The sequence below is a fragment of the Hakea prostrata genome, chromosome 5, assembly GCF_041222555.1.
Source record: "Hakea prostrata isolate BN-2017 chromosome 5, UWA_Hpros_2, whole genome shotgun sequence".
In the NCBI taxonomy this organism is placed as follows: domain Eukaryota; kingdom Viridiplantae; phylum Streptophyta; class Magnoliopsida; order Proteales; family Proteaceae; genus Hakea; species Hakea prostrata.
Window position 1 is genome coordinate 3244432 of NC_142604.1, and position 255387 is coordinate 3499818.

Here is a 255387-nt window from a genome sequence, read left to right on the forward strand (position 1 = left end):
ATTCAATTAATTGATGGGGAAAAGATTCCACACCCGGATTCGCTGGCCCTTACTGAAGTATGCGCGAGAAGCAGTCTACACCTCACGTTCTCGTTCCACCACCAAAACGATTTCCGGCGATAGATTCCAACAATCACTGCAGGAGACTAATATCCACAGGTCGTGACCCAAATGGCCGTTTATTAATGGAATGAAGATCAAATACTAGGACAGACCCAGAATTTCTAAGCTTCCGATTCTATGGAGAGTGGAGGAGAGTTGGAGCTGCCGTTTCTGGTGTATTGGATTTTAACATTATGCCAATGAATCACTGTTAGGGCCTCTCTGGTAAGGTCCGGTGGTTTCCAAAATATATAGACCCTATTTCGTAACCTATAGCCTTCATAGTGAGTTTCCAATAATTTCCCTTGGGCATTTAATTTATTAATCAAATTAATAAATTCCAACAAATTTTAATGACAATTTGAGCTCTTCTGCCTTGGTTATTCAATATGGATCAGAGGCAGAAGGTGAAGAAGATGGCGAGAAGCAGTAAGACCTTCAGTTTTCGTGTGACGAACCAAAACGATATCGATAATAGCAACAACTATTCTTCAGAGACTAAACAGGTCGTGACCTGGCAGTTTTTTCTGATGGAGGAACCGGAAATAGGGACAACCCAGAGTTCTGCTTCCATTGATGCAGATTTGAACTTTATCTGGTTTTGGTGTATTGGATTTTAACATTATGCCAAAATTGCTTTAGTGAATTCTTATGAATGTTTTGAATGCAAATTATAGGGTTTTTTTTTCTAGAATCCAACAAAACATTGATGAATTTTAGCATCGCTGCAAAATGATTAAGAGTGGTTTTCAGACCAAACATGCTGTCACAACCCCAATTCTTAAGACTTGGTGGGACTCACATTACGAACACCCAATCGGAGCACGTGACAATTCCTCTCAGTACCAACTTGTTAAAGAGCCACTAAAAAAAATAATGTTAAACTAAACATATCCAACAACAAAGACTGATAACCTATTTCACAGTTTCACTCATATGCATATGGATATGGTCCAAACCCTGTTTTATTTACAGTTGAGTTTTCCCTAGTACCGTCCATTTCCACGGGGAACCCCGGCTCGTACAATCCTGAAGTCAACCAGAGATCAGCACCCAACAGATCCGAAACAGGCGATGGTAAACAAACATCATGCCCCCACTTACGCTCAAAGTACTTTTCTTGCCAGAAAATGGTCTTGTTATCAGAATAAATGGAAAAAAAAAATAGACAATCAAGGATTTTACCCACGCATCCATATCAAAATTGACTCCTTAAAATTGAGAAACAGAAATAGGGCCAGAGCTTCCAAGAAAAAATCCACAGCAGAAACCACAGGAAAAAGAAAAAAAGAATATATATTTGGAATTTATTCCCCTTCCCATTCCAAACATCAGTGAAACACTAACAAAATCAAAGGCACTGACAATACCATCCAAACAAATCAACAGACCGCTCAAGGCTTTAAGGCAAGGGACAACCCGAATCTAGGATTCTTTTCCAAAGTCTTGGTATCAAACTCACCAGAGACTGTGAGGACTGATTTGGGTTTGAGCTCATGCTGAAGGAGAGCCCCAAGTTTCCCATGGTTATTGAGCCTTGCCTTTATAACTGTCTGGGGATCAACAGCATATGATCCTCCGACAGTGAATGTGTTCTCGTTCAGGGAAAACCTTCGAGTGATGTCTGCGACCCCAGCACTCCTCTTCATTTGATCCAGATGGTGCACATATGATGCCTTCAGTGTGTCTCCCTTGTCAGCCCTGGCAAAACAAAAAAAGTGGATTGAAATATGTTTTAGAATTCAGTGCTGTCCTCCCCAGTCAATTTTGTCTGATGACCTACAGGTTGGACGACTTACAAAATCATTGAAAAACTGGAGTCGGGCTGTGTCACGCTAAAGCCTGCATTATACTTGGTAAAACTACCCGACTTAGCCTCATAACCTGTCTCTGCACCAAAAGCAAAGGAAGGAGTGCCAATAGTGGCTGAAAGATCAACTACTGGAGACTGGTTCGGGGCAACAGCTGTGGCAAAGGTTGCATGCTCATGGAAATACTGCACCTCAAGCTGCATTGAGAATCAACAGAATATAGCTATTGTTGAGAGTTCTGTCACAAAGTTGTGGACAATTATTAAACACAAAAACCTCATTACCTTTCCCGAGTTGTAATCAGGCAGTTTGAATGAAGCAATGGCCTTTGTGGAAGGCAGAATCTCTGCGAAAGTAATGGTTGTTGAAACCTGTCAATATGAGAGACATATGCATGAGCCGCATAGTAGAAACAAGAAGCTATTTTTCCTTATTGTTAATAAAAAGATAAGGAATAAAGCAAACACACATTTGATTCTGTGTCGACTTTTATATTAACAAGAGCATTCTTGTATTTGAATTGTGTGGACACATCCCCTGTAGACAGTCCACCCTTTTTCACTGCAGTTGAAGTAAGGGCCTGAAAACAAAACAAGGTTCAGTTCCCCCTCAGTTAATATAGAAAGAAACATATGAGACAAGAAACTGACCATTGGAAGAATGAAGATGGTTCAATTACCAAACGTTTTGAAAGGAAGAATAAAAAGACAAGCTAAGCGTCACAAACAAAAATAACTTAGCCTTTTCCTGAATAACTGTGATTGGTTACATGGATCCTTGCTCTCCAATCAGGAATCAGCTATATTCAAGGTCATATTTGAAAGAAGGCCTAAGCAAGCGTGTCTTTCTTCACCACTTCTCCTAATGTCATTTCGAGTCTAGCCCTGGCTCTTTTAGTTCCTCAACCTGAATCAAATCACAATTCACAACTCCATGCTGGAGCAGCCAAAGGCCTCCATCAATGCGAACAAATGCCTTTCTCATACACTACATATATTGCAGCCACTCTTAGATCAGCTAATATGATTATTCTTTACTTTATCAATCCTAGTTTTGTTACTCATCAATCTCAACATCCTCATCTCTACTACAATGAATTTGAGATGTGCTTCCAAATTACTCTGTGATTGGCGTACTCTTTTAATTTTAAATGAAAATTTTGTATTAGACTGACTATAATGTGAAACAACATCGTCTAAATTATCATCTTTATTTATGATTAAGCCCAATTCCTAAACCATTGCTCTGTGAAATCTCCCTCCAATCAATTTTTAACACATCACTAATTTTTATAATCTCATTATTTAACCTAGTTTAACCAAATTTTCAGATCATGTACTCCATCCCCATTCTACATATCTTAAAATATTTTTATTCCAAGGTTAATCTCCATAACTCCAAATTGGCATTAATTGTCTCAATCACCAAAACAATGTCACAGATAGAGAGCATACTCTTTGAGAATCCTTTAGTGTAACTAAATGGAAATAGGAACTTCATCATAAACCTCTCCTAGACCACAAAAAACCATATAGAGCTTGAAATCTCAAAACCTTTGAAGCAAATTATGGTCTTGATTACAATTTCTTAGAGGGGGGGGGGGGGGAATAAGAGCTCTAGGATTAAAGTGTGAATTTTGGGATGGATTTGAATCAAGTTCGGGATCGGTAGGAAGTGTTTTTTGATTCAAATACTGAATATAACTGATGGTTGGATTGTGAGATCTTAAAATAGTGCCTTCCCATAAAAAAATTACTTGTAAGATAAAAATTCTAGGGTTTAAATGTTGGACAGGGATGAAGCTTGGATTAAGTGGGAAGGTTTATGTAGTGATGTCGCAGTTCAAATATGGAATGGTTTTGATGGCTAAATGTGAAGAAATTTAAAATTTACTGAATTGAAAACTTAAATTCAAATTGGAAAAATTAGGGTTCACAACGGTTGGCACAGCAAGGAGGATCAAGTGCATGCTGTAATGTGGGGGGTGCTGCAGGTTGAGTTTGAACGAGTTCTGCTGGTGAATTGAACATGTGGAGTTTAGGTGAAATATGATCATCAAAACGAAAATAACAAATGGGGATGATAGGAGGCCAGATGGGAGAAAGGAAAATTGCATGGGAATGGGAAAGAGATCGCACAATCACACTCAAAGGAGAAACTCAAACTTTCATTCAATTCAAGCTACCTATTGTTTGGTTACAAGCATTTATTAGAGAAGAAAATAACAAAAGATACAGTATCAATAGACTGGTTCAATTGGCTCCGTCCAATCTTTAAAAAAAGGTCCAATGGGGTTTGGTCCAACAAGAGTTGGACTTAAATTAAATAAAATAGTTCAGTTTTAAATTTTTGTACTGGAAATGGATGAATTAACCAAAAACATTCAAGATGAGGTCCCCTGGTGTATGCTTTTTGCGGATGATATTGTGTTAATTGATGAGACCCAAGTAGGGATTAATACCAAATTAGAATCATGGAGAGTAGCTTTGGAATCAAAAGGCTTTAAACTTAGTAGATCGAAGACAGAATATCTAGTTTGTAACTTTAATCATGATCGGGCAGATGATGAGGTGGTGATACTTGACGATAAAGAGATTCCTCAGAGTGATTGTTTTAGGTACCTAGGTTCAATCATAAGTAAAAGAGGTGATTTAGAGAATGAGGTTTCCCAAAGAGTTAAAATAGGGTGGATGAAGTGGAGAGGTGCGTCCGGGGTCTTATGTGATCGGCGTATTCCATTAAAGCTTAAAGGAAAATTTTATAGGACCGTTGTTCGACCAGCTATGATGTACGGTGCAGAATGTTGGGCTGTTAAAAAGAATCATATAGATAAAGTGTGTAGCAGAATGAGGATGCTAAGATGGATGAGTGGCAAAATTATGATGGATAAGATAAGAAATGATCATATTAGAGTTGGTCTGGGAGTTGCTCGCATAAGTGATAAGCTTCGAGAAAGTCGTTTGAGGTGGCATGGCCACGTTCAACGGAGACCTATAAATGCCCTGTATGAAGTGATATAATCCATATTGAAGGAACTAGAAGAACTAGGGGTAGACCTAAGATAACCTTAAGAGAAGTGGTGAGAAAGGATATGTATAGCTTAGGCCTTGTATCTAGCATGACCTCAAACAGAACTGATTGGAGGGCAAGAATCCATGTAGCTGACCCCATTTAGTTGGGACAAGGCTTATTGTTGTAGTTCAGTTTTAAAATTTTGTCTTTTAACTGATATGGTATTCCTATGTAAGAGTGTGTTAGGCATAGTTTTGAATTTTGATTTGAGTTTCATATTTCACCTAGAACTTTTGTTTCTTCTTTTATTAAATAATAAATAACATGTATCAGGATGCAATTTCAGATTGAATAAAATGAATAGAGATAAGCTCTGGAGTGTGATGAGAGTTATTTGATTGTGTGACTTCCTTCCCCTACCAATACTTCCGACTTTTTCCCCTTCCTTTTTCCTGTAAATGCCCTTCCTTGAAAGTCCACCATCACAGGCCAATTCCAAGTGTGCATCATCGAGTCTCTTACTTAGGCAACGAAACTCAAAATAACAACTAGCAATTTAACTTCTATTCTAACTTCTAAGTCCTACACTCGTAACCCAAAACAAATAAAAGAACAAAATAATAGCTACTAATTCCCCCAAAAACAATTGGACCGATTCTAATGAAATTACGACGATGACAACAAGAAGCAGCCTTGTCCTAACTAAATGGGGTTGGCTACATGGATCCTTGCCTGCCAATCAGCTCAATTTGAGGCCATACTAGATGCAAGGCTTAAGCTATACATATCCTTTCTCACCACTTCTCTCAAGATTATCTTATATTTGCCATTAATTCTTCTAATTCCTTAATCTGGGTAAGATCATTTCTCCATGCAGGGGCATTTAAGGGTTATGCCACCTCAACTGACTTTCTTGTAGCTTATCATTTATTGGAGTTGCTCCCAAACCAGCTCTAATATGACCATTCCTTACTTTATCCTTCCTTAGTTTTGCCACCCCTATATCTTAGCATCCTCATTCTGCTACGCTAAGTTTATCTATATGATGTTTCTCAACATCCCAACACTTTGCACCATAGATCATAGCTAATAGTAAGACAGTCCTATAGAAATTTCATTTGAGCTTCAAAGGAACACGTCATCATGCCTCTCAACTTATTTTAATTCTTTAGGAAACGTCATCCTCTATATCACTGATGTAAATCATCACTAGGGCAGCATAGGGCCTAGGGTTGCTCCCCCGAACCCTACGACCCCTAATCCCACCAGGGTTATTTTGGTCATTTTGGTAAGTGATGTAACCTGGCCCGTGACGGCAGAATTACAAGAACCTTATAAACCTATTCTAACAACTAAGAGGCATTCACAGAACTGCACTTTCGGTTGCCACTAACTTCAATACAGTCCTATTCATATCAGTCCTAACCCTAAAACCGCATCCCAAAAGGGACCCCCCCCCCAAAAAAAAAAAAAAAAAAAAAACCACTCCAAATAAGGCCTACTGTGTTGTTTGAAATAATCAGATCTGGAAACTCTATGTGTACTGTGTAGAAGATTGTGGTATATAGCTACCCTAGTTAGTCAACAATCAAAGCTACATCATGCAGCTAACTTCAACACAGTCCTCCTCCCTATTCATATCAGTCTTAAAGCTAAAACTGCATCCCAAAAGGACCCACTTCCCAAACCACTCCAAATAAGGCTTACAGTGTTGTTCAAAATAATCACATCTGGAACCTCTATCTGTCGAAGATCGTGGTGTATAGCTACCCTGCTTAGTCACCAATCAAAGCTACATCAGGTTTTTTTTCTTGGCTTTAGGTATTATGCAAGACCAGCATCAAATTAGACTATTTTCCATTGAAATCAACCTAGGATTGGCAGATAGATATAGGCATTGGGTTTCTTAGGTATATGTAGTAATTGGTTATTGGCCCATTCTTAGACCTTATACATGAATTAAACCTGAGCAGAAATAGCTTAGACTGCTTAGTGCTTAGTTTAATTTTTATTCAGTGATTCTTTCATGCAATCTAACCCTAGAGTAAGACAATATATGTTAAACTTGAAATCTAACAAATAAGACGCATTTCTAAAACTGCCCTTGCAGTTGCCACTAGGGCTTGCTACTAGCAATCACAAACTTCAACAGTCATCCTATTCTTATCAGTCCTAAACGTAGAACCACATCTCCAAAAGATCCCCCCCCCCCCAACCCTCCAAATAAGGCTTACAGTGTTGATCGAAATAACCAGATCTGGTTCTTTCTCATTTGTAGAAGATCATGGTGTATCCATGCCCTGCTTGTTCACCAATCAAAGCTACATCAGGTTTTCTTGGCTTTACGTATGATGCAAGACCAGCACCAAATTAGTGTATTTTCCTTTGAAATCAGCCTAGGATTGATAGATAAAAAGCATTGGCCTTTGTTTCATGGGTGTATGTAGTCATTGGCCCACTCTATAGGCCTTAAACATGAACTAAACATGAGAAAGAAAATAGCTTAGACTGCTTAGTAATTAGTTTATTTTTTTTCAGCGGTTCTTTAATGCAATTCAGCCTAACTTGAGTTATAAGGGCCTGATAGATTCTTTTTTAATAAACTATCAGTTTATGGGGTCAGTCCTAAGTCTAATAGGGTTTTCAAGTTCTCTTTACTTTAGGAATTCCTTTCCTATTTCTATAATGAGGTGTAAGCCTGCTTAGCCTATTTATATTACCCCCCTTCCAGGAGGGAAAAAAAAAAAAAAATTTTTGTGTTTTTTTTTTTTTTCTTTTTTTGGGTTTTTTTTTTTTTTTTTTTTTTTTGTTTTTTTTTTTTTTTTTTTTTTTTTTTGTTTTGTTTTTTTTTTTTTTTTTTTTTTCTCCCGCCGGCGGGGTCCTTTTTTTTTTTTTTTTTTTTTTTTTGGGGGGTGGGGGGTTTACATCTTTTTTTTTTTTTTGGGGGGGGGGGCCCCCCCCCTCCTCCCCCCCCCCCACCTCCTATAGAAAAACCAGCCCCGCCGCGTTTTTTTTTTTTGGATGAATAATTAATCAATTAAAGACAAGACAAATACAAAGAAAGATCCACAGGAAAAGGATCAAGGGGAAGGATGGATTTGGGAGTTGAGGCCCCAGGCAACAACAATGAGTCTGTTCCTTGGGGAGTCAACAACCGGGGGGGAGGGAAAAGCAGAAATTTTAGAGGATACATCAAAATAAATAGCATTCCAAATAGCATCAATGGATCGGGATTTAGAAGTCCAGCGCCGAAGGTTTCGCTCCCACCACAGATGGTGGACTGAGGCCCCAAAAACAAGCCTGCCTATTCGGTCACAAATAGAGGTACCTGAGAAGTTACTCAAAACCCAAGACCAGTCCCTAATGAACCCAAATGATCGACGACAGCGGGGCCAAATGAAGTTAAGGGCTTTTCTCCAAAGAGCACTGGAGAAAGGGCAAGAGAAAAACAAGTGTTCGATGTCCTCAGGGCTATTCCAGCAAAGAATGCAATTTAGGTTCACAGGGATGTGGCGGGTAGCAAGGAATGACTGGGTTGGTAAGGCAGTGTTTAGGGCTCTCCAAAGGGTAAGAGAGTGGCGAGGGATATGACCTTTGAACCAAACCAATGGGGGCCAAAGAGGGGGAGGGGAGGGAGAACAAAACAAATTCCAAGCGGACTGAGTGGTGAATATTTTGGAAGAAGAGGGGATCCAAATAACTCTATCATGGGGAAAGGAAAGGATAGGGGGGAGAGAGTTCCAAACTTGCGTGAGACAATGGTGAGGGGGAAGGACCCAGGAACCACTAGAGATAAAATGTGAGAGGCGGGTATTTTTGGGAATGCGAGTCTCATATACCGTACGGGGAGAAAAGAGATTGAGAAGGATACCCATCGGATGCCAAGGATCAAGCCAGAAAGAAGTAGAGGAACCAGAGGAGATTTGGATGGTGATGGCAGGGAGAGCATGAGGTCTGAGGAGAAGCAATTTCCTCCATGACCAGGAAGGATTTGGAGGAATAGGGACAGTCCAGAAAGAGTCAGATTTGAGAAGATAAGATTGAACCCATTTAACCCAGATAGAGTCATGGTTTGTGACAATTTTCCAAATGAGTTTGAGCATCGCAGCAGAATTGACATCTTGGATTCTACGGATTCCAAGACCCCCTTCAGATTTGGGTCTACAAATGTTGGCCCAGCTGATGGGGCGAAGGAAACGCACAGATTCCTGGCCTTTCCATAGGAAAGCACAGAAGAGAGATTCCATTGCAGACGAGATGGCTTTGGGGATCGGGAAAATGCCACACCAATAAAGGTAGGAAGATTGGAGCACAGATCGAATGAGTTCAACCCTGCCGGCAAACGAGAGTAGTCGGCTTTTCCAGAGTTGGAGGCATTTACGGATATGATCCAACATGGGCAAGCAATGATGGCGGGAGAGCCTACCCGGGATAAGAGGGAGACCAAGGTAAGTCACAGGGAAGGAGCCAGCCTTAAACCCCGAAAGATTAAGGAGATTTGACCGCAGAGGCTCAGTCACACCTGAAAGGAAGAGGGAAGATTTATTGAGGTTGACCTTGAGGCCGGAGATCGATTCAAAGAAGGAGAGAGCGGAGATGATGGAAGATATGGAAGAGTGGTCAGCTTTAGCGAAGATCATGAGATCATCAGCAAAAGCAAGATGGGTGAGATTGATAGCTTTACACTTTGGGATGGGAGAAATTAGAAGTTGATCGGTCTTGGCTTGGAGAATACGGGAAAGCACCTCTAGAGCCAAAGAGAAAAGGAAAGGAGAAAGGGGGCAACCTTGCCGAATTCCAACCCGAGAGGGAAAGAATCCTGCCGGCGAGCCATTGGTTAAAACAGAGAATCTTGGAGTAGAGATACAGACCTCAATCCAATGGATGAAGGAAGGAGGGAATCCCATAGTGGAGAGAACATCACTGATAAAGTCCCAGCGGATCGAATCAAACGCTTTGTGGAGGTCAACTTTGAGGAGGGCCGCAGGGGAATGAGAGGATCTTTCGAAACCCCTAACAACCTCGGCACAAAGGAGAATATTATCCGCGATACTTCGACCAGAGATAAAAGCTGATTGGTTGGGACTAACCAGGGTTGGCATGATCTTCTTGAGCCTATTCACTAGGATTTTGGCTATGAATTTGTAGAGAAGATTGCAAAGGGAGATGGGGCGAAAATCAGAAACAGAAGAGGCTCCAACTTTTTTGGGGATAAGACAGAGGAAAGTTTGGTTGATGGAAGAGAGCTGAGAGGGATTGAGAAAGAAACTGCGAACAACTCGAATAAGGTCGGCCTCAATGAGGTCCCAGGCACAAGAGAAGAATCCCATACTAAATCCATCAGGGCCTGGGGCACGATTTGATTTGTGGGAACGGATGGCCAGAGAAATCTCATCATGGGAAGGAATTGAGAAAAGAGAGGGAAGAGAGAGGGGATCAACAAATTTATTGATAAGACCAGGGGGGAGAGGAGGGTGGAGCGGGAGAGAAGAAGGAGCGAGAAGATTAGAGAAATAAGACACTACCTCGGCTTTGATTCCCGAGGGGTCAAAGATCCAAGAACCATTACTAGAAAGAAGGGCAGGAATGGAGTTGTAATTATTTCGGGCTTTAAGAGAGCGATGGAAGAAAGCAGAATTAGAGTCTCCAAGTTGGAGCCAATTAATTCTAGCCTTTTGCCGGAGGAAACTTTCTTCAAGGGAAGCAAGAGACGATAATTCAGAGGAGAGAGCCCTCTCATTCTCCGCTAGCAGAGGATTGAGAGGGTCCAACTGGAGAAGGGATTGAGTACTAAGGAGATTTGAACGGCAAGTAGAAACCCTAGAGGAGATATCTCCGAAAGTAGAGGAGTTCCATCTACGGAGCGCCTCCTTAGTGTTCCTCAGGCGACGGGCAAAAGCTATTAGGGGGAGAGAGTGACAGTGGACAGGCTTCTCCCAGGCTTCCTTTACAGTGGGGAGAAAGGACTGGTTAGAGGTCCACATATCAAAGAATTTGAAAGGTTTAGGACCAAAAGAGGAGAAGGGGAGAAGGCGGACAAGGCATGGAGAGTGATCAGAAAGGCAAGCTGGAGGGAAAGAGGCATGGGAGTCCGGGAATGATGAGAGCCAGTGATGGTTAACAAGAAAGCGATCAAGTTTAGATGCAATTCTATGTTCACCAATACGCCGATTGTGCCAAGAGAGAGAATGGCCCGACCAACGAAGATCAGTGAGACTAGAGTCATCGATACAAGAATTGAAATCATCTATCGCAACCGGATTAGGGGGGCGGCCACCCACCCTCTCATGGGAAAATCGAACAATATTAAAATCACCTCCAATACCCCAAGGAAGGTTCCCATAGGAGGAGGACAAGGAACGAATAGAGTCCCACAGAGGAGCACGGTCATCCGCCCGGTTAAACCCATAGACAATGGTGAGGAAGAAGGAAGAGATAACATTAGAAGGAGAGATGGAGAGATGCATGAATTGGGGGGAGGAATCGATGAGGGAAATCGAAAAGGAAGAAGGATCCCAGAGAATCCAAATCCTCCCATTAGAGCAATGAGAGTAATTAGAGAGGAAAGACCAAGACGGGGCCAAGAATTGGGCAATCCGATGGGCATTTTCAGCTTGGACATGAGTCTCAAGGATGGCACAAAAAGCAGCTTTGGATTCCAAAATGAATTTTTTGATTTCACTCTGCTTAGCAACAGCATTAAGACCACGAACATTCCACACAATAAACTCTGACATAATAATAAACAGGGGGGGAGCTATCAACTAAAATTGGGGTCAATGGAATCTAAAAAGTGGGGCGAGCAAGGAGAAATAGTCTCACGCAAGGTGGAATCCCAAGGGGAAGGGGTTTCGAAAATATTTGGGTCAATGGAGGATGTCGAATTTGGAGTAGAGGGCTCGGTTGAAGGGGAGAGGTTCTGAGAAGAGGGAGGTGAGTTTTGAAGGTGAGAGGCTGCAAGAGAGGGTTTCGGTTGGGCCATACTGCATAAAGAACCAAATGGGTTTGCATCTTTATAATTAGAAAGCACTGAGGACATCGTGGGCTTAATGATATGTAGGGAAGTGGGTAAGTTATTAGCTATTAGAGAACAGATGGGCCGAGGCCCACTAGATTTAATAGGCCCAAGAGAGGAAGAAAAAGATTTCACAAAGGGTCTTGGCCCAAGAGAGGGAGGCGGAAGACTAAGGGATAAGGATCGGTGGCGATGGGAGTGGCTAAGCATGGTGGGTCCCAGCTGAAGGTGTGAGGGAGTCGGTAAAAGGGGAATGGAGGTAGCGTAATGAGGAAGGTTTGGAGAAACTAAAGGGTCTGCAACAGTCGACCTAACATCATTCGGGAAAGGGAAGGGCAAAGCGGCTACTGGGAGAGATTCAAATACCTCTACTGACCTTATAGGGGCTCTGGCAGCATCAGCGGCATCGACGGCAGGAGCAGGAAACCCAGGAACGAAAGCTTCTTCATCCGCAGAGTTATTGGCAGAAGTTGCAGGCTTTCTTGAGAGGTCGACATCAGAGGGGTTGACTGAATCAGAGTCAGGATCCAGAAAATCTGGAGCAGCAGCAGCAGCTTTATTCTTTCTTCTTCTTCTTCTACGGTACGATTTGGTTACCGGAGGAGAAATTCCGGCAGCACGCAGCGGGCAATCAGCGGCAACAGCGGCAACAGAAGTGGTCGAAATATTTTCAGCAGTTGTAAAAGGAGTTGTATTTGCAGCGGACGATGGAACCGAGATTATTTCTAGAGCATCGATTGTCTTCATCTTTAGGAGAGCTTCAACAGAAAATCTTGGGTCATCCGAGGGCAAAGAGCTTGGAGGATCACTTGAACCAGCAGCAGCAGAGGCAGGGGCTATTTGCTTTGCATGATGGAGAGCAGCGAATGAGCAACCTGATGATTCATGACCAAACGACGAGCAAAGATCACAACGAAAGGGTATCCAGTCGTAAGCAATTATCTGATTGTACTTAAGACCAAGATCATCAGCAATAGTTACACTAGAAGGCAAATCTTTTGAGGCAGAGAATTCAACACATAGTCTCGCATAGGACAGGCGATTCATATTCAACGTTTTTGCATCAGTACGAAGGGGCTTTCCAAGGGCAGACCCGATTCTACTAAGGCAATCAGAGTTCCAAAATTCAAGCGGGAGACCAGGTAAGTTGATCCAAAGAGGAAGGGAGCCAAAATCAACCCTGCTGAGGGGAAGAGAAGGGGTCCAGGGTTTTAGGAGAATAGGGGATTTTCCCACAAACCAAGGAGACCCTTCAAGGGCACGAGAACGGCAGTCAGGAGAGGCAAATTTGAACAGGAAAACACCAGAATCAATAAGATGGATATCCAAAAGACCATGAGCTTTCCATTGTTTGGTAAGGGAAGTTTTAAGTATACCAAAGGAGGGAGGGGGACCAAGGAATTGACCAAGGACTGCTGAGGTCCATCGCTGGATACCAACAGCAGTAGAGGCAGAAGGGCAGTGAGCTAAAGGGATGGGATCGCTGGAGTTGGAAGGAATGTAGGTGAGGTCAAGGTCAGAATTGGTAGGGTGATGATGGTGGAGAGAAAAAAGGGAGCTCCAGGGTTTAACGGAGGAAGAGTCAGCGGGAGGGTTAGGGGGAGAGGGAGGGCGAGAGAGATTATCAGCAGGAGGGTCATTGGGAAAAACAGGGGAAGCCATGGAAGATATCCAAGGACGGAGAGGTAACAAGGTGGTCAGGTCATCGGAAACAGCAGGTCATCGGAAAAAACAGGTCATCGGAGGTAGAGCTCCATGCATGCAGCAGCGAAGTTAGTTGGAGATAAAGACCTTCCTCACCCCATTCTTCCCTCTTCTCTTCATTTTCTTGAATTTTTAGATTGGGAGACCCATTATTTCAAGGTCAGATCTACACCAAACTCACCATCAGATCTGCCCCAAACTTCAAGCATATCATGCCCTCAACCCTAGTGACCTTTGATCTTAATTTGACTACACTCTAACTAGCCAATTTCAAGATATAACTATCTTCTTAAACTTTCATACCCCCTAAAGCCTTAAGATGAACTAGTTAGAAACTAATCTACCTATTAGACACCATCGAACTCTGGGGAACATTCCTCCACATCACTAGCTACATACCCTCTGAGTTTCATCCCATCCAATAGTAGAAACAAGGGGTGCAAGTTTGGCCCTAATGGCCCTGACCCGTCTCATTCCTCCCTGAGCCCGAACAGAGCATCAAGATTTTAGCCCTAGGGGCGGGTCAAGGCCAAAATATTCTGGCCCTGAGTTACAGCCAAGGGCAGGCCTAAGATTAGTGTTTGTCCCACCTAACATGTCCCTACCTGCCCTTGATTTTTTGGCCCTGATCCTGACCCTAGTTTTGTCCCTAATCTTGATGTAAATTCAATTCTAGGGTTAGGGTTTCTTAAGAAATATTCCCAAAAATTTAGGATTTGCCCAGAATCTTCCAGCAAATAATCTAATAATTTTGCAAAAACCTATGGATAGATGGGAATTGGAAGGAAGATAAAGAAACACAATTGAGATCCTAAGGTTGGACAAGAGTTTAATAAAAACCTCTATGGGATGGAAGGGGATAGTTTGAGGCTTATCAAAAGGGTATAGGTTGACTTTTAGGAAAAGGGAAATTTTAAGGATTTATCAATATATAGGTAGGTAGGGTTTTGGGTAAGATTTGATTTAACAAAACCAACAGGGATGCAATAAAAATAATGGGGAAGGATAATAAAGATGAGGATCTAAATATGGGATAGATCTTTGAAAACCTTTCTTGAATCTTTCCTTCTCTACACTTTTCTTTCTTTTTTCTCTTTTGCTTTCTTTTCTTTTCTTTCTTCTTTCTTTCTTTCTTTCTTTCTTTCTTTCTTTCTTTCTTTCTTTTTTTCTTTTTTTTCTGCCTTTTTCTTTCTGTTTGAGGTCTGCTGCAAGGCACAGAGGGGAGGGAAAAGAGGTCCGAAAGAAAGAGGAGCCGGTAGGGGCTATCGTAGGGGCAGGGGAGGATGAGGAATGGCTGGGAGGGATCACAGGGGGTAAGGGCAAGGGTTAGGGTGTCACAGGGGATGGGGGAAGCTGCTGTTGGGTTGTGGCAGCAAGGGGGAGGGGACTGTATTGGTGTGCAGAACAGGGGAGAGCAGAGGCTAAGTGCAATGGGCTGTGGGGGCTCTTCTTGGGCAGCGCAAGGCGGGCCGGGGGGGGGGTGTTAGGGCTTGCGTGACAGGGAGAAGACAAGGGATGGGGTGTGAAACTCCTGTACTTGTCACTTGCTGTAGCATGAAGAAGAAGAGCTTGAATACTTGTAGATGCTGGAAATACTTAGTTGATCCTTGAACAAATTTTTACTCAACCATGGCCCTCTCAACTAGGAAACCATGATCCTCAAACTAAATCAATTTTATTCAATAATCAGACTTAAAACTTACAAAGAACTAATAGGCTTATTTATAGCCTACTAAGAGACTCTAGACTAGGTGGGATTCGCGTCCAGTCTATTCCAAAGGTGCAAGATAGGGCGACGCCTTCTTTTCTATGAACACCCCACCACTCTTTAACAGACAAGGATCCCAACAAATAATCTGGACTCTTGATTTGGAATTTAAACAACTAAAGACGTGCTGAAAACAAAAAAACCAAATAACTCAAGACTCTATCTAAGGAATTCCACTTGGAAAAGAATTCCCTAGGACACTCAACCACCAACTACTAAAAGACAACTTCTACTTAAGAGTAAACTGTTAAAGATAAGAACCTCCTAAAAGATAGGAACCTTTCTTTGTGCAAGAGTCTAATCTTATCCACAACCTAACCAATTCAAGCAAAACTCAAATTAAGAAATAAAAACCAATTCAAACTCTAAAAATAAATCTGGAAATAATTCCAGTACTGAAAAAAGGGGAAAAAATGCCCTAAATATGCCTACTAGGGGGTTTGGCCAGCTCAAGGGGAGCTCTTGGGGCCATCTAGTGGACCCCACTTAGAGTTTGGCAGGGGTCTTTGCGTTCACATCAAATGTTGGCCCTGATTTTTTGTGGTCAAGCCAACAATATGGATTCATAGACTGTTTTCTTGTTTTATGGACATGGAAACAATATGGAGTTTGAATCATTTTATATTTTTGTGCATTTTGTTTTCAGCCTGAAATTTTTTTATTTTTTCCTTTTTTGATATCAGATTTGATAGCAGCTTGAAAGTTTTATTGTTTATTTATTTCTATAAATCAGATGATTCAAATTCACGAACAGGATAAATTATAAGAATTTTTTTTTTCTTATTGTGCATCTAGTTAAGATATCAATCATATCATCAATATCAGATTTAACAAGGACATAGATAGTAATAGCAGCTTGAAAGCTATTTTGTTTTTTATTTCTTATATCAAAAAATTTAGTGTTAACAACAGCTCAGATTATGGAAGTTCTATTTTTCTGTTTTACATCTTGTTAAGATATTATCATGTCAGATTTAATAATAACTTGGAAGTTCATTTTTTTTTCTTTGATTTTTATTTTAAAATTTTATAAGAGTTTGTATTTTGAGAAGTTCCATGGTTCGATTGGGCATCTCAATCTCAATTTATTTATGATACTTTTTATATTAGATTTACTAGGCTAAGGCCAAGGACAAGGCCAATCAAGGATGGGGACAGGGCCAATCAAGGCAGGGATATGCCAATTAGGGGCAATCAATGACAGGGATAAGGCCAATCAGGGTCATACACAAGGCCAATCCAAGATATGAACAAGGACAGGGCCAACCCTTCGGCCATCCCGCCCCTGCCTGATTAGGGACAATCAGGGCAGGATTAGGCTTACCTTGGCTCATCAAGATTTAGGGTCAAGAACAAGAAGCAAAGGCCTTGAATTAGGGTTAGGTCAGGAATAGGCTTAGCTAAGAGCATTCAAGATTGGGTTTGGGTTTGGAAAAGCCCAGCCCGGCCCAATCCTTGTTGCAGCCCTAGTAGAAAACCTCCTGCTATGTCTCAACAAAGTTACCCTATTGCCCCATCTCAAAACCCTAATTAAGAAAACCTTTTGTATTTCATATTTGGTTACCTATTCCATTAGGGACGAGAGAGAAAAACTCCTCAACCTTTTAATCCTGGTCCATCCCAACCCTTATAGTTTCAATCAATTCCATCGGGGACCGCAAGACCCATAGGCCTACCAAGCCACTCTAACTAGGATTTCGAGAAAACTTTCGGATGCAGCCCCAATATAATGAGGGCCACCTTTGACGTAAACTGAAATTCTAGGGTTTAGCTTGTAGGGAGCTTCCCTTAGATGTAGGTTTACTCCAAAATCCTCTTTATTAGAATCAGCATTCAATTAGGGTTTCAGAGTACCCTACAGTTGATAGGAACAGGTTGGAAAGGGTGAGGAAAAGTCTAGGGTTAGGTTCAGTTGGGATTTTGGGTTCCTTTATGATGAGGGTTGTAAAGAAAATATATCCTAAGGGAAAGGTTAGATTAATGTTTTATGGTCAAAAAGATATGAAAACCTAACCCATGAGAGATATGGGATAAATTACTTGAGATGGAACCTTTGGTTTATAGATGTCATAGTGGGTTGAAACTTGGAGGGAAAGTAGGTAATAATATAGGAAGATGATTCCCCAAGTTTTGTGGGGTTTGGATGGCAAAATTGAAAGATATTATATGGTTCTTCTTTAAGGGTCTTGGGAAGTACCAGAATTCAAGAAATTAATTACATTTTGAAATCGGACAGTTAGAATGGGGGCAAATTGGGATCTAAGGTCACTAGGGTTGGGGGATGAGGTTCCTAAAGTTTGGGACAGATCTAACGGTAGATTGGTGTAGAACTGACCTGAAATTTGGCTCAAGAAAAGTTCGAAAATTCAGGAGAACTCAAGAAAATAAAAAGAAGGGTCCGATGGATGAGAGAAGAAGAGAGAGGCGCTGGGGAGGGGAGGAGCTGTACTTAAATTAGAGAATGGTAGGAAGCTGCTGTAGTTGTTCAACTACTGTTGGAACTTGAAGAATAATGCTAGAAATTGAATAAGTTGATATAATAATTCTGCCATGTCCCTCCCAAGAAGACCATGAGTTGGATTTCCTCCAAACTCAGATTTGTGTCCAATTCAACTTAATGGTTACATGGTTTCAAGGCTCCATTTTATAAACTCAAATAAAGAAATCAAAAAGGACTCTAAGTTGGAAAACCAATTAGAACTCCAACTAGCTAACCAATTTCTAACCAACTACTAAGTACTAACTAAGACTTTTGACTCAAACAAGAAAACTCCACAACTAACTCTAGATCTAAGAGTAAATATGAACTCCAAAAATAAGGAAAATTAAAATGGACACAAATTAGGGAATCCCAACTAGACAAGGACTCTAAAACTTACAAAATTCTATTCAGTCTTATCTCTCCCCTTTGAGTGGAGGGGTCTATTTATAAATAATATACTAAAGCCTTAACTCTGATTCAGACTCCAAGTTGACCACTAACTTGAATTAGAAACTAACTCAAAACAAAAACTATCTATCCTAATCTGATATTGACTCTTAAAACTGAAATTAGATATAAGAAAAGACTATTGTGCCCTTAACTTGGGCAGAATTTTACATAAATCAAAGCAGTTACATAAAATATTTTTGTACTTAGCCTAGGGAATAGATTTTTGGGCCAACAGAAAAGGCCCATGACCGCACAAACATATCATATCATACTATTGTATAAAAGTATGTACTTTCGTTCGTAGCAAACCTTTTATTAGACAAAATTATCCTATTTTTCTACAAAAAGACTTCTCATAAAGTTATTTAACATTTGGTGTTCCAATTGTTATTTAGTGAAAATTCTCCATTTTGTCTTTTATTAGTTTTCCACATATGTCCTATTTCTTTGCGATAAAGTCTTATCATATAACTATTAGAAAGTATGTAATCTAATTTTCTAACAGCAATAATGTCAATCAACTCCTCTTTTCCCACACGATCATCTCTACTCTCCCTAGAATCTCACAACTACCACATTCTCCTCTCTTCTGTTCCAGTGTTCCACGATTTTGAGCGAATTTGCCAAAACGGTTACGCACATCTTTCTTCTGCCTTGTGTGTCGTCTCGCACGAGTCTCTGCTAGAACGGCGATTGGGGTTGTTGCTTACGCTGGTCATTAAGTATGTTTCTCTGATCTCTGTTTCTTCTCTCCCTCTCTTCCCCCCCCCCCTTTGTTTTGACATATCGCATTCTGCCAGTTGCAATTACTTCTCAGATGCAAATATTCAAATTGAATCCGAATTCAATCCAAACAGAACAGGGTGGGAAAAAGAATGTGACAAAAATGTAATTTTTATGTGTTCAATGCAGAAATTCAAATCCAGCATAGCTTTAAGCATAATCAAAGGTTACTGCATCTCAAAATTCTCTTTCTTCCTCACTCTTCCTGTGCTTGCTACAAACTGTGGCAATTGGGTTTGAGGTTTCAAGATTTTGCCATTGCTGCTTCCATTAGAAGTACAGTTTCATAAATTCTCACAGACATCAATTTATCTTGCTCCGGAGATCTCTGACAAGGGGGAGGCAAGGAAGTAGAAAGCATGTTGAAGAGGATTATCCGCATTGTAAGTGATTTTCCTCTTTTTTATAAACCCCTCTTTGGTTTTCATTCCATTTCAATATCTGAAGCCCTCAGAGGTCATCAGCTTCCCTCTATGTCATCCCAAGAAACAGACGCAGAATGCTTAGAAGGAATTTCGCCTTAAAGGAAATCGTTGTTGCAGGTGTCTCAGTTGTGGTACCAATCCAATCAAAGGTGTCACTCTTCATGGGAAATTCCAAAATGCAAGTTGATGAACTCAATACTAATGATCAGGAGCTGCAGAGAATACAAGACCCTGTTTCAGTTCTTTGTACCCATCTTCAGAAAGTCATAGAGACATTGCATTCTCAAGTTAATCCAACAGAGGCTACTTCTGTCCTTCGGACTCTGTTAAAGATCATCAAGTGAGTTTATCTAAATTTCACACGATCTTGTCCGTGTAGCTATTCTTTTATGTTTGGGTATACTTTGCGAGAGAGCTGACATTCTATCTGGCAAGAATGTGATTGAATACCAGATAAGATGAAAGTTAGGAGGCTATGGAAGGTAGTAGTACATCTTTATGATGGATTTCATTTAACTGTGTATTTTCTTTTCCGTCTGAAGATTTGAATTTTCAGATACCAGGCTTCTGTCCTAATTCTGATCTCATCTTATCTTGCAGGCTAATCCCCTATTTCAACGAAATGTAGCAAATTATAGAGGTTGGTTTCACTGTCGATTTTTTTGTTTCAATGTGATATTTGTGATGGATCACAACCATCAATATATGGAATTCAACTGCTTAAGAGAATGTCCAGTTTAGACGGATCTTAATATTTGAATTGTATGACGTTCCATATGACACTATGACCTGTCCGAAGGTTATCTGAATTAGTGAATGTCTACCATGGCTGCTAATTCTATTTGACCAGATAAGGCCAAGACACTCCACCAGACTACAGTAAAATATGTATTTACATTGGGAAATTGGGAAGGAATTGTCCGTCTATTATTACGCCACCTCAATTTCATTGATTTATCACTTCCAATCCAAATTGTATTGAGTTTGAATTGTGCACCTCAGCTCATGTTAGACACCAAATCAAAATCATGAATTAGTATTCCTTGAATACTGCTGGGGTTTTAGTTTCTTATCAAAATGGACACCAATGGTAGTTTGCTTCTTATGATTACAGCTTCTATGGAGGTTCTTTACCTGGTGGGTTTCATCGAGGATGTCGTAATGATGTTGGGAGAGCTGAAACTTTTATAATGTCAAAGAGGAATGATCCTGGCCTATTGTGGCTAGTCAAGTCATCTTTGGAGATGTGCTTTGCTTGCTGGGGAGAGCTATTTCGATTTCATTAATAAAAGGGAGAGATAAGGTGTATTATCGTAATTGTTGTTGTTGTTGTTTGAGCTTGTTTTCATTGGTTTTGTGAAACCTGGAAGTGTCATGCCTTATTTTTATGCTGGTGAAAGTAACCGCTTGCTTCTTGTTGTTGTTATTACTCTCAAATTCCCTAAATTCTGTTGTTCTTCTAAATAGTAATTGTCTTATTGTTTTGAGGCGTGTTTGAAATATGAATGGTGTTTGGCATTTTCAGGATCGGTGAACTTAAAAGGTTTGCATAAAGGGCTTTTTCATGGTTTATATACATCTTTTTTCTTTAGTTTCTCGTTGAGTGTTATCTGAAGATAGGGGATCACTTTGTAGCACTGGTTGTCTGGTTGATCGATTACTAAGTCAACTCGTCAACCCTGGAAGCTGCAATCGAAAAAGCTTTTGTCCCGTGCATTTAATGTGTAGGACGATCCAGCAAGGCCATCTCGACCGTTGGATGGCAAAATTTCGGTTTCAACGGATCTCGACCGTTCGTTTCTTTCAAATGGTTTCTTTCAAAGGTCCAGCTGCAATTGGGAGCAGAAACAGGTCTTTGCAAGCCAGCCCTCCGGTAGTTGAAGCCACAATCAAGGAATTTTCTTCCCATCCTACGGACTTCAATTATGGGTCATGTCCAGGGAAACTCACGAAGAGCATAATTTTCTACGATGAGGACCAAGAATCAAACATGGAGACACCTTGCTGTTGCAGTGGCAGCTTAAAGATTTTTTATTTTATTTATTTGCTCATTTATTATTTATTTCCACATTTGTTCACTAATTGAATTATTTGTTATTTTTTGGGTTAAAGATTGAATTATTTGTTCATGTTTTAAAAGCTTAATTTGTTACTTTCTCTTTATGTTATACTTCTATTCGCAACTTCTAATATGCTTATTTCTTTTTATATCGATGCATTTTACATTTGGAAACTTTCATATGCTTCAACTATTTACGTTATCCATCTAGGGAATCTTTTGTTTATCAGATGGTCCTGAATCTGCTTATGTTCACCTCTTCAAAGTACTATTTAGAACTTCTTTTCATAATATTGTGTTTTGGGCCTGAGAATTTTCCTATTAGAAAATTTATCGGTCATTGGAGAATGCAGGAGTTGTTTGGGGACGTTTAGGTAGTGTTTGATACACATTTATGGATGACAAACATAGTTTTTCTATTGCCCAAGAACAAGAACTTAACCTAGAATTCATACCATGCATAGCTTTAACCCTCCATTTTAATCTCGATTAGAATACTTATTCATGCTTTAGCTTTTATTCAATGATCATGTTGGAAGTAGCGAAGAGTATCACTAATTTTATTAGTACTCACATCGATATGTTGTCACTATGCTTCTTGGTAAGTCATCTCTCCAATTCCCTCTTCTTCTTCTTTTCCCCTGTTTGGTTGTTATGAAGAAAAAAAAATGTTGTCATTGTACTTCCTGGTAAGTGGTTTCTACAATTCTCTCTCTCTCTCACATCGATATGTTGTCACTATGCTTCTTGGTAAGTCATCTCTCCAATTCCCTCTTCTTCTTTTTTCCCCCTGTTCGGTTGTTGTGAAGAAGAAAAAAATGTTGTCATTGTACTTCCTGGTAAGTGGTTTCTACAATTCTCTCTCTCTCTCTCTCTCACATCGATATGTTGTCATTATGCTTCTTAGTAAGTCATCTCTCCAATTCCCTCTTCTTCTTTTTTCCCCCTATTCGGTTGTTGTGAAGAAGGAAAAAATGTTGTCATTGTACTTCCTGGTAAGTGGTTTCTACAATTCTCTCTCTCTCTCTCTTCTGTTTGATTGTTGTTGGGAGAAGAAAGAAGGGGGGGAAAAAGAGGAGTCAACACATTTCCCTTCAATTCTTCTAATTGGATTTGGTCAAGTTATGTGACTGTTGTTTGATTCAGCAATGCTTATAAAAAAGAGTCTTCTTTTTCTTTTTCTTTTCTTTTTTTTCTTCCTGTTTTTATCTTTAGTTTTTGTTGTCAGCATTATATTATATGAGAGAGTGATGTGATCTCTTATATTGAAACTAATTACATTCGTTAATGAAATTGTTGTTGCCTACCTAATCTTCTTCTTTCTTCTCTTTCATCCAGTTCCAGCATACATACACTTCTTAGAATCGTATAATCTTTCTGGGTAGGCAACCGACATACGATGGAACAATGTGACGCGGCTAAGACGAACAAGTTTCCCAACAAAGAAAAATTACAAAGAGGTAATCTTCCACTTTAATAGAAAAAGGATTCGTTTAGTATTATTAATAATCTTCGAAGATTTCAAAACAAAGTACAGAGACATTTCAGCTCAAAATGCATATCTTAACTTCTAAAACTTTCTACATTCACTCTATAAGCTCTCTTATATCTTTATGTTGTTTTCTCTGACTTTGATGTTTGTGTTGAATAAGATGTAAAGGAGATAAAAGTGGGAACTAAATAAACAAATTATATATTAGTTATCCCCTAACAAATCTCAAATCCTCTCCGAGATCAACTCTAACCAACTCATTTGGCAAGGAATTGTCTGCTTGATGCACCAAATGGAACATGGTGTTAAAGAAGATTCAAGATCTCTAACCTAAAACGGAAGGATGGTTTTCTCGGTAGGTTTCTAGGTTGCAGTATTTACCTATCCCTTTGAACTATTTGGGTCTTAACATTTCTAATGAAATTAGTATTATGTTTCTAGCTCTTCCATGTCTTGCTGAATATATTTGAAGTAAATTCTATTTTTGTTGCTATTTTCATAATTGATTCCATCCTCTTTTTGGCTTTCTAGGATCTTTTTGTATCATTGCTTCAGAAAGTCTTGAGAAATTCGAAACCAACAAAAGTTCAAGATCAGAGGCTCACCGTTGATTTACATGAAATTGAAGTAATTTAAGAAAAAACCCTAAGCAAATTGGGGATTGTACTCAGTTTCATATTTACGTCCTACAATATAAATAAGAATAATAAATGTTGAATATCAACAACATTAAATAAGTTTTGGTAAATTACTGCTTTTTTTCATTCCATTCGCATTGATTGTAAAATACCTTATGATCATAGGTTATAATTTCAAATTTATCAGTGACAGATTTCTCACAAGAGGAAATAGTGTTGGGTACAAGTATATTATTTCTTCTCCAAGTTCATGGTTTAAGGAAGCACATTTCATCTTATTTTGAGAATTTTATAATATTGTACTAATAATTATCTTATTAATTATTGTATAATTGAAAAGAAGCTAGCATCAAAGAACTTCTTGAAGTAGAGAAAAACACTAGGAATTTATAAGTATAAGAGACTATTTTTGAATTTTGTTCTCACATCTTATCTCTCCTCTCATAGTCACACGTGCATTTGCACATGTTAACGTTTACTAGTATTAAATAAATGCCCAATACCCATATTATCAACCCTAGGCTGATTTCAAAGGAAACTAGCTTAATATGGGGTTAAGGACTTGGACCTACATCACCTTCTCTTTCCTTCCGAATTTGAGCTAACCCTTTTTAGATCTTGGCTACTGGCCCTCATGCAGTTGAGGTTACCCTAGTTCTCCATCTCAAGAATATATCATCCATATCTCTAAGATCCACCTCATTGGCAAGTTTTCCCAAACTATTTGGATTGACCATAAGCCTTAACAATCTTGAAGTTGCAACAGGGTATTCTAACAAATGTATCATGATTGACATCTCATTATAGGAGCAGTTATTACTATTAGCAGATTCTCGAAAGATGTATCGTCGGTTTAGAAAGTTCAGTCTGAAATTTATGAAACCCCTCACTAATTGAATGGAGTAAATCATGTCGACCAATCTTCATATGTAAAGGAACAAAATTGTAATCTAAGATAAATGGTTACCATAGAAAGGGCATGTTAAGTAGGATTTACAAGAAGGAACTTATCTCGTCAACAAAAACTAGGTTGTATTCTCCTCTAAAGGTGAGAATGACGCTAGAAGAGTTTGACTAGGACTTGAAGACAGAGGAGGAGCTACAAAGCAAGGATGGACCAAGTACATCTGACTCTTCTTCATTTTTTCACATTTTTTGGGGTTTTTTTTTTTTTTTTGGGGGGGGGGTGGGGAGGGGGAAAGAAATTCTCTCTCTTTCTCTCTTTTGTTCTCACTCTTTCTCTTTTTTTTTTTTTGGTTACAGGCTCTTTCTCAATCGATAATATACCAAGTACATCTGATTGGCTCTTCTTCATTTTCACTTCTTACTCTTTTAGAGGGAGGGGAGGAGGAACAAATTCTATCCCACTCTCTTTTGTTCTCACCCTTTCTTATTTTGGGTTATCTAGAACCTCTGGCTCTACTAGAACCAAAAAAGTGTAGTTATCTAGGGGTTTTGCCAAGGAATTGAAAGAGATGGTGACGTAACAAGAATTGGCAACCATAGGTCACCTCAGGTTTTGAACCCCCAAAAGGTGAACCTATAGGCTGTGCGAACCCTATGAGGGGCAACAGTGGTATTTTACCACCCCCTTTAGAGTCCAAAAGGGTCCAGTTGAGTCCTAAAGAATTTTAGGAACCAACTCTACTTTTTGTTATTCAATGGACAAGTGGCTAAAGTCCCAGTCTGATTAGGAGTCACACTAAGAGAGATCTCCCTAGTTGTACTCCCCTTTCTACATGGAGTCTAGATCTACTTTTTGTTTTAGGTTTTGAGTCATTGATTACAAGTTTTGGAAGAGTCCTTGTCTGAGTAGGAGTCCCAGTTCAACTCCAATTTTGAAGTAAGATTACTTTTGGAAGTTTAGGACCTCTTACTTAAGAGTTGTTTTCCAATTTAGAAAGTTAAGTCTAGGGAATTCTAAACCAAATTGGATTCCCTAAGTTGAGTCCAAGATGGTTTTCTTTATTGATTCCTAGTTATTTTCCTTCACTGTAATATGGTAATAAATAGAGCCACTAGCCAATGTAACAAATCAGATCTGAATGAATAAATAATTGAGTTGAATGCAAACTTGAGTGGAGTTGGAGGTTCCCAAGGAGGAAGGAGCACAGCTGTTATTGTTTCTAGTTTTCTGTGATTTCTCTTCTTCTACCAGCTGGCGGCAGCCATTAAAGATCTTCTAATTCTGCAGATTTTTCACAACCAGCCCCTACAATCACCAAGTAAGTACATCCAGCCTCATACCCTAGCCTTCCCTTTTCTTGCCCCATCAATCTCCGTCTTTTTTATTTTCCTGAATTTTATTTAATTTTCGGACTTTTCTGGACAACCCAAATTTCACGGTCAGATCTACACCAATCTAACCGTTATATTTGTCTCAAACTTTAGGAACCTCATCCCCCCAACCTACTGACCTTAGAACCCAATTTGACCCCATTCTGACCGTCCAATTTCAAGATATGATTATTTTCTTGAATTTTAATACTTCCCAAGACCCTAAAAAGAAGAACCTTAAAGCTACGCAGAATTACTAAACTGCTTCTGAGATTTCCTTGCCAGCCATGACCTAAATCCAGGTAGAATTACTAAACTGCCACTGAAATTACTAACTCTGGAGGAATAGGGGAAAAAAAACTATGCAAAAACAATAATGACTTGAAGTGCCAGTGGGCAGCTAGTGTAGGGGCTTCACTTGGGCTTTCAAGGGCAAGGCAGCAAGTCTAGGTCTCTAGGGGCTCTGATTAGGGTTGGACCTGCATCAAGGACCCAGCCAATGAAGATTCAGTTGATACGCCTATCAAACCTAGGTCGTTTACTAAGAAAAAAGGTCATGTTGAGAGAAAAGTGCACAAGCACGCAGAGCCACCCAGGCACTCAAACCATAACTCAATTATTATCTGCAATAAGTCCTAATCTTTCGCATATAATGGCTGACCTCACAACTTGAACCCATAAATTTGCCGTCACAGCCCAAATCTTTTACCATTGCTCTCAGCAATGGCCACTCATTTGCTAATAGAAAACAAACATAATATATTAATTCTTTTTGTTTCCATTTAAAAACAAAATTAATCACATTTTGATTTCAGGGGCTGAGTGTAGTTGTAGGCTGTATTAATCTGTTTTCACTTTTCAGAAATGAAACCTCATCCAGATGCAGTTCATACCATGCTAGTTAAATTAAGTGATTTGCCTAAACGTGACTTTTTATGAGATACAAATTAAAGTGTATAACTCCATGACCCAACCGAATATGAATTACCAACATAGGGCACTAATAATTAACCAAAGAAACAGAACAAATTTGAGTGGGTTTTGTTTTTCGGGTGGGGGCGTTTTGGGAGAACAAGATATCACACCATCCTTAATAATTTCAGAGTATTAAGATTAAAAATAAGAAAATATAGTACAGTTCAGAGCAAGCAATCCTGTCTCTTCTTATGGATCGAAATTTATTTTTTTTTTAATATCAATCTTGATTCTTGTGAATGAAGAAAATGAAGATTAATTTTTTTTTTTTTGGGAGGGGATGTAAAAGAATGAAGATTCAGTGCGGAGCAATTTAAACAACAAAAATGCGTGTGTACGGGAAAGAAGATTCCGACGGCCCCAAGTGGACGGCGTAAAGGCGATTGCAAATGATACAAAAATAAATCGGCGATTGCAAATGATACAAAAATAAATCGTAACTAACGCAGACAAGAAGATGTTTCTATATCATACCAATCCGTTTTCAGAGTAGGTCGCGACGGTAAATTTCTGATCGCAGCTGTAGTCCTTGGTGAGCAGATCTGCAAATAAAATAAGCGAATGGACCTCTCAAATTTAAAAACAACAAGAGGAAAAAGAAGAAAAAGATCGAATTCAATATAAATTGCAAGTCACAGCTACCTTTAGCTTTCTTGCCGATTTCGGAAAAGAGTCCGGGACCTTTACTCATGTTTCGAGTGAGAGGGATGCAGAGTGTTTTGTTGGATCAAAATGAATTCGAACGGAGTATTGGAAGTCCAAACCTCCCACTCCTCGGGCTACAGATAATAGATCCGACTGCGATCAAACGAAGGATTCCGTCCGACTTTCTCTTGCAGCCACGAAAATGATCAATGACATTCCTCCATTTTTACTTTATTATTTGGGAAAATTTCAATAGCACCCCCAAAAAATAAACAGTGAAAATCACAGACAATTCAAAAATAATATTCAATTGACAGAAACACCCAAAATATCTCTCTTAAACTATAACCGCTTCTTTTTTTTCTTTTTTTTTTTTTTTTTTTTCTTCTTTTATAATGATAAATTGAACTAGAAAAAAGACAAATATATTTTCAGTAATATTTTTACAAAATTATAATTTGTCTTATTCTGTACATTATAATGTAAACAAATATACCCTTTCTTTCTTCTTCCCCATCAGTACAAATGAGAAAATAATCTCCTTTAAGCACAATTAGATCACTCTAAATTGCAATAACAATACGAAAGAAGATGAAAGATTACTAAATTTTGCTTCAACCGTTTTGTACGGATGAAGCCTCTAAATCTTTATGGCTCTGTAGGGTCGTATTTTCACATAATCTTCTCCTATTAACCTTGATTCTTTTTCTTCTTCTTCTTCTTCTTTAGTGCTTTAGGGTATATATCAACATAGTGTTAAAGACATATTGTTATATCAAACCATTTTTTAGACTTTCGAAACAGTGCAAGTTGTGTGAACTAGGGTCAACCGGGTTCGGCTCAGTCTTCTGTCCAGCTATATGACTCTTTTCGGACATTAATCTTCGGACTAGCCCCTTAGGTCTCCTTGGAATTTAGATTTCGAACTAGCCTCTTGGCTCCAAACTAATCCCTTGGCACTCCTAGAAAAAACAATTTATGGTCCAGCCATTTGGTGGCTATTATTCACCGAACACATCACTCGATACGTCTCCAGGCCACAACTCATTGATAAGAGTTTATTCGGATAAGAAGATATCCTTATACAACTATACGCATGCTAATGCATTAAATTTAGCACTTAATGCGCCGTAACTATGCATTTAATGATCTGCTTATCAAGGGATAAGCCAGCATGCCAAAATTCTTCTGAGAATTGCTACCAGCCATTTTATCGAGGGATCAAAGCAAAACGTGTCACATCTAAAATCAATCTCTAATAGAGATATTTTCAAGATCCTTAAGGAATGCCTAAATACAGTTGCTGCAAACCCAAGCAAGCCGAACTATTGGCTTGGTTTTCCCCTTGGGAATCTGGTCAAGCCATCCAACACCTGTCATCCATCTTTTCCATGGAATCTTCTTATGGCATAAGAACGGTCACATATACCTTCTTCTGGAAAGCGAAGCTAAGCAAATGAGCTACACTAAGACAAGAAAAATAAAGTTAATCCAGCATTAATGCTGGCACCTACTCGAGAGTACTTGACCTCGGCATTTACTCCTCTCTATGAAGAATTATATTATCCATAATCTAATTTTATCATCAAAGGCGGCTTCCCGTCCACAGAGGCTATCCGCTTTCTCGAGTTTCTTTAATCTACATGTCTTCAGTTCAAAATGCTTCACAGTTGAACCATAGGTTACAGGTTTTGGAGCAACATTTGGCATTGTCTATGATAAAGAAGCGTCTTTTGATTCTTTCATGTGTTTTTATCCCTTAGTAACGATGGTAGGGAAAAAGTCAGACAATGGTTCTAAGTCTCAAGGACGTGGACAAGCTAGAGGAAGAAAAAAAACAACATATTCAAAAAGAGGAAAATTCTAAGGAAGCTCATCCCTTGTCGCCACCATGCGAAGTCCAAGTCCCATAAAAAGCAACTGTTTTGATTGGAGAACTTCCCTTGCAGGGAACAACCTCAACCCCCACTTATGACTTTGTTTAGGCCCAAGCCCTGGAAAATAAAATGATGGAGATGATGACCACCTTCCAAACGACGGTGATCTAGTGGACTCAACTCATGGCTCCAAGAGGCCCTGCTGCAGCTTTTCTAGAGACAGTGGCCCCCCTCCCCCATTGATCAGCAAGGCCTAGGGAGTTGAAGTAACTTTCCTCTCCACTGACTCTGCGAAGAGCAGAAAATAACAAAGGAGAGTCCAACAAATAGGGAACCGCCATTCAATCTTTAATAGGTTGGGGACACAATAGGTCAAGCATTCTTCACCACGTGCCTTAGCTTGAAGGCTACAATTTCCAAAAGGCAAGAAGGTTCATAAAGAGCAAAGTGCAGTGTCGTCTACATCTGTGAGGGACAAAAATCTCCACTAGCAAATCAAAGTCTTGAACGAACATTTGAGTTGGCTGGATCAAAAGATCCACACAATATGCACCAGGTACTCTCATAGGATCCTTTCATCCCATAAATTATGGCAACTCCTTTGCCTTTGGGTTTCCGTACCCCTTCCTTTACTATATACAATGGGACGGCATACTCATTGGCGCACATCAGTCATTTTAACTTAATTATGATTATGTGTGGTGGGGGTGATGCCATCAAGTATAGATGTTTTCTGACCTCCTTAATCGGCCCAGCAACCACTTAGTTCTCTTGTTTGCCTAAGCATTCCATCCACAATTTCAACGAACTGGGGTACGCCTTTACTACTCGGTTCAAGAGTGGAATCAAGAAAGAAAAAAATCGAAGACAACCTCATGGCATTGAGACAAGGCCGCTCTGAGTCTATTTGAGACTTCATATCGCGTTTTAATGATATATCTATCCTGATAAAGGATCTTGATGACAAACTGGCCTTTACTGCCTTCAAAAGAGCGGTGACCAACGAATGTCTAATTCTATCTATTGTGCAAAGAAAGCCCAAAACTCTAGCAGGGTTGTTAGATTTGAGCTATGAGTTGCTTCCGCGGTTGTAATGAGGAAAATGAGAATGTTGCAGCTACGAAACAAACACATTAATTCCACCAGCATGTCTTATTGCTTGCATTAGATCATGGATGCTTAGATTTATGGACATTTTTACCCTTTTAGAAAATTAGAATACCTATTTTTTTATATTTGTATCATAAGTCTTTGGAGTTATTAAATAAGACAATATTGAGTGAAGAAAAATTTATCAAAAAATGAATGGACAATTTTATGTTGTAAATATTTTTAAACCTTAATATTGTTTTATATAAATACATGTTTTAATCGTGTCTTTTATCCTATGATTTTGTTTAATCCCACATCGGGTTGAGAGGAGTTGATTATATCGTTTATATATAGTAAGGACCCATGTAATATTAATTTGTACGACACGAACCTAGCCTGAACCCTATTGTGACCCTGCCATGATTATATAGATATATATTAATATTAATAAATTATATGACTTGGGACTTGGATCTTGGATCGTGGGTCATAGGCCTTGATCCGGAATGCCCATTTTTGTCATGGGACCTATTTTGGAAAGTCCACTGCTAGGTGAAAACGTGGAGATGCTATTAGAGAGGCACTTTTCTATAGGGAGGTCAGCTGGATAGGTACCTTCCTAAAGGGAGTTAAGTTGAAATGTACCCTCACAATGAGAGGTGACCTTACCCTTTCACCCACAGTTTTTGGGGTTCTATATAAACCCATTTTCGAGTTCATTCTAAGTACGGATTTACTCTTCCCTCTCTCTCTCTCTCTCTCTCTCTCTCTCTCTCTCTCTCTCTCTCTCTCTCTCTCTCTCTCTCTCTCTCTCTCTCCTTGTTGTTATTTTGTTAAGCAGTGAACATAACCTGATTACACATTAAGTAACATTTTTGGGGTGCAACCTTAAAGGTTTGGGCTGCCTGATACTGGGGTGAAGATACTATAAAACCTGTATTACACAAATCGGGGTGTCTAAATACCTTAAGAAAGTACATTTGATACGTTTCAACTCTAAATAAGTATTGTGAGAACAAATGTTATAGTGTTTGTGCAGATTCCTCAACCGGTTTCAACACTTTATCCTAAAGTACAACTAAAATAGCTCAATATGTGATTTCAAATAATTGTATAAGAAGTTTTTTATGAGATAAATAAAACAGTTTTGTCCAATGAAATATTTGCCACACACCAAAATATATACTTATATATATGAATTACAATAATAACAAATAATTTACAAATGATAATCTACTAATGCATGCAATGCAAAAAATATAGAGGGGCCTAAGAGAGAGTAGATGAACGAGTATAGGCATGCCATCTCAAATCCTTCATCTATAAAATCAAAGGTAAAAATTGTAAAACCAAACAATTAGATCTACATCTTTACCTTACTTAGGTTCCTTTCCAATTCCCAAGAGATTAAAATAAATTTAAAGGAATTATGAGAAAACAATTACTATAATATAGAGCTTTATGTTTACCAAACCAAAAAAATAAAATATAGAGCTTTATTGATCACACACTTGTCACCATAAAATATATGAATAGTAAAATAGGGAGGAGAAAAGGCAATACACCAAATATCTATATGAAAAGCTGACTATTGGTCAATCATATTGGGCCTTAACTAACCTAATAATTTCATATTGCATAGATATGGATACTATGTTGCAACAAGAGATTCTTATATATAATTTAATATTTTGGGTCAAGTTGGTACTTATGATGACACGTCCCTCATACTTGCTAGAAATGTAACATTCACATGCATTGCGTTCAAATGATCTTATTGATTTTGTTGTTCCATAGTCTTTAATTTAAATTAGATCTAGATATTTATTTTCCCAAGTTTAAGTTGGAATATATGTGCATTGTTTTGGCTAACTGTTGTTATTATATATGCTCAATGAATAGATTGCCTTGAAATATCTGGATCTTTAATATGCAAATGAGAAGCCATGCATGTTATGCAAAACCAAGAGAAAGGTCACATCTTTAACGTGGATGATGCAGGGGTGTTTAGCACCCCTTTTGATAGTTGTGTAAGTACTTGATAAGAAGAGAAATAAATTTCTTACAATATTATATTCCCTTCTATGACTTATTTTGGTAAAATGATTTTCGTATAATGTCATCAGGGCTCTTTCTTATTTCAGAACAAAAAATTAGGGGATCAATTTGTTATCCATATTCACATAATTGTTTGTGGCGCTAACACCATCATATGTATTATAAATCATAGCCATGGTTCAACAAAGTGTGGCCTATGGGAGCTTCAATCATCTACTTTTGCAAGAGTGCAGATGCTCTAAGATTGGATTATACGCTCTAAGGTTGGATTATACACACCATCTCAAGGCATGGTTCTTATGAATTTACTACTGAGGTACCATAGATATATTATAGGTGTTGCTATGAATGTACACTTCCTTGCTTTCCTTAGATTGTTAAAGCATGTAACTACATTTCAACCTATATATATTTGAAATCCGAACTTCATGTCCTACTTTTTACCTAACATATAGGTGCTTATGCTTTTACATATGGTGCATGTATTATATTTTCCCTTGACATTAGCATCTCATGGTATTCTATGCGAGTAACTCGGATTGCATCAAATATTTTAACAACAATCTAAATGCACTAACAATGTAAATGCCCCTTGGATATTTTATTTTCACATTTGGGTCCTAACAATTTAATCCATTGGTGGTATATTTCCAACGGTTCAACTCTTAAAAGTAAACAAATTTTTAATATCATCAGTTAGCTTCCAAAAGTAAGTGGCAAGAACTTTAGATCCTCAGACAAGAGTAGTAGAGCGAATTGGAAAAGCTATTAATTATTTGACACCACCAAGAATCTTGCTTGCATTTCTTTTTGAATATTTTATTCGTTGACTGTTTCCTTCTAAAAATAGATACAAAAAGATGGATTAGATCAGATAAGTGCTACTCTTTTGCATTTGGATCAATCTATGCTTCAAATAACTTGGTTGGCTAAATTGAGACAACAGGCTTTAAAAGTTAAATATTCATTATATTGATTAAATATGTATAGGATAAGAACATTATTAAAGCAATTTGAGTTCCATGGAAATCATATAATTCTACAAACAAGCAACCTTTTGGTTATGAGGATTCCGTTGCTTGGCTGCTAATACTCAACTGTTTTAGATTTTGAGTATTCCATGGGCCTGATACATTTTGTTCATAATCTTGTGCTTAGTATTGCATAAATTTAGCAAGTAGCTAAGGTTCTTTGTTGAGTTGATATGAAAATTTGATGAGTTGATATGGAACTTTGATGTATGAGAAAGTTTCCAATCGACAATCGTGATTGTCAATTTTGATTGTCATCTTTTACGATAAAACCTATTGGACTGTTTAAATTATGAATTTTTTGAGTAAGCAATTCAATTTTGGAAGCTTTCACACTTAAAGAAGCAATGATTGGTTTTGTTTGGATGTATAGGGAATAACATTATATGTAGTAGAGGTACATCAAGTTCATAATTGGCCAGAGATAAACGTATTTGTTTTTATTTCAAAGATGCAATGGAAATGTATATGGATAAAACTTGGTTTTAGTGTTTTCACTTTCTGTTGTTTGTGCCTTCATCATTCCAATTGAACAAAACTCCCACTCAAAGGTCAAATATTTTGTTTCTTTTAACCCACCAATCAGAGAACATCTTTTATATTTTTTGAACTTTTTGCCAAATTTGAAGAAGAGTATAGCATGATATTTGTCAAAAATTATCACTTAAACTAATAATTTAAATCTTATGAAGAATCAATTAAAATTTTAAAATAACTATACTAATAAACCACTGAAATGAAGGAAATTTCTACAAGTATGTGACTTGACAAGGAATTGAAAACTATAAGAGATGGATATCTAGACACAAAATCATGATGTTAAGATACCCAATATCAAAAGAAATTGGCATTGACTGCCTACCATTGAGAAAGGAAAACATAGATTTTGTGTGTGTCTGTGTGTGTGGGTTCAAAGAAAACATAAAACTAAGATAAATATATTTGACTTGAATCATGCAAGAGTGGTTACAAGGGTTGTTTCGCAAGAGTGGTTACAAGGGTTGTTTCGAGGCCAATGTATCCCATCTTGCGTTGTCCACCCTCATCTGATGTTTTTGAGGCATTTACAACCAGAACATTGACTCGCACTTGTACTCTTCATGATATATTTTTAGTTAAATGGAAATCTAAAATCATGATTTTTTGTCCACAATAATAATGATATGGCAGAAGTAATTTTTGACACTGTATTAAATTTAAAAATTGAACATATTTCCTCATCACCCCAAAAGTTGATTTTTTTAATTATTTTTTATTTTTTCGGTAAAAATTTATAGTTTTAGATTTGCTTTCTCTCTCTTGTATGGTCACGGACATTTGCATGTGTCAGTATATATATATATATATATATATATATATATATATATATATAATATATATATATATGTTTATGAGTAATTTGGATAATTCATAAGAAAAAATTAGTTGAGAAAAAAAAGCACAAAATTTAGAAATTGACAATTATTTTTAAGAATAGAAACTATTTGAGTAAATATATTTTAAACAGAATTTCCCTTTATTGTAATAGTTGGATAAAACTGTGTCTCAGGAGCGGACAAAATCAACTCTCTGCGTGCCATGGTACCCATGCCACCATGATCTATACGGCGGTTGCGGGTCGTGTCATACGGCAGAGCGCCCTTACATGTTTTAGTGCTTCTTTACTATCTGGGGAACCGTAGGAGGAAGAACCCTAGTCGCTGCCGTCTATCAAAAGGAAGAAAAGAAAGCCGAAGGCGTAAACAGATGTCTCGACGGGAGGCTCGGGAATACGATGCCAAACGTCTACCTTCCAAGCTTGAAAGAGAATTCAGGTAATTTATCCCTATTTCTCACGTTGCTACATGAATCTGATATTAGAGCTCGAATGAATCCGATTGGAAAACCAGACGAGTTGAGCATCAAGCAGATCACCCCTCATTTTCTGCTAATTGGTTTATTTATATCTCCGCCGCTTCGTTTTCATGCTCATCTGTTTATTACACGTTAGGCCATTTTTTTTGTAGTTAGCACTATTTAGTTTTATAGTTACTACCCTAGAAAATGTTCACAATGTAAAAACACCTGTAATTTTAAGATTCAGATTCGATCTTCGAGGCAATTCTCCGATCGTTGCTCCATCTTTCTCTATCACTGGACTGTGAATTTTGAAAAACTAGAGAGAACAACGATGGGAGAGAGCAATGAAGGCCTCTCTCCATTGTGGATTTGATATGATCAATGGCGGAACTACCCCAGACCAGCATGGTACACCAGAGATCATGGCCGACACCCCTGGCTTTAATGAACCCACGAGGAGATCAAGCCGACCAATGAAGATCCCGTCTGCCCTAAAGGACTATGTTCCTAATCCCAAGCACGATCCCCTGCAAAAAAAAAGGAAGCTGTTAGGATTTATGCTAATTCTCTCCTCTTGTCTCTTCTTAGGAGGTGCTACCCTTGAAATAGTGAAGTATTCTTCTCCTTATCTCCGTTCTTAACAATTTTTGGTGCTTTCCTTGAGAGCATTTGAACTTAACGGGGAAAGATGTCCAAATGAACTTCCCTCTGCCACGTCGATAAATCAATCCGACAGTTGGGAGAGACTGCCGCCGCACAAGGTGCACATATTGACTCGATGTGAGCATGGAGGAGCAATATCAATCTATCTCCGAGCTAGTCCTTTGCCTCACAGCTATTGATGGCCAATCGGAACAGACCTTATACCTCTAACAACCTTCAGATATGCACACTCTAGGAAGTGGGAACCCCTTTGACGAGATGGCATTACAATGGTTCCAATTGATGTTTAGAGTTGCATAGTGCACCTCTTAGGCCTCATTTACATGGTCACTAGAAGTTCATTTTGGGCCATTGGAATATGATAGCATCCCTTGCTAAACTTTAACAAATGACAACCGTAGCAATTACCGAGCACGTTTTGAGATATTGGTGAGCCAGAGAAATGTTGTGCTTCCTTAGTTCATGCTGAGCTTCTTCATTTCAAGACTATGGACTGTCATCATAAGGAGGCTATGGCGTTCAAGCCACTGACCAAGTCCCATGCTATTGGGCTTGCACGGTTACAAGAGGCATAAATTACGGAGAACCGCTGACTGTCCTTTTGTCCTCCGACAATGTGTGGATTAGTTCCCACACTTGCAATGCCTTCGTGGCATTTTCCACGCCATCCTCATGAATCCTTATGACGTAAACCAAGTCTAGGGCAAAGGGTTTGGTAATTCCCTAGACTTAGGGTTTAGCCTAGGAAGTTCTAGCGAAAGAGAGAAGGGTTTTAGGGTTTCTAATGGGGTTTAGAGCCTTCTGAAGCTTAATTTCAGATCTGAATCCTTTTATAAACTGAATTTCAGATTCAAGAAAAAAAAAATTCTCCAACTCTAAATTTTCTACAATTCTCAAGGTTGAAAATGAAGTGCAGGCCCAACTGGTCCATAATATCCCTATAAATCTTTTTTCTAATGGGGTTTAGAGCCTTCTGAAACTTAATTTCAGATATGAATCCTTTTATAAATTGAATTTCAGATTCAAGAAAAAAAAATTCTCCAACTCTAAATTTTCTGCAATTCTCAAGGTTGAAAATGAAGTGCAGAATTTTTGAAGTCATTTAACTAGGACAGAACTGCAGAAAAAGGGTAGGACTCAAGTCCATGGCTTCTTGCAATTTTGAGGGATGTGAAAGGAGCTGGAGGGGGGCTGGGAATGGGGTTTTCTTAGATGGAGTAGGATGCTGTATTGCAGGGAAGAAGGTGGGAATAGGGGAGGCTGCGGCTACTAGGGAAGGGGCTACGGTTTGACTGAAACTATGGAGGAAAGAGTAGAAGGTGTATGCGACAGGGTGGGGAGGGTTTACTGGGCCTAAACAAGAGGGGCAGGGGGCAGGGATGCTACAGTAGTGAGGGGAGGGTTTTTTAGGGTTGCATGGGTAACTGGGGAGGGGCTGCGGACAAGGGGGAAGGTAGGGGGTTTTCTCTTACTTGGAACCAGTGAGATGCTTGATTGAAGGTTGAAGAAGCTGCTGGAGTTGCTGAACGTGAATGCTAGAGCTTGAAGAATGCAGTAATAGACAATCGGAGGGTCCCCCTCAAAGGAATTCTTGGCAATAACACTCAAATTTTATTCAATCGAGATTGAAGATTACAATGCAAGAAGAGACTATTTATAACCTAAAATATAAGACTCTGATTGGGGTCGGAAATCCCTAAGAGATAAGGATCCCACCACTAGACTAAAACATTTTAAAGAGGAATCAACTTACTATGAGATTACAACCCTTAGATTGAAATCTTTTGAAGACACTTAAATTGGGACTTAACTACGCTTCAAAATAATAAAGATAAACTCTAAAGATAAGGACCCCTTTGGATAAGGAATTTTATCTTGTCCACAACTAGCTCAACACAGCTTAAATTCTCAAATAACTTTCAAACTACTGACTCAAATAAGAAACTGGATCCATATTGAGCCCTAAAAAGGGTCTGGAAAATGACTAAAATGCTGTTGGGGCATTTGGCCAGCTTGAATTGGCTATTTGGACCTTGATTTTGAAATCCTTTTTTTTTTGTTTGTGTGTGTGTGTGTGGGGGGGGGGTTATTGTGTTCACATCACCTTATTAGGCAATTATCCCAAGTGGAGATGTAGCAATATTGTTACAAAGGATGGTGTTGTAATTACGACAAGAAATTCTCCCCAGGGCATCATTGCTATGCATGCTAGTTCTCCCATCTGGAATCTGGCTAGGATAATCTGCTGGGCAAACCGCATGATGCTGGTATTTCCCTGGACTTGGATATGGTGTTCATCCTACATAGATGCTCCAACAGAGCTTTACTATTATTTGTTGGTGGGTGAACCATAGTCCTTAACCTTGTGATTTGCCAGAACCGTAACTGGGTTGCCACTACAAATGTTGGTTGAGGGGTAGTACCCACAACTTCATCTAGGGACGTATGGCACTGCATTTTGGCATGGAAATTGAAGCATCTTCTAAGCTTGAAGTTCTCATCATCAGTGGTCGCAACCTAAGTGACGCAGGGCTTAATCATAAATGTCTTCCCTTTGTTTGGTGCAAATTTGGTTCTTGAAGTGCAATTGTTGGATAGTTTGGGCCTAGTTCCTTGTGACTTTCAGCCTTTAGCATTTGATAATGAAAATCAATCTGTCGTATTGCAAGGTGAGACATTAGGGGCGAGAGCGTAGTTATAGTTCCATGAAGTGAGAAGGCTAGTTCATACAAAGGCCAATGCAATGTTCTTTTGAATTGAGATCCAACAGCCCATTGAGGCCCAACTTATTGATAACTCCCACTCACATGAGACCCAAGGGTTGCACCAGTCCTTAAGGCATATGGTTCGGTTTTCTGCACCCTCACTGGGAATTCTCCACCTCGAGCCCAAGATCATTCCATCCATTTGCTACCCAATACTTAGCCCGTCAATATTAAACCTTACTGCTACCCACACTACCAAAAAACTAAGATTGAGCATTTAATCTCTGAGATGCTCACGGTTGGGATAATTAGACCCAGCATAAGTGCCTTCTCCTCTTCAGTAATTTTGGTCGAGAAGAAAGATGGCACTTGGCACTTTTGTGTCGACTATCTTGCCTTGAATGCAGTGACTGTAAGGGATAGGTTCCTTATGCCCACCGTAGATGAGCTATTAGATGAGCTTCATTGAGCCTAATACTTCTCCAAGCTTGACCTACGGTCAGGTTATCACCAATTTGGTATACGCTCCGATTATATTCTTAAAACCCTAAGTGGCCATTTGAATTCCTAGTCATGCCCTTTGGCCTAACCAATGCCCCCTTCACCTTTCAAGCCACCATGCACTCTATATTCAATCCCATCTTGTGCTGAATTCCCATGTTTTTTCGACAACTTACTGGTCTATAGCCCTAATTGGCTGGCCCTCTTAAATTACCTGGAAAATGTCTAAAAAATCTTTCAGGCCCATGTATTATATGCCAAGGAGTCCAAGCGTAAGTTTGGGAAAAGGCCTATTGATTTTTTGGGACATATTGTATCGACCCAAGGAGTTGCTATGGATCCCCACAAAATTTCTGCAATGTTGGCCTGGCCCATTCCACAATATCTAAGGATGTTTAGAGGATTTCTTGGGTTGATTGGGAACTGTCGCTGACTTATCAAAGGTTATGTGCAAATTGCAGCCCCTTGACTGATCTTCTAAAATGGTGCATTCCAGTGGTTGGCAATGGCATAAGAAGCCTTTGAGCAGTTGTGCTGTGCCATGACAACTGCCCTAGTTTTGCGCTTGCCAGATTTTTGTTGCTGTTTGTGGTGGAGACTGACGCCTCATGACATGGGATCGATGCCCATCGTGTCCCAAGAGAGACAACCTAGTGCCTTCTTCAGCCAAAAATTATCCCCGCCAGTGTAAGCAGCATCTACTTATGTCAGGGAGATGTATGCAGTCACTCGAACAATTATGCATTGGAAGCAATATCTTTGATGTGAACCAAATTCTAGAGTTTAGTTGTTGGAATATTGCCCTAAAATCAAGCTCACTCCAGGATCCTCGTCCCTTAGAATCAGCAGTCTTTTAGGATTGAAATTGCCTTCAATGGAGGGGTTTTGGATAGATTTAGGGTTTACAAGTGTTCAGCTAGGGTTAGGGTAGATTCGGCAATGCTTAGGGGTCAAGGGTTTTATGTTTTAGGGTTTGAAACCTTGCTGCAATTGTAGTTTTAGAATTGAAATTTGTAACTTATGCAGTTTTGAAATTTAGGGTTTGATAGGAATTAGGGTTTTGGGAATTTAGGGGATATGGGGTTCCTTTGTGATACGGGTTCTGAAGGGATGATTTCCTTAGGGGAAAGGTTAGGTTAACGTTTTGGGGTGAAATATAATATGCTCTAAAATGATAATTAGGATCCTATGGATACAAAATCCTTATAGATCCATGGGGGATCTAGGATAAATTCTTTGAGATGGAAGCTTGTGTCTATAGGTATCAGAATGGGCTAAAACTTGGAGGGATTGGAGGTAAAAATATAGGGGATATTATCTCCCAAGTTTTTTTTTTTTTTGGGGGGGGGGTTGTGGATCGCTAAATTAAAAGATATTAAGGTTCTTGTTTTAGGGTATTGGGAAGTATGAAAATTCAAGAAAATAATTATTTCTTGAAATTGGACGGTCAGAATGGGGTTAAATTGGGATCTAAGATCACTAGGGTTGGGGGATGATGTTCTTAAAGTTTGGGACAGATCTAACTTTTAGATTGGTGTAGATTTGACTTTGAAATTTGGGTCTTAAGAAAAGTCCAAAAATTCAAGAAAAAAAAAAAAAAAAAAAAAAAAAAAAAGAGAAAAAAGAGAGGGTGTGATGGATGGGGGAAGAAGATTGAAGGCTAGGGTCTGAGATAAGGGTTTTGAAGTAAATATTTCCTTTGGGAAAGGTTAGGTTAATAATTTTTTGAAAACCCAACCAATGGGAGATATGGGATAAATTCCTTGAGATGAGAAATTGGGGTCTAAAGGTGTTGGAATGGGTTGAAACTTGGAGAGAATACATGTATTGATATGGGAATATGATTTGATTAACCGAGTTTGGTGGGGTTTGGATGGCTAAATTAAAAGATATGAAGGTTCTTGTTTTTAGGGTGTTGGGAAGTATGAAAATTCAAGAAAATAATTATATCTTGAAATCGGATGATCATACAACAACAACAACAACAACAACAATAAGCCTTGTCCCAACTAAATGGGGTCGACTACATGGATTCTTGCCCTCCAATCAGTTCTGTTCAAGGCCATGCTAGATACAAGGCCTAAGCTATACATATCCTTTCTCACCACTTCTCCTAAGGTTATCTTAGGTCTACCCCTAGCTCTTCTAGTTCCTTCAATATGGATTATATCACTTCTCCGTACAGGAGCATTTATAGGTCTTCGTTGAACGTGGCCGTGCCACCTCAAATGACTTTCTCTAAGCTTATCACTTATGGGAGCAACTCCCAGACCAACTCTAATATGATCGTTTCTTATCTTATCCATCCTAGTTTTGCCACTCATCCATCTTAGCATCCTCATTTCTGCTACACTGAGTTTATCTATATGATTCTTTCTAACAGCCCAACACTCTGCACCGTACATCATAGCTGGTCGAACAACGGTCCTATAAAATTTTCCTTTAAGCTTTAATGGAATACGCCGATCACATAAGACCCCGGACGGACCTCTCCACTTCATCCACCCTATTTTAATTCTTTGGGAAACCTCATCTTCTAAATCACCTCTTTTACTTATGATTGAACCTAGGTACCTAAAACAATCACTCTGAGAAATCTCTTTATTGTTAAGTATAACCACCTCATCATCTGCCCGATCATGACTAAAGTTTTTTTTTGATCAAAGAAAAGGAAAAGATATTACTGATTTAAAAGCAAATAACATAGTTTGTCGGCCTGATTTGGCCTTGAGTTACAACTAGAATTTGAAAGGTTGGTAGTAATACTGCTATTCGCCAGCCTGTTTAGATAGTTTAGGAGTCCTGGGGATTTAAAGTTACAGAACCTTGTATTGCCTAATTTCGATTTGATTTCTACCAGATCAGGTATGAGGTGGATGGGGCAATTTTGTTCCGGATGATTCTGGAAGAGATTGGGTGATTTCTCTTCATTAACCCAAACTTCATGAAACCGATCAGCGTAGTGCATGCCTTCCTTTGTTGCCTTTACTAGAGCTTCCAGCTGGTTAGCTTTTTCGAGCAAACCCTTCTTTGTCCATTGAATTGTCCCATGTTTCAAGATCTCCGCGCTCCATCCCGCTTGGTCTAGTGATGCGTTATGTACCCCTGCACAGAGTAAAATAGTATTATCAGAATTTATTCCCTCAAAGGAGTTGGTCTGGGTTTTATTGTTTATGAGTTCCTCCTTAAATGGTGAGGCTTTCATATCAGTTAGCCATTTGTTTATATTTTGCAGTACTTTGTAGGGGTTAGGCATAATCCCTTCATTTATTGCCTTATTCCTTTCTGCCCATAAGAAGTAACATGTGGTAACAAAAACCGAAAAGAACCAGTCAGTTGTTTGCTTATTGCGATGAAATCCAACAAGGAAATCGTTGCAGAGGTGCAGAATGGAGATTTGCTGAAGACGTTCCGTCCGTAGTCCAAATTGTCCTGCAGCCCAGACTCTTTTTGTCCATTCGCAAGAGAGGAAAACATGCCAGCTGGTTTCTGCCTTTTCACCGCACAATTGGCAATGGTCGTCCATCTCCGTCCATTGAGAGAGAGTAGCTCTTACCGGTAGCCCTGCGTTTAGTAAACGCCAGAAGAAAATTTTGAGTTTTGGGTGTAATGGCAATTATGGCATCTTCCAGAACGTTTTCCACCAATTGGTGAACTCATGGGGCATTGCTTCATATTTTTGTTTAGTCAACGCTTTTCCAGCTAATTTAGCCAAGAACTCACCAGTAGTGGAGCGAGAGGTCCAAGTATCCCGTGACAAATTAAGGTTAAAAAGTGAAAGTGGAAAGGATGGAAGATTAAAGTTTGTGAGGTATTCCCTGTTAATTGAAGTGTATCGCGACATCTGGGCAACTGTAGTGTTATGCGACCAGATGTTGGATAGAGGGTATAGCTCATTTATACATTTTGCCTGTGGGAGCCAAGGGTCATACCAGAAAGAAGTGTTGGACCCGTTACCTACTTTTCTGGTAATCATTTTTTTGAGATCAGGTAAGATGCTAAAGAGGCTCTGCCAAGGCCAAGAGCCACTCTTGAGTTTGAGGTTAGGATTGAATAAGCTGGATTTGGGAAAATATTTGGCTTTCAAGGTGGTAGCCCATAGTGATGATGGTTCATGTAGAAGTTTCCAGCCTTGCTTAAGGAGAAGGGCTCGGTTGATGATCATGACTAAAGTTACAAACTAAATATTTTGTCTTTGATCTACTAAGTTTAAAGCCTTTTGATTCCAAAGCTAATCTCCATGATTCTAATTTGGTATTAATCCCCACTTGGGTCTCATCAATCAACACAATATCATCCGCAAAAAGCATACACCAGGGGACCTCATCTTGAATGTCTTTGGTTAATTCATCCATTACCAGTGCAAATAGATATGGGCTTAAAGTTGACCCTTGATGTAGCCCAATTGTTATCGGGAATTCATTACTTTGTCCCCCCACTGTTCTAACACTAGTCACCGAACCATCATACATATCTTTAACTATATCTATATATTTACTTGCAACACTTCTTTTCTCTAGTACTTGCCAAATTAATGCTCTAGAGACTCTATCATAAGCTTTTTCTAGGTCAATAAATACCATATGAAGATCTTTCCTACATTCTCTATACCTTTCCATAAGTCTCCTAATTAAGTAAATAGCCTCCGTTGTAGATCTTCCTGGCATAAACCCAAATTGGTTCTCCGTAACTGTAGTTAAGTGTCTCAAACGGGTTTCAATTATTCTCTCCCATAATTTCATCGTATGGCTCATCAATTTAATGCCCCTATAGTTATTACAACTTTGAATATCTCCTTTATTTTTGTAAATTGGAACCACAACACTTCTCCTCCAATCATCTGGCATTTTCCCTGTGCTCATAATCTTATTAAACAACTTAGTCAACCAAACTAGTCCATGGGTTCCTAAGCTCTTCCATACTTCAATTGGGATTTCATCAGGACCTTGTGTCTTGCCGAGTTTCATCCTCCTTAAAGCTTCTTTTACTTCGGACATCGAAATTCTACGTATGTAAGTCCGGACATTGGTGCCTTGGTGAAAATTGTAATAGTCCAAAACATAAGTGCTTGAAGAATGCTCATTTAGTAAACTAGAGAAATAGGTTTCCCATCTTTTCTTAATATCCTCCTCACAAACTAATACTTGACCATCTCCATTTTTAATACATCTAACATGGTCAAGATCTCTACTCTTCCTATCCCTCATCTTAGCTATCTTATAAATATATTTTTCCCCTTCCTTTGTGCCCTACTTATTGTATAACTCTTCATACTTCCTTTCCCTTGCTTTTCCCGCAATTTTCTTAACTTCATTTCTATCCAACCTATACCTTTGAAGATCCTTAACATCCTTAGTTCTTTGCCATGTCTTAAAACTAGCTTTTTTATTCCTAATGGCAGCTTGAACCTCACTATCCCACCACCACGTCTCTCTATAAGAATGGATCTTTCCTTTTGATTCACCTAGAACATCTTTAGCCACCTTCTTAATAAAATTGGATGATCATAATGGGATCAAATTGGATCTAAGGTCACTAGGGTTGGGAGGATGAGGCTCCTAAAGATTACAGATCTAATGGTTAGATTGCTGTAGAGCTGACCTTGAAATTTGGGTTTCCGTAACTGTCTGAAATTCAACAAATAAAAAAGAAAGGTTCGATGGATGAGGGAAGAAGAAGGCTAGGGATGGGATCGGGGATGATGTTCACTTACTTGGAGAAGGGTATGCGGCTGCTGTTGTGTTGACTGTTGAGACACTGCTGGAGCTTAAAGAAGACTTGCTTGAATTGAAGAAGATAGCACACTAATTCTGGACCATGACCTGGATTTCCTTCAAACTTAGATTTGTATTCAATTCAACTTTAATGGTTACATGGGTTGAAGGCTTTATTTATAGCCTCAATCTGTCAAAAGACTCATGGAATGCTGATTGATCCGAACACCCATGAGCTTTCAAGCAATATTGAAATACCGTAGTGAGAAGATATGCAAACAAAAAACAGGATAGCCTACCTTTAGTTGTGAGCTTCATTTGATTCTGTGTATGGAATTCTTCTCAAAGCACAGTGCCCAGTAAGATTTTTGTGATGTCATCTTTCGTTGGTTGACCAATGCAGTTTTGAGATACATATCTGTATGGGTATGATTGGCCAGAATTTGAATGACCCGCCTTCACTGCCCCAACCAATCCCTCAACCAAATGTACAAAAAGGAGGGAAAAAAATAGAGGAATATGTATTTATATATTTTGTCAATCAAACAATTGCACTCACGTGTGATCTTTCATGGCTGAATCACTTTGCTTAATTGAGCATGCCGTAAAGTCCTACCTCATTATATACCAGTGAAATAAAAAAAGGACATATGGCAAAGATACGCAAAATTGGTTCCTTATCTAAGAGTTGATTTTCCAGTTGAAACAGATATAAGCCAAAGTGACACATAATATTGTTCTTTAACTTCCTCTCTATACTTGGCTATCTAAACTCCAAGGCACTGGGTCTTGTGAGTCTCTATATGTTTCTGGGACTTATAATTCCTTACTATATAATTTTTTTTTGTTTTGCTTTCAGTCCTAAGAGAACACGAAGAGATGGAAAACCTGTGCCTGAGAGAACATCCAACAACCATAATTTGGATCTTGTAGATCATTCAAGTGGGGATCAAAAGCACAGGCGGTTGAAGGATACCTTACCCCTTGAAGCCCCACCCACTAAGATTGCGACTGAAATAGCAGATAAAGAGATGGGCCTGAAGACCAATGGACTGGAGGATGGTGCCAAACATATCTCTGACCCAACTGATGTGCCCCGGTCTCAGTCCTTTTTTCAGGTTTTGTTTCAAATCATGGAAGTACTGTTGATTAATTTTATACTTGTCTTTTCTGCAGTCAAATGCTCTGCCTGCCTCCATCCTTTTTGAAGCTCTCTGACTCCTACATCTTCTTTATGTTTCTGAGTTCAAATGTGGTAGTTTCTATGATCACATGAAGACTTGCATTTGACATGGTTGTTACAATTGGGAAAACTAGATATTTAAACATTTAATGAATCTTGGTGGAAGATCAATATGAAATAATTTGCAGCATAGTTGTCAAAGCGATCGGTGCTCCGCCTAGGCAATTAGGCGACAAAGCAGCGCCTAGGCGGCAATAAGGCGACCAAAGCGGTTGGGTCATTTTTTTTCAATATAACTATTTTTAAACTACTTTTCAATACAACTACTTTCTATAATAAGCTAAACAAATATTCAATTGTCACATTCAAAAAAAAAAAAAAAAAAAAAGCATTCAAGAATCATAATTATGAAAAATTATTCAAAAAAAGAACACAAACATAAGTTCATCTCATCAAACCATGGTTGTCAAAGTGTTCGCCTAGGCATTTACTGATTCATTGATTCTTGATGTTTAGTATGGCTTATGCTTCACATTCTATTGCCGACGGGCACAGGGGTCCCGCTCCCCGGTGAGCGGGCGGGGGTCCGGGGAGGCCGGCCTAGAGCAAAAAATAGGTTCTATGTCACTCTGGGCCTTGGAGTTCCTTTGCAGATTGGGCATCAATTAAGCGGTTCAAGACAAAGCGGTTGAAAAACCCTTTTGCCGCCTAAGTGGACGGTTTGACAACTATGATTTGCAGTGATCTTGTCTAGTGATTGTTCAGACCAAAGCTTCCTACTTGAGAGAAACCACTCTTTCAATACTGGGTTAACCACTCTCCACCTGATTGCCGGGCAGGTTTAACTTTAAAAGTTTCTCGCTTTAGAACTTCTGAGTGTCAGGTTGTAGGTGTCAAGCATTTTAAGAAAACTTAAAGGCTGACAGTAAGTTGTTCCCTCTAGTTTGGACTTCTACAATTAATGCAGCGGGCACAATCTTGGTCGTATTTTAAGTTAATGTACCTTATTTGTTATTTGAGGTAAAAATGCACATTGGTTTATCGCCCTAGGCAACACGAAAATGAAATAGACAGGACCTTTATGTTAGAGATGGGAAACTTATAGAAATGTTTTTCTGTTTTCCAATATAAGGTGTTAAAGATAAGAGTTTAAAGGAATATGTCATGGTTAGATATTGCTGAGTTTGGGTCTACCAAATTAGCCACCTGGACTTTAATTGAAGAAAAGTCAAGATACTGGGTTTGAGTTTATAAAATCAACAGTGTTCTTGATAATTTTATCCGTTTAAGTCCTCTATTTCCCTCTATGTTCATTCTTGCAGCCGTAGCTTTCCACCCTCATTGCAAAAACTAGCATCGCACAAAAATAGAAGGACATGCAAAATAGCGAGCAATGGGGGAGGGGGAAAATCTCAACTATTGTAGACACAGAAGAAGGAAGTACAAACTGAAGCAACCTTGGAAGGAAGAGGACTACTGTTACTCTCACTCGGTGGTCTTGGAGGGCTCAGGGCCAAGAAATTTATTGGGAGGAAGCTGATCTTAGGGTTGTGGCTTGACTTTATTAGTTGATCTGAAGGTTAGCTTTCGACTCTGGACTCTGGAGGCTGAATCTGTAAATTGCTGACCATTTAGAATTGAAGGCATCATCCACATTCCACGGATTCCCTGGTTGGTTGGGTTGGAGGCGATGCCTTCATGATAAAAGGGCTTTGCTGATATTGGTACTGATGACAATGATGATTCCATTTACCATTGTGAAACTGGAAGCAACCGGGCTTAGAAGCCGATGAAAGTGAGGTCTCCTTCAGTTTCTTCTTTGAATGCTTTATGGTGAAACAGGAGGGATGAAACTTATAAAATGTGGAAAAAAAAAAGAAGAAAAAAAGAAGAAGGAAAGAAAGAAAGTAATTTGATTATGTGATGTCAAAGTATTGCATGGGGTAGAGGGATTTGGCAAGACAGAGAGTGATTGGAAGGCTTGTGACGAACACAAGGGTTTGGGAGACAGTGATCAGGACAGGGATTGGTTAGTTTTGTAAACCCTAACTCAATGTTGTCTAGTTTTTGTTCAACCAAACCAAAGAGTAGGTTGCTGACTTGGTAGACCAAAGCTCAATAGTGTCTGATCATGTAATTTTCCCAAACTCTAATCCCCCAGCCTTCCCAAAAGTTGGCAAGAGTTTTTTTTTTTTTTTTGGGTGGGGGGGGGGGGGGGGGTGGGGGTGAGATTGGATAATTTTCCCTTGAAATCAACCTAGGGTTAGGTTGGTAGGTATGGGGTTGGGCTTTTGTCCCATAGGTTTAAGTCGTCGTTGGCCTATTTGATGGGACGAGAAGTTCAGTTTCTAGGCTTAGTACAAAAATTAGTGGTAAGGAGGAAGAAAATGTACAAAATAAGCAACTTCAGAGGATCCTATCTAGATTTTATGGGAAGGAGGTGAATTCCCTGAGCCAAGCAGGACAGGCCTGCAATCAACAGCGAACCTAGAACCCTATTACAAAAGATAGTTTCAATAATGCACCTTCTTATTCATATCTGCCTCCATCAAGGCCTGAAGGTCTGCATCAAATTCATTTGGGAGCAGGATAATTTCTGGGGCACTAGAAGTGAGACCAGCCACACTCTGCTGGTTGGTTTTTTCCCTCCTGACCTGAAGAAGCTCTTTTCATTGCAGTTCTTACACAGGTAAACTCCTATAAGTTTGGGCATTCCAGGTCCAACCATTTTTCCATTGAGCATATCTACCACAAGTTTTGAGTCAGTTCTGATGGATATTTCAGGGAGCCCTTTTGCTATGCATAAGCTGATACCCCCTTCGGATTGCCAGCAGCTCCATATTTAGTACCGAGAAATCATCACTTATGCATTTGCCATAATTGGTACACCTCTTCCATTTGTGATCAATCCTCCGAAGGCAGCTCTCTCATCTGTTAGGGATCTATCAAAATGCAAGGCCATAGAATTACGACTTGTTGGATCCCAAGAATATCCCTTATGAGTTAGTTGCTTGGTTTACTATTAGTTTTTGTCATTTAATTGAATTGAACCATGGTTCAGTAGGTTGATTAGGATGTATGTTGGGTCAATTTAAGTTGGGACATATGTGTTCGTTTAATGTCTTTTAGGTTGTAAGTAGGGTTCCCACTTCCTCCACGCAAATAGTAAAGAGGCTGTGTTATGTTTCCTATTGTAATTAGAGTATGGTTTTAAGACTATTAAGCCTCTATACAGAATCAGATGCCTCTATGCAGAATCAGATTTGAAATATTTGTTAACTAAATTGCTGTTTGCAAAGAGTTTGCTGCTTTTGTGATCTTTTCCACTGTTGGAACCTTGGCTGGTGAGTTACATGAAGTTGTCTTGGTGGTTAATGTTCAAGATTATTGTTGAGCCATATCCTAGCGCTAAACCACAAAATATCTGGATTAGCCATCCTCTTCCATCTTCTTTTCTTTGCCTTTTTGATGTAAACTCAAGGAAGCGAGAGTCAATTTTCAAGGATCCTTGATGAATAGCTGAATTGGTTAGGCCTTTTAGACCCTGCAGCTAGGGGATGTAGGCTTCTAAACCCTGTGGCTAGGGTTTCTAGGGGAAATTTGGGGTTGTGAGAGGTGCTTTATAGGTTCATCTTTGGGTATGAGATGGTGGCTGCAAGAGAATAGGATCTGAAATAGGTTTTTTTTTTCAGTTTAGGCTTGTTCCCGATTTTATTTTATATTTTGGATCTTTTAAATGGTCAAAGTTTATTCCATAACGTCACATAATATTGGGATCATTTTATGGCTAAAGGGTAACAAAAAAATAAAAAAAATAAAAACCTAATTGTAAAAGAGACCAAATCGACTGGGACTTACTAGAAATCAGATTAGAAGAAACAAAAGGGACTCCATTCCGTACATACCATCAACATCATTACTAGTTTAACATTACAGAAGTAAGTATAATTAGTACTTCCGGTTTCGTATTTATATAAATCATATGTTATTATGCTATTTTGCTGTTTTATTACAATGAGATGAACTTATGTTTATTTTTTATAACAATGTTTCATTATTGTAACTCTATATTTGTACGACATAAAACGTTTGTGTTAAAAAATGTATACTAAAATGCTTTGTTCACCAAGGCATTGCGGCCACCTAGCCGCCATGGCGCTTAGGGAAGCCCCCACATGCTTTGGTTGCCATGCTGCCTTAATAACTATGCAGGGTGAATGCTTTAGTTTTACCTAGGTGGTGTTATTCAGTGTGTACAAACTCTCTTTTTTCTGACTGGCTCAGGTAGCAGGATCCTTGTTGCCACCCTTTTGCTTTAGTGGAACTGATAATTCGTGATTTCTATTGGACTAGGAATCATAATAGATGGCCTTTATGTGCAGAAGGTTGACTCTGGCAGTTAAAACTCCCCCTGTTTTAGTCTCTTTAACAACTAAGTCCTCTTGTTCATTCTGACTTGAATAACTTGTGAATGCTTTAGTTTGATTGAGTTGGTGTTATTCAGTGTGCACAAACTCTTTTTTGTCTGGCCTGATGTAGCGGGATTTTTGTTCGGACCCCGTGCCCTCGAGTGCCTCCTCTTTGTGTATAACAAACTTAGGCCTGCCTATGCATGTATGTACAGCACGATGAACGTGGTAGTGCTGGGCAAAGTGGTCGAAAACTTGTCCGTGGAGCTGCTACTGGTAAGCTTCTTGTTTAACACATCTCTGAACTCTTTTTTCAGAATAGTGATTTTAAACTTGAATATACTAAGATAGGCACTCATGCTCATAACTGGACTGTTTGATTGATGGATGAAAGCTTTAGTTGTAATCTGGCGACCATTCCAGTTCTGTACACCAAGCATTGATGAAAGTTTTTACTTTCCAGTTTTATGCCCCTTTCTCTCTTTGAAATAGAAAAAAGGGGAGAGCGGGTGCAGGGAGGAAAAAGAAGAACTACTCTGGATGATTGGGATCATTCTAGTGTAGAGGCCTTTGTGCATGTAAAATGCTTTTCTTGGGGGCATGTCAATCAGATCATCCTGCTTAATGGGCATGTGTACTACATAGAATTATAAATATCATGAAATTTTGGACCCTTAAACAATTGAGTTTCTTGTTCCTCACATATCCTCTCATTATTCCTTAATTACAGACCGCGGATGGTGGACTGATTCAAAGGATCAGTCTGATGGCAGGATGAGTGACAATCTGGAGCAAAGACATGGGAGGACCCAGGCTCATGTAGACAGGAGCACCGTTTGGCGTCACGACGGATTCTTTGAGTTAGAGGCAGAGCCACAAGCCCTTTCAAAGAAAAGGCCTGCATTTAGGGAGAAAAAGATGCCACTGGACTCTGACATGGCAACTAGTGTAAAACAAACAGAATCTGTTAAACAGGACCACCTTGATTATGCGGTGTCCACAGGTGAACGAGAAAAGGAAAGAGGAGGGCTCTCTCGTCGTCGTCATATGGAAAGGGCTGAGAGATTACGGCTAGGAAATCCAGAACAAATCCGCAGGGGTGAAAGGGTTGACCCTCCCTCAAGGGGGAGGTTCAGAGGCAGTGGTAGCTTCAGGGGAAGAGACAATTTAAGTGGATGGAATGGGGAAAAAAACCAGTACCATTCCAGTAGTTTCGGTGCTGACAAGTGGAAGCATGATCTGTTTGATGAAGCCAATAGGAGCCCGACCCCAAAGAATGAAGAGGAAGAGATTTCGAAGGTTGAAGCACTCTTGGCCCTGTAGAAAATTAGTTGGCGCTAGGTTATTAATTCGGATCTGTCATTTGTTATTGCTCAATTTGTTGTTAGCGCTGACATTGTTGAGATCTCCCTCTTAGTTTTGGAGCTGAAGTGTTGACTTTGTCTGCCTCTTTTCTTCTTTTTTTCTTTCTTTTTTTCTTTTTTTTCCTTTCTTTTAAAATGCTGCTCAGTGAAAGCTCTGAGTGGTGCTCCCGCAGAAACCCATCCAACTGACGTGAGGATAATGTAATCAAAGACATCTAATCTTGGGGTTAAGTTCCCCACGACGCGCCTCACTTCAATAAAAAACTGCACGCTTCACGAAGAGATGGTACAGCACCTCGAAGAAAATGTTCAAAAGAAAGAATCAAAAACCAGCCGACGACTGGTATTCTCGTTATACCCTGACAACCGCCCAATGTTCGAGGGATCCAAGCCTAGTTTTGATGAATATTCGCCATTAATTTAAAATCTGTTTGGGTTGGAATGGAAATGTATGTTTCTACCCTCTTCTGGTCGGTTGCAACGAGCAAGGCTGCTGCCGGGGTTCCTTGGTCATAATCTGCTCTTCCGTTTTTCTACTAACTCCTCCTTCCTTCCAATGGCGCTACAAAAGTCTTCTACAAATAACAACAAATATGGTGCAAGTTGCGCGGGCCGGTCAACAATCTAAGTTGTATTGGGTCACATTTTAATTCTGGCTAGGAATAAAATACGGAACTACAGTTATCGTTTATAATTGTATACGATATGGTAATCATTATCGGTCAAACTTGAGCTTTTTATATATAGGGATAGGATATTACATTATTGTTCAAACTTAAAGAGTCGATACCGCAAATAATATCGCAAGCTTCTTTTTCTTTCCGATCTAATTTTGCTCTTTGACCAAACTGTACAATCAACAAGAATACGATACGGTTCCGATTTTTTATATCAATAGTACGATACCGATTATGTATATACGATCATCACGCACTCTTTTCCTTCACGACTCACTAGTCCTAGTACCAGTGTACCACACGCAAACCACACGATGCAAGAGACTAAAAGAGGCTGTATGTATGTATGTACAAACTCCCTACCCTGACCCGGCCACCCGAGTGAGTTGTGATGATCGATCCTCTATCTTGCGCACAGAAGCGACAGATTGACCCAAACGCACCCCCAATTTCTGTTCGTCTTCCGCTCCTTCCCTGATATCAAATGGAAGCTCACAGGCACAGGCACAGGCACAGGCACAGGCCCATGCTAACATACACTAGCCCATCGAGAATATCTTGTTTACAGGCTTTGTTCAAAATTTCAATGCCCTCTAGTATTGGGTTTGATCTTTAATTAGATAATCTGTTAAAACCTCCTCGATTGTAACAGAGGAGAGGTTGCTTTTATCTACTGATGAAATAGCTGAACAACTTCGTTCCTATGGAGGCAGAGAATTACACCTACATGGGACGGAGCCTGGATGATCTGAGCAGCGTTGATACTTCTTCGGCAGCTTTCAGCGATTGCAACAGCGACAGATCGGGTGAATTTTCCACCGCTCCTTCACAGAGCCGAGGTCTCTTGGTGGTTCGCGCCTCTGAGAATTCCGACCACCTGATCCGCCAACTCGTCTCCGACCTCCAGTCGTGTTCCGTTGACGTGCAGAGGCAAGCCGCTATGGAGATCAGACTTCTCGCCAAGAACAAACAGGAAAATCGTCTCAAGATCGCCCAAGCCGGCGCCATCAGACCGCTCATCTCTCTCATTTCCTCTCAAGACTCTCAGCTTCAAGAATACGGAGTAACCGCAATTCTTAACCTCTCCTTGTGTGATGAGAACAAGAGCCTTATCACGAGCTCGGGAGCGATAAAACCACTCGTAAGAGCACTCAAGACCGGAACGGCCACTGCGAAGGAGAACGCGGCTTGTGCTTTGCTCCGTCTCTCTCAGGTGGAGGAGAACAAGGCCGCAATCGGACGGTCGGGTGCCGTACCTCTGCTGGTTTCCTTGCTGGAGAAGGGCAGTATCCGAGGGAAGAAAGACGCAATGACAGCCCTGTATTCACTCTGTTCTGGTTCTGCCAAGGAGAACAAGATCAGAGCCGTCCAGGCAGGGATCATGAAGACGCTGGTGGAATTAATGGCGGATTTGGGGTCCGGTATGGTGGATAAAGCGGCTTTCGTGTCGTCCACACTGGCGTCAATATCGGAGGGCAAAAGCGCTTTGGTAGAGGAAGGCGGTATCCCTGTACTGGTGGAGATCGTGGAGGTGGGATCCCAGAGACAGAAGGAGATTGCGGCAGCCATTCTGTTGCAGATCTGTGAGGATAGCTTCACTTATCGTACAATGGTAGCTCGTGAAGGTGCAATTCCGCCGTTGGTCGCTCTGTCACAGGCCGGCACGACTAGGGCTCAACAGAAGGTCGGTGGTTCTCTACTTGTCTTCTTACTTTTGGGATCAAAATGTTCCTCCTCTTTTTTTTCTTTTTCTTTTCTTTTCTCCTTCTTCTTTTTCAACAGAGGAGAGGAGGAGGGGAGGGAGGGATAAATTTTCGTTTGTGTTATCTTCTTAGGATTGGATAAATCCTGGAAAGAAATTCTTCCTCCCTCCGAATATTCACCGAAATCTGTTTTGTGTGTTGCGCTTCGCTTTTCGTCGTCATCCGCAGGCTGGAGCACTCATTGAACTTCTGCGGCAGCCGAATCCCGGGTACAATGCGGCTAGGCCATCAAGTACGGCAACTTAGGTCTACTTACTAGGTTGTAAATCTTCTTTCTCCCCCACCGGGACCGGGACCGGGACCGGGACCCGGTAACGATGAGGAATCGGCAGTAAGCAAGTGCTGAAAAGAAGGGAGAAGAGGTCTCTTCTTCGAGATCATATAGTATATGGTTGATTCATTATGGAAAGTATAAGAGAGACAAAAAAAAAAAAAAAAAACCTCGTCGTCCGGTAAGCCTGTAAGGGGTGGAGAAATGTGCAGCTTTTTATGACACTTATTAACTTCATGTTTGTGTGATGACTCCTTGTTCATGAAACATTATTACGAGAAGAAAAGAAGGAAAAAGACTCTGTTGTTGATGAAATGTAAGTATCTTTTCCTTTCTTTCTGAATCGATTGAATTGAATGTATATGGGTGAAAAAGTTTAGATCTTCATATATTTTTATTCTCAAGGATAGAAATGTTTGTCAACTTCGAAGCATTTCTTGAACTTCAACAGCACCAGCAGCCGAGCCAAGAGCACACCCAACACACGAGGAGTTGAGTTTAGCTATTTGGAGGGAGAAGTTACAGTATCCCCAAGTTTCTCCAAATCTAAGTTCCAGCCTGTCTGCATCACCTTCCTGGGTCGAAAAATCGGCGCAAATCTGGTGAGACGTGCCACAGTAAAAACACTCATTCTGATCTGATCCATAATTAGGTAGGTATCCGTATCAGTAACTCAGTAAGCACCAATCCCCACTGGGAACACATTCAGTGGAAGATGCTGACCCGAGTGCAATCGAGACATATTCCGTTTGTTAATCACCCATTATAAGTTATAACACTCAGGGTCTATCATTATCATATATATTAAATTAAAAAAAATAAAAATAAAAGGAGAGTTGTAAAAGAGACGATTGCAATATTGTCAGGCCTCCACTGCCAATGCCGGAGTTCCATCATACTTCACTGAAAGAAAGGACCTTGAAAATCAGAAGAAACTAATAACTACTTTTGGTGCGCATATCACTACTGTGCCACTGCTTTCATTTTATTCTTTTTAACCCAAATAGATCAGAAGGCTGTGTAGCAAGTGGCATTCTCCCGTGGGAATAATGGAGCTTCTCAGTGATCAAAACAAAGAATCCAAGACACACGCAGACTACACATCCTTGGTCTGCACCCAAGCAACCAAACCAACGACTTCCAGGTCAGGAATGAGGAAATGCACTTTCAAATCGACGGATTCACAAAAGCAACCAAAAAGAACCACAGAAGGGCCAATGCTCAATACGAACACGAAGTTAGTTTTGTTCGGTTCAGTTGAAACTTGAATTAATTTCTACCATTAAGTTTTGTTAATAGAGTAACCGACTGAACAATTAAGAGGGGATGAGTTCTTCACTTATCATCGACCGACTTGCGCAAAATAGGGAGTCTATTTTAAGATTTAATGGAACAGTTTCCATAAAGCTTACACGTGTTTCTAAGCGCAATTCGAATCATAAAATTTAACCACGGGGATTAAAACCAAGCAAAGCACAAGCACAACCTTTCTTTCTCCCTTGATAACTCAACATGAGAGCATTCCAGTTCAAAGTAACACACTTCCAATTGGCTATTCCATCCATAATGCTTCAATTTCAGGTGATCACAAAGGATGATGTCAAGGCTCCATGTTTTTTACCAAGGCATGGTGCAAAACTGCAAATCATCCCCACAACTCGAGTTAATGGGGTCAAAAAACGAGTCTCATTCCAGCTGGAGACAGCAGCCCTGTGGTTAAGCTGCATTCACTAGATTTACTTCTCTAAACATCATGAAGTATATAATTCCTTTTAGGCATAACAACTATTGGGGAATCACAAACTATAATCCGAGATACCACAACAAACTTGCATCCCATCATATGACACATGGTTCAATAACACGCAAGTCAAATTAATAGCAAATGTTCCTGCTTAAGCATAAAGATGCACTTGCTAAAGGACTACTTTTTATATACAGATTGTTAAAGCCTAGTCAATGAAGGATTTGGGAAGATATGGAGGCAAAACCTGGGGTTCACATAATTGCCAGTAAGTAGTAATAAAGATTAGAAAAATTCTTACATGAATTTTCTTTGTCAGATAAAGACTTTACAATGAACTTCAAACCCTTGAACCCTAACTGGTGGTTAGGTAAAAAAAAAAAAACTGCCCAATGTTTCCCACTATATTCATCAATCAAACTTGCGCTTGCGAAGGAACCGTCTCCCAATTGATGCGGCATAATAAATGAGAAAAACTAGGGCAAGAAGCAAAACTGCAGGTGAAAAAGACACCAGACAGTAAATTATCATAAACACAGGAAATAAAAACCTTGCAAGTCACCTTCTGAATACAAATACAAAGACAATAAGAGCATAATGTGAAAAAATATGACATATCTTATCAGGTGATTGCATCAAGTAAATAGTCCACTTGTGTGTGTGCAAGTTTCTTTGTTTTTTTTGGTTTCGGGGGGGGGGGGGGGGGGGGAGATTAGCTTATAATCCAACAATGATTCTCATCAACGGACAAAACCAATAACCATTTGGTTTACCTTCACTTCTTTGAGTTTTATTGTCAATACTAAAAATAATATTTTTTTTTTCTCATACTAACAAAAAGAACCAAGTAGAAACCAATTTAGGTAACTTGTATTTTTATTATTAAATTGTTCTTCAAGCAAAATTCTAAAAGACGTGCAAACATAGCATTACAGTTGCCTCTCATCAAGGTGGCATGCATTGGCAAACAAAAATTCAGTAGTGGGATCAAACTTTTGAAAAAAAGAAAACTATCTAGAAGTCAACCCTATTGTGTGTACAGACCCCAGAAAATCACAAATTACTTGCACCCCTTGAAAAAGGGTCTTAATTAAACGAAAAACCACAGTTAAAATGTGATCATTAATTTTTCAATAAAAGAAAAAAAATCAAAATGTCCATATTACCATTTAAAAGGGTATTATGACCGGTTTTTCTTTGATTGTCAGAAGTTCAGTTGAGGTCAAAAGACGTATTTATTCTTTATATGTGGGATTAATTAAAATAGTGTACAAGTCAAATGCCACCTATACCCTTCTTCCTCTCTTCCAGAAGCCTCTTCTATTAATGTGAATGAAAAATGTCACAGCAACAGAAAACTCTGCAACTGGAAAGCTCCAATGGGAAACTTTGCAACAGGAAAAGACTACCATTAAAGCTCCAGTATACTTCATAGTAACAGGAATTGGAACAGGTTTGGTGAGATAACTGTTGGGTTGAGCACATGAAGCTGAAGAAAGATAGATTGATAAAATCATCAAGTTCTAAGAGAGTAAGGTTCTTATAAGGGTTCTCTTCAAGGTTTTTTGAGGCTTCTCGTCTTCGGCTCTTTGGTTTCTTGTATTCAGCTCAGTAGTCTCTCTCTTATGTTCATTGAGAGTTTCAAGGTAGTGAGCCCTAGTGTCAAATACACAATGATATTTAATCTGTGTACAGCACTGAGACCACTGAGCTTGTTCACGAGAACAGGACTCGTACCTACTGATGAATCAAACCTGGAAGCAAATGCATTGGATCACCCTAGCTATCCATACCTTGACCAAAATCAACCTGTTGGTTATGCCATGTGGAGCAATGCTTTTGGTCATAGTTGTCAAGGCAGTTGCCTAGGCTATGCTTAGCATCCATGCGTGTTCATGGTGCCTGAGCTTCCAGGCTGATAGAACTTAGGATTGTGTAACCAGCTTAAGGTCTGAGAGAAGCAATGGATCTGAGAGAAGCAATGGAAAAAATTGAGGAGAACAGTGTACCATATGCCAAGAAGAGGGCCAGACTTCAACATAAAGGAAAGGTCTTTCCTGCTCCTGATTCATGACAGCAGAGTTGCATGAAATAAAATAAAAGAACAGTTACCAAAAAAAGAAAAAAAAAGAAAGAAAAAGGAACAGCCCTAAACTACTAAAAAGAAATGAAGGACCAAAAGTTCCTGCTATTACAGGACTTCAAAACTCCCCCTCAAGTTGTAGCACACAAGTCACTCATGCTTAGCTTGGTACAGTTAGTACAAAAACTAGGAACAAACAACCTCTTGGGGTAAGCATGTCTGCCAACTAATCAAAGGAGGACATAGAGCGAGTGAAAATCAGCTTCATCACAACATCTTTGACAAAAGCTGTGTTTGTTTGCTGGAACAAAGGTGGGGTGGGAAAATTCTTGAAAAAAACAAACTTTTTCTACTTTTCCTAAAGTGTATATTGTTTGGTTGCTAGTGGGAAAGTGAGAGACAAGCTTCCTTGAATCAAGGAAACTAGTCTGGTGAGGAAGCAGCTCAACTTTCCTACCCCAAGGCTTTTTAAAACCCCACAAATTTGGTGGGATTTTTTGGTAAAGTTTGGAAAAGTAAAAAGTGGGACCCACCACTACCACTTTTCCACAAAACCCTTTCCTTTCCTTTCCTTTCCTTCTCCCTCACCCCACTACACATGGGGCCGACATGTTTTTTTTTTTCCCACCCCTTTTTTCCTGCCCCACCTTTGCAAACAAACGCAGCCAAAGTGATAATCCACCTCTACATGTTTGGTGCACTCATGGAACACAGGATTACTAGCAATGCAAGTAGCAGCTTAGTTGTCATAGTACATTTCCATCGAAGAATTTACGAGAAATCCCTGTTCAAGGAGTAATGACCTAATCCTAATCCTAATCCATATCAGTTCAGCGGCAATATGGGACATGGCTCTATATTTCGCTTCACCAGTAGACTTTGCAATAGTAGTCTGTTTTTTACCTTGCCATGTGACTAAGTTCACTCCAACAAAGGTGCAATATCCTGTAGTAGATCATTGATGCTGGCAAAACCTGCCCAATGAGTATTAGAAGGCCAGTAGGTCCATATGGTTGGGGCAATAAACTAACCCTTTTCCTGGAGCATCCTTGAGATATCTTAGTATACAAACAACAGTGTCCCAAGAAGCTTTTCTAGGAGATCGCATGAACTTAGAACCCCAACGGCAAAGGTGATGTCAGGTGTCGTAACAGTAAGGTAGAATAGCTTCTCAATCAAGCTCCTTTAGTGATGAGCATCATCCAATAGTTCCCTATCATCAACACCAAATTTTGATGAGGATTTAATGGAATACCCACGGGCTTTGAACCAAGCATTCCTATTTTGGTTAGAAGATCCAGGATATATTTTCATTGAGTTAGGCTAATTCCTTTCTTATTGCAAATTACCTCTATCCTGATAAAATAGTGAAGGTCCCTAGGTCCTTGGTCTGAAAATGTGACTATAGTTTGGTCTTCACCTCTTCAAATGCTAGCCCTGCCGTTTCCAAAAATGACTTATGTCACCCACATACACAACCATGATGAACCATGTTCTTGTGATGATGGACAAATATTGAGTGGTTACAGTAACATTGGTTAAACTCGCAAGTAGTAACAGTAATATTGAAGTTCTCAAACTAGGTTTTAGGAGATTGTTTGAGACCATAGATGGCTTTATGCAGCGCACACCAATTTTTTATTCTCCCTCCGAGCAGTTTACCCTAGAAGTTGCTCCATGTAAACCTCCTCCTAAAGATCTCCATATAAAAAAATGCATTCTTGATGTCAAGCTGTAGTATTGGCCAATCAAAATAACTACAAGAGAAATGGTTAGATGAACCGAGTTCAATCTGGCTACATTAGAGGTGGACACATAGTAATCAACACCATAAATTTGAGTGTATCCTTTGGCAACCAAACAGGCTTTGAGACTTACAATAGAGCTGTTAGAGTAATATTTTAATAGTAAACACCTAGTGACACTCAACCACATCCCTACCATGAGGTAAATAAACTAAATTCCACATGTTTCGAGAGGTTAAAGCATCCATTTGCACATCCATGGCAGCCTTCCATTCAGGGTTTTAGAAAGCCACACAGTGATGAGACAGGATATCAAAATTGGAAAGTGACATAACAAGATAGTGCACGTGCAGTGGAATGTTAGTGATGTAACCCCGGAATTTAGGGTTAGATTTTTAGGATCTTTTAATTAAGGAACCAGCACTACATTAGGGTTTTAGGGTAAACTAGGGTATCTTGAGGTTTCAGCTAGGGTTTCAAAGGGGAATAGGCAGCTGGTTCTGTAGGTTTTGGGTGCTGTTAATGATAATCTGTAAGTTAGGACAGAATTGGAAAGGTGGGGAGAGAGTTTGGTAGGTTTTAGAAAATTCTGGAAAATTCAAAATTCTGCAACTTCTCTGTGAGGAAGATGAAGTGAAGAAAAATTTTCAACTCCAAAACTAGGGCTGAGATTAGATCTTTGCTCAGCAGGCTTGGGCAACCCTACAGAAGGTATAATGGTGTGTTTTAGGGCTGGAATGAGGGAGTCCTAGTTGGGCTAGGATCTGAAAACGTGGGAAGAAGACGACAGGTAATGGCTTTTAGGGTTTGGGATAGGGGTTGTAATTTGTATGTTGAGAAAGGAAGGCTGTGAATATTACTTGATTGTTGGAAGTAGAAAGAACTTGAAAATTGCAAAAACAAAGCTCAAAGCCAGCCGTAGGTCACCCTCCCACGGATCCCACGACTATACCAAGTCTTTCTTCAAACTCGATCAATTCATTAATCATCAAATCTGAAAAATTACAGAAGACTCAGACTATATATAGCCAGTAAACTCTAAGTAGACTCAAACTCAAAATAAGACTCCTAAAAAGGAAATAACTCTTTCCTAACTTAAACAACTCAAAATTATAAATCTTTTAGAGGAAATAACTTGACTCTCAAGCAAATTGACACACACCATATTTAGACTCTACTTTAAGACAAAGTTTCCTTGAAATTAGGAATCTTATCCCAATTGACCAAAACTCTTAAGTAATGACCACAATAACTCAACATCTAAGACTCCAATTTAGAAAATAAAACCAGAATTAAAAACCAGAAATTATTCTGAACTTAACCCTACTAAATAGACTCGATCCAAGGGTTGAAAATGACCATTCTGCCCCTTTGGTCAGATTCGGCCTCTCTTTGTTAGGGCCCTATTCCAGATGGGCTCAAGCCTCTTCTAGGCACTTTTTGGACTGCCTGGGGCTGTTTACATCAGTTAGATAGACAAATAAATGGTTAAAGGGGTAAAACATATTAGAGTGGATTGTGCAAGAACATTTACCTTTACGAAGAGCCACAATTAAGTCATCTGAAGGCAAGGAGGTAGGAGCTTCATCTGAGGAAGACAGTGGTGCAGGGAGTGGTGGAGGTACTATAGTTGGTGTAGAGCAAAGGAAGTAGGGTGTGTTCAAAGAAAGTCGCGTAAGTACTGACAAAGTGTTTATGGGTGATAGGATCATAGCATTTGTATCCTTTTTGTGAGCGGAAGGAACCTAAGAAAACACACTTGGTAGAGAGCATGATAGAAGGCATTCTGTTAATAAGATAACGAGCAGTCAAAACACCATCACACTAGTACTGTTAGGGAACATGCACTTGGAACATTAGAGCTTGGGTTACCTCAAGGTGTTAGCTTTTCCATTCAGCAACACCATTTTTTTAAGGGGTATAGGTACAACTGGTTGATGAATTATCCCATGCTTATCTTAAAAGCAAAGATACCACATTGAACATATTCCAAGGCATTGTTACAATGGAAAACTTTGATAGGCACATGAGTTTTTATCTCACTAACAAAGGTATTAAAAAGTGTGAGACAACAATGATCATCAACAGAAGTGGCAAAATATTGAAAACCATGTCTATTGGGAACCTGAGAGGGACCCCAAATATCTGAAAGAACTAAATCGATAAAAATGGATTACGAAGAACAGCACGAGTGGGGGTAGAAAACAGGATGGTGTTTTCCTAAGTCATATGCTTCACAATAGAGTTTAGACAAAGATTTAAATGAAGGAAATCACAACTATAAACGAACGAGAGATAAATGTCCTAGCCTAAAATGCCATTGAAGAGGTAAACAGCTCCAGCAGAAATAACAACGGTGAAACACGTGGGGGCAGCATAAGGTGGTACATTCCATCCTTATACCCTCTACCACTCATTATCTTTGTTTGAGAGTCTTGAAAAGTACAAGATGTAGAGTGAAAATTATAGAGTAGTTTAGCGTTTTAGTTAGTTGGCTAACATATAATAAATTAAAAGAATATTAATTAACAAGTAAAACTAATGACAGAATAAGTGAAGGTGTAGGAAATATTTTACCAATCCTGAAATAGGAGGGGAAGTACCATTGACGATAACAACAGAGAAAGGGTGGTTCGATGCAAAAAATGAAGTAAACAATGATGACAAACTTGTTATATAAGCAGAGCCCCAGAACCATTGATCCAAGGGGAGGATGTAGAAGGACGACATGGGTACCTACGTAGGATAGTGTTTTATTATACGTGGAAAGTCTACGCCTAGTGGAAATGGATGCTTAAGTGCATGAGTTGGCTTACATCATCACAGACTGTTGGCAGAGTCTCTTGAAGCAGAAGTAGGTGTATCACCAGTAGGTTGGTGATGTAACCAAGGAGGACCTTGCCAATTTTCTCTGTAGCCCTATAGGAAGACCAAATCTGACCAGGGGTATTTTGGTCATTATATACCCTCTTTTGGAGCCCTAGTAGGGCTAGGTAGATGTAGTTGTTAGGAGTCTATATCTACTTTTACTTTAGAGTTTGGTTATGTTTTGTCAAGTTATTGAAGAGTCTCAATCTGGTTAGGATTCCCTTAGTTAGAGTCCACTCATTACAAGGATTCTAAATCTACTCAAATTTTATAATTTCGATGATTCTACGATGAGTTATGATTGAGTCTTTGTTGGAATAATAAGAGTCCTTACTTCAGTAGAAGTCCTTTATTTTCATCAGTAATAGGCAAAGAAGAAAACAAATATTCTTGATGTGGGACTATTATAATAAAATGTCCTAACCGACAATTCTACCCTTACGAATAATACTACTGCATTGCAACACTTCCCCTCAAGTTGGTGCATAGATATTTATGATGCTCGACTTGCCAACGATATTATTGAAGACTTTGGTACTCAAAATTTTTTGAGAACATTAGCTCTTTGATTGTCAAAGGTAACAAAGGAGATACGGATCAGTCTAGATTCGATCTTCTCCTTGATGAAGAACCTGTCGATCTGCACATGCTTGGTCCTGTCACGTTGTACTGGATTATGAGCTATGCTAATGTTGACTTACTATTTGGATACAATTGTATGGTTGTCTCAGAATCTGGTCCAAGCTCTTGAAGCAGTTCCTTCACCCATAACACTTCGCAAATACCTTGCGCCATCGCTCTAAATTCAGCTTCAACATTGCACCTTGCAACCATTGTTTGCCTTTTGCTCCTCCAAGCTACCAAGTTGCCTCCCACATAAGTATAGTAACTAGAGGTAGACCTTTCTATCATTAGGACACCCTGCATAATCCGCATCTATGTTTGCTTAAAGTGCCCATGAGCACAAATTAGAATCCCTTCCTTGGAGTAGCCTTTAAGTACCTTAAGATTTGGTAGACTGCATCAAGGTGTGAGGAGTATGCATCATGCATATATTCGCTGACAAGATCGACAACAACTATGATGTCTCATCTGGTATGAGAAAAGCAGATTGACGAATCATAGGCAAGCTAAACAAGCAAATGTCGGTGTCAAAGTGGTGGTTTGATTCTTTTTGACTGTGAATCACACAATCAGATATACATTGAATACTACCATCGATGACCAATATTTAAATTATGTAATTTGATCATGAATAGCCCCTTTGGTGGAGAAGCCATTGGCCCTACCCCAACCCTACCAACTTTTGATAGCTAGTCTAATCAGCCGGTTCTTCTTCCTTTGCTTTCAAGTGTAGATTGGGCTTGATATGAGTCTCAGTTAACTTGCACCTGAACATTCCAGTTTCAGTCAGCAAATCAACAGTATATTTTCTTTGAGAGAGAGAGAAATACCATTGGCATAATATGCTAATTCTAGACCTAGAAAGGATTTGAGTTTCCCCATGTCCTTAATCTCAAATTCAGTTCCCAAAAGAGTCTTCAAGTCTGAAATCTCCTCATCAGTGCTTCTTATGATAACAATGGCATCCACATATTTCAGCTCAATTGGACCATCCCAAACCCTAGTCTAACCCTAATTCCTTTGCTGCCCTAGATTTCCAAAACCCTAAAAACTTGCAACTCCTTAATCCCCCCCCCCGCCTCCAATCCTCTTCTCTTCTAGAATTGACATCACCCCACCAGCCACAAACTTCGATGAAAGCTAACACTAGCTCCTAAACCCCAGAATTTCATCCCCCTTCCCCCATCAAAACCCTAAACCCTAGGATTGAATCTGAACTTATAAAACAGCAATTATGATTCAGTTTCCGGTCCTATCTTTCATCCTGAACCTTGCTGAAACCTATCCTCAATTCCCCTCCACCATAGAATAACCCTCAACAATATAAAACCATCTTTATGAATTAAATCTGAAATTTGAAATTCTTTAAAACCAAATTTAAGTCCCAACCATAGAACAAAATTCGGTCGAAACGAAAAACCAAAGGACCGAAAAAAAGTCACAAGTTTCGATCGAAACCACCGATATTTCAACACTGGGTCAAAAATAGAATCAAACTAGTTGGACCATGGGTCGAAACTGAACCAAACTGGCTGAACCAGCCGGTTCACTTTTATAAAAAGTCATCTTCTTCGATTGAAGTTTCGTGCACGAAACCAAGGTGGAACCAGGAGGTTTTGACCTCTTTTTTCCCACTGATTTCGACCTTTTTTCATGGTTTAGGATCATTTTGAGCACTCCTTTGTTGACTTCGGCCCTTCGTGGTGGATTATTTCACTATTTTCAAGCTTTGTTGCAAGGTAACTTAAGTTTCCCCTACTTTTTGATTTTTTTCTTCTTTCTTTCATGGTTAAATGGCGTTGGAATGTTTTGAAACTTTTTTCCATGGTTTCTAGTAGGTAGATTTACAAGTAGTTGTTGCTGGATTGATCTTTGTAGTGTTCTACTACTTTTTTATTTTTCTGATTTAAAAAAATACCTAAAAATTTATATATTTTTATTTGCTTCATTCTCAAAGCATACTGGATTGAGTTGAAATTATTATGTGTTGTCACTAATAGGTAGATTTACATATGTAATTGATTGAATCTGATTTTTGAAGTGTTTTACCAAGTCTTATGATTTTTCTTGTATTTAATAATCATAGTTGTCAAGGCGTCGCTTAATCGTCGCCTCGGCGTCTGGGCTCCTTTGGAGCCCCTCAAATTGGCGTCGCCTTATTTTTAGGCAATAAGGCGTCCGCTTTTTTTTTTTCTTCTTTTTTAAATCACGAGAAAGATGCCTAATCAAAGGCATATATTGAAATACTTATTAGATTCCGATTGTAAAGTATCTATTGTTTGAACCTATATGCATATGTATAATGACGCTACATGTGATTAAATGTTAAAATAAAAATAAAAACAAACAAAATTGAAAGAGAATAAGTTCTTGACTCAAGTCTCACACTCTCACTCTCACTCTAATCCCTAATCTCTTTCTCTCTTCCTCTCTTCTTCTCTTCCATTCCTGCAGCGACACTCCGGCAAGCAGTGGCCAGTGACAAGCAACTTCTTCTCTTCCTTTCTTCTTGCGACTTTTTATTTAGGACCTATTATGTGTGGTTTGTAGTATGTTGGATGACTTGAGGTAGTCTGATATTAGTTTTTTTATTATATAAGATATGATAGATTTAGAGTGAATAAGATGTACACTAAAAATTTCACTTAAAACGCCTCAACCGCCTCAAAAGCGCCTCGGAGGGCGCCTCGTCGACTCATCACCTCAATTAGCCTAAACCGCCTTGCATCGCCTCGTCGCCGTGACAACTATGTTAATAATTATTATAAAAAGTATTTTAATTATAAAAGATTATTTTTAATTAGGAAAAAAATTTCAAATGTTAATGAATACCTTAGTTAACAAGTAATGTGTGTTAGTGTCTTTAGGCTAAAACTAAAGTGTTGGGTTTGTATTTTAACGATGATTATTAAATATGTTTGTATCAAGTACAAACTTTTGATTTAGAGACTCAGAAACACGATGTCAAACATAGCTTGGCATCATGGTAGGCCTCTGACGGATGATTGGAATAAGTCAAGGATTTACCTGGGCAAATACATGATTTCCTTTTAGTTTTCAGAGTGTAAATATTATTTCAAAAAGATTGGATAAGGTGGAGTCACTCAGTCTAATCCATCTAGCGGGAGGGGACTGGAATGTGGTTGGATGCCCCAATGTCCCTTATGAAGTTAAAGTGGCAATGGCAAAATATGTGACAGGAGGGCAAGAGAAGAGGGCATGGAAGAAGGCAAAAAGGGATGAGTTATGACAAATAATGGATCAAACTACAAGAAATCTAGGATGAAGATCATGGAGAACCCCAAGTATCAAAACATGCTTCTATTACTAATTTTAAGTACATAAATACTTGATGATTTATTTGTTTTTGCTTCTAGCCTTCTACTAAAAACCTCTTTTGGACATGCTTTTCTGGACAGATATAAGCTCTTTTAGACTCCATGAGCTACTCATTGCATGATCTCATGCTGAAGGACATGGATCAATGCGATATTGTGAAGAAAGTGGTGGACCAAGCCCGACATGTGTCACATGTCAACTCCTTCATTTATAACCATATCTATGGACTATGGATGATAAGGGACTAGTGTAATGGTGATTTGGTGAGGTCAGGCATAACTAGATTTACAACCAATTGGATTGCACTGCAGAGCTTTGAGAGCAAGAAGGTTGGCCTTAGGTCCATCTTTGCATCGGAAGAGTGGTTTAATTGGGAAGGTTCTTCAACCATAGGAGGGAGGAGAGCACATATTACCATACTGAGTGACTCTTGGAATAATGTGAGGATTATTGTGAAGATGCTTGAGCTTGTGGTGCATGTTTTGGGGATGGTAGATCAACAAAGAAGCCAAACTCTACCACACATATGGGCTACAATAGATAAGATGAAGAAGCAGGATGCAGATCTACCCACAGGCCAACAACAAAATTCTCAACATCATCCAAAACATATGGGATGACTAACTACAACATCCATTATATAAGGCTGGTGAGTTATTAAGTCTAGTGGTGGATTTAATTTTCATTTTATTCTCACACTATGCCCTCATATTCTTGTCACTTATTACTTAAGGGCCTGTTTGGTTACATGAGTCTGGAGATTTCAAATATCTAGAGATTTTAAATCTATAGATTTCAAATCTATGGAGTTATAATTTATAAAATTAGATGTTTGGCTGTGGAATGAAATCTATGGATTCATCCTAAAAAACTATTTGATTGACGTGATTTTTGTGAATGTGCAAATGTATAGCTTTTTTGAAATCTCTGGATTTCACCCCTTACTCATAAATCTACAGATTCATGTTTTTAGTGTAAAAAGGTGAATCTCTAGATTTCATGAATCTATAGATTTTTACAACCAAACGGGTATAATTCTCAGATTCATGAATCCAGAGATTTGAAATCTTTGGATTCATGTAACCAAACAGGCCCTAACATATTATCTATATCCAAAGTACCACTACAAAGATATACCTGGGATGAGGCAAGACTTGACAGATGCCATCCATACTATAGTGGAGAGAATGGAACTGGATCCATCTAGACAGGAAATCATCAATATGGAGGTGAGATTGTGATTTCATATTTCATAATCCACAGTTTCATACTAAGTTATTAACTTGATATTAGATTATGGCATTTAGGATGCCACTAGGAGTTTTGGTCGCTCCATGGCCATAGTGGGACAGGAATCCACCCCTAGGAGTAGTTATTTCAATATATATTTGTATTCTATCTTTCAGTTAGTTACTTAAATGTTGTCATTGAGTTTATGACCTTACTAATTGACTTCCATATGTTTGTTGCAGTTGAATGGTGGTTGTAGATAGCCGTGACTCACCTCACTTGTCTATGATTACACGTTAAGTGCTCTCACAGACATGTTCTGTCATTGGGTGTGAGCGGAACTAGAGCACGTTCAAGCCCATCCACTCAAAGAGGCACAACCGATTGGGTGTGAAGCATTTAAAGGACTTTGTCTATGTCAAATACAATATGAGGCTGAGAGAGGATCATATAAGACAAGGGATGGGCAGAGAGAATAACATGATTGAGTTGGCTGACATCTTTGAGGCGGAGGATGATGATGAGAACCCATTGCATAAGTGGGTAAGGTATAAAAGAGAGTCGTTGTTGGATGAGAAGGGAGGTTATCCTAGTGGACATATTACAGAGCAGGTGGGGGCTGATGTGGATGACTTTTTGGCCCATGAGGGGAGTGCACATGCAGCACCCACCCATCCCTTCGTGCCACACCCCCGTGCATCCACTCAGAGCAAGGATTTAATTGTGTGATCGGACACCGAGGATGATGCGACTCAAGCATCTACCCATGACGATGATGATAATGATGATGATGGAGGGGATGATGATGATGATTGACTTGGTGATCAGGATTCGACCGATCCTAGGGAGATAGCACCACTAGCACAACCACCATCACCACCAGTTGAGAGTCAAGGATGGGGAGGAGCAACGATATTCATGGGTGATAATCAATTCACCCATGCAACACAGGATTCAGATCATGGTGGTTGAGGTCGTACTTTGACATATAGCCGGAAGGGGAAGGGGAAACAACACAGATATGGATATTATGTGGATGACGATGACACGGAGATGGAGTCACGAAGGACACCTCATAATATGGGTCTTACCATCCGATGGATGTGGGGAGCTTGGTGGGCTCTATGGGATCCATTAGCATATATGACTCTAGAGGCTCCATTGCTAGAGGATTAGATTGGCCCATAGATTCCCAGTCATATGATAGTGCTATAAAGAGTGTTGCTTCTACTTCTAGTTATCAACCTTATGATTATGGTGTCTATCTTGGCTATCAGACACTAGTGGGACACACTAGGATGTGTTAGCTAGGGTTTGATGGGATCGTATATGGGTGCTAGGGTGTCGCTAATGCCGATCCTAACTCAGGGGCACGTATGTTTGTGCAACAAATCTTCGGCATTTAACCACGACCACCAGTCCCTCTATCAGGATTTCTTTGTCTAACTTGTGTATTCCCACCATTAGGATATCTTAGCACTATTGATGATGCAGCATATATGGCCACTGTGACATCCAGCCCAAACCTAGCCCAGACACCCTATTTGTTTTGGGATGAAGAAGACTCATTTGATTTTAGACCTTAAATTTGGACCTTGATTTCAGTGTTATTATCTTTGAAAGCCTTAGGAAGTCATGCCAGACCTTTCCTTAGGGTAGACCTGTAATATCTGGCCTTATCCTAACCTTGACCCGGCCCGGAATCTGTTATGTTTGTAGGTTCGAAGACCCAAAGTGGGGGAAAAGATACTTGTGGATCCTTTTGGTTGTTGATTTGGTGTCGGAGCCCAAGCCCTTGGACATTGACGATGATGCCCCTCACTTGAGAGCATTGTCAGTGTTAGTTTTAAATCTGCGCACCGAAGAGGGGTGAATTAATTGAAATACCTAATGAACTCCTGTGCTCAATCCGAATATATTTCCCGAAACTAGACTTCTTGATGGACTTATAGGAGAAAACCCCACTCAATTTGACCCCATATAGCCCCCCAAATCCCTGTCCGAAGTTGCTGAACTATGTCTGGCAAATCCTGCTTGCGCATCGAAGAAGGTGAGCTTATTTGGTGGACCTAATGATCTCCCATGCTTGATCCAAAGGTATTTCTGGAAACTAGACTTCTTGATTGACTTGTAGGAGAAAACCTCACTCAATTTGACCCCGTATAGCCCTCCGAATCCCTGTTCGAAGTTGCTGAACTATTTCTGGATTTTCTGCTGAAACCTTGTTACTGTTTTGGTCGATGCCATCAACCAAGGACCATCGACCAAAGTTACCCAGATTCGAGAAAAAGATGCTTTTTGGATATTCCTTCAGCTATTTAAGTGAAACCTCGAACCTAGAACCATATTTCACTCATTTCAACACCTGAGAACGTGGGAAGGCTCCTCTTAGGGTCCTCCTTGGCTTGGGTGATGATTTTCTACAAGAACCATTGTCTCTCTTCTCCAAGGTATGTAATCTCTCACTCTCTCTCTAATCTACTTCTACCTCATCTTGTTCTTGCTACTGAGTTCGTGAAGAAGGTGCTGCAACCTTGCAACCACCTCTTCTATAAGCTCTTTTGCTTTGATTAAACCTCTCTTCACCCTTTCCATGCTATGATTCTCATACATGATGTTCTTGCTTTCTTATTTTGATTTTTCTCTTCTTTACAACATGAATTCATCTCTTAATCTGATTTTCTCTTTCAATTAGGTCTGATTATATGTTAGTATGTATCTCTAATCTACTGTCCATCATTCCCTTAATTGAATTCTAAGTTCTCTTGCAATTGCAATTGATTCCATTGAAGAACATGATTCTTGCAAGTTTGAACCCAGGACCTCAATTTGGGGGTTTTCAATTTGACTATTGGATCATGTTAATTCTTGCTACATAGTCTCTTGCTACTGTTCCTAACCTATTCCCCAACTAATTCTCTAGCTTCCCTTTCAATTACATCAATTTCTCATGAATGCTAGGATTCTTGTCTTTAGAACATAGGACCTCAATTTGGGGGTTTTCATTTGGACCATTGGATTGTGATAATACTTGCTAGGTAGTGTTCTTACATTGTTATGAATCATCTCTCCAAGTTTCAGATCGATCCGAACCTCGGAAGACCCATTTCGGACCAAAATCCCCAAAACCCATTATGCAGCCCCGAAGACAATTTTGGTCGATCCTCTTTGGTCGATGCCATCGACCAAACTTGTTGCTGACAGCAACCTTGCTCCGTTTTGACCCGTTCGACCTCCGATTTTCCCGATCTCTTTTCTAACCTTTCATTTATGTTTGTCTAGGGTCTTATTACCATTTTTGGATCATTCTTTTGAGATTATTTGATTATCATCATCGCGACATAAGGTAAGGATGGTTGTTACCATAACTACATAGATTATGTGATTCTTGCTTCTATGTTAGAGACTTTATAGATTTACCTTCTTTATCGTCTTTCCTACAGTATATGATTGTTATAAGTACTTCAAGTATAGTAGTGCCATGTTTACATATTCTTTTGTTATCATGATTATGTATTCTTAATAAATTCATATGTAATTGATCATGTTATGGTATGTATCTTTCTATATGATGAAATGTCATTTATGTATGATATGATGGAATTGAGAATGTGATTGAATAGGTATGATTTGGGATTGGGGAATGTCCTATTGACATTTCTGTCCTTGGACATCGGAGGGAATAGTATGGGATGTTCTCCGAAGATGCCCATCGACGCTTTTTCAAATTATTGGATGACATATATAGGACTTGTCTAGATGTATGGCTAGGATGTCCCTGTCGTATCAGACCCGAATCGGAAGGACATTGAGACCGAACGACCCGTGGTAGTGTATGGTTTGATGGGCGCTCTAGGCCGGTAACCAATCCGATAGGGGACATAAACCATGCTACGGATACCCGAAAGGGGCCATTTATTGGTAGGGTTGCAAATAGCTAGACTTGGGCTCACGGGCGCTCAAGACCGGTAACCAATCTGTGAGAGGACGTGAGAGCTTCCCGTTTACTATTTGTGGATGACCAATAGGGTTGATGAGTCCGTAATCTGGGATTACACTGACTCTAGTGTGAAGGATACCGGAAAGGATCGCCCGGGGCGAGGAATGGACGTATCTGGATCTGAGTTGATATGACTGAGTAGATGACTTGCATTGGGCTAGGCTTTTCTCGTGACATGCGCCGTGCACTTATACCAAACGGTGATGTGAGAGAGCGGTGACCGATTCCCTTACCAAGGTTTTGAGATGACTTTACCTAATTTCCCTGGCAGACCCAAGATATCTTGTATGATTGAGGGGGAGTGACTGACGACCCAAAGAAGTATGGTGCTATGACTTAAAGCATGTCTACCATAGAGACTAGCATGCATAGAGTTAGAATCATAATTTCATCATGTGTTTCATATCATATTGCATCATGCTATGTTTTGTATCATGTATCTATGTTATTGTGGAATAACCTGCCTTGCTGAGTTCTTTTGAACTCACTCCTTTTTGCAATATTTTTGTTAGACTCTACTGCAGGTACCACCACTGTTGATTATGATGATCAACACTCTGAAGATCAAGTTGATGACCCGTACCCCACTGGTCACGGTGTACAAGTTGATAAAGACTAGTAGTCCGAGATTGGGACTTATCTGGAGCAGTTCGGCCTTTGCACTTGTGTGCTAGCGTTGGGATATCGTCCCATTTTCTTTTTAATCTTTTAGTTAATTTGTTGAGACCGTAGTTTAGTTTGTTCCCTTGTCATGTTGGGAACCGGTTGTAACCCTTAATTTTAGTCAATCTACCTTCCGCTATTATTATAGGATGGGTTTCCTCCCTCCTTTTCACACTTTGACTATTTGTCCTATTTGTATCATTTCCGCACTCTGATATTATTTGTGAAACCTTTTGAGATCTTTTATAGACTTTTATTATTAAATTATTTGAATACAAGGAATCGCTCTTGCTTTTGATTATATTATTGTCCTAAGTGGCTATGATCGTTCCTAAACTTGATCGGCGGGACCGTGATTCACTCCTCGAGTAATCCAGATAGGGTACCCCCTTGGTGGATTTAGGGCGGGATGTGACAGCTACAGCCGTCGACTACCTCAACAACCATTGGCTAAATATGCCCATCATATGTATTGTGTCTGGTATGAGGAGCAACGGATACAGGGACACTTGTATTACTCATGTCACTCATCAATTCTGTTGATTTGTTGTCTACTTGTCTTAGTTATCTTAGTATGTGACTTTAGGTAATCGAGACATCGGAAGTTGTAACTTGTAACCTTGCAATGCATATGCAATACAATTGGTACTTCTCGATTCTTATCATTTGTTAGTATACTTGAATGTTGACTTTTCAGTGGTTCTTTTTGTTCCTTTTTTTTTTTTTTTTTTTTTTTTTTTGGGGTGGTGTGAGTTCCATGGTGTTTATCATGCTCTAAATAGGTAGAAGGCAAGAAATCAGATCATCCAGAGGTCATATAAAGCCCGAAACCAAGAGTCGGAATTTCTTAAAAATAGTATAGTTTCCATCAAAACCTAGAGATTTCAGTTTTTGGCCAGGTCGAAGCCGACCTTGAAACCGAAGCCTCAGTCCTTGCTTGAACCAGCCTAAGGTCTGAGAGAAGCAATGGAAGGATTGAGAGGAAGAAGAATAGGGTACTGTAGGCCTAGAAGAGGGCCTGCGATTAGATTGGTATTCCTCTAATTGAAGGGCCTGACTGCATAATAATTTTAACATTAATCCTTTCTGCCCCGATTAGTGATGGCTGGGTTACACGACATAAAGAAAGGAAACAGCCCTAAACTACTAAAAAGAAACAAGGACCAAAAGACCCTTTGCAGCCGCTAGGATAGGAAGTTGCTGCTATAGCAGAACTTGAACACAGGCATTGCCTTGATATTTTTTTTTTTCACCCACACTCGATGTCTTGCTTGTCTAGATGCCGTGTGATGACTTTCCTTTTGGTGTTAAACTAACCATGCAAGTAATAATGGCATGGGCATTATATGTCCATAGTATCGAGGATCTGTCTAATAAGCTGCCATGTGCAGATTATTGGTCTTATCATATACTTCTGACTGTACACATCCAGAGTTCCAGACAGACACAAAGTGATGCAGAATTGGCAGCAGATACAAAAGAGAGAAAAGCCCAAAGCTCAAGCCCATTAAAGCCTAAGGACATGACCCAAAACAGCTCATGGCTTGCATGGGCTAGGACTATTGGAGTGGGTTAAAATGAGCCCATGGTTTCATGGGCTTGGATCACTTTAGTGGAAGAAGAATACCAGCCCACTATTTTGAACTAAGCCCAAGTCTAGCTTTGAAAAGTCAACAAAAGGAGCTAGTAGGTGGTGTTGGTTAGTAGTGGGGTATAGTTGGTGGATATTTCCATTATTGTTTTGACTAGTGGTGTTGGGTAGTAGTTGGATATTTCCAATGTTGTTTTGACTAGTGGTGTTGGGTAGTAGTTGGATGTTTCCATTAATGTTTGTAGTAGGTTGTGTTAGCTAGTGGTTGGATGTTACCATTAATGTTTTTGTCTCTTTAGAATGCTATATAAAGAGACTTATGTAAATGGTGAAAAAACAACTTATGAAATGAAATCAAATTGCTTGCTACCATTCCTCCTCTTGGAGAATCCTTGTGTTTGATCAAGGTAGATTGGTGTTCGATCCAATCGATCCACCTTGCGGTGAGAAGCCCGGGTGTTAAAACTCCTTGTGTTTGATCAAGGTAGGTTGGTGTTTGATCCAATCGATCCACCTTGCGGTGAGAAGCCCGGGTGTTACATGTTATTTTGTTGTCCTTATTGTTCTCTTAATTCTCTTATATTGTTCCATTCATTCTTCTTTATAGCATATTGCTGTTTTGAAGACCTAGTTAGTCCTTGTTCTTAAACCAATATCCTTGTTCTACCACTTCGGTTTTCAGCCTTCCATTATATCTGAATTTTATCTATCTTAAGTCTATCAAATCTGAAATTGATTCCCTGAGAAAGGTCCTATTTGGCTACTGTTTTGATCATTCAAATACAGTACTACATTACAAAGACACTATTAAAAAGAGAAATTCAGTATCAGCAAATAAGAAACATTCACTAGGAAGAAAAGGAAACATTTCGGTTTGCTGTGTGTGATGTGAGCAACCCATCAGGTGTTCATGTACACCAACGCAGAAAGTTCATTGCTTCTAGACTATATAAAAGACAAACGATAAGCCAAAAATGAGCAAGATAGTGTCTCATGCAAATAGATTAATAGCAGAAGGCAAATAATAATAAGAAATAAGATAATGTGTGAGATTTCTCACAAGCTAAAGCACCAAAGAAGAGAATAACTAGACGGTATCGGATGAGCCATGGTAGGCTGACTTCAAGAGAACAATGCCGCTGAATCTCTCCTGTTGTCGTGGCAGTGACTTGATTTGTATTCAAGGGATGCAGCTCTGACAATGATATATTAACACCTATAACAGGGTCCCCATTCATATCCCTCACTTCAACCTTTAAAGTTACTGGATCAGCAACCCAATCTATCTCAATAGTGCCCAAAATTCGGCTGACCTGAAGAAGATGTAACCATGATCATTAATTGTCTTAGAACTCCTTCAAACCTCCTCTTCAGATAGAAAACCAAAAGCAATAACAATATGAGACCATTAAAAGCAAGTAAATGGGTTCTAAATTTTGTTTTCGACAGCCAGTTTAAAAATTAAGCCTCAGAGCTTGGTTATACGTTATATATATTCACCCCGAATTATGTTCAAGCTAATGTTGGGACCATTATCTGTTTGCAAAGCATGCACATGTTTGTTTAAGGAAAATGAATGAAAACAATCAGGATTTAAACCAAGTATTGATATCAGGTAACATATTAAAAGGCTGACTTTACGAGATGTATCATACTGGAAGGACACAAGATACATATGGAACTGGTCAAGAAACATATGGCAATACTTGGAATATATGCAAACTACAGATTTGATGCATAAAACATAAAAACACTATAAATAAATAATATGTAAAATATATAGTCTAAAGGTAAAAGAATAAAGTACGACACTAATGTACTATAAGCATAGTTGTTAAGGCGTTGGCTAGGCGTCTGGGTGCCTTTGGAGCGCCTCAAATTGGCGTCGCCTTATTTTAAGGCAATAAGGTGACTGCCTTGGGGTATGAGGCGTCGCCTATGCAATGCCTCAGGCGCCTCGAATGCCTTATACCCCAAGGTGTCCGCTTTCTTTCTTCTTTTTTAAATCACATGAAAGATGCCAAATCAAAGGCATATATTGAATTACTTATTAGATTCCGATTGTAAAGTATCCATTGTTTGGACCTATATGAATAAATTTATAATGACACTACATGTGATCAAATGTTAAAATATTATTAAAAAAAAAAAAAAAAAATCGAAAGAGAATAAGTTCTTGACTTGAGTCTCACACTCTCACTCTAATCCCGAATCCCTTTCTATCTTCCTCTCTTCTTTTCTTCCATTCCCGCGACGACACTCCGGCAAGCAGCGGCCATCTACAGGTGACTTCTTCTCTTCCTTCTTCCTGCGACTTTTTATTTAGGACCTACTATGTGTGGTTTGTAATATGTTGCATGACTTGAGGTTTAATATTAGTTTTTTTTTTTTAATTTTTTATTATATAAGATATGATAGATTTATAATGAATTAGAGTGTATGAGATGTACATTCAAAATTTCACTTAAAACGCCTCAACCGCCTCAAAAGCGCCTCGTTGCCTCGCATCGCCTCATCACCGTGACAACTATGACCATAAGGGGTAGGAGAATTGTAGGGAATCAAATCCATCCAAACATGGGGGACAGGATCAACCAAACATGTTGCTGGATCCTATTTGGGAGCAGCCACTCTCATGCTGGCCTACATGGAAAGGTGTCTTTTTTTTCTTCCTTTTTTTTTTTTTTTGGGGGGGGGGTGGTCAGGATTTGTGGGAGGTAAGAGGAAAAGGAGGGTAGAGAGAGAATTTTGTGAGGGAGCACGCTATCGCAGCTCATAGGTGAGGGAAGACCCTTGGATTGGGGAATTCTTTGTAATGGCAGCAGCCATGGTGAGAGAGAGTTCTGATGTAGTTCGTATTAGGCCCTTTTCTGTTAATGCAAGTGAGAGTTCATTTTCCATTACTGCTAGCTACTGTAACCTTTACCTTTTAATTGCTTCATTTGGATTGAAAGGTTGAGTGAACCATTACCGGAATTGCACAGGGGTGGTTCATTGAGTCATCGCTGGATTCTGCAGGGTCTTACCATGGATTGATAAAGTTCTTATTGCCGGATTGTGCAGGATCTTAAAAACGTGATTTTAGAGCACATAGGTCCACGGGGATGGCCAGAAATAGGATTGAGGGGAGAGTGGATGATCTAGAAGCAATTATGAAGGATCTTCAAGGGCAGATGTCCACCCTCAATGCTAAGCTTGGGTCCCTAGCCCAGCACATGAGGAGGAGAAATGCAACAGGGAAGAGATCTGAGCATATTTATTGTGTGGGAAAGGAATCGAAATCAACTCACCAACGCCAGGTGTAGAAGGAGCAAATAACAGGGACCCCAACACCTTTATAAGGAGATAATTTGCAAAGAGATTCTGGGGGAGCCCTATCGAGTTGCAAATGTCAGAGGCCACCAGGATTACCTTCCCAGGCATCCAAAATGCCTATATTCATAGGCAATGGATCGAATGGGTGGATTGCTAGGGCTGAGATGTACTTCAGCCAATACGGTCTCGACAGCAACAAGATATTCAAGGCTGCAAGTATCTGCGCCGAACCAGCATTGGCATGGCTTCGTTTCCGTGACTTACAGGAATCTCTCCTCTCTTGGAACAGCTTGAAGTCCTAGTCTGCCTGAAATAGGGAGGTACCATCACCGAGTCTTGCTGCCGCTGCTGAGTGGATGTGTAGGGTTTTTATGGCCAATCAAGTGACACAGTGCAAGCCGAGGTCAGGCTCTTCTCACGAGTTTGGCCAGGGTAATGGAATTGGCCCAATCCATTGAAGCCAAGAACTGTGCCACAAAAGGGCTTAAGAAGCCCATGGAGTTACAGACCAATTTAATGAACTACTGATGAGGATATCAATGAGCAGTTCCGAGTTTACCGCCGACGCCGACGTAGAGATCATTCCAAGACAGCATCTATGTGGATGGATGATGAGTTCGGAGGTTATTGGATTGCTAGGATCCTATGGTTCGATGAGAAACACTGCTCATAGGCAGTTTGTCATGTTGTTTTCCTTAGTCTTAGTGAGTTGGGTAGTAGTTTACTATTGAAACATTTAATTTCATGTTTGAGTCTTTATGGGCTGGGCCTAGAGTCTATTTTGGCCCAATTTTAAATTATTTTGAGTTTGGGTTACATATACAACTTAAGTTGGGGTTATTTTGGGAATTAAATATGTAGGGTTGTGAGGGATCAATTTTTTTATTTAAACCTTGTATGGAATTCGTTTTTGGTAATCAATGAATGAAAAAAAGAATTAGAAAAGAAGCTAACGCTACTCTCTCTCTCTCTCTCTCTCTCCTGGTGGTACTAGTTCTTCCACCTCTCTCTAGGTAAGCTCTCTTTCCTCCTTTCACCCTTGTTTCCCACTAAAAAATTTCCCCTTGCTCTCTTCGACAAAGATCTACTCTTTTTTTTGCAAAAAAAGACCTAGTTTCTTTTCTGGAAATCTTCTTCTTCTTCCCCAAACCCCACGGTTATAATTATCTTGCAGAAAAAAACCTTTGTTTTTTTTCTTCCCTCTTTCCCTTATACGGCAGTCTAATTTTCTTTTGTTAGTCTCCCTTCCCTTTTCTTTGTTTCTTTTCTTTCCCTCTCTCTATCTTATCACCTACTCTCTTTCCTCAGATACACCATTACTTCAAAATATTTTTTTCTCCTTTCCTAGGATTCACCACTACTTCAAAATATTTTTTCTTTCTCTTATTTATGTTCCTAGATGCTTTCTAACCCCTGTTTTGCAGCCAGGATCAGCAGGTAACATTATCTCTCCCAAAATATTTCTCATTTATTCTTTGGCAGTAGTTTTGTTTAAAACAAAAACTTCCCAAGACTCCCTTTGCATTGTTAATTGTTGAATTCCTTGTTAGAAATTTAATATTGATTAGGACAACTCGATTTTTCTTTAAGTTTCTTAATACCCTTGCATTCAATTTAGTGTTATGGTGCCAAAATCCCCATCCCCTTATTTCCCTATTGATTCTTGTTTAGTTGTGCTTACCAGTAAGATTTATTGTGTTTATTTCTCTACTTTAGCTGTCTTACATGCATGATTAATCAGATTTCAAGTGCTGCAAATTCCTTTCTTTACTATCTGTCAAGAATAGGTGTTTAATTCTATGAGTCTAGTAGCCCACTTTGTAGGTCCCTAAGTTTCTAGGGTTTCTCCTTCATCAAACTACGGCAGGGCCCAACTGACTTTTAGATCTGGGGCAAACCAGCACTAATGGGCTGTCCAGCCAGGCAGCGAGGAACATTAATGGGATTGGGACCAACCCGGCTGGCTTGACTGGACCGAGTTAGAACCAACCAAACTCGGCACCAATTGGTCTCTCCTTCATTTCCTTAGGCGACAACAACTACCTTTGGAAGGAATCATCACTCTACTTGGTTGATTCTAGAGGAAATAAAGACGAAAATGGATAAGGGGTTGTGTTTTGTTGTGACGCACCCTATTCCAAGACCCACCTAGTGCCCCAATAAACAAGTTAAAGTCCTGCTACACGACAAGGATGAGGACCTGACAGCAGAGATGGGGACTGACAAGAGAATGGAGGTGACCACACTAGGCGAAAGTTCAAGTTCACATTTAGGGCAAGTATTGATACGACTTCCCTCGGTTGGGGAAATCTTTGTAATGGTAGGAGCCATGGTGGGGGGAGAGTTTTGATGTAGTTTGTGTCAGCTCTTTTCTATTAATGCAAGTGAGAGTTCATTTCCCATTATTGCTCACTATTGTAACCTTCACCTTCTAATTGCTTCATTTGGATTGAGAGGTTAAGTGAACCATTACCGGAAGTGCACAAGAGTTGATTGAGTCATCGCCGGATTTTGAAGGGTCTTACCACATATTTATTGTGCTGATCCATTGACTGAGATTACATGTGTTGTCATTGTTGGCAACCAAAAATGCAGTGTGCACTAAGAGTGTGGGGCTTGTACTGAAGTGAAGGTTCAATAGAATATTTTGGATGTTCACTATGTTTTTTTAAAGGTGATTCGCACTACTATAATGGTTTTGAGTGCGTATGAGAATATTGAGAGTTTTGGGTGAAGCAAAGGTTCCTTAGTATGGCGGACTTCACTTTTCACTGCGCAAGGATCATCTTGAACGAATTTTTGAACAGTTATGCAGTCGTTTACTAGGTTCAATTTCAATTGGAAAATTGTAGTTCATAAAGTCTTCTTTCCGACGCACGTTTGCTATAGTGATTCCAACATCGAATGAAGGAGTTATGGTATTTCTGGTGAGGTTGCGCAATTTGGAAGCAAATCTAGATAATTTGGAGATTTAAGAGAAATTGCTCTCTATGATGCTTTACAATAGGGGTTAAAGTATAATTTTGAAGAGTTTTGAGGGTCTTTTTGAAAGAAGAATTAAGTCTCAGGGAGGAATGTGATATCATAAAAAGGCTACTTTGATCATTCCATGCTTAAATGATGCAATCCAACGGCTATCAGAAGGGCAAGTAGAAGAGATATGGTTTCAAGCGCTAAGACTAATGCACTTGGAGTTATAATACTTAACACATAAAAGATTCCATCTCGTGGCTTGTGGTTGGTCGGGAGCATGTATATATAGTGCACTGCCAAGCATTATGAGTAAAATGATCCAGTGGATCACGGATTTAGGGTATAATTATTCTAATTGAAATAATCTTGTGAATTGCACTTCAATCTTACACGAGTTAAAAGATCCAACGGCCTAGATTTGATCCGCCAATTTAAAGAGATAATCCAACACTTTCAAAAGTTAAGATTCCATTTGGGATTCATCCAGAAGGTATAATCGGACGGTTCTTATACATTCATGTTCTTTCTCTTGACAACTTGATTTTTGGCATGTGAACAAGGAAAAATGAGGAGAATAAGCCTAAAAGCAAGATTTGTGGGGAGAAGAAGCCCAAAGGTATATTTTGATAAAAATATTGAAGAAAGTGGGTGAGTTCCCTACTGCAATCTCCCTTGTTTAAATAGTAATAACTTTCAAGTAGGAGCTTGTTTGGTACACGTTGTTTGAGGTTGTAGCCTCTTTTTTCTTGTGGCTACAAGAGTTCATGTTGGAGGCTGCTCCATGTATTGCATGTATTAAGAGTATGTGCTCTCCGATCATTATTCTGATCAATTTTTTTGTAGGAGAGTATTGAGTAAATATGAAGCCATATTAGGGCATTAATCCATGAATGTAGGCAACTTGCCAAACAATGTATATCTTGTGTTATTTGAATGTTTGTTCTTTCTTGATTGTGAAGTGTGTTGTCTATAAGATGGGCGTACACACTTGATAGGGCCTTTGAGTTTGGCAAGGGTGTATACACGACTGTGTGATGAATATTTGTAGGAATTGGAAGAGTTCTTTATGACCATGATTCACCACCTTCTTAGTGTCAACTTGGGAATAACATATTGAGTTATTATAGCTGGTTCTATAGGGTTCTAATACAAATATACATATACTTTGGTTAGTATCGGCAGACATAGGAGGACACATTAAACTATGAAAACAATGAGTAATGGTGCTTCAGAAAGCCTCTTTGGGTGTTTCTTCTTCTCTAATATTCTTTTTATGTTCTCCTTTGGTTTGCTACACATGGTATCTAAGGACTGAAAGGAAATTTAGAAAGAAGAAGAGGGGGGAGAGAGCTTGAATGTATTGGCTCTCCCATGGTATTTAATTTATTATATAAAATCAAATTATAGTTTAGGAAGTTTTCCAAAATGGAGTTACAGTAAAAAAGGAAATTTACATATTACATAAGATCTCCCAAGTCTACTAACAAAAAACTGTCTCAAGGAGATTACTTGTCAATCAAGTAATAAGAAAATTAGAAACTAACCAAAATAGAAAATAACTAAAATAGAAACTTAAGCTAAAATAGAAAGTAAAATATTAACACTCTCCCTTAAACTGGAGTACACATGTCAAAGGCCAGCTGGGATTAACAAAACATATCAAGAAACTTCATTGCACTTGAGCATAAGTAGCAATTACAGACAGCGATTGACACCGAAAGAACTTCACTCAAGAGATAACCAATAACAACTTAAGCAAACAATCTTCCTATTGAACAAACCATCCAGTAACGAGAATAATAGGCAGTGGTGAAGATGAACCATTTCCATAAGTATAGCAGCAACAATAACATCAAGGGCACTATCCAAATAATGCTAGTAGTAGGGTGTAATCTCCACACAAAAAAATAAAATGTGCAACCCAAAGTCGTATATAAGATCTTTGCAAGAAGGCAAGTAGTAGGTACAAATATGTAGGTAAAAGGTAGTAAGCATGGTTTAATGTGGATCATGTAGGTAAGTATAAGTCAATATAGGTTACTGCAGACCAAGTAGGTAGGTAAACTGCAATTTGGGTTACTGCGAACCAAGTAGGAAGGTAAAATGTAGTATCAATTATTGCGGACCAGGTAGGTAGGTAAAATGCAGTATAGGTTACTATAGACCAAATAGATAAGTAAAAGGTAGTATGGGTTACTACGGACCAGTAGGTAGATAAAAGGCAGTATGGGTTACTGAGGCCAATTAGGTAGGTAAAAGGTAATATGGGTTACTACAGACAAAGTAAGTAGGTAACTGTTGTTGCTGTAGAATATCATCCTACGTTAAAAATCGTGAATTTTTTAGCAAATATAGAATAAAACTTTAATCTCTCTCTCACGTGTATCATTACACATGGACAATTAATAACAACCAATTACCAACATCTTATAGTCAATATTAAGGAATTGTTTGATAATTGAAGGAACCATGTTACTTGATGAAACAAGGCATAAGAGCTTCTAGTCATTACTGATGCCAAACAATTACCCAAAAAGTGCATGACATTAGTGGCAAGTCCACAGAGGTTCAACATTCAATCAGTAATTGGACCCTATTTATTAGAAGAGTAAAAAACAAGAATTATACTCGATTCTGATAAATAGGGCAATAACATCGATATCCATTAGGATATACCTCAGAACCCAATAATGTAGGTTACAAGTAATAGGATATGTTAATAAGGCACACAACAAAGCAACTTATCATAAATGCAAAATCTTGATCCAGACAATAGTATCTCCCAAAACAATGTCTTGGTAATTGGTAAAAAAAAATTAAACAAGAGGCAGCAATGGAAATAGGGCAGCAATAATCTAACGCAGTAGAGCAGTTCCTTGACACATCAACAAACACACTAGCTATGTTTTTAATTACAAACACCCATTTGCACCCAACAGTCTTCTTCCTTGCAGGCAAAAAGACCAGATCCCATCTATTTTTTTTTTCTAGGGCTTGCATTTCAACATCTATAGCTTTCTTCCAGTCTGAGTGAGACACTGCCCCCTGCCATGAGTTAGGGATAGAGGTGGAAGACAAAGAGGAAAGCTAACACATGGCTAGAAATAGGGTGTTTGGTGCAGCTACATGGCTATTTTCTTAATGCAATCAGCAAATCAAGATCAGAGACAAACTCACCAAGAGGAATTGTTGCTTAGGGACTAGGATATGGTGCTTCCAATTGTCGTGACTTAGAGGGGGGCTTCCGCTTCCTTTGGTAGGTCTTCAAAGGAAGTCTAGACTCCCCATGCACATTATTCCCTAGGGGAGGTCTAGACTTGCCACAGTAGGAACTTTAGGAGGAATTTCAAGGAACAATGGAGCTTTTTCACAAAGACTCTCCCCTTAAAGAAGAGGAGGAGAAGAAAAAAGCGAACCTATTCCTGAAAAACAACATCCATAGACACAAAATCTACGAGAACCAAGATGGTAACATTTATAACCTTTTTGAGTAAGGGGATAGGCCGAGAAGCTACATTGTAACCCTCTAAGATCAAGCTTAACTATGATGGTTGTGAACAAATGCAACACATCCAAAGACCTTAGGGGGTACAGTAAAACTGGTTGTACCTAAAAGAATTTCAAGAGGGCAACATTAGTCTAAGACACGTGAAGGCATCCTATTCATGTGATAAATGGTGGTTTGAACCGCATCACCCCAGAATTGAGGTAGCACATGCATAGTAAACATAAAAGACCACACAACTTCCAAGAGATACCCATTTTTGCGCTCTGCAACCCCATTTTGAGGTGTATCAACACAACTAGTTTGATGGATCATCCCATAGCCAGAATTGTAAAAAAGAAAGCTACCACCCAAATATTCAATCCCATTATCAGTCCTAAGGATTTTAATAACAGCCCCAAACTGGGTCTTAACCATATTGTGGAAATTCTGGAAATAAGAAATCATAATCCGAGAAGGACCCCACACATCAAAATGAATAACAGAATCAGTATCACAACGAAAATCATTTAAATTACACTTTTTAACCAAATCAAGAAAAAGTGTAAACAAAACTGACAAAGGAATGTGGCCAAGACAATTATGCCACTACAACAAAGATACTAACGCAAGAGAGGATGATGCAAATTGTAGAAAAAGCGGATGGAGAACCAAAACCATCCAATAGGTAAAGCCCCTCCTTCAGTTACCATTGCCAATCGTACGCCCCATCTCCAAGTCCTGAAAAAACACAGTGAGATGGAAAGAATATTATTTTGCAATTCATATCACGGGTTAGGCTACTAATGGATAATAATTAGCTGAAAATTTAGGAACAACCAAACAAAGTAAAGGGTGAGGTTAGGTGAACAAATGATAGAGCCCTTTCCAGAAATAAGGGGCAGAGACCCATCAGTTGTTCGAACATTTTGAACAAGTGGAATAGAAGAATAAGTATGGAATAAAGAAATGAGCCTGTAACGTAGTCGGTTGCCCCAGAATCAATTATCTAGGAGGAATAAATAGAATTGACACTGTGACAACCGAAAATACCTTTAGGAGGCTGAAAACCAGAGGTAGAGGCAACAGCAGATGTAATGCTTGCACTTAGAGTCGAACCGGAAGAGGATCCATCAAGTCTGGTCATCAGCTAATGAAAGAGATTCTGGATCTCATCTGCAGAAATAGGTGTTGGAGTACTCTGGATGTCTCGAATAGCCTGATTTGTAGATGCAAGATTGCTACACCTACCTCCATTCTCACCTCCTCCACGGGAACTTGTTGGACGCCCATGTAATTTCCAACATTTATCCTTTGTATAGTGTTCCTTCCCATAATACTCACACTTCACAAGAGATCGAGAATCACCAAAACTAGGCTTAGGATTACCAGAACCAGCAGCTAATGCAGACCTATCAGGAGTCTGTGTATGTACCATAGCTATCCATTGACTTTTCTCTGCATCCACCATGGCATAGGCCTGTTTCAGAGAGGGAAAGGGCTCACGAGAAAGGATCTATGCATGAATCTGATCAAACTCTATAAACCAAAAGCTTGTCCTCCAACTTCTAATAAGCAATAGATCTTCAGCATTCTTTGCTGTAAATTTTCCATAGAAATCCAAGGTCTGGTAATATCCTCGAAGTGGTTATAACATTGAGAGAGAGTAAGGTCTTTCTGTTGCAACAGATGAATCTTGCATCTGATTTCAAAACGTTGTGCATCATTACCTACTTTGGAGTATGTGTCTTGAGCAACCTTCCAAATAGTAGCAGCATCTAAGAGAAGGAGATAGCTCTCTGCCATGCTTGGTTCAATGGAATTAAGAAAAAATTCCATGACCAAACATCAATTTATATACCACTTGGTCAATTGCGGACCAGGAGAAGAAGGCTTGGTAGAGGTGCCATCAAGATAGCCAATAATACCATGAGCACCAATTGCAAAAGAAACAGAACGAGACACCGTTGATAATCTGTCCCATTCAATCTGACAGCAATCATTTAAACGGAGAAAACTCACGATCCTAAGGAATCGATGAATTGGGAAAATCATTAGATAAGCCAGAGGAGTTAGGAGAAATTGGGTCAGCCAGAGGAGTTAGGAGAAACTGGAAAATAAAAATTTAGAACATGGAGAGGTGAGAAAATTTAGAATAGCCTTGCATGGTTTTCTAATTTAGAATAGCCTTGCATGGTTTTCTGTTCCTCTTCTTCTTCTTTTTTTTTTTTTGGGGGGGGGGGGGGGGGGGGGACAACCTTCTAAACTTGCAATGCTAAGGGTTCAATGGGTTCTATTTTTTTTTTTTTGTCGGCTCAATAGGTTTATTGGTGCATGGTGTGATGGGCTACTGGGCACTTGGCGATGAAGAAGAAAGAAGAAAAAAACAGAGGTGATTCAATGAGAGTCGGCGATTATGATTTGTTTTCTCCTCTCTCCATATTTTTTCTTGTGCTCAACGATGGATCAAAGTTGGCTTTGATACCTCTGATACCATGTTGAAGATGTTGTGAGAAACTTTATGTCTCTGTCACATAGCAGGGCTTTATTTATAATAATAGATATGAATGAGCAAGTACAATGACACCCGGTGTAGGACTAAAAAACATAACCAACAAAGACTCCTTAATAGACCAAACTACCCTCTAGACTCAATTTATGACTTACAACAAACAACTTAGTTAAACTTGGGTTTTGGTAAGGGATGGGAATAAACAAAACCTAAATGGGTAGCAGCGGTTGAGATGGTAATGAGTTTAGGATTTGCTGAGAGGGTTAAGTCTACCTATCTTTGCCTCCTCTCTTGTTTAAAACCATGGTCATTAAAGCGGCAAAGCGGTTAAAGCGATTGGGGCTCCGTCTTGGCGATTAGGCGACTAAGCGGCGCTTAGGCGGCAATAAAGCGACCAAATCGGTTTAGTCAATATTTTTAATATAACTACTTTTTATAATAAACTAAAGTACTAAACAAACATTCAACAATCATATTCATAAAAATATAAATAAAATAAAACATTCAAGAATCACAATTATGAAAAAATGTGTATATTGAGCAATATAGTGATTCATAAAATGGAGCACAGTTTCGTTATAAACTTATAATGTCATCGCTTTTTATATAAGGAATTCTTTAAATTTAATTTGTCTATTTGTTTGCCGCAATAAATTAATGGATTACATTTTTTATTATTCTGAACAATCCATCATCTAATCACTCGCAAGTTGCAAATCCGAAATGAATAAAAATATTATTCATATATAGTTTAATCAAATTATTTTTAACATGAGTTCATGACTTTTTTATAAATATACATGAATACTATTCGAATTGGAATCAAAATTGATGTATCAATTTTTCCCTTTTTTTAACCAATCAGTGCTGACATGATAAATTAATAGATCTCATTATTCCAATTTCCAAGTATTGTTTATTTAATGATTCATTGATTATCAATGTTGAATATGACTCATGCTTCACATTTTGTTGCTGACAAGTACTTTGGGCCTTGGAGTTCATTTGCAAATTGGGTCTCAATTCCGAAATGGCTCACATATTTAATTTATATACGGCATTGTAGAATAAATGATGATTAAAAAAAATAATAATAAAATGCACAAATTACAAAATGTAAAAAAAGCGGCTGCTTCAGCATCTAGGCGGCAATATGGCGCAAAAGGCGGCAAAGCGGTAGTGCCTAAGCAAAAAAGCGGCAAGAAATCAGACCGTTTGTTTGGCGGTTACATTTTAAGCGGTTAACAAACCGCTTTGCCGCCTAGGCGGACGCTTTAATAACCATGTTTAAAACCTATTATTACTGCCTGTGTTTCTGTCACTGCTTGAAGAGAATCAACATGTATTATGATCAAACACTCACCATCTGCTGTGTAGAACAGCTGCTGATTCCTCAATCAAAAAGGTTTGTAATTGATATATCTGGAGTGATTAAACCCCCTTTTCCTCCATGCATCCCGTCTCACATTTCCCTTCATTCATTCCTTCAATTCATTCATCCATAACCCCATTCCACCATTAAAACCCAAAGTTTCTAACTTCAGTCCACCTCCATAACTGAAGTTCCGGCCATTGGAATCATCTCAAATTTGCAGCACAATCATTCAAAAACAGAACACCAATCTTTTCAAATCAGAGCTCCCTCTGATGGGCATTTTGTCCAGCCACCTTGTTGCTAATTTGGTGTTTGGGTCATGTTTCACAATCAAGCAATTGGAATATTATGATACTTACAAATGGCAGTTCACCTATTGACCTACATACACAAACCAAAGGCTTATCATAATATTGGTGACTGGTTTGTTTCAGACCCTAGGTTAATTACTTCCATTCTTGTTTCTAAATTTCCGTTTTGCGGGTTAACTGGGGTAAATATTCCTAACCCTTAGATTGTATTACACACATGAATGCACAATTGAGGCTGATCCTCTTATCAGTTCATTATATATCCTTAAATAGGATGGAATTTTGGGTGGAGATTCATGTAACTAGAGAGGAAGCAAAGCAGCTAGAGTATGTGACCATCTTCTATCTAATAAATATTTGTTTAATTCTATATTAGAAATAAAAAATAATAATTAAAAAACAAAAAACAAAACAAAAGAGAACTTTGACAAGGGGATAGAATACCATATGTGCATGACTTGTATCGGCAATTTGGACATATAATTCTCATTGTAGTCGGAGTCAGCCAAGCTACAACTCTCAACAAGAAATGCAATGAAGATGGAATGGACTTTTCAACAGATTGAGTAAGCCCACTAGAAGTTATGTCATACAGTGGATACTCCAAGGCACAGTCGTGACGTGAGACCTCTCCAAAATGAACATCACCACTAATGAATAAAACCCCAGCTCTCTGCATGAGAAGACAACCACAACGAAAACTCAACCGGTTAAATAAATTGACATTTCTATTTGCTTGTAAAACAGGTAATGTTTCCCATTTTGGCAATTGCAGCAGAAAATTTCTCTTCAGTTTATGGAGCAAAAAGAATTTATAAAACATGAGTGTGAATTTGGCGAATAGGTAGAAGATTGTCACCTTGCTGTCCGATATCAATTTAACCAACCGATCCCTCTCGCTAGGAAAACGCCCCCATGACTCCAGATAAAATAACGGGCCAGTTGTTGCAGAAAGATTTGATATGACCTGGATGGGGGGGGGAAATTAATCGCCATCAAAGTACTTGGATGAATAATTTCTTCTTCACTAAACAAAATGTACCTTACTAAAGCAATTAAATAGTTAGTTTCTATTTTTACAATTAATTCCTATTTTGGAGAGACTAAGGTTGCAAGGGGTTCCTCCTATCACAAACAGAGGTTTCCTAATTCAGTTACTGATGTGGAGTTAAAAATAAAGAAGGGGGGCCTACACCCTCCAATGATTTTTACAAGAACAAGAAACATAACTTTGTCATAATTTTATGGGAGTTGCAAGATGAAATAGCAACCTTGGTGATAGTGCTATGTTCACCGAAAAGTAAACAAATTTCCTAACCATAAGTAGAACTGTTCACCTCCAACAGTCATTAGAGCCATAGAAAAAAATTCGAAGGAAACTCAAGTTTCGACTAGGTGAAAATGGGAAACCTAGATGGGAAACCGGGAAATTTCGAGGAAAATTTGGGACTTTTTTGTGCAAGTTTCGACATCAAGTTTTGATAGGTTTTAGGGAGTACTTTAGGATGGGACTCAACATTTAAGCAAATTAGAGTATAAAGAACACATTGGCACATGCATTTTGCTAAAAAAAATCAATATAGATATGTCATTCAATGTACATAACATCAATGTAGAGTTGTCTGAAAAGTATACTATAAACTTAACTAGTTAAGTACATAACATTCAATATATAACTTCTAAGTTCAAAACATCAAATACAAAGTAACTGACAATAAAAAGAAAGTACAACTCAGTGCCAAGAGGAGTGCCTCGGTAGATCCATTCCATGAATTGAGTAATATTGTGCTTGCAACATCCTCTCCTCCAACCAACAAACATAGACATCCCATGACATTTTTATGCCTATGGTTGTCAAGCCAATCGACAATTGTAGCTTTATAAATTTGATCATCAACATGCCTAAGATAACCAGTCTGAGGGAATACGCAATTTGGATAGGAAAGTACTGATGGAGGAGGTATTTGTCGTGGTATTTGGGAAAACATGAAATAAACAAAAAGATCGAAAATTTGGAAAAACTATGAAACTTGTAGGAAAAATTCCCAAGTTTTCACAAAATTTCCCATGTTTCCCACGAAATTTGGGAATTTTTTTTTCTCATGAACCAATTGGTCCAGCTGGGTTGAACCAAATTTCGATCAAAACTCGAGATTTTTCGTTTCGAGGTTCCAAAAGTGCAAATTCGATGAATCTTGTACAGTGATTACAACAACAAAGGAGGCTCAATGATCACAGTTAAAGGGCTTGAATTCGAATGAATATAGATCAACTTAGCACCTGTACCACACCCTAACATAAGCAAGTTATCCAACAGTTGGATAGCCAGTAACAGCTAGATGTTTCAGAAGATACTCTGATTACCACAAAATCAACTGATGATTGAATAACAAGTTACAAATCAAACCAAAAAAATTTACCAAATATAAAAACTAAAAGCCCAAGCCAATGGAATCAATGAATGAAGCCACAACTCAAGTCAAGGAGAGCCCGGCATGTTGGTAGAGCAAAATTGGGGAAGATGTGGATATCAGAGTCACAAGGGAGAAGGGAAATCACAGAGGGGGGCAAAGAAGATTTCAAAAGCCATAGCCACATGGGCACTTCACATTCAACATTCAATTCATTATCAAATCTCTTCTTTTTTTTTATCGGTTTTATTATTGGTACCAGTATACATATAAATTGTGAAACAAATTGTAGCCGAATAAACATTAAAAAAACTAGAAATAATAGAGAGCTGAAGGAAGAGAGAAGAAGTGGAGAAGAAGAAGAGATGGAGACGGAGGAAATGGAGAGTTATGCAAGATGCAGCTCTCCCCCTTGGAAGTGCTTGAAAAGTTCCTAGATTAGAGAGATCTTCAAATATTCCTAAGTTGGGTTACAAGATCTTCAAATATTACAAGATCCCTAAGTATTGCTTGCTAGTCAAGCTACATAGAAAGTGAAGAGAATAGAAAGTATCCAAATCTAGTAAACATGAGCTAAGAAAATAAGATAAAATCCAATCCATTCTATAGTGGATCCCACATAATGTGGTTGCCATTGAGGTGGTAAATCATGCATATTTTAACACTCCCCCTCAAGCTGGAGTATACATGTCAAAGGCTCTACCTTGTAATAGCAGGAACATATATAAAAAGCTTCATCAATCCTGGACATAAGTAGCAACAGCAAATACGAATAAACACCAAGAGAACTTCACACAGAAGATAATCAACAACTTTGATAGAATTTCAGCACATGTAATCAGCCTAGGGATTGAAAAGGAATTCAAAAATAAAAAGAAGAATAGAAGAAGATTGAAGAAGAAGAATAAGAAGAAGAGAAGAAAAAGGGAGAGAGCTTGCATGTATATGCTTTGGCTCTCCCTTGGTACTTTATTTATAATGTAAAATCAAGTCTTAGTTTAGGAAAGTTTCCTAAACTAAGTTACAGCTAAAACAAAAATTACACATTGCATAGAATCTCCTAAATCTAGTTAAAAGGAAACTATCTTAGGGAGATTATTTGTTAACCAAACAAGAAGAAAATTATAAAGTAACCATAATAGAAACCCTGATTTTTCAAAACTTGTAAACAAAGACTGCTTCTCCAAAATATAAACTTCTTCAAAATAGAAACTTGTGTGGCTTGTCCGCCAAGGTTGCTGCAATTCTCAACACTCCCCCTCAAGCTGGAGCATACACAAAGAAAACTCCAACTTGGACAATAAGAATAAAACTTGAAAGGCAACACCAGTCTTGAACCGTGTAGCAATAGCAAACACTAATAAACATTGAGAGAATTTCACCCAAGAGATAATCAACTTGAAAAAAAGAAGAAAAAAAATTCTTCATGTCGAACAAACCATCCAATAATGAAAGCAATCAGCGATATTGAAGACAAACAAAATTCATAAGTATAGCAGCAATCCAAATAATGTTAGTAACAGGGAGGAATCTCCACACTAACAAACAAAATTTGAGCAAAAAGTCACATATCACAGGTAAGTAAGGTACAGCTCCAATGTCCACACAAGTAGGCCATAACTTCTGTAATTCTCCAGCAAGAGTGTGGTTGCTCCCCATAGCCTCTTGCCAGCTGTCCCAGCCCTTTTTAGTTGGTTCTGCCCTCCACATGTCCAATTGAGGATGATCCCCGCCCCTCCATTTGTTGCATGTGTACACCTTCGACACCAGGGGCTTATCGGAAACACATACTTCAGACACACTCTGACAATAATGATGACAAACAAAATATTCCACATCACCTTGGCAAGATTATTCTCGATAGGAAAATCAGATATAGTGAATTCATAAGGTGTCTAAAGAGAGCTTTCAATCGCATTAGCTGCCTATTGCACTTGGGAATGCCTAAGGCTTTTTGATAGTGATTAAATAACAGAAAGTAGATAGGACATAAGACCATTGTCTTTGAAAGTCTTGAAGACCATTGTCTTTGAAAGTCTTGAAGACCATTTTCTAGAAAAAGGAAAGTCTTGATGAAACATTGTAGCCAAAAAACTATCATACAGTTGAGCTGGTACAACCCACTCTGAAACATATGATGTATGATCCTCAGTTACAACTCATAGTAGTTTGATATAAGCAGCAAGTTGTTTCATCAATAACTGAACCCAAATATAAAGCACAATTACTGCCAAAGTAACACTCAAAACAGCCAGAGGGAGGAAAAAATAAAGCCAAGACTGGAAAATTGGTCCAACCTTTTAATACTATAGACAATACCTCAACCTCATTTTACATAACTTTCAGCTAGAGGGGGAAGCAACTTTAAAAATCATTCTATAAATGCAAACATGATACCTGATAGAATAGAGAGCAATCCTTAAGTACCTGAATAGAAGATCCAATGATCGTAAGTGCTGTTTCTGGACCATTCAACTCTTTCTCCAACCAACTCCATTGTGAGCTACCCAAAATACATCCATCACTGAATAATGGGTCTCTATGGTATCTTGTGTCTAAAAGAATAACCTGAAGCAAATCATACACAATAAGAATGAAAGTACATAATTTTTCACCACGTCAATTTCTTGCAAATTCCCAGGTGGACAAGTGGTGCTAGTGTAGCTCAACAAACTTTTGACCTATTTGTAGAATCTAATCTCAATCCTGGCACTTTTCAAAGATCACCCAGCATCATTATAGTCAATGCAAATCAACCCCTTCCATGACAGACTCTTCTACTATTTTTGGTGAACAGGCAGAATTCAGAGTGAATGACTTATAAATAAGTGGTGCTTAATTATGACTAATATCATAAGTGAATGAATTTGATACTAGGCATAAATAAGGGCTAATAATGGGTTCCAGAACAATAACACCAGTGCAAGGTCCTTGCAAGTTGCAATTAGGCTGTCATTGCCTAGGCCCCAATAGAAACACTTGGACACCTAAGCAACCTCTCGATACTCACCTGAGAGTGAAATTATTTCTTCTAAACAACGGAAAGCCCAAAGTTCAATTGCTAATTATGTGCTAATATGGTGTTTTCATCTTCAAGTTCCACTGTGAAGACACCAGAGCTTATGCATTGGATGAAGCCCCTTGGACTGTGGGGAACCGTAGTAAGACAGATTTAGTAGACTTACTTTCCATATTGGGGTTTCCTTGTTTAGGGTGGATTTGCCAGGACCTTTTACAATCTTTTATTTACTTGTAACATTCCCACACTGGGAAGATTTGATTTGTTATGTATTTAGTTAAGTTATTATTATAAATAAAGCTCATGTGGTGTCCTTCAGACACAAGTTAAGATTTCACAATCCTTTCAACATGGTATCGAGCCAAATTGAATGATTGAATCCATCACTAAGCCGTCATCCCTTTCTCTTCGTCTCTCTCAATTGTAGAGTACCACTCTCCACCATTGTGCGCTCACCACAGAAGAGAGAGAGAGAGAGAGAGAGAGAGAGAGAGAGAGAGAAATAGAGAAGGGTTGGAAGAAACTCATCTCATAACACAATCAAGCACCAACTCCCCTTCCCTTATCATTGCTAGGTCTTCTAGCCCTTCCGCCACCATCAATTCTTTTGTTTTCACCTATTTTTTGCATCGTCAGATCTCTACAACTGAAAGCCATCACAGAAGCACTTCTGATGTATCCAGCCAGCAGCAGCCCAGGCAGGGCCGAAAGAGGGGCTAAAGCCCCCAGTGTAATTCATAAAATCAGGGGGGTAATCTGTCTATTACTGCCCCTAGGACAAATCTTAAGGGCTGGAATGGGTCCAGGTAGAGTAGCAGGGTATTATTTTGGTTTGAAGTCCCAGTTAGGTAAGAGTTTGAGTTCAGTAAATTGTTTTGCAGTAGTTTCCTTTTTAAAACAAAGAGTCTTATTTTTTATTTGGATTCAAAGGAAAGAGTTATTTCCTTTTGCAAGAGTCTTGTTTGAGTAGAGTTTGTGTTAAATTAGGAAAGAATTAGTAGTCTATAAATACCAATTTGGGTTGTAAGCAAAGACCGTTTTGATGAATAAATTTTGTTTGATTACTTAACCGAGAGAGTCATTGGGAACCCTAAGGGAACCTGTGGCTGGTTTTGTGCTTCAGCCCTCTAATTTTCCTAAAGTTCTCTGCTCTTTGAGGCTTGTGATTGTAAGTGAGGAGCAGTTTTGGCTATTTGTTCAAGTCTTTTCTCCTTTCTGCTCTTGGTTCCCCTTCTACAATCCAGAATTTTCTGCAAACCCTTTCCCTTTCTCTCGGTTCTGCTCTAAGTTGCCTAGGCAGCAGAGGAGGTGTTTTAAAGAGAGATCCTGAAGATTTTGTAGCCCAAACTTGGGGTTACATCAACTCCATCCCTGTTTTCTCTTCAACAACCAACAAAAACCTCATCGCCTGCACCTGAAAGCCATCACAGAGGCATCGTCTCTCTATTTTTTACTTCTAAAACCTCAATCGATCCTTTTTTTGCTTTCCTCTAAACCTTCTTCCTCTTCTTTCTCAACCTGTGACTCAAGTTGTAATGAAACACCATTGCCTCAACCACTGAAATTTGGTTTTCAAACCTTCTTTACATCGCAACCATTGAACCCATCAAACCCAACCAGACCTGCTCCAAAACCCATCAAACCAACCAGAACCTAACAAGAACCAAACTAGAAACTAACCAGAACCATTTAACCCAACCAGAGCCCATCACCTCTTCTTTTTTTCTTTTTCCCTCCATCATCATGCGATAGGCTCTAGGGGCATCCGATCATTTGTACAACACTCCTAGGTCCATCGCCCCATACAAATGAACCTTTTTGGTAGTGAGTATTCTTTTCCTACTAAATTTTTTTTCCTTAAACCGTGACATGTTCTTGTCCTGCGATGGCCGATATAGTCTCCTCCGCCTCTTCTGGTGCATTTGGCATGGAGGTCCTCCCATTTCCAATGTTCATGGGATTGTGATTTTTCTCCCTTTCAGATGACCATTGTTAAGCTTAATGGAACAAATTATCATCGCCACTCTCATTCTAATTCTTTTGTTGTTAGTGCTCACAGTTTGACTGGCCATCTTCATGGAACCTCTATCAAGCCTTCTTCTCTTGGTGTGGCTTAAAATAAGTGGGAGATAGATGAATGCTTGGTTATGGGAGTCCTCTTTAATTCCATTGAACCAAGAATTGTAGAGAGTTCCCTCCTCCTTCCGGATGCTGCTAAAATATGTCAGGTTGCCAAGGAGACATATTCCAAGGTTGGGAATGATGCACAATGCTTTGAAATCATATGGAAAATTCAACAGCTGCAACAAAAAAAGCTTACCTTGTCTCAATACTACAACACTCTTCGAGGCTATTACCAGACTCTTAACTTCTATGGTCATTTTACTCCATCTTATGCAAGAGATATTGCTGCCTATCAAAAATGGGATGACAAGGTCAGTGTATGATTTTTTTGGCAGGGTTAAATATTGAATATGATCAAATTCGAGCTCAAATTTTTTTCAGAAACCTTTTCCTTCTTTGGAGCAAGCTTATGCTATAGTTGACAGTTGACACTGAGGACAATCAGAGGACAATAATAGAACACACTAAAAAATCTGATAGGTCTGCATTAGTGGCTAGTTCTAGCAGCAATAAACCTGGTTCTGGTTATACTCGCGCTTTAGTGAAGTGCAAGTGTTGTGGAAAAGAACATCATACAAAACATAAGTGTTAAAAGTTACATGGAAGACCAGGAAATTCCCATGGAGGAGGTAGGAGTGGAAATAGGGATAGCAATCAAGCATTCGCATGCTAGTTCTAACAACCCGAGTACTCCGGCACCTCTTTCCTCACACAAGCTTCAACACCTTTGCCAGTTGATATCTACACTTGACATGTCTCCCCCAACAATGACTTCCAATGGGAGTGTAGCTTCTTCCATTGTTACCTCTTTTGATCCACCATCCACCATAAGTATTTTCGGTTCTCATAGTGTCAATTCGACTTATCACTGATGGATAATCGATTTTAGGGCAACTGACCAAATGACTAACTCATCTTCCTCATTTCATACTTATTCCTCTATTCCCATTGCTCAGGATGTTCGAACAGCTGATGGGTCGCTTTCCCAATCTTTGGGAAAGGATCTATTATATCTTTGCCTTCTCTTACTCTTATCTTTTGTTTCACATGTTCCTAAGTTTTCGGCTAACCTTTTATCTATTAGTAGCCTTATTCGTGATATGAACTGCAAAATAACCATTTTCCCCTTCTCACTATGTGTTTCACGACCTAAAAATGGGGCATACAATTGGCAGTGGTAAACAAGAAGGGGGGCTCTACTTGCTAAATGGATATCCATCAGCTCTTTCTATGGCCTCAAATCCGACCTCTCCTGCCCTGTTTACTTTATTGTAATGGTATCATCATCTTAGCCCCGTTTGTCACCCTGTTTTGCCTAAGTTATTCCCGGATTTGGTTAATATATATAATTTCTTATTGTAAGGCCTATATTTTAGCCAAATAGACTAGGGATGTTTAACCCTATTTTAGACCATCGTAGTATTGTTCCTTTTTCAATTATTTACTCTGACGTGTAGGGCCCTTCTCAGACTGTGTCTTTCTCTGGCAATAGGTGTTTTTGACACATTTGTTAACTGTTGCACTAGGACCACGTGGTTTTACTTACTTCTCCAAAAGAGTGATGTTTTCTCAACAACAACAACAATAAGCCTTGTCCCAACTAAATGGGGTCGGCTACATGGATTCTTGCCCTCCAATCAGTTCTGTTCGAGGCCATGCTAGATACAAGGCCTAAGCTATACATATCCTTTCTCACCACTTCTCCTAAGGTTATCTTAGGTCTACCCCTAGCTCTTCTAGTTCCTTCAATCTGGATTATATCACTTCTCCGTACAGGGGCATTTATAGGTCTCTGTTGATCGTGGCTGTCCCACCTCAAACGACTTTTTCGAAGCTTATCACTTATGGGAGCAACTCCTAGACCAACTCTAATATGATCATTTTTTATCTTATCCATCCTAGTTTTGCCACTCATCCATCTTAGCATCCTCATTTCTGCTACACTGAGTTTATCTATATGATTCTTTTTAACAGCCCAACATTCTGCACCGTACATCATAGCTGGTCGAACAACAGTCCTATACAATTTTCCTTTAAGCTTTAATGGAATACGCCGATCACATAAGACCCAGGACGCACCTCTCCACTTCATCCACCCTATTTTAATTCATTGGGAAACCTCATCCTCTAAATCACCTCTTTTAATTATGATTGAACCTAGGTACCTAAAACAATCACTCTAAGGAATCTCTTTATCGTCAAGTATCACCACCTCATTATCTGCCCGATCATGACTAAAGTTACAAACTAGATATTCTGTCTTCAATCTACTAAGTTTAACGCCTTTTGATTCCAAAGCTACTCTCCATGATTCTAATTTGGGATTAATCCCCACTTGGGTCTCATCAATCAACACAATATCATCCGCAAAAAGCATACACCAAGGGACCTCATCTTGAATGTCTTTGGTTAATTCATCCATTACCAGTGCAAATAGATATAGGCTCATAGTTCAAAATTTTCCATACTATGGTGTTTTCTCATAGTTCAAAATTTTCCATACTATGGTTAGGACTCACTTTGGGGCCATTGTCAAAATCCTTCATACGGATAATGGGACTAAGTACTTGGGTAGTTGGGTGGTGCTTTCTCTTTTTACCTAGTTGACCATGGCACCATACACCAAACCAGTTGAGTTTGACACTCCACCTCAAAATGGGGTTACTAAACGTAAGAATAGACATCTGCTTAAGGTTGCATGTTTCCTAATGCTTATTATGCACGTGCCTCCTCCATTTTTGGGTGATGCGGCTCATACTATAGCTTATCTAATTAACCAAATGCCTTCCCTAGTCTTAAACCAGCGCTGCCCCCTTGAGGCTCTTTAAGTGACAACAGCCTTTACTGTACCACCTAAGTTTTTGTTGTGTTGTTTTTGCCCAAAACTACCATGTTCATGTTAAGTTAGACCCTCATGAATTACGGTGCATTTTCTTGGGTTATCCAACACAAATGGGGTATAAGTGTTATCATCCTAGTTCTCGTCATTTCTTTGTCTGTATGGATATTGTATTCCAGGAACAAGTTCCTTTCTTTTCTCCTACACCTCCTCAAGGGGAGAGTCTTAGTGAAAAGGTTTGGGCTTAATTCCTCCTTTGGATATTTCTCCTAAGTTGCAGATGATCCTCCTTAAGAAGATGGAATGATCGAATAGGAACAGCTAGTGGATGATGTGCAAGGGGAGCTTAAACCTCTAAAGACCTATCAAAGAAAGCAGCAATTGTCCCCTTTTAAGCCAGTTGGAAGCTTCGGTTTGTAGTCCTCAAGGATCCGTTCCAAGAGAATTTGTCTCTAACCCTTTTTTATCCTACTTTGGACTTACCAATTGCATTAAGAAAGTAGCCACGAACTTGCACTGAGCATCCTATTCCCATTATGTTTCATCTCAATCCCTATCCCCAGTTCTAAGTTTAGTTTCCTCCTTGTCTCCTAGCTTTGTTCCTAACTCTCGGCAGGAAGCATATCTCACAATAACTAGAAGGAAGCAATGGACAGCTAGATGCAAGCTCTAGAAGAAAAAAAATGTGGGAACTGTTGTCTTTGCCTTTAAGGAAGAGGGCCATTGGGTGCACATAGGTGTTTGTTATCAAGCACAAGGCAGATGGGACCGTGGAAAGATACAAGGCAAGGTTAGTGGCCAAGGGCTTCACTCAAACTTTTGGGATTGACTACTAAGAAACATTTGCTCTAGTTGTGAAGATGAACACTATTTGAGGTGTTCTTTCATATGTTGTGAATAAGGAGTCTACAGCAGTTAGATGTGAATAATGCTTTCCTACATGGAGAACTCCAAAAAGTGTCTATAGATGTGCCACATGGGTATTCTACTCCTGAGACTCATGGGAAAGTGTGCAAGTCAAAGAGAGCTTCGTATGGGCTGAAGCACTCTCCTAGGGCTTGGTTTGGGAGGTTTCATAGAGCGATGACTTCCTATGGCTACAAGCAGAGCAACACAAACCATACGAGTCTCCTAGGGCTTGGTTTGGGAGGTTTCATAGAGCAATGACTTCCTATGGCTACAAGCAGAGCAACACAAACCATACCTTATTCGTTAAGAGAGATGGTTACAATACTACTGTATTTATGGTATATGTGGATGATATTATGATTATAGGCAGCAATGGATGAATTTCAGCCTTGACGACTTTTTTGGGACCGAATTCGAGTTAAAGGATAAGGGCAAACTCAGATATTTCCTCAGGTCGAAGCTGGCATATTCGGCCAGTGGTGAGTCTCTCTCTCTCTCTCCCTGAGGAAGTATACTCTAGATTTAATGGAGGAGACTAGGACGTTAGGTTGTAAGCCAGCTGAGACTCCTCTTGAGCCTAATTTACACTTGAAGGCAAGAGAAGGAGGTTGATAAGAAAAGCTACCAAAAGTTGGTCGAGAAGTTGATCTATTTATCACCTACTGGTCTTGCTAGTCAGTATATGCATGATCCCTATTCTTCACATCTAGATGCAGTATACCGGATCTTGTGATATTTCAAGGCCATTCTAGGGAAAGGCATTTTGATTTAATCTCATAAACACCTTAGAGTTGAGGCATACACAGACACAAACTGGGCAAGATGTCCAGATGAAACGAGGTCTACATTTGGTGGTTATGCATATGTAGGAGGCAACTTGGTAGTGAGGAGAAGCAAGAAAAAGGCAATAGTTCCAAGATCCAATGCTGAAGCAGAATTTAGGACTTTAGCTCAAGGTATTTGTGACGTACTGTGGTTGAAGGGGCTACTTGAGGAGCTCAAGACAGATTTAGAGGCGCCTATACAGCTATATTCGGACAGCAAGTCAGCAATCAGCATAGCTCCTAATCTGATACAGCATGACAGGACCAAGCATGTAGAGATCAACAGGCACTTCATCAAGGAAAAGGTTGAGATTGGGCTGGTTCAGAATACCTTTGTTACCTCAGATAGTCAGCAGGCTGATGTGCTTATGAAGAGCTTAAATGTCAAGATGTTCAATAATATCATAGGCAAGCTAGGCATAATAAACATTTATGCTCCAACTTGAGAGGGAGTGTTGTAAGACTGATTTAGTAGATCTACTTTCTTTCCATATTTGGGGTTTCCTTGTTTAGGACAGATTTGCTAGGATCTTTTGTGATCTTTTATTTTGTTGTAATATTTTCACACTGGGAAGATTTGATGTGATGTATGTGGTCAGTTATTAGTATATTCACAATCCTTTCAATAGGAACAAAGGAATTTTCATACAACAAAGAGAAACTTACCACCTTCACCTCCACCATGTTGACTTCAGCTCAGTTCCAGTTGTTCACCCCTTTTGATTGCGTACACATTGTTGCCTCTACTATCCGCCATTCCCTCAATCCTGATGTGTGCACCAAGCAAATGGATCATCCATCTTTCTCAAGAATCTGTATTGACATTAGCGTGGATACTCTTCCCCCTTCATCCATTACCACTGTTGAAGATGGTAAGTTTTGGTTTGAGCAACCCATCTAGTATGAAGCTCCATATACACTACATCCACCATAAAACATTTGGTGACCACTCTAGGTCTCGCTCTGGAAAATTCCCTCTACCTACTTTGCCAAAAACACATCACATCCGCCACTACTAGCTTTTAATCTCCCATCCCCTCAAACAATTCCTTTTGACTACAAAAGACTATCCAAAAACCAGATCCATTAACTCCACCAAAGCAACTATTGCTATGATTGATCCCCAATTCTCTTGCCCCCGCAAAACTACCGGCAATTCACCTAGGTATACACTCTATCCTCCTCTAGAACTTCCTAGTAACCCAACCATGGCTGGTAAAGGTCTTGTTGTCATCCTTATCATCCCTTTGACTGCATCGGAGAACAGCCCACACTGGGTTCTCCGCCATTCGAGTTCTCGACAAAAAAATACCCCTTTTCCTCTGTTCAATCCACCCCATTACTTTATCTTTTATACTACCGCTGGTGACCTTGCCTGGCCCCTTTTTACTTGGCTATCAATCCTTCCCCTAAGCCAACAATTGCCTATGCCGAAACGAGGTCCGAAAGCCTCTATCCCAAGCAATCAATTCCCCAGCTCGTATAGTTCTCAATGTATTCAGATTCTGTTGGATTCTATTAGGAGTCTAATAAGAGTTTGTATAGGAGTTAAATTAGAGTTTGTATTCATGTAAAATTCTATTCCTTGTAATAGTATACTTTCCACTTAATTATAAATAGAGGGCTTGAGATCATTGATTGATAAGCCATTCTACCATCATTGTCTTTCACAACATGGCATCAGAGCCTAAGATCGATTAGGGAAGAGAGAAAGAAAAGAGAGAGAGAGAGAGAGAGAGAGAGAGAGAAAAGCAAAAATCTATCGCTCGCTGTTGAAAACCTACCTCCTTCTAATTTTTTTTGCAAACCCATTGCTGTTCCTCAAACCCGTCATTTTTTTTGGCAGTCTTCAAACCTATCGCAAACCCATCGCTGGCAGTTCCAACTTTTTACTAACAGTTCTTCAGTTCCGCTGCACTACTGTGAGTTTGATTAGAAAAGAAGAAGAGCAAACCTGGTTTCGATCGATCTCTGCACCATCGAACCATCAAGGAAAGAAGAAGAGCATAAGAACACCACCATCTCCATCGAAGTCCTGGTTTAGATCGATTTCTGCACCATCGAACCATCAAGGAAAGAAGAAGAGCAGAAGAACACCACCATCTCCTTCGTAGTCCTGGTTTCGATCGATTTCTACACAGTCGAACCATCGCCTCCGCCTTTAGCCTCTACCATCGCCTCTGCCATCGAACCAGGTAACCCCCTCCTAAATCCCGTCTCCCTTCTTAAACTGCCCTTCTAAAACCCATTAAGCTGGCCCTTCTAAAACCCATTAAGCCTGGACCAAACCAGACCATATTTCTGAACCATATTTTGTTCCCATAATTAAGCCCACTTGAACCATTCCTATTTTATTTTATATATATATATATATATATGATGTTTCAAGGGTTCATATTTTTCAGAATTTATTTGTTTTAGTAGAAGAAAAAAAAAAGAGAAGATCTGTTTGAGTTGTTTGGCTATTGCATTCTGGCAACATTTCGTTACTTCGAAAGGGTGAAGACTGAAGAACTACAGATAATTTTGTCAACAAAACAACTTTTGATGATACTCCTGCTTCCACTGGCTCCGAACATTACCCCACTCTTCATTCTCTTTCCGTGAGATTTGATGGAACAAATTATTTGATCTGGTCTCGCTCTGCTTACCTGACTATTGCTGGAAGAGGACTAGTTGGATACATTACGGGCACCACTATTAAACCCACTACCGCAGGTGTTTTACAGGATAAATGGATATCAAATGACTCCTTTATTATGTCATTCCTTTTGAATTCCATACAATCAAATATTGCCCGGGGTTACCTATTACTTGATACTGCAGCCCAAATCTGGAAGGCTACTACTGAAACCTATGGACAGTTGGGGAATGATGCACAGGTTTATAAGTTACGAAAGAAGCTTCATGAGACTACCCAAAAGGAACTGACTGTGGCCCACTAATATGCTGAGTTGCGCTGTCTTTGGCAAGAGTTGGATCATTATGGGGATTATCATCCCACTAACCTAGATGATGTGACTACTTATAAGAAGCACATTGATAAGATTTAGGTATATGACTTCTTAGCAGGTTTGAATGTGGAGTACGATCAGATCAGAGTGCAAGTCTTAAGTCGTTCTCCCTTTCCTACACTAGAACAGTCTTATGCTCTTGTTCAGTGTGAGGAAAGTCGTCGATTAGCCATGCTTCATACTCCTATTATGGAGAAATCAGCCTTACAGTCTGTTCACACTAAATCTGATCCGGCTAAGGAGATTCTCAAGTGTGAGCACTGTCACAAACCATATCATACCAAGGCAAATTGTTGGAAATTGCATGGGAAGCCTGCTGATTTTGAGCAAAAACGAGCACAAAGAAAGGGAAAACCAAAGGCTAATCTCTCTGAGACAGTTTCCACCACACCCTCTGCAGACATTGGTTTTTCACAAGAGGAGTTCGCTACTCTGCGACATATTATGCAGTCTTCTACCGCCGGTACAGCTTCGAACACTGCTTCCTCTACTACCCATACCAACTCCTACCTTGCTACTTCAGGTAAAACTTTTACAGGCTTTCAAGCTTCTTCGGTTTCTACTCCTTGGATCATTGATACAGGAGCCACAAATCATATGACAGGTTTATCCACCTCTTTCTTTCAATATTCTCCAACTTCTGGAAAGGATAAAGTTCGCATTGCAGATGGCTCCTATTCTTCCATTGCTGGAAAAGGGACCATTCAGCATTCTCCATCACTTTCTTTGTCTGAAGTTTTACATATTCCCTCTTTCTCTACTAACTTCCTCTCTATCAGTAGTCTTACACATGACTTGAATTGTAAAGTGACATTTTTCCCATCTTACTGTGTCTTCCAGGATCTGGTCACGGTGAAGGAGATTGGACATGGTAAACTAGACAATGGACTTTATTTGCTCGAGCCAATTGGAGGATCTACTTCTGCTTTGACTACATCTTTTAATCCGGTCCATTCGGTAATATCAGACCTTCATCAGTGGCACCGTAGGCTAGGTCATCCCCCTCTAGGAACTCTTAAGAAAATATTTCCTTATTTGGTTTCTTCTTGTAATGAGGATAATTTTTTTGTGAAGCCTGCATTTTTGCGAAGCAGACTCATTCTACCTATTTACCTTCTCTTTATAATAGAAAACCTGTTCCTTTTATGCTAATTCATACTGATGTGTGGGGTCCCTGTCGATGTGTGCCTATTACTGGCCATAGGTACTTTATTACTTTTATTGATTGTCACTCTCGTTCTATATGGATTTATCTTTTAAAACAAAAAAATGAGGTTTTCCAATGTTTTCGTGATTTTCATAATATGATTAAAACTCAGTTCAATGCCATTGTGAAGATCCTTCGCAGTGACAATGGCACAAAGTATATTGATGGTGAATTTCAAAGATATCTCTCTGACTCTGGCATAATACATCAAACCAGTTGCGTTGATACAGCTGCCCAAAATGGGATTGCCGAAAGGAAGAATCGGCATCTCTTAGAGATAGCCCGTTCCATTATGATTGCTATGAATGTACCTGACCAATACTGGAGTGATGCTATACTCATTGCTTCTTACCTTATGAATAGGATGCCCAGTAGGATACATGGTTTTAAATGTCCTAATGAGATTCTTCAAGGAGCCTCTTCTTTTGTTATTCTCCCAAAGGTTTTTGGATGTGTGTGTTATGCTAGAATCACAGCCCACCAGAGTAAGCTGGCTCCCCGCGGCCTACGCTGCATATTTTTAGGGTATTCTGCTACTCAAAAAGGGTACAAATGTTATCATCCTCCTTCCAGGAAAACCATTGTATCCATGGATGTAATTTTTCATGAGTTTTGCCCTTAATATACACCTCTCCAGGGGGAGAGTCCTAGAGAAGAGGTGTTCTTTCCGAATCTAGATCTTCCTATCACACACAACACAACTTAAGAGTCTCAAAAGAGTTTCCTGACTTTTATTGGAGGTAATCTAGTTACTGTACTTTTATTGGAGGTAATCTAGTTACTTGGAGAAGTAAAAAACAGAATGTGGTAGCTTTATCTAGTACTGAAGCTGAATATAGAGCTATGGTTCGTGGAGTTTGTGAGCTACTATGGTTGAAAGGCTTGCTGCAAGATATTGGAGTCCAAGTTCCAAACCCTATGATGTTATATTGTGACAACAAAGCTGCTATTAGTATTGCTAATAATCCGGTGCAACATGATCAAACTAAGCACATTGAAATTGACAGGTTCTTTGTCAAAGGAAAGTTGGAACAAGGGCTTAGCTGCATGCCTTTTGTAAGATCTGGAGACCAACTAGCAGATGTTTTCACTAAGGATTTGAAAGAAAGAGATTTCCTTCCTATTGTAGGCAAGTTGGGCATGAGTAATATCTATGCCTCAACTTGAGGGGGAGTGTTGGATTCTATTAGGAGTCTAATAAGAGTTTGTATAGGAGTTAAATTAGAGTTTGTATTCATGTAAAATTCTATTCCTTGTAATAGTATACTTTCCACTTAATTATAAATAGAGGGCTTGAGATCATTGATCGATAAGCCATTCTACCATCATTGTCTTTCACAATAGATTCTCTTAGGAACGGCAAAGGTCTTAATTTTCTGGCCACCATCAAGAATGCCATTCCTCCTTCTACACCCTTCTTGAAACCAAGTTCCTTAGGAGAATGCCCATACCACCACGCCTCTTCAATTGTCCCCATTTGATCCTTCCATTCCCCAACTAATGTATGTGAATTTTATTGGACTCCTCTAACTTCAGTTACTCTCTCTTCCTCTTCTGCGCAATTCATCCTCTTTCAGCTCTCTTTCAATTCCACAACTGACTCTTCGCTCACAATCATTTATGCTACACAAAAAGCCTTGGACCAAATTCCTCTTGGGTCTAATCTCTTCCACCTCATGTCCTCTATTGGTTCACTAGGTATTTTCAATGTCATGAGGTTTGGTCATGAGAAAATTCGAGCCGCCACCTTGAACTTTATAAGGTAAGGTTCCCATCCACCCCCTTTCTTTTACCTAGCACAAATTGGAGAGTTGGAAATCCATTGGTTGCTTTCTCACTGACAAGGCTTGGGATTCTCTCTTCCCAGGTCCCATGCCAACTTCCTCCTCCTTGGTATGGCAGATCACAACCCTTGCCATTTTCATATCCAATTATGCTCCTATTTTGGGCCCAAAGTCTTCAAATTCATTTCCAACTTCCTTCCCACTAATATGAAACTTGGAACAAACCTGTCTGATGCTCCTCCCTGTTGCTTCTTGTTTTTAGGGAAAAAAATTAAAAAAAAAGCCTAGAAATTCCAAAGTTGCTCTGGAGTTTGGATTTCTTCAAACTTTAGCAACAAAACTCCAGGGTGGCCTCCTTTTGTACAAGCTTATATATCTTATTTGAATAGAAAGACCAAGAGAACCATATCCAACTACTCCAGACCATGGTTATTAAAGCGGCAAAGCGGTTAAAGCGATTGGGGCTCCGTCTTGGCGATTAGGCGACTAAGCGGCGCTTAGGTGGCAATAAAGCGACCAAATCGGTTTAGTCAATATTTTTAATATAACTACTTTTAAACTACTTTTTATAATAAATTAAAGTACTAAACAAACATTCAACAATCACATTCATAAAAATATAAATAAAAAAACATTCAAGAATCACAATTATGAAAAAATGTGTATATTGAGCAATATAGTGATTCATAAAATGGAGCACAATTTCGTTATAAACTTATAATGTCATCGTTTTTTATATAAGGAATTCTTTGAATTTAATTTGTCTATTTGTTTGCCGCAATAAATTAATGGATTACCTTTTTTATTATTCTGAACAATCCACCGTCTAATCACTCGCAAGTTGCAAATCCGAAATGAATAACAATATTATTCATATATAGTTTAGTGAAATTATTTTTAACATGAGTTCATGACTTTTTTATAAAATATACATGAATAATATTCGAATTGGAATCAAAATTGATGTATCAATTTTTCCCTTTTTTTAACCAATCAGTGCTGACATGATAAATTAATAGATCTCATTATTCCAATTTCCAAGTATTGTTTATTTAATGATTCATTGATTATCAATGTTGAATATGGCTCACGCTTCACATTTTGTTGCCGACAAATACTTTGGGCCTTGGAGTTCATTTGCAAATTGGGTCTCGATTCCGAAATGGCTCACATATTTAATTTATATACGGCATTGTAGAATAAATGATGATTAAAAAAATAATAATAATATGCACAAATTACAAAATGTAAAAAAAGCGACTGCTTTAGCATCTAGGCGGCAATATGGCGTAAAAGGCGGCAAAGCGGTAGTGCCTAAGCAAAAAAGCGGCAAGAAATCAGACCGTTTGTTTTGCGGTTACATTTTAAGCGGTTAACAAACCGCTTTGTCGCCTAGGCGCGCCTAGGCGGACGCTTTAATAACCATGCTCTAGACACACAAATGTAGATGGCAGAAAACCTAGAATGCCCTTCTTCTAAGTTCAAATAATAGGTGTTACACCTCTAAGAGGTTGGCATTAGCCGGCAAACTGGGTGGTGAAAGCCATCAAACCATTAGGACAAAGTCCCATCTTAGTTTGATATGTTCAGGAGGAAGGAATAGATTTATTGACTGCTACAACCTCTGGGACACCAATGAGGGTCCCAAGATACAATGACAAGGAAGCAAGCAACAAAGACTAAGAGTAGCCAAGACTTGACTATTAAAGAACATATCTTTGGAAAAAGGTTTGAAACTTATTGGCATAATGAAAAGGCTAAGTGTCCAATAGTGGTATAAGTCTTCTACCAAGTAGTCTGAGACCTGGGAAAAGGAAAAACTCAGAATCCAAACAAACCAACAGAAAAAGCTGAAAGTTGGATTGAATTTCCTTTCTGCAAACTAATACTAACCTCAAAGACTGACAAAAACCGTAAGGTTGGATTTGAAATAGTTTTAGGAGTACCAGATATAAAATAGGAGACTTTTGAGTAGCAGAATAAGACATGGACCGAGAACTTGGGTTGAGTTCTCCAAGACAATTCTCACCGACCTCAAAAGATGGGCTTAAGCTAATAAGTGGACAAGCCTGCCGCAACTGGTAGATATACTGGAATTTTAACTCTAAAGAGGGAAACCACTAGTTCTGAAATCAAGGCCTAAGGATGTTAATACCGGTACATGGTTGACCACTAATAATAAGAACTAGATCTGAAATCAGAAACCATACAAAACCAGAGACTAGAATTGGAATCAGAAGTTGTAGTAAAAAAACACAAATAACATGACATGTATTGAAGAACACAGTTTAATGAAGATACCAAAGCTTCCCACCAGCAAACCAGAATCCCTTTGCCAAGTTTCATGCCATTATCCACAGAATCACACAGCTTTACAAGAGCAAACCAATCTCATAAACATCAATATCGTAGCAGCTCTTGGCTCCTAGCAAGGTTTGTATAGAGACATCAAATAAGATCATACCCTTAATAGGACAGTTAAGTCTCATCCACTTAAAAGTCTAACTAAATGAAATCACAGTTGAACAAGCTTAAAAAGCAACTGAAATAACTCATTTAAAATTATAAGTCCATCAATCGGGCTGGGCCTCCCAGCAAAGAGCTTGGCCTGAAATGGGGGGCCTACTGCTCCTTTTCTGCTTGCTGGAATACACCTTCAGCTCCTGCCCCGCATCAATTGGGTAGCCTGACCACTATTTGAGGGCTCATCCCAACTTTGTACCTTGTTTGTTTGACAAGATTTTACACTTATTCCCAAACCCACCCCTGGTACCAGTGAAGACAAAAGAGCAAAGAGAGTTTCTTCAAACAAATTAATTTGTTGACCAGCTTAATAATTGAAAAAGTAGCAATTAGCATCCCTGTATACTTTAAAGCACACTATTGTCATACCTTGACCTTTTTGTCCTTGGGGCCAAATGTATACGACGCATATACCCCAGCCTGCTTTCGCCTGCAATGGAAGGAGCTACTCTGAGAAACTTGCGGGCATCAGACTTCAAAAGATGTAATTGGTGAGGTATGCAAACCATGTTAGAAGCTACCCTTTAAGAATTACAAAATTTTAAACATCTCAATCTAATCCAGACTTATATAACATATCTGAGTAAAGGGTGCAGAGTGTGGACCAAATCATCGTATAAAGTCAGTATGTAGTGGAACTTAAACAGGACATCTGCTGGTATTTATTTTCATAGATCTTAAAATTGATATTATTGAGATCCAACGGATGAAGATACCCAACCGTGGGCTATCATGTGGTTCATCCAGAAAATCTAATAGAAGCCTCTGGCTAATGTTCTTCCCACTAAATTCCTTCCCAGCATCATTCAATCCATAATCATGGTCATCCCATGTGCCAATCACCTGTAAAATTTACCATTAATAGGGCTCGTGAGTAAACCATTAGGCAGCATGAAAGGAAACTGCAATAGATAACAAAGAATCACTACACTGTTGCCTCTTTTTTTCCACATATTACTGTAATATTTTGAAAGCTGAGCACACTCTTCTCTGGATTTGACTTTAAAAGTATGAGGAAAGCACCTGAATTTTCTCACGAATAAGAGAATATCCTGAATTGTTTTTGGCCTTCTTGTATCTGGACTGCAGCTCTTCCTCTGAGGTGGGAATGAACCTAGGAGTATTCTTCCATGGCCCAGAAGTCCTCTCCTTTCCAAATATTTTAAAGGGGAGCTTAGTGTCTCCATAAATATTGTCCCCCAACCAAATAAAAAGCTGAGGATTGAACTTGTTGATTGCATTCCAAATGGGCTGCAGACAAACAATAGGATTCAAATGTTTATTGAAGTTAAAGCAGAACACCTATGCCTAACCAGAGGCCTTCCATTGCTTCAAAGACCAGTGCACTTCATCAAAAGGCCAAGGAATAGGCTAATATGTTGAACATTTATACTAATAGATTCTAATGATGTCAACTGTCTTGTTCAGACATGAATTGAAATTAGCATTAATAAAAGTGAGATCAATGGCTGAAAGTACCAAAGAGGATTGCCAGTTAAAGGAAGATGCTGGTGTTGGCGTTTAATTAGAGAAAGCATGTCATAAAATGCCGAGTAAGATTATCAGGTAGACTTTGGTAAACAGAGGTCGTCAAATAGCAACCTAAAAACTGGAAACCGGGGAAAATATGGTGAGAGAGAGAGGGGGGAGAAATTGAGAAGAGGAGCTGCCAAAGTTGAAGAATTTCCTAAACAGGTTACAATCAATCTAGAACCCCTACCCAGTAATCTTTAAAAAAAAAAATCAAATCTATCCCACTTATGTCTTTCCTAAAATAAACACAAAGAAATTTTTTTTTTGGATGAATAAATAATTTAAATTACGAAAAAGGAAAACAAAGCGGCCTTTAAGAGGAAGACCGAAGAGAAGAGCTAAGACCCCAGAAGACAACAATAAGTCTGTTCTTTAGAGTATCATCAATCAAGGGTAGGGGGGAAATTACAAGTCTAGAAGAAACATCAAAGAAGATGGCATTCTAAATCATATCTTTGGAGCGAGATTTGGAAGTCCATCTTTGGAAATTATGCTCCCACCAAAGATGATGGACAGTGGCACAAAACACGATCTTACCCAGTTAAAAGGTCAAAAAAAAAAAATATTAAAGAGAGAAAAGGAAAAAAAACAAAAAAAAGTGTCAACTTCAATGTGTTTTGTACACTCATGGAACACTAGATTACATGCCATGTGATGGAAGCTTGATTGTCACAAAATATTTTCATTGGTTCACTGACAAGAAGTCCCAGCTCAAGAAGAAAGGATTTCAGCCGCATTAACTCTGCAGTGGATTGGGCCATTGATCTACTCAGCTTCTAAACTTGATCGAGCAACAGTGAGCTGCTTCTTGCTTCGCCAAGTAACAAGGTCGCCACCCACAAATGTGCAATATCGAGTTGCTGACCGTCAAACATCATCTGCTCCTGCCCAGTCTGCATCAGAAAATCCTATAACATCAATATGACCATGCGAAAGGTCATCCCTGTCTGGGTGCCTCTTTAAGATACCGCAGTATAAAACAAACTGCTTCCCAACATATTTGTCCAGAGAGTGCATGAATTGGCTAACCATTCCCACAGCAAAGGATATGTCTGGCCAAGTAACTCTTAGGTAAATTAGCTTCCCTACTAACCTCCTATACTGATAAGGATCTAAAACGTCTTCATTATCAGCGATGCCAAGCTTTTTAAGAGGATCCATAGGGGTATCAACTGTTTGGCAGCAAGAAATCCTGTTTCAGATAGTAAATCAAGCAATATATTCTATGTGACAAATTAATTCCATTCTTGCTCCAAAGAACTTCAATACCTAAGAAGTACCAAAATGGACCTAAGGCCTTCATCTGGAAATGGCAATGAAGACAAGTTTGTGCCTCGACTATACTCTTAGCATCATTTCCAGAGATGACGATACCATCAACATACACCACAAAGAACACTATATGTGAATTCCAGCAGTGAACAAACACATATTGATTAAAGTAGCATTCTATAAAAACATATTGCGTAACACCGGAGCTAAATTTTCCAAACCACACCTGAGGAGATTGCTTCAGTCCACAAATAGCCTTATGAAGTTTACACACTTTGCCTGACATCTCCACCTAAGCAACAAATCTAGGAGGTTGCCCCGTCTAGACTTCCTCTACAAGAACCCTGTAGAGAAAGGCGTTTTTAACATCGGTAAAGAGGCCAACCAAGATTGGTAGCCAAGGATATGAGAATTCTCACAGAATTGAGTCAAGCCACTGAAGAAAAGTTTTCAAAGTAGTCGATCCCATATGTCTGAGTATAGCCTCTAGCAACCAATCAGGCTTTAAGACACTCAATAGACCAATCAGGAAGATCTTTAATAGTGTAGACCCAACAACAATAGACAACATCCTGACCAGCAGGGAAATCCACAAGAGACCTTGTTTTTCGCGACAATAATGCATTCATCTTAATGTCTATAGTAGCTTTCCAACTAGGATGAGAGATGGCCTCAATATAAGATTTTGGAATTGTGTTAGTAGATAAATGAGGACATAAGGAGTGATCCAAAAATATTAGATAGGAAATCAGAAATGTATTGTGCGATGGGATATGTAGGGGGTTTAAAGGTGCAAGAGCATGTACCTTTGTGAAGTGCGACTAATAATTTTGGTGGCTCTATAGTAATAGAAGGAGGATCAAGGCTGCACCATCTTCGAGCATCCAAGGAGAATGTTGTTGCTGCTTGCATTTGGTACACCAACACTGATCGGGACTCCGTGATAGGTGTAAGTGGAATAGGTATGTCAGTGATTTACCAGGAAAAACAATAGTTAAATCATATGGAGACGAACAAAACGGAGTGTCTCCAAAGAAGGTAACATCAGCACTCACAAAATAACGATTTGAAATTGGGTCAAGACAACGGTACGCCCTCTGAATACAAGAATGTCCAAGAAAAATACATTTTAGTGAAAGTGGAGATAATTTGTTGGTTCCTGGCTTAAAGTCTTGAACAAAATACACATATCCAAAACCACACAGCAGAATAGGAAATAGTGGTGCATTAGGGTGCAAAATACAAAAAGGCATTTTATTACCAAGCACAAAGGAAGGCATCCTCCTTATAATAAAAAGAGTGAGAAGAATAGCATTACGCCAAAAATGCTTAGGGCTGAACAAAATCGCTGGATCAGGGCTTCTTTCAACTCTTTCTACAACAATAATGGTTGCTGCAACTCCCTGAATCGCATTCACCCTAAGGCTGCCCGTTGCAGCTTGAACTTCTCACTTTCGCTTAGTTCGTACATGGCAAAGAACCTCTCTACCCTAGTGATCCATCCCATCAGCTCTTCCCCTAAAAAGGTTGGCATCTCGAGTTGCCTAGGAAGGAAATCTCAGATGACTCTATTTCTCCCACTCGTTCATCCTCTGTAATCTCCGACAATTGGGGAATTACCTCAATAGTTTTCCCTTTAATAAAAAGGCCCTTAGTTCCTCCCTAAACTCCTCATTGGCCCTTTCTTCTCTTTCCACCTGTTGTGCTAAGGCCCCCATTTGACCTTGCATATTATAGGGCCCTGGGATACAGTATTAAGCTACATTAAGGAGAGAGATACGGATTTAGGATTAATTAGGGGTATAAATAAGGAAAGAGGTTAGGACTAGGGGGGATATTTTGGAGTTATGTTTAGGCAGCCGTAGGCTGAGGGGCACCGTGAGGTGTTGGGGGTGACTGGCACCATTAAAACTAGTTCTATCTTGTTAATTCAGTCGTTTGGATACTAATTTTGTTAATGAATTAGCGGGTTCTTATCAACTGGTATCAGATCAGTTCGATCCCAGGGAAGCGATGGTATTGCCATTGTTTTCAGGTGAAGAGAATGTGCAAAGATGGCTATTGGAGATCCTGTTGTTTTGCTGGGAACACCACATCGAGGGTAACCAACAGTTGGCAGTAGCTGTTCAATACTTGGAAGGAGATGCGTTAGATTGGATGTACAGGAGGTGCTGGCCGAAGTTGGATTGGGCAAGCGTCATGGAGGCCTTAACAATTGATTTCAGTGATGGGAGAAACAAGACACTCATCTCGGTTTTGAATATCGATAGTACTATGGTCGGAGCAGGTGAGAGAAGAAACGAATCGAGTGTCCATGATGAGAAACATCTTCAATTAGAATTGGGGATACTGGTCGGAAGAAGACAACCAGTTATTTGGAATCCTGCTCACTGATCGTGGAGAAGAGAGAGAAGAGAGTGAGAACTTTGGATGTCGAAACCTACCGAATTAAAGTTTCAGCAACGAGAAATCATGCCGCTATATCAAAGGTCAGCAAGAAGAAAAAGATTCGAAGGAGGCCAGAGGCAATCAGTGGAAAACTCCAGACGGCGGCTGAGATTTCTATTTGCAGAAATTGGAGAAGACGATGCCAGAGTTTAAGGGTTTTTAGGGTTGGTTTAGCTCAACTCAAACCGGTTTATAGTGTTCGTTCACACATTAAGAGCCAAGGTTCTTATAATTTGGGCCCAACTCATTTATGCAAAGTATCAAACTTAAGGCCCAAGAAAACCAAGTTCAAAGATTGGGCCATCAGTTTCCCCAAGAAACCCCCTTGGACCCAACCCATTCCATTAACCCCAACCCCAACTCATTAACCCATGTTTCTTAACCCATTCAAAAGAATTATCTTGGGCCCATTCCATTTTCATAACCCAAAGCCCAATCCATTCCATCAAACCAACGGCCAACCCATTTCTCTTAACCCATGGTTTTAAGTATTTGGACCCCACCCCTTTTAAACATCTATCATGGGCCTGGCCCATTTTGTTTACCCAAAACCCAAGCCTTCTTAGCATTAACTGGAACCCAAAAATTTCAGATGGACCAAAACCCAACCAGGAGACCAATTTAAACCATGGACTCACCAAACCAGTAGTTCGACCAAGCCAACAAAGGGGGAAACCATCGTCTTCAACCTCACAAATTATTGATAATGGAGGCGGAGCTGGAAGAGGAGGGAGAGAGGCGACGGTGCTTGAGCTATGCGTCAATCTTGTTGATGGCAACAAAAGTAATCCGCCCGAGTGGAAGACCCCTACATCTGATGCTATTTTCTCCAAGTTTCTCGTGCATTTGTTTTGGCCTTTGGTGCGCAGAACTGTACGCAAGTTTGGAACGGCAGTACCAAAGAGGGTACTCATGAAAGACCCGATGCTTCTCCTAAGTTGATTCTGCCAAAGAAGGAGAGAGATAGGGATAGGATGCCAGGACCGCGGTGTTTGACGGTACAATCATCGAAAATTCTTGAGCAATTGTTCTGAGATTCACAAAAGGGGCTTTTGGAACAGAATTTTTGAAATTTCTCTCTCACGTCGAGTCTAATCTAGTTGACATTGAGAGTATTGCCGAGGTTCTGGTGCTCAGTGTTCTCTCTCGTTGTCCTCTACCGTTTTTGTTTTTCAACTTCTTGTGGAGAGAAGCGATCACGGAGCCAACGTAACACTAGAAAACTCAGGCACTGCAAAATTGCCGATACATCTTGCGCAGCAGTACCCCTAGGTTACTCATCCATGTATTGTATTGATGTATTTTGGTTGGATAAATTGGACGCTTCACACAGCAAATTGCATGGGTTTCAGGGCAGCATTGCTTGACAAGGAGACTGAATTTGGGACTGGTTACCATTCCATAGATCTACTACTTTCAGGCTTCAGCTACATTTTGAGTCAGCTACGTTCTGTTGATGTTTATGGGAAATCTTTTGATTGTAGTAATCACACAGCAGCTCACTAGTGGTGGCAAGTAATCAATATTTCAGGTGGCAATACTAGGAGTAGACATTTCAACGTTGGTATTGGACACCCGTTGTATCGTAGGGAGTGGGCTGTTACTCAGTCTTGGAGAATGTTGCTGAGATGACCTTGTTGTGTGGCAAAAATGTAAAAACTAAACTTCAAAATTTCCATCACCTTGAGGACAAGGTGATTTTCCAGGGGCCGGTAGTGATAGGGCCCCGGGATACGGCATTAAGCTACATTGAAGAGAGAGATAGGGAATTAGGGATAATTAGGGGTTATAAATAAGGGAAAGAGGTTAGGACTAGGGGGTATTTTGGAGTTATGTATGGGCAGCCGTAGGCTGAGGGGCACCATGAGGTGTTGGGGGTGACTAGCACCATTAAAACCAGTTCTAGCTTGTTACTTCAGTCGTTTGGATAATAATTTTGTTAATGAATTAGCGGGTTCTATCACATATCTTAATTTTGTTAATGAATTAGCGGGTTCTATCGCATCTTTCACAGCAGACTCCAAATCCTCTACTCTGCTCTCCATCCAGCACTTTACCATTCCCCTGGAGTCAAACTGCTCTAATACCAATTTGCTAAGCCCCAAACTCAGCAACTTAACAATGGCAAAACAACAATATAGAGATAGTAATATCAATAAGTTTTATTAATAGCCAAACTGAAGAAAACCAGTACTCAAAACACAACCAGCAGTAGGTATTCCTACAGTTACCTGAGAGCAGCAGCTCTCACCCTTATTTCCCTTTATAACAATCGATAATCCTAACCTACTTCCCTTCCCCAATATTAATAGTAAATAGTTTCCTTATTCCCTTAACAGAATCCCCCCATATCCAATCATATTTGGCAGTCTCTGTCTCAAATCCAATTTCTTCCCTTAGTTGCTGCACATCTGATCCTGAGGCCCTCTTTATATGTTTGCGAGTGTACAATCGCGATACAAGAGGTGTATCAGGTACCTTCTTCTAAAACATAATAGAACGAGCAATATCCAATAAGTATCGATTCTTTAATGCAGCCACCCCATTTTGTTTGGGGGAGTGTAAGAGCAACTTGCTTGATGTATCATCCTTTTGACAGAAAAAATTCAGAAATATCTATTTGAACATGCTTAAGAGCATTACCAGACCAAAAAGTTTTACTACGAGCATCAAACTGAGTTCTCATTTCATTATAGAAGTCATGAAAAACAGAAACAAACTGTGACCAAGCTTTTAGAAATTATTCAAATTAGAAGTACACCCAAGTCAAACAAGAATAATCATCAACAAAGTTGACAAGATAATTAAACCCTAATCTATTGTGAACACAACAAGGACTCCAAATGTTAGAATGGACTAAAGAAAATAAAGAGGAGCTACATGTATCGCTACAAGTAGGAAAAGAAGACCAGTGAGATTCCCAAATTCACATGTTTCGCACTGGAGATGAGAAATAGCCCAAAAGCCAGGAATCATAAGTTGAAGTTTTGCCAAAGATGGATGACCAAGTCAATAATGCCACTGGAATGGAAAGGCAACAGTGGATGTGATAGCATTAGTAGAAGGTCCAATGCCATTTAAGTAGTACAAGCCTGATTGCTCAAACGCTCCATCCATCGTCCTCCTTGTCTATAGATCTTGAGAGACACAATAAGAAGGAAAGGAAAAATTAATAAAATATAGATCTTGGTTAAGTGACTAATAGATAACAAACTTGAAGGAAGTTTGGGAATAAAAAGAATAGGGGAAAGATCCATAGAGGTTGAGGGAGAGACCACTCCATGTTCAACTACTTTGGCAGTAGAAAAATCAGCAAAAATAATAAGTGAAGAGTTAGCACCATTATTTAAGGATGAAAACAAATCAGATTTACCAATCTTATGACAAGAAGCACCAAAATCAATGATCCAAGGTATGGAAGTAGATGTGAGAAACGCAAAGTTACTAGTAAAAGCCAAAGTAGCAGTAAATGTGGAGGCAGTGGCAACTTTAAGCTGCTGAAGACATTTGAGAAGCATACTAGAGTCATCACGGAAGATATTAGGTCTAGCGGAAGGACCTCTAGAAGAGGATGGTGTGTTGCCATTTGGGTTAGGATCACTAAAAGTATCAACAAATCCAGTATTAGCCAACTCACGAGCCCAACCAAGCTTATCGTGCTTTACCCAACATGTGTCAAGAGTATGATTAGGCTTCCAACAAAAGGTGCATTGACAACAGGACTTGTCAAATTGCTGAAATGCTGTCCACTAGACTCTTTTGCACTAGAACCGCAGCCACGGCCTCTAAAGGGTCCTCTTCCTTGATCAGCAACAAAAGTAGAATTTTCTTTAGTCAGGGCAGTAAATAGACTTTAGATGGAATGGTGGCCAGTCAATAAAGCCGAGAGAAGACCTCATTAAGGGAAGGTACTTTCTCTCCAGAATGTAATTAGTTTTTCACACTATGATAATCAGGATGCAGATCAGCTAGAAATTTAGCCACATGAAACTCTACACTATCTTGTTTTAATTTGTCAAGATCAGCTGTCGAGGGCTCATATATTTGTAATTCCTCAAGACAACCCTTATAAGTACTGAAATAGTCACTAAGTGATCTGTCTCCCTGTGAAAACTATAATATCTTTTCATAAAACTCATAGGTATGGAAATATTCTTAATATGTGAATAGCTCTCGTAGAGATCATCCCACACTCCTTTAGCTAATGTGAGAAATATCACATTAGCAGCAATATTAGGTTCAACACCGTTCCACAACCAGATCTTGACAATCGAATATTCATGCATCCAATCATCGTGGGCAGCAACAGACTTGGTATCCCTTAGGTCAGGTCTGGGATGGTCTTGTTTTACATACATGATTTTTCTATTTTACCATTTGCATGAATATAGGCTTCAACAGCCCATGCCCATAAGAAATAATTAGATACACCACCGAATTTAATAGATATAATTTGCACATTTAATATATCGAGATGCCTCAGAATCAACCATGACAGCAGGAAAATCAAATTATAGGTGTTGAGAAACACGATATTGGTAGAATGGCTTATCGATCAATGATCTTAAGCCCTCTATTTATAATTAAGTAGAAAGTACACTATTACAAGGAATAGAATTTTACATGAATACAAACTCTAATTGAACTCCTAGTAGAATCCAACACTCCCCCTCAAGTTGAGGCATAGATATTACTCATGCCCAACTTGCCTACAATAGGAAGGAAATCTCTTTCTTTCAAACCCTTAGTGAAAACATCTGCTACTTGGTCTCCAGATCTTACAAAAGGCATGCAGATAAGCCCTTGTTCCAACTTTCATTTGACAAAAAACCTGTCAATTTCAATATGCTTAGTTCAATCATGTTGCACCGGATTATTAGCAATACCAATAGCAGCCTTGTTGTCACAATATAAAATCATAGGGTTTGGAACTTGGACTCCAATATCTTGCAGCAAGCCTTTCAAACATGGTAGCTCACAAACTCCACGAACCATAGCTTTATATTCAACTTCGGTACTAGATAAAGCTACCACATTATATTTCTTACTTCTCCAAATAACTTGATTACCTCCAACAAAGGTACAATAACCTAAAATTGACTTCCTGTCTGGAGATCCAGCCCAGTCTACATCAATGTATGCTTTTACTTTTAGATTATCAGTGGGTGACAAAAGTATTCCTTTTCCAGAAGTTCCCTTCAAATACTGTAGTATTCTGGTATCAGCCTTCATATGAGCTAAATATGGATCATGCATGAATTGGCTCACTATCCCTACAGCATAAGCGATGTCTGGCCTGATGTTGGACAAGTAAATAAGCTTCCCTACCAACCTTTGGTATCTTCCTTTGTCCACTGGTTCTCCCTCTTTTTCTTTAAGTTTAGCTCCAGCTTCAATAGGGGTATCAACTGCTTTACACCCCAACATTCCCACTTCTGATAATAAATCTAGGACATACTTTCTTTGAGATAGGAATATACCCTTCTTTGATCAAGCCACCTCAATCCCTAAGAAATACTGTAACTTCCCTAGATCTTTAATTTCAAACTCTCTGCCAAGAAAATCCTTCAAATTTTGAATTTATTCACCATCATTCCCTGTGATGACAATATCGTCTACATAGACAATGAGAAGTGTGATGTTAGTACTTGACTTCTTGACAAATAGTGTATGATCAACATTGCTTTGCTTGTACCCAATAGAAGTCATTGCCTTCAGGAGGCGTCCAAACCAGCATCTAGGAGACTGTTTTAACCCATAGAGTGACCTCTTCAATCGACAAACTTTCCCTGCAGTATTGTCAACGGAGAAACCATGTGGGATTTCATATAGACCTCTTCTGCTAACTCCCCATGTAAGAAGACATTCTTTACATCTAGTTGGTGCAAGTTCCAGTCTTTGTTCACAGCTACAGACAACAGAACTCTGACAGTGTTTAGTTTCGCAACAGGGGCAAAGGTCTCCTGATAATCAATCTCATAGGTCTGGGTAAACCCCTTTGCAACTAGTCTAGTTTTCAACTTGTAGACTGGTCCATCCATATTTTGTTTAACCACAAATACCCATTTGCAACCCACTGGTTTTTTTCCTGGAGGAAGTGAATAGTTTCTAAGTGTCATTTTTCTTCATTACCTGCATTTCCTCTACCATAGCTACCTTCCATTTCTTATCAACATAGGCTTCCTGCAAACTTTTAGCAACAGGTACAGATGACAGAGAGGATATAAACAAGGTTCAAAGTATCGGTATCGAGTATCGTATTGGTTAGTTGATTTTAAGAGACGTATCGTCCTATATCGAGTATCGTATTGGTTAGCTGATTTTAAGAGACGTATCGTCCTGTATCGAGTATTGTATTGCTCTGGCTAATGTATTTTAGGATAGTTCAATAGAGAGACATATCGAGATGTATCGTATCGCTTGGGTCAAATTTGGATACGTATCAGCTAGTATCATATGGTATCGCAGGATACTTTAAAACTTGGATATAAAAGCACGGTAGGAGTCAGACAAAGAGTTATAAGAAACATATTTAGCTATGGGATGTTGAGTACAAGATTTGACTCATTTTCTAACAATAATAGGAAGATCAGAAGAAGATACCTTAAGGGGAACAGTAGAATCTGATTCTGGAGCAAGGACTAAAGTGGTAACATATCACCTTTCTCCACCTGCTTTAGCCGGTTGTAATTCTTCCTCTGATAAGTCTGCACCTCCTTATTCTGGTCAATCTGGTTTTAAAAGACCTCAATAGTTTGTCTCACAGGAGTGGTCTCCCCTTGACTAGGTTCTTCACATGGTTCAGAAAAGAAGGGGGTGGATTAGAGTTCTCAGGTATACTGGCTGAAGTCTCCCCCCTGGCCGAAGTCTCCCCCTGTTCAGGAAACTCTTCTAGGACTCTTAAGTTGTGTTGGTGTGTGATAGGAAGATCTAGAGTCGGAAAGAACACCTCTCCTCTAGGACTCTCCCCCTGGAGAGGTGTATAGTAATGGCAAGACTCATTAAAAATTACATCCATGGATACAATGGTTTTCCTGGAAGGAGGATGATAACATTTGCACCCTTTCTGAGTGGCAGAATACCCTAAAAATATACAGCATAGGCCGTGAGGAGCCAGCTTACTCTGGTGGGCGATGATTCTGACATAACATACACATCCGAAAATCTTTGGGGGAATAATAAAAAAAGAGGCTCCCTGGAGAATCTCATTAGGACATTTAAAACCAAGTATCCTATTGGGCATTGTATTTATAAGGTAAGAAGCAGAGAGTATAACATCACTCCAGTATTGGTCAGGTACATTCATAGCAATCATAATGGAACGGGCTATCTCTAAGAGATGTCGATTCTTCCTTTCGGCAACCCCATGGCAGTCGTATCAACGCAACTAGTCTGGTGTATAAGGCCAAAATCAGAGAGATATCTTTGAAATTCACCATCAATATACTCTGTGCCATTCTCACTGCGAAGGATCTTCACAGTAGCATTGAACTGAGTTTTAATCATCATATTATGAAAATCACGAAAACATCGGAAAACCTCATTTTTTTTGTTTTGAAAGATAAATCCATGTAGAACGAGAGTGACAATCAATAGAAGTAACAAAGTACCTATGGCTAGTAATAGACACACATCGGCAGGGACCCCACACATCAGTATGAATTAGCATAAAATGAATAGAAGGTAAATAAGTAGAACGAGTCTATTTCACAAAAATGCAGGCTTCACAAAAAAAAATCATCCTCATTACAAGAAGAAACTAAATTAGGAAATATTTTCTTAAGAGTTCCTAGAGGGGGTGACCTAGCCTGATGAAGGTCTGATATTACCAAATGGACCTGATTAGAAGATGTTGTCAGAGCAGAAGTAGATCCTTCAATCGGCTCGAGCAAATAAAGTCCATTGTCTAGTTTACCACGTCCAATCTCCTTCCCCGTGACCAGATCATGGAAGACACAGTAATATGAGAAAAATGTCACTTTACAATTCAAGTCATGTGCATAGTTGTCACGGCGATGAGGCGATGCGAGGCGGTTTTAACTAATTGAGTCGACGAGGCGCATTTGAGACGGTCGAGGCGTTTTGAGTGAAATTTTTAACTTTTTAGTGTACATCTCATACATTAATTCATTATAAACATATCTTATATATAATAAAAAAAATCTAATATTAGCCATTTAGCCTACCTCAAGTCATCCAACATACTACAAACCACACATAGTAAGTCCTAAATAAATTCCAAGTATCATACTATCATTAACAAGAATCAAGATACGATAAAATGTAACTAAATAGTAAACACATAGATGCATGAGCAAAACAAATACACACTAGACAAATAAAACTTGGTCAAAGGAATAGATGAGCAAACAATTATGGTTGAATACCATTCTATCATTCTATGAGAATACAATCACTGCTGAAACCTCACCTAGATCCAGCAATCAATCAAACAATTGTATAAGCATAGTCCAATAAAAAAACAGCAATCTAGATTCACTTGCAGTAAAAATATGAAGAGAATAAGAGGAATTTGTGTTGAATTACATATTCTACCAAATTAGTAGTACTCATGACAAAGAAGACATAATGGCTACAACATCCTCCATACTAACACTAAAAAGTAGAAAGAAACACTTACCAAAGACTGCCCAAATTACTTTAAGCCTAAACAATAACAAAAATGGGAAACAGCCAATGCAAACTTAAACCAAGAGGAAATCAAAACCAAAATTCTAGAATAACAGAGAAGTCAAATAGAGCACACCCGACATGTAACTATCTTATCAATTAACAATCTCCAAACAGATATTAAGAGCAGCAACTCATAACATTGTTACAACGCAAAGAAAAAAAAGAAAGAAAGAAAGAAAGAAAGAAAAAAGAGACAAGGAAAAAAGAGAAGAAGAAGAAGAAGAAGAGCATTCCGGCGACATACCGTCGCCTGAGATGGTGACCAGAGTTACCGGAAGCCGCTGCAACATGGTTGTTGTTGGCTCTGCAACTACGGTGGCTTTCGTATGAGCCTACGAGGGGAAACAAAAATAAGAAGTAGAAGTAAGAGAGTAGCAAGCGGCGTTGATCAATTTTGGACCTTCCAAATTGAAAAAAAGATTACAGTGGTGTCGCCGGTGATGTTTCTGACTGTCGCCGGAGATCTAGTGGAACTCTAGAAGATAGTAGCAGGCATCGATAGAATAAATGAAAAGCTGAAAGAGAGTAACAGCGTCTCTGGCTGTCACTGGAGATGTTTTTGGCTGTCGCTGAATGTCGCCGGAGTCGCTGGATGTCGCCATCGATGGAGTGGAACTCTGAAGATGGTAGCAGGCGTCGATAGAAGAAATGAAAAGTTGAAAGAAAGTAACAATGTCTCTGGCTGTCGCTGGAGATGTTTTTGGCTGTCGCCGGAGTTGTTGATTTCATCGTCGATAAAGTGGATGGTGAAGAGAGTAACAAAGGGAGAGGGTCGAGAGGCAGAGACGATGAGAAATTAGGGCTTAGGGCTCGCAAGAGTGAAGAGTGTCGAGTGAAATTATCGGGTTTTCATCTTTCTTTCTTTTTTTTAAATTTTTTTTATGATTTCATGTTAGAATGATCCCATGTATATCATGTAAAACTTATATAAGCACTCAACCATTAAATGATTCCCAATTGGAATATAATTTCTTTTGGCCTTTGATTTGGAATTAATATATGGTGGTTTTTAAAATCCACAAAGGCGATCGCCTAGGGGTCAGAGGCATCCGAGGCGACCGCCTTATGGACTCCACATGAGGCGCTTCTCGCCTCATCCCCTCAAACTCAGCCAAGGTGTCGCCCAGGCGACGCCTTGACAACTATGGTCATGTGTAAGACTACTGATAGAGAGCAAGTTAGTAGAGAAAGAAGGAACATGTAAAACTTTAAACAAAAAAAGTGATGGAGAATGTTGAATGATCCCTTTTCAAGCAATGGAAGAATAGGAGTCATCAACAATTCAAACTTTATCCTTTCCAGAAGTTGGAGAATATTGTAAGAAAAAAAAGGATAAAACCGTCATATGATATGTGGCTCCTGTATCAATGATCCAAGGAGTAAAAACTGAAGAAACTTGGAAGCTTGTGAAAGTTTTACCTGAAGTAGCAAGGTAGGAGTTGGTTTGGTTAGTAGAGGAAGCAACGGTAGATTTTGTACCGGCAGTAAAAAGATTGCAGAATACGTCGCAGAGTAGCTAACTCCTCCTGTGAAAGACCAACGTCTGTAGAGGGTGTTGTGGAAACTGTCTCAGAAATATGAGCTTTCAATTTTCCTCTTTTTTGTGCTCTTTTTTTGCTCAAAATCAACAGGCTTCCCATGAAGCTTCCAACAATTTGCCTTGGTATGATATGGTTTATGATAGTGCTCACGCTTGATAATCTCCTTAGCTAAATCAGATTTAGTGCTAAAAGATTGTAAGGCTGATTTCTCCACAATAGGAGCATGAAGCATGGCTAAACGACGGCTATCCTCACACTGAACAAAGGCATAAGACTGTTCAAGTGTAGGAAAGGGAGAACGACTTATACTTGCACTTTGATTTGATCGTACTCCACGTTCAGACCTGCCAAGAAGTCATATATTCGAATCTTATCAATGTGCTTCCTATAAGTAGCCACATCATCTGGAATAGTGGAGTGATAATCCCTATAATGATCCAACTCCTGCCAAAGAGATCGCAACTCAGCATAATAGTGGGCCACAGTCAATTCCTCTTGGGTAGTCTCATAAAGCTTTTTTCGGAGGTCATAAATCTGGACATCATTCCCCAACTGTCCATATGTTTCAGTAGTAGCCTTCCAGATTTGGGCTACAATCTCAAGTAATAGATATCCACGAGCAATATTTGGACTCATGGAATTCAAAAGAAATGACATAATAAGAGAGTCATTCGAGATCCATTTATCCTGAAAACACTTATGGGAGTAGGTTTGATAGTGGTGCATATAATGTGTCCAACAAGTCCTCTTTCAGCAATAGTGAGGTAAGCAAATCGAAACCAGATCAAATTATTTGTTCCATCAAATCTCACTGAAAGAGGATGAAGAATAGGGTAATGGTCGAAGCTAATGGTAGCAGGAGTACTATTAATAATTGTCATGTTGACAAAATTGTCTACGGTTCTTCAATCTTCACCCTTTCGAAGTAACTGAAACGTCGCAGAATGCAATAGCCGAACAACCCAAACAAGTCTAAGTAATGACAAGTGTGAGTAATGATATGAGCCATTTTTTTTTCTTCTTTTTTTTCTCTTTTTTTTTTTCTTTCTCTCTTTAACATAATAGTAGATTAGAAGAAAGAAAGAAAGAAAGAAAAAATAATAATAATAATATGGTTCGGCCAAATATACAATGGTCTGGTTTGGTCTAAATTTGGAGAGAACCAAAATATGGTCTAAATTTGGTTTGATAATTTAGAGAGAACCAAAATATGGTTCGGCCAAAGATGAATTGGTTTTAATGGGACTTTAGGAATACTGAAACATCACTGCATCATCAAGTTTTAGAGGGTTAGGTTACCTAGCTTCGATGGCGATGGTGGGTGAAGTAGACTTGGTCGATGATTGATGGCTAAAGACGATGATGGCAGCGACGGCGGAAGACGATGGTAGCGATGGATGAAGGCAGCGACGGCGATGGCGATGGCGATGGTGAAAGAGAGAAGGAAAAAAAAACTTCTCGGCCTGAAGTTTGATCTTGTGTTTACACTCTGATCGTCGTCCCTCTTTTACTCTCTTCAACAGTCGCTATCGGTTACCGTCGATGCAGATGAAGGCAGGAGAAGGACTGAAAGCAAATTCGGAAGATGATGGCTATGTATGGTTCGATGATAAAGAAAAGAAAAGAAAAGAAGAAAAAAAAGGCAATGGCTGCTTGGAGAGACGTCTCGGTGATGGAGGTAGGTTTTCCTCACCGAGATTTTTTTTTTTTTTTTCTCTTTTCTTCCCTAGTCGAACTTAGGCTCTAATGCCATGTTGAGAAACAAGATATTGGTAGAATGGTTTATCGATCAATGATCTCAAACCTTCTATTTATAATTAAGTGGAAAGTACACTATTACAAGGACTATAATTTTACATGAATACAAACTCTAATTGAACTCCTAGTAGAATCCAACAATAGGGGTAGATAATTGAACCAAATAAAGACTGAACAGCCAAGCAACAGTGGAGTAATAAGCACCAGATAACAAAGGTAGAATAGTTCAGAAGAATGATTATCTGATCAGCAGAATTCAGAGGAGGAAAATACTCCAAACAATGGTGTCATCAGCCAGAACAAGTAGCACTTGTCGACATAAACCAGAGACAGCATCACAGGTATAGTTAGGCTTCAAGGCCTTCCACCAGGTGTACCAAATCTCATTACAAACAGTAGACTTGAAACAGCAGCATTCCAAGTAAGAGGTAAGAAGGTAAAAGTACAATTACACCATCGTCTATACGGGTATTTGTATCACGATTCACAAGTACATTTCTTGATTAAGCATGGAACCAGCCTCTCTCTGAAAGCAGGGGTATATTATGGCCTGCCTCAAACCCACATGGAAGGAGCCTCGTGCAGTGGATACGCTTTAACAACTAGGGCGGAAGCAAATCAGATTGGCAATGAGAATGTATATGATAAAGCATACTTAATAGAAACCGTCTCCTTGGTTTTCACAGAAAAAGCCTCACGCTTAAGTAGATGTACTTGGTGTGTAGATCATGCTGTTCCGAAGGCAAGTCAAATTAGCTTTTGCGGTGTAAACAAAGGTTCCTAACCATAACATATCCAGAAAAAAAGTAGGAGATTTAAGACCCCGATTGTTCATGAATCAACTTCCCAAAATCTATTATAGCCTGGTCAATAAAACAGGCAGTAATCTGTTAGGCCATGAAACGCAAGTCGGACGTGTGTCCAAAACTTGCAGCCTTAAAAAGATAACGGAAGGGGGGTGGGTGGGGAAGTTTTGTGCATCTAAAACACAGTCGTGCGTTAATACTTAAAAATAAACGGAAGATAGACTCTTAACCTGTGGAGCGCTCTGATTTGCACATGATCCAAAGGCGATACGAACTAAGAGAGAATCTTCGTAAGCTCTGCAAGTGCAAGCAAGTCCGACGACGACGACTTGCAGAAAAATTACCCAACCCTTGGCAGCCATTATAAGAATACGATCAATATGAGATGTTAAATCTCTGCAGTTTTCATTTATGGGAAAAAGCCAACTGATTCAGCCCCAAATCAGAAACTGAGGAGGAGATCATAGCTATTGTGCCTGCTACCATCAACCATTGCATTTTAATGGCTAAACTATGGTTATTATTATTATTACATTAGAACGAAGAAACTCAGCTATGGTGTGTTCTGCGGTCGTCGTTGGCGCAACTGCAGCACGGCAGTGCTCGGAATATAGATATATACAGTTTTACTTTTTTTTTTTTTTTTTTTTTTTTCAGCGAACTGTACAATACCTCCAAAAATAAAAGTGTGAAAGCAGTAACACTCCATTTTAATCCGATAGCCTGCGTTTGTTAGCAAAGATAAGGTGGTAAAAAAATATATAGTCCCTATGTGTAGTGGAGCGAGGGAGAAAATAATGGATTTTATATAAAAGTATTAATTATGGATCCTATATTTTATTTTTCTACGAAGTCCCACATATTTTGTGAAATTTTAAAAAGTCTTTGGATGGAAGAGTTTGATTGCCTTATACAAATTTCCTTAATTTAATAAACTTGTCTCTAACTTTCTTACCCTAAGCAACTAAACAATCTACACTTTTAATATTTAAGGCTGCGATTTATTTGCTGAAATAAAGGTGTGGTGGGAAAAAAGATAGGGGAAAATTCTTTAAAAAAAACAAAAAAACCCACAAATTTTGTGAAAAAGTTTGAAAAAATAAAAAATAAGACCTACCACTATCATTTTTTCACAAAACCCTTTTATTTCTTTCTCCCTCACCCCACTACAATGGGGCCCACATTTTTTTTTTCTACATTTTTTTCCACCTTACATTTGCAAACAAACCTTTGAACGAGTTTAACAAATACCAACTAAATATTTTCAAAATAGATTTATCAAACGCTCATTTCCAAGCGGTCTTTTAGCACCTAAACATTAAAAATATAGTTTTGCGTAAGAGCTGGTCTCTCGGATACATTTTTTTTTTTGTAAGATAGAATTTCATTAAACAAAGGGCAAACCGCCACCTAAGCAACATGATTACAAAGAATCCTCCCAAAGAGAGCAAATATTAGGGGCACCAGTAGAATCACGAACAATGCAACCACATCCCACGAGATGCCTCGATTCTCAACTAGTTGGAAAGGCCAAGAGATTTGAGCATTATTAAACTCTGCATGAGCCTTCAGGGCTTTATCCACAACTATACCTGGATCCCAATTATTACCCCTGAAAATCAAACACAAGCTTGTGGTTTATATATAAAAAATAGGGATAATCTATTGCCCCCCCGTATTATAGCTTTTACTAGAGGAAGTCCAATCACTGATATCTCAATCTAGAATATTGTCCTCACTTGAAAAAAATCATATGAATATTTTACTGTTTTTTATCATCTGTAAAAGAAGAAGGCACCAGAGATTGGTAGCAAAAAAAAGAAACTTATTAAACTCTGACATTAAACTAGGTAAATAACAAATTAAAATAACACAAAATTAGAACCTTCAGGGCTTTATTACCACATTTGTTTATTTTTTTTTTTTTTTTTTTTTTTTTTTTTTTTTTTTTTTTTTTTTTTTTTTGTTGGAGAAGATTGTTTAAATAGGTTTTAGTTTTCCCTAATTATTCGGATCGCTAATGTATTTTTTTATAAAGTGTAAATAAATAATATAAGACTATAGGGTTAATTTGGGATTTTAAAAAATAAAATATGCCCTTTGGGGTTTATTGGGGGGAAAATCAAACACAAGCTTGTGGTTTATATATTAAAAAATAATAATAATCCCGTACAATCTGAAATTTTCTTAAAACAGAACGTTACGATTCAACCCTGTGGTATCCAATTTTTTAAGTTGCACATGGTTGGTTTTGGTCTATCCTGAGCCCAGCCGAATATTGGAACCTTTGACAATGCAAACCTGCTTCAGCGCAAAGCCCTCTTTGGCTCCAATTCGAGTGAAATCACGGCACAAAATCTTCAATTCCTCAACTATCAGTAACACGATAAGAACAGAGCCGATGGCTTCTCCCAAATGGGCTCAGAAGACCATAGCACTTCCTCCTCAGAAGCGAGGCTGTCATCTCATAACTCCCAAGGTACTGCTATTTCTTTGGAGGAGGAAACTCTTATCGATTTGTTGGTTTGGCCATGTAATGCGTCTGGTTTCGTCTTCCATTTCCCTATTTTACGGCGAAAGGCTTCTAGTTGAGGAAAATTCACTTCACCACCTCGCCTTATACTTCCATTATGGTCCCATATTTTGATTTAAAACAGGTTAACGAGCAAATCAAGCAGTTGTAACCATAATTTGCCTGCATAGTTCATGGCCAAGCGTAGCTAGCGAGAGGGTCTACTGCTTTGGGCCACCGAGATGCTTTAACAATGCTGCTTTCTAGCGATTTGTCGACCCCTTTTTTCTTCTTTGGGGGTTGTCATTTTTCTTGACCCAATTGTTGTTTATTTTTCTGCCGAACAGTTGAACCTTGGTTTTTATTATTTGTTTCATTTCCCCCGTTTTCTTTTTTCTGAAGGGTGGGGCAGGGGGTAGAGCTGTTGGAGGGGAGAGAGAGATTGCTATAAAGACTTGGGAATTTTGCTGCCTCTGTGCTTACACTCCTCTCATTCTTTTTAGCTTAACAATGTTCAGTATCGAGTTTTGAAGCTCTATGCAAACTCTAGTTTCATTCATGAATGCATATTTATGGCCCCTAGTTTTCACAGTAAGACTTTTTAAGAACGTGTTTTATTTTATGACTGACAACTGCTCATTCAGATACTGAAGGAAATTGACCAAGATTTGTTAGGATTCAAATGTGGTTTGGCACATTTTTTCTGTAAGTGGGCCAAGTTTGTGATTACTTTACTGATCATGTATATCGAACGAATGCATCTATTCTTTTAATTTTGTTTTAATACTTGCAGTGCAGCATACAAGTGCCTCCCTCACTGTAAATGAGAATTATGACTCGGATGTTCGGAAAGATACTGAGACGTTCCTCAACAAGATAGTGCCAGAGGTTGTGCTTTTGTTAGCTTGATGCTTATGATTGTGTGATTTTTGCTTAATTTAATAACAAAAAAGGCTTGATTTGGATTTTGGGTTTGCTTCTCAGGGGCACTCTGCACCATGGCAGCACACTATAGAAGGTTAGGATGTGATTTTTGGGTTCAAATTCTCTTTTGCCTTTAGTCATGGTTTATATTGAGTGATGTACAAATGTTTGTCTAATCAGGTAATTGATTAATTTTATGATCTAGCTGATGTAACCAGGATTAGCAACCATAGGGCAATGCAGAATTTAAGTAGCCACCCTATAGGGGGCAAGGGTTAGCTAGGGCGTCCCCTGTAAGCGACGCGTCGCATCGGCGCCCGGATGCGGTGATAAGTAGGCAAGGGTTCCCGCGCCGTGGACGAGTGCGGGTAAAGAAGCTAGTCCATAAGCATAGGATTAGATTGGCATCTTGGAACATAGGATCTCTAACTGGTAAGAGCTTAGAATTGATAGATGTTATGAGGAGAAGAAGGATTAATGTAGCTTGCATTCAAGAGACTAGATGGAGGGGTAAAAAAGCCAAAGAGTTGGATGACTTTAAACTTTGGTATACTGGGGATAAAACAAATAAAAATGGAGTGGGTATAATAGTGGATAAAGATTTAAAAAATGATGTGGTGGATGTTAAAAGAGTGGGTGATAGGATTATTGCTATCAAGCTTGTAATGGAGAAAGAGTTCGTAAATATAATTTGTGCATATGCACCTCAAGTAGGACTAGATGAAAGTCTAAAGCTAGAATTTTGGGAAAATATGGGTGGATTACTGCAAGAAATTCGTCAAGGAGAAAAGATTATCATAGGAGGTGATTTAAATGGACATATTGGAAAAGATCAAAGAGGATATGAGAGTGTTCATGGAGGTTATGGTTTTGGAGAAAGGAATGACGAGGGGATTTCAATTTTGGATTTTGCTACTGCTTTTGATCTATCTATTATAAATACTTACTTCAAAAAGAGAGATGAGCATTTAATTACTTTCAAAAGTGGACAGCATAGAAGCCAAATAGATTTCTTCCTAACTAGAAGGACTGATAGATTGTTGTGCAAGGATTGCAAGGTGATACCGGGGAAAGCTTAATCGCACAACATAGACTTGTGGTCTTGGATATGTGCTTAGTCCCAAGAACACATAAAAGGTCTAAGGTAAACTATCCCGAGAATAAGATGGTGGAATTTGAAAGGAGAGTACTCTAAATCCTTCGTTAATGAAGTAGTCAAACAAGGAAAATGGGATTTTAAAGGGGATACCAATGCAATGTGGAATGAGATGGCTATGTGTATTAAGAAGGTGGCTAAGGATGTTCTAGGTGAATCAAAAGGAAAGATCCATTCTTATAGAGAGACGTGGTGGTGGGATAGTGAGGTTCAAGCTGCCATTAGGAATAAAAAGGCTAGTTTTAAGACATGGCAAAGAACTAAGGATGTTGAGGATCTTCAAAGGTATAGGTTAGATAGAAATGAAGCTAAGAAAATTGCGGGAAAAGCAAGGGAAAGAAAGTATGAAGAGTTATACAATAAGTTGGGCACAAAGGAAGGGGAAAAATCTATTTATAAGATAGCTAAGATGAGGGATAGGAAGAGTAGAGATCTTGACCATGTTAGATGTATTAAAAATGGAGATGGTAAAGTATTAGTTTGTGAGGAGGATATTAAGAAAAGATGGGAAACCTATTTCTCTAGTTTACTAAATGAGCATTCTTCAAGCACTTATGTTTCGGACGATTACACTTTTCACCAAGGCACCGGTGTCCGAACTTATATACGTAGAATTTCGATGTCCGAGGTAAAAGAAGCTTTAAGGAGGATGAAACTCGGCAAGACACAAGGTCCTGATGAAATCCCAATTGAAGTATGGAAGAGCTTAGGAACCGATGGACTAGTTTGGTTGACTAAGTTGTTTAATAAGATTATGAGCACAGGGAAAATGCCAGATGATTGGAGGAGAAGTGTTGTGGTTCCAATTTACAAAAATAAAGGAGATATTCAAAGTTGTAATAACTATAGAGGCATTAAATTGATGAGCCATACGATGAAATTATGGGAGAGAATAATTGAAACCCGGTTGAGACACTTAACTACGATTCACGGAGAACCAATTTGGGTTTATGCCGGGAAGATCTACAACGGAGGCTATTTACTTAATTAGGAGACTTATGGAAAGGTATAGAAAATGTAGGAAAGACCTTCATATGGTATTTATTGACCTAGAAAAAGCTTATGATAGAGTCCCTAGAGCGTTAATTTGGCAAGTACTAGAGAAAAGAAGTGTTGCAAGTAAATATGTAGATATAGTTAAGGATATGTATGATGGTTCGGTGACTAGTGTTAGAACAAAGGGGGGACAAAGTAAGGAATTCCCGATAACAATTGGGCTACATCAAGGGTCAACTTTAAGCCCATATCTATTTGCACCGGTAATGGATGAATTAACCAAAGACATTCAAGATGAGGTCCCCCGGTGTATGCTTTTTGCGGATGATATTGTGTTGATTGATGAGACCCAAGTGGGGATTAATACCAAATTAGAATCATGGAGAGTAGCTTTGGAATCAAAAGGCTTTAAACTTAGTAGATCGAAGACAGAATATCTAGTTTGTAACTTTAGTCATGATCGGGCAGACGATGAAGTGGTGATACTTGACGATAAAGAGATTCCTCGAGTGATTGTTTTAGGTACCTAGGTTCAATCATAAGTAAAAGAGGTGATTTAGAAGATGAGGTTTCCCAAAGAATTAAAATAGGGTGGATGAAGTGGAGAGGTGCATCCGGGGTCTTATGTGATCGGCGTATTCCATTAAAGCTTAAAGGAAAATTTTATAGGACCGTTGTCCGACCAGCTATGATGTACGGTGCAGAGTGTTGGGCTGTTAAAAAGAATCATATAGATAAACTCAGTGTAGCAGAAATGAGAATGCTAAGATGGATGAGTGGCAAAACTAGGATGGATAAGATAAGAAACGATCATATTAGAGTTGGTCTGGGAGTTGCTCCCATAAGTGATAAGCTTAGAGAAAGTCGTTTGAGGTGGCACGGCCACGTTCAACGGAGACCTATAAATGCTCCTGTTCGGAGAAGTGATATAATCCATATTGAAGGAACTAGAAGAGCTAGGGGTAGACCTAAGATAACCTTAGGAGAAGTGGTGAGAAAGGATATGTATAGCTTAGGCCTTGTATCTAGCATGGCCTTGAACAGAACTGATTGGAGGGCAAGAATCCATGTAGCCGACCCCATTTAGTTGGGAAAAGGCTTATTGTTGTTGTTGTTGTTGTTACCCTATAGGGGGCAAAAAGGTCATTTTCCTACCCCCTATGGAGTCCAAAGTGGTCCTAAAAAAATCCCCAATAATTTCAGGAGTTAGGATCTACTTTTTGTTTTTTGATTAAACAAGTGGTTAGAGTCATAGTTGGAATTCCATTCTCAATTGAATTCCTTCTGGAATAGGAAGTTTAGTTATGCAAGTCTCTAATTGTTTAGGAGTTAGTTGGAATTCCTCCTTTAGTTGTGTGAGTAGAGTCTTAGTGTGACTAGGAATTCCTCTTCAAATAGAATATGCTTGTTAAGTCCAAGTAGGTGATGTAACTAGGGTTGGCCCCCATAAAATTGGGCCAAAAAACCATAACCAAAAAAGACACTTAAAGCTGGCTGAATATCCCCCAGGGGCATTTTGGTCATTTTTCAAGCCCATTTTTGGAGCTCAATGAACCCTCGATCCAAGGGTCATGGATCTGCTTTTATTTTTCTATTTGAATCAGTAGTTTGAGAGTTTTAGTTCTTTAAAAATTCTGTTGAGTTAGTAAATTGTGGATAAGATTCCTTGTCTAGAGAGGGGAACTTATTTTTAGTGTTTGTTCTATTGGGCTTAGTCTCTTATCTCCTAACATTGGGTTTTAGTTATTACCAAAAAAAAAAACATTGGGTTTTAGTGAGTCCTAATTTAGTAAGTGTTTGTAAGTATTATAAGTTGTTGGAATACCTATTAGATAGGGAATCCCAATTTAAGTCAAATTGTCTTATAATTGGCTATAAACAGCCTCATTATTTCTGAGTAAAGTAGGTTGGATTATTTGAGTTAAACAGAGGCTTGGGCTGTGGAGAAGGAAACCCTCATGGCCTTGGCTGGAGAGCAATTTTTTCAAAGTTCAGCAATTCTAGTCATTCACAGCAGTACACACGCACTTCACAGCAACCCCAAGTAAGTTGAAGCTCCCCCACCACCCATCGCATCCTTTCCCTCACCTTCTTCCCCATACACAAGACAGCCTGCCCCTCCCTGTTCTGCGCATAGCAGAATTTTTCCCCTTTCTCATTCAGTCCCCTGATTAGACCAAATTCTGAGAAACAGAGATTTCTGAATTTCAGCAACATCAAACCTCTTGAAACCTGAGCCTAATTCAGACCTTGTATATGCACCAGAACTATTAGAATAAGTTCTGAATCTGCAGAAACCGCAATGGCGGAGCTTGACCTAACCCTAGATGAACCTTGTTTCCAACCCTTACTTGGTTTCTAATTGAAATTACATACCTGAATCACCAATCAAAACCCTAGCCGAAACACCCCGAAACCCTGGTTTTGTGCTGGTTCCTTTCAAAGAAGATCCTGAAGGTCTAACCCAAACCCTGGGTTACATTAGTAGGTTTCTTATTTGAGTCCAAGTATAATTTCCTTAAGTTGTAAGGCTATAAATAGAGTCACCCCCTTGTAAACAAAACAGTTTTGAATGAATAAAGAATAGAATTGAAGGAAGACTTGATTGGAGTAATGGAGTCGTGGGTTCCCAAGGAGGGAAGACCACATTAATATTGTTCTGAAGTTATTGCAGTTCCAGCCTTCTCTTTTCCTCTTCAAGCTTGTGGCAGCTGTTGAAGACCTTCTATTTCTATGAATGAGCAAAACAGCCCCTTCCTTCTACAAGTAAGTCCATCCCAAACCTTCACCCAACCCTTTTCCCCTCCCCTAACTATAGTTCTTTCCCTAAACCCTAACTTCCCTTTTATTTTTCTGGAAATTTTTGGACTTCTCTAAAGACTTAAAGTTCAAGGTCAGATCTATGGCAATCTAACTGTTAGATATGTCCCAAACTTTAGGGACCTCATCCTCTCAACCTAGTGACCTTCTCTCCCAATTACACAGCCCAATTGGATCACCCAAATCCTAGTTCTTCGCTGCCTAATTTCCCACATTCAATCCCTAGCCTAAACCTTCAGACATCCACATCTCTTCAACCCTTCACCTGAATCCGGTTTCCTTTGAATTCCACACCCCTACCCCCTATTCTAGCCCTAACCCTAATCCTATCCCCAAACCTTGAATTTGCAAACCCTAATTTTAGAACCCTAACCTTGGGAAATAATTCTGAAATTATAGTTCTCTAAAATCAGAATTATTCCTTGTTAATCCTCAGCTTTTTCCAGCCTGGCTGAACCCTAATTCCATACCCCTTAACCCTAGGAGACCCTCCACTCCTCTTCTACCATAAGCCCTAAGACTAAAACTGAAATTAAAAATTCTCAATACAGATTCTATTTTCAGTCTAGAACCATTACCAGAACCATTACCAAAACTTTGAGTGAACCTAATTTCCCATATTCTCAAACCTAAACACAACAACATAACTCTAGTTCCAAGGTTTGGAAGTCAAATGCCCTTAACCATAGGTCATGATTGGTCGTTTACAGCTGCTGTCCATTGAGAATTGACTGAGATTTGATGTGGAACAGAAAGGTTAAAGCCCTAATTTACCGCTGGTTCCCTACAAGAGGATCCTAAAGACTGGCTTCTGACCTGTGGTTACATCATTAGGAGTTTGGCCTTATTTTGAATAACCTGGTGAAAATGATATCCTAGTTTGGAGGATGCAAATGTGAGTATAAATTTTAGTGGAGAAGAAAATTTGGTGGTTTTTGGAAGGGAAGGATGGAAAAAATTCATTTTTCAGACTCAATTTCTGACAAATGAGGTATCTATTACAAGGGATTTGGGATGTTTGATTTGGCATATAGTCTAGTATATTGCTTGTTTTCAAAATATTATTGATTGTTCTAAAGTTGTGTCAATTCTGAGTAACTTAAATGTTGTTCTGGTAGGCCCTGACGACATGCCAGCACACATCAAGTCTTCAATGTTTGGCTGCAGCCTCACGTATGGATCATCTCTAAAATCTTCATGCCTGTTGCGAAACATTACTCTGTTCAGTTATTTAATATTGTACTTACCAGTTGCTGCCTACTTCTTGTCTGTTTGATATAGGATTCCAATAACAGATGGGAAACTCAATATGGGGACTTGGCAGGTAACTGAGAAATAAATATTATCTACAGTTATATGGTATCTAAAATGATTGTTGTATAATTTTGCTGGTTAGGATTTAGGAAACCTCAAACTGTAGATTTCTGATGCACTATAGAATGGTGGCGAGAAATGATTTTTCTGTGAATATTTCATATGCTACTCTCATTTTTATCCAGGAAGACATCTTTGATGAGCATATTTTGGTTACCAATTCCTACTAATAGCAAAGCTCATCTTCGGTACAGCAGATAGAATCTGACATGACTGAGCTCATCTTCAGTCCAGGACATAGAATTTGACATGGTTATTCTCATGAAGATCTTACTTTGTCTTGTATAATATATAATTTGTCTTTGGAGTGGGGTTCTTATATGTCAATAAGAAAGCTTATGGAACCCTATGAGATAGCCTGTTAGCTGTCAATATTGACTTCATGTTGTATTGTTGTGAGTTTCTCCATGACAACACATAAAGATTGATCCCCTTTCTAATTTTGTGACCCATTACTCTCTGGCTGTGTGGTATATACATGGCGGAGCCTTGCTTACGTATACTGGTAAAATAGAATTTGGGGAGGGTAAGAATTCAGTTACTAGTGGAAACTATAGGTTCTATTGGAGAAACAAAACAACACTCCCTTTTTTCCCTAAAGGTTGGTTTCGTTAGAAATTAAGTTGAAAAAGAATTATGTTAAAAAAAAAGTAAGAAACACCCCTGTTAGAAACTCATCCTATATCTTGGTTGCCTTGCTGCATCCATTTATATCTCCATGATTTGCATTCTCAACAATCTTCCACCCTGATTACTATGAGGTTTTGCCACCTCAATTGCTAACCAATCAGCTCCTGGGTTAGCCTCACGATGACAGTGGGATATCTTCCATTCCATTCTATTCAAACAACTCTCAATATTCCTCCACCTCTGTAACACAGTCCAGGGAATCCTGCATTGCTGAAATAACATAACTGCTGCTAAAGGGTCCACCTCTACCCAAAGCTTTTCCAGCCTCAACTTCCCTACCCTTTCAAGCCCTCTTGTTTTGCCTTCTCTTCTGCGACAAAATTTGTGCTAACACCTAAATAGAGTTGGAAGACTTCAATCACCATAGAGTTTGACTTTCTGAATCCATCTCCAGCCTCATCATTACTGCTATTTAGTAGAGTAGATTAGGTAGAATTCTGCATAGTTTCATTCACTAGCATGAGCATCCTTAATGAACAATACTATAGTTACACCCCACTACTCTCCTACAATCACTAATATCCATCCCTCATGGCGCACCACTCAATAGTAACTTCCCACAAACAATAAACTCCTTAGAACTCATTCCAACATTTGATTATGGGAATAATTAAGTCTCAACAGTAACACATAAAATAGGAACATAATAACCATATGACTACCCCACACAATGAGGCTTTTATGTCACATGCAAGCCCATGCATGTATCACGTTTCTTCTACCTTGAGTTGAGCTTGTCCTCAAGACTAAGATTAGGGAATTGAAGTCCCATGGTTTCTAGGTTCTCCTAGGTTTTATCTGTTGGGGATGGGCCACGTCAATGAACCAGAACTTGAGTTTGGTGTGTGTGGGTGCACTGATCCAATATTAGCCAGTGTGTTTTGGAATTTCAAGAAATTATTGATCAGAAGATATTTTTTATTCATAGGCCCCAATGGGGTAGTTATGGTTACAACTTGAGCAAATCCTACTCTGAGTAGGATAAGGAAATACAAAGCAAATAGAATAGAAAAATCAATCCTAGATATTAGGAAATCTAGTCTAACACAAAATATGAAATTTAATATAAAGAATATAAGAAAACAAAAGATAGAACTAAAAAAGGAGCCTACTCCAATTAGGAAACCTCAATCTTACTTCCAACACTCCCCCTCAAGTTGAGGCATGGATATCACACATGCCCAGCTTGGCTAAAATAGTATAAAACATCTGTCCAGGACCTCCAGGTAAACATTTGCAACTTGATCTTCAAACTTCATTAATAGCTTATAGATTATGTCTACCTTATAAACTTCCATTTGCTTTGTCCTCATCTCTACCGCAACTTTAGGTTTCCAAGGAAGAATGCTCATGAAAAAGGTAGAATCTTTAAATGTTGAGAAGACCAAATTTCTGTGCAAATCTGAGGGAAAATATATTTTTGGGGTAACAACTGCTAGGGTACAACAGGATAAGTGGAACTTTAGATTTGTAGCAATGTTAAATCTCTAAAGGGAAAATTTGCTAAGTTAAATGACAATCTCCAAAGGTAATAGAGATCAAGTTTTGCATAGGTCAAACGCCAAATCTTTTGCAAGGTTAGATCTCCAAACGAAAGATGTCAAGGTAAATGGCAAATTGCCAGGGGTAACAGAGATCAGGCTCTGCACAGGTCAAAAAAGTCAGATCTATAGCAATGTTAGATATCCAAAATTGAAGATTGCCAAGGTAAGGGGGACATATTTTCGAAGGTAACAGAGATCAAATTCTACACAAAGAAGTCTGAAAGTGACAGAGATCAAATTCTACACAAAGAAGTTTGAAAGTGACAGAGATCAAATTCTTCACAAGGAAGTTTGAAAGAAAGGCATTCAAACAATGACATGAAAAATGTAGACTATCTCTTGAAGTAAACATTGAATTGTAGACATAGTCCATCAAGTGATCAAGGGAAGATAACGGCCTGAATATAATTTTGAGAATTCTTAGAAGACAAAATTCAAACCAACGGGGAAACTTAAAAAGGAAGAAATTGTAATGGTAAAATGAAAGTAGCATGAAACGGTATGGATAAAAATTAGGGCAAGAAAAAAATAAAGCAAACAATAGTGGGTAAATAAGATGAAATTAAGCACAGTGGAACAACTCTAAAGAAACAGACAAAATCTGAAAGTTCCAACCGTCCAACTAACACTCTCTCATCTTTCTTTTTTCTTTTTTTTTTAAACTTACAAAAGAGACCCTTGGATATATGAGAAACACAGACAAACCCATGAATATACGAAAATTCATAACTTGACTCCCAAAATTATGGGAAATCACAATTAGCCCCTTGAAAATATGGAAATTCACAATTAGACACATGGAAATATGGGAATTCACAATGAACTCCCTGTAAATATACGAGCCCCCTAGAGATATTCGAATTTTACAAAATGACTCCCTGGAAGGCAAAAAACAGAATTTGAGAGGCGAATGTGTTATTTTAGGTTCACAGAAGGGCTTGTAAGGCAAAAAATAGAAATCATAAGACTTAAAGGTTCAGGTTGGGTTGGGTCAATGGGTTCATCGGTTCAGTGGTTCAGGTTTGGTTTGTTTTGGTTTAATGGTTTGGTACAATGGTTTCATAAAATACCTCTCTGGGTTCTTAAATAACCCTCTTCTTCCTTCGACAGTCTTTGAGCGTCAAGCTTGGGTGATGGCTGCTGGGGTATGGTGGTCGATGGCGACAGGTTTGGGTGATGGCTGCTGGATTTCTGAAAGAGGCGAAGGGTGCAGAGGGTTGTAGTTGCAGATCTTGAGGCGATGGGTGTAGAGGACTGATTGCAAGAATTCATTGGTGAAGGTGGAAGAGGAATTTTTTTTTCTTTCTTTGGTAGCTGCGATGGAGGAAGAGCAGCAGTGGTGGAGCCTAGAATGCGTAGTTGCAAGTTGCGATGGAAGAAATATTGCTGGAATGGGTAGTTGTAGGTCTTGGCAATGGAAGAAAGATTGGTTGTAGGTGACGGTGGTGGGTTCACGGAGCAACGACAACAGTGGTAGTGTGGGTTGAGAGGGAGAGAATCGAGAGAGAAAGAGAATAAAATTCTCTATTTGGGGACGGTGATTGTGAAGTAGCAGCAGCGGAAGTGATGGATTGGCAGCTGCAACGTGAGAGAAAACCAAGGGACTTGATTCCTCTAATTTGCTCTTTCTTCCCTAATCGAAATTAGGCTCTGATACCAAGTTGGAATTTGAAGAAATGATTGATCAAAAGGTATTTTTTATTCATTGGCCCCAATGGGGTATTTATAGTTACAACTTGAGTAAATCCTACTCTAAGTAGTTTAAGGAAATACAAAGCAAATAGAATAGAAAAACCAATCCTTGATATTAGGAAAACTAGTCTAACACAAAATATGAAACTAATATAAAGAATCTAAGAAAGCAAAAGATATAACTAAAAGAGGAGTCTACTCCAGTTAGGAAACCTCAATCATACTTCCAATAGTAGAGGTGCATTGGCTACTGGGCTTCTTGCGCCATTGGTAATGCATCTTGGACTTGATGGCATATGTCGATCTGCTTCTCAAGGAGAGATGTGGGAGATGGGATGAATCCAAGATTCATCAAGAAAGTGATAATTTATTTGCCACTTGTTGATGCATTGTATGATTTGGTACAACAAGAAGCCCTGTCCCAACTAAATGCAGTCGGCTGCATGGATCCTTGCCTTCCAATCAGCTAGAGGCCTTGGTGATGTGAACATGAAATTGCCCTTTGGCCAAAACCCTAAGTGGTGCCCACAAGATGCTTCAAAGAAGCCTCCCTAGGCTGGCCGAACTCTCTAGGAGGAGTATTTGGGCCATTTTCAGCTCTATTTAGTTGCTGGAATCTAATTTTAGTTTAATTCAGAGTCCAATTTGGTTAAGAAGTCTTGATTTCAGTCAATGATTGAGTTGGTAGTTGAGTCTAATTATTTTAAACTCTAGCACATGTCAATTAGAGTTTTTAATCAAATAGAATTTCACATGTGCTTATTAGTGTTCCAACTTCCAAGTTATTTGGACTTTTATTTCAGCACATGTCCATTAGGGACCCTTAGATCTTTTAACTTTTAGTTCAATGGTTGTGATGATTATTGTGGTGGGATTCTAATCTATAAAAGAATCCCACTTATTGTCAAGTTCCTTTAGTAGGCTATCAATTAATGCCTACTCTTTCTTTGTAAGTTAAGTCTGGATTGAATAAAATTTTGATTATTGCTTGTGGGAAACAAGTCGTGGTTCTCTAGGCTACGGCGGATTTTCAGCTCTTTAGCTTCAGCGGCAGCATTGCATCTTCAAGTTCCAAGTTCCAGCAGCTATTCATCTTCAACAACAGCCACCCTCACATATTATCTTCACCAAGTAAGTTTACACCCCCAGCCCCCTTCCCTCCCCCTCCCCTTTCCTCTCTTGCACAACCCCTAGGAGCCACCCCTACCCCATCGCAACCCTCTCCCTCTCATTCCCCTGCAATAACAGCAGCCCCTAGGCCCCCTACCCCTTCCCCATCTTTCCCAGGCCCATGCAAGCACTGCCCTACCCCTTCCCTGTTCTGCACACCACTTTATGCCCCTTCCCCTTGCTGCTGCTGTGTTGCAGCAGCAATCCCCACCCCCTTTGACTCCCCTGTTCCCTTCCCCTACCCCCTGCGACACCTCCCAGCCATTCCCCCACCTCTCCCCTACCTACGGTTGCCCCATTCCTTTCCCTCTCTCTATCACACCCCTCCTCTGACTTGCGGCAGAATCTGAAAACAGGAGAAAAAAAAAAAAAAAAAAGAAAAGAAGAAGGGAGAAGAAAGAAAGAAAAGAACAGAAAGAAAATAGGAAAGAAAAAAAAGCAGAGAAGAGAAGAAAGAAAAGAAAGAAGAGGATTAACACAAAAGAAAATTCAAACTTTGCTCAAGATCTCCCTTTTCCAAGATTCAACCCATATTTGTCATAAGATCCCTTCTCAAATCCAATTCTATTTAGAAACCTCGATTTCCCTTCCATCCCATTTTTGTCTCTTCCCATGTCATTCTTGGGTATCTCAAACCATCCCGTGGGTGAGTTGTCAACGATCCTAACTTGTTCCTAAGGTTTCCCATAAATTTGTAGAGATCCCCATTTATCCCAAAACCTTCCCATAATATTTTACCTTTATTTGTTGGAAGATTCTGGGCTAATCCTTAATTCTAGGGAGATTATTCTTGAAACCCTAACCCTAGAATTGGGTTCACATCACCTGACCTATGCATATCCTTTCTCACCACTTCTCCTTAGGTTTTCCCCTTGTTCTTTTAAATCCTTCAAACATGATTAGATCACTTCTCCATATAGGGGCATTCAAAGGCCTTTGTTCAACGTGGTCGTGCCACCTCTACTGACTTTCTTGTAGCTTATCATTTATTGAGGCTACTCCCAAACCAGCTCCAGTATGATCATTCCTTACCTTCTCTTTCATAGTTTTGCCACTCATCCATCTTAACATCCTCATTTTTGCTACATTGGTATGGGCCACAATACATGGTGCCGATTTGTTCAACGAAGGGCAAGGGGTGTTTGACGGTAGGGGGTGTAATTTAAGGTATACCCAATCACCTACCTCAAACTCACACTGTTGGTGGTGACTGTCATTCGCCCTTTTCATTTGGTTTTGGGTCTCCATCAGAATTCCCTGGAACTCTTTGAGTTTCCTATCCCTATCCATGAGTTGCTGCTCCACTGCTGCTATTAAAGCTTAGCTCGGCACATATGTAATGAAAGATGGTGGTGGTCGACAATAAACCACTTCAGCTGGTGTGGTTTTGATGGCCGAGTGCAAACTGGTATTATAGCACTATTCATCAAAGCCAGCCACGTTCCCCACTCCTTGGGTGAGAACTTGTAAAGCATATATTTCCTTAGTTCAAATGACGACCTCGCTTTGTCCATTGGTTTGAGGGTGATAAGGATTAAAGCTGGTCCCATTGAGTTGGAAAAGCTCCTCCCAGAATTCCCATGCCATGTAATTTGAATATATTGTCAAGGAAGAGTTGTTCGACTCCTACAGCTGTGTATGGGTGAGACGATGGTAGGAAATGGCATACTTGGAAGGCCTATCTACTACCACGAAGATAACGGTCTTTCCCTTAGGATTAGGGAGCCCCTCTATGAAATCCGTAGTGATGTCTTCCCAAACCTGTATTGGAATTGGTAACTGCTGCTGCAACTCAGCTGGGGTTTGTAACTCTACATTGTGACGTTGGCAAGTACCACACTCATATTTTTTGGAGGACTATCTAGACGTGGTTTTTTGTTTTTGTTTTTCCTGATTTCATTATAAGTATTTCCAAGTATGTGTTCCCAAAGAAAATAGGTAGATGATTTACCCATGTTAATCTGTATTTGTTTTGTAGGTTTGTGTACCCTTTTTGTTTTGTTTTTGTTTTTGTTTTTGTTTTTTGTGTTTCATTCATATTCATTGACTTGTTATTATGGAATTCTGAGTCTTTTGATGTTGTATTGACTGTTTGTTAGTTTTTTAAAGCCTGATGATGTAGATTGTAATAGTTATTGGAGAAACAAGTAGCCTTAAATAACATTATTTAGGTGATTCACCCTCAAGAATGGAGGTTAATTCCAAGGTTAACAGTCATTTTTAATCCACTATGATGCTTAGTCCGATACAATCAATTTGTACCACTGCATTCTCCATGTGGTGGATCCAAATTGCATGGTAGCAGTATTGGGTAATTTTTCTTCAAAACCTATTTATGAGGTGGAAGATCATTAGGAGCCAAGGAATTGAGGAATTCTTCAGGGTAATGTGCATCAGCATCTACTGAATCAACACTGTATCATGTAAGAGTATCCTCCAAGCAACATGTCGGCTTTACTATATTTCACTGACTGTGCTTCTAGTTGCAATGATGGGAGTACTTTTATCAATTCCTCTTCAACTGGTTCTTCATGATTAGATTGTATCAGCATTTCACCTGGTGTACGAATTATAAACCATCTAAGTTGGTTCCTTCTTCCTCATTTCCTTCTCTTAATATGAAATTGCCCCCCATTTCCTTCTTGTATCTACCTGTTCTGCTCTTGCGTCTGAGGTAGCACTACCTCCAAAAGCTATTATGTTGCCTCCAAATGGCTCTAACCTGCCCGTAATATCTTGTAATGTTTGATCGGCTACTTGTTTGTTGTTTTGCCGTTGGAGCTACTTCAGAAATCACTTCTATATTTTCATTCCACAATTTTTTGACATCTGCTAGCTCATGATAAACAAGTATCATTGCAAAAAGTTTGTGCTTGGCTTTTGGCATTTGAAATTGAGCTGATTCCCTTAAATTGGATAATCAATCCCATCAACACACTGTATGTTTCTAATTGTAGTCGGCCTTTGAGGTGATTCACTAGTATTCTTAAATTAAAATCGTTCATGTTTTGATGATTTGGCTGAATTCACACATCCACTGGATTCTTGTACCTTTTCTGGTGTCCAACATTTGGATTGTTTATTCCAGTCATTCATCTAACTGTACAGTTGTTTTCAGATAAAGCTCATTCACATTTTCTAGTTTCTTCATGTAGAAATAAGCGTGCTTAAAGAAAATGATGGCACAACCCAGCCAATGACTCAATGATGGTGATAACCGCCTTTAATCATCATGAGAAAGAAATTTTAAGTTTGAACCTCGATGGATTATGTATGGATGAAAGAGTATACGTGTGTATATATCTGTTGAGATGTATACTTTCAGGATGCTTTGTATGTTGTCAATGATTCTTGGCAGCAATACTGACAGTTTTGTTTGGAGGGAATTGCTCTATTCAACACCGGATACTAAACATTAAGATTCGCTAAGGAATGTGATTAGGTGTATGACAACTGCTGAGAATTGCCAGCAACAGATTTTGGATTATGCGATGGAATTGAAGTCCTCTAAAACATCTTGTGTTCCTCTTTTAGTGTCCAAGGTAAACCCACTAATTACACTGCCAATACTTAATGATAAAAAACTTACCAAAAAATGATAAAAAAAATTTACCGAGCGATCAGTCAATGTGATCACACAGGTTCAAAGATTGTCTTAGGGCCTGTTTGGTTATTTGAGTCTGGAGATTTTAAAAATCTAGAGATTTCAAATTTATGGAGTCATGGTTCATAAAATTAATTGTTTGGTCCTGAATCTTTGGAATGAATCTATAGATTCATCCTGAAAAAACATCTATGTAGTCATGGTTCAAATGTTTAGCGCTTTTATAGTACGGTTGAAATCGCTAGATTTCACCTCATACGCATAAATCTACAGATTCACGTTTTTAGTGTAAAAAAGTGAATCCCTAGATTTCATGAATCCAGGGATTCACACAACCAAATGGGTATAAATCTCCCATTTGTGAATCCAAAGATTTCAAATCTCTGGATTCATGTAACCAAACAGGCCCTTAGGTTTTATGTATTGGTGTTGTAATCTGCTGAGGAAGTGCTTAAGCATGGTGGGCACTTTGGTCTCCAAACAAGCTAGATCAAACTCATGGCATGTAATTTCAAGGGGAAAATCACACTGCATGAAGTAAAAACCTAACCCCTTCTTTTTCAAGCCCCAGAAATTGGTCTTAGTAAAAGTCAATTAACTATTCAAAATAATGACAAGATCTTTCCAGCCAACGGCAATGAGACCATTGATCCCTAGAGATCTGGTATGGCTTGCATGAAAACCATAAAGAAACTTTAGATAATCACTATCAAATTAAGTACACAGATGGGAAGGCAGGGAAAAAAGATTTTGCTGATCGGAAATATGAGTGGGGAAGTATGGGATACCTGGATTTGGTCTTCGAGACAAAATGACCATGAAAGGTTATTGAATTTCAAGTAATCAAGAGAATCTGAGAGCAGTGAGAAACCCTGCACCTGGTCCTCATAAATGATCCTGTATGGTTCTTCATCAAAGGAACTCCAATTTTTTCAAGGTTTCAAAAGCAATGCGACCACCGACAAAGAAGAATAGTGGGTAACATGTGATTAGCATAGATTCAACATGTTCAAGTAGTCATGTTCACTTCCTAGAATAGGGTATCCCTAATGAAGGTTACCAATATGGTCCTCTCATTAGTGTTCCTCCCCAAAAACCTCTCAGAAGTTTGGCCTGCTACCCTAGCCAGAATATTTTCTTGTGTCTCTTTCTTAAGTGTTTTTTTTGGCCAAATTCTTGCTTAAGATTCGTATTGCTTGCGTCACACTATATTCAAACACTTTTTGTCCAATGCTAATGCTAGAGACAAACTGAGAACTTTTGGAGACTGCCAAGGCAGTGAACTGAGGACAAAATATGAGGGAAATGTCTATGTTCATAGGCCCCTTAGTACAAGAACGTCATTACTTGAGAGAGATTCATTTTTGTCAATGGCATTCAGGCAAAGGATTCTCTTGCCAGCAAATTGATGATGGTTTCTGGGGAAGAGAGCATGGAGAGGATGTTAGTTGAACAGCCCAACTAATCTGTTTTCTGTATCATTGACCCTGCAATATGACAGCCTAAATTCAGCACTAATTAAACACTGAAGCTGTCTTTGTCAATGCCATGGTACCATTTAACTCATCAGTAGTGGTCTCAGAAATGGCCATTGTCAGGATTATGAGATGTGCTTTGAGGGATGGGAAGTAAGAAACAGGGCAGTGGAGTTTTGATTTTGCATGTTGGACCCAACGGGCAGTGGAGTTTTGATTTTGCATGTTGGACCCAACGGTGGCTTTTTTTTTTGGGCAAGGACTGGATGGTGTTCAATTAGTGGCGGTGATGGAGGTTGTGATTCACAAGATGGCTTTCAGGTGGTGGCTTCTAGGGGTGGCTGTTGAAGGTCTGAGGTACCTTCTCATTGGGGGAGACATTCATTTATAGAGGTGTGTTTCTTGGGGGAGTTTTAGGAGTAATTGTGGCAGTTGAATTTATGTGTTAAATGGGGGGGGGGGGTATTTTGGTCAATAAGGATAAGGATATTTTGGTCCAATGAAAAAAATATATCACAGCAAAAATCAGTAGCATAATAGTATGATTAATACTATAGAGGGCTTTGAAGGAATGATTGGTCCGTAAGGATAAGGATATTTTGGTCCAATGAAAAAAATAGATCACAATAAAAATCAGTAGCATAATAGTATGATTAATACTATACAGGGCTTTGAAGGAATGGTTTTTATATATATATATATATATATTTCCTTCTTAATTTGAAAATATATATATATAATTTGAAAAACTGGAGCTTTTAGAGGAATAGTATCAAAAGATATATATTTTGGGGATAAATAGGGGTATTTGAATTCAGTGATGGAGAGATGTTAATCTTGGGACAGAATCCTCTTAAAAGATGTAACTATTGAGGATATGTAGGGTTATTTTGGTCTAGTGAAAGAGTATACCAAAAACTGAGTTTGTATTTGAGTCCACTGATGAAGAGATGTGAATCCTCTTAAAAGATGTAACTGTTGAGGATATGTAGGGTATTTTGGTCTAGTGAAAGAGTACCAAAACCTGAATTTGTACTTTTATGTAGCAGTATGATATAATATGATAGATTTTTGTTAACCAAAAAAAAAAATGATAGATTTTTGCATGCTTGGCCATAAAATGCAGCTCTTATCCTCTGGAAGGCCTTTTGGTAGCCCTTTTGGTGCTGTTATGGTATTGCTTCATGATGGAATCAATTAAAGGAGAATTTGTAAGGAGATGTATCTCTCCTTAAAAAAATGACCCATTCCTCTCTTCCCACGGTTCCCAACCTAATTTTGTGGACTAGTTGTTGCATTTTCACATTGATCTAGATCTCTTCCTTGATTGCCTCAATCCAATTAGATAGAGGAATTGATAATGTGGGAATCTGAAAATTACTTTTTTTCTTTCTCAATTTCTTTCTCTTCTCTCCTTGATAAGGCATTGGCCACCACATTTTGGCTCCCCTTCTTATTCAAGCACAAAAACTATAATGCGTCAACTTATTAACCACCATTGTTGAGCTGGGGTGGTTATTTTTTGATCCCACGACTCCACAAGTGTCTTAGACTCCTTTGACCAGTCTTAACCATGAGCTGCTTCCCAGTTAGACAGGAAAGCCACTACGAGAGCTAAAATCTCCTTCTTGTAGGTGGAAAGTCGTAAAATACAATCCTGCAATGCATGACTTAGGAAGGCTATTGGACGTTGTTATAGAACTATAGAAGCATAGCACTGGCCACGAATACCTGATCCTCCTGCATCGCATTCAATAATAAATGTGGATGAAAAATCAGGTAAAGCCAAGACTGGTGCACATGTCATGGCATTCTTCAACCTTTGAAGGGCTTCTTCTGCCGCTGATGTCCACTCAAACGTACTCTTTTTGAGCATCTTTGTAAGAGGGACAGTAGTTTTGGATGAACTTTTGGTAAGATCCTGTTAGGCCTAGAAATCCATGCATAGCTTTTTCTGTTCTAGGCTTAGGCCAGCTTACCATTGCAGAAATGTTATCAAACAGTATCCTTGGACCCACCCCTTCGGTGGTGATGATGTGGCTAGGTAATGAATGCTAGGCTTTCCGAACGGGCACTCCTATTTTTGGACAAACAATTGATGTGTCCTTAAAATGTGTCATGTCGTCTCCAAGTGCTTCAATTTCTGTTCCCAAGGTCAACAATATATCAAAATGTCATCAAACAACAGTAAGATATGTTTTCTTGAGTGCTCTTTGAATACCTGATTTGTCAATGCTTGAAATGTGGAAGGTGCATTTGTGAGGCCGAAAGGCATTATGAGAATTCATGATGACCATTTTGGCCTTCTAAAAATGGTTTTCTCTGCATCTTTTGATTCCACTCTGATTTGGTGATTTTCTAATCGGAGGTGAAGCTGGTTGAAGAATTGCACTCTATGGTGTTCATCAAGGAAGTCATCCACCAAAGGAATGAAGAATCTATCCTTGATGGTAATTTTGTTCAAGGCTCTGTAATCTATGTATGCACATGCGCCAAGAATGGTTGAGCTTCTTCACCAATATAATCCAAGAGGAATAATAGCTGTTTCTTGGGTGTATGATACCTAGAAAGCATTTCCAACCCCAAATTTTCAACCATCAAGTTGAGAGATCATTCTTGGTAGAGGAGACCTTATTTTCATTCCTAAGAACCTGATCTCTAGTTCCTCCAAAGGTCTGAACTCCACCATCTTCTCATAGCACAAGACACTTGCATGATATACTACTAGCCAATTCATTCCTAAAGATCACATCAAAATCCTTCAAATCTAGAACTATCGATTCTGCAATTAACTTTCTTCCTTCAGTGTCTAGCTCATAAGCCTTAACTATTCTAGTTGGTTCTACCACACTACCTGATGGCATAATCACATACGACAACCAACCCATCAGTTTAGGTTTCAAACCCTAATTTTAAAACAAATTTGCGTAAACAAAGGAGTGAGTCAGCCCAGAATTAGAGTATATGTAGTCACATAATAAATTTTAGCATTCTCGGTAACATATTGAACAATCATAAAGCAATTTAAACAATCAATCATACATTTTAGTCGTTTCATTTATCATTCTATTTTTATTGACACAACTATTAATTACAATTCCATTAAAGCTTAAAGGAAAACAGACAATGAGGTGGTGAAACTTGACGATTAGGAGATTCCTCAGAGTGATTGTTTAGGGTACCTTGGTTCAATCATAAATAAAAGAGATGATATAGAGGATGATGTTTCCTAAAGATTCAAAATAGGGTGGATGAAGTGGAGAGGTGCATCTCGGGTTTTATGTGATAGACGTATTCCATTAAAACTTAAAGGAAAATTCTATAGGACCGCCGTTCGACCAACTATGATGTACGGTGCAGAGTGTTGGGTTGTTAAAAGGAATCATATAGATAAACTCATTGTAGCAGAATAAGATGGATGAGGGGCAAAACTAGGAGGATAAGATAATGAATGATCATATTAGAGTTGGTCTGAGAGGTGCTCCCATAAGTGATAAGCTACAAAAAAGTCGTTTGAGGTGGCACGACCATGTTCAACGGCCTATAAATGCCTCTGTACGAAGAAGTGATGTAATCCAAATTGAAGGAACTAGAAGAGCTAGGGGTAAGATAACATTAAGAGAAGTGGTGAGAAAGGATATACATAGCTTAAGCCTTGTATCTAGCATGGGCTCATACAGAATTGATTGGAAGGCAAGAATCTATGTAGCCGACCCCATTTAGTTGGGACAAGGCTTATTGTTGTTATTATACAATTTCATTAACACAAAGAGTATATCTATAATTGCTACTTAGACACCTCAACTTCATTGAGTCAACGTATAGAGCCTACCAGGGTTCTTAAGAATCTTAACCTTTTGAGAATCATCAATCTCCTTTGCCTTTCAAGTTCCTTGGGTTCCTGCGCACCCTTCTTGTCCCTGCTAGTTTGGTCCTTCAAAGTCGGACAATCCCTTACTATATGGTCTTCTTCCCCACATTTGGGGCAGTTTTTCTTCTCTTGGCACTTGGCTTAGGACTTCTTCCCCTAGCCTTTTCACAAATCTTTTTGAAGCAACCAAACTTTTTAATTTTTCGGTTGTCTTTTTTTTCTTCTTCCCCCTTTGTTCGTCACCTCTTCCGAGGCCTTTCTTGATGCCCCCAAGAATCTGAGCATGATGCACCACATTAGTGTCTGTCTTTAGTTGAAGAATGCCTATTAATTTTTGAATATCAGTCCTAAGCCCTTACTCAAATTGTGGCACCTTCTGACTTTAATTTCCTTAATGTTGATCATATAGGGTGCATATTCTATCACTGACTTGGAACCTTGCTTCAAATTCACAAACTTTGAAACCCATACCTTTTCACACATGGGGGGGGGGGGGGAGAATATTTTCTATTAGTTTCCTTCTTGAACAAGGTCTAAGTAACTTCCCAATAGGTCTAGTGTTTTGACATCATTTGTCTGCCTCATTGGTGAGCATGTAGGTGGCACTCATCACCTTCTGGGGATCTATACATTTAATGGCTTCACAGGCTCTTTCCATGTCTCTAATCCTTCTGGTAGTCACTCCTGGATTTGTATTGTCCTTTTGAACTCTTGGTACTCTTTCACAATATATATATAGAGTGCTAAAATGCTAGCTTAAATTAAACTATCCTTGTACTTTCCTTAAAGCTGAATATATTAAAATAATAACTAATTAAATTAACCACATAATTGCATGCATTCACGTCCTTGATAAACTCTCTCCCCTTTAAGACCAAGAGATGGATATTGGGTCTCCAATAGCACATAGTCCTCCCACGTGGCATCAACAGGCGACATTCCCTTCCAGTAAACTAAAACTTGGTGTTATGGAGTCCAAGACCACTTGTGGTTGAGGCATTATAATTTCATCTTCTTCACGAATTGTCGGAAGATCTTCTTGAACCGGTTGGTGCTTGCTCAAAGTTGACTTGAGAAGTGAAACATGAAAGACTAGATGGATTTGTGAATTTGCTGGAAGATCCAATTTGTAAGTAGCCCTTCCAATTTGCTGAATGATTTTGAAGGGACCATACCATGGTGCTAATTTCTTCACCCTCCGTATGGCTAATAAGGCTTGGCGACATGGTTGTAGTCGAAGATAAACCTACTCTCCCACGTTGAATTCCCATCACAGTGATGGTGATCATGCACAACCTTCATTTGGTTTTGTGCCTCGCTAGAGTCTTGCATAACTCCTTGAGTTTGCAATCTCGATTATATAGTTCCCGTGCCACGGCTTCCACCTACTGCTTCCGAAACATAATTTAAGAGTGTAGGAAGAGATCGGCCATAAGGGGTTGGTTTTAATGGCTGAATGCCAACTGGTGTTGTAGTAGTATTCAGCCCAGGCTAACCATTTTCCCCATTCCTTTGGATTGGTCCTTGTGAAGTATCGTAATTAAATTTCCAAGTTGCGATTAACAACTTCACTCTGGCATTCAATTTGTGGATGACAAGCTGAACTGAATTTGAATTGGATCCCCTGTAATTGGAAAATTTCGGTCCAAATTTGACTGGTGAACGTTGGATCCCTATCATAAACGATAGATTGGGGCATGCTATGCGATTTAAAAATATTTTCAGAAAGTACTTTGCAATTGCTGCGGCTGTGTAGCGATGAGAGATAGGAATGAAGCGAGCCTATTTGGATAACGATCTTCAACCACCAAGATAGATGTGTGTCCCTTGTCATTAGGAAGCCCATTAATGAAATCCATCGAAATACCCTTCTATACACGTTTGGGAATGGGAAGTGGTTGAAGAAGCCCTGGAGGAGTTAGTTGCTCAATTTTATGGTGTTGATACGTGTCACATTGTGCAATCTTCTCTTGGATAGATCTTCGTATTCTTGGCCAATAGAAGGTAGATCGAATTCTTTGGAATGTCTTCTGATAACCTTCATGGCTCTTGGAATAAAATTCTTTAATAATTTTGTCAAGCAAATGGGAGTCCTGAGGCAAGTAAATTCTTAATTTAAAATAGAGAATTGCATCTTTAAATTGCCAAGGGCCCATGGCTTCTCCTCCCTCTCCTACTCTTTTCTTATTTTGTTGGGCTTCCACATTGGAGTAGATCTCTTCCTTAATTGTTGCTAACCAATTAGTTAGTGGAGAGGATGAAGCTGCTATTTTGTTGCAAGCCCCTTTCTCCCTCTTTCTCCTTGTTGCTTCTCCTTGATAATGCATTAGCCACGAGATTTTCTCTCCCCTTCTTGTACTCGACCATGAGCATAGCTCATCGACTTGTATAACCACCTTTGTTGTGCTGGTAACATGATTCTTTAACTCTATAAATATTGAAGACTGTGATCGGTTTGCACCAAGAATTGTTGCCCTATTAAATAGGGATGCCATTTTTGAATGGCTAGGACTAGGGCCATGATCTCCTTTTCATATGTGGGTAATAATAGATTATTCCCCTTTTAATGCCTTGTCTAGAATATGGTGTAGGTCAATCTTGCATGAGAATCGCACTAACTCCTCCACTTGCATCACATTTGATATTGATTTTGTTCAGAAGAGCAAGTACTGGGGCTTTGACCAACGACTCCTTGACCGCATTAAATGCCACCTCAGCATTCAAGTCCCACGGGAACTTATCCTTCTTGAGTAGACTCGTTAGAGGCTTGGCTATTTTTCCCTAATCCTTCATGAATTTACGGTAACAGCTTGTAAGCCATAGAAATCCTCTCAAAGCTCTAACTGAATTTGGTGTAGGCCACTCTAGCATTGCCGAAATTTTATCTCTATCCACGATTACTTCATCTTCTGAAATGACGTGGCCTAGATATTGAATCTTTCTCTTGGCCAAAATGACATTTTCCCTTTTTAAGGAATAAGTTGTTAGCCTTTAATATGGCTAACGTCTTCTCTAGATGCACTAAATGTTCTTCCCAAGTATTACTAAAGACCAAAATATCATCAAAGAAAACTAAAATGAATTTTCGTAAACAATCATGGAATACCTAATTCGTCAATGATTGGAAGGTTGAGGGTGCATTTGTGAGGCCCAATGGCATCACGAGGAATTCATAGTGATTGTGGTGACTTTGGAACGTTGTCTTCCTGACATCCTCTGGAACAATCCGAATTTGATGATACCCTGATCATAGATTGAGCTTTGACAAATATCGTGCACCCTTTGAGTTCATAGAGAAGTTCACCGATCAAAGGAATCGGGAACTTGTCCTTGATGGTCATTTTATTGAGGGCACGATAGTCTACACACATTCGCCATGTCCCATCATGCTTCCTTACAAGGATTTCTAGAGGTTAGACTATTTCAAACCTTGGACCCTTTCCTTTTGACTATTTTTAGGGTATAAAAGGGGAGAATCCTAAAATACCTAGCTTTGAGGGTTTAAGCCCAAATCACATTATGGTTGGTAATGAACATCTAATTGAGTTTCAAGAGCAAAGCATGGTTGTGCACGACGGCCTTCCTAAAACCCAACCATCCCTTACAGATAGGCTTATATGGAGCATTGTCCCAAACAACGAGAGAGGTACTATGGGACTTACCTGTGTGATCATTCCAAAATCTCGAGCAGATGGAATTGATTGAGTGGCAACTTTGTTGGAAATGCAAAGCAAGTCATATAATAAGATGGAATCGCAGACAACTAATTTTGTTGACATGCATTGATGCAGCACAACCAGAAGTTACTGTTCACGCTACAGTAGCGTGAACAGTAACTTAGATGATAATTTCATATTTGGTGAGCCCCAATTTCAGCTTGCATGGAAATAAATTCAAATTTGGTGGGCCCAAACTCCAGCTTGCAAGGAGATAAATAGGAAGTATTTTTGTGGGAGTTCTAGAGATAATTTAGGATTTTGTTATTTATTATTGGGATAATCATGTAATCAAAGTTTTTATTTGGGTAGGATATCTAGGATAAGTTTTAGTTAGTTTTAAATTCCTAAGAGTCCAAGTAGGATCAGTCTTTTGTTAGTTTTAAATTACCAAGAGTCCTATTATAGTTGTTTTCGTATCAAGTATGTTTGTTTTGTTATTTAAACACTTGTAATCAGCTTATTGAGCATGGAATAGAAAAAATGAATTGAAGGTTGAGCTTTGTGCGTTTGCAACAGCCCCCCTCTCTCTGTCTCTCTCTCTCTCCTCTTTGTTTCTTCTTCTTATAAGTGTTTTTCTCCTTCTTCTCCTTTCTTCAAGCTTGATTCGTCTCAGATTTCTCCTTCTTCCCTCTTTCTTCTCTATTATGTCCCCCATTATTTGGTATAAGAGCCCAAACCTGGATGGATCTCATTTTTATCTCATCGTTTGTTCAACCTTCTTTTCTCTCTTCCTTGTTTTCTTCTCCTCCTTGAGATCTTTCTACTCTTCATCCTTTCTTTATTGCCCCTAATTTCTTTTCTCAGTAATTGTGAACAATGCTACAACAACCTATCAAATCCTTTTTTTGTGGTGCCAATCGTGAGACATATTTTTTCTATGAAACTCGAGGACGAGTTTTTTTTTTTAAGAGAGGGAGAAATTGATGCAGCACAACCAGAAGTTATTGTTCATGCTACAATAGTGTGAACAGTAACTTAGATGATAATTTCATATTTGGTGGGCCCCAAGTCTAGCTTGCATGGAAATAGATTCAAATTTGGTGGGCCCAAACTTCAGCTTGCAAGGAGATAAAATAGGAACTGTTTTTGTGGGAGTTCTAGAAATAATTTAGAATTTTGTTATTTATTATTGGGATAATCATGTAATCAAAGTTTTTATTTGGGTAGGATATCTAGGATAAGTTTTAGTTAGTTTTAAATTCCTAAGAGTCCAAGTAGGATCAGTCTTTTGTTAGTTTTAAATTACCAAGAGTCCTATTATAGTTGTTTTCATATCAAGTATGTTTGTTTTGTTATTTAAACACTTGTAATTAGCTTATTGAGCATGGAATAGAAAAAATGAATTGAAACTTGAGCTTTGTGCGTTTGCAACAGCCCCCCCTCTCTCTGTCTCTCTCTCTCTCCTCTTTGTTTCTTCTTCTTATAAGTGTTTTTCTCCTTCTTCTCCTTTCTTCATGCTTGATTCTTCTCAGATTTCTCCTTCTTCCCTCTTTCTTCTTATTCTTCTATCTTCTCTATTTTGTCCCCCATTATGCATCTTCTTGCACACGAGAGAATTTAGCCTTCCAAGAGGACAGTCGAGGTGAAATTCTCTCCACATTTATCAACAAAGCTTTCCAAGATATTTGGTTGATGGATCCATTTCAGATTCCAATAGTAGAGCAAGGATTGAGTTCTGACCTTCTAACATTCTTACTGAAAAACAAACAGCTTTTTTCAATATTGATTTGTTGTCTTGACAAAATTGTAGGAGAGTTCCAAGGCGGCTTCGACAGTAGATAGATCCTATTCGGTTGCCAAACATTGCAAAAAACAAATGAATGATCTCCGGTGCCATGCGGGCCTCCCAAATACCTTTAACAACATTCAAATTCCCATAAATAAAGAGAAGCCGTGTGAGGACCTCCATGGTGCAAATGAGAAAAAAGGGACTTAGTGGGCAGCCTTGTTTGATTCCTCGTGATTGAAAAAAGTAGTAAAAAATGCTACCTTACATTTTAATAGAAAAAGATGGAGTAGAGATGAGGTAGACACTAATTGATGACCATTTAGATCCGAAACCCAAAAAATAAAATTCATTCTAGTCGATCATAGGCTCTTTGAAAGATCCAATTTAATCGCAATAAACCCTACTTACCCTTTGTCTTGTTCAAAAAATGAAAATTTTCATATGAAATGATAATGTTAGCAGTAATTTGTCTTCCAGGAATGAAGGCACTCTCGGAGACAAGGAAATAATGCTAGAAAGGAGGGTTCTAAGCCTACTAGCGACCCATTTGGCCAGGACCGTGCATTGACTAATTGGTCAAAACTTTGCCACAGAAGTGGCATTCTCCTTTTTTGGGATAAAACATAAAGGAGAGTAATTGATGCCAGGGGGAGGGAAGTAGTCCGAGAAAACCAAAAACAAATATACACAAATCAATGTCAAGGATGGTCTAGAATTTTTGGAAAAAGAGAAGGCTTGAAACCCATCCACCCTAGATGCTTTTTAGGGCCCATAGAGAAAAGAATTGATCTAGTCTCATCTAAGGCTTAGTGTCAAACAGACTCAATGAAAGTAGGGTCCAAAGGTCTACATGATTTAAACTTATCCACATGATGGGATGCAAAAACAAGTGCCATGCCTTTGAGGATCCGTGAATAGACCCCTTGATGATCTAAGATGCCCTCAATCCTTCTTTTTTGGAGATTGACTTTTAGACATGCTATGGTAGAACCTGGTACTTCAGTCCCGTCTTTAAGGTAAGTTGTTCTCTACTTCTGGAGCCAAAACACTTCCACTGCATCAAATATCCATTTAAGTTGGTGGGAAATTAAAATTAAGCTTACCTGGGATCCCCTGCCATCTTCAATATGACGAGCCTCACCGAAGAGAATGAATATGACCAAACACCTCAGAATTCCACTTCTGCAGAATTACTCTTTAAGGGCGATGAGTCCAGGCCTCTTGAAAGTAGGTGGAGTGCCATTTAGATGAAGAGAAGAGGCAAAGTCAGGGTGATGAGTCCTGGCCTCTTGAAAGTAGAAGAGTTTACGATAGGATTTGCGATTGGGATTATAGTTTAAAAGAATAGGGTTATGCTTTGACCCTATGAATGAGAGCTTGAGAGCACTGGCAAGGGGAAAAAGGATAACCAATCAGATGAGACTAAAACTTGGTCCAAATGTTCCCTAAAGATACCAGGAGGTTTTTTTTTAACCACATGAATCAATGTCCAACAGATTTAAGTTCACATAAATTCCAAGCTGCAATCAAAGAACTGAGGATTGGTGTAGAAGTTTAAGGTTGGGAAGGGGTGCCCCCAACTTTTCATAGGGGTGCAAGAGTTCAACTTTTCATGGGGGTGCAAGAGTTCATTAAAGTTGCAACAAGGATAAAGGGACAAGTAACGGTCCCCAAGAACACTTGCAAGTCCTCCCAACCACTTGCACGTGTTGAGATATGGGGTAGAGCATACATGCACACCAAGCAATGTAGTTTGTCTCCCTCATCCAGGAACTAGATGCCAATAAAAGGATTACAAACTTCAATTTTGTAGAACTGAACAGTACTTTTGGTGATAACCCAGTTGGTCCACCAATGCCTGTGCTACTAATAAATGCCACAAAACTGTAGTCCATGCTAGGTACCGGGAAGGATTCGTGATTCGTGCATTTTGTTCCATGCAGGAAAACCACATCAGGCTTATATTCATTAACATGAAAGGATGAGCATTTCTTAGAAGTTTCCCATGAAGGCCCTTTACATTCCAAGACTAAATAATCGTAATGAAAAGCGATTGAAACCAGGAAAGGAATAACATCACAAACATAAACAGACTGAAGAAATCTGCTACACGAAACATTTTGAACAATGCACAAAGTACTTTGCAAAACACAATGGAGAAATTGCAACAAGAGAGAAGGGATGAAATCCCTATTCAAGTAGCAGTGATTAAACTCACCAAGTCTGACTGCGATGAACAATAAAATAACAAAGAATATTATGAAGTAATTGCAACATGGGTGATGATGTATTGGGTCAGAAGGATTGAGTTCATATATCCTGGGAGAAGGTGGTGGAACCCTAGATGAGGAAAGAAAAGCATCATGCGGTAGCCCAATAGCAGTGTCAAGAGTTTGAGCGTCCCACCAAGCATCAAGGAGGGAGAAGAATTCAGGTAGATTTGGAGTCGAATGCAGGTATTAAGCCATGATAAAATGAAGTCTCACAAAATCAGCTTCAGACGAACTGTTGATAGACTCAAGGACCAATGCTTTTTTCTTGATACAAGGCAAGGAAGCAGCATCAGAGAGGAAAGTGTCAGATGGGCCAGCCGTGGTGTGGGGACGTCCTTCATTCGAGTTCTCAAAGTTTTGTTCAGTGTGGTCCTCAACAGCCTGTTGCGGGACAAATGGCTTAATAACTTAAAGATTTGCCCCATCTTGTTGACCAAAGAAGTCTCCAAAGGTGCTAAAGTCAACTAAACAATTGTCATGATCCTTAGAAGCCATTGAACCTTGGCCCAAGTGAGGTGACCTTATTGAAAAAGCCAGATTTGAAGCCTCTGTTCCTTCGTTTGCAGTGGTTTTGAGGGTTTTAACATGGACCCCAACTGCATCCCTCTGCCATAGGTGAGCTAGAGTCACCATCACCAAGCTTTCCGACAGGACCAAGAATTTCACTTTCAGCTTCGTCATCATCTTCTAAGTGGTTCATGGTAGCTACAGTCCGTAGGAATTGCTTGTGCCTGGATCCAAATAGGTAATGCTTCCCTTTCATGGATAAACAAAGGATCTTCTAAAAGGTGATGGACTAGGTGAAGCAGAGCATTGTCATACCACTATGGAACCTTTTGAAAGAAGCAGTTTACAACCATCCTCAGAAGAGAACTCAGCCATAAAGTTACCCTTATTCATAACAAGTGATCATCACTGCTTCAAGAGGGGCCCAAATATTTGACAGTGTCTCGACCATCTGCTCCTTAGAAGGCTTAGGATAGCCTAAAACAATACCCATAAGCGACTGTAAAGCCTTCGAGCCCCTCTGCATGGAGGATGAAGAAGAGATAGAGCTTGCATCAGCTTGTCAAACTGAACTAGAAATATGCCGACTTAGGATGTTAGGTGCACAACCATGTTACATGCTAGGAAAACCCCCCACCATTTGCGCCAGCCACACCGAGAGGACTAAAAGCCACAGTGACAACTGAAACCTGAAGAAGAACACATAGACCAAAATCAAAGTATATACAGGAAGCAAGAAATGTAATAAGCTGATGAGCAACCCCGAGGAAGCTCAGTTTAAGGAACTGCCAACCAACTGGAAGCCTGAAGAAAAATTGCAACCTTAAATGGATCCAGATTCCAGAGAAGGAAACTCTCTAAATTAACATCCATCATCCTTGATACTATTTCATTCCACTTAATTCAACCAGAGAATTTAGAAGTCACTAACCACATCCATCCTTGCAAAATCATTTCATCACACAGCCCATATTACGAGGACCCCCATATCCCATAACTAACATCTCATAATCCCTGTCATATGTGCGTTTGTTATCTTAAAAGGTCTTGGAAGAAATAGCCCTTGTTAACCCCGGGGGGGGGGGGGGGGCTGCGTTAGCTATACTGGTAAAATAGAGTTTGGGAAGGGTTAGAATTCAATTACTGAGTGTAAATGACAGAAGTTGCCATGGATTGTGGTTCTCTTGAGGAAACCACTACCTCCCTGCTCAATAGAGGAGATTAGATTTAATTCTTGTTAGTTTCATTCAATAGCATACGCATACTTAGCAAACAATACAATGATGGTTACACTCCACTACTCTCCTACAATACTCATACCCATCCTCATGACACACACCACTCAGTAACTTCCCACAAACAATATACTCCCAAGAACATGTTCTTTCTCATGTGATTATGGGAATAATAAGTCTCAACACAAACTTATAAAATAGAAATAGAATAACCATACAATTACCATCACGCACTGAGGCTTATATGTGGCATGCAAGCCCATGCACGTATCAGAGTGTGTGCGCTACCTTTTCTTTTTTCCTTTTTCCTTTTTCCTTTTTCCTTGAGTGGGGGATTGAGTTAGCTATTTGCAGTTGCCTTAACTTGAAATTTGAAGTCTTTAGTTTCTAGTGCTTTTTTGTATCTGTCCTTGTTCATGTGTAAACTAATTAATGCATGTCACCCAGTTGATTTAGAAATAACATTGCATATTAGTGTGATTGAATTATGTCAAAAGAAGCAGCGAATTGACACAACACTACTTAATCAGGGAATATGGTTGTGTGAGCATCGAGACCATGCTACTCCGCGCAAAGTTGTAGTTACTCTTAACGGGGTGTAAATGGTAAACTATATATGTAGTTGATCGTACTTCTATTTTATTTTTTTGATAAGGACTTTTACTTCTATTTTCTTATGTTGTACGTCGTATGAATTGTTTTTTTTTTTCAACTCAAAGGTATTATGTATGGACTTAAACAAAGTTGCTTACAATATCAAAAATGGGTTATGGGTATGCTGCTCCATTTTGTCCTGACAATTCAATATTGGTTGAGTGGGTAGCATTTAAATTGAATTTGATGGCAATGGAACTGCCAACTAGAATTGGTACCTCTAAAATTGTTTTAGTGCTACAGTTAATGAATCCTGGTGGGTGAAGCCATTCCATCTACCTCTTCTTTTGTTGGAGGGTAGCCCCATTGTTTGCAGACCCATGGTGTTTGGAGTCATTGAATTGCATTTGGGGTCCTCCAGCCTTTCTTCTACATACAGTAAAGTACTTGTGGTGGAGAGGATCACAAGTCCTCAGGGCCCATGCAAGGGGAGACTCCTTACAGAAGGGATGAAGATGTTTGGAGAGCCATTTAGGAAGCAATGTTCAGAATTTCTTCACCGGTGTCTGTCCTTTCACATCAGTTGTCCTCACATTCCAACAGAAAATAGGGGTGGCTGTTCACGCTGCATAAGAACCGGTGCATTTGTTTCTCTTGGATCTTGGATTGCAGTTCTTCAGAATGGTGTTTACCTTCTTGATGAACAACCTCGTGTCTCTTGTTGACAACATCATTCCCATTTTGACCAGTAGTGGTCGTCTCCCCTAGCCCTAGGATAAATTTTTATGACAGCAAACTGATTCTACCATGCTTATTACTCACAATATTGCGAAATTCCTTTGTCTTCTCTGAATTTCTTGATCCTTTATAGTTGGATTTCTATTCTCAGCTCGATAAACCCACTTGATACCTTTTTCTGGTTTTGGACTTCCCACCCGTTGAGAAGACTCCTTTCCTCGTCGGTTAAAATAGGCTGGCCTACCTGAACCCTGAATCCAGTGCAGATTGTCCTAATTCAATGCCCTTAACTCCTCCCTCCACGTCAAACCATGTTGTGTAACGCCAAATCTAGCTTTCACCCCCACAATGGTATTTAACCTACGGCAAAATCGTTCATAAAAAAAGATGTATTAACCCTAAGGTATGGCTCAGTTGGCAAAACATAAAAAACCCAGAGTTCAAATCCCTTGGGATCAGGGGTGAAATTCCGTCTTATATTTAAATTATATGTAATTGCTATTCCGAGTAGTCAAAGTGTATGTAAATTGGCCCGACGAATCTTAGTTCAAAAGAAAAAGGAAAGCATTAATGTGTTGAATTACATGACCGACCTTAGACGACTACTTAAATAAGAACATGGATTTGTAGTCGTTTGATTTTTTGTAACTTAAAATGGAGCGCTTGTTTGATTGAATACCTTTCACTCATCTTAAAAAGTGGAAAGATATTGTATTGTATTTATATATTATTATTTTTGCTTTATTATTTTTTATTGTAATCTGATTTTTTTATCCTTATTGTGTGCGTATTTAAGTCATTGTTTTTTGTTTTAATAGTAAATTTTTATAGTAAAACATATTTTTCATATCAGATTTATCATAGAGCAACATGGTTTGCAAATGTTTATTTTCTATTATTGGAACTAGTTTATCAAACACCAACTCTTCTGATAGTATTCTGGAAATAGTTTTAGACTGGGTTTATCAAATGTTGATTTTCAAACAAAGAACAATTTCATTGCACAGAAACATGGAAAAATGGTTTTCACACAAGAATTGGTCTCATAAAATAGAAATTTGCCAAACGCATACCTAAGATCAATCATAATCGATTCAAATATTGGTTCTTTTTGGTAGAAAAATATAAGATTAGATAAAAAGAAAATTAGTTTTTTTAATCAATCCAATATTACACGATGCTTACAACTAACAGTCTCACTCGAGTCTCAAAATGAAACAACCAAAATATCATCTTAATATCAGTTTATTAAATTAGCCTTGTGTTTCCTTATATACTCAACCCTTAGGTAGGTGAAGAGACTCCCCCTTCACCTCATCTTCTTCCTACATATTGCTGGAAACCACCCACCACCCCTAGAAACCACCATTCCCCTCCACCCAGTAAACCCCCCACCGCCCCCAAATAACCACCACTGCCCCCCACATTCACCCATTGGTCAAAGGAAGGAAGACAATGTAGACGAGGAGCTTTCGGTCGGCAATCCTAACTGTCGAAGTGATCATCATTTCTTTCTCCTCCTTATGATCCTTTTGATTTGCATTTTTTCTTTCTCGTCTTTCTACCACAAAGAGTGTAGCTTGGTGACTTGAGATGATAGAAACAATTCAAGATCAATCTTTTTAGGGGAGATACGAGTGGGTTAAGAAACAACGAAGAACAAGGAGACATGAGGTCACCTTCTTGGACTACAATGAGAAGCCTCACTTCGAAGGATACCTAACAAACAAAGAATATGAGATAGAGCAACAAACCCGTCAATAATAGGAGCCAGTGATCTAAACCTAATTGATGCTAAGAAGATAAATAGAAGAGATAAAAAGGAAGAGTAATGTGGGGCCAGTGAGTGGCGGGGGGGGGGGGATTCTGGATTATTCACAATATTTAAGGTAGTGACTTCCGGCGGTGGTGAGTAGTTTCCAGCAAAGTTTGGGATGAAGATGGGCCTAAAGGTTGGGTATGGGATGAGGTAAAAGGGTAGTTTAGGAAATTGATATTTGAAGGGTATTTTAGTTTTTCGTTTTGGCATTTAACCGAGACTAACTAAGACTATGACATTGGATTACTTAAGGGTGACAACAAGAGTTTCACGGTTTCACCCTAATTTAAGTGAGTTACACATCATATGTTCAAAAGAAAAACAGATATAACTAGATAGATACGTGTCCTTCATCCAAATAGAAATTAACGGTCCATTTCTTAATCTAATAAAATTCTTTTGATGCTAGGGATATTATGTTATACTACCCTCGTGGCCAATCCCAATGTATGAACACCCGGTTCTGGAGCAACGGGAATCCGCTCCAGATGTAGTTGTACCGTTTAACACGGGCTATCTAGGATTGTCGGTGGTGGTTGTGGCGGGTCAGATGTAGCTTTCTGTAATCCAGGCTGTTTTACTTATGTATCGAACAAGTTGATCGGTATTTGTACAATCTATCGCATGGCGTGACGTTCGATTTTTCGATAGTTAGGGGGAGTTTACGCAAGTGGGGACTAGGGAATCCTGGGAGTTGAAAGAGCCTAGTTAGCTGTTCTCTGATGATCTAAAGTATCTCTCGTCTCCTTCCGAGTTCCCGACACACTGAGAGAATCTGCTTCGGGGCTTTACTGTCGCAAGAGTGGTAGGGGTGGAGGAAAAAGATCGGATTTCCTGTGAGTTACCGCTGCCTTCTAAGTTTCTTCATACTCTTCTTAGATTTCATATATAGTGCTGTGTTCTTTGAACTTTGCAGGGTGCATTTCTCACTGTTTCGACTTTCGATTTCTATTTCTCTATTTCGTTTCAATATCTTCATCCATCTGCGTCTGCTTTGTTGTACTTAATTTTTTTTTGAGAAATTATACCAACCAGCTGATTCTGATTGTATGCGTTTATTTGTCCGCGATTTGAGCCTTGGGTCCTCTGCTGCTTTGTTGTTGTTTTGGTAAAGTTGGTTGGTTCTTCTACTTTAGCTGCAGCTGTAGCGGCAGCAGAATCGCAATCCAACCTGAGCATTATTACTACTACTTCACGTTATCTCCAGGAGGAGTAAGATTAGAAGAAGCATGGGCATGGAAAGTAGTACTGGTAATAGACGAATGTTGCTTGCAACGGCGGCTGTTGCGGTGCTGGTCGCGGCGTCGATTTGTGGGAATGTGAATGGGGAAAAGAAGAAATTGTGCGACCACAAGTGGGAGTGCAAAAGATCGATCTACTGCTGTAACTTGACCATATCGGACTTTTTCCAGCCGTACCAGTTCGAGAATCTCTTCTCCAAGCGTAATTCACCGGTGGCCCACGCAGTTGGGTTCTGGGATTACCAATCCTTCATCATGGCTTCCACTCTCTTCCAACCCCTCGGCTTTGGCACCACCGGCGGCAAATTGATGCAGATGAAAGAGGTCGCAGCGTTTCTTGGGCATGTTGGCAGCCAAACAACCTGTTAAGTATCTTATATAATTTCATTTCATTTCGTTTGATTTCCTTCCCCTCCCTTTGATTGAAGCTGACTAGTTTTCAATTACCAATCGGCCGGATGAGATCTTCTGGCGCTGATGGGTTTAATTGGTTTTGGATTGGGTTCAACTGTCTGTTTAATCTTATCGAAACCATTGTCGTTTGATTGTTTCTTTCTTTCTTTCTTTCAGGTGGTTCTGGAGTGGACACAGGTGGTCCCTTGGCGTGGGGGCTTTGCTACAACCACGAAATGAGCCCGAGTCAGTCCTACTGCAAATCGGACTATTTATACCCCTGCACTCCTGGAGCCGAATACTATGGTCGAGGTGCCATGCTCGTCTACTGGTATGTATGGTGTATCAGTTCAATCAATTTGAATTTGTTTTTCTCTCTTTCCATGTCTCTCTCTCTCTCTCTCTCTCTCTCTCCTCTCTCTCTATATATATATATATATATATATATATAGATTGATCTCGATCGTCCCTTTTCTTTTCTAGATCTTGGGGGACATTCCAGTGATCGATCAGTTTCCAATTAATTGAATTGCTACTGCTACTCCTCGATCTGATCTGATCTGATCTGATCTGATCTGATCTGGTGTCTTGTCTATATACAGGAACTACAACTATGGCATCATCGGGGACGGTTTGAAGGTGGATCTGCTGAACCATCCGGAATACTTGGAGCAGAATGCCACACTGGCTTTCCAAGCTGCCATGTGGAGGTGGATGACTCCAATGAAGAAGAAGCAGCCCTCCGCCCATGACGTTTTTGTTGGAAACTGGAAGCCCACCAAGAATGACACTTTGGCCAAGCGGACTCCCGGTTTCGGAACCACCATGAACGTTCTCTATGGGGATCAGTTGTGTGGTCAAGGGGACATTGATCCCATGAACAATGTCGTCTCTCACTACCTCTATTACCTTGATTTGCTTGGGGTTGGCCGAGAGCAGGCAGGAGGAAATCTCACCTGTGCAGAACAAGTGGCTTTCAACCCATCCGCCTCTTCTTCGGCCGCGACCTCATAAGTAGTGTTCTACACTTGTTACTTTTACAATCAATCCTCCGTTAATTACATGAATATTATAGTATAGTGCTGCTCCTCGATTTCGAAACCATTGTCATCTTATTATTATTATTGATCATGCTTGCATATTTGCCGAGAGAATATTTGTGAATAAAGTGGGTGGAGATGGTTGTGTGTTTTTTCTTTCCACATCTATAAGATGTAAGATAATATGGCGGTTCACGTTAATTTGAAGAATCCACCAATTGTAATTGTAATTGTAATTGTAATTGTAATTGTATTGATGCTTCGGTCGGAGTTTCCGTGCCAAGGGATCGATTGTGAATAAAGGGGAAGAAGGATGGATGCAGGTTTTTATTTTCTTCCGTTTACTACCAATTATTGTAACACGGAGTCAAGTCTTCTTTAGTTTGAACTTTGAAGTTAAGGTCCTTGAAGTTAGTAACTAATAATTGACCACCTTAGCCCTCTTTAATTTTCTGTCTTCTGCGTGGTCGGCTGCAAACAGAGTGGCTGGAATGTCGGGACAAAACTAAGGTGGTAGTTGTCTTATGATCGGTGCATTCATATATATATATATATATATGACTACATTATTATAAGAGATCCAACATAATATTAAGAGCATAATATGTGATTTGAACGGCATTATAATGCTAAACATCAAAGCTCATCCTAAGCTTATTATCCCAGTAAAATGGAGTTGAGCATTCGAGGTTTCAACTCAAGTATACATGTAATAATACTCTGTCGCCACTTCATTCAGCTCAGTGATATTTCCAGTATCCAAATAGAATTCTGAGTTGAATCTTGAACAAAGTTGATCCTTAGATCCAATGGTCAAACGTAATCGTAATAGGATTTTTTAATTTGAGGATTGATGGGAGTGGGACTCCAATTTGTAATTGAACACATCCTTTATCTGAAACGAAAAGGTTCTACGTGTGTTCATGATGCTTCTAATTAGTCCTAACGAGTGAGGTTCATCGTGGCGTTGCATTGTTGGGAATAACCTCATATGCACAGTGCAATCAAGCATAAAAACAAAGACAAGAGATAATGATTTTACTTGGTTCAGTCAAGTGACCTACATCCAAGCATGAGTCCTGGGACTCAAGATGTCATGTACAACTAATCAATGTAGAGTTAGGTACAAGGAGTCTTTCAAATAGCATATACAATCTCTCTATAGAAACGAACCCTCAAGGGATCAATCAAGAAGATATGATGACATCACAACCGAATAGCAAAGAACAATCTCACCTGGAACATGCACAACAACAATACATCCACGCACAACATGAAGCCAAGACCGAAGGCTAAAACACTATCGAATCATAGAAGAAACCAATCACCAAGCCTCAAACCAGAGAGCAAGAGAACCAGAGAGGAATCACAACTCAAAGAGAGAATACCCCAACACATAATACAAATGACCCATGAAATCCTAAACCCAAAAAGAGGTTTAAATATACAACACTAAAAGAACATAAACTACAAGTAAAATCACTTGAACAGAGAATGATTAATATGCCTCTATTAAGAGAGAGATATTCCAACATCCTCCATCATGACACTGATTTGGTTGTGCATAATTACTTGAATCACAAAGAACTCATCAAAATAAAAACAAATGTAAGAGAAACTAAGCAATAAGCACCATCAACATGTTTAAAGCATTTTTGAACTTGTTAACAGGTATTATTTTAGTCATAATATTAACGGGATTGACAGAGGTTTCAATCTTTTGAATCTTCACTAAACCTTTGGAGATAATATCTCTAATAAAGTGCAATCTCACATTCGCGTGTTTAGTATATTCATGAAGCACGTTATTATTATAGAGACAAATAACGCTTTCAAAATCATAATATATAGTAAAACACATATCACCAAAATCAAGTTCTCCATGGATACCCTTTAGTCAAAGGGCTTCATTAATAACCTCATACAAGGCAATATACTCAGCCTTAGTGGTTGAGAGAGCAGCGACATGCTGAAGATAAGACTTCCAACTTACTAAATTACCAAGAATGGTAAACATATAACCAAATAAATAACTCCTCTTATCAAGATCAACAACAAAGTTAGAGTCACAATATCCCACAATATTTAGGTTTTCAACACAAACATTATCATATACCAATTTGTAACTAATTGAACTTTGCAAATATCTCAAAATCCACAAAATAGCAGTCTAATGAACATCACAGGGTCTACTCATAAACCTACAAATAAGCCCAATAGCATATGCTAAATCAAGTTTAAAACAGACCATAACATGCATAAGTGAACCTACACAAGTCTGATAGGGCATTTCGATTACAACAACATCACAACATGATTTTAAGTCAAAATGAGCACCCAAAGGAGTATCAACAATCAACAGCTTTACAATTAGCATTTTCAAAGTTATCAATCAGTTTATGCAAGTAACCTACTTAAAATAAGGTAAGAAAACCATTAGATATATCTCTAAATATGTCAACACCAAGAATCTTTATTACAACCCTTAGATCATTCATTTCAAATTTAGATTTAAGAATATTCTTCAGTTTATAAATCTGAAATTTATCTTTGCAAACAATAAGCATATCATCAACATATAACAAGAGATAAAGGAAAGTATGAGGTTTAAATTCACAATAGTATACACAATGATTATAATAGCTTGTTTTGAACTGATTCTTAAGCATAAATTCATCAAATCTTTAGTACCATTGTTTAAGGGACTGCTTTAACCCATATATAGATCTCAACAACAAACAAACTTTACTTTCATCATATTTTCTACTCAAGTTGGTTCATGAAAATTTACTTCTCGAGTTTGCCCTTTAAGAAAACAGTCTTGACATCCATTTGTTTCAAGTCAAGATCACATATAATAACAAGAGACAAGACAATCTGAATAGAGGTGTGTTTAACTACATATGAAAACACCTCATTATAATCAATACCTTCAATTTGAGAGTAACCCTTAGCCACCAACCTAGCCCTAAACCTAGGTCTTTCTACTCCAAGAATCCCAGACTAAAGCTTAGAAATCCACTTACAACCTATAACTCTCTTATCATTTATTCTATCTACTAGCTTTCAAGTCTCATTCTTAATCAAAGAATCCATTTCTTCCTTCATAGCAGCTACTCACCACTCTCAAGGCTATCTAGGGCTTCTTTAAAGATTCTAGGCTCATTAGCTTCTATTTGATTAGCAACACTAAAGGCAAAAGAAATCAAGTCCAAACCTGAAACTACACTTTCACTCATATTAAAAAACCTATAAGGCTTCCTAATCTCTCTTCTAGCCCTATCCCTAGCTAATAGATAATTATGTAAGGGTCTTTCTTCATCAACCTCTTGTTTAACGCCTAAAGTACCACTAGGTGACTTCAAATCAATAAAATCAGGGATATCAAGCTCAACACTAGACCTACTCTCAAACTCCACATCAATAAAACTATCATCAATGTCTTGGGTAATAGACTTCCTACTTAAGGACCTAGGCTTAACAAATTCTAGTTCATTAATCCTAATATCTCTATTCACAATCACGTTCTTATCCTCAAGACATTACAACCTATAACCTTTAACACCTAGAGGATACCCTCAGAATAAAGACTTTTTACCCCTAGGCTCCAACTTACCCTTACAAAAACAACACATCCAAAAGGTTTTAGAACACTATAATCACATTTAGCCTTAGAACACTTACTTTTGGGAGTTTCAAAGCCTATAGAAGAACAAAGAGACCTATTAATAATATAACAAGTGGTACTAGCAGCTTCAACCCAAAATTTATTACTTAGGTTAGACTTAATGAACATGCACCTACCCTTATCCATGATAGTCTTGTTCATTCTTTCAACAACTCCATTTTGTTGGGGGAATGTAGGTGCAACTCCTATGCCTAGTATTGCCATTTTTCTTATAAAATTCAAAAAACCTATCATCACAAAACTCAAGTCCATTATCAGTCCTAAGCTTCTTTATTTTCTTATCAGTTTGATTTTCAATCATCACTTTCCACTCTAGAAACTTATCAAAATAAATACAACAGATTTATCTGTAAGAAAATATAACTAAACTTTCTTAGAATAATCATCAATAATAGACAATAAATATTGAGCACCCAAGAGGGATGAAGGAACATTATGAGAGCCCCACAAATCAGAGTGTAGATATTCAAGCACAAGTGAAATTTTATAAGTAGAATGTGAAAACTTAGCTTTATGAAGCTTACCCGTTGCACATATGTCACAATACTTTAAGGTTTTAGATTTATTTAATTTCAAGTGACCATTTCTACACAAATAAAGTAGGCCTTTACTACTTATATGACCTAGTCTTCTATGCCGTAACTCCACCTCACTTAGCTCTTCACTAGCAATAGAGGTAGCTCCAAGAATCACATTCTCATTGAGAAAATAAAGCTATTTTCTCAATTCAGAGTCAAAACCACATCATTTCCCCTCATAACCCTAAGACAACCATCTTTAGAACAATAATGAAACCCCTTTGAATCAAATTGACTCAAAGACAACAAATTTTTTCTCAAATCAGTAGGGGTGCAAGTTTGGCCTTGACTCACCCTGAGCGATCCCTGAGCCCAAATAAGGCTTGGGCTCAAGATTTTGGCCTTGAAGGCGAGTCAAGGCCAAAATATTTTGCAGGCTTGGATTACTTTTTGGCATGCTAGCCTATTGTGACCTATCCCTGGTTTTGTCCTTAACCTTAGTCCTAATTTTGGCCTTGATTTTGACTTGATTCTGATCCTGATTTTTGCCATGATCCTGGTCCTAATTTTGTCCTTGATTCTGGCACTAATCCTAACCCTAATTTTGGCATTGATTCTGACACTAATTTGTCCTTAATCTTGTCTCTGATCCTGTCTTTGATTTTTACCCGATCTTCATGTTAACCTTGATTTTGACCTTGAGTCAGTTTGATCATATTAGACTATGAGTACATTTTTTATATTATTTTTAAGGTAATTTTTATTTGGACTCCTTGAGGTTCAACCTAAGTCATTTTTAGTTCCCACAAATATTTGCAACATCTTTAATTTGCCTCTAAATGTGGTATCTCAAAAAAACTTATCAAGGACATTAAGTTATATTTGTAACTAAAATACCATTTTTTATTTTTATTTTTACTATTACCATTGATTTACTTATTAGCAACGTTTTGAATATGGATTTTATTTTTTAGTAGGGATATTAATTTGTTGAACAATTGTGAATGAAAGGAGAGGGCCAATCAGGGCTAGGGATAGGGCCAATGAAGGCCAGGGTCAAGTATAGGGCTAGGGACAGGGCCAAGGCCAATCAGGGCTAATGCCAGGGCCAACCAGTCTCGACTCGGCCCAATTAGGGCGAGAATGAGAATAAATTAAAATATATAGGGCTAGACTTGGGATTACAAAAGCTCGACCATGTTACAGCCCTATAATCCAGGGACATGTCTTACTTGTTCTAAGTCCCTCACTTTCCCATCATCCAACCTAAGTTTAATAGAATCAATACCTTCAACTTCACAAGCTTGATCATTTCTCATAAGGACCTAGCCACCCTTAATGGGCTTAAAGGTCACAAACCACTCTCTTCTTGGAGTCATCTGGAAAGTACACCCCGAGTCAAGGATCTAGTTCCGTGTGTCAACCATAGGAAAAATTACTAATACATCACTAGTAAAATCAGCCACATTAGTAGCCTCACTTCTCTCACCACCATTTTCCTTTTGTTTTCTCATTCTTTCCTTACAAATTTTCCTAATATGCCCTCCTTTTTACAATAATAACACCTTACCTAAGTTTTAATAATAATAATAATATTATTATTGTTATTATTATCATTATGATTATTGTAATTAAATTGATTATTATTGTTGTTATTCTTCCCCACAAACTTCTTTTTCTCATTAATGAATTTCTTCTTATTTTCCATGTTATTCTTAATTTCAGAATTCCCATAAATGCTTTCACTAACAATCTTATTCTTCTTTTTAGATTTCATTTCTATATCTCTAATCTTAAGAGCTTCCATCATATCATCAAGAATCATAGATTCTCTACCATATTTTATAGTATTCTTTACACTAGCATACATTTTAGGTAAATGAATCAACGATAGGACAACAAGGGTATTATTAGTAAGCTCTTCATCAAGATCAGCTAAATCACATGATAATTTATAGAAATCCTCAACATTATTAGGTAAAGACTTAGAAGCATTCATTTTAAAACTAATAAATTGTTCTTTCAACAAGGTAATGCTAGGTAGGGATGGGGTCATATACAATTCTTTAAGTTTAATCCAAACCTTATCAGCTTCAGTACAATTTCGTTACTCTTCACATAACATTATTTCCCAAATGCAAAATCAAACTATTATAGCACAACTCTATCATATCAGCCTTTTATTCATCAGTCATAAATGATGGAAGTTTGTCAATTCATTTTAAAGCCTTATGACAGTGATTTTGTACGAGAATTGCATGCATTTTTTTTCTTCTTTTTTCAGACTACAAAATCACATTTGCCTTCACGTTTCTCAAACTCATATTGGGTAGGAGCCATGTCATAGAAATAAAATAAAAGAAATGAGAATACAATTTCAGAAAATAATAGAGTAAGTATAATAGATTCAAATGTACCAAAACAATACAAGAATAACAATCTAAAAAGTTATATTAACACATGGTACATTTTCAGATAACAACAAGAAAAACATAATATCATAATCAAATGTAAAGTAGAAGTATACAGCTAATTTATAAATAGAATCAAGTAAAAGCTAAAACCCCAAATTTCTAAATAGTTGTAGGTAACCGTATATGAGAAACCTTAAGAACAAATAGGTTTGATTAGGTTTTAACCAAGAAGAATGAAATTGATGCAATAAATAAGCAATTGAAGCCTTATTAACAAAGTTTTATTGTCAAAACCTAAATTCCAACATCAATTTAATAAACCCTAACTGAATCAGATATTAAAGAATTGGGGGTGGGGGGGGGGTTTGAGAAACATGAATCAAACAATAAATAGAGAGTGTAATAGTGACATATTGTTCAAGAAATTAACAAAAAAAGAACCGATTGAGAGAAACAAGTGCATATAGGTATAACAATCAAAGCTCTGATGCCAATATGTTAGGAATAACCTCATATGCGCAGCGGAATCAAGCATAAAAATAAAGACAAGAGATAATGATTTTACTTGGTTTGGTCAAGTGACCTACATCCAAGGACAGTCCAGATGATTTGAGATAATATGCACAACTAATTCAATGTAAAGTTGGCTACAAGGACACTCTCAAATAACATATACAACCTCTCTATTGAAGGAACCCACAATAGATCAACTAAGAAGACATGACATCACAACCGAATACCAAAGAACGATCTCACTTGGAACATGCACATCAACAACATATCCACGCACAGTACGAAGCCAACATCAAAGGCTAGAACACCATCGAATCACAGAGGAAACCAGCTACCAAGCCTCAAACTAGAGAAGAATCGCAACTCAGAGAGAGAGAATACCCACCGCAAAATACAAATGACTTATGAAACCCTAAACCCATAAAGGGGTTTAGATATACAACACTAAAAAGGATTAAAATGTCCAAGAACATAAACAAGTAAATCACTTTAACAGAAAATACTAATATGCCCAAGAGAGATATTCTAGGATTTTTATTTGCTGCAGCGGAGCATCTTGCAACCAACAGTGAAACTTTTGCCACGTGTATGGAAAAGAATCTAACAGTTGGAAGGAAAAATGCAGGGGTATGAATGCAAATAGGAATTTTTTATTATTTTTTTTATTTTACATTCAAAGGTTGCTATTTTAGAATTTACAAAATAAAACCCCTGTTTCCTTTCTCTTCGTCAATGCAGAGACCGAGGTTGAGGATGAGTTTGGGGGAGTAATAGGTCATGTTGGCCTTGAGGTGATTCCCTTGAGTTACACAAATTTGTACTAAGGTATCCTTCAACAGTGTAAGCTTTGTTGGTTCTGAAATGACCTCCACTTTCTTCATTGATGATGATCTACATGTTTAGGTTCATTAGTTTCATCAACCGGAGCGCATATTCCTCTATTAGATCTTGGAAATGTTGAGGGAAGTACTGCTGAAAAATTGCAAAAATAAACATGATTCTAATCATCATCGACCCCAATCTTGCCAAGTCCCCTCCAGTAAACCCCATCTGCTAGAGTAATTCCAAGCAAGGAACGATTTCTCGTTCGTTTCGCCTGGTTCACCGGGCGGCAAACTGGGCGAAACGGCGAAATCTCGGCGAGATTTCGCCGACACCATGACCGGCGATATCGCTGGATTCCCTTCCTATGTAGGGTTCTCTGTCGTGTTTCGTGTGTACCCATCCACACCATGCTTGGATTGCATAAGCACGCTGGTTTATAATTTGGTCAATCACTGTTTGTCGATGATGATAATTTCTAAGGCCTGTTTCTCAAACATTCGCAATGGCCGCCTGAGAGCTTTCGCCTTCGCCGGGCTTGAGAGCTTGTGCTGCTTCTATCCTTCCTTGGATGTCTGAGACTCAAAGTGTTTGTATTTCCCCCTGTATCTGCTCATTGTCTACATCAATCTTTCTATCTCAATGTTTGTTCTACAATGTTTAAGAACCAAACGAGGAAAATGCCGAGTTTAATTTTTGATGGTTTTAATTCGTTGAATTTCACTTGTTACTTCTAGGGTTTTGGTTTTGATTTGTCCGGATTTGTTCAGGCACAATCGTTGATTTCTTTCTTTCTCTCTTTCTACTTCAGTTCTACACATGGCCAGCTGCTGTTTCTTTTTATTTCTTTCTTTCTTCTTCTTCTCCGGCAACATTGCCGCTGCTATTTCTGTTTCTTTCTCTTTTTCATTCTTCTTCTTCTTCTCCAGCAACGATCTGGAAGGATGAGGATGTGGTTTTGCCGGAAAATCTTGGTTTCGCCGGAAAATCGACGATTTTCTGGCGAAAGGTTGTAATATCGGGTTTCGGTGCATTTTTTATTTCGCCTTCTGGCGAAACTGGCGAAATTCGCCGAAATTTCTTTCCATGATTCCAAGAATATATTACAGCATCACTTTCGTAATTACTTTAAGAAAATTTGATCTTGGAATCCCCACCATAATCACTTTTTAATAGGTGTGGGGGATCACATGGCAGCAAATTTGACTTTAGAAATAAAAATTTTAAAAAACTAAAAGGTCTTGATTGTAATTATATATATATATTTTAAATTTTGATTTACAAATCATTAGATCTAAAATTTTACACGTGGCACAATCTTGGCCACTGGCAGTAGCCAGCAGCCGCTGCTATAAATAAAAATTAGATATTCTAAGTTTCTAACATGTATTGGTTGAATGGGAACCAAGGAATGTAGAGGTATTTACAAGTATGAAACTATGAAACTATGGAATACGGGATGGGTCGACCGAAGATCATCATATACGCCGACAACAAAGAGAAATTTGGAAGATTCGCAGAGCAAGGTCAAGGCTTACTCATGTCCCAGTTTTTTTTTTCCGTTTCTGGGGGGATAAAAAGAAAAGAAAAGGGTACCCATGTGATGTGGCCATGTGCTGCTGTGCATGCCGCGCTTTGCAAACTAGGAATTTGGGAATGGTATATCCGTATATCCTTCGGAGTGTAAAAATTCTCAGTTGTGTCGTGTGGGAGAAGATTTCATTTTTTTTTTTTTTTTTTAATTTAAAAAAGAAAAAGAAAAAAAAATCACAAAGTGGAAGAATAATCAACTGCGAAAGAAAGAAAGAAAGAATGGAACCAGTTTGTTTCCCTTCCACGCAAGGGCAACTGGGAAGGCAACCGAAGGATTCCTAAGCGGTAAGCGGATCATAGAAGTCAATGCCTTCTCTTTTCTTATAGAAAGAAGCTGGTGCCTTTTATGCGAGCATTAAAATTATAAGTTTATCATACCAAATAAAAAATAAAAAATTATAAGTTTATGGATCTCCGTAAAAATCGGGACCCGCAGAGTTTAGGCCTGCCGACACGCTTACCTGAGAACTGAAAAAACGCGACGTGCCTTAGGTACGCCGTACGCAACTGGGGCCTACTAGTACCGTGCGACCGAATGTATTTTTTTCCATTTTTTACCGTACTTTGAAGTTTGATCTAAGCACGCACGCAGCCAACACGGACCGACTCTTCTGGTCTCGCCGCTTTCAGTCTTGTTCTCCACCGGACCACCCTCCAGTTTTGACTCGATCTTTAATGAGATTTGAAGCAGTCCAAATTTTTACCTAACTTCAACCGCAAGAAGGTGAGAACCTTTATACCACTGATTCAAAATTTAATCCAAATAGGGAGAACAAAGAGAGAAGACGAAAAGAACAAGGCGGATCTACGGGCTTTCAAGTAGGAAGATTCTTTCCGGTTAATTAACATGGAATGGCTAAAATCTGATAATATTTTCAAGGCCATGATTTATTGCACTCATCATGGTTCAGATCATGTATAATTTTCCCAGCTTTAAATAAAAAAAATATTTGTGCGATAAGAAAGCACTCCTTGATCTGCTGCTATCAAACCTAAGCATAGTGCATGGCCCTTTTAAATCTCACCCCCTCTTTTGTTGGATTTACTTGTAGTGCCAAGAAAATTAGGCTAGGACATATTATAATGGAATGGACTAAACTAAAAGTGCCAGGACAAACTAGACGTGGCCAAATTAAGGACTCGTTTGATAACCTACCAAAAAACAGTTTATGTTGTTTTTTGTTTCTAGAAGTGGGAAATTGGCCAAAAATTGTTTCGTTTCGCATGATTTTTGCAACATCAATTAAAATTTATGTAAATTTTTACTTCGAGAAACACTTTTGATGCAACAACCACTGAAGTCTATTGCAACTATTTGCATGAGTTTTACTTTATTTTCTTGTTGCATTTGTTTCTCAAAGCAAAATTGGTTAAGTGTTGGACTTAAGTAAGACAATTTTGGAAAGAGTATTTATGAAATTTGATACACTAAACATAACAATGGAAATTTTGTAAATTTTATAACTATTGTCAAATTTTCTAATTTTGGAACTAAGTTTTATCTAATGTCTAAAAATGTACTTCTACTTCTAGAAACATTCAAAACTCGTTCTGGTGGTTTCTCAAAACAAAAACACTTGGTGAGTTATCAAATGGGTCCTAAAGTCAAATGGAGGTGTTTAAGGGAATAACCACCCATCTAGGTGCAATGAGATACCCGAGCAAAATCTTTGGGGATAACGGCCTAAATGGAGCCAATCTAATTGTTTATCTATTTAGGCACGATGAACCTACAAAAGGAAGGAGTCACAACTAATGGTCAAGATCACAAGGTTAGCGAGAAAGACCGACTAATGGTTTGGATTGATAAGGTTAATGGTCAAGCTAGGAGGGACGATGATGATGATGGCGATTTTGGTAGTGGTGGAGGAGTACATGAACGATTACATGTTCCATTATCAGAGACACAACTTCCCTTGAAGAGATATACTAGAGAGACTCAGTACACACATGCCACCTTGGATGACAATCATGGTGGTGAGTTTCATCGTGGACATATTATGAGCTACAATCGACTAGGGAGGGGCGGGGGCCATGGGGAGGAGCAACAACATATGAATGGCTATGGTTGTAGTTACGACACTAGATCATATGGCTCATATGATCATTTCGATCTGACGGACAGCTTGTCAGGAGCGATGGGGTCCATGAGATTAGAGGAGTCCATAGGGTTCACATCTACTTATGGCTATGAGATTTATAGTTATGGTGTCACTTCCGCTCATAGACACGATTGTACATACCCGTCTTCCAGGAGTTCGCACTACTATGGATACGATGATAAATCATCCATGAGCTTGGATGACTCTAGAGGCACTACATTTACTTATAGGGGTTATGATGGTCGGGGTCATCATCATCATCAGAGTGCCTCGATTATCCCTCCTACTAACTTGGAGACAACTGGTATGTTGGAGGCAGTATACTAATATGGTATGCGACCAAACCTACCGTCATATAAACTGCAATAGCATCACCACATCCAACAAGGTCTCTTGACTCTCTTCCATATCTCTATTCCTATTACCCTCCTGATAGGAGTAGTTTTGCATCAATAGATGACGCCAATTACAGAGCTCTTGTTTCTCTGTACCTCAATAACAATCAACATGAAATGTCATGAAGTGAGTTTAAAAATTTTATGGAAGAAAAGCTCATGATTGTAACTTTTGGGTCTTCTAGCATGAGACATGAGTTACATGACTCATAACAAATGGATTCACCGAGACATAGTACTTGGTATTGATATGATACAAGTGGTGCCAACACAAGTATATACTTAGTTGTATTGTATACTAGTATTTTCCAATGATGTTTATTTTCCTTATGCGTATTTATTTTGGTTTAGTCGTTTAAAATAATGTCCTAGAATTTCAGTTTTGCCCGTATATAATAGGGTATGTGCCAATCAAAAACACTAGTTTAAGTGAGGTTTTAGACAAAACCAAAAATTCCAATGTGTTTATTGCATCAAATAGGATAGACACAAAATTGGGCCTTAAATGTCGTAAAATACCACCTAAAATGGGAGGTCAAAATTTGGCCGAAACTTGATAACAACATGCTAGAATCTTCTTAGTAATCTAATAGAGTTATTCCATTAGTGATAGGAGAAAGACAAGAGTTGTAGTTAGATTTAGAATAAGAATTGTAGGAGCAATATGAGAAATTCAAACACCTATGGCTGTTGAATAGAATTCTAGAAGCGAGTTTAATCAAACACCTAGAAAAATGTTTTTTTCTTCTAGAAACACTCATAACTATTTTCGATGTTTCTTGAAGCAGAAACACTTGGTGGATTATCATACGTGTGTAAAAGAATGGCTCTGCTACTCTTCAGAGTCTCCTAGTGTTGTTGCATACCTTCAAACCTCAAAAAAAAAAAAAAAAAAAAAAAAAAAAAAAAAAAAAGAAAGAGAATAAAAGAGAAAAAATGTCGCACCATCCATGTGTCGGCCCACACCTTTTCTCCGGGTTTGCAAATTAAATCTGAGAAGCTTGGACGATTTGGTCAAATTTGGACGTATCACAGATTAACAAGAAGAACCACTAGTAAACCTTGAATGTTTTCCAATTTCCAAACGTATTCAATTTATTTATTTATTTTGGGTAAAAAAAGAGAGTATGCAATTGATGAGACCACTGCATGCTATTCTGGATTAAGTCTCTCCAACATCTACCCCTTTAACATAGAGCGAATCTCACTTTTTCAGTGTTATTCTAACTCTGATGTTCAATTCAATGCATCTACTAAACACTTTTTGAGCTTAGGTTGAGGGATTGATTGTTCTGAATGAATGAAGAGGATCCATGGAGATTTTTGGGAGCATGATAGCGTATAATAGTACAATGCTGGGAAGATGCAATGGAAGGAGGGTGAAAGAACCTTTATACTTTATACACATTGGAAGCACAGGTCTACCCAAAAAAGGGCAAAGCTTAGGCAAAAGATTTAAAAAAAACACTTAAATTGATTCTTTCGTTTTATAATTTTTCACCCTTTTGTAAAAACAGAAATAAGTTGAATAAATTATACATTAAAAATAAAAAAAATGGAAATCATACGCATACCAAAGACTGCGGAAGTGACAGCGAAAGGGATCAAGATTTAAGATTTAAGGAAATTCAAAAGGATATTTATCGGATTTATCTGCCTTAGATACCAAAAAAAGATACAAACGTATGCTGACCGAGGAGAACGTCGTGAGCCAGCGAAGAAAGCGTGACAACTCCTCCATCCCAGGAAAGAGAGAGAGAATTGTGCTTTCTTCATAGTTCACACCTTCCACCACACATTTCCCGATATTCAAAAACCCGTTTCGGATTTTATCAGGTCTGTTCACGGCTTCACGCAGAAGAAAAGGGGGAAAAGAATAAGGGAGAGGAAGGACGATTTTCCCTTTCTCTTCTCTTCTGCGTCTCATCGTTTCGATCTCTCCTTTTCTGCTCCCTATGTTCCTGATTTCTTCATAGTTGAATCAGATCCTTTTTCCTCTTGTAAGTTTTCTGTTCCTTCTTTCGGAATTGGGGAGAGAATGGAGGCCGATAAGAAAGCGGCGGCGGTTTCTGACGTCGGTGCCTGGGCGATGAACGTCATCAGCTCCGTTGGCATTATCATGGCCAACAAGCAGCTCATGTCCCCCAATGGTTACAGCTTCACCTTCGGTCAGTTTCTTTATCTCAGATCTGGACATCTAAATCTTATAATTCTCAGTAATGTCTAATTTATGCTTCTGAATTGCGTCGGCATCTATTTACTGATCCGTGTAATGATTGGATTTTCTCATTTATGTTCTTGAGTTTTACTGGATTGGAGCTGTATAAGGTGTTACCGGTTTCTAGCATTCTCATGCTCTGTACATTTATCGATCTCCTTGTGCAGATCATGTAGCCTATGCATTTAATACATATTCTCTCTCAGTTCCGTGGTACATTATGTTGTTCTTCTTAGCTCTTCTCTTGAAAGGGTGGAATGCTTCTCCTTTTTCTGCCCGTCAAACACTTAATGATTTCTGCTTTTTAGTTCTATTTTTTCATGTTTGATGATCTCCTACTCTATAATTTATTGGCTCCCTTTATTTTATGCTGGTCTTGGATCCCTTAGTTCCATGACAACTGAGAGATTTTTTTTCATGTTTGATGAATTCGTACTCTGATTTTTCGGCTTCCTTTATTTTTTGCTGGTCTTGGATCCCTTAGTTCTATGTCAACTGAGAGATTGTTTCATGTTTGATGATCTCGTACTCTATGGTTTTTTGGCTTCCTTTATTTTGCTGGGCAAGTGAGAGGATTTTCGGGATATTATTATTAGTATTATTACTTTTATCTCTTCTTAAGACTCAAGTAATGATTTCTCTTCAACGTCTCGTGTCTGTATCCCCCGCCCTTTTAAACTTATTGTAAGAGGCTGCTATCACCTTCCATTACCATCAACAGACGGTTCTTCTACTAATACGTACTGCCTATTAGTTCCGTCTCATTCGTCTATGCTTGAGCCATGTTTTGTTGAACTAAGGGTGGTGTCTGCTGAATTTTAAGTTGAGTTTTACTTTGCTACAGATCCCTCATTTATGAGCCTCTTGTACCAGAATTCGAACTTCTTTGCAGTGGTTAATTCTGCCATCTTCTTATTTGATGTTGGTGCATTGTTAACAAGTTCTACCTCCTTTGTATTTGATCGCTAATTTGTTTAAATACTTTTTCTTTCTAAACTGCAGATTGGCTCTTCGCATCTCAATATTGGCCTGGATATTTTTTCTGCCTTTTTAATCTATCCAGTATCTCTGTTTTGTTCTGGACTGAAAAGGATTCTTAAGTCATTTTATATCTGCTTCATGTTTTTTTGTTTTATTTTTGAAGAAAATATCATGAATTTATAAAATTAAGAATCTGGTCTAAGGAGCCTGCTAAAGCATTATTTAAGAATTTTCTTCTGTGTAATCTTCTTTCTGTTGAATATTGCAGCTGCAAGCTTTTATTCTTTGGTTGTTCTTTATCTATTTTAACTGAATTGATCTTTCCCTCAGCAACAACCTTAACCGGGTTCCACTTCGCTGTTACTGCACTGGTTGGTTTGGTGTCAAATGCTACTGGCTACTCCGTCTCAAAGCATGTACCATTGTGGGAGCTTCTTTGGTTCTCAGTTGTTGCCAATATGTCAATCACTGGGATGAACTTAAGTCTCATGCTAAATTCTGTGGGATTTTACCAGGTATGGATCTTATCTTTTACTTCCCCTCCCTTCTTTTCCTTAGTAATTTGGGTTGTTTCCCCACCTGTCCTTTGTTTTTGTGTTTTATCTACATCATTATTCTTGGACTGTAGATTTCAAAGCTTAGCATGATTCCTGTGGTTTGCGTGATGGAGTGGATTCTTCATAGCAAACATTACTCAAGGGAAGTGAAGATGGCAGTGGTGGTGGTGGTGGTTGGTGTAGGTGTTTGCACTGTAACAGATGTAAAAATTAATGCCAAGGGTTTCCTGTGTGCCTGCATAGCTGTCATTTCTACATCCTTGCAGCAAATTGTGAGTTGTGTACTTGGATTCTTTCTAAATGGTTCGTTTAACAATAGCCCCCCCCCTCTTTTTGGGTCGTGGGGGTGGGGTTTGGATAGATGCACTGCTGACTTGGTAATGGTATCATTGATTACTTTCATCCAGATTGTTCCATCCAGTTTCTTTTGTGCCGTCAATACTTTTCAAGTTATTGATATCTCTCAGAATTGTTTGTGTATTCTTTTCTGTACTGGTTCATATGATTTCCCTAAATGTGCCGTTTTCAATTGTCATGAGCTGTCTTTTGATGCAGCTTTTTGAACAATATTCAATAGCTTCTGCTTCTTTTGCGGGTGGGTGTTTGTGTAATATGAGCTTACATATCAATTTTCATTGCAATATTTTAGTTTTTGAGGGGAGTAATGAATCTGCATGATGATGGATACATCGTGTATATGATACAAATAGCCTAAAAATACTAGAATGAGGTTTGCCCTTTCTGTGAAGTGGTCAAATGACCATTTTACTTGAATGTTGTGTAATCATGTCTGTCTGGAAATTGGATGCACATTTATGTTGTCTGATATCTAGTGTAATGCTTCTCTGTGCAGTCTATTGGTTCCTTACAGAAGAAGTACTCAATTGGATCTTTTGAGTTGTTGAGCAAGACAGCTCCCATACAAGCCCTTTCTCTTCTTGTGTTTGGTCCTTTCATTGATTACTATTTAAATGGGCGCTTCATAGCTAACTATAAGGTGTCTTCTGGGGCCATTGTAAGTAGATGCTCCCCCCCCCCCCTTCTCTTTGTTCTCTTTATTCTTTGTCCATTTAGCTGTACATAAATTCTTCACATGTTTCTTTTTCCCTTAAGCAATATTTAATGCATTAAATTTCCTCCAAAAAGGCCCCTAATACTGTTAAAGTTACTAATTCTGGCCCTGTCTATCTAATGGTCTTATGTTCGTTGTATTTGGTTAAAGGTTTTAGCATGGATTATGATATAGGATTATGATATATTTTTCTAATCATATCATCATTATTGGTTTTAGTCATAGAACAAAAGATTATGAGATTCATATTGTCTTCCTAGATTGAAAGTTTAATTCTATAAAACAGGAAGAGAGGGCCAGGCTGATCTCACTCAAGGGCTCACCTCCACCCTGGCCCTAAATCACGGCAGAAATCCCCAGACCTGACCCACCTGAGTGCCAGGATATCTCAGTCCAGGCCCAGGATCCAGCTGACAGTGCCCAACTAGCACACCTACTGGTAATCATAGAATTAGGTAGGAAGCAGTACCAGGTGGAGCTTAGGGTGTTAAAACTTATTGCAGATCTTGTTCCTCGCTAGAGAAAGAGTTTTAACACTGGGGGATTCTAGCATTTAAATCTCATAAGAGTAGGTTAATTCTCACCGAAATCTCAGGGTCAGTCATTGTGAATAAAGACGTGTTATAAATTTTCTGGTGTTATCACCCTGAATAGAGTGTCAATTGGCCATGCAATGAAAGAGAAATAGTAACTGAGGAGGACAAAGAAGTATAAGAACTATTATAGAGATCAAACCTGGAATGAGGAAAAAAAGAACTTGTTTGATCATGTAGGGAGAGAACAGTGCAAGAGAGAACCCAGTTTCATGGGTCAGCAGAAACAATCTTCTTCACTCAATTCTCCATAATCCAATCTCACTTGATGCCTAAAAGTAGTGTTATAGGATGATAACAATTCCTACTTTAGCTCGCATGCAACGACATCCGCTCTACTGGTCATAAAAATATCTGACACCAATGAGCTAACGCCATGAACCAAAGATACTCCTGTAGTTAGTTGTCTAGAAACCAGGGTGGCACTATCTCAAAGTATATGATTGAACTGCAACTTGAGTGGGGAACTTGTGGTAGTTCTTCTTTTATGCATGAAACAACACTAGATACATTTAACACAAACAACGACAACAACAACAATAAGTCTTATTACAACTAAATGGGATTGGCTACATGGATTCTTGCCTTCCAATCAGCTCCGTTTGAGTCAATGCTAGATAGAAGGCCTAAGCTATGCATATCCTTTCTCACCACTTCTCTTAAGGTTATCTTAAGTCTGCCTCTAGCTCTTCTAATTCCTTCAATCTAGATTATATCACTTTTCCATACATGGGCATTACAGGCCAACATTGAACATGGTTGTGCCACTTCAAATGACTTTCTCGTAGCTTATCACTTATTGGAGTTACTCCCAGACCAACTCTAGTATGATCATTCCCTATCTTAGCCTTCCTAGTTTTGCCACTCATCCATCTTAGCATCCTTATTTCTGCGATGCTGAGTTTATCTATATTATGCTTCTTAACAACCCAACACTTTGCACCATACATCATAGCAAGTTGGATGACGGTCCTATACAATTTTCCTTTTAGCTTTAAAGGGATATATCGATCACACATGACCCCGTACACACCTCTCACTTCATCTACCCTATTTTAATCGATCACCTTTTTTATTTATGATTGACAAGGTACCTAAAACAATTGCTTTGAGGAATCTCTTTATCATCAAGTTTTACCACCTCATCTTCTGCCCGATCATGACCAAGGTTACAACACTACGAACATTCACCATGCTTATTGAATTCTTATGGTATTTTGTGCACCGTCAAATAGAATACCAACATGTTGCTGAAGTTCCATTGGAAGAATAGGACAAGATAGGCAAGCAAGGCTTATGGTACAACAAAATGGTGATGGCCCAAACTGTTAGTATACTTGAACTACTGCAATGGCCTATAGGTATGAAACCTCACACATGAATGCTTTTCAAGAGCTGCTTCAGTGGAAGGCTTAGTGCTTGAATAAGATTTACAGGATGAAATTGGCTTCTCTTACCGCATGAATGACTGTATGAACATCTACAGAACTGACGTGTGCAAAAGAATACTGTTCTGTTTAAAGAGGGTCCCCCCCCCCCTTCTTTTTTAAATCAACTGGTGCATTTGAGAATGACATAAGACCAGCAGTGTGAGCTTCAATATCATCATCGTTGGGATCATCAGTGTGGTCAAATCTTGTTCATGAGGAAGACTATCATTGATCTACATATCCTCTTTGTTCATCTGTTATCAACTGCTTTAACTGCTCCAGTTCGTGCATGGTCAAGAGATTTGGTGCATGTTTAGGACACTTACTGGAGAAGGGACCTTTCTTGCCACAGTTATGGCATACAATGCTCTTCAAACAATTGTTTCCTTCTGACAACTTCTGACATCCATTTTTCCACTTACCATTGTATGGGTATTGTGTTGAATTAATATTATGCTTCAGATGGACTGTACTTCAAAATGTAGAAATTTTTGACAATTTGACTGTGACTGAACCACTTCGTACGAGTGTCGTAAAACTACTACTACAAAATGGGCCATCACTCAATTCTGGTCCTGTCTATTCCGGATCCTGGAAAGGATAAGTTTGGACTTTTGGTTTGGTCCTAAGCTTTGGCACTTTTGTGCAAAGTAGGCAACCTCAATACTCAAACCTGGGCCGTTGCCCCCAGCCTGAGCCGTTTACCATCACCCTGAGAGTGGCTATACTGTAGTTAGCTGTAGGTGCATTTTATTGGTGAGAGTTTCTGGTGCAATGGTGATGTAGCAAGTCTCACCAATGGATAGAGATATGGCATTGTTTGTATTGCCAGGTGTCAAATTCCCACCCAAGTTCCACCACATGTTCCTCCTTGAATTGGCAGTTACCATTTTTTTTTTCAAATATTTTTGGTTGTCCATTTGTTTGCAACCCTTTTTTTGGGGTTTGCATGTGTTGGGTTCCGAATCCTGTTATTAGGGATCTAGAACTTGGTGCTGACATTGGTTTCAACCAGCCAGAAACTGAGATCCTCTCAATTTTGAACTATACTTGGTATTTTTTTTCTAGGTTAACTTGAACATGGTTTTGAGGCTCAAAAGTTGTTTCCCCCCTGGTCCTTCTTGTATTGCCTAATTTTGATGTTTTGGACTCTATCCATGCATTGGTTTCTTGTAGACAACGCTTGTGGTGCTTGCAGTTTTGACCCAAGTTTGATAGTGTATGTTGTTCTTGATAATGATATTTATTAAGGTTTAACTGGAATAACATTCTTTCAACTTAATTCAGGTTTATCAATCTTGGATTTGTTTGATAGCTTCATTAGGGAGCTTTTTCACTTTTGATTTTCCCCCCATTGTAGAGTGTCAAGTTTTTAACAGAACATGGAATAGTGCCAGTTTGGTCATTGTTTTTCCGTTAAGAACCTTCCCAGTGCTTGTTTTTCCTTCTGAGTGTTCTCATTTTCACAACTAGCTGGTTTCATTGCTCTCATGTGGGAGCCTTTTTCAATATTCTTTGGTATTATAATTATGTCTGATTTTTTTTCCCCATAAAAGAAGAATTGAATTTCTTTTTCTTCTTTTCAATTTGCCTAATTTATGTGACTGGGAATATTTGCAGTTCTTCATAGTACTCTCATGTTCCCTAGCAGTATTCTGCAATGTGAGCCAGTACCTCTGCATTGGACGCTTCTCAGCTGTCTCTTTCCAGGTGTTGGGTCACATGAAAACTGTTTGTGTTCTCACCTTGGGATGGCTGCTCTTCGACTCAGAACTGTCTTTTAAGAACATTCTTGGCATGGGTGTTGCGGTGCTGGGAATGGTTATTTATAGTTGGGCAGTGGAGGTTGAGAAGCAGGCTAATGCCAAATTAGTACCCTACATGAAAGAGAGTCTAACAGAAGAGGATATTAGTCTGCTGAAAGATGGAGTCGAGATTACACCCGTTAAGGATATTGAGTTTGGCGAATCTAAAGTTTAGGTTGGTGATCCCCTCCTGGAATGGAAATGACATTTGGCTTTAACTTCACCATCGACAGCCCGCCCTTGAGATTTATTTAATCGTATCACAACACAAGATGTAGAGGCATCCTCGTGGATGGATGTGACAAGAGATAATCCCATGAGGAGACCATGACACCTTCAAGCAAACAACCATTTCTATTGTTGATGTGTGGCAAGCTGCTGGTTCGATTTTTTACTTTTCTTTTCATTGCCCATTTTGTCTCATAATAGTTAAATTTCGTTTTAATATGATTTTCTCTTGGGAGTGGTTAGGATTGTGAAGACATCAGCAATCGTGAAGGGAAAGGAGGTGATGGGGTTGGGTGCTGTAAAGTCTGGTATTCATTTTAGAGCTTTTCAATTTATATTTTTTGGGGCTGGAAGGGTGGGGTAGGTGGGTTTGTGGTTTAGATTGTTTCTGCATTCTGCCTGCACATTTTATATCCTATAATTTATCAACGCGGCTAAATGTTATTCATACTTTACTCTTTTTAAGTCATATGTATGGGACCCTCTCGTCATGATGTCTTTAGTGTTGGCCGTCAATCCTAACAAATTAGGATGTCTTACGCTATGGAAACTTGCCGTTATTCGCGGTAATTGTAATTCTCTTAAACTGGTAATCAATCCTAGTTATCTCCTAGGTTAGTTAGTAGGTAAGCAACATGGTTACAAACTTGCAACAAAATATTGTAGCTTGATTTTTCTGCCAATCTTGTCATATTGATCAGCTGAAGTCCCAGCTCAACTTCTCCGCTCAGCAGCCTCCACCGTGGATCTCTCGTTGTCGCACACGGAGGAGCCCTTGACTGGATCTGGATCTCACTTGCCTATATGTGACCGACCTCCCCGTAAAAAAATGAAAAACCTTTTTATATAACTAACGAGGTCATTTCTTGTAATTTCAGTTTTGGATCAAGAGAGAGAGAGGGTGGTGGTAGAACCGTAGAAGTGATGAAAACACTTTAATATCCAATCAGTTTCTTTGTGGCTGGAGCGTCGTCGCTCTTTCCTTGGATAAACTGAGATAACTTCTTGAAGTATGCTTTCACTCTTCAATGTCTAGGTTTCCTGGGACCTGGCTGGTTCATGGATCATGGTAGAGAGGATGTCAACTGGGACGCAGTTTTCGTCTATTTGAGTAAGATGATGTCTTTGTACGGATTTTGCGAACCGCAATGGATTAGAATCTGTCTAAATCATGGCATGTTTTAAACTTTTAACTTTTAAGCAATGCGACTTTATTCGCTTCTATTCGGTTTTCGTTATCCATTTTGCATGCGGGACTTATACTAGAAAGTAGAAAGTTAATAAGGGAGATTTAGTTTTCTACTTTCTACTTTTCTGTTAGTTTGTTAAATATACGTAATTACCGTAGGAAGTAATGCGTCATGATGCTTGAGATTATGATTGCCATGCACGGATTTTGATTAAAAACTTTTTACATGAATCTCCTCCATTTCCACTGGAAACAGGATTTATTGACCGGTAACACTGTAGTGTTATTTCACCCTTACATAATAGATCAATTTCAAATAAATAACTGTCCTCGCTTTAGTTTGTTAGACTTGTCATTTGATTTTTCCACATGACCACCGCTGGTTTGAATTTTTTTGTCCAAGTTGACCTTTGATTATAAGATCTTAAGACTACACTCCTTGATTTCGTAACTAGTTTACTGCTCCTTTGGTAACCCTAACAAATTATCCTTCTGGATTTAATGCGGACTCGTTTGAAACTAAAGCCCGATATGCTTAGGACAGAGGAGAAGATGAACCCTTGGACCGGGAAGGAGAAAAATACAGAGCGAGTGGAGACTGAGGATGTCATTCACTGAGTTTTGCGTTTTCTGACCTTTTTCTTGTCTACCTACTGTGTCCATGAAGATACTCAACGAGCTCTGAACAGCAAACACGGGTGGAATGATGAAAGACGAACATAGCGAGTTGAAAATAAAGTACAATTTGCACATAAGCGTAGCATCAACTGCATCATCATCGTCAATTCAGCCCCAACTGTTGTAATATGATGCTCACAATAGGGTTATTATTGTCCATTTATGTTTAGTTTAGGACAGTTATTTATTTGTTTCAAGGGCTGTAATGTAATTTGGCTGAGTTGTATAAATACCCTTCTTCGGGGTTCGGGGTTTAGGGTTCAGGGTTCAGGGTTCAGGGTTGGTTTAGTTAGTCCATCATTTTTTTTCTTCTTTTCCTCTGGGGTGTTCTTTGCTCAACAGAGCTCTGCTTCTTGGGTTTTCTAGGTTTTTCCTCTCAAGATGGTAAACCTTTGGACTTCTAAGTGTGGATGAAGGCCTGTGTTCTGGTGTATCTTCATGCTTGGTAAGATCTCAGCAGTTTGAGTATGGTGGTTGTCCTTCACTCAGTTTTTGTGTCTAGTTGTCTAGTTAGTTCTTGTTTAAGAGTTTTGACAGAGGTCTGTATCCATTGTAAACCTTCTCTTTGATATTGGGGTTGTGCATACATGAATCTACAAGACTCGTCCTTGGATGGAGGACCTTCGGTCCAAACCAAGTAAACCCTGTTGTCTCTTGTGTACGTGATTACGCTGCATATATTAGGTATTATTCCTAACACCAACCACCACTGGTGTACCACATTCCGTTGATAACTCTACAAATTTTCAAGGAATTGTTTCCATTGTTCACTATGGCTATTCTTTCCCCATCCTTTTGCTCACATTGCAACGATTGTGCACCAAGTATACAAGGTCCGAATCGGTTCTCGATTGTTGTGTTGATGCGATTAAAAGGTGATTTCAACTAACGACCGAATCGTTTGGTTCATTGGTTGGAGTGGAGAAGAAATGGTATCAATGATGGTGCAGGTAGACTACCATTTCTTCAACTCCTCGAATCCGGGGAGAAAGCCCCCAACAAATTCTCCATCACCCCTTGTTGCTCCAAAATATGTCAGCTCCGGTTCAACCGTGGAGCGTCTCGTACCTGAGACATATAGATCAAAGGAAACTCATGAAAGCAAGCCGCCTCTGTGGATTAGAAACTGTCTTTGATGGTAAAATCAGATTCTGGATAACACAATTCCTTGTAGAGAGGGATAAATGCCCGAAGAGGTCAAGTACTCTTGGTTAGGTGCAGGAGCTAATGCTGAATTAACTTGGCTTTTTCTTGTCTTAGTGTAGCTTAGTTTTTTTTTTTTTTTTTGTTAGCTTTGCTTACCTGAAGAAGGTATATGTGACCATTCTTATACCAAAAGAAAATTCTATAAAGAAGATGGAAGACAACAGTTGGATGGCTTGACACGATCCCCAAGGGAAAAACCAAGGTGAATGTTTGACTAGCTTGTGTTTGGTTATGTTTTCTCTTCCTCCCTTTTTTTTTGGGGAGCCAAACATAGATATTTTTAAGATTTAAGAATGCCTGAATCCAGTTGCTTCAAACACAAGCAAGCCAAACCTTCATCTTGGTTTTTCCCTTGGGAATCAGATCAAGCCATCCAATGGTTGTCTTCTCTCTTTTCCATGAAATCTTCTTCAAGTATAAGAACTATCATATATACCTTCTTCTGGTAAGCGAAGCTAACAAATAAAAAACTGAGCTACATTGAGACAAGAAAAGCCAACTTAATCCAACATTAATTCCTGCACCTACATAGGAGTACTTGACCTCTTCGAGCATTTACTCCTCTCTACGAGGGATTGTGTTATTCAGAATATGATTTTACGATCAGAGGCAGCTTCTCGTCTGTAGAAGCGGCATGTTCTCACGAGTTTCCTTTGATCTACAGATCTCAGGTTCAAGACGCTCCACGGTTGAACCGGAGTTGACAAATTTTGGAGCAACAGAAAGTAAATGGTATTGCTCTTCTATCAGATTAAACCCTTCTTCATCGGCCAGAATTCTTTATTAGAAAGGTCCCCTAGATGGTTGTCTCACTGAATGTATGTCCTAGGTTTATTCAAATTCACTAGATTAAAGGTATATCGATCCCTCCGAGAAATCACCTTCTTGTCCTTAAAATGTTCACTACTGTAACACATACAATTGGCGCCAGCAAACACTTTTAGGGTGCAGTTGAATCAAACATTTCCTTTCGCCCTAGACCATCACTAAATTCGGGATTGACTCCTTTCCTAGTAATGCTCCTTTAGGTCGAATCAATCATGATCATAGGTAACACCCCAAAGTAGCCACATCAACCCTTTGTTTCATGATGTCGTCGAAAGTCACTAAGAAGAGCAATCAATCAATCTGCTTATCGTTTAAAAGTGAGTGACTTCCTGCAAAAAGTGGAGCTCTTTTTGGGGTGGACTAGACTTTTTCTTATGATAGAGACCTGAGGACTATATAATAGCGAAGGCTTTCTGGTCAATAAGTCAACAGATTTATCCCCTGAGGCAGACAGAAGAAGTGGAGATTCCTTCTACCACCATCACTTCCTGACTCACCTACTCAAACGAGAGTTTCTGTTCCGGAACTAGTGCCTACCCATGGAATCATAGCTTTTGCCGCTTTCAAGCTTGTCTAAAAAGTATTAATCTTTCTTAAGTTAAGAAGCCAGAGCAAGTACCATGTGAAAGTTTGCCTAATACTCAAATTGGGTTCTCCTTCCACTTTGAGCTCGACTATTGCTACTTCCTCGACCCGACACCGAGATCTCGAATTCTTAACAGACAAAGACTGCCTACGACAATTCATCAAGAGCCGCTCTCGGAGCGATCACATGAAATCCTACTGGCATAGTGGTTAGCTTCAGTGCACTATATATCTGGAATCTCCAGCATTAGCAAAGTGGCCAAGGGACAAACATTCAGTGAGGCATCTTGATACGGAAAGATGAGTACCAAACGGGTATAACCCGAATATTACACATTGTCATATTAGTCGGGTTACACCCGGTTCTAACAGGACGAAACATGATCGGGTTCGGACCGAATGGGGCTTCACATGACAGTTAATCGGGAAGGATGCCGATCATCCATGATCAAAAGCGTAACGTACGCCACAGATATGGCAATCGTCCTTGTTATAGAAGGTCAACTCAATAGCTGATTGAAAGGGACTAACAGCAAGGGAGCATGATCCAAGGAGAGACATCAGCCCTCGTCCAGCTGACTTAACATGTACATGAAAGGTAACACTCACACTATAAATGCACAGATCTACCTCTCCGGTAAGCAACCAATACACTTTGAGCATAATCTTGTGTAGCTTTTGCACGAGACCTCATTCGGTTCATCATCTAACTTTGCCATCGAAGGCGGCTGCCCGGCACACAAGCCGGCCCGCATCTAACCTTTCTTGCAGGACTCATCGTCCCGGATACGAGAGGAGGCTCAGTCGGATCCAGAAGCATAATTGATCCGCATCACATCTATAATGGGAAATTCCTTATAGTCAATGATCAAGTAGAGCGGGTATGAACACCCTTTGAGAGCATCTAGGCCATCCTCGGCTGCATCATTGGGGTTAAGAATAGGTCTATTCCTTCTCATTTAATTTCGGAAATTTAAATCCTCTAGGGTCTCAGGTTTTGTTTCATCCAATCATTGAATATACCTCCTACCAAAAAAAAATCATTGAAATATACCGGATTAATTAAAGGCTTTGCCTGTCCCATTTTGTTTCTCACATTTCTAGAATACATTTGATCTTGGATCAGACTCTTGGAAGTTCATGCCTTCTAAGTCTGGTGCTTTTTTTACCATTGGGAAGTTCGTCCCTTGTAAGTTCATCTATCTTTCCCAGGTGGTTTACTGTGAGTTATTGGCTGAACATCTTGGACATTAAACCACCTGGGAATGAGGTTTTGTCAATTGGGAATATGGATTCCGTAGAGATGTCTCAAATTTTAGTTCATTTTGTTCATGTGGAGTCAGGAGAATGATATGATGCTTTGGATGGGCTTTTTGTCTTGTGAAGGATGATAGGTGTTTGCACAATAGTGGGGTGTTGCTTGGTGAAGGGATCTCTGGGCGGGTAGCCGCGGTGGGACAACTTTATGTTGCCGCTTCGCAGAGCTTGCTAGTAAATATTGAGCTACTTGTGATCAAGACTAATTGTGTGCTGGTATTAACGGCTTTACCTGAACTGACTGTGCCATGCCCATATTGTCTTGCGCCTAAATTAGTTTTCTCCGAATTGTCCCCACCATATCTATTTCTCTGGACTATATTCTTATGAGATGAAAGTTTGTAAAGCCATGTTGTCTTGGCATCACAACAGAATCAGTTAGTCTGTTGTACTCGTTGATCAATCTTTTACCTCTTCGAAACCCTGGCGCCTCCCACCAACATCGCCTCTCGCTGTATCTGAGAAACAAAGCGCAGGCTCTGTTTTGAGGCGAAGAGAACCCGGCGGTCTCCCGCCTTCGACTCTCTTCTTCTTCTTCTTCTTCTTCTTCTTCTCTTTCTCCTTTTCTCCATTGTTCTTCATTTCTTCTCCCCTGACTTCTTTTTTCTCTGTTTTACCTCAACCGAAGGGTTTTATATGGGCTTTCCTCTTAACACCGAAGTGCTTTGCGCTTTGTTGTATCTTCTTCTTATCTTTATGTCTTTGATCTGTGTTAGTTTGACTATTTTGGTTTGGTTTGTTAGGAAGAACATGTGCATTGATATATTTCGATTTTGGAATAGAAGGAAATCTCAAGTTTTGACTATGTTAGTGGTCATACATCCAGCTATTTAGAACATGTGCATTTAGATGTTAACCTCTCAGGATCTAAAACTTTTGATGCCTCAAGCCTCTACAGCCACACCATCCGACTTTGCCACTTCTGTCAAAAGAACTTCCTAGCACATGTATCTCTCTGCCCCTAAGGCGTGTCAGTCTCCGCCTTTCAATGTATTTTCGCCTATTTGGGCGCTTGTGGTGGTAGATGTGTATTTTGCATTTTTTGAACTTATTAGTTGCTGATATATTTACAACTTCATATCTAGGTTTTATTGGAATTGACCCATAACTTAGCCTTTTAACCTTGATAACCCTGTCTATTCCATATATGACAGTTTGGTCAGCTCCTCTCCTTGGTTTTAAATTTCTGTTCAAACCTTGTGTTTGTATGCAACTATCTTTCTATATTTTCCTTTTTTGAGTGTGTTTCTGTATTTTTTCTTCTTCTTTGGCTTGGTCCTGTATTCTTATAAAGTTTATTTGAATCAAGTTTTTCTGTTGTACTCCAAGAGGTTTTCTGTAGAGCGGTTTTATATAACATATGTTCTTATTGGCTAAAAAATAAAAAAAGAGAATTAGAAAGCGTGGTTCCATCGACAAGCAATGATGATATGCAGTAGGATCTGGTTTTTTGGAACCGTCTTACAAGCTTTTCCATTCCAAAAATCTGGGGGGTCAGAAATCACTCTACAACCACCTATCCACCCCCATGGAAGTTATTATCTGGGCTTGGTAACCGTATACAGCAAATCAACAAATGGGCATCGTTACTCTTACCCTAAACAAATCCACTCAACACAAAGGCAATACTCCCTTGGCCGTGGCTTGATGAATTATATATCCCTCTTTCGACCAAAAAGATGAATTATATCCCTCTCACGTCCTCCAGAACGTCACTGGCTTCCACCACAGCTCGCTTTATTTCACAAGCTGCTCCTGTCGCCGCATTTCATATGAGCAAGTCCCGACTCGGTTCCAGAATTCCCCACCTAAAAATGCGAACTATACGTTTCAACCCAAATTAAATTCACTATAATGTCCTTGTGATCCTCACGTTGAGGAAAGTTGCACAGACTTCGCCATCTCAGCCAACTTTTCCCCCTCAAGGCCAGTAATAAGCTCCATGGAGATGAAGTGCTTCGGTAGGTCTCCAAATTCATCCTCTTTGAAATTGTAATACTGTTGGAGTTTTTTCGCTTCAGACTCTGCTGCTTCAACCTCTGTCAGTAAAGTTTTGGCTTCTTGAAGGTCACCCAATTCTAAAGCTGCAGATCTTTCAGCCATTGCAGCTGCAGCTGCCAGCCGTAGCCACTCACACCTTGCCAAAGCTGCCTCTTTTTCCTTGGATATAATCAGCTCCTCTGTCTCCTTCATTTTGTTAGCACTGCACTCAATTCCTTCCTCCACCTCCCCAATGTCTAGAACAGCTTTCTCCAGTTCAAGTTGGAGGCTTTCTTTTTTGACAGTCAATGCTTTCGCTTCAGCTGCAATGCGTCCTGCTTCCTTAAAATTTCTGGCAGCAGCAGCAACTTTCTTTTCAGCTTCAAGCTCTGGTCCCCTCTTCTCTATAAAGCATATCCTCTGCTTGGAAGAAGAAACCTCCTGCTGGATGCTTGACTTCCTCGAAGATAATTCCTTTTAAGTAATAGGAGGAGAAGATTAACGGATAGCATGATAATATAAAAATGTTTCACTGGACAATGCGGCTAAATAATCGAATTAGAACATATGATGACATTCCCCCTTTGACCAGATCAACAGAAGAGATAGCAAAAGATGCAATGCCAACAATTTTAACAGGGATTACTAGTACTAATTAAACTAACTGTAATCAAGAAAAGAACCAATGAGATAGAGATTCTAAATACTTCTACATCATGTATGTTATCTGCTATCTGGTACACGCATATATGGGGACCACAGATCCATCCCAGGGGTCAAGTTAACAGATCAAAATAGAGATTTTACACAAGTGCATATGTATGGTATCTAGCATATGCACGTACAAGGACCACAGATCAGATCCAAGGGTCAACATAACCTCACATGCTCCACAATAAAAGGGAAGCAGCTGTAAGACATTAATATCACACTAGAGCTATCAACTGACGGGATGCAAGATTGATCCTAGATCTGAATTGATTATTTATCAGATTGTCTGGAATCCCATAACTAATCTGCAGATTGATACAACCTCTGTGTCCAAATATAAATATTAATTGGATCTGGATCCATATATTTCTGATCTTAAGTTCCTCCCAGAAGTGTCCAATCTTTGCTTTACAAAAAAGTATATGTTCTTTTGTACTACCAGATAAATTACATTAAAAAATTAGTAAACATACAGTACAATAAGATATCATACAAATATTAGATATATAATCTCATACAAACTGATTGAAAGGCAAGGATTCATGAAGCCAACCCCATTTAATTGGGACATGGCTTATTGTTGTTGTTGTGATGTGAACATAGTTTGGACCCCGGCCAAAACCATAAGTGGGGCCCACAATATGGTTCTAAGAACTAAGAAGCCTCCCTAGGCTGGCTGAACCCCCTAGGATTTGACCAAAAAAAGAAACCCCTAGGAGGGGTATTTTGGGCATTTTCTGCCCCATCTAGTTGCTGGAATTCAATTCCAGTCTAATTATAGAGTCCACTTTGGTTAAAGACTCTTGTTTTGAGTTAGTTATTGAGTTTCATTCTTTTAAACTATAGCACATGTTTCAAATAAAGTTTTGATTAAAACAGAATTTAAGCATGTGCTTATTAGAGTTTTAGGTTAATTAATACTTTTATTTCAGCATGTGTCCATTAGGGACCTTTGAATGTTTAGATTTTATTTCAATGGTCAAGATTATATGGTGAGATCATATTCTATAAAGCAATCCCACTTAGTTTCTAGGACTTTTGGTAGGATGTAAATTAAAGCCTATTCTTTCCTTGTAAGTTTAAGTCTAATTATTGCATGAAAAAGTTATCGAGTTGCGGACCGGGGTTCTTCCTATTGAGGGGGCCTTGGCGGATTTTTAGAAAATTCTTCAATATTCAGCATATTCTGAATTCGCAGCAAATGTTTTGCAAATATACAAGTAACGCACCCTCCAGCCCCTTCCCTTCTCTTCCCTACCCATGCAAGGCACCTCCACCCCTTCCCTTTCACCCCCAGCCCCTCCTCTACCCCTGCACAACCATAGCCCCCCTTCCCCTTGCTGCCGTGACCTGGCAGCAGCCTCCCCACCCCCTCCCCTCATCCCTACAACACCCTAACCCTTCCCCAGCCCCTCCCCTGTTGTGTGCAAGCCTTAGGCCTCCCTTCATCCAAAACCCCACAAGGGCCCTCTCCCTCTTCTTCCCTGCGGCACCAGTAGCAACCCTCTCCTGTTAAGCCTCTAATCCCCACTCCCTTGCCTCCTTTTTCTCTCTTAATTGGATCGCACCTTCCTCATCCCACCCTACCCTTAATTCCACCTAAAACCTAAAACACTAGCACCTTAACAAAAATTCTGCACTTCATCTTCTTCATTAAATTTCTGCACCTCTTCTACAACCTCTAGACCTAAACCCTAGTTCAACCTAAACCCTCACCGACACTCTAAACCAGTAAGAAATAAACCTGAAATCACAAAAATATCAATAACAGTCCCATTCTCCCACCGAACTGAAACCCTAAAGCCCTACTTTTCAACCTCTCTTGTTAAAATTCACATCTGGAAACAACATTACAGCAAGGGTTCAAGGTCTAAAACCCTTTCCCCTGTTTACCCTAAACCTGGTCGAACCTTCCTAGGTCCCTATCAACCCCTCGAGAACCCTAAAACCCACCCTTTAGTTTTCTTTGCTTGAAGATTCTGGGCAGCCCTTAAGTTTAGGGAAATCATCATCAAAAAACCTAACCCTAAAACTGGGTTTACATCAGTAATATCAGAGCTGTAGTTGCCAACAAATTTTAGAGTCACTATAGATGAGCCAGGCATTAATAGACAGTTTGAACCCCCAAAAAAAGGGCATTAATAGACAGTTGGAGCAAATTCTGAAGGCCCAACAAGAGATACTTACACGGATGACAGAGATGAATACCAAGGTGACAAATCTAGAGCAGGCAAAGAATGGAGATCCCATGCAGACCACACCACCAGCACCTAGACTGAACCCGCAAGTCAATGTGGCCCAAGAAGAGCAAGTGGTGCAAGAAGGTACAGAGAAGATGAGCCAAAGCCCTACCACCCCAGGTATCCTAGAAAAAGAAACGGCCACACTAGAGAATCAAGGTACGAAATTCCTGTTTTTGAGTGATATGAGAATGACTATGGACAATAAAAGAGGCCACCAGCAGCACAACCATCACTAGAAACATATTTGAATGGAGGCCAGGAACAAAGAAGAGGTGCAAACCACCACAAGGTAAAGTTAGAACTTAAAACTGAAGGAGTTCAATGGACCTCTTGATCCACAGGTTTTCTATGACTGGAGGGCAACCTAGATGATTACTTCCATTGGTAATTTGGTACGATGTATCTGAAGACAGGAAATGCAGCTAGTCAAAACCAACCTTGTTGGAGCTGCCAAAGATTGGTGGAGCACAATGGAGAGATAACTATACTATGAAAGCAGAGAACCCACTACATGGAACCAGATGCGCAAAGAACTTACAAAGAGGTACCTTCCCGAGCACTGCAAGGCCAGACTGCATGGACAGTTCCATACACTCAAGCAAGGTAGGATGTCCATTGCTGATTACATCCAACAGTTTGATTCCCTGGCTTCTAGAAAAGGCACCGAAGAAAGCAAGCTCCAGATCATTACCCAATTCAAACTTGGTCTAAAATTGGATACCAGTTGGCCCTGGGAGTCACAGACAAAGCCCTCCGTGCAGAATCCATCCCTCTTGGCGCAAAAGAAGCAAGGTAGTAAAGACTACAAAAGAGACCCCACCCACCAAGAAACCATACATTCCCACTACAGTTGTAACACCTAGGGTAACTAATCCTATCAGAATAGAAAATTGTGGGCCAATCTTTAGCAGTATCCTTAGTGAGTGTTTTTACTGCCATGAAAGAGGACACTTCGCTAGAGAGGGTCCTATGAGGAGAGGACTTGCAGCAATCCTAAAGGTACCACAATCAAATCCAACTTCTGAAGAGACCTATAAGTGTCCACCACTAGAGTTTGAGGAGAAGAGTACAATGCAGAAAAGATTGATCCAGAAGTCCAACTCAACAACAAAGCCAAATCTACAGACGTTCAAGGTAGAAGTAGAAGAAGCCAGCAACTGATTAACACAAGGTTTCGTCTGACATTTCTGGAGGCGGAGAGACACTAGCGGTCCTCTGCTTTGTGTCACTCTGCCTCATTCTCCTCTCTTTTCCCTCATCTTCTCCTCAATCCCTATCTGTTTCTCCTCCTCTCCTCGTCTCCTCTCTTTTTCAGCAGATCTTTGGTCAAGCTCTCTCTCCTCCCTCTGGTCAGTTTTGCAAAGGTTAGGTTGAGCATGATCTCAGATTCAAGATCAACTCTCTTCCCTTTGCTTCTCCTCCTCTCCTTGTTCCCTCCAAATGTTGGGTCGAACATGTTCTCTTCACTTTGATTCTCCTCTCTCTTCGTTTCTCCTCTTCTGTTTCTTTGGTGGAATGGTTGAGCAAGATCTCAGATCTAAGATCCAAACCCCTCTCCGCTTCTCCTCTTCTTCTTCTCATCTTCTCTCGGCCTCTGTCCTAAGAGGGGGGGGGGGGGGGAGAAACCATTTCAAGGGTTCCTCTTTGTTTGTTGAGGGTTCCAGCCTCGATGGCTCCTTTGGCGTCGGGGGAAGCCTTGAGGGGTATCGTTGTCGTTCTCTCCAAATCATGTTTGACTTAGGTACGGTCTCCTCTGCTCTCTTTGTTTCTCCTTCGCTCTCCCTCTCCCCTTTCTGTTTCTGGGTTTAGCTTCACATCATTGAGGGTTTCCTCCATGGCCTCTCTAGTGTTGGGGACCAAACCATGAGGACCATTGTTGATCTCTTTGTATCAAGTTGGACCTCAAATCCGGATTCTTCTATTCCCTTTGTTTCTCCTCTTCCCTTTCCCCTTTTTGGGGTTCGCTTCAATTTGTCGAGGGTTCTAGCCAATGATGGCTTCTTTGGCTTTGGGGGAAAGCTGTGTGGGCTATTGTTGTTGAACTCACCGAATCAGCTTTAGACTCTGATCCATTCACTTTGTTCCTCTTCTCAATCTTGTGTTGCTACCATCCCTTGCGTTTGTGGTGTTGTTGTTGCATAGGTCCATGTGCATTGTTACAAGGAAGGCTTCTCATGGCTCCAACCGAACGGGAGACTGCGTCGGTCTGGTTGGGTCTGTTGCTCCTTTGTTCCACTTCTATGGTTGTATCTTCTAGTCTGATTGTATGGCTTTAGGCCACTTGTGTTATGTGACTAGTTTCTTTTATTGTTGCTCTTAGATACTTGCTAGGTTCAATGCCTCTTAGTTTGGCTTTGGGCCACTTGTGCTTGTGTAACTAGTTTGCATTTATGGTTGCTCTTAGATAGTTGCTAGGCTTAATGCCTCCTAATTTGCTTCTTAGTTTGGCTTTGGGCCACTTGTGTAATGTGTAACTAGTTTGCTTTAAGTGTTGTTCTTTGGTTGTTGCTAGGCTCAATGCCTCTTAGGTTGCTTTCTATCTAGCTTTGCCTGGGCTTTGTCCCTTGTATTAGTTATTCATAAAATAAAAATAAAAAAAGTTCTCCATTTTTTATTTTTTTTGTTCAAATCAACTTAAATTGCCTTCAAATTAAAGTATGTCCAGTCTAGAGTGTTGATTAATGAATTTGTGGTGTCAAAAATAATTTTTGGTTCTTCCTACTATTTTGTTTATTAAAAATTATTTTGTAAATTATGTATATTGCTAAAAATGTATATATATATATATATAGTAGATGTATGAGCTTCAAATCAATGTATGTGACACACCATATTGCAATGATGGTATTGAATCAATTTTTGTTGTTGTTAATAATCCATTTTATTATTTGAAAGATATTTAAATAATTTTGAATATATTTAGATATTAAAAAATACAAATTAATTTCTGTTTTAAATTTAAAAATAGAAGAGTATTAGTGGAAGCATGTATGTAATTTTTGGAGCATGTTGTGGAGCTTTTTAAGCTACTTAGTGTGTATTTTATATATTTTTTAAAATTATTTAGATACTAAAAAATAATAATTAATCTTTGTTTTATACTTTAAACTAGGAGATATTAATAAAAGCATGTATGTAATTTTTGGAGCATATTGTGGAGATTTTTAAGATACTTAGTGTATATTTCTTGTATCAAGCACTCTTTTTCAGAGATGTCGACAACTTGGAAACATGGGAGGCCACTAAAAGCTGATAGGAAGAAGAGTGAGTGTAATTACTGCAAGAAACCAATAGGAGCAAGTAGGGCCACTAAACTGAAGGTGCATCTAGCTAGAGGAAGAAGGGATGTAGTAGGATGCCAAAGTGTGCCAGAGGTTAAGAAGGCAATGGCCCCATACTTGGCTGGGGGAAAGCAAAAGAGGAAAAAAAAGAAAACACAAAGGGAGTAACTCAAGGATGCATGCCTAGACGACCTTTCAGAGCCAGGGGAGCAGGATTTTGATCTAAAGGAGCCAGGAGAGTATGGATGTGACCCTAACCCAGAATCCGCACAAATGAGGAGGGCAATGATGGCAAGTAGGGAACAAACGAGGGTTCATGACATGAGGCGGTAGCAGAGGGCTATGGGTAGTGGGTCCCTCTAAAGAGCCAGCAAGTATGGGTGGCACAAGCAGCTCCCAAGTCCCCATAAAGAGTCAAAGTGTGAGGGACGAGATTCATATCCCACGGGCCCCAACAAGGGGTCAAGCTTCATCAACACATCCTACGAATCCGGATTTTGAGATTCTTTGTAATGATTTGACCCTATTAAGGAGGCTTAAGCAAAAGAAGAGAAAGTTGAAGCACTTGTCGGGTGAAAAGGAGAAAGTGGGGATGGCTTTCTCCAAATGGGTTATGTGTACCCCAGTATTCCAACACATAGCCCAAAGGCCCTACTATAGAGATATGATTGAGAGATAGGTAGGGCTGGGAGTGGTGTATAGTGGCCCACCCCACATGAGATATATAATGTCTATTTGCCTAAGCATAAAGAGGACTTGAATGAGTACATTCATGAATTAAAGCCCATGTGAGCTCATTATGGAGTGACTGTGATGACTGATGGTTGGACTGGTCCCACTAGACAATCTATCATCAATTTCATGTTGAATTGTGATGGGAGGACAGTGTTCCTCAAGTCACTACATGCATCTAGTGAAAAGAATGATGCAAAATACATTTACAAATTATTGAAGCAAGTGGTGAAGGAGGTTGGAGTGGAGAATGTGATCTAAGTTGTGACTAATAATCCAACTACAAGAAAGCTCTACTTCCTTCTGGCATGACCCTTGGCATCCATCAGGTATTCTTTTCAATCTCCTATGTCCTCACATAGTTTATGAGTCTCGCATCCCAAGGTTTACCCCCCCCCCCTATGTTCATAGCTGGTGGTTCTTGATCCCCTATCCCCCACCCTTGTCTTACTCAGGTTTGGACTTCCCTCCCCTCGCTCTCTAATTTCCCCCACGACCTCACAATTTAGACCCTTCCCCATCTAACAAATTCTCTATCTTCTCAACATAGAACCTCCTCTGGCCCCCCAACCCCCAGTCCCTTGAGCCCCCTTGGTCTGGTTTAAAGGTAACATTCCTCACCATTCCCTCACCCTTTGGAGAGCCCTCAACCTTGGTCTCCCCACCCAGAGCATGCTTTCTATCTGCCGCATCCCAGTTAACCCCAATTGCATCCTTTGTTGGAGTGGTTCAGAGGACCTTGAGCATCTTTTCTTTACCTACCCCTTTTCCCTCCTTCTTTGGGGAAAAGCACTAGCCTCCATTTGGCCCCGTCCAAGACGCTCTTTTGGTTTCACTCAGGATTGGCATTGGATTTTAAGACTCTATTCTGGATCGTCCGTTTATGATCAGAATGGTAAGTAGGTCTTCAGTGCTTCTATTGACCATCTGTGGTGGAAGCGTAATATTAGGAGATGGACTTCCAAATCTCGCACTATTGACTTGATTTGGAAAGCCATCTATTTTTATGTTTCTTCCAAGGTCCAGTCTATCCCCCATCCCCCGGTTTTTGATACCCTAAGGAACGGGCTTGTTGTTACCTAGGGTCTTTCCTCCTCCTTTCAACCTCTCCCTTGAAAGTTGGATCCCCCTCTCTCTTCCCCTTTGTTTCTCCTTGTCGTTAATATATTTTTTATTCACCCAAAAAAAATACAAGGAAGCTAGGTTAAAGATGATGCAGAACTCCAAGTATCAAAACATGCTCCTACTAGGAGGGTTCTCCATCCGTAGGAGGAAGGAGAGCACAGTTGACCATACAAGATAACAGTTTCTGGAATAATGTGAAGACAATGGTGAAGATGCTTGAGCCTATAGTGCATGTGTTGAAGATGGTAGATTAGTAGAGAAGACCTACTCTACCACACATCTGGGCTGCAGTAGATACGATGAAACAAGTTACTCAGGTCTACCCATTGGGCAACAAGAAAATCCTAGACATCATCCAAGATTCCAAATTAGATGGGAGTCTTTTCCAGCATCCACTACATAAGGCTGGGGAGTTGTTAAGTCTAAGAATTAATTTAATTTCATCATACTATCACACTATTAAATATTGATTTATTCCCTCTTATTTTTGTTTTTTCTTACACAACATGACAACATAATATCTAAATCCCAAGTACCATTACAAAGACAATCTTGGGATGAAGCAAGATTTGATAGATGTTGTCCAAACTGTAGTGGAGAGGTAGGAACCGGATCCATTAAAATAAGCAATCATCCTTATGAAGGTGAAATTGTGAGTTGATATACACAATTCATAGTTTTATACTAAGTTATTAAGTATTAACCTAGTTATTTTTTAATTTCTTTAAATATTAAATGAAGGCATTTAAGGATGCCACTGGGAGCTTCAGTCGTTTCGTGGCCATATCGGGACGAGAATCTACCCTTGGGGTAAGCTAACTCATTATATATGTAATTACTTATATTCTATTTTTAAGATAGTTACTTAAGTATTGAAATGACTTGGAGTCTATGTTTGTTGCAGCTGAATGGTGGCTACAATTTGGATGTCTCACCCCACTTGAGTACGATAGCATGCAAAGCGCTCTCCTAGACATGTTCTGCCACTGGTTATAAGCAAAATTGGAGCACCTTTAGCCTCATCCACTCAAAGATGCGCAAACGATTGGGTGTGAAGTGTCTAGAGGACGTTGTCTACTTACACTATAATATGAGACAGAGGGAGGATCATATTAGACATGGGATGAACAGAGAGAGTAATGTGATCGAGTTGGCCGACATATTTGAGATGGATGACGATGATAACCCAGTAGTTGATTGGATCAGGGACAGTGGAGAGCCCTTGCTGGATGAGGAGGTAGGTCATCCCAGTAAACAAATTGCAGAGGAGATGGCCGCTGATGTGGAGGACTTTATGGCCCAGGAGGGGAGAGCACATGTAGCACCCGCCTTTCCCTTTGTGCCACACCCTAGTGCATCCACCCAGAGTGAGGATTTGATCGTCTAGTTCGACACTGAGGATGATGCGACTCAGGCATCCCCTGATGACAATGATGATGGAGGGGATGAGGAGGGTGTTGGACCTTATGAACAAGATTCAATTGAACCTAGGGACAAACCATCACCACCAACACCAACACCAGCAGTACATGAGAGTCAGGGAGAGGGAGGACAACCACCAAGATTCACAAGTAAGAGTCAGTTCACCCATACGACACAAGATTCAAACCCTAGTGATGCATCTCAAGGCAAAAATGTTTCATCGACATATTTGAGGAAGGGGAAGGGGAGACGGCACAAATATGGCACGAAGAACATGCCATCATATGGGTTTTATCATCCAGATGATGCGAGAGTTTGGTGGGCTCTATGAAATCGATGAGCATTGATGATTCCAAATACCACCCCTAGAGAATCCAAATGGTATAGGCCCGCAGAGTCCTCATATGATACTGTTGTGGAGACTGGAGAGTGTTGGTTCTATTGGGTCCACTTATAAAGTTTATGGTTATAGACCTTATAGTATCCCACCTAGCTATCAAATTCAGAGTAAGCCACCAGTAGAACCTTATGATCATGAAGCTTATGGAGCTTATGGTGTCCCTCCCATTATCACCTATCGGAGTAAGCCATTGGAACCTTATTATCATTATGGAGCTCATAGTGTCCCTACCCCTGCCAATGACCAAGGTGCTTCTTCATTTGTTGAGCAGATCTTCCACTCTATACCACAACCACCACCCCCACCAACCCTACCATCTACAGTTGAGCTAGTTCCGTCTTTGAAAATTTCCAACTTCCCACCATCATGACATCTTAGGCTTGTGGATGAGGCCACATACAAAGTTGCAGTCAATGACTATGTCGACAACTATGTTAAGCAAACATCATGGGACGTATGGGGTGCAAAGGGAAGATGAAGACATGTATTAGGCAAACTTGTACTTGGTAATACTCTCGGGTGTTCTCATATATGCAATATACTCAAATGTTAGATTTTCAATGGTTTTTTTTTGGTAAACTAGTAGTTCCATTGTGTTTATTATGATTGGAATAGGTGAGATGCAAGAATCTATATCATTTTGAGTCCATATAAGCCTTGAAATTGAAGGTCGAAACTTCAAGGGGAAAATCATTGGTTTCGACTGAAATTTCAATTGAAACCTGAAAATCTCGCACTTTCCCTGGGTCGAAATCCAGGTTTTGACCAAACTTTCTTCCTTACTCCTAATAAAACATCAAAAATAAAATTCAAGTAAGACTTCTATCTTAAATAATGTTTATACTTCAAATAGGATTTTACCTATACTAACTCAAATAATAATTTAAGGGTAATTTTCATATGGACCCCCTGAGGTTTGGTTCAAGTCACTTTAAGTCCCAAAAAATCATTCTTTTGCGTTTGCCTCCCCTAAGGTATCCAAAAAGCACCAATTTAAGGACAAACCATTCTTTTTATGACCAAAACACCCTTATGCTCTGGATTTTTATTTGCAGCCATCAAGATTGTGCCACATAAGGCCAATAGAATTCGATGGTGCATTTTAAAAAAGATGGGTGCACTTGTAATTTATAAATTTCTATTTTTAATATGTCAAATTTACATTATTATACCCTTAGTGATGAAACAAAGAGACATGAAATTTCCAGACGCGGGATCCTTTGGGGGGGGGCGCACCGGGGGGGGCTGCGTGGGGGTGATTTCGGTTTGGCGCGCCTGCTTTCTCTTTTTCTCTTTTCTCGGTTCTCCGTGCTCTGTTCGGTGTCCTCCAATCTCTCGCTGTGTTTCTTGGCACCCCTTGTCCCGTCGCCTCCTTCTTTGTTTTCTCGCCACGCCCCCCTGGCCCCCGTCCGCCCCCCTCCGCCTCCCCCCCCCCCCTCCCCCGCCTCCGCCCCTTCCCTTGTGCTGCCCCCCCTTGCTCTCCCTCTCCCCCGCTGCCCTCCTGGCTCTCTCTTCCTCCTCCCCCCCCTCCCGCCTTCTTTCTTCCCCCCTGACCTTACTATCACTAAACCCATTGCTCATTGCCCTACTACCTCCACTGCCGCTGGAATCCTTCGATGGCAACATGCCATCCTTGGACAATTCCTCGGCCTTGTCCCACCCACAAATATCATCAAATCCTCCCTGGCTAAACAATGGAAAGCCATCGGTACCATGGAAACTCACCTCCTTGACTCTGGTACATTCCTATTCAACTTTGATTCCCCAGCGTGGAAGTCCTGTGCTATTGAAGGCTCACCATGGTACTCGGCAAATCTCCTGTGTTTATCAAACCTTGGACGCCCTCGATGCCCCTCCACAAGGTCGACTTCAGCACCCTTCCCCTGTGGATAAACCTCCCTGGGCTCCCTTTTTGAGTTCTGGAATACTGACTGCCTTAGTCGAATTGGCTCGGCTATAAGGAAGCCCCTTCGTTCGGATTCGAAAACCATCAACTTGGAACGCCTTGCTTATGCGAGGATTTGTATCGAATTCTTTGCTGCTGCTCCTCTACCGCCTCTTATTCAGATTGAAGATGACAATAGTCTAAAATATGATCAATTGATTGTATATGACTGGATCCTTGATCGTTGAAACAATTGTTCCAGTTTCGGCCATGACACCAACATCTGCTCGTCTCTGCCTAGATGCACTCGCCTTACCCATGCAACAAATCCAAAACCAACTGTGGATTTCATGCCCTACAATGTCCCTGAAGCTCCGCCAACAAAAATAATAGATGTCCTGGAAAAAATCACCATCTCGGAAGACCCTTCTACCACCGCTGCCGCTTTGCTGGATACACTGCCTTGATTGTGCCCGCTGCAACAAAAGTGCAAGAAACTCTAGTAGCCAATACTTACCGAATACGAAGAAGACGAATTAAGCTCTGTACAGTCGTCGCTGCTCCCAAAATTTTGCAGGTTCCCTCTGACTATGCCAGTCTGTCTCCTGAGATTGTTGAAGCTGTCACTATCCACATTGCTGTTACTCCATCTCCAACTGAAGGTCCTCCTACTGTAGACCGATAACAGTGGGACTCCTGGTCTCTCTCCTCTGACAATAAAGCTTTGCCTATCCCTTCTCTTGCAAACCTCGAAGGTAGAAACCCTACAAACCCTCTATTGCTTCCCCCTATTCTCTGCTCAGACCACCTCAACGAAACATATCACCCTCTGTCCTCAACCCCTTTATCTGCTTCCAACCCAAATCCCCTTCACCAACCCATTCCGTGAGTGGCCCACTCATGGCTTAAGCCTCTCACGGAATTTACCCCTTGTTGGTCCAAGGCCTTCGTACCGAGCCAACTATACCCATAATGGCCCTCTTCCTTTATCTCCTCCTAAGCCCACCACTTACCCTCTATCCATACACTAGCCCAAAACAAGCTAAAGCCCAATACCTCTTCTCACACTCTTAACCCTCAAACATCCCACTACAACCGTGTTGAACCCATCCCAATTAACCACCGTTTGCCCCAAACCTCTTCCCTAAACCTACCTTTCCTCTGTCGGAGTCCTCAATTGACCCAGATCTCTTTGGAAATCCCCTCTCCCTTGAACTACCCCTTGTGTGAAACAGACCACATCACCCCTCACTACATTTCTCAGCTAATCTCAAATTCTCCTACCATTACCAGCCCCAACTCAAGTAGCCATTTGATTGCCCCACCCCTATCCCATCATTATGTTTGATCTTCTCATCTGGAATGTGAGTGGTATTAACTCCCTAACTAAACAATTGGAAGTTAAGAACTCCCTCACAGAATCAAAAGCTTCATTTTGTGAGCTCCTTGAAACCCCTATCCCCCAAAATAATGCCATTGGATTGCTCGAGCTATAGCCCCCTCTTGGTCCTTCATTTCAAATTATGATCATTCTTCTAATGGGAGAATTTGGATTTTTTGGGACCCCTCAAAATTCCAAATTTCTCTTAAAAACTCTTCTCCCCAATTCGTGCACCTCAACATATCCCCTCCCTCCCCTTCTCTCCCTTTCTTTATCACCATCATCTATGGATTCAATTCCTCCCTTTCTTTATCACCATCATCTATGAATTCAATTCTACTTCCCACCGTATCCCTCTTTGGGAGGATATTCATTCCACCTCTTCATCCATTGTGGACCAGCCTTGGTGCATTGGTGGAGACTTCAATATTGTCCACTCCTCCCATGAGCGTATTGGTGGGCACTACCTCACTAGGTTGCGGTTGATGCTTTCAACTCCTATATCGAAGACTGGCCTTTCTGATCTCCGTTGGTCGAGCCATCTTCTTACTTGGAATCAGGGTGGGAGATCTCGCGAGGATAGCGAGACAAGATGGGAGGCGAGAGTTGAGAGAGGGGAGATCTCGCCAAAAGTCATATTTCCAACAGTTTAGGGGGTTTAAAAACCACTTGTCTCGCTTAAGAAGGCATATCTCGCCTCTCTCGAGCCTGCAAGGCCATTTTTTGCCAGAAAAGTCACATTTTGGCCGGAATTTGTTGGGGATTCATCTTCAAAACATCATCAACTCATCTACAACAGCAGATTCAAGCATATTTCAAGTGATTCAAGCCTATTTCAACTGATCTTCAAAAATGTAAGATTTACCCCCAAATTTGAATTTTTTCAAATAGAAGGTTCTACAATGGGTGTATGAGTGTGGTATAAATATATGTTGATGATCAAGCTTTGATCAACACTTCCATGCAAAAAAAAAATTTATTTTCTGTTATTAATTTTTTTTTGATTTTCGTATTTAAAAAATATATTATCTAAAAATTTAAAATTATAAAAAGATACTAATGATATGAATGTGATTATCACTTAAGTTAAACTACATTTAGAAGGCTACAATCCCGTGTATTCATATTTTGATTATCATGCTTGATGTATTTATTTTTATTTTTTTATTTAAATAATTAAATAAAATATTATGAAAATTTTATCTTTTTTTTTTAAATGATGCTTATATTATGTAGTTTATTTCAAAAATACAAACATGTCTGTTTGAGCATTGTATATATGCTATCTTAGGACAAAGTTTTGTTGTTTTATAAATTGTTTTTACATAAAATAATTATAAAAAATAATATGTTATTAAAATTTATCTGTTTTTTTTTTAAATGATGCTCATATTATGTAGTTTATTTTAAAAATACAAACATGTTTGTTTGAGCATTGTATATATGTTATCATAGAACAAAGTGTGTCTTTTGTTGTTTTATAAATTGTTTTTACATGTTTTTATGTATCTAAAAATTATTCTAATGATAATTTGGGAACATTCATGTATGTATCTCAGACTTTCAGTGTTGTACACTTGTATCTTAAATGGCAACTAGTGGGAGTGGCGGCACTAGTAGTGGGACTCAGGACATTGCTTGGCAACATGGGGATCCACGGACTGCCGACAAGAACAAATCCCGATGCAAGTATTGCCTTAAGACTTTGAATTCTGGTGGTTCAACCAGATTAAAGCAACATTTGGCTAGTGGCTACAAAGATGTTTCCAAGTGTCCCTGGGTTCCTTATGAAGGGCAAAAAGCAATTGCAACAACTTTAAAAGGAGGGAAAAAAAAAAAAAAAAGACAAGATGGCACAAAAGCAAAGGGAATTTGAGGATACAGTGTTGTCTAGCCCTTTTCTTGATGTTGATGAGGAGTCAAACGACGATGAAGAGAGGAGGAGGGTTATGGGTGTTGAGTCACAGGCCGAGTGGAGACAGATGAAAGCTGCGATGAAAGCTAGCAGACAGTCCTTACATGTTGAGAATGTGAGGTAATATGAACAAACAAAGGGAGCAGGTGGTTCAGGGTCAGGGGCATCCATGCCACCTAGACATAGTTTTCAGGGAACTGAGAGGACCGAAAGAAGGAGGAAGACTAGACATTATGATGCCACATTTGACCAAGACCACTCCCTCTTCAAGCATCAAGACATCTATCAAAGAAGCATTCCATATATGTTTGTTGGAGGTAAAGAAGGCAGTAGGGAGGAGGAAGCTAGGTTGGCAATCAACAAATTCATGCTCTATAACAACATTGCAGCCAATGTAGCAAAACACCATACTATCAGGGGATGATCAATGCAGTTGCTAGGGCAGGTGTAGGGGTTAAAGGCCCAACAGCTTGGGAAGTAATGAATAAATATTTACCCAAGGTAAAGCAGGAGGTGGATGAATACATTGAATCATTAAAAGAAAAATGGAGTACATATGGTGTTACTGTGATGGCTGATGGATGGACTGGTCTTACTAGACAGTCCATCATTAATTTCATGGTGAGCTGCAATGGAAAGACATCCTTCCTCAAGTCAGTGGATGCCTCAGATAAGATCAAAGATGCTGACTACCTTTACAAGCTTCTTAGGGAGGTGGTCCTCAAGGTAGGGCCAAAGAATGTTGTCCAAATTGTCACAGATAATGGTGCAAACTTCAAAAAAGCTGGTGAAATGTTGATAAGGAAGAAGAGCAGCAGGATCCACCTCTTTTGGACACCATGTGCTACTCATTCGATTAATCTTATGTTGAAGGACTTGGGGAAAAGAAAGTCAATCAAAACTGTGGTTGAGAGGGCTAGAAGGGTAAGTAATTTTATTTATAACCATGGTTATGTGCTGAAGATGATGAGGAACCACTGTAATGGTGATCTAGTCAGACCTGGATTGACTAGATTCGCCACAAACTATGTAGCTCTGAAAAGCTTCCGGAAGAAAGTGGTGGCCTGGTGGGTTTACGGCACATGTTTGCAAGTGAGGAGTGGTTTGGTTGACGTGGATCTAGCCATCCTAATGCAGTACTAGCCCAACAAACCATTGCTGATGATTCCTTTTGGAGGCAGCTAAATAGGACACTAGGCATTATAGAGCCTATTGTGTTTGTTTTAAGTAAGGGTGTCAATTCGGTACCGAAACCGTATTACCGCACCGTACCGAATTGTTTAAACCGCACCGTACCGTTTCCAAACTCATTACGGATTGTACCGAAACCGAATTTGGTAATTCGGTACGGACGACGGTTTCAGTATACGGTACCATACCGTTGGTATGTACCGTATACCGTATATCGTTAAACCGTTTTATGTACTGTATTTGTACCATATGCCGATAATAGATTTAAACCCTAAAAACTGGCTTGTAACTTGCTTTGTTCATCACATACTCACATGCAAAGAGAACAGAGAGGGCCGAGAGGTGAGACTGAGAGCAACGAGCTGCGAGGCGAGAGTCTAGTTCCTTCCTTCCTCTCCTTCTTCCTTCCTTCTTGTTTAGTTTTTTCTTCTTCTCCTCTGTTTTCTTTTTATTTTCTACAAATCTCGTTCTTCCTTCCTTCTTACCGTCTGGGACCTGGGTAAGCACATCGCCTCTCGTTCTTCCTTCTTCGAAGCTCCATCTAGCTGGGTAAGGTCGTAGGTAAGCTTGCAAGCAAGCCTGCAACTACATCGCCTCTTGAGGCTCTCATTCTTCGTTCTTCCTTCTTCTGTCTGAGCAAGTCTGCAACTGCTTACTGCTCTGTTCGTTGAACTCCAGTGGAAGGCCAGTCAGCGTCAGGCGTCAGGTGTTCAACTCCCAATAAAGCTTCCTTCTTCGATTAATCGGTTCAACTCACAAGACACAAGGTACTTTCTAACACCATAGCTTCATATTCGATATGGTCCTATGGATTCCTGAAATATACAAATTGAGATATACAAATCTTACCTAGGTTATTCGATTACACAAGGAATCCTTTTTTTTTTTCTTTGAATTGTTTTAGGTTTTGAGCTGAAGCAAAGAACCCGTGAATCCTTCAAAGCATTTCTCCCAATCTTTACCTAGGTAAGATTTGTAAATTGCTCCCTCTCCTAAATTAGGATTTTAGTCTCGTGGACCGATTTGCTAAATTCCGTGGCCGAAGCAATGCTGAAGGGGCTGAGACTGTGTGGAGAAAAATCTGCACCATTTAGCTTCATTTTAGTACTATTTCTGAAGATTCTTAAAAACTCCAGATTAATCTCAATGGGTGTCTTTTATTTTAGTTTATTTGACGCATGTAGATCCCTGATTTATTTATATGATTCAAACTTCTTTTTTTGTCCCCAGAGGCTGTGGTAAGTCCTCCATTTGTGTTTCTTCCGTTTGTAAAAAGTTTATTGAGATCAGGCTTCCATATCGCGGCACGAAACTGTTGGGTGAGGAAAGGAGGTGCTTTCACCGGTGAGGTTAGGTATGTTCTATGTTGTGTGAAACTATCATTGTCAATGCAATTTGGGATATTCAAATTATTTGTCTTTTTCCATTAGACTATAATAACTAATATGAAAAGTGACTCTGATAGCTTTTGTGCTTGTTTACTTGCTTTATTCTAGACTAAGCATCTAGTAGTGAAGCTATAATTGCAATACTCTTGTTACCCCCTATCCTCAAGTATCTTTCAAGTCTCTCGAGACGGGATGCTACTTTCAATGGAAGGACAATTTATGAATGTTCTATTATATTGTTTATGTGATACAGTTTCTGATTGCAAAGCAATTGTTGCTTCAATTAACATGGGTGTTGTATGATGTGTTTTCTTATTTCCAGCTCTAAATTGGTTGTGAGTTTGCATGTTTATGCTCACTTGTTTAACATATTTATTATGTGGGTTATCACTTCTATGTAGACCTGGAATTTAGCTGCAGTTCATATATTATTTTATTGGTTATCAACTGATTATTTTGTGATTTCATGTTTATTGTTCTTGCTCTTGTTTCTATTTTTTGTAAGAGTGTAAGAGGTGAATTGTCCTATTTATCATTTTTGCAGATACTATTATATTTGTCACTCCAACAAAATGAAAAGGCGTCGGTCTGAGATTGTCGAGCCACATGATGTTTCTGTTTTGGGTCCAGAACCTTCTCAAATTGAAAGAACTATTGAACAATTAGATAGCCAACAAGTAGAGACCCTTTCAGATTCAAATCCACCAACCAAAATGGGCAAAGTTAAAACATCATTATGTTGGACAAGTAATTGGTTCAAAATGGTTGATCCTGATCCCAAAAAATATCAAGATGGAAGGCCTAGAGCAGAATGCACAAAATGTGGGAAGATATTTTTGGCTAACCCCAAAAAAAATGGGACCACTGGTCTCAATAATCACATGAAAAAGTGTCCTAAGGCAGATAACAAAGACATAAATCAAATGGTGTTGCAACAAAGTGATGGGAACTTGGGGATGAGAAGCTTGAAAATTGACCCGAATGTAGTGCGTGATTTGGTCTTGGAGTTGATTGTTAAGAATGAACTCCCTCTGAGATTTGTAGAGTATCCAGCATTTAGGAAACTAATGTTATATCTTTATCCTGAGTACTCTGTTATTAGTAGGAATACTCTTTTGAGTGATATTCATAGAATCTTTAAGAGGGAGAAAGTTGCTATTAGAGAGGCAGTGAAGATATCATCTGGAAGAGTGTCAATCACAACAGATCTGTGGACTTCAATAGCTAATGATGGGTATATGACACTCACTGCTCATTATATTGATAACTCATGGGTTTTGCAAAAGAAATTGATCAAGTTTTCTATATTAGCACCTCCACATTCAGGTGCTAATATATGTGAGGCTTTTCACAACATTTTGATTGAGTGGGAGATTGAACAAAAATTATTTTCAGTGACAGTTGATAATGCAAGTTCTAATGGTTCTGAGATTAATTATTTGAGGACCACTTTGAATTCAAAGAATGCATTGATTTGTAAAGGAGAATTTTTTCATATTCGATGTTGTGCAAATATTTTGAACCTTATAGTTCAAGATAGCATCAAATTCCAGATGCATCTGTTCAAAAGATTCGAGATAGTATCAAGTATGTGAAGAGCTCACAAGCTAGGAAACTAAAATTTCAAGAATGTTGTGCTTGCCTAAGAATGTCATTTAGTCGGGGTTTGCATGGAGATGTAACTACACGATGGAATTCGACATTTCAAATGCTTAGTGATGCTCTATTTCATAGGCCAGTATTTGAGACTTTGGGATATTCAGATCAAAGTTATGCATTGAACCCTGACTCAAATGAATGGGAGAGGATTAAAAAAATTTAAAATTGTTGAAGCCATTCAATGAGGTCACAAAGGTTTTATCGGGTTATAAATATCCTACTTCAAATCTATACTTTGTTTGTGTTGTGGAAATTTACATAACTTTGAATAATGGATCACTAATAGATGAGTTTATGGGAAATATGTTAACTGCCATGAGACTAAAATTCAACAAATATTGGGAGAAATACTCTTTGATTTTGTCAGTTGACATTAGTTTGGATCCCCGATACAAAATAAGTATTGTTCAGGCTGCATTTGAATCAATCTATAAAGGAAACTCTTTCTTAGTGGAAGGTGAAATTCGACATGTTAAGGGAGCTTTGGAAAAGCTCTATGGAGAATATGCGAACATGTCAAAAGATAAAGTTATGATCTACGAGGCCTCTTCTGATTTTCTCAAGGTATATTATTATATGTCTTTGATAATTTGTGTTATCATCTGATTGATATTTATTAGTTTTTATGTTATATAATACCCTGTATGTCTATTTTATAGAATTTCCTTAGAAAATTTTCTGTGGAAAAAGTTGGGACAAATAAGACTGAAGTGGATCTGTATCTTGAAGAGCCATCCAAGCAATGGGCAAAGGATTTTGATATTCTTGCATATTGGAAGGTGGCTGAAGAATAGTACCCTAATTTGGCACGGGTAGCTCGTGATGTTTTAGCAATTCCAGTGTCAACGGTGGCATCTGAGTCGGCATTTAGTGTTGGGGGTAGGGTGATTGATAAATATCGAAGTAAGTTACTCCCTAAAATGTTGAAGCCTTAGTATGCCTTCGAGATTGGATGTATGATGTGAACTTTGGAGGTAATATTTTTTTCTTGTTATTACTATGCGTATCTCCTAAAATATTGTTTTTTAACTCTAATTAGTTATTTTAATTGTTGTTTTTCTCATTTCGTATAGCTGAACCGGATCCAGATCAAGATACTGAAGAATTATCTGAAGCATTGCAAGATGTTTTTACAATGTATCCGGTTTCTACTGAAGGATCCTCAACTCCTAGCAACGTAGAGTAAATCTATAAGAATATAAGATTGTTGTTGTATATGCTTCTGTTTTCATCTAAAAGTAATTGAAACTCAAGTTAATATTAATCAAAGATGATATTCTAATTCCAAATTGCAGGGATTGATGTAGCGTGGAACTGTGGAAGGGAGGATGCATGGCAACAAAACATAGAGTTTGTAATTTCATCTAGTTCTTTGCCATGCCTATGTTTTCATTAACTATGTTTTCTGTTTTTTATTAAAATTGGAATATCCTCTCTTTAATGAAACACATTTTGGGGTAAACATTTTTTCGAGTGCTTTACCTTTTTTTATTTTATAATGTTTGCTATAGTCTCTGTTTTTATTGTTAAGTATTTCAGCCCCGGCAATCTCTGCCAGCCAATCCATGAGTCTTTGTTTAATTTAATGGATCCAAGTGAAGATTTAGATTATTCCTCCTCACATTGTATTATTGTATTTTTAAATGAAGAAGAACCTAATATTCATGAGTCCTAGGCTAGGAAATGTTGTGCAGGTTGATCAAAATCTTGCATTATGTGGTGAGAATTTAAATTCACTTTCTGGGTTTGATGCTTACTGGTATTGAATTTATTTTTATGGCTTTTAAAAGAAAGAAAAAAATGACGTTTGCCATGTCTTGGTTTGTGCAGACTGTAGGCCCTACTTTGTCAAACTATGATGCAGAAGGTGCATGGGCATGGCCCTACCTATTGATGAGTTCGTGGAATACCTTAACGAGAACGGAATCATCCAACAAAATAGTTGATGCATAGGATGAGAAGACTGGACTTCTTAAGAGTTTCTAGTGTATACTAGTTTTGGTGGTGTTTGTTTTATTGTATCTGCAGTGTGATAAGATTGTGATGCTTCTAGGTACCCTCTCAAAACTACCCCAAGATTTCGGTTTATAAGTTAGGTTTGGAAAAAGGGAAGGGATAAATTTAGTACCATAAGTCATTTGCTTCATCGTCTTTTTGAGGTAATTTAGTACCATAGTTATAAGCTTGGATGTTCACGGGGAAAAATGTAGTAGAAAGGTGTGCCTAATCGCCTGCAGGATAAGTTATTTACCTAATTTAGTATAATGGTTCTTTCTTTTTCATACATTTCTTAAGCATATATATGGGGGTTGGCCCAATCGGCTTTGGCTTTAATCAGTATTACCACCAATATTTTCTTTAATCAGTATTACCACCAATATTTTCTCGTGCTATAATCAGCATTACCACCAATTTGACTGCTGGAATTCAAATTCTATGAACGATGCTAATGATTCGAACAATACACTCTTAAATCTGCATACTAGAAGTTTTGATCTTGATCTCTATAATAATGTAATAACGACTGAGACATAAGTCAAATAATCATCAGGTGAAGGAAAAATAAATAAAAAACCCACCATAGATGACTCTTATGCCAAACCCTGAAACCCATACCGATTTTCATACCGTAACAAAACCGAACCGTGTCGTTTTTTCATACCGAATTATTACCGTTTTCATACCGTACTGTTTTGAAAATACAGTTTTCAAACCATACCGTATAAATTTGGTACAGTACGTAAAACGGTATGAGGTTTTCAAACTCAAAACCGTACCGTACCGTACCGAATTACCGATACCGTACCGAATCGACACCATTAGTTTTAAGGATGGTAGATTCAAAGAAGAAGCCTACAATGCCCCACATATATGCTGCCCTTGAGCAAATGAAAGAGTTGGTTAGAGCTGCTGCCCCTAGCTCCTTCAAATCCTACGAGAGGATCATCGATAATAGATGGGAGACGCACTTGATGCATCCTTTGCACTTGGCTAGTGAGTCACTTTTAAGTCTTTAAGTTTTTGTTGTATACTTTAATTTACATTCTTAATTTGTTATAAGTTATAAGTTATAACTTATAATTTATAAACAAGTAAACAACCAAATTTTTTATTTCCACAATGCAAGCTTACTACCTCAACCCAAAGTACCATTACAAGAATGATCTCGGGCTTGAAGTAAGGTTGATGAATGTGGTGCAAGACGTGGTGGAGAAACTTGTGTCAAATCCCATCATGCAAGGGGCAACCAATGGAGAGGTGAGAACTTATTCAATTGTTTCTTCAACTTCTTGCATTAGTGCATTAAGCATATACATAATACAATAATTGAAGAATTGGTGTACAGATCAGGGAGTTCAAGGATGCCTCTAGGAGTTTTGGAAAGCCTTCTGCAGTTGCAACTAGGCAAAAAAATGATCCTGGTAAATAGTCCATTACTATAAGTCATTAAGTCTATAACTCTGTAAATGATAAATGATAAGTTATATAATCTTGCCTAATGCATTCTTATTTTTGGTTATGCAGCTGACTGGTGGGTGCTATATGGAACTAGTGCGCCAAATCTCAGGGAAATAGCAATTAAAGTACTCTCACAGACTTGCTCATCCTCTGGTTGCGAGAGGAACTGGAACACCTTCTCGCACATCCATAGTAAGGTATGGAACAGATTGGGGAGTAAGAGTCTCGAGGACTTGTATGTGCATTACAACATGAGATTGAGAATAGGGCACATACAAGATGATATCGATGACGACAATCGTGAACCGATTGAGTTGACTGAAATATTCCACGAGCCCCCCGCAGAAGATGAGGGCCGCATATATGTGGGGCATTGTGGGCTTCTTATCCGAATCCACCATCCGTAAAACAAACACAATAGGCTCTATAATGCCCAGTGTCCTATTCAGCTGCCTCCAAAAGGAATCATCAACAATGGTTTGTTGGACTAGTATTGCATCAGGATGGCTAGATCCACGCCAACCAAACCACTCCTCACTTGCAAACATGTGCCCTAGACCCACCACTTTCTTCTGGAAGGCTTTTCGAGCTACATAGTTGGTGGCGAATCTAGTCAATCCAAGTCTGACTAGATCACCTTTAAAGTGGTTCCTCATCATTTCAACACGTAAACATGGTTATAAATAAATTACGTACCTTCTAGCCCTCTCAACCACAGTATTGATTGACTTTCTTTTCCCCAAGTCCTTCAAAATAAGATCAATCAAATGTGCTGCACATGGTGTCCAAAAGAGGTGGATCATGTTGCTCTTCTTCCTCATTAACATTTCACCAGGTTTTTTGAAGTTAGCACCATTATCTGTGACCATGGTGGGAGATCTCGCTCTCGCCACTCCAAAATAGCGAGATCTCGGTCAAGATCTACCAAAATTTTGGCGTAATCTCAGTGGCCCATCTCGGTGGGTTTTAGGGCCCCGGTTGGGCTGAAATTTGGTATTTAGCCTATTTAAGGCCTTTTGAACACATTGGTGGCCTTAGATTTGTGAGAAAATAACCCTAAGTATGTCTTCTAAGTCGACCCTATGTGTAAAATCAAAGTGTTGTGAAATGCAAGGTTAGACAACATGTGTAATGTAGAGATATCAAGTAATTCATGTTATCAACTATAAAGTATCAAATACATTACACATCAAACTATCAAAGAACTTAAATGTCTTCAAAATTTTACAACCATAAGAAGTTTTAGACTTCTAGTAAGTCATAAATCATAATCCATAAGTTCACAATCACAAGAGTATGTGAGTAATAAGATTACAAGACTAGAAGATAGCAAGAGTATCACTCAGCATTCTGCATCAACTGATTCTGAACGGTGGCCACATATGACTCCTAAGTCAACTCATCACTATAGTATGTCACATATCGGTTTAAATGTCACATTAAATTAGTTTCCATGAATGTGTAGATCAAAGCTTGTGGATCAACATATATTTACATTAGACTTACACACCCATTGTAAAACATTCTATTTGAAAAATAATTCAAATTTGGGGGAAAATCTTACCTTTGTTGAAAATCTAGTTGAAATAAGCTTGAATGATGATAATTTGATGTTATAGATGTCTTAAAGATATTTAGAAGTTGAATCCCCAACAAATTCCGGCCAAAAATCAAGTTTTTGGCAAGTTTTTATGGTTGCAGCGAGAGAGAGGCGAGATATGGCGAGATCTCGGCGAGATGTGGCAAGATCTCCTATCTCGTAGATCTCACCTCTCCTCTCCTCTCGCTATCTCAAAATAGCTAGATATCTTGCGAGATCTCCCACCATGTCTGTGACAATTTGGACAACATTCTTTGGCCCTACCTCGAGGACCACCTCCCTAAGAAGCTTGTAAAGGTAGTCAGCATCTTTGCTTTTATCTGAGGCATCCACTGACTTAAGGAAGGATGTCTTTCCATTGCAGCTCGCCATGAAATTAATGATGGACTGTCTAGTAGGATCAGTCCATCCATCAGCCATCACAGTAACACCATATGTACTCCATTTTTCCTTTAATGAACCATTGTATTAATCCACCTCCTCCTTTACCTTTGGTAATATTTATGTATTACTTCCAAAGCTATTGGTCTTTTAACCCCTACACCTACACTAGCGACTGCATTGATCATCCCCTGATAGTATGGTGTTTTGGCTACATTGGCTGCAATGTTGTTGTAGAGCATGAATTTGCTAATTGCCAACCTAGCTTCCTCCTCCCTACTGCCTTCTCTACCTCCAGCAAACATATATGAAATGCTTCTTTGATAGATGTCTTGTTGGTTGAAGAGGGAGGGGTCTTGGTCAAATGTGGAATCATAATGTCTAGTCTTCCTCCTCCTCCTTTCGGTCCTCTCAGTTCCCTGAAAACTATATCTAGGTGGCATGGATGCCCCTAACCCCGAACCACTTGCTCCCCTTGTCTGTTCATATTGCCTCACATTCTCAACATGTAAGGACTGTCTATTAGCTTCCATTGCAGCCTTCATCTGTCTCCACTCGGCCCGTGACTCAACACCCATAACCCTCCTCTCTTCATCGTCTCTTGACTCCTCATCAACATCAAGAATAGGTCTAGATAGCACTGTATCCTCAAATTTCCTTTGCTTTTGTGCCATCTCATCCTTTTTTTGTTTCCCTCCCTTTAAAGTTGCTGCAATTGCTTTTTGCACTTCATAAGGAACCTTGGGACACTTGGAAACATCTTTGTAACCACCAGCCAAACATTGCTTTAATTTGGTTGAACCACAAGAATTCAAAGTCTTGAGGCAATACTTGCATCGGGATTTGTTCTTGTCAGTAGTCAGTGGATCCCCATGTTGCCAAGCAATGTCCTGAGTCCCACTACCAGTGCCACCACTCCCACTAGTTGCCATTTAAGATTCAAATGTACAGCACTCAAAGTCTGAAATACATAAATGAATGTTCCCAAATAATCATTAGAATAATTTTAGATATATAAAAACATGTAAAAACAATTTATAAAACAACAAAACACACACTTTGTTCTAAGATAACATATATACAATGCTCAAACAAACATGTTTGTATTTTTAAAATAAACTTGAGCATTATTTGAAAAGAAAAAAAAAGATAAATTTTTAATAACATATTAGTTTTTATAATTATTTTATGTAAAAATAATTTATAAACAACGAAACACACACTTTGTTATAAGGTAACATATATACAATGCTCAACCAGATATGTTTATATTTTTAAAATAAACTACATAATATAAGCATCATTTAAAATAAATAAATAAATAAAGATAATTTTTTAATAAAATTTTATTTTTCATAAATTTTTTATTTAATTATTTAAAATAAAAAAATAAAAATAAATACAGCAAGCATGATAATCAAAATATTAATACATGAGATTGTAGCCCTCTAAATGTAGTTTAACATAAATAATAATCACATTCATATCATAAGTATTTATTTACAATCTTTAATTTTAATTTTTTAGATAATATATTTTTTAAATACGAAAATTCAAAAAAAAATTAATAACAGAAAATTAATTTTTTTTCCATGAAAGTGTAGATCAAAGCTTGATCATCAACATATATTTATACCACACTCATACAACCATTGTAGAACCTTGTATTTGAAAAAATTCAAATTTGGGGGAAAATCTTACATTTCTTGAAGATCACTTGAAATATGTTTGAATCTATTGTTGTAGATGAGTTGATGATGTTGCTATGCTGAATCCCCAACAAATTCCGGCCAAAATTTGAGTTTTCCGGCCAAAAATCAAGCTCCAGCGAGAGAAGGGCGAGAGAGAGGCGAGATATTCCTCGCGAGACAGAGGCTTTTTAAAGCCCCTAAAGCGGCCAAAAGCGTACTATTAGCGAGATCTCAAGTCGAGACCTCCCATCTCTATGGTCTTGCTTGTAGTCTCGTCTCGCTATCTCACAATAGCGAGATATCTTGCGAGCGAGATCTCGCGATCTCGTGAGATCTCCCACCATGGTAACTTGTAAGTTGTAATCTACTAATCTTGTTACTCGTCTCTTGTACTCTTGTGATCTTGTCAGTCTTGTGAATTGTGATTGTGATTGTGAACTTATGGATTATGATTTATGACTCACTAAAAGTCTAAAACTTCTTATGGTTGTAAAACTTTGAAGACATTTATGATTTCACTATTTAAATTCTTTGATAGTTTGATCACTTGAATACTTGAGGTGTAATGTTAAATTGTTAATGTATTTGATACTTGATAGTTGATAACTTGAATTACTTGATATCTTTACATTACATGTTGTCTAACCTTGCATTTCACAGAATTTCGGTTTTACACATAGGGTTGACTTAAAAGACATAGTTAGGGTTATTTTCTCACAAATCTAAGGCCACCAATGTGTTCAAAAGGCCTTAATAGGTTAAATACCAAATTTCAGCCCAACCGGGGCCCTAAAACCCACCGAGATGGGCCACCAAGATTACGCCCATTTTTTGGTAGATCTCGACCGAGATCTCGCTTTTTCATAGTGGCGAGATCTCCCACCATGCTTGGCATAACCGCCATGTGGGCTCGGGTAGAATTGCTTCTAAGCTAGACCGATTCCTCAGTAATGATTCTTGGCTCTCCAATTTCCCTTCCTCCCATGCCTCTTTCTCCCCTCCTAGCCTTTCTGATCATTCCCCTTATCTTGTCCATATCCTTCCCCCTCTTTCCTTTGGCCCAAAGCCTTTTAAATTCTTTGACATGTGGACTACTAGTTCTTCCTTCTTGCCTACTGTTTTTTAGGCCTAGGAGAAGCCAGTTCACTATCATTCTCTCCCCATCATTGCTTTGGCCCGTAAGCTCAGAAACACCAAAGAAGCCCTTCGTTCCTAGAACGCTTCCACCTTTGGTAGATCGGATCTACTCCGCATCCAATCCCTCATTCATGATGACCCTTTCAACTCTTCTTTGGCAGACTCTGAGATCTTGCTCTTTAGGGAGCTCTTCTTTGGCAGACTCTGAGATCTTGCTCTTTAGGGAGCTCTCCTCTATTGCCTCCCAAAAAGAAAGTTTTCTCCGCCAAAAATCTTGAATCAAATGGCTTTAGCTCGAGGACTCCAACACTACTTATTTTCACCATTCCCTTAAAGCTCGCCTCACTCACAATTCCATTCCCGTCCTTCTCTATAGTAATGGTTCCTGGATTTCTGATCCTCCCATTATCAAGGCTGAAGTCACCTCTTTCTTCACCAATCTCCTCTCCCCTTCTTCTCTCCCCCCTCGTTCCCCCCTCCCCCTAATCTCCTCAACAAATTTCTTAACCCATCCCCTCTCCCTTCCCTCTGTGCTATCCCTCCCACTAAGGAAATTCTTCTCACTATTCGCTCCCACAAGCCTAATCGTGCCCCTAGGCCTGACGGATTCAGTATGGGGTTCTTCCTCTCTTTTTGGGACCTTATCGAAGACGACCTTGTGAAAGCCATCCATAGCTTCTTCCTCAACCCTTCCCAACTCTCCTTCATCAATCAAACTTTCCTTTGTCTCATTCCCAAAAAGTCAGACGCTTCTTCTCTCTCGAACTTCCGCCCTATTTCTCTCTGTAATCTCCTCTATAAGTTCATCTCTAAGGTCCTTGCAAACAGACTCAAGAAGGTTATACCCCTTTTTGTGAGTTCCAACCAATCTGCTTTCAATTTTGGTCGTAGCATGGCAGATAATATCCTTTGTGCGAAAATTGTTTGTGGGTTCGATAGGTCTTCCCACTCCCCTGCTGCTCTTGTGAAGGTTGATCTCCACAAAGCCTTTGATTCTATTCACTGGGACTTTATCAATCATGTTCTCTTTTATGAGATTCCCACCGTCCTTCATCCACTGGATTGAGATTTGTATCTCTACCCCCCACTTCTCCATTATCACTAATGGCTCACCGGTCGGTTACTTCCCTTCTCGTGTTGGTAAACATCAAGGTTGTCCCCTCTCTCCTTACTTCTCCTCTCTTGCCTTAGAGGTTCTTTCTTATATCCTCCAATCTAGCACTAATCAGCATCTCATCTCCCCCATTCCCAAATGCAAGTCCCTCAATCTCACCCACCTTGCTTTCGCCGATGATCTAATGATCTTCTCCAAAGCTGACCATCAATCCATTTCCTCCATCCTCTCAGCCCTCTATACTTTCGAGTCCCTCTCCAGCCTCAAAGTTAACCTTGATAAGTCTACCATCTTCCTCTCTGGTATTCCTGACTCCTTGCGCTCATCTCTTCTTCAGCTTACAGGTTTCAAGTCTGGTTCTTTCCCGGTGACTTACCTTGGTCTTCCCTTTATCCCTAGTAGACTCACTCATCACCACTGTTCCCCCATGCTTGACTATATCCGCAAGAAGCTACAACTCTAGAAAGGCAAGCTTCTCTCTTTCGTTGGCTGAGTTGTGCTCATCAAATCAGTTCTCCACTCGTCTTATCTTTATTGGTGTGGTATCTTTTCTCTCCCAAATCCACCATCCTTGCTATGGAATCTCTTTTCTGTGCTTTCCTCCAGAAGGGTCAAGAAGCCTCCTGCTTCATCCCATCAGTTAATCGGCTATTTGTCGCCCAAAATCCGAAGGGGGCCTTGGCATTCGCCGCATCTTGGATGTCAATATGGCCTGCCTCCTCAAACTCATCCGGAAGACTGTATCCAAACAGGATTCCATTTGGGTCAATTGGGTTCGCTCTTACATCCTCCGTTCTTACTCCTTCTGGACCGTCTCCATCCCCTCCAACCCTTCCTGGGTTTGGAGAAAGCTTCTCCTTCTGAGGTCGCGTGCGCTTACAGCGATCTCTACTCTTATCTCCACTAGTACCACCACCTCCTTTTGCCTAGACCCATAGCATCCGATGGGCATTCTTTTCACCCTCCTTGGCCCCCGCACTGTGTACAATACCCGCATTCCCAAATCCACCCCCCTTTCCTCCTTCATTTTTTATGGCTCCTGGTCCCCTACCCACCCACTCACCCCTGTCTCACACAAGTTTGGAATTCTCTCCCTGCACTCTCAAATTCCTTTCATGATATTACTGTTTGGCTCCCTACCCCCACTAAAACCTTCACCACATCCTCGGCCTGAGACCTCTTCTGTACCCCTTCCCACAACCCCCCTTGGCCCCCGTTGATCTGGTTTAAAGGTCATATCTCCCACCACTCCCTTACCCTTTGGAGAGGCCTTATGCTTGCCCTTCCCACTCAAGCTTTCCTCATTAGCCGTCACATCGCTGTAAACCCAAACTGTCCCCTTTGTTGGTGTAACCATGAGAACATTGACCACCTATTCTTCCTTTTCCCTTTCTCCAACTCCCTTTGGAGAAAAGCCCTTGCTTCTATTTGGCCCCGCTTGCATCGCTCCTTTGGGTTTGCTAGGGATTAAGCTTTTCAGGTTCCTCCATTTGTGACTGGATCGGAAAGCTTGTTTTTTGTGCTATTGTTCATCATCTTTGGTGGGAGCTCAATCTCAGAAGATAGACCTCCAAATCCCGCTCTATTGACATGATTTGGAAGGCCATCTGTTTTGATGTTTCTACTAGAGTTTCTTCTTTTCCCGAACCCCCCGTAAATGACACCCCAAGGAACAGGCTTATTGTTGTATCCCGAGGTCTCAATTTTTCTTTCCAGCCTCCTGTTTGAAGGCTGTTTGTTGTATCTTTTTTCGGTTAATTTAATTATTCATTCATCCAAAAAAAAAAAAAACAAATCAAAGATCTGTAGGAAAACAAATCTCATGAAGAACATGGAGATTACATGGGGTAAGATCTGGTTTTGTTTAATAGATCACATCAGCTCCTTTGATTATCAAAAAATCAAAGACCTGGAGGAAAACCGATGTCTTGAAGAATATTGAGATTACATTGGGTCAAATCTGATTTTGTCCAATAGATTACATCGGCTACTTTGATTACAACAATAAGCCTTGTCCCAACTAAATGGGGTCGGCTACATGGATTCTTGCCTTCCAATAAGTTTGGAGATTATATGGGGTCAGATCTGGTTTTGTTTAATAGATTACATCAGCTCCTTTGATTATCAGAAAATCAAAGATCAGGAGGAAAACAGATGTCTAGAAGAATATTGAAATTACATCAGGTCGGATCTGATTTTGTCTAATAGATTACATCGGCTTCTTTTGATTACAACAACAACAATAAAACTTGTCCCAACTAAATGGGGTCCTACATGGATTCTTGCCTTCCAATAAGTTATGTTCGAGGCCATGCTAGATACAAGGCCTAAGCTATGCATTTCATTTCTCACCACTTCTCTTAAGGTTATCTTAAGTCTACCCCTCACTCTTCTAGTTCCTTCAATCTGGATTATATCACTTCTCCATACAGGGGCATTTATAGGTCTCCGTTGAATGTAGCCATGCCACCTTAGACGACTTTCTCGAAGCTAATCCCTTATGGGAGCAACTCCCAAACCAAAGTCTAATATGATCATGCATTATCTTATCCTTCCTAGTTTTGCCACTCATCCATCTTAGCATCCTCATTTTTGCTACACTGAGTTTATCTATATGATTTTTTTTAACAGCCCAACACTCTGCACCGTACATCATAGTTGGTCGAAAGACGGTCCTATAGAGTTTTCCTTTAAGCTTTAATGGAATTCGTCAATCACACAAGACCCCGGACACACCTCTCCACTTCATCCACCCTATTTTAATTCTTTGGGAAACATCATCCTCTATATCACCTCTTCCATTTATGATTGAACCTAGGTACCTAAAAGAATCACTCTGAGGAATCTCCTTATCATTAAGTTTCACCACCTCATCGTCTGCCCGATCATGACTAAAGTTTTAAACAAGATATTTTGTCTTCGTTTAACTTAATTTAACAAATATCTGGAGGAAAACAAATCTCTTGAAGAACATGGAGATTTCATCGGGTCAGATAAAGAAAACAAATCTAAGATAGGGTTTTCTATCTAGTCTAGGGTTTTCCTCATCTCACCACAAGGGTATGATAATGTATTTAAAACATTGAAAAACCCTGATGTAAAATAAGAATTTAAAACTTACAAATCACCCACCTTTTTTAATATGCACCGTCGGATTTAATTGGGTTTACGTGGCACAATCTTGATGGTAAGCAAATCCAGAGCATAAGGGTATTTTGGCCACAAAATAATCATTCTTTTGGACCAGAAGTGACTTGAACCAAACTTCAAGGGGTCCAAATGAAAATTACCCACAATTTAAAAACAGAATTGAACTCCTAACAAACTCCTAATAACAATTATGCCCAGCAGGGCTCGAGTAGGAGTGTCAAAATAACCAAACTACCATTGGCATTGATTGAGCTTCTTATGCCGCTGGGTAGCAGGCCTAGGACTTCTTTCGGGCCTTGGGGCTCTTCTTTGGGCGGGTTTGGTGACATACATCACTAGTTCTCCCTCTCGCCAACTAGCACTAGCTACTAGTACTCCCTCGACTAGCTTGCTCTAGCCCTCGAGAGGGAATGTTACCTTCTCCCTTTTCTCTTCTAGAGTCCCAGTTTGATTAGAATTAAAATATTAGAAAGTCAATTTGTGTTTATTCTGTTTTCCTTTTTCTTCTTAGAGTTGTTTACGCACTGATTTTAAAGTAAATACGCCACTACGGCAGTGAATAAAGCACAACTCTCTGACAAACAATTCCTCAGCTAAGAACAAAAACAAATAGAAGAGGAAAAGAATTAAGTACATGTACCACACTATATGGCAGAAATGACAAAAAACCAAACTAACAAAAGGACCTTTAACATGTAATTTAATGATATCCGTGATACTGTGACCCCATGTTCTACCAAAAAAATAAAAAGATACTGTGAGCCCATGTGAAAACCTGGGAGTGTAACTAACCTGTAGAGAAGCTTTTACAGCAGAAACTTCTTGTTTGAGATGTTGAACATCCTCCAGAATTATCTCCTCAGTCTTGGCAAGCCTCAACTTATCTTCCCTCAACTTTAAAATGGAAATCATCAAACACTTTCTTAGCCCAACAATGTCTTGGCAAGCTTTTGCTTCAGTTGCAGAAGAAATAGCAATTTCCCTAAGCGTTGCAACCCTCTTTTCTTCCTGCAAAAGAAAGTTATCAATTTCCTTCTTTTTTGTGGATAGAGCTCCACATGAGGACTCAATCCTGGAAAGTGCAGACTTCAAGTTATTATAATTCATATCAGTGCTCAACAGCATGTCATGAAACCCTGACATGGCATCAGCAATTCTTTTCTCAACCACATGGATATTAGAATCATTTTGTGCAATCTCAGCTTCCTTGTTTCTTACTAAAGAAAGTAATTCCTCCAATTCTTCTGTAAGCGTCCGCCGTTTATCATAAAGATGTTCTTTCTGCTTCCTATCATCCTTGATCAAGTGGTCGATGGAATCATTGAATATTGAACGTGCATCATTCGTTAAGAGCAATTCAATCTCCAATTCCACTTTTCTCTCTTCTAGGGCTTCCATTGATGATATCCAATCATCTATTTCTTTTGATGATAGTGATTCTGCATTCTTCAACACTAAATCGGCATTGGCAGCAGTGTCCTGGGAATAGAAGTAAATTTTAGAAAGTTCCAGCTTTGATAACCAATCAGGGGGGAAGAAAGTTCAGTTGAACATTGGACTTGAGAAGCATTATTTGTCTTCTATTCCCCCCCCCCCCCTTCTCTCTCTCTTTTTGTGGAGGTGGGAAAGAGGGGTGTTTTGTGTGTGTGTGGGGGGGGGGGGGGGAGGGAACAGGAAGGAGTTTAAATAATGAATGGCCATCATTGGCATGCTGGTAAAACCTCAGCCTGCCAGATGTGGGTTCAAACCCGAGCATGGACATTTTGTGTTCAAATACCAACCCTATACCCCCTTCACAGGACCCTGTGCAAGTGGCACATCGAAAAAGCTGCAGCTTTCTAAGAAGATGAATGACAAAAATCCACAGATAAAAGATTGTGAAAAGACACTTCTTTCACTAGGGTTAAATAATGCAAGGGGGCCAAATGGAAAGTTGGAAATTCTTTGATACATATCTAACAGTCAGGACATATAAGTAGTCATATCAGCCATTTGACAAACTGCATGTAATGGATGATACAAATAAAGTGCGTGTATGATTGTATATCTGATAGACAACAAGAAATGACATTGATATCATATTGTTAATGACGAATATATAAGACTAGGAGGCCACCACCACAAAGCAAGCCAACTGAATTCAACAAAATATAAACAATCCAATTGTCACGGAAAGGACTTCTTAAATGGCAAGGATCTCTGTATCTGCATTAGTTTTCTTCTTTTTAGCATTAAAAGAAAGAGGGGGGGGGAATATATAAAACTTTTCAAAACGATGAGTGTCAATCGAAGCCTCTAGCAGATAAACGTCTTGAAAGATTTCACAACTAATTCGTTACCCAGCGATCCTCTATAGATTTAAAAAGCCTAAAGAATTTAAAATTGACGTTTACAGTTCCAAAGCCAGATTCCACATTCCGATTTTGTTTAGTCAATACCATTTAATCAACAGTTAAAGATGGGGGGGGAACTCGGTCGGGAAGAAAGAAAGGAAAAAGAGATCAGTGGTTGTTTTTTGTTTGAAGTCTGTTTAACTTGTTCTTTTATGGACATCACAAGGGGAGCGGAAGAGCCGGAATCCTAGCTCCTCCCTCAGCTTTCCTATGGCCTCCCTTACTCCCTCTACAACTTCCAACCTCCCCCCCCCCCCCCAACCACCTCATCCCCTCCCAATCCACTGCCTACCCTTCCTTTAGCCCCTGCTTCTCTCTCGCCCAACAAACCTTGGATATCCCTATTCTCTAACAAAAAAATCCTCCTCTGAAACTGAACTTGACCTCACCTTTATCCCCCCCCCCTCTAATATTTTCCACCCCCCCCCCAGCCCACTGCCCCTCCTCCTCCATTGCTCTTTGAATTAGTTGATGGAACTCTGCTATCCTTGGCCAATTCCTTGGTCCCATCCCTTCTCTCAGCATCCTCAAATCTTCTCTTACTAAGCAATGGAAAGCACATGGTATTATGGATACGTACCATATTGACTCCGGGATTTTTCGGCTCAAATTTGATTCCCCTGAATGCAAATCCCATGCTCTGGAAGGATCTCCTTGGTTTGTAGGAAAATCTCCAGTATTCCTCAAGGCTTGGGTTCCTTTGATGCCTCTCCATAGGGTCGACTTCAGCGAGCTCCCCCTGTGGATCAACCTTCCTGGCCTCCCTCTTGAATTCTGGAACTCAAATTGTCTGAGCCGTATCGGTTCAGCTGTTGGAAAACCTATCCGATCTGATGCAAAAATTATTAACATGGATCACCTCTCTTATGCGAGAATTTGTGTGGAATTTTCAGCTGCAAAACCTCTCCCCCCTTCTCTTACCCATTGAAGATGATAATGGGATGAAAAACAACCAAGTAATTGCGTATGATTGGATCCCTGATTGATGTGATCTCTGTTCAACTTTTGGTCATGTTTCAAACTGTTGCTCATTTGCTGGTTTGGAAAGCTCCACCACTAAGTTTGTCGCTCGTCCGCCTCCTCCTGAAGACCAGATGCCTGTTGAAGACATGCCTGCCCCGCTGGGAACAATCAACACTTTGGAGAAAATTACAGTTTGAATTGTTTCCCCTGCTCCGCCTGCTGCCACCAACTTAGTTATTCCAGCAACCTCTTTCTACCGTAGAAGAAGAAGAAGATTCCCCAAGTCTGTTCCCGATGATTCCCTGAAAAATACCTTTTCAAACTGCTCTGCTGCTGCTGCTCACTCTGAAACTGCAATCCCACAAAAGATGCCGATGAGATCGTTGCTACTGAGACTATCGCTGCACCTCCTGATCCGTTGGACAACCTGGCTTCTGACTGGTCATTGCAGGTACTCTTCTCATCTTCCCAAGACCCAGTGATCAACCCCTTGCTATAAAAATGATAGCCCCTGCAAGTCATCCCCTTCTGAACCCCTGCCATCTACCTTTTTTTTCCAAAACCCTCCCTGCACCTCGTTGAGTAAACCCTCTTCCCCAAAACACAATAACCCACCTCCTTTACTCCCTCTCCCTCCCTTATCCCTACGGGGCCCACCAATCACCTTAACCTTCCCCATCAATCAACATTTTTAAAAAAATTCTTTTCCCATTCGCCCACCATTTCTGGACCCAAGCCCAACCCACGGCCTAAATCACCGACTAATGGGCCTGTTTATAGAACTTCTTTTGGCCCAATTTCAGCCCGGCCGGTTGGACCCTCCTCTCTTACCCATTCACCTTCATCCATTTTAACCAAACAAACCAGCCCAGTTAAACACCTGACACTCCCAACCCCTATTACCCCTGGAATGAACTCTACCTCTTCCATTTTGCCCCTCCCCCTCCCTTGAACCTTCCACCCCGGCTTCTAACTCCTCCATTGACCCAAATTTGAAACCCCTTCCCCGTGGGATTCTCCCTTATGTGAGACTGAGACTGATTCCCTTTATTTTGCCCAATGGGATGATATAAGCCCCTCCTTTGATGACCCCAACCCCACTTGCTAAATTGCTGCCCACCCCCCCCCACCCCCAGTTTGTTCATCATTATGCCTGACTTTATTTTTGGAATGTTAGGGGAATGAATTCCCTTGCAAAACAAGCGGAAGTAAAACACTCTCTCAAAGATTCCAAAGCCACTATTTGTGCTTTTCTTGAAACCCATGTTCAAAATGAGAATGCCCATCGGATTGCCCGTTTCTATTGCCCCCTCTTGGTCTTTCATCTCCAACTCGACCTAGTGCCCCAATGGCCAAATTTGGGTCCTTTGGGATCCTTCTAAATTCTAGATATCATTTATGGATTCCTCTCCCCAATTCATGCATCTTAATATTTCTTCATCTTCTTCCCTTACCCCTTTCTACCTCACCATTGTCTATGGCTTTAACCGTGCCCCGGATCGCGACCCTCTATGGGAGAAGCTCTGATCCATCTCTTCCTCTTTAGTGGGTTAGTCCTGGGGTGTGGGGGGTGATTTTAACATTGTCCGCTACTCTCACGAGCGTATTGGAGGTAGCCCCCCAAACGCTGTTGCAATGGAAGCTTTTAATTCTTATATTGATGATTCTAGCCTTACCGACCTCCGATGGTCAAGTCACCTTCTTTCGTGGCATAATCGTAGGATCGGTGAGGCTAGAATTGCATCGAAACATGATTGCTTTCTGGTCAATGATTCTTGGCTCTCCCGGTTCCCGACCTCTCATGCTTCCTTTTGTCCGGCTAGTCTCTTGGACCACTCTCCTTGTATGGTCCATCTCTTCCCCCCCCCCTCCTCCTTTGGCTCGAAACCTTTCAAATTCTTCAATATGTGGAGCTCCAATCCCTCTTTCATCCCCACTATTCAAGAGGCCTGCAATAAGCCTGTCCATTGTCATTCTCCCCCTCTCATCACTTTTGCCCGTAAGCTTCGAAATACCAAGAATGTCCTCCATCTTTGGAATTCCACTACCTTCGGCAACATCTCCTCTAGGGTCTCTTCTTGTCGCTCAAATCTTCTCTCCATCCAATCTTCCCTCCAAATTGATCCCCTCAATCCATCCCTTGCTGATAATGAGAAATCGCTCACCACTGAGCTCTCCTCCCATGTCTCCCAAGAAGAAAGCTTTCTTTGCCAGAAAGCTAGAATCAAATGGCTTGAGCTTAGGGACTTTAACACAACACTTTTTCATAGATCCCTCAAAGCCCGCTATAATTTCAACTCCATCCCGATCCTCCTTGCTAGCAATGGTTATTGGATCTCTAACCCTCCTAGTATCAAAGCTGAAGTCATTTCCTACTTTTCAATCTCCTCTTCCCTGCTTCCCTCCCTCCCCACTCCCCTCTCCCTGCTAACCTCCACAACAAATTCATTGATCCTCTCTCCATTGCCCCCCCCCCCTTCTATGTATCCCTCCTCTGAAGACATCCTCATAGCCATTTGTTCCCACAAGCCTAATAAAGCCCCCGGTCCTGATGGATTCAGTATGGGCTTCTTCTCCTCTGCTTGGGATGTTATTGAGGAGGATCTAGTCCGCACCATTCGCAGTTTCTTCCTTAATCCCTCCCAGCTCCCTCTATCAACCAAACCTTCCCTTGCCTTATCCCGAAGAAGCCAGGAGCTTCCTCCCTCTCGGATTTCTGCCTAATCTCCCTTTACAATCTCCTCTACAAATTCATCTCGAAAATTCTTATGAACCGTCTCAACAAAATCATGCCCAACTTGGTTAGCGCTAACCAAACTGCTTTCATTTCAGGTCGTAGTATTGCAGACAATATCCTCCTTTGTGCGGAGATTGTTCGTGGTTTTAACTAGACTTCCCATTCCCCGATTGCGCTCCTAAAGGTGGACCTCCACAAAGCCTTTAATTCTATTCGTTGGGATTTTATCAATGATGTCCTCACTGCTATGGGATTCCATCATTCCTTTATCCATTGGATTGAGATTTGTCTTTCCTCCCTCTATTTCTCCATTATCACTAATGGATCCCCCACTGGGTTCTTCCCTTCCCGTGTTGGCATCCGCCAAGGCTGCCCTCTTTCTCCCTACCTCTTCTCTCTAGCTTTAGAGGTACTTTTCCGTATCCTCCAGTCCAAGACCGATCAGCTCTTGATCTCCCCCATACCTAAGTGTAAATCCCTGAAGCTCACCCATCTTGCTACTGTCGATGATTTGATGATCTTCTCAAAAGCTGACCACTCTTCCATCTCCTCCATTCTTTCGACTCTCACCCTTTTTAGTCCCTCTTTGAACTCAAGGTCAATCTCAACAAATCCACTATTTTCCTCTCTGGAGTCTCCGAGCCTCTTCGCTTAAATCTCTTGCATCTCTCAGGCTTCAAGCCTGGCTCCTTCCCTGTGGTCTATCTAGGTCTCCCCCTTATCCCTGGTAGGCTTTCCCGGTTCCCGCCACCATTGCTCCCCTTTGCTTGATCAAATCTGTAAGAATCTTCATCTCTGGAAAAGCAAGCTTCTATCTTTCACAGGTAGAGTGGAGCTCATATGTTCGGTTCTCCAATCCTCCTACCTCTACTGGTGTGGCATCTTCCCTATTCCCAAGTCTATCACTTCGGCTATGGAATCCCTTTTCTGTGCCGTTCTCTGGAAAGGTCAGGAAACCTCGCAGTTCCTTCGCCCCATTAGTTGGTCCAATATCTGTCGACCAAAATCTGAAGGTGGTCTTGGTATTCGCCGCATCCAAGAGGTCAATTCTGTTTGCCTCCTTAAACTCATATGGAAAATTATTTCCAAACAATATTCTATTTCGGTTAATTGGGTCCATTCCTCTATCCTCAAATTCAACTCCTTTTGGACGGTCCCCACCCCTTCCAACTATTCCTGAACCTAGAGGAAGCTTCTCCTGTTGAGGCCTTGTGCCCTCTGCGCCATTTCAACCCATATATCATCTAGATCTTCTACCTCTTTCTGGCTTGACTCGTGGCATCCGATGGGTATCCTCTTCTCTCTCCATGGCCCCCGTGTAGCCTATGAAACCTGTATCCCCAAAGCTACCCCCATGGCCCCATGGCCCCATGTCCACTTTTATCACCAATGATTCTTGGGCTCCTTCCCCTCATCACAGTCTCACACAAGTTTGGAATTCTCTCCCCCCTATTCTGTCTTCCCCCTGTAACCTTTTAGTTTGGCTCCCCTCCCCCACCAATTCCTTCACCATGTCCTCAGCTTGGAACTTTTTCCGATCCCATTCCCCCTTGGCCTCCCTTGGTTTGGTTTAAAGGTCATATCCCCCACCACTCCCTTACCCTCTAAAGAGCCCTTAACCTAGCCCTTCCCACCCTAACTTTCCTTATTAGTCGTCATATCCCAACTAACCCCAATTGTACCCTTTGTTGGAGCAATTTGGAGGATCTTGAGCACCTATTCTTCACTTGCCCTCTCTCTAGTTCTCTTTGGAGAAAAGCACTTGCAACCATATGGCCCCGCTACTGGGGTTCCTTTGGATTTGATTGTGACTAGTATTGGGTTTTGATGAACTTTTCGGGAACCACTACCTGTGATCAAATCGGTAAGCTAGTCTTTTGTGCCACAATTCACCATCTTTGGTGGGAGCGTAAGCTTAGGTGATGGACTTCCAAATCCCATTCTGTACATACAATTTGGAATGCCATCCAATTTGATGTTTCTCTTAGGCTCCTCTCTATTCCCAATCCCCCGGTTGCTGACAGCCTGACACCCCAAGGAATAGGCTCATTGTTGTCTCCTAGGGTCTTATCTCCGCTTTCCAACCCCCTATTTAGGGTTCCCCCCCCCCTCTCTCTCTTGTACCATTTTGTTTCTTTCTTCATGCTTTGCTTTTATATATTATTTAATCATCCAAAAAAAAAAACATTAAAAAGATATTTAAACCTGAGTGGGGTCTTTAGAGAGTGTCGTTTGGGAAGTGCAGGTATGGTCTTGTTTGCCAAAATTTGAGGAAGTTTGACTCCTGGACGGTGGTCTTGTTCTGATGCTACTTGTGATTTAGGATGGTTTGAAAAGGTATGTACATTTGAGAAAGGGTGTTTTGGCACTTTTGAAAAGGGTTTGGTCTAATAAAAGAACAATTAATGAAAGGGTGTGTTCATGGTGAAGGGTGTGCTCCATGGCAAAGGGGTGCATTTTGTTGTGGTCGGTTGCATAGCTCTTGATGAAGGTTTTAGTGTGCATTGTTGTGAACAGGTGCATTTCATATGGAGAGATAGGTTGTCTTCTCGAGAGGGTATTTTGGTCATTTAAAAGAATTGCCATCACCATTGTATTTTTACTTTTGTACAGTATATATATATTTCAAGTTTTCCTTCCAAAATACATACCACAATAGTTTCTTGGCCGTTTTGGGTTGGGATGTAGGCAGTTGGATTTCGACCTGGGACTCTTTGAGTGGCACTTGCGTGAGGTTTTGTGAACGGGTACATGTCTATTCAAGGGATACATGTGGAGAGAACAATTAGAATCCATTTTTATTACCTGTGATCTTATGCATCATCTTGATGGTACTGGATCAATGCCTAATCAAACGTCACTACTGGAGAAACTCAAACGCCGAATCCAAAATTTCAAACCTGGAGAAAGAATGATCATTTTGTTCGAGCATGGATCAATGCCACCCTCACACCGTCTCTTTCTTCTCATATTCTTCGCCTTCAAACAGCAAAAGATGTATGGGATTCTCTTGCACAACTTTTCCAACAACAGTCCACTGCTCGAAGGACTTATCTTCGCAATGAATTACAGATGATCAATAAAGGAATGAGCACAATTACGGACTATCTTCACAAAATTAAATCCATCGCTGATTCCTTAGTGGCAATCAATGACAAGGTAAATGATTCTACTTGATAGCATATACATTAAATGGTCTTGGTTCGGGTTATCTCACTTTCATCATCACTGTGGAAAATATTACCCCACCCATTACCTTTACCGACCTAAGAGCCAAACTACTTACTCATAAGCAACGGTTACGCCGTGGCTATGTGAACATCCAATCAATTTTAACTGATTCACATTCCCCTACTGCATTACTTGTTACAAATCAGCCTAAATTTAATCGGCCTAATAATAGTATTAAATCCTATCCACCCAACAACCGAAACCCACCTAGATCTGACTTCCGAAATTCATCAAATGGCCCTCCAAGATCTCAAAATTCCTATAATCGACCAAACCAAAACACCTTTAATACTAATTCCTTCAAATGTCAAATATGTGCTAAGCAAGGCCATTCGGCCAATAGATGCTATTTCCGTTATGCCCAGAGCCGAAATAATCATAATCCACCACCTCACATTCCTTATGCTGGCTTACATGGTACCCAAAATACCCAACACATTACACCACAGAATGACGCACAGTGGATACCGGATTCAGGTGCTACCAACCATATGTCATTTGATCCAGCCATACTACATCGATCTGCCACTTACAAAGGAGAAGACCAAGTTTCAGTTGGTGATGGTAAGAAACTCCCTATAACTCATATAGGCTCCTCAATTTTGAAAACAAATTCAAATCATTTATCTCTTAATGACATACTAATAGTTCCCCAATTGTCAAAGAATTTAATTTCCATTTCTCAACTTACTTCTGACAATAATTGTTCTGTTGAATTTTTTCCATGGGGTTTCTGTGTTAAGGATTTGGAGTCAGGCATCACTCTAGTAAAGGGTCCAGTCAAAGATAAATTGTATTCTTTCTCGGCCAATGCTGTGCCTCCTTTGGCTTTTTATGGAAATAAAGCTCCTTCTGATATTTGGCATCGCCGACTTGGTCATCCTTCTTCTGCAGTACTTACTCATTTGAGAAATAGTGTCTTATTTAATTCCTTTGAAACACTTGGATCCAATAAAATTTGTGACGCTTGCCAACTTGGCAAACATCACAAATTACCATTTTCTATTTCAGTTAATCGAACTACTCAGCCATTACAACTTAATTATGATTTGTGGGGTCCCACTAAATCTGATGCAATTCATTGTTTCAAGCATTTTCAAAATATGGCTGAAAACTTGCTTTCTAATTCTATTAAATTTTTTCAAAGGGATGGAGCCTTAAAGTTAACAAGGGGAGCTTTCAAAAACTATCTTGATGAATGTGGCATTGTACCCAGGATTTCATGTCCTCATACTCCAGAACAAAATGGAGTTTCAGAAAGAAAACACAGACACATTACAGAGATGGGTTTATCCCTTCTATTCCAAGCTCACATGCCCAAAGAATATTGTTAGAAGCCTTTACTGCTGCTGTCTATTTAATAAATCAGTTACATACACCGGTATTGCAAGGAAAATCTCCTCATAAAGCACTGTTTGGCTTAAAACCAGATTATTGTTTATTGAGAGTTTTTGGCTGCCTTTGTTACCCCAACTTGACACCCTACAGAGAAGATAAATTATCGCCAAAATCCAAGGCTTATGTCTTTCTTGGTTACAATCTTTATCACAAGGGTTATAGATGCTTAAATAAGGACACTGGCAAGGTATATTTATCTAGACATGTTATTTTTTAAGAAAAGGAATTTCCCTTTTCAAATCCCCCATCACACCAATCATCAAACAAACCACCAGTCGAACTTATTTCTCTACCTGTTTTCATCCCACACAACCCACCAAATGTGTCTCCACTCACTTCACATTCTTCTTCACCTATTTAAACAACCAACCATCACAAAGAGCCCTTACAACATCATCACCAGCCATATCAATGGCAAATCCAACCCAAGATGTTAATCAATCCCCACCAACAATAGACCAACCACAGCCCCAACCATCTCATCCTATGATTACTAGGAGTAAAACCAATTCCGCCAAACCAAAAACCCGTCTCTCTCTACTCACTATTAGACACCCAATACCTCAAACCTTTCTTACCACCATCTCCAACATCCCAACTGAACCTAAAACCTACAAATCAGCCTCAAAAGACCCAAAGTGGATTGATGCAATGCAAAACGAATACAAAGCCTTGATAAACAATCAGACTTGGAACTTGGTGCCTTACTCTAAGGGTATGAATATTGTAGGTTGTAAGTGGGTGTACAGGATCAAAACAAAAAGTGATAGTTCCATTGAGAGATACAAGGCACGATTAGTTGCCAAGGGGTTCAACCAACAAGCAGGAATGGACTTTCATGAAACATTTAGTCCAGTTGTAAAGCCAGCCACCATTCGGACAGTATTAACCGTTGCATTATCAAAGTCATGGCCAATACATCAACTTGATGTGAAAAATGCCTTCTTGAATGTCAACTTAGCAGAAGATGTTTACATGGAACAACCACAGGGGCTTGTTTCCACATCTAAACCAACACATGTTTGTCATCTACAAAAAGCAATTTATGGTCTCAAGCAAGCTCCATGAGCTTGGTTTCAAATATTCAAAACATACCTACAAGGAGAAGGTTTCAAGCAAAGCGTGGCAGATTCTTCCATGTTTACACGCAACACCCAAGGTACAATGACAGTATTGTTGTTATATGTAGATGATATAATATTGACAGGAGCCAATGACGCTACAATTCAAGAGGTTATTTAAAGCCTGAGCAAATAATTTGCAATGACAGATTTGGGACACTTGCATTACTTCTTGGGAATTGAGGCTAATCGAAATTCAGATGGTCTTTTACTCACTCAAAGTAAATACTCCATCGATTTATTAAAGTCTACAGGAATGGAGACTTCAAAGCCATGCAAAACCCCAATTGAAGTTGGAACAAAGTTATCATCAACAACAGACTATCCCCTACCTGATCCAACACCATACAGACAATTAGTAGGAGCCTTACAATATCTGACGATCACTAGACCAGATATTTCCTATGCAGTCAATCAAGTGTGTCAGTTCATGCAATCTCCCACAGAAGATCATCTCAAGCAACAAAACGCATTTTACGTTATGTCAAGCATACTATTGGTGCTGGAGTTCTCTTGAAACCAACCCAACTTTCTTTTATAGCTGCTTATACTGATGCAGATTGGGCAGGATGTCCAGACACACGCCGATCAACTAATGGGTTTTGCACTTTTTTTGGGGATAATTTATTATCATGGTCTTCCAAGAAACAACCTACAGTATCTAGATCAAGTACGGAAGCTGAGTACAAATCCCTTGCCATCACAAAGATCCTGAGTTACTATGGCTTTCTTATGTTCTACGTGATTTGCAAGTGCAACTTCCAAGAGGAAGGGACATTTATTGTGATAATGTGTCTGCAACACAAATGGCTGCAAATCCAGTGCTACATGCTCGCACAAAACATATAGAAGTGGACTATCATTTTGTCCGAGACTTGGTTCAGAACAACACCATAAAAGTGCACTTTGTTCGGTCAAATGATCAAATTGCAGAAGTGTTTACTAAGGGCTTAACATCACAAGCTTTCTTCAAGCATAGAGACAAACTCTTGCACTTACCAATGAAGAGTTTGAGGGGGGATGAAAGACTATAACGGATCTGTCATGGTTTGAATTTGATTTTTGATTCAAGTTTTTGAATTCAATTTTTGAATTCAAGTTTTTAATTTTGAATTCAAATTTGAATATTGTAAACGAATCTTGTACAACAGCCATGTTTATTTATAAATACATAAGACTTACCCATCAAGGTAAGCAACCTACTTATCAAAATTAGAGTTTTTCTTTGCATTCTTTCAATAGTAGTATGATTTGGGTCAACCAAAATACATACCACAACTTTTGTGAATGGGTACATGTCTATTCAAGGGGTGTATTTTGGTCAACCTAAATACATACCACTACTGTTTCAAGTTTTCCTTTTACATAGTAGCGGGTAGATGTCTATTCAGGGGGGTATTTGGGTCAACCAAAATGCATACCACAAGTTTTGTGAATGGTCTATGCAGGGGGTATTTTGGTCAACAAAAATACATATTGCCACTATTTCAATTTTTTCTTTTATATACTAGTATGATAGTATGATATGATATGTTGACCAGATTATAAAAAGCAAGATTCCTGTTGAAGCATATACTTGGGGGGAGGGTGTAGGGCGGACGATTGTCGATTTCAAAGCGGACTTTCCATTCATTAGATAGAGAAGATCGCCAAGATTTATGATCCGCTGCCGAACTTATTCCAATTCCAACAGCTCGGACTCAGATTGTGGGGATCGCCGGAATACTTCGCATCAACAGATACTCGGTATATCAATATTGATTCAATCCGAGATCTCTTATTGAATAGCTCATTGAGATCTCTTATTGAATTGCTTTCAATGAGCATTCTCAATATTATGCCTTGAAGAGGACTTGAACCTCCACGCTCTTTAGCACGAGATTTTGAGTCTCGCGTGTCTGCCATTTCACCACCAAGGCGTCTTGAAAGTGAATTGTATTTCATGAATATGATATCTATCTAGTGTGATGTATGGAATATATGACAAAGGTGGAATGTTGGAGTATTTCTATCGATCGGTCATGTCATATAGGCCCGAGTCGGACATCCAATTGCTTCGATTTGAATTATCCGGATGACAACAAAGGAATAATCTAAACAGTTGAAGGGGGGAGGAGTTTAAACACTGAAATTAAAGGAAAATTGGAAGATATGGAACCTTCCTATAATTCTATGTTCACTCTCTCTTTCTTTACATTTTCCCCACTGTCACCCAATTGAGTCATTCGTTCTCTCATCTATTCCTTATTCCACCTGGATAACAATTGAAAGAAGAAAAATGAAAAGCAAAAATATACGCCATCCAACAAGTAATGTGAAATAGGACTCAAATGAGTGAAATCCACATCACCAATTTTGTTGTGCATATGAGTAGGCACAAAGTTTCATAAGATCATGTGCGATGACCAGAACAGTTCCTTGTGAATCTACATGAAATAGATGTGACAAAGTTCTCATAGAACAGAAGGCAGAACGGCAATTAACAGAAGGAAATTTTTGTGAAATACTAATAACCCCATTTCTGATACCGGATGGGAGACTAAACCAAAACCATAAAGACGTAGGAATAACCTAAACAATACCCGGGGAAAAAATACCACCCAGTAGTGACAGCAGCCCCCAGCTCTCAGACAAAATATGGAACAAATTTACATTCATCAAGAACATGAATGACACAGAGATCACGGAAAACAACCCACTTTTCTCATCCAATACATTCACATGCACTGATTATTGTTGAGTGCTTCCCACCATAAAATCCTCGCCACTCCAATCCTTTCAAGCTCCCTAATCACAGGTCTCAGTGCCCAAAATACGAGAAATCTCGGAAGTTGCAAGTTAACAGCATGTAGACAACTTGGTTCCTGAATGCCTATCATACTTAGTATTTGCGAATTTCAGTAAGATGTTCTACACCATGCAGAGCTTTGTTGAACGAATAAACGAAACCAAATTCCTCAAAAAGAATCTATAAGGGATATAATATATGTATGTCTTAAGGATTTAGCAAGTACCTTTGAGAATTGTTCCAGCAACAATACACTTTCTTCCTCAGCTGCAATCTGCAACCCCAGGACCTCCTGCATCTTCGATTCAATAGAATCGCAGTCGGCATCTGCAACCTTCAATAATTTTATGAGACCATGCTTCTCGGTTTCTGCTGCCGCAATGCTGTCGCTAACCCTTTCCGCCCTCTCAAAATCTTCAGCATCACAGGCTTTTTCTAGCTCCCTCTCCAGCTCCCTATGTTTGTTAGAGGCTAAATTTACTCTATCAATGGCTTCTCTTCTCCTTTTGGATAACTCCTTCCTAGTCGCCGAAATAGAAGCTGCCAGTTCCAAAATATGCTTGAGCTTCCCCGATATCCGAGCTCTAATTTGCTCAAGCTTCTCCTCTGCTGAACGGCCAAGACACATAGGAGAGAGCTCATGTTCATCGCTGCGTGGCACTAAATCTTCATCATTCAAGACATCGCTAAACGTCGAAGATATAGTTCCGTCTTCCGAATCGGGATCTACGGTTGAAGCACTGAGAATGACTGCTGTATGAAGATCTGAATCTTCCGAGCCGCAAGGAGGACGACTGTCTCTAAAAGAACTGGGATCAGAATAGAGATTAGAGGACTCCTCTGATTCCAAAGAAACGTTGATATCGACAGGGGACCGTGGCAGCGGAGGATCAATTTCGGTAGAGAGAAGGGAATTAGAATCAGAAAGAGCAGCTGAAGACTGATGATCATGGTCAGCAGGTGCCGCGTCTCGCCCGTATCCAACCCTGATGCCACCTTTCTTTTTTTTTCTTGAAACTTGCCTAGCGACGGAAGGAATTACCGTTTCTGATGCTGCTGTTGTGGTTAAGGTTGTCGTGCGGCAGGAATTGGGCTGTAATTGTACAACTAAGTGTTCGTTGGGGGTGACAAGGGTGAGATCAGAAAACAAGTTCTCGTCCAGAGGGCGTGATAGCGACGGTGAAGTCGGAGGAGGGGAGGTTGGCGCAAGAGACTGGTGAGCACGATCATCACCTTCGACGGCACGGTCTTGAGATATAACAGAAGGGCCAAAAAGGACCATACCTTCGAATAGAGAACCCATGTCGTCTTCCTGATCAGCTAGCGCCATGCTCCCAGACATCAACACGGAAACCAACTGTCTTACGCCTCCAGGTGATTTCCGGCCCTCGAGGAAACCAACACGACGATCCGATCTCTGCCGTTCGAAACCACGTCTGAAACTCGGGTGATATATTTTTCTCTATGAAAGATAAAATATATTGATTAATAATTGCAATTACATAGATCATAAATGTCTGTGTCCCGTCTACTATCATTTTCGGGGTTTTTTCCATGGCTTTGGGCTTTTAATCGGTCAAGTAACCCACGATTAACAGATTTTTGGGGTTTGAACTCATTTTCAAGGGTTTAAATCATAGCCCAAAGTACTTGCCATCAAGGGCGGAACCGGATTTAATATTTGAGGGATCGAATAATAAAGTCCAGATTGGAGAAGCACCAATACACCAATACTTTTTCACCACACATATTATGTGGCTACTTATAAGACCCATTAGGAGTCCCGCCTATAATTATTCTATTATATTAAGACATAGACCTACATATATTTTGTGGAACCCACACATAATTAACAAAATAGGTAAAATTATGGATAATATTTTTTTAACAAGATATAGGTAAATTAAAGCATCACACATGACTTCAACATTAAAAAATCATATGCAATATACCCAGTGGAATGAGTAAGGAAAAAATATCATCATATGTGGATGAAAATGGAGGTTGGAGAAAGGAAAATTTTGAAAATATATTACCTTTTGACTATTGCATTAAACTTGAAGCATGCCCACCACCAAGTACAGGCGGAGGAAATGATGTATGGCTATGGAATCCATCACATAATGGATGTTTTACAATAAAATAGGCATATGAAGTGTTAGAAGATTCCAATAGTCTTGGTGTGGACATTTCTTTTGATAACAGATATTGGGAGGCCATTTGGAAGTTAAAGGTGCCGCAAATAATCTCTTGTTTCATGTGGGTTATAAGTCTGAACAGGCTCCTAACTAATGATAGGAAGTGGAAAATGGGACTCATGAACCACTCATTATGTAACTTTTGTCTTCATGAAGTCTAAACTAGTCTACATGTGTTTAGAGATTGCCAATATGCGAGTGGAGTATGGAAACGATTAATCCCAATGAATCAACAAGGACAGTTCTTCAATTGTGATAGTCGTGATTGGCTTTACCTAAACATTTGTGGAAATCTATCACAACAACAGAAAGGATGGTCAACCAATTTCGCCATCACACTATATCTACTGTGGGATTGAAGAAATCGTGATACTCATGAAGAAGACTTCACTCGACCAGGAGGAGGGGTGGAAATGATAAAAGAATACTACTCACATGTGGAGGCAGGTTGGACCCAGGAAAATAATCCACAATCATTATCACGAAGTGTTAAAATAAAGGCAAAGTGGAAAAGACCAATGGAAGGGTGGCTAAACTGCAATATAGATGCTGTAGTTGGTAAATAAGATTTCAATCAAATTGGAGGGGTTTTTCGCAGCTCATAAGGGGTGTACTTTGGAGGTTTTGTGCATAGAATCCCCCAGACAAGTGTTCTTGAAACTGAGCTCCATGCTATTTGTTTAGGCATATGCTATGCAGTAGAAAGAAATATGCTACATGTTTACATGTAGTCTGACTCTTCACAAGCAATTGATTGTTTGAAACTGAGTGCTCAACATCAATGAAGGATGACAAGGATTAGTGTAGCGATTCGAGAGTTGGTAGATTTGCATGGAAATATCATCATTACTCATACTAATAGAGAAGCAAATATGGTTGCCGATTGGATGGCGAAAAGAACAACAACATTGGAGTCTCCTACGCATTTCTTTCAGGAACCCCCTCAAGGTATAGAAAAGTTCCTTCAGGTGGATCGTTTGACCAGCTCTCTTTAAATTGATTTGGGTTTTTTAACCCCGTTTATGTATTAAAAAAAAAAAAAATCATATGCAAATCAACTTCTTTGTGTTTTCAAGGTAAGAGATGCAAACCAATGGTAGTTAGTTATCTTACTAACTATAGACATTTTATTCATAATATAAAATCAAATAATAAAAATTTAGAATAAATAAATAAACAATGAATATAAAATCAAATAAACAATGAATATAAAATCAAATAAATAATAACAAAAAAATGAAAGAAAAAAATTAACAAAAAAAAAATTGAGAATAAAAAAAAATATATCTAATAGTGGATAAGATTTTTTCCCAGATTTTCCGTAAAGGGAATAATAAATAGGAAGAAAAGATGAGAAAGGAAATATGAGATAATAAATAGAGATTGAATAATTAGTTTATAGTTATAAATGACATTTTGAATATCTAATAAGATATTTTTTCAAAAATTTCCTTTAATCCACATTTATAAAAAGATAATATAATAAATAGGAATAAAAGATGTGAGAGAGAAGACATGGGAGAATAAATAGGGATTGAGGAGTTAGATTTTAACTAGAGATGACATTTATATCCATTATTTTACCGTTAAAAATTGTTTCAATATTGAGGGGGGAGCAAAAGTGATATTTCGCATGTGAGAAGAGAACAAACGAAAAAATGAGGGAAATTAATATAATAAATGAAAAATTAAAGGAAATATAAAAACATAAAAAATAAAAGGGTTAAATACTATTGGCCCTCTATACTTTTATTTTATTACTACTGTATCCTTTGTACTTTTCAAAATTACTAATCCAACCTTCAACTTTGTCTACAATTACTATTGCCCCCTACTGTTAAGTTCCATTAGTTTACTGATGATGTAGCATCTTTATATTTTCTCAACAACCCCAAAATACCATTATACTTATCTCTTTACTTATTTACCCTTTTGTCAAGTTACAGTAATATCCTTAATTAATTGTGGACAAAAAAAAACTGTAATCCGTTTTATTCTTTAAAAAAAAAAAAAAAAAAATCATCAAATAAAGAAAGAATGATTAAAAAAACTCAAATAGAAACTGAAGAAAAAAGAAAATCGAATTCAACTCAAATTGGAAATTATATATCACCTCAAATATTTTCAAAATAAATGAAGTTTAGTGAAAGTGGGAAACCAAATTGGATTTGGATTTTGCTCATTTATTTAATTTCAAATAAATAAAGTTCAGTGAAAGTGGGAAACCAAATTGGATTTAGATTTTGCTCATTTCTTTATATTCAAAATAAATGAAGTTTAGTGAAGGTGGGAAATCAAATCGGATTTGGATTTTGTCCATTTCTTTAACTCAAAATAAATGAAGCTTAGTGAAGCTGGGAAACCAAATCGGATTTGGATTTTGTCCATTTCATTAATTCAAAATAAATGAAGTTTATGGTAAAATTGACATTTAATTTGGTTTTTAAAAATGGGGGTAGCATCGTCTTTTGATTTATTAATTTTAATGAAAGGCAAATTAGACATTACACATTCAAACTTAACGGCTACTTAACACCATTATAAGGAAGGGGGAAACAGTAATTTCGTAAAAAACAGGGTTTTATTAGTAATAAAATCAAACTACAGGGAGGCAACAGTAAATATCTCGAAATAAAATTATATGGATAGAGGGATTTTTATATGTGGCATTTGCAGCTATCAGAAGCGGACGCTCCAAATTTTTCCTAAGTACAAATTACAATCGGACAGTTTCAATTGAAAGTGTGGGTTTTAATTGTAATATAGCTTCTTGTTTTATACTATAAGTTTTTCGATTTTGCAAATTTACAATAACTCTTGGATTCTATCAAATTTTAATCGCTCATTTTGCAAGCCCTATATCAAGCCTAGATCGAGAGAGATCTTGAAATAACGAAACCTTTCATCGGCAGAGAGATCCAAACAGGAAGCCAATGAAAGAGACGAGGAAAGCAGCGGCAATCAACGACAAGATGGAACTTATTCCGGCACTTGAAGTAGGGCTTGGAGCCAGGGCCTCAGCAGTTGTGGCATATTCAACAAGAGAGAATATGGTGAGCACAAGCGCCATAAGATCGACAGACGAAAATTTGCTGCTAAAACCCTCTGTTTCTACTTGCTTTTGGGCGAGTTATTCTCAAACATTGATCTATGACTTGCGAAATGAGCGAGTATGTGTATTTGTCATGATTTTCCTAGAGAATCGTGAGAGTCCTCCTAGGCAATTATTAGAGTGATCAAGGTGCCATTGCAACCTATTTGGTTTTAGGGGAAATTCTAAGAAACTCGCCAAGCTAATCTTCTAAGAATTTACTACTAAATTCATTAGAATCATGTCAGATACATAGGCTTTTACGAAGCTAGCTAGCTATCTCCTTTGTCTCGTTGTGCTATGGCATTTCCTCTCGGAGCCCTACTTCAGGTGCCGAAATAAGTTCCATCTCGCAGTTGATTGCCACCACTAGGATTGCCACCGCTTTCCTATTATCTTTCATTGCCTTCTTGTTTGGACATCTCCGCCGATGTTAGAACACCCACAGGAGAAACTCCATTCAAGTTAGCATATGGGTCCGAAGCATTGGTGTCACACCCCACCCGCCGGTCTCGGTTACCCGTGGGTGCGATCCATCACAAGACACAAGGTTTTAGTCTATCAACAATATTCAATAAAGTATATGATTGGTTCGAAGAACGTCTTGAGTTAAGACAAATAAAGATAATCAAGAGCAAAGACTATTCAATAACTTAATTAAATGAATTACGGGAGTCCAAATACTCCAATAACAATAATAAAGGAAATAAATAATGAATAAAATGGATAAGGGTTCAGCGGAAGTAAACAAAAGAGTTATATCAATTTCTTCCCAGTTTCCTTTTCTAAATCTAAAAAGTGTTTTTCATGGATCTCAAGGTAAGGTGTTCTCCAATTCAAATCTATTCGCCGAGCGAACTTTCTGACCACCTTCCGTCTCTGATCATCAATAGGTGCGATAAGCGCACTCCATGCAGCTGCAAGAGCTCCCGCACATGCTACTTCCATCTCCCACTGACGGTGCCACATCTTCTTCATACGGGATGGTTCCATCATAGGAAACCAGTCCATCCTCCTGTATAATTCCTTCTTCTGTGCAGGCTAATAAACAATACAAAATAAAGACGTGAGTTATAGAGAACTCAGTAAGAAACAATCACAAATCCCATCAATTATCCAACAATGCCAAGATACATAAATAATATGAATGAATGCAAAGTATGAATGATACTATGATTTCTAACTATGCAGGTCTCTAATAGTTGACATGCTTTAAGTTATACACCAGCCCTCCTATGGGTAAGTCTCATCACTTTGATCCGGCAAGGACTAGCTACCTTTGTAGGGATCCTGGGAAAAAGGGGAAAGTCCACACCTGGCTTTCAATTCCATGGATGGGGTTAAGTCAACACTCTCTTACCACGACCATTGGTAATGAGTACTGGCGCATGTCGAGGTTTCTAATCCAATGCTAGGTCATACTGGTTACATGTCTACATGAAGTCCAGATACATCCCCTATGGCACCAACCAACTTGGTTCAGTATCCTTTGCAACCTAGGAGAGAGAATCCTCACGGACTGGCTACCGCTGTTGGACTCCACTCCTTAACCCTATGGTCATCCACATATTATTGGGGCGGATGCTCTCATGATTCCTCACGACACCCGGTCCGATCCTTGGACATCCATGAGCCCAACCCTAACATATGCAACCCTACCATTTATATGACTAACAGTGGACCACAATGTCACATCACTGTCATCACGGGTCACTCGGTTTCAATCCCCCTACCGAAAGGGTAGTAGCATGTGGGCTACCTAACCATGCAATTCTAGACTCTAGCTAAATAATGCCATCAAATAGTAAAGACAATGCTGGAGACATCAGCAGGCATGTGTCCCATTCCACAGCCTTCTGATATCCCTAGCTAAGATATCCCAAAATAGATACCTCATTTATCAGAACCATATACCAACTACCATCAATACATGACATTCATAATCAACACAATATGTATATAAGTAAGACAGACAGCAGTAAAGTAATATGATTTCCATATAAGACATAAAAACAGCAGCATATATAAAGAAATATGATTTCAAATATACACTGGATTAACATATTATAAGTCTATTCAAGAGATAGGATGAATTGTCCTTACCTGCATACAAGTAAGACTGTCCGTAAAATGAAATTCGATAACTATTATATGACTTTTCTTTCAAACAGCGATTACCTATACACAGGGTTACAATAACATATAAGTTAAATGAATCAATTTGAATCAGAACCAAAAACCATTTGGTCTCTGTTTACCAACCGGTCGCTTAGGTTGAGCGACCGCCACTAGTGACCGCCCCAAAAACAGTGAGTTTCAATCCGAAACTCAGGCCTCTGATAACTCGTTTTCAAACTGGATTTCGAGTAATCTTGACCTAAGTCTCGAATCTAATACTCCCTAAGCCAAAAGGGTGAGGGAAAACTAACCATTACCATCAATAGATTACCCAGAACTCTCCCCTTGACCGGATTAACCTTCTCACGAAATCAGGGTTTCGTTTACGGTTAATTCATCTCAAATAGATTGAAAAGAGAGTTAAAAAGATACAAGGGGGTAACCACAAAGACGAGGGGATGGGTTAACACTAATTTAACGGACAAAGAGAGTAAAGAACAAAGGATTAATTCATTACCTCACGCCAGAGAGTCAGAAAAGGAAAAGACTGATCTCCAAGTCACTGCCAGCACTTCAGAGTCTCTTTTGGAACTTCCTCGCAGCCGTCTAACCTCCAAATTTAGCAACCACGAATAAAATATTCGTTACTTAGACGAGGGTTGCCTTTTATAGAAGTCAGGGGGCAAAATAGGGTAAAATTCCCGAAAACAGATATGGCGGTCGCTTGGTTTAATCGACCGCCACTAGCAACCGCCCCCATGTAATTTGCCATACAAAGGTGCTTTTGCTAGGGGGTTGATACCCAAGGCCAACCTAGCCCTAAAGAAGAGATGGGGGAGATCTTACCTTCATTCCGGACATCTCCGAAGAACACTTAACTTCTAGAATTCCAAATACTAAGCAGGGCAGGCTCTTCAGACAAAGGATCCAGATCCATGGGTTCAGGGTATGGATCATGGACTTCAATATGGACACTTCACAAGTTCACCCGACTAGACCTTCGGGTTCTCGGACTTGAAATACGGATCTCGGGTTAGAAATATGGGGGTTGTTACAATTGGCACCTGTGGAGATAATGGCGGGAACATTACGGGATAGAGAGTTCGAAGAAAAAGCGAACGAGCAAGGACTACTTGATAGTCTTGATTTGTTGGACGAAGTTCGGGCAAAGGCAATAGCACAAACTCAACATTATCAAAGAAGGATAGCGTCACATTACAATACCCGAGTAAAGAATCGTCGGTACTTAGCAGGAGATTTGGTTTTGAGAAATACCTTAGCTTAAGATCCACGCCACCAAATAAAACTACCCTTCCTGGGAAGGACCTTATATGGTTGTAAAACCAGTCGGTTCAGGAGCTTACAAGCTGAAGAACATCAACACCCAGAAAGAGTTGGATCGTTCATGGAATGTCAGGCATCTCAAAAAAATTTATCTTTGATGATGATTTCAATTTTGTTCGTGATGTAACCAATTTCAACTCAATCAATGCAATTATTGGTTTTCAACAATTATCTTTTGATTGGGGGCATCATACACCACATTCAAGAACAAGATCCGACTACAAGGCATCGGATGAATATCCGTGTGGGTCCTTCAACACTTATTGAATGTTTTCGGAATTTCTTAAGTCAAGGCATCAGATGAAAATCCGAGTGAGTTCCTTCCGCAAGGCATCGGTTTGAAACCCGAGTAAGTAAGTTCCTTCAAGACTTATTGAATTTTCGAAATATCCTTAAGTAAAGGCATCGGTTTAAAACCGGAGTGAGTTCCTTCTACAAGGCATCGGTTTAAAACCCGAGTGAGTTCCTTCTACAAGACATCGGTTTAAAACCCGAGTGAGTTCCTTCTCAGACTTAGCGTATTTCTCCGGAAATCCCTAAGTAAAGGCATCGGTTTAAAACCCGAGTGAGTTCCTTCTACAAGGCATCGGATTAAAACACGAGTGAGTTCCTTCTCAGACTTATTGTATTTCTCTGGAAATCTTTAAGTAAAGGCATTGTTCTAAACAACTAAGACCTAGTGCAACAGCGACTCAAGTGACTGGCAAAGTTCAAGATAAAGTTAATTTCTTATTTCTTCAAAAGACCAGAAGGGGCCAACCTTTACATCAAACATATACATGAGATTACAAGTTGGGGTACAATCTTCGGTAAAAAAAAAAGGCCATCATCGGTGATCATTAAGAAATCAAACAAGATTATAAAAACTTTGCCAGAACAAACACAAGAGTCGAGCAACGACACAGATTCAAGAAGAAAAAAAGGAGGAACGGGGATTACAAAAGCATTACAGTATCCTCCGCAATTTCATACTCTTTTTCCAGCTTGTCCAGAAGAAGTATGGTCCTCAACCAAACTTGCATTCAAGGCGAGCTCTTCGTAATTGAATCCTTCCAGGGGAGAATAAACAGGAGAATCCTCAAGATAATGCATAATATCCGGATCTGAGGGCGGAGGGTCGATCTTATCTTTGGTCCAGTCAGGAGAAGGAAGACCCAGGTTGGTAAACACTTCAGGATGACAACAGCGCTGTAGTGAGTCGTATCAAAATGAGGATCTTTCCTTAGTATTGATTCCCATACTTTGTTCTCGCCATCCCGGTACGCCTGCAAGTTATAAGCATTCAGCATGTCAAACAAAGGGCTTACTGTGTAAATACTTAGAAGGGATTCGGGCAAAGGAATGACATCTTGCCTTTGAGGTAACGCTTTAGATCCTTTGGCCCCTGACTTTCCTGCTTCTCGCTCCAGTCGCCGGATCTTCTCCCTGGCATCATCCAAGTCTGAACGGAGACGTTCGATCACCGAATTCTTTTCTCCTGCAACCTCCCAAGCTAATTTCCTAAGGCGAGCAATCTCAATGTCTTTGGCTTTGGAGTCTTCCCGAAGCCTGGAAACTTCATTACTCGGTTTACTGAGTCTAGAGGCTGCTTCCACTTGGTTGTGGAAGTTCCCAGTAAGACTCCTGCAAACAACATCCGAGTTAGTCAGGAGCAAAAGAGTAAGCTTCAGCATCAAAAGAAAACTGAAAAGAAACTCACATCACCAGTGACTTCATAAAGTCATCGTCTGGAAGTTTGGAAAGAACTCTGCTCTGGCTAGACATTTGAGCAGTAGTGCACCACTCCAACGCTTTGTCAAACTCGTTTGACACTAATTCAGACCTCCTCGAAGGATGAGAAGGATGAGCTACATCAAGAGGAGGGTGAGTTGCATCCTCCACCAACCGACGACGCTTCCTAGTGGCAAAATCCTCCGGCTCCAAAGAAGGAGAGGCAGAGGATGCCAAACAAGCTCTAGAGTTGGAAATAGAAGCAGCACCTGATGGAGCCATGCCTTCTTCAGATGCCAACATAGTTGCCTTTAATGTCCGAAGAGTCTCCTTCGGCGATCCCCGAATGATCTCTTCGGCAGGGGCATCAGCAACGGAGTGATCAAGATCTTCCTGGGAAGAATGAGCGATCTCCTCAGGCAGAGGGAGCGTAGGAGTGGCATTAGTAGAAACTGTGGGAATCTGACTTGAAGATTCACCAACAGCAGTCGCCTTACGCTTAGAGGATTCACCAGATGAAACCACCTCATTGGCCCCAACCGCCATCGATGCTGAAACGATTTTCTTACAGGACTTCGCCCTAATAAAGTTTAGATCGATTCTAGGAGCCACTATAAGCACAGAAAAAGCCATATCAGTACAAAAAACCAACAACACAAGAAACAAAGGAAAACCCTAGTTCTCTGTCATATATGAACTACTCAGAATACCCATTAAGTAAATCCCAAGTACTACTACCGTGGAGTTTACTCAGGGGGAAGGAGAAGAGATTGGTGATAGCAAAAAGCTCACTTGTTCAGAGGCTGATAGGAAATATTGTTGGAGTACGAGGAATACGGATGCAGAGCAAAAAGACGGAATGTCGTTTTTGCAAATCTAACTTGCAGATAGCAGGATAGATGGAGAGTACCCTCGAAGGACTTAAATAGCCTCAGGTAGTAAGACGATGGTTGAGAGCCAAAGGCAACCAATGGCCCAGATCAAAGAAACGCTTCGAATTCCTCAACAAGCAAGATCAACGGTCAAAAGGAGGCCACGTGGAAATAGGCACTTGATGCGAGAATACCTCCAACCGTTGCACCACCATTTAAATAATGGTTGTATTACCAATTCATTGAAAACAGTGAATGGTGTACAAAGGCAAGAAAACGTTTGGACTTCGCAGCAAATGAAGGGAAACGTGTGGACTTTGCAATAAATGAAGGAGTAAGGGGGAAAAAGGCTAAGGCATCTTTCCCGAACATCTCTTCATGATATTTTTACAAGATTATCCTTCGTCAAGGTATACAAAGTTAAGTGATAAGTTTTATCATTTATATTTTGATTTTGATTTTCAAGACAAGTCTCTGGATAGGAGATGAGGAAATACTGAGGCAAACATGGGAAAATTATCTATTCATTAATGAGTAGGATTAATATTTACAAAAAAAAAAAGAGAGGGTAACTCCCTATGCCTCTTCCTCATTATTGCCCGAAGAGTCCTGCACATGAGAGCCTTTCTTAGGGTCGTCATTCTCAGGGTCCTGTGAAGAGCCTTCCTCAGGATTGTCATTATCAGGATCCTACTCAACGGCAGCCTGTGACTTTTCTTCTTGGAGGGGTGGTTCGTCAGCAAGATACTCCTCATATTTTGGGTCGGCTGAAAAAGAATCATCCTCTTCCCGAGCCTAGTTAGGGAGGTCTAGTTTAAGCTTCCCGAAGACCTCTCTGTGACACACCTCGCGAAAGGGAGTTGTATCAAAGGAAGGGATAGATTCAAGGATCTTTTCCCAAACGTCATTCTGCCCCAAGCGGTAAGCTTGGATGTTGAAGGCACCCAGCAGTTTGGAGAAAGGTACGCTATTCAGGTACTTCCGAACACAATCCTTTCGAAGCTCCGGCTTGATATGCTCGGGTTCGCTAGGAACTGCCATCTTCATAATATTTTCGTTCTCCATGCACTTAAGCTCAAGCCTGTCACTCGAACAACGTGGCAGCTGCTTTTTGCTTCTTAGCCTCACGCTCGGCAGCAACAACGCAAGCCTTTGAAGAGTCAAGGGCCTTTTTCAAGGCGTTCATCTCCTCATCATGCTTCATCTGCAGCTCCTTGGTAGCTGCCGTCAGCCGGTCTATCTCAGAATTGGCCTTGGCCAAATTCTCTTCACAGGTCTGCAGCAAGGAGCCGTTACGACCAACCCGGCTCAATGCTTCCATGTGCTGATAAAAGCTCAACGTAGCATTCCTGGGGACAAGGAGATTATCAGAAGAAGTCATAAGAGATTATGAAAAACAATCAAATAAAAATCAGGAAGGCCGATACCTTGTGGACTGGCTAACAAGGGCATCATTGTTCAGGGCTTCAAAATCCTGACAATCGGTAGGCAGAAGACTGAGGGAACTCCATTATGCAGCTTTCTCAAGGTCTTGTGTCACCCTATCAGTCTGCTTTAATGTCCACTGAGGTATGAAGACCTCCTCACAATCTTCAGTATTTTTTGTGGGAGGAAGCATCAACTGTCTCGTGCTTCCTTTTGGTTCGAGTGGAGGAGGAGATATTTGACCTCTCCACCATTGGCTTCTTCCCTTTTCCCAAAGCGTCAACCACAGGCTTGATGTTCCTGATACCCTTGTAAGAAGGGTCGGGAGAGGGAACAGAAGCCTCTTGATCAGCAGTCAGGGCTCAGAGCGACCGTTGCTCAGCTGTCATAACGGCCCTAGCAACCTTCACCCGAAGATTCTCAGGGTTCATTCTTGGAGGCACTACAAAGAAGAACAAGAATCAGAATTACGAAAAGACATATCACTCTTAGAAATTTGAGGGATGATGGTTAAAGAAGCTCACAATGAGTCAATCCCCAATACTGAAGGATGGAGTTGTACTCCACCTCAAGTCCATGTATCTCCTGATACCATGGAATTGATTTGATCTTCTTGGTGGCCGTCTCGTCTTCTTTGGATAAGGGAAGGACCCGGTTACTTTCAGAGTATGAAGTATACTGGTTTCCGATGGTCGGGAAGTTGAGATCTGACTGAGGCGCTCGATAGAAAAAGTATCGTTCGCACCATCCTTTGTGATTGGAAAGGCAAGTTCCTTTGGCAAAAATGCTGCCCCTCCAATCAAGCTCAGCCTTATTACGTTTGGAGAGCACAACCCAACCAGGATGATGGGAAATATAAAGAAGATGAAAATGCACAAAAAGAGCAAGAGAAGGCGTGAGGCCGAGCTCAAAGCATAAACCCAAGAAGCCGACGATAAGACGCCAGCTATTGGGAAG

At 39.4% G+C, this 255387-nt stretch overlaps 8 protein-coding genes and 1 non-coding gene across 13 annotated transcripts; 6 read left to right on the plus strand and 3 right to left on the minus strand.

Annotated features, from left to right (window-relative positions):
- Positions 1-1021: 1021 nt before the first annotated feature.
- On the minus strand, positions 1022-27912 carry VDAC2 (voltage dependent anion channel 2). The gene is made up of 6 exons (XM_089157249.1): positions 27636-27912; positions 27468-27535; positions 2383-2493; positions 2198-2284; positions 1902-2110; positions 1022-1803 (listed from the first exon to the last, which is right to left on the minus strand). Exons 1-6 carry the CDS (start codon positions 27682-27684, stop codon positions 1497-1499), a joined length of 831 nt encoding a protein of 276 aa, XP_089013375.1. The 5' UTR covers positions 27685-27912; the 3' UTR covers positions 1022-1496.
- A 7332-nt stretch (positions 27913-35244) lies between these two features.
- On the plus strand, positions 35245-52150 carry LOC149014435 (cyclin-like protein). Its single transcript, XM_089155161.1, has 4 exons — positions 35245-35510; positions 45978-46236; positions 50926-50986; positions 51441-52150. The coding sequence occupies exons 1-4, from the start codon at positions 35443-35445 to the stop codon at positions 52031-52033; spliced, it is 981 nt and encodes a 326-aa protein (XP_089011287.1). The 5' UTR covers positions 35245-35442; the 3' UTR covers positions 52034-52150.
- A 947-nt stretch (positions 52151-53097) lies between these two features.
- LOC149014436 (U-box domain-containing protein 4-like) lies at positions 53098-55766 on the plus strand. Its single transcript, XM_089155163.1, has 2 exons — positions 53098-54435; positions 54683-55766. The coding sequence occupies exons 1-2, from the start codon at positions 53455-53457 to the stop codon at positions 54758-54760; spliced, it is 1059 nt and encodes a 352-aa protein (XP_089011289.1). The 5' UTR covers positions 53098-53454; the 3' UTR covers positions 54761-55766.
- A 402-nt stretch (positions 55767-56168) lies between these two features.
- Positions 56169-127922, minus strand: LOC149014437 (Calcineurin-like metallo-phosphoesterase superfamily protein). Its single transcript, XM_089155162.1, is given in 10 exon segments — positions 56169-57023; positions 75733-75970; positions 75972-75985; positions 89087-89315; positions 89502-89609; positions 93481-93621; positions 109666-109726; positions 110018-110139; positions 110320-110547; positions 127579-127922. Coding segments are annotated over 10 exon segments (1356 nt in total). The 5' UTR covers positions 127711-127922; the 3' UTR covers positions 56169-56940.
- A 1644-nt stretch (positions 127923-129566) lies between these two features.
- On the plus strand, positions 129567-161415 carry LOC149014438 (secondary thiamine-phosphate synthase enzyme). 2 transcript variants are annotated; one of them, XM_089155053.1, is made up of 7 exons: positions 129567-129827; positions 130505-130565; positions 130654-130748; positions 130845-130878; positions 136875-136929; positions 137038-137080; positions 137256-142186. In XM_089155053.1, exons 1-7 carry the CDS (start codon positions 129642-129644, stop codon positions 137298-137300), a joined length of 519 nt encoding a protein of 172 aa, XP_089011179.1. In that variant the 5' UTR covers positions 129567-129641; the 3' UTR covers positions 137301-142186. The 2 variants fall into 2 exon arrangements, with proteins under 2 accessions (XP_089011179.1, XP_089011178.1); XM_089155052.1 differs by lacking the exon at positions 137256-142186 and adding an exon at positions 161170-161415 and having other exon boundaries at positions 129569-129827.
- Positions 161416-164471: 3056 nt separating this feature from the next.
- Positions 164472-166801, plus strand: LOC149014439 (chitinase-like protein 1). 3 transcript variants are annotated; one of them, XM_089156178.1, is made up of 4 exons: positions 164472-164626; positions 164866-165395; positions 165602-165755; positions 166027-166801. In XM_089156178.1, the coding sequence occupies exons 2-4, from the start codon at positions 165020-165022 to the stop codon at positions 166436-166438; spliced, it is 942 nt and encodes a 313-aa protein (XP_089012304.1). In that variant the 5' UTR covers positions 164472-164626; positions 164866-165019; the 3' UTR covers positions 166439-166801. The 3 variants fall into 3 exon arrangements, with proteins under 3 accessions (XP_089012304.1, XP_089012305.1, XP_089012303.1); XM_089156179.1 differs by having other exon boundaries at positions 164905-165395; XM_089156177.1 differs by having other exon boundaries at positions 164927-165395.
- Positions 166802-174879: 8078 nt separating this feature from the next.
- On the plus strand, positions 174880-175002 carry LOC149014440 (small nucleolar RNA SNORD14). Its single transcript, XR_016173859.1, has one exon. It is a non-coding gene; the product is annotated as a small nucleolar RNA SNORD14 (small nucleolar RNA).
- A 5240-nt stretch (positions 175003-180242) lies between these two features.
- LOC149014441 (UDP-rhamnose/UDP-galactose transporter 2-like) lies at positions 180243-188168 on the plus strand. Its single transcript, XM_089155633.1, has 5 exons — positions 180243-180677; positions 182039-182223; positions 182337-182537; positions 183119-183280; positions 186981-188168. Exons 1-5 carry the CDS (start codon positions 180548-180550, stop codon positions 187338-187340), a joined length of 1038 nt encoding a protein of 345 aa, XP_089011759.1. The 5' UTR covers positions 180243-180547; the 3' UTR covers positions 187341-188168.
- A 6044-nt stretch (positions 188169-194212) lies between these two features.
- LOC149014442 (neurofilament light protein) lies at positions 194213-243138 on the minus strand. 2 transcript variants are annotated; one of them, XM_089155197.1, is made up of 3 exons: positions 241899-243138; positions 227834-228049; positions 194213-195650 (listed from the first exon to the last, which is right to left on the minus strand). In XM_089155197.1, exons 1-3 carry the CDS (start codon positions 243012-243014, stop codon positions 195066-195068), a joined length of 1917 nt encoding a protein of 638 aa, XP_089011323.1. In that variant the 5' UTR covers positions 243015-243138; the 3' UTR covers positions 194213-195065. The 2 variants fall into 2 exon arrangements, with proteins under 2 accessions (XP_089011323.1, XP_089011322.1); XM_089155196.1 differs by having other exon boundaries at positions 194215-195650; positions 227834-228520; positions 241899-243137.
- Between the last annotated feature and the right edge of the window lie 12249 nt (positions 243139-255387).

Bases quoted from the DNA above. Each gene is read 5' to 3' on its own strand.
- LOC149014435 (XM_089155161.1), top strand. From the start codon at position 35,443: ATGTCTCGACGGGAGGCTCGGGAATACGATGCCAAACGTCTACCTTCC. The intron at 46,237-50,925 runs GTTTTGTTTCAA...ATGTATGTACAG, and splicing joins GGTCTCAGTCCTTTTTTCAG to CACGATGAACGTGGTAGTGC. The intron at 50,987-51,440 runs GTAAGCTTCTTG...CCTTAATTACAG, and splicing joins TGTCCGTGGAGCTGCTACTG to ACCGCGGATGGTGGACTGAT.
- VDAC2 (XM_089157249.1), bottom strand. From the start codon at position 27,684: ATGAGTAAAGGTCCCGGACTCTTTTCCGAAATCGGCAAGAAAGCTAAA. The intron at 2,494-27,467 runs GTATGATATAGA...TTTTGTTTTCAG, and splicing joins CCTACTCTGAAAACGGATTG to GCCCTTACTTCAACTGCAGT. The intron at 1,804-1,901 runs GTAAGTCGTCCA...TTGTTTTGCCAG, and splicing joins TCCAGTTTTTCAATGATTTT to GGCTGACAAGGGAGACACAC.
- LOC149014442 (XM_089155196.1), bottom strand. From the start codon at position 243,014: ATGTCTGGGAGCATGGCGCTAGCTGATCAGGAAGACGACATGGGTTCT. The intron at 228,521-241,898 runs GTACTTGCTAAA...TTCTATTCCCAG, and splicing joins TGCTGGAACAATTCTCAAAG to GACACTGCTGCCAATGCCGA. The intron at 195,651-227,833 runs GTTAGTTACACT...ATTACTTAAAAG, and splicing joins CTGTAAAAGCTTCTCTACAG to GAATTATCTTCGAGGAAGTC.
- LOC149014438 (XM_089155052.1), top strand. From the start codon at position 129,642: ATGCAAACCTGCTTCAGCGCAAAGCCCTCTTTGGCTCCAATTCGAGTG. The intron at 129,828-130,504 runs GTACTGCTATTT...CTGCTCATTCAG, and splicing joins GTCATCTCATAACTCCCAAG to ATACTGAAGGAAATTGACCA. The intron at 130,879-136,874 runs GTTAGGATGTGA...TTGTTCTGGTAG, and splicing joins ATGGCAGCACACTATAGAAG to GCCCTGACGACATGCCAGCA.
- LOC149014436 (XM_089155163.1), top strand. From the start codon at position 53,455: ATGGAGGCAGAGAATTACACCTACATGGGACGGAGCCTGGATGATCTG. The intron at 54,436-54,682 runs GTCGGTGGTTCT...CGTCATCCGCAG, and splicing joins CGACTAGGGCTCAACAGAAG to GCTGGAGCACTCATTGAACT.
- LOC149014441 (XM_089155633.1), top strand. From the start codon at position 180,548: ATGGAGGCCGATAAGAAAGCGGCGGCGGTTTCTGACGTCGGTGCCTGG. The intron at 180,678-182,038 runs GTCAGTTTCTTT...TCTTTCCCTCAG, and splicing joins TGGTTACAGCTTCACCTTCG to CAACAACCTTAACCGGGTTC. The intron at 183,281-186,980 runs GTAAGTAGATGC...GAATATTTGCAG, and splicing joins AGGTGTCTTCTGGGGCCATT to TTCTTCATAGTACTCTCATG.
- LOC149014439 (XM_089156178.1), top strand. From the start codon at position 165,020: ATGGGCATGGAAAGTAGTACTGGTAATAGACGAATGTTGCTTGCAACG. The intron at 165,396-165,601 runs GTTAAGTATCTT...TCTTTCTTTCAG, and splicing joins TGTTGGCAGCCAAACAACCT to GTGGTTCTGGAGTGGACACA. The intron at 165,756-166,026 runs GTATGTATGGTG...GTCTATATACAG, and splicing joins GGTGCCATGCTCGTCTACTG to GAACTACAACTATGGCATCA.